Below are 288,358 nucleotides of genomic sequence, written 5' to 3' on the forward strand. Positions count from 1 at the left end.
TGCTGCTCAGGTCCCGCCCCCGAGTCCCACCTGTCTGCTTCGCTAATAGTATGCTACTCTCCCTGTAGTCCTGCCCCTTCCGTTCGGGCACGCCCCTTAGTCCCCGCCCCCACCGTCTTTCCCTTAGGCCCCTCCTGCCGAGCCACTGCCGCTCAGGCTCCGCCCTCCACCCAGGCCCCGCCCCCTGAGCCAATGGTCCTCAAGCGGTTGGGAACGCGGTCCCCGCCCCGCCCCTGTGTCCATTGGCCCACGCCGGCGTCGCGGCGGGAGGCGAGGCGGGGCGGCGCAGCGCGGCGCCGAACAGGACGGCCGCCATCTTGTGTGGAGCCGGAGCCGGAGTCGGAGCCAGAGGCTAAGAACTAGTGTGCCCGCGAGCTGGCGGCCTAGCGCAGCCGCAGCCCAGCGGAGCCCTCTCACGCTGCCTTTCCGCGTCCGTCCCTGGCGCCCAGCCCCTCAGCCCGGCCCAGTCCGGCCTCCCCGCGGGGTCACGCGGCCGCCCCGGGGACAATGAACGGAGGATAAATGGTGCCCAAGGCAGACAGCGGTGCCTTCCTCCTGCTTTTCCTGCTCGTGCTCACCGTCACCGAGCCGCTGCGGCCAGGTGCGCGGCGCGGTGGGGGCGGTGTGGGGGGTGCGGCGGCGCGGCCAGGGTCTTCCCGGGATCTCCTTCCAACGGGAAGGGGCCGGCCGAGGCCTGGGTCTCGGGCAGCCACGCGCCCCACTCCCGGTACCGAGCTGTGAGTTTTACCTGGGTCCAGACGCCTTATACATCGTGGAAATTTGTTCTCGGGGGATGTTCCCTTCGGATCCACGTTTATTGAGAGCTGCGTGCTTTGAGATTGATGAAAGCGGGAATGATTTGCATGACTCGACTTTACTTCTGGGGCCTGGGAGTCCTTTAGACGAGGAGCTGCAACTCTTAAGCATTCCCTCCTTGCGGGTCCAGCGTCTGGTGTCAGGCTTGGGGGTGGGGGCGAGAGCGCAGCTCGTGGAGGCACCTGGTTTCATATGCTTCCGCCCGGCAGTGGCTTCATGCCGGCGTCTCAGTCCTAGGAACTCCTCGGCTATAAAGCGGTAGCTGTGTCCTTATTGTCACTCAGGTGTTGCGCTTGAGAAGTACTCGGCTCAGAGACGGGCCCAGAGGAAGTACTAGGAGTCCTTGAAGCATCCTGTGCAGGAAGCAAGCTTCTGGAGACTGCATTGCTGCTGTGTCGCCAGAGCGCGAACAGTGCCAGGCATTTAGGTGTGCTCAGTTTATGCCACGAATGATTAAATGTTTCTGGAACTTCTCTGGAGCTTGTGTTTTTATGAGTCTGTGGTGGAGAATCAGAAGGCTCCTGATAAATTTTCTCTCCTGTTCCTGATGTACCCCTCCTTCTTGAACTGTTCTAAGACAATCACACAAATCCCGCACATGCAGGACTAAGTGATCTAGGAGACACAGTGCTAGCTTGGGAACCACAATGCTTTAGAGGCCCTCAAAAACGTTTTAAGTCAGAAGGAAAAAACTAATTTTTGGTCGAACAAAATTTTTTGAATATATGTACTAACACATTCATCTTTATACCAAAAAGTATAGTTCTTACTATTTCCATGGAGGAAGGGGCCCTTGAAGGCATAAGTGTCCACCATCTTCTAGTGTGTAGAGCCGTGGGAGGGGGGGGAGGGGGAAGGGTTTTTGCCACTCCTGCACCTCTGGGCTTTTTGTCTTTGCCATTTGCATGGAATGCTCTGCCTCCTCCCCAGTGTCTACATGGTAGCCAAGGCCATGGGCCCATGCTCAACCCAGAGTCTTCAGTGATCCTTTTCTTGTTCCACTAGTAGAGCTGGTTGCTCACTGCTTTCTGGGTGGCGAGATGACTGGTTGTGAGTGTGTCTTGGGGGGAACGGAAGCCAGGACAGAGGCACCTGTGGAGGGAGGTTACGATATGGGCTGTGTGGGTTCTTGTGATTAATTGCTCACTGCATGTATAAACCTGTGGAGAAGTGAAGGTCGTCATGTCTTGGGTCCCAGTAATCAGGCCCCAGGTTGGCAGATTGGGTCACTGGGCTTGAGAGGTAAAGGTACCTGTCTTTTTTGGGGTCCACTGATTCCAGGTCTAGCATCTCTTGCCTGACTGGTACTGGTGACCAATGTCCCAGGCTGCTTTTGCCTTACCATTCTGTCCACAGAATTGTCAGCCAGCCAGCAGCAATTTAGAAGGTATCTGTTAGTGCTCGCTGCATGCCCAGCGTTAGGAATACTCAAACGATGGAGAAGAGAAAACAACTGCTCCATATAGGAGTACCTGGTGTGGAAGCGGAAACCTGTGGCATAGTGGTTAAGAGCTATGGCTGCTAACCAAAAAGTCAGCAGTGTAAATCCACCAGGCGCTCCGTGGAAACCCTGTGGAGCGGTTCTACTCTGTTCTATGGGGTCGCTATGAGTCAGAATCAACTGGACTGCAACAGGTTTGGTTTCTGGTTGGGTGTGGAAGCAGAGACCAGGTGTAAATCAACATTTTCACTACTGTGTGGTAAGCCCCACTAGTATGGGAGCTCTGAGGCCGGTCAAGCAGGGACCAGCCATTTGTACTTGGGGAAGCAGACTTCCTGGGAGACCTCACACTTAGGTCTGAGTTGGGGGGAGTAGTTCTGGTGGGGGAGCGTAGTAACCCTTTAATTCCATGTCCCTCCAAATCAGAACTTTGCAGGAGCCCCTGGGGGTATCTTGAATGGCCCTGGAAAACCCTGGCTCCAGTTGGCAATGAGGGTGGGTCTCCCTCTGGTCAGATGTTTCTCTTGTGTGCTGTGTGTGTCCCTTCACATGCTTACCCTGTGTCCTTCCTCAGAGTGCCAGGCAGGGTCCGCCGTGCTGGTGCTAGGGGGTGGAAATGCTTTTCTGGTCATAGCCTGGATTCTTTTTATCAGGGGTCTTGGCTTACAACCATACTTGAGTGTGAGTTGTGTTGACATTTTCACTATGTTAAGTCTAAGTCTTCCAATCCATGAGCATGGAATGTTCTTCTGTCGCTTTTAGTTTCTTGCAGTGGTATTTTATAGTTTTCGTTGTGTAGATCCCTTACATTCCTGGTTATGTTTATTCCTAGGTATTTTATCATTTCAGGGTTATTGTAAATGGTATTTTTTTCTTGATTTTGGAGTTTCTTGCTAGCGTAAGAGAACTCGGCTTATTTTTGTGTTGATCTTGTACCCTGCTACTTTGCTGAATTCTATTACGTCCAGTTGCTTTCTTGTGGAATCTCTGGAATCATGTTGTCTGTAAATACAAATAAAATAAATTAATAAAAATGTATTTTAACCATTTGAATACTGCCTGTGCACTTGAGTGCACACAAAATGTGCACTCAGAAATCTGATTTTGCTATGGCTGTTGTTTCTCTTGAGGTCAGCTGGCCTTCTCGTCCAAATACCACATCATGCCTCTGATTAAAATGTGGTATGAGCGTTGGATGAAACTGCTGGTAGATATTACATCACATGCGGTATAGCTGTTACTCTACTTCTGCCCCACCCTCTTTTGCCCTGGTCTTATTCCCCTCACCATAAAATATAGACTGCTTGCAGGTTGCTGTGCTTTTCTTTTCTTTTCTATTGTGCTTTCATTGAAAGTTTACAAATGAAGTCAGTCTCTGATACAAAAATTTATATACACTTTGCTGTATACTCCTAATTGCTCTCCCCCTAATAAGACAGCATACTCCTTCCCATCACTGTCTCTTTTCATGTCCACTTGGCTAGCTTCTGATCCAGTCTGCCCTCTCATCTCCCCTCCAGATAGGAGATGCCAACATAGTCTCACGTGTCTACTTCATCCAAGAAGCTCATTCTTCACCAGTATCATTTTCTATCCCATTGTCCAGCCCAATCCCTGTCTGAAGAGTTGGCTTTGGAAATGAATGGTTCCTGTCTTGGGCTAACAGGAGGTCTCGGGACTATGACCACTGGGGTCCCTCTAGTCTCAGTCAGACCATTAAGTCTGGTCTTGCTGTGCTTTTCTTGAAGGTGTCAGTGACTTAATAGAAATGCTTGGTGAGTCTACCTCTCTTCTCTTCTGTCATCTTCTAGGGTCAGATCCATTTTTTGTTGTTGTTGAGAATACACACAGCAGAACGTACACCATTTCAACAATTTCTACATGTACAACTCAGTGACATTGATTACATTTTTTGAGCTGTGCAACCATTCTTAACCTCCTTTTCCGAGTTATTCCTCCCCCTATTAACGCTAACTCCCTGCTTCCTAAGGTTCCTATCTAATCTTTCGAGTTGCTCTTGTCAGTTCGATTCTGTACAGATAAATCTTAAAATGGCACAGTACTCAAGGCAGCAGATTTGTTTTCTTAGGGCCTCATTCTCTTCTAGGATAACTATAACTTAATTAAGCGGGGCCGTCTCCCCTAAACATCCTGCCTAAGAAGAAACTGTCCTGGTTGGACAGTTGAGGATAGAGGTAACAGGTGATGGGGATGTCATCGATTGGATTTAGAAAGTGCTTGTTACTTGTGAGCGAGAAATACAAAAGTGTGGATATTGTCTGTCATTTTGTCCTGGTGTGGCATTTTCCAGCATCAGCCGGATTGCCCCCTCACGGATCTGAGAATGACTGCCGTGCCACCCTGTGTTAGGAGCCTTCCCCAGTATCCACAGACACAAGCAGAGCTGGTCAGCCACTTTTCCCTGTTGGCTGTCGTCTGCAGGCTGTTGGCTGTCGTCTGCAGAGTGTGGGGCAGGTGGATCTCGCTCAGATCCAGCTCCCAGATTCTGCAGTCAGATGTCTCTTCCCCTCTGGTGTGGAGCAGTGACATAGGGGTGGGGTGTGACTCCAGCTCAGTGATTCCCCACCTGCCCTGGGGGCTATTTGGAAATGGGTTTGGTGGCTACAGTAAAGGGGGGAGGGGAGGAGCTATTGGTATTTAGGGAGGAACATCAAAGAATTTGAGGAGCGCTGGTGGCGCAGTGATTAAGTGCTCGGCTACTAACCAGAAGGTCAGCGGTTTGAACCCGCAAACCACTCTGGGAGAAAGATGTGGCAGTCTGCTTCCGTAAAGATTATAGCCTAGGAAACCCTATGGGGCAGTTCTACTGTGTCCTGTAGGGTTGCTCTGAGTCGGAATCTGGACGGCAACGGGTTTATCAAAGAATTTGTGGACATATTTTTAAACCACAGCGGGAGTGTCTTTGTGTTGAATATGTCTTAGCTCTGCAGGCCACATCTCCCAGTTAGGTGTGTTTGCCCCCTGGTGGTCCCCTTGGGACTTTGTCTGGCCAGCCACCAGGGAGATGTTACACTGTCTAAAAGCACCTCTGCCTTCTGGCTTGTCAAAGAGGAGATGGGTCAGAATTGGTAGGTTTGGATCCAGCCCTGGAGGGAGGTTGCGTGCCCTGTATCAGAAGGCAGAGCGTCCTTGTCGGGGCAACTCTTGTTTCTGACGTGATACCTACTCAGCCACAGTGCCTTTGGAGTCGGGGTTTTGATGACAGAGCCTAGCACCTGGTGCCCAGAGCCTGGGTTCCTGTTCCAGTTCTGCTGCTGCCAGCTTGAGGCAGGACCTAGAGTAAATGAGTGTCTCCAAATATTTGTTTCTCTGTGGTTTTAAACTCATGTCTTATTTTAATAAATATAATAGTTTTAAGCCTTCCTTTAACTTTTACTAATAAAACTTCCATTCCTTTCAATTTTCTGTGAACCCTGAGAGTCTCCCTGTTTGAACCCTGGGCCCTCATGTATGAGAATCACTGGCTAGACGGTCTCTGAGCTCTGGCAGCTGGAAGTTCAGATGCTGGTGTCCTGCCCACTCCAACCCTGACTGTTGCCCACCAGAGAATGCTGGTGAGGCTCTGCAGCATCGATTGGGAGTTGCTTCTGAGACATAGTGACAGGGCCAAGCTCTGCCCGTACTGGCCACGCCCCTCTTGCCCTGTCCAGTCAGAACCCAGTTGATGTCCCTTTTGGAGCACCTGCCTCTTCAAAGTGATGGGATTGGTGAAACTGTGATGGCCAGGCACACTTCCCCCACCCACCCCCCCACTGGATTTTTCAAAAAAAATTTTATTGTGCTTTAAGTGAAAGTTTATAAATCAAAGCAAGTCTCTCACACAAAAACTTACATACACCTTGCTAACGTACTTCCAATTGCTCTCCCCCGTACTCCCATTTACTCTCCCCCTAATGAGACAGTCTGCTCCCTCCCTCCACTCTCTCTTTTCATGTCCATTTCGCCAGCTTCTAACCCCCTCTACCCTCTCATCTCCCCTCCAGGGAGGAGATGCCAGCATAGTCTCACGAAGCTCACTCCTCCTCACCAGCATCCCACTCCAACCCATTGTCCAGTCCAATCCCTGTCTGAAGAGCTGGTTTTGGGAATGGCTCCTGTCCTGGAGCAACAGAAGGTCTGGGGGCCATGACCACCGGGGTCCATCGAGTCTCGGTCAGACCATTAAGTCTGGTCTTTTTATAAGAATTTGGGGTCTGGAAAAAAAATTTTTTTTTTTTTTTTTTTTAATCCCACTGCTCTCCTGCTCCCTCAGGGGTTCTCTGTTGTGTTCCCTGTCAGGGCAGTCATCGGTTGTAGCCAGGCACCATCTAGTTCTTCTGGTCTCAGGCTGATGTAGTCTCTGGTTTATGTGGCCCGTTCTGTCTCTTGGGCTGTTAATTACCTTGTGTCCTTGGTGTTCTTCATTCTCCTTTGATCCAGAAGGGTTGAGAGTAATTGATGCATCTCAGATGGCCGCTTACTAGCGTTTAAGACCCCAGACGCCTCTCTTCAAGGTGGGATGGAGAATGTTTTCTTAATAGACTTTATTATGCCAACTGACTTAGATATCTCCTGAAACCATGGTCCCCAGACCCCTGCCCCTGCTACGCTGGCCTTTGAAGCATTCAGTTTATTCAGGAAACTGCTTTGCTTTTGATTTAGTTCAGTTGTGCTGACCTCGCCTGTATTGTGTGTTATCTTTCCCATCACCTAAAGTAGTTCTTATCTACTATTTAATTAGTGAATACCCTTCTCCCACCCTCCCTCCCTCCCCCCTCTCGTAACCATCAAAGAATATTTTCTTCTCTGTTTAAACTGTTTCTTGAGTTCTTGTAGTAGTGGTCTCATACAGTATTTGTCCTTTTGCAACTGACTGATTTCACTCAGCATAATGTCCACACTTTTATTGGTTTTTCATTTGGGTTCTGTGACCACCCAGAAAGTTAGGAGGGCAGGGAAGGGCAAGAATTATCACCTCCACATTTTACAGATGAGGGAATGGAGCCTCAGAGAGGCTGAGCAGGTGTCACAGCTGAGTTGGGGCCTCACTGCAACCTGGAAGCTGAGATCTGTGGTTTGTCTTGTGACAGATCTGTGGGGCCTCTTTCAAAGCGGATCTCTCCATACATCCTTCCAGGAGGGCTTGGGAGCTTACAGGCAGCATATGGCTGATGGTGCTGCTGCAGGGGGTGCTGGGGAAGGCTGGGAGTGGCCCTTGGATCTTATGAAAATGGCAAACAACATTTAGAATAATCAGGGCAGGCAGGGGGGTTGGTAATCCATTCACAGTGGATTCCAGAATGATTTCATGTGGATTCTTACAAATGTTTGGTAGTGCTTTGTCCTTCCCTTCTGGTTCCATCCTTACCAGGTCCATTTTGTCTCCTGGTGCTGACTGATATACTGAGAAACTCTTCTCCATTGTTCACAGTATCCATTCCCAGGGCCATAGCTCATCTTGTGAAGCCCACTGTTACCGGTCCTTCTGTACCTTTTGGTCTCATCTCCTGCTGGGCCCTTCGTATTCCCTGGGCTCCAGCCAGAGTGGAGCAGTATTTCTCAGAGCATGCACGGCACCCTTCCTGCTTTGCTGCACTTGCTCAGGCTGGGCCCGTTGGCCTGTAGGCCTTCCCCATGGTCTCTGGTTGTTTAGGTGCTGTCCATCTCTGAGACTGATTCGAGCCCCTTCTTGACTGTCTAGGCCTCCAGTTAACAGCAGCATTAATTGGGCTTCATTGCTGAGACACAGTGTCAGGTCCAAGCTCTTCACCCTCTTACCTGAGAACAGAAGGTAACCATTTCCCCTCAGGGGCCCACTTAGCAGAGGTGCTGTCTGTTTTGTGTGTTAGTTATTTCTGTTATTGCCAGTGGTCTCTGTCCCCTATTGAAGGTGTGCAGAGAAAGGAGCACACTAGCCTGAGTAATGTGGTGCTAGGGCCGGATCCCAGTGTCCTACCAAAACCAAAACCGAACCCATTGCCGTCGAGTCATAGTGACCCTACAGGACAGAGTAGAACTGCTCCCACAGAGTTGCCAAGGAGTGCATGGCAGATTTGAATTTCCAACCCTTTTGTTAGCAGCTGCAGCGCTTAACCACCATGCCACCAGGGTTTCCCAGTGTCTGATTTCTTGAAGCTATTGGATTCACTTAGTACAGCAGGGCCCAGGTGGCCTTTACTTTCACATACTTTCCCTATTGCCAGTGGTTTAAGTGTGGTGCTTGATAAAATACCCCTTTCTCATTAATGCCTCCTATAGAGGGCATAATGAGAACCCTTTGGAAGGACTGGCTGGGAAGCTGCTAGTTACTCTTCATAAGGATGACTGATCTCTTGAAGCTGAGCTGCCCAGCTGGGGAATGGGCCTGCTGGGAAAGTTGTGATTTCCTGGTACCTGGGGACACTCCAGGGCATGGTGGCCACTTCTGCAGGTGTGAAGGGCTGGGTCTCAGGTAACTCAGAGAACTCTGGCAGAGACTCATTGGAGTTGGCTGTGGGCAGTGGGAAAAGATGGAATAGAATTTTCTCCTGTGTTTTTTTAGCTGGAAACCTTTTGATCTTGGACATGTATGCTTCCGCACATCCTGTCTTCCTCTCTTTCTTTGTAGGCAAATATTGAGAAATCAATTCCAAACAATTTAGGCAGCATGCTAAATTTCGTACAGTAATTTGAGACAGCTCAGTTTACGTAATTTAAAATGAGGCCAAGCCTTTCTGACAAAAAAGAGATTGAATCTGAGAAGGAATCACTTGCAGAGAATTTCTGCAGGACCATGAATCCTCCAATTCTCAGACACTGGGTGGTCTAAAGCAGTAGCTCTCCAACTGTGACCAGAGGTCTCTGGGAGGGTCCCTGAGACTCTTCCAGGGGTTTTTGAGGTCAGAACTACTTTCATAATAATACCAAGATGTTACTTGCCTTTTTTTTTTTTTCTCATTTTTCACAAGGATATAGTGGCCTTTTCTAGTGATTACTTGATGTGTGATGATGTCATTGCTCTGATGGCTAATGGAACAATGGAACATGTGCTTGGGATTTTCTCTCTTTATTGAGGTAAAATATAGCAAAATTTGCCATTTTAGCCATTTTTATGTGACATTAGTCACATTCACCATGTTGTGCTTCCATCACCACTATTTCTATAAGTTTTTCATCACCCGGAACAGAAACTCAGTGCCTCTTAAGCAATAACTCCTGTTTCCCCCTCCCCCCAGCCCCAGGTAGTGACTAATAAACTTTCGTCTCTATGCACTGGGCTATTTTAGATATTTCATATCAAAAAACAAACTCATTGCTCTCCAGTTGATTCTGACTCAAAGTGATCCTGGAGGACAGAGTAGAACTGCCTCATAGGGTTTCTAAGGAGCAGCTGGTAGATACGAACTGCTGACTTTTTGGTTAGCAGCTTGACTTCTTAACTGTTGAGCCACCAGGGCTCCAAGATATTTCATATAAGTGGGACCATACAATATTTATCCTTTTGTGTCTGACTTATTTGACTCAGCTAATGTTTTCCAGGTTCACGCACGTTGTAGCATGTATCAGAACTTTATTTCTTTTTATAGCTGAACAATATTTCATTGTATTTATATACCGCATTTTGTTTATCCATTCATGTATTGATGGACTCTTGGATTGTTTCAGCCTTTCGGCTATTGTGATAATGCTGCAATGAAAGTGCTGGATACGTGTCTGAATTCTTGCTTTCAGTTCTTTTGGGTATATACCTAGGAGAGGAATTGCTGAGTAATTCCGTGTTTAAATTTTTGAGGAACTGCCAGACTGTTTTCCACAGTGACTGGATCATTTTACATTCCCATCAGCTGTGAGTGAAGGTTCCACTTTCTCCATATCCTTGACAGCACTTGTTATTTATTTATTTAAAAAATTTTGATAACAGCCATTCTAGTGGGTGTGCGGAAACCCTGGTGGCGTAGTGGTTAAGTGCTACGGCTGGTAGCCAGAGGGCTGGCAGTTCGAATCTGCCAGGCGCTCCTTGGAAACTCTGTGGGGCAGTTCTACTCTGTCCTGTAGGGTCACTATGAGTCAGAATTGACTCGACAGCACTGGGTTTGGTTTTGGTTTAATGACATTGAGCATTTTTTCATTTGCTTACTGGCCATTTTTGTATCTTCTTTGCAGAAATCTCTATTCAAGTTCTTTGCCCATTTTTTAATTGTGTTTGTCTTTTTGTTGTTGAGTTGTAGGAGGTTTTTATATATTCTGGATATTAAACTCTTACCAGATACATGATTTCCGGATATTTTCTCTTGGTTTGTAAGTTGTCTTTTCACTTTCTTGATAAAGCCCTCGATGCACAAAAGGTTTTTATTTTGATGAAGTCCAATTTTTTTTCTTTTATTGTTTATGCTTTTGCTGTTGTATCTAAGAATCCATTGCCAAATATAAGGTCCTAAAGATTTACTCCTACATCTTCTAAGAGTTTTGTGGAGATTGATCCAGTTTGAGATTTTTGTATACGGTGTGAAGTAGGGGTCCAACTTAATTCTTTTGCATGTGAAATTGAAGTGTCTTTGGAGGAACAAAAGTTTTTAATTTTGATGAAGTGCAATTTCTCAACCTTTTCTTTGGTGGATAATGCTTTTGGTGTATGTATCTAAGGAACCTTTGTCTAACCTAAGGTCATGAAGATTTTCTTCTAGAAATTTTAGTTTTGGGCTTTACATTTAGGTCTGTGATCCATTTTGAGTTAATTTCTGTAAGTAGTAACAATAGATTGTTGTTGTTGTTATGTGCTTTCGAGTCAGCTCCAATTCATAACAACCCCGTGCACAAAAGAACGAAACACTGCCTGTTCCTGCACCATCCTCAAAGTTGTTATGCTTGAGCCCACTGTTGGAGCCACTGTGTCAGTCTATCTCATTGAGAGTCTTCCTCTTTTTTGTTGGCCCTCTACTCCACCAAGCATGATGTCCTTCTCCAGGGACTGATAATCCTGATAACATGTCCAAGGTATGTGAGATGTAGCCTCACCATCCTTGCTTCTAAGAAGCATTCTGGCTGTACTTCTTCCAAGACAGACTGGTTCATTCTTTTGCCAGCCTGAGGTATATTCCATATTCTTTGCCAACACCGCTATTCAGAGGTGTCAGTTCTTCATCTTCCTTATTTATTTTCCAGTTTTCACATGCATATGAGGCCATTGAAAACACCATGGCTTGGGTCAGGCACACCTTAGTCTTCAAGGTGACATCGTTGCTTTTCATCACTTTAGGGAGGTCCTTTGCAGCAGATTTGCTCAGTGAAATGCATCTTTTGATTTCTTGACTGCTGCTTCCTTGGGCGTTGATTGTGGATCCAAGAAAAATGAAATCCTTGACAACTTCAACCTTTTCTCCATTTATCATGATGTTCCTTATTGGTCCTATTGTGAGGATTTTTGTTTTCTTTATGTTGAGGTGTAATCCATACTGAAAGCTGTGGTCTTTGATCTTCATCAGTGAGTGCTTCAAGTCCTCTTCACTTCTGGCAACAAAGGTTGTGTCATCTGCATAATGCAGGTTGTTAATGAGTCTTCCTCTAATCCTGATGCCCGGTTCCTCTTCTTATAGTCCAGCTTCTAGGATTATTTGCACAGCATACAGATTGAATGTTGTTGTTGTTATTAGGTGCCATCAAGTTGATTCCGACTAATAGCGATCCTGTGTACCACAGAACGAAACACTGCCCAGTCCTGCACCATCCTTAAAATCATTGTTATGCTTGAGCCCATTGTTGCAGGCATTGTGTCAGTCCATCTCATTGAGGGTCTTCCTCTTTTCTGTTGACGCTGTTCTTTACCAAGCATGATGTCCTTCTCCAGGGACTAATCCATAATTAAGGTTGTGGTCATTGATCTTCATCAGTAAGGGCTTCAAGTCCTCTTCACTTTCAACAAGCAAGGTTGTGTCATCTGCATAATGCAGGTTGTTAATCAGTCTTCCTCCAATCCTGATGCCCCATTCTTCTTCATATAGTCTAGCTTCTCAGATTATTTGCTCAGCATACAGATTGAATAGGTATGGGGAAAGGATACAACCCTGATGCACACCTTTCTTGACTTTAAACCACTCAGTATCCCCTTTTTTTGTCCGAATGACTGTCTCTTGATCTATGTACAGATTCCTCATAAGCACAATTAAGTGTTCTGGAATCCTCATTCGTCACAATGTTATCCGTAATTCGTTATGTTCCACACAGTTGAATGCCTTTGCATAGTCAATAAAACATAAGTAAACATCTTTCTGGTATTCTCTGCTTTCAGCCAGGATCCATCTGACATCAGCAGTGATATCCATGGTTCCACATCCTCTTCTGAATCTGGCCTGAATTTCTGGCAGTTCCCTGTCAGTATACTGCTTAGGTGCTTTTGAATGATCTTCAGGAAAATTTTGCTTGCATGTGATATTAATGATACTGTTTGAGAATTTTCACGTTCGGTTGGATCACCTTTCTTGGGAATAGGCATAAATATGGATCTCTTCCAGTTGGTTGGCCAGGTAGCTGTCTTCCAAATTCTTGGCCAGCTCTTACGCTTTTGCTGTTGTATCTAAGAATCCATTGCCAAATATAAGGTCCTAAAGATTTACTCCTACATCTTCCAAGAGTTTTGTGGAGATTGATTCAGTTTGAGATTTTTGTATATGGTGTGAGGTAGGGGTCCAACTTAATTCTTTTGCATGTGAAATTGAAGTGTCTTTTGAGGAACAAAAGTTTTTAATTTTGATGAAGTGCAATTTCTCAACCTTTTTTTTTGGTGTATGTATCCAAGAAATCTTTGTCTAACCAAATTCTTGGCATAGACAAGTGAGCAGTTCCAGTGCTGCTTCCCTTTGTTGAAACATCTCAACTGGTGTTCTGTCAATTCCTGGAGCCTTGTTTTTCACCAGTGCCTTCAGTGCACTTTGACCTCTTTCTTCAGTACCATTGGTTCCTGCTCATATGCTACCTCTTGAAATGGTTAAACAGTGACCAAATCGTTTTGGTATAGTGACTCTGTATTCCTTCCATCTTCTTTTGATGCTTCCTCAGTTGTTTAACATTTTCCCCATAGAATCCTTCAGTATTACAACTCGAGGCTTGAATTTTTTGTTCAATTCTTTCAGCTTGAGAAATGACGAGTGTGTTCTTCCTTTTTGGTTTTCCATCTGCAGGGGTTTGCATGGGTCGTTATAATACTTAGTGTTCTCGAGGTGCCCTTTGAAATCTTCTGTTCAGTTCCTTTACTTCATCATTTCTTCCTTTTGCTTTAGCTGCTGGAAGTTCAAGAGCAAGTTTCAGAGTCTCCTCTGACGTCCATCTTGGTCTTTTCTTTCTTTCCTGTCTTTTCAATGACCTATTGCTTTCTTCATGTATGATGTCCTTGCACAGCTTATCTGGTCTTGGGTCATTAGTGTTCAACATGTCAAACCTATTCTTGAGATGATCTCTAAATTCAGGTGGGATATGCTCAAGGTTATGCTTTGACTCTTGTGGAGTTGTTCTAGTTTTCTTCAGTTTCAACTTGAATTTGCATAGGAGCAAATGATGGTCTGTTCCACAGTTGGCCCCGGCCTTGTTCTAACTGACATCGAGCTTTTCCATTGTCTCTTTCCACAGGTGCGGTCGATACCTGTGTATTCCATCTGGCGAGGTACACGCTTATAGCTGCCGTTTATGTTGGTGAAAAAAGGTGTTTGCAATGAAGAGGTTGTTGGTCTTGCAAAATTCTGTCATGGGATCTCGGGCATAATTTCTGTCACCAAGGCCACATTTCCCAACTACCAGTCCTTCTTCTTTGTCTCCAACTTTCGCATTCCAATCACCAGTAATTATCAGTGCATGCTGATTGCATGTTTGATCAGTTTCAGACTGCAGAAGTTGGTAAAAATCTTGAATTTCTTTATCTTTGGCCTTAGTGGTTGGTGTGTAAATTTGAACAGTAGTTTTATTAACTGGTCTTCCTTGTAGGCATATGGATATTATCCGATCACTGACAGTGTTGTATTTTCAGGATAGATCTTAAAATGTTCTTTTTGACCATGAATGCAACGCCATTCCTCTTCAATTTGTCATTCCTGGCATGGTATATCATATGATTGTCTGATTCAGTATGACCAATACCAGTCCATTTCAGCTTGGATATCAGTGTTTATGCATTCCATTTCATTTCTGATGATTTCCAATTTTCCTAGATTCATACTTCGTACATTCCATGTTCCAGTTTTTCATGGACGTTTCTAGCCATTTCTTCTCATTTTGAGTTGTGCCAGGTCAGCAAATGAAGGTCCTGAAAGCTTGACTCCATCCAAATCGTTAAGGTTGACTCTCCTTTGAGGAGGCAGCTCTTCTCCAGTCATATTTTGAGTGCCTTCCAACCTGAGGGGCTCATCTTCTCGCACTATATCAGATGATGTTCTGCTGCTATTCATAAGGTTTTTATTGGCTAATTCTTTTCGGCAGTAGACCGCCGGGTCCTTCTTTCTGGTCTTAGTCTGGAAGCTCAGTTGAAACCTGTCGGTCATGTACGGCCCTGCTGGTGTATGAATACCGGTGGCATAGCCTCCAGTATCACAGCAACATGAAAGCCACCACAGTATGACAGACTGACAGATGTGGGGGGGACAAATAGGTTAAAATTCTTTTTTTGTTTGTTTCATATATGGGTATCCAGTTTTCCATACCATTTATTGAAAGGAATGTCGTTTCTTCGGTGAATTACCTTTGCACCTTTGTCATAAGTCAGTTGCCCACACGTATGTAGGGGTCTGTTTACATCTTGGTCTTCTTGTCTGTCTTGATGCTTATACCACACTGTCTTGATCATTGTACCCTTATAGTAAATTTTGAAGTTAGGTAGTATAAGCTCTCCAACTTTGTTCTTCCTTTTCAAAGTTGTTTGGCTACTCTGAGTCTTTTGCATTCTTTATGAATTTTAGGATCAGTTTGTAGATTTCTACAAAAAGGCTTCCTGGGATTTTTTTTTTTTTTTTAATTTTTATTAAGCTTCAAGTGAACATTTACCATTCCAATCAGTCTGTCACATGTAGGTTTACATACATCTTACTCCCTTCTCCCACTTGCTCTCCCCCTATTGAGTCAGCCCTTACAGTCTCTCGTTTCGTGCCAATTTTGCCATCTTCCCTCTCTCTCTATCTTCCCATCCCCCCTCCAGTCAAGAGTTGCCTACACACTCTCCCGTGTCCACCTGATTTAATTAGCTCACTCTTCATCAGCATCTCTCTCCCCTCCACTGACCAGTCCTTTTGATGCCTGATGATTTGTCTTCGGGGATGGTTCCTGTCCTGTGCCATCAGAAGTTCTGGGGAGCATTGTCTCTGGGGTTCCTCTAGTCGCAATGATACCATTAGGTGTGGTCTTTTAATGAGAATTTGGGGTCTGTATCCCATTGGTCTCCTGCTCCCTCAGGAGTTGTCTGTTGTGCTCCCTGACAGGACAGACATCGTTTGTGGCCGGGCACCAACTAGTTCTTCTGGTCTCAGGATAATGTAGGTCTCTGGTTCATGTGGCCCTTTCTGTCTCTTGGGTTCTTCAGTTGTCGTGTGACCTTGGTGTTTCCTGGGATTTTGATTGGGGTTGCATTGAATCTATAGATCAATTTGGGGAGGGTCGATATCTTAACAATATTGAATCTGCCAATTCATGAACATGATAGATTTCTGTGTATGTCACATCTTTTAAAAATTTCAGCAGTGTTTTGTAATTTTCAGTGTACAGGTCTTGTACATCTTTTGTTAGATTTATTTATAGCTATTTCATATATTTTGAAGGTATTATGAATGGTAATTTTTTTACAGCTTCTGGAAGAGTTTGTATAGAATTGGTATTGTTTCTTCATTAAATTCTTGGTAGAATTCCCCAGTGAAGGCATCTGGGCATGAGACTTTATGCAAAAGTTTTATGCAGGATCATTTTATTACTTGTATTTTTTGTCTTTCCTATGGAATATACCACTGGCAGTACCAGTTTCCCTCCAGCCGATTCTGACTCTTGGTGACTCTACCGTATGTTGCAGAGTAGGACTGCACTTTGTTGGGTTTTTTAAGCTGTGACCCTTCAGAAGCAGATCACCAGGCCTTTCGTCCCAGGTGCCTCTGGGTGGGTTCGAACTTCTAATCTTTTGGTTAGTGGTCAAGTGCTTAAGTCTTCGCACCTAGGGGGTATGTGAAAGGTTTTTTTTTTTTTTTTTTTAATACTATTTTAATAGTGTTTTCGGTCAAAGTTTACACAGCAGATTAGATTCTCATTCAACAGTTTCTACATGGATTGTTCAGTGACATTGGTTACATTTTTCATAATGTATGAACATTCTCATTACTCCTTTTCTGGTTGTTCCATTTCCAATAATCTAGTTTCCCTGGCCCTAACCTTTTCATCTTTGTTTTAAAGTAATTGTTGACTGTTTCGTCTTGTATAGATTTTTTTTAAAGGAGCACAGTCCTCACAGGTGATATTCTTTGTTTGATAAGCCAATCTGTTATTTAGCTAACACGTGACGTCAGGGGCTAATTTCAGTTCAAGGATTCAAGAGTATCTCAGGGCAATCATCTCTGGGAGTCCTCTAGCCTCATCTGGTCCAGTAAGTCTAGACTTTTTTTTTTATTATTATTTTTCGTTGTCGAAAATATATACAGCAAAATATATACCAGTTCAACTGTTTCTACATGTACAGTTCAGTGACATTGATTATATTCTTCCAGTTGTGCAACCATTCTTACCCTCCCTCCTTTGCTGAGTTGTTACTCTCCATTAACATAAACTCACTGCCCACTAAGTTTCCTATCTAATCTTCCGAGTTGCTGTTGTCACTTTGATCCCAAATAGATGGTTCTTTAAAGAGCATAATGTTCAAGGTGGACATTTTTTGCTAGTTAAGCTGAACTATTGTTTGATTTTAAGTCTGGATTTTTATATGCAAACGTGTTAAAGTAGAAGTTAAATTTCTTTTATGACTGTAGGCTGTTCAGGTTATTGGTTCTTTTTTTTTTTTGGTTTTAACAAGGTGAAGTTTATTCTCTCACGGTCTAGGAGTCTAGAAGTACAAATTCAGGGAGTCAGCTCCAGGAGAAGGTTTCCTCTCTGTTGGCTCTGGAGGAAGATTCTTTGTCATCAGTCTTGCCCTGGTCGAGGAGCTTCTCAGGCACAGGGACCCCAGATCCAAAGGATGCACTCTGCTCCAGTCAGTGCTTTCTTGGCGGTATAAGGGCCCCATGTCTCTCTGCTCCCTTCTCTCTCCTGTATTTCAAAAGAGGTTGACTCAAGACACAACCTAATCTTCTAGACTGGGTCCTGCCTCATTAACATAACTACCTCTAATTCTTCCTCATTAACATCATAGAGGCAGGATTTACAACACATAGGAAAATCACATCAGGTGACAAGATGGTGAACAATCAAACAATGCTGGGAATCATGGCCTAGCCAAGTTGACAGACGTTTTGGGAGGGCACAATTCAATCCATGACAGATGGTCTTGAAAGGAGGGCTACACTTGAAACAGAGAAAGCAGGAATGAAGCAGGCCTCTGGACACTTCACACCTGCAGCCCATAGTACCTGAGGTTCTTACAGCAGGGATTTAAGTTTCTTCAACTCTACTACCTTGTGTGACCGCACCCACAGCCATGGCCTTCACCTAGCCTTCTGCCAGGTCAGATCACTGCAACTGCCTCATTGCTGGACTTTTTTTTTTTTTTTTTTAATTGTGCTTTAACTAAAAGTTGACAAATGAAGTCAGTCTCTCACACAAAAACTTAAATACATCGTGCTACGTAATTTCCAATTGCTTTCCTCCTAAAGAGACAGCTTGCTCCCTCCCTCCATTTTCTCTTTTCGTGTTCATTTTGCCAGCTTCTAACCCGCTCTACCCTCTCCTCTCCCCTCCAGGGAGGAGATGCCAACATAGTCTCAAGTGTCCACCTGATCCAAGAAGCTCACTCCTCACCAGCATCCCTCTCCAACCCATTGTCCAGTCCCATCCCTGTCTGAACAGTTGGCCTTGGAAATGGTTCCTGTCCTGGGTCAACAGAAGACCTGGGGGCCCTGACCGCCGGGGTCCTTCTAGTCTCAGTCAGACCATTATGTCTGGTCTTTTTATGAGAATTTGGGGTCTGCATCCCACTGCTCTCCTGCTCCCTCAGGGGTTTTCTGTTGCATTCCCTGTCAGGGCAGTCATCCGTTGTAGTCGGGCACCAACTAGCTCTTCTGGTCTCAGGCTGATGTAGTCTCTGGTTTATGTGGCCCTTTCTGTCTCTTGGGCTCGTAATTACCTTGTGACCTTGTGTCCTTGGTGTTCTTCATTCTCCTTTGATCCAGGAGGGTTGAGACCAATTGATGCATCTTAGATGGCCACTTGTTAGCCTTTAAGACCCCAGTTGCCACTCTGAAGTGGGATGCAGAATGTTTTCTTAACAGATTTTATTATGCCAATTGACTTAGATGTCCCCTGAAACCATGGTCCCCAAACCCCCGCCTCTGCTACACTGGCCTTTGAAGCATTCAGTTTATTAAGGAAACTTCTTTGCTTTTGGTTTAGTCTGGTTGTGCTGACCTCCCCTGTATTGTGTGTTGTCTTTTCCATCGCCTAAAGTAGTCCTTATCTACTGTCTAGTTAGTGAATACCACCTCCTACCCCCCTCCCTCCCCCTCTCATAACTATCAAAGAGTATTTTCTTCTCTATTTAAACTGTTTCTCCAGTTCTTAGAATAGTGGTTTCATACAGTATTTGTCCTTTTGCAGCTGACTAATTTCACTCAACATAATACCTTCCAGATTTCTCCATGTTATGAAATGATTCACAGATACATCACTGTTCTTTATCGATGCTTAGTATTCCATTGTGTGAATATACCATAATTTATTTTTCTCTTCATCCATTGGTGGGCACCTTGGTTGCTTCCATCTTTTTGCCATTGTAAAGAGTGCTGCAGTGAACATGGATGTGCATGTATCTGTTTGTGTAAAGGCTCTTATCGCTCTAGAATATATTCCAAAAAGTGGGATTGCTGGATCATATGGTAGTTCTATTTCTAGCTTTTTAAGGAAGCGCCAAATCGATTTCCAAAGTGGATATACCATTTTACATTCCCACCAGCAGTGTGTAAGTGTTGCAGTCTCTCCACAGCCTCTCCAACATTTATTGTTTTGTATTTTTTTTTGCTTAATGCCAGCCTTGTTGAAGTGAGGTGAAATCTCATAGTAGTTTTAATTTACATTTCTCTAATGGCTAATGATCGTGAGCATTTCGTCATGTACCTGTTAGCTACTTAATGTCTTCCTTAGTGAGGTATCTGTTCATATCTTTTGCCCATTTTTTAATTGGGTCATTTGTCTTTTTATAGTTGAGTTTTTGGAATATCATGTAGATTTTAGAGATCAGGCGCTGATCGGAAATGTCATAGCCAAAAACTTCTTCCCAGTCTGTAGGTAATCTTTTTATTCTTTTGGTGTTAAATCTTTGGATGAGCATAAGAAAATCGTTAGTAATGTTTTGAATATTGTTTATGCCATGTATTAGGGCTCCTAACATTGTCCCTATTTTTTCTTCCATGATCTTTATCATTTTAGATTTTATATTTAGGTCTTTGATCCATTTTGAGCTCATTTTTGTGCATGCATGGTGTGAGATATGGGTCTTTTTTCATTTTTTTGCAGATGGATATCCAGTTACGCCAGCATCGTTTGCAAAAAAAACTGTCTTTTTCCCTAATGGTTTTGGAGCCTTTGTCAAATATCAACTGCTCATATGTGGATGGATTTATGTCTGGATTCTCAGTTCTGTTCCATTGGTCAATGTATCTGTTGTACGAGTACCAGGCTGTTTTGACTACTGTGGCAGTACAACAGTTTCTAAAATCAGGTAGAGCAAGACCTCCGACATCGTTCTTCTTTTTCAGTAATGCTTTACTTATTTGGAGCCTGTGTCCCTTCCATATGAAGTTGGTGATTTGTTTTTCCATATCATTAAAGAATGTCGTCGGAATTTGGATCGGAATTGCATTAAATCTATAGATTGCTTTTGGTAGAATAGACATTTTTATAATGTTAAGTCTTCCTGTCCCTGAGCAAGATACGTTCTTCCACTTATGTATGTCTCTTTTGGTTTCTTGCAGAAGTTTGCTGTACTTTTCTTTGTATAAACCTTTTACATCTCTGGTAAGATTTATTCCTAAGTATTCTATCTTCTTGGGGGCTACTGTAAATGGCATTTATTTGGTGATTTCCTCTTGGATGTTCTTTTTGTTGGTGTAGAGGAATCCAACTGATTTTTGTATGTTTATCTGGTATCCCGATACTCTGCTGAACTCTCCTATTAGTTTCAATCATTTTCTTGAGGATTCCTTAGTGTTTCCTGTGTATAAGATCATGTCATCTGCAAATAGAGATACTTTTACTTCTTTCTTGCCAGTCTGGGTGCCCTTTATTTCTTTATATAGCCTGATTGCTCTGGCTAGGACTTCCAGCACAATGTTGAATAAGAGTGGTGATAAAGGGCATCCTTGTCTGGTTCCTCATCACAAGGGGAATGCTTTGAGGCTCTCTCCATTTAGAATCATGTTGGCTGTTGGCTTTGTATAAATGCCCTTTATTGTGTTGAGGAATTTTCCTTCTGTTCCTATTTTGCTGAGAGTTTTTATCATGAATGGGTGTTGGACTTTGTTGAATGCCTTTTCTGCATCAATTGATAAAATCATGTGACTCTTGTCATTTTTTTTATTTATATGTTAGATTACATGAATTATTTTTCTAATGTTGAACCATCTCTGCACACCTGGTATGAACCCCACTTGATCACGGTGAATTATTTTTTTGATATGTTGTTGAATTCTATTGGTAGAATTTTGTTGAGGATTTTTGCATCTAAGTTCATGAGGGATATGGGTCTGTAATTTTCTTTTTCTGTGTGGTGTCTTTACCTGGTTTTGGTATGAGGGATATGGTGGCTTCATAGAATGAGTTTGGTAGTATTATGTCCTTTTCTACGCTCTGAAATACCTTTAGTAGTGTGTTAACTCTTCTTGGGAAGTTTGGTTGAACTCTGCAGTGAATCTGTCTGGACCAGGGCTTTTTTTTGTTGGAGAGTTTTTTGATTACCTTTTCAATCTCTTCTTTTGTTATGGGTCTGTTTAGTTGTTCTACCTCTGTTTGTGTTAGTTGAGGTAGGCAGTGTGTTTCTAGGAATTCATCCGTTTCTTCTAGGTTTTCAATTGTTGTAGAGTACAATTTTTCATAGTAATCTGATATGATTCTTTTGATTTCACTTGGGTCTGTTGAAATATTGGCCATCTCATTTCTTATTTGGGTTTTTTGCATCCTCTCCTGTTTTTCTTTTGTGAGTTTGGCCAATGGTTATTAGTTCTGTTGATTTTTTTCAAAGAACTAGCTTTTGGTGTTGTTAATTCTTTCAGTTGTTTTTCTGTTTTCTATTTCAGTTCTGCTGTAATTTTTATTATTTGTTTTCTTCTGGTGCCTGAGGGTTTCTTTTGTTGCTCTCGTTCTGTTTGCTCAAGTTGTAGGGATAATTCTTTGATTTTGGCCCTTCTTTTTGTATGTGTGCGTTTATTGATATAAATTGACTTCTGAGCACTGCTTTTGCTGTGTCTCAAAGGTTCTGATAGGAAGTGTTTTCATTCTCATTGGTTTCTATGAATTTCTTTATTCCATCCATAATGTCTTCTATAATCCAGTCTTTTTTGAGCAGGATATTGTTCATTTTCCAAGTGTTTGATTTCTTTTCCCTGCTTTTTCTGTTATTCATTTCCAGTTTTATGGCCTTAAGGTCAGAGAAGATGCTTTGTAATATTCCAATGTTTTGGATTCTGCTAAGGCTTGCTTTGTGACCTAATATGTGGTCTATTTTAGAGAATGTTCCATGTGCACTAGAAAAGAAAGTATACTTGGTTGCTGTTGGGTGGAGTTTTCTGTATATGTCTACGAGGTCAAGTTGATTGATTGTGGCATGTAGATCTTCTGTGTCTTTATTGAGCTTCTTTCTGGATGTCCTGTCATTCATCGAAAGTGGTGTGTTGAAGTCTCCTACTGTAATTGTGGAGCTGTCTGTCTCACTTTTCAATGCCGATGGAGTTTCTTTTATGTATCTTGCAGCCCTGTCATTGGGTGCATAAACATTTAATATGGTTATTTCTTCTTGGCATATTGTCCCTTTAATCATTACATAGTGTCCTTCCTTATCCTTCATGATGGATTCAACTTTAAAGTCTATTTTGTCACAAATTTAATATTTCCACTCCTGCTGTTTTTTGATTGTTGTTTCCTTGATATATTTTTTCCATCATTTGAGTTTTAGTTTGTTTGTGTCTCTAAGTCTAAGGTGGGTCTCTTGTATACAGCAGATAGATGGATCTTGTTTTTTAATCCATTCTGCCACTCTCTGTCTCTCTATTGGTGCATTTAGTGCATTTACATTCATCGTAATTATGAATAGGTATGAATTTAGTGCTGTCGTTTTGATGTGTTTTTTTGTGTGGTGTTGACCGTTTCTCCTTCACACTTAATTTTATGTGGTGAGTAGATTATCTTTATATATTTTCCTTTCCTCATATTTGTTGTTGTTGATTTTGTTTCAGCTGAGTTTGTATTTTTTCTTGTATTTTATTTTGATGTGCGGGATAGTTTGTCTCCTTTGTGGTTACCTTATTATTTACCCCTTTTTTTCTAAATTTAAACCTAGCTTTTATTTCATTGTATGACCTTATCTTTTTCTCCATATGGAAGATCTCTGACTACATTTCTTAGTCCGTCTTTATTGTTTTAATGTTGTCTTCTTTTACGTAATAACATCACTGTTACCCTTTTGTGAGTTTTTTTTTTTTTTTTATCTTGCTTTTTTTTTTTTTTTATTTCCCTCTGTGGGTTGACTGCTCATAGCTCTGCCTAATGTTCTAGTCTTGGGTTGATACCTGATATTAATGATTTTCTAACCGAAGAACTCTCTTCAGTATTTTTTGTAGTTTTGGTTTGGTTTTTATGAATTCCCCAAGCTTCTGTTTATCTGGAAATGTCCTAATTTTCACCTTCATATTTGAGACAGTTTTGCTGGATATATGATTCTTGGTTGACAATTTTTTTCCTTCAAGTCTTTATATAAGTCCTCCCATTGCCTCCTTGCCTGCATGGTTTCTGCCGAGTAGTCCGATATTATTATTATTATTTTTAATAATTTTTATTGTGCTTTAAGTGCAAGTTTACAAATGAAGTCAGTCTCTCATACAAAAACCCATATACACCTTGCTACACACTCCCAATTACTCTCTCCCTAATGAGACAACCCCCTCTCTCCCTCCACTATCTCTTTTCGTGTCCATTTCGCCAGCTTCTAACCCCCTCCGCCCTCTCATCTCCCTTCCAGAGAGGAGATGCCAACATAGTCTCAAGTGTCCACCTGGTCCAAGCAGCTCACTCCTCACCAGCGTCCCTCTCCAAGTCACTGTCCAGTCCAATCTATGTCTGAAGAGTTGGCTTCGGGAATCATTCCTCTCTGGGGGCCGTGACCACCGGGGTCCTTCTAGTCTCAGTCAGACCATTAAGTCTGGTCTTATGAGAATTTGGAGTCTGCATCCCACTGCTCTCTTGCTCCCTCAGGGGTTCTCTGTTGTGTTCCCTGTAGGGTAGCCATCGGTTGTAGCCAGGCACCATCTAGTTCCTCTCCGATATTATTATTATTGGCTCTCCTTTGTAGGTGAGTTTTCTTTTATCCCTAGCTGCTCTTATAATTCTCTCTTTGTCTTTGATTTTGACCAAGTTTGATGGTAATATGTCTTGGTGACTTTCTTTTAACATCTACCTTATGTGCAGTTCAATGAGCATCTTGGATAGATATCTTCTCATCTTTTGCAGTATCAGGTGAGTTTTCTGCCAAGAAATCTTCTACAATTCTGTCCTTATTTTCTGTTATCCCTCCCTATTCTGGTACTCCAGTCACTTGTAGGTTTTTTCTTTTGATAGAGTCCCACATGATTCTTAAGGTTTCTTTGTTCTCTTAATTACTTTTAGCTAATTTTTCTTCAAATGTATTAGTGCCAAGTGATTTATCTTCAAGTTCAGAAATTCTGCCTTCCACTTGCTCAATTCTGCTCATCTGACTTTTAATCGAATTTCCTACTTCTGTGATTTTATTGTTAATCTTCTGGATTTCTGATTGGTGTCTATGGATTTTTCCAGCTTATTAAATTTTTAATTATGTTCCTGAATAATCTTTTTAATTTCTTCAGTTGCTTCATCTGTGTGTTCTTTGGTTTGTTCTGCGTATGACCTCATTTCCTTTCTGATGTCTTGAAGGGTTCTGTATATTAAACTTTTGTATTCTGCTTCTGGTAATTCCAGGAATGGTCTTTCATCTAGAAGATCCCTTGATTCTTTGTTTTGAGAGCTTGTTGAGGTGATCATTGTTTCTTTTTGTAACTTGATATTGACTGTTGTCTCTGATCCATCTATAGATGACTGAATTAGTTTATTATTATTATTATTTTGCTTACTTTGTCATAGCTTCTTGCTTTGTTTTGGTTTGATATGCCCAAATGGGTAGCTTGAGTGAGCTAGCTTGATTATATTTTCACCTTTGGAGCTCTGACGTCTTGTCCCTAGATGGCTAGAGCTCTTATCGGGTGTATCAGTCTAGGAGTCCATTCACTTTTCTTGTATGAATTCAGCTTAGGTGTCTGGTATCTGATCATCAAGTGTGTGGTACAGGTTCTGTCCTACCGTCTTAGAGGGGCAGGGGTGATTGGTGTAGGTACTGGCATCTGGTTGCAGCAGGGGGGTCACACTCTGAACAAGGCAGGGGGTTGAGAATTGTCCCCCATGTGTCTCTGAGGAAAGCGTGTCCCTGATCCCTAGAGGTACAGGTGGGTGGGTTCTGCAGACAGACCATGGGCACCCAGTGTTTTTGGTTGCAAGGAATGGGAGGTACCAGTTATCCTTGGACCCGTGTCACAGGTGGCTGGGTGACCTGAGTGGAGCTACCAGTCCTTAGGCCCCTGATGTGGGTAGGTGAGGACCCTGTTTAATAGGCAAAGCAGTGCCAAACTTCAAACACCTACTTCCCCGCCACATAGCTGAAATGGTCGGAGTCTGCCAACAAGGGCCTATTATCCTGAAGTAGGCCCACACAGGTCCATGCAGAGGGGAAATATACTCAAAATCTACGGACTGTTTATGCCTGGACAGGAGCCGCTTCTGTCCTGAGCTCCCCGGGTTAGTGGAGCTGGCAAATTGTCTTTTCCCCTAATTGCAATTTTTTTGCTTCTCCAAGGCCGGGAGGATGGCTCTAGGCGCTCAACAGTGCCTATCTCAGGCCCAGGGAATTCATCCGCTGAAGCCAGCTTGGGAGCGGGGGTGGGGGGATGCGGTAAAACACATGCAAGTACTTAGCTTTTGCCGAGAGCACTGTACTTCTCTGGTTCCAGGTGTGTGAGTAGGCTGTGCAGCTGGCTGCTTCTCCCTGAGGAAACTAGTACCAGCCCCCCACTGGCTGCTCTGGGAATGGTGCCCGAGGGCTCCCCACGATTCAGGTCCAGTAGCTCCTCTCCGCTTCTGAACTGTCTCTTCCTCCCCCTGCCCCTCAGTTCATTTTCTAAGCTTGCCTTTGATGCTCAGGGCTCCTAGCTTGTCATAAATATACTCATTTCACTTGTTTTTTCAGGTCTGTGTTGTAAAGAGGGCTCGCTGGAAGTGTCTGTCTATTCCGCCATCTTGGCTCCGTCTCCAGGTTATTGATTCTTTTTGAGTGAGCTTTGATACTTTGTGCCTTTCAAGGAATTTGTCCATTTTATCTCAGTTGTCAAATTTATTGACATAAAGTTGTTCGTACTATTCTTTTATTATTCTCCCCACTTACTTTAGAAATCCTTTTTTAATTTCTGTGGAACTGTAGTGATGACACCTCTCTTCTGATAGTGGTATTTTTGTTTTTTATTTATTTTTGACCAGTTTCCTTAGTTTATCAATGTTACCGATCTCTTCAAAGAACCAGCTTTTGTTTTCATTATTTTATCTATTATGCTGTTTCCTTAGTTTCTACTCCGATCTTTATTATTTCTGTTTTGCAGCTTACTTTGGGTTTCATTTGCTTTTCTTTTCTAATTTCTTAATGTAGAAGTTGGGGTCATTGATTTGAGACCTTTCTTTTCTGATACAGGAGTTTAATGATATAAATTTGCCTCTGAGAATACTTGTATCCCATATATATATATTTTCTTTTTTTATAATTTTGATTGTGCTTTAGGTGAAACATTTCAAGTCAAGTCAGTCTATCACACAAAAACCCATATACACCTTGCTACACACTCCCAATTACTCTCCCTCTAATGAGACAGCCCGCTCTCTCCCTCCACTCTTCTCTTTTCATGTCCATTTTGCCAGCTTCTAACCCCCTTCACCCTCTAATCTCCCCTCCAGGCAGGAGATGCCAACATCAAGTGTCCACCTGATCCAAGAAGCCCACTCCTCACCAGCATCCCTCTCCAACATATTGTCCAGTCCAATCCCTGTTTGAAGAGTTGGCTTTGGGAATGGTTCCTGTCCTGGGGCAGCAGAAGGTCTGGGGGCCATGAGCACTGGGGTCCTTCTAGTTTCAGTCAGACCATTAAGTCTGGTCTTATGAGAATTTGGGGTCTGCATCCCACTGCTGTCCTGCTCCCTCAGGGGTTCTCTGTTGTGTTCCCTGTCAGGGCAGCCACCGGTTGTAGCTGGGCACCGTCTAGTTCTTCCGGTCTCAGGATGATGTAGTCGCTGGTTCATGTGGCCCCTTCTGTCTCTTGGGCTCGTAATCGCCTTGTGTCCTTGGTGTTCCTCATTCTCCACTGATCCAGGTGGGTTGAGACCAACTGATAAATCCCATATATTTTTATTAATTTAAAATACTTTCTGACTTCCATTTTGATTTCTTCTTTGACCTATAGCTATTTAGAAGTGTCTCATTTAGTTTCCAAATAGTTGAGTTTTCCAGATACCTTTTTGGTATTGATTTTTAATTCAATCATGGTCAGACAACATAATTTGTATGATTTGAATCATTGTAAACTTATTGAGACTTGTTTTATGGCCTACAATAATACCTATTATGGTGGAGGAAACCCTGGTGGCGTAGCAGTAAAGTGCTATTGCTTTAACCAAAGGGTCGGAAGTTCAAAAGCACCAGGTGCTCCTTGGAAACTACTCAGTCCTATAGGGTCACTATGAGTTGGAATCGACTCAGTGGCACTGGGTTTTTGGTTTTATTATGGTGGAATGTCTGTAGGGTGGCTGTGAGTTGAAATTAACTCCTTTTTTTTTTTTTTAATGTATGCATTTTAAACATACGTGTATTCTGTTGTTGATGGGTAGCATGTTCCATAAGTGTCTCTTAGGTTAAGTTGTTGATAGTATCGTTCAGGTGGTTTATTTTATCTTTGCTGTTTTTCTGTCTGCTTGTTCTGTAAATTATTGAAAGGGGGATATTGAAATCTCCAACTATAAATGTGAATTTGTCTATTTGTGTTAGCAGTTATAGTAGTTCTTCCTTCCTTTGTTTATTTTTTTGATTTACAAAGCCAACTCCGTTTTCTCTCCCACTGCCACCTGCATCTGAATGAAAAGTCACAGACTTTTCTGGACACACTTAGTAAATACAGAGTTGAACAGTCATTTTAACTTGAAGATACCATCTTGGTTCAGAAATCAGAATGTCCACTTTCACATACTGGTCAACACTTCATTTTCCCTCTCTGTCCTGTAGGGCTCCTGTTGCCAAGAAATCTACATGGCTGAGCAGGTTGAAATAAGGTCAGCTTCCTCTTTCTTGCTGACTTCCTTCTACACTTAACAGGGATTGTTCTTGACCTCTCTCAGCAAATTTCCCTTTCCGTCCTCTCCACGGCCCATGATAAGCACTCATAAACTTATTATGCGTTTACGTATTCTAGATATTTCATGTAAGTGGGATAGTGCAGTATTTATCCTTTTGTGTCTGATTTACTTCACTCAGCAAAATCTTTTCTTTTAATTTTTATTGTGCTTTAAGTGAAAGCTTACAAATGATCAGTCTCATGCAAAAACTTATATACACTTTGCTATATACTTCCAGTTGCTCTCTCCTGAATGAGACAGCACACTCCTCTCCACCCTCTGTTTCTGTGTCCTTTCAGCCAGCTTCTGCCCCCCTCTGCCTTCTCATCTCCCCTCCAGACAGGCACCGCCCACATAGTTCCATGTGTCCCCTTGATCCAAGAAACTCACTGCTCACCAGTATCATTTTCTATCTTATAGTCCAGTCCAATCCCTCTCTGAAGAGGTGGCTTTGGGAATGGTTCCTGTCTTGGGCTAACAGAAGGTCTGGGGACCATGACTTCCAGGGTCCTTCTTAGTGTCAGCCAGACCATTAAGTCTGGTCTTTTTACGAGAGTTTGAGGTCTGCATCCCACTGCTCTCCTGCTCCTTCAGGGGTTCTCTGATTTATGTGGCCCTTTCTGTCTCTTGGGCTCATAATTGCCTTGTGTCTTTGGTGTTCTTCATTCTCCTTTGCTCCAGTAGGGTTGAGACCAGTTCATGCATCTTAGATGGCCTCTTGCTAGAGTTTAAGACCCCAGATGCTACTCTCCAAAATGGGATGCAGAATGTGTTATAAATGGATTTTATTATGCCATTTGAACTAGATGTCCCCTGAAACCATGGTCCCTGTACTCCCACCCCTGCTACGCTGGCCTTCAAAGTGTTCAGTTTGTTCAGGAAACTTATTGGTTTTGGTTTAGTCCAGTTGTGCTGACCTCTCCTGCATTGCGTGTTGTCTTTCCCTTCACCTAAAATAGTTCTTGTCTACTATCTAATTAATGGATACCTCCCTCCCTCCCTCCCTCCCCACTCTCGTAACCATCAAAAAATATTTTCTTCTCTGTTTAAACTATTTCTTGAGTTCTTATAATAGTGGTCTCATACAATATTTGTCCTTTTGCAGCTGACTAATTTCACTCAGCATAATGCCTTCCAGATTCCTCCATGTTATGAAATGTTTCACGGATTCGTCACTGTTCTTTATTGATGTGTAGTATTTCATTGTGTGAATATACCATAATTTATCCATTCATCCGTTGATGGGTGCCTTGGTAGCTTCCATCATTTTGTTATTGTAAACAGTGCTGCAGTGAACATGGGTATGCATGTATCTGTTTGTGTAAAGGCTCTTGTTTCTCTAGGATATATTCCAAGGGGTGGGATTGCTGGATCATATGGTAGTTCTATTTCTGGCTTCTTTTTTTTTTTTTTTTTTTAATTTTTATTGTGCCTTGGGTGAAAATTTACAAATCAGGTCAGTCTCATATACAAAAATTTACATACACCTTGCTATACACTCCTAATTGCTCTCCCTCTAATGAGATAGCACAGTTCTTCCGTCCACGCTCTCTCCTCGTGTCCATTCGGGTAGCTTCTGCTTCCCTCTGCCCTCTCATCTTCCCTCCAGACAGGAGATGCCAACATAGTCTTATGTGTCTACTTGATCCAAGAAGCTCATTCTTCACCAGTAGCATTTTCCACCCCATATTCCAGTCCAATCCCTAACTGAAGAGCTGACTTTGGGAATGGTTTCTGTCTTGGGCTAACAGAAGGTCTGGGGACCATGGCCTCCGGGATCCTTCCAGTCCCAGTCTGACCATTAAGCTTGGTGTTTTTACAAGAATTTGGGGTCTCCATCCCATTGCTCTGTAGCTCCTTCAGGGGTTCTCTGTTGTGTTCCCTGTCAGGGCAGTCATCGGTTGTGGCCAGGCACCATCTAGTTCTTCTGGTCTCAGGCTGATGTAGTATCTGGTTTATGTGGTCCTTTCTGTCTCTTAGGCTCATGTCTTTGGTGTTCTTCATTCTTCCTTGCTCCAGGTGGGTTGAGACCAATTGATGCATCTTAGACGGCCGCTAGCTAGCGTTTAAGACCCCAGATGTATTTCTGGCTTTTAGGAAGCACCAAATTGATTTCCAAAGTGGTTGTACCATTTTACATTTCCACCAGCAGTGTGTAAGTGTTCCAGTCTCTCCGCAGCCTCTCCAACATTTATTATTTTGTGTCTTTTGGATTAATGCCAGCCTTGCTGGAGTAAGATGGATTCTCATTGTAGTTTTGATTTGCATTTCTCTAATGGCTAATGATTGTGTTCTTCATGTATGTGTTAGCTGCCTGAATGTCTTAATCTTTAGTGAGTGTCTTTTCATATCCTTTGTCCATTTTTTAATTGGGTTGTCTTTTTTGTTGTTGGGTTTTTGCTGTATTATGTAGATTTTAGAGATCAGATGCTGATTGGAAATGTCATAGCTAAAAACTTTTTCCCACTCTGTAGGTAATCTTTTTACTCTTTTGGTGAAGTCTTTGGACGAGCATAGGTGTTTGATTTTTAGGAGCTCCCAGTTATCTAGTTTCTCTTCTGATGTTTGTGCATTGTTAGTAATGTTTCGTATACTGTTTATCAGCATAATGTTTTCAAGGTTCATTCATGTTGTGGCATGCATCAGAACTTCATTTCTCTTTACGGCTGAACAATATTCCATTGTATGGATATACCATATTTTGTTTATCCATTCATCTTTTGATGGACATTTAGGTTGTTTTTGCCTTTTGGGTGTAGTGAATAATGCTACCGTGAATATTTGTGTACAAAAATCTTTTTGAGTCCCTGCTTTTAATTCTTTTTGATATATTACTCTGAATGAAATTGCTGGATCATATTGTAAGTCCACATTTAATTTTTTGAGGAACCACCAAACTGTTTTTCATAGTGACTGCACAATTTCACATTTTCACCAACAGTGGACAAGGGTTCCATCTTCTTCATATCCTCACCAAAGCTTATTTTCATTTTTTTTTTTTTTTTTTTTAAATAATAGCTATCCTAGTGAGTGTAAGGAGGCACAGTGGTGGTTCAGTAGTAGAATTCTCACCTTCTGTGTAGGAGACCCAGGTTCAATTCCCGGCCAATGCACCTCATGTGCAGCCACCACCCTTCTGTCACTGGAGGCTTATGTGTTGCTATGATGCTGCACAGGTTTCAGTGGAGCTTCCAGTCTAGGAAGAAAGGCCTTGCAGTCTACCTGAAAATCAGCCAATGAAAACCGTGTGGATCACAATTCCCATTCCATTGTGCATAGTGTTGCCATGAGTTGGGGGGCCGACTCCAGCAACTAACAACAGCAGTGGGTGTGAAGTGGTACCTCATCTGTAATTATTCTTGGGTTTTGCCCTAGGGTGCAGCTTGGAAATATTTTGATTCTTTCAGTTCTTGCCTGTTTAGCAGTGTTTGGTGTGGAGTTACTTCCTCAACCCCACCCCCATTGAGGCAAGACTCTGCTGAGTACTTTACCTGATGCCCTATGAATTGTGAGTTTTTCCAGTCTGGCTGGTAAGAACAGGCACTGTTCCTGCCTCTGTTTACCTTTGGTTATTGTTCCCTCTTATTTTTTAGGATGACTCTTTCCCCAGCCTGGGCTGGTTTCCTCACACACATGTGCTGACCAGTACTCTGTCCTGTAAACTCTAGCTTCCTTGGACTTTCAACTCCTGTCTCCTCAACTCAGGGGAGTTGGCAGGGCTCTGCCTGGCTTCTCCCTCTCTGCCCTGCAGCCTAGAAGTGTTCTTCAGGCGATAAGGGACACCTGTGTGTTCCCTGACTCTGGCATTGCTGTTCTTCATTTTCTGATGTCCAGTGTCGGGAGGTTGCTGTTTCTTATATTTTGTCCGTTGTATTTTTTCTTTTTATTTAAGTTTCAGGTGGGCAGTTACCATCCATCTCCACCTTTTATAAAATACATAACATTGTGAATATTTCATCAGTGTTAACATGTTTCCTAGAGACTTTCCTTATGGTTGTATTTCATTGATGTACTGCAGTGTGTGGTGGCAAGTGGAGGGGACAGAACATAGAATTCACAGTTCCTTTCCCCCAGCCCTCTCTCTCTTTCCAGTCTAGGAAATCATTCAGTCTCGGGTGGAAGAACTTTCACGTGTATGCATTTCCCTGTGAGGAGATAGGGAATTGGGGTGTGCCCACTGTCCGGCCGTGCTTGTAGCTCTCTTTGAAAATACTGTGTTCTGAATGTACAGACACCGGCATATACTCTACACGTGGGCTCCCATTGCCCCCAAGGGCCTGCCGGGGCGGTGCAGCAGGGAAGGTGCTTAGGTATAGATTCCAGTTCACTAACTCACATGGTGTGTTATTCTTCCTAGATAAATTATTGGAGTGATGATTGCGTCTGATTACTTAGGGCAGTGATGGAACAGGACTTAGGTGCAAAAATAGTTCCTTTTTCTTCCTTGTATTTGAGTAGAAAGATTCCAGAAGACGGAGGACATTTGGTGCAAATATAGTCGTTTGTAAGTGAGCTGCTTTTTGTTACTTCTTCCTGTGTCATCAGGTTGTTGTGAAGGACTCCATCCCTCACATCTCTGTTTTTACATTGGTTCCAGGTTTGCCTAGTCATCAGCTGGCACCTCGATTTAGAAGCCTGCCTTTTTTATTTTTTTTTAAATAATATTTTACTGTGTTTTCGGTGAAAGTTTACACAGCAAATTAGGTTCCCATTTAACATTGCTATACAGCTTGTTCAGTGTCATTGGTTACATTTTTCAGGATGTGTCAACACTCTCATTGTTTCCATCCTGGTAGTTCCCTTCCCATTAATTCACTTTCCCTGCGGGCCCCTCCCCCCCCCCATCTTTGCTTTAGAGTAAATGTTGACCTTTTGGTCTCAAAAGGATTTTTTTTTGTTTTTTTTAAAAGGAGCACGGTACTCTTGGGTGATACTGTTTATTTTATGTACCAATTTGTTATTTAGCTAAAAGGTGACCTCCGGGAGTAGTTTTGGTTCAGAGTATAAAGGATATCTCAGGGTGATAGTCTTGGGGATTCCTCTAGTCTCAACTGGTCCAGTAAGTTTGGACTTTTTAAGAATTTAAGTATTGTTCTGCGTTTTCCTCCAGTTCCATCAGGGTCCATCTATTGTGTTCATTATCAGAATGGGTGATAGCGATAGCAGGGCACCGTCTAGTTCTTCTGGTCTCAGGTTTGCCCTTTTCCTTAAAGGGCCAAATAGTAAATATTTTTGGCTTTCTGGGCCATATAGACTCTGTTGCAGCTTAAAAGCAGCCATAGACACTACATATTTGTGACTGTGTTCCAATAAAATGTTAATAAACTTTCACCTAAAGCACTGTAAAAAACCACAAAAAAACTCAAAAATTCATACACAAATTGTTTCATGGCATTGGCTGCAGTCCCGCATGGTCTCAGCACTCTCTCCCTTTTCACTGTGTCCATTTGTCCAGTTTCCTGTCCCCTCACACCTTCTTGTCTTTGTTCTTGGGCAGGTGTTGCCCATTTGATCTCTTATACTTGATTGATCTAAGAAGCACATTTCTCACCTGTGTTATTGTTTGTTTTATATGCCTGTCTAATCTTTGGCTGAAAGGTGAACTTCAGGAGCGGCTTCAAGTCTGAGTTAGAAGGGTGTCTGGGGGTCATAGTCTCGGGGTTTCCTGCACTCTCTGTCAGACCAGTAAGTCTGGCCTTTTTTGTGAATTTCGTCATTTGTTCTACATTTTTCTCCTGTTCTGTCCAGGTCCCTCTTTTTGTGTGTGTGTGTGTGTGTGTGTGTGTGAATTTGATCATTTGTTCTACGTTTTTCTCCCACTCTGTCCAGGACCCTCTGTTGTAACCCCAGTCAGAGCAGCAGTTAGTGGTAGCCGGGTACCAACTAGTTCTTCTGGTCTCAGGTTGTGTAGGCTGCGGTTCATGTGGTCCCTTAGTCCTTTGGACAGATTACTCCCTTGGGTCTTTAGTTTTTTTAATCCCATCTTTTTTAAGAAGCATTCCAGAGTCCCTTAGCTGGTCATGCCTCCTTCCTTCATGTTGTTTTAGCATGCTGTTTGAAGCAGTCTCATGGTGGCTTCTGCCATTTGCTCTTTGTCGGAAATCTCTGTGTGTGTGTGTGTGTGTGTGTGGTGTGTGTGTGTCTGTGTGTGCCTGCCCTATTGAACCAGAAACCTGTGAGAGAGAAAAGTGTGCCCTCTTGTTTCTTCTCCTCTGCAGTCCAGTGCAGGGCTCAACTCAGAGTAGAAACTGAGCAAGCATTTGTTTGAAGTGATACGTGAGAATGATCATCTGGGGGTATCTTTGCTCCGTTGACTTGTAGTGTTGTCATATGGATCTTGGCACTTTCCTTGGGCTGAGGGCCCAGGCCCTCCCTGAGCCAGTGGACTGTGAGAATGCTGCCAGCGCCTTGGCGCCACATGCCCCAGGACTCTTGGTGGCAGAGCCTTGCCCTTGCCAGGTGGCTGCTCCCCCTGCCCATTCCTCAGTGGCCTCTTTTTTTTTTTTCCTTTCTGTATTTTACCATAGGAGTTTTTTTTTTTTTTTTTTTTAACATTAGGTAATAATTTTACTAAAAAGCTTTCTTTTTGACTAATCATTAGAGTGTCCAGCATTTCCCAGTTTTGGCCATTTCTATCAATCTCAAATTCTAGTAAACCTGCTCTAAATTCCTAGCATCAGAGCATTCGTGGATCTGGGCAAACATTCGTTATAACACAAACAATCTATCTGTTCTTAATTTCATCTAAAGAAATTTAAAATTTGCTCTAATCACGGAGCATCGTAAATAAATTTCTCTTCTTACGTAGGAACCTAACAATTCACACAATGGTCCTGTTGGTTTGGAACTCAGGATAGGTTTCTTCTAGTCTGTTCATGTGGTATAATTTTTAAGTGAAGGAAAAGATTCATATTTCTTGTTGAAATTCTCTTTCTTGAGGTTTTTTTTTCAGACCCTGAATTTTTCCTAAATCTACACTGATACAACCACAAATTTGGGAACATTACTTCGAGGCCCATTCTCTAAGGAGAAGCTTAAGTTCCAACTAGAGAGTTAACTGAGTCCTAGGCTTTTCAGCCTAACATTACAGCAATCACCTAGAAGAATAAACAGACACCCAAGGACTTATCTTGGATGGAAGAGACAAAGTTACTTATGGTTTTATAAAAAATGGAGCTAAAGAATATAAAACGCCGTAGTCAGATGGAGCTGTGTAAGGCATCTTTGCTTCTTTTCTTAGGAGAAAGGAATGTGAAAACTTTTCTCATTTCCCCCTACTCTTTATGTCTGCAGTTCAAGGCAGATCATACTACAGGGTCCATCAACATCTTCTGAACTGGAAAACCACTCATGCCAGTCTTCTTCCAGCTGTTACTTATGGTTTTATAAAAAATGGAGCTAAAGAAAGTAAAACACCGTACTCAGATGGAGCTGCATAAGGCATCTTTGCTTCTTTTTTTTAGGGGAAAGGAACTAATAAGAAAACTTTTCTCATTTCCCCTCATTCTTTATATCCACAGTTGAAGGCAGATCATACTATAAATTTAAATTTAAAAAAATTAAAAAAAAGATTTTATTGTGCTTTATATGAAAGTTTACAAATCAAGTCAGTTGCTCATACAAAAATTTATATACACCTTGCTATATACTCCTTTTTTTATATACCCCTAATTGCTCTCCCCCTAGTGAGACACTACACTCCTTCCTTCCACTCTCTTTTCGTGTCCATTCTGCCAGCTTCTGACCCATCTGCCCTCTCATCTCCCCTCCAGATAGGAGATGCCAACGTAGTCTCATGTGTCTACTTAATCCAGGAAGCTCATTTTTCACCAGTATCATTTTCTGTCCCATTGCCCAGTCCAATCCCTGTCTGAAGAGTTGGCTTTGGGAATGGTTCCTGTCTTGGGCTAACAGAAGGTCTGGGGACCGTGACCATCAGGGTCCTTCTAGTCTCAGTCAGACCATTAAATCTGGTTTTTTTATGAGAATTTGAGGTCTGCGTCCCACTGCTCCCCTGCTCCTTTAGGGGTTCTCTGTTGTGTTCCCTGTGGCTGGGTACCATCTAGTTCTTCTGGTCTCAGACAGATGTAGTCTCTGGTTTATGTGGCCCTTTGTGACTCTTGGACTCATAAATTACCTTGTGTCTTTGGTGTTCTTCATTCTCCTTTGCTCCAGGTGGGTTGAGACCAATTGATGCATCCTAGATGGTCTCTTGCTAGCATTTGAGACCCCAGACACCACTCTCCAAAGTGGGATGCAGAATGTTTTATAAATAGATTTTGTCATGCCAGTTGACCTAGATGTCCCCTGAAACCATGGTCCCCAAACCCCTGCCCCTGCTACATTCCCCTTTGAAGCATTCAGTTTATTCAGGAAACTTCTTTGCTTTTGGTTTAGCCCAGTTGTGCTGACCTCGCCTGTATTGTGTGTTGTCTTTCCCATCACCTAAAGTAGTTCTTATCTACTATCTAATTAGTGAACACCTCCTCCCACCCCCCTCCCTCCCCCATCTCGTAACTGTCAAAGAATATTCTCTAAACTATTTCCCGAGTTTTTATAATAGGGGTCTTATACAGTATTTGTCCTTTTGCAGCTGACTAATTTCATTCAGCATGATGCCTTCCAGATTCCTCCATGTTGTGAAATGATTCGCAGATTCATCACTGTTCTTTACTGATGCTTAATATTCCATTATGTGAATATACCATAATTTATTTTTCCATTCATCCGTTGATGGGCACCTTGGTTGCTTCCATCATTTCGCTATCGTAAACAGTGCTGCAGTGAACATGAGTCTGCGTATATCTGTAAAGGCTCTTATTTCTCTAGGGTATGTTCCAAGGAGTGGGATTGCTGGATCATATGGTAGTTCTACTTCTAGCTATCTAAGGAAGCACCAAATCAACTTCCAAAGTGGTTGTACTATTTTACATTCTCAACAGCAGTGTCGAAGTGTTCCAATCTCTCCACAGCCTCTCCAACATTTATTATTTCATGTTTTTTGGATTAATGCCAGCCTCATTGGAGTGAGATGGAATCTCATTGTAGTTTTGATTTGCATTTCTTTAATGACTAATGATTGTGAGCATTTCCTCATGTATCTGTTAGCTACCTGAATGTCTTCTTTAGTGAAGTGCATCTTCGTATCTTTTGCCCATTTTTTAATTGGGTTGTCTTTTTGTAGTTGAGTTTTTGCAGAATCATATAGATTTTAGAGATCAGGCTCTGATCGGAAATGTCATGGCTAAAAACTTTCCCAATCTGTAGGTAATCTTTTTACTCTTTTGGTGAAGTCTTTGGATGAGCATAGGTGTTTGATTTTTAGGAGCTCCCAGTTACCTAGTTTCTCTTCTGTATTGTTAGTAATGTTTTGTGTATTGTTTATGCCATGTATTAGGGCTCCTAACATTGTCCCTATTTTTTCTTCCATGATCTTTCATGTTTTAGATTTTATATTTAGATCTTTGATCCATTTTGAGTTCGTTTTTGTGCATGGTGTGAGGCGTGAGTCTTGTTTCATTTTTTTGCAGATGGATATCCAGTTATGCTGGCACCATTTGTTAAAAAGACTGTCTTTTCCTGATTTAACTGACTTTGGCCTTGGTCAAATATCAACTGTTCATACATGGATAGATTTATGTCTAGATTTTCAATTCTGTTTCATTGGTCTATGTATCTGTTGTACCAGCACCAGGCTGTTTTGACTACTCTGACGATATGATAGGTTCTAAAATCAGGTAGAGTGAGGCCTCCCACTTTGTTCTTCTTTTTCAGTAATGCTTTACATATCCGGGGCTTCTTTCCCTTCCATGTGAAGTTGGATATTTGTTTCCTCATTAAAAAATATTGTTGGAATTTGGATCAGAATTGAATTGTATCTATAGATCACTTTTGGTAGAATAGATGTTTTTACAATGTTAAGCCATCCTATCCATGAGCAAGGTATGTTTTTCCACTTATGTAGGTCTCTTTTGATTTCTTGCAGTAGTGTTTTGTAGTTTTTTTTTTTTTTTTTTTTTGGTATAACTCTTTTACATCTCTGGTAAGATTTATTCCTAAGTATTTTATCTTCTTGGGGGCTACTGTAGATGGCATTTATTTGGTGATTTCCTCTTGGATGTTCTTTTTGTTGATGTAAAGGAATCCAACTGATTTTTGTATGTTTATCTTGTATCATGATACTCTGCTGAACTCTTCTATTAGTTTCAGTAGTTTTTTGAGGATTCCTTAGGGTTTTCTGTGTATGAGATCATGTCATCTGCAGATAGAGATAGTTTTACTTCTTCCTTACCAGTCGGATGCCCTTTATTTCTTTGTCTAGCCTAATTGCTCTGGCTAGGACTTCCAGCACAATGTTGAATAAGAGTGGTGAAAAAAGGGCATCCTTGTCTGGTTCCCAATCTCAGGGGGAATGCTTTCAGACTGTTTCCATTTAGGATGATGTTGGCTGTTGGCTTTGTATAAATGTCTTTTATTATGTTGAGAAATCTTCCTTCTGTGTTCCTATTTTGCTGAGATTTTTTATCATGAATGGGTGTTGAACTTTGTCAAATGCTTTTTCTGCATCAATTGATAAAATCATGTGATTCTTATCTTTTTTTAAATATTTATTATGGATTATATTAATTGTTTTTCTAATGTTGAACCATCCCTGCATACCTGGTATGAATCCCACTTGGTCATGGTGAATTATTTTTTTGATATGTTGTTGAATTCTATTGGTAGAATTTTGTTGAGGATTTTCCCATCTAAGTTCATGAGGGATAAAAAAAAAAAAAAAAAAGTTCATGAGGGATAGAGGTCTGTAATTTTCTTTTTTTATTGTGGTGTCTTTACCTGGTTTTTGTATTAGGGATATGGTGGCTTCATAGAATAAGTTTGGGGGTATTCCGTCCTTTTCTATGCTCTGAAATACCTCTAGTAGTATGTTAACTTTTATTGGGAAGTTCGGTTGAACCCTGCAGTGAATCTGTCTGGACCAGGGCTTTTTTTTTGTTGGGAGTTTTTTGATTACCTTTTCAATCTCTTCTTTTGTTATGGGTCTGTTTAGTTGTTCTACCTCTGTTTATGTTAGTTTAGGTAGGCAGTGTGTTTCTAGGAATTCATCCGTTTCTTCTAGGTTTTCAATTGTTGTAGAGTACAGTTTTTCATAGTAATCTGATATGATTCTTTTGATTTCACTTGGGTCTGTTGAAATATTGGCCATCTCATTTCTTATTTGGGTTTTTTGCATCCTCTCCTGTTTTTCTTTTGTCAGTTTGGCCAATGGCTCATCAATTTTGTTAATTTTTTCAAAGAACCAGCTTTTGGTCTTGTTAATTCTTCCAATTGTTTTTCTGTTTTCTATTTCATTTAATTCTGCTCTAATTTTTATTATTTGCTTTCTTCTGGTACCGGAGGATTTCTTTTGTTGCTCTTTTTCTGTTTAAGTTGTAGGGATAATTCTTTGATTTTGGCCCTTTTTTCTTTTTGTATGTGTGTATATTGATATAAATTGACCTATGAGCCCTGCTTTCGCTGTGTCCCAAAGGTTCTGATAGGAAGTGTTTTCATTCTCATTGGATTCTATGAATTTCTTTATTCCATCCTTCATGTCTTCTCTAACCCAGTCTTTTTCGAGCAGGACATTGTTCAATTTCCAAGTGTTGGACTTCTTTTCCCTGCTTTTTTTGTTATTGATTTCTACTTTTATGGCCTTAAGGTCAGAGAAGATGCTTTGTAATATTTCAATGTTTTGGATTCTGCAAGGCTTGCTTTATGACCTAATATATGATCTATTCTAGAGAATGTTGCATGTGTGCTAGAAAAGAAAGTATACTTGGCTGCTGTTGGGTTGAGTGTTCTGTATTTGTCTATAAGGTTGAATTGGATGATTGTGACATTTAGAACTTGTGTGTCTTTATTGAGCATCTTTTTGCATATCCTGTGCTTCTCTGAAAGTGGTGTGTTGAAGCCTCCTACTATAATTGTGGAGCTGTCTATCTCACTTTTTAGTGCTGATGGAGTTTCTTTTATGTATCTTGCAGCCCTGTCACTGGGTACATAAATATTTAATATGGTTATATCCTCCTGGTATATTGTCCCTTTAATCATTATATAGTGTCCTTCCTTATCCTTTGTGGTGGAATTAACTTTAAAGTCTATTTTGTCAGAAATTAATATTGCCACTGCTGCTCTTTTTTGATTGTTGATTGCTTGATATATTTTTTTCCCTCTCTTGAGTTTTCGTTTTTTGTGTCTCTAAGTCTAAGGTGTGTCTCTTGTAGGCAGCATATAGACGGATCGTGTTTTTCTAATCCATTCTGCCACTCTTTGTGTCTTTATCACTGCATTTAGTCCATTTATATTCAGCATAATTAAGGGAAAGTTTTGAATTTAGTGCTGTCATTTTGATGTCTTTTTTTGTGTGTTGTTGACAGTTTCTTTTTCCCAGTTCATTTTTTGTGCTGAGTAGTTCATCTTTATATATTGTCTTTTCCTCTTATTCAACGTTGTTCATTTTGTTTCTGCTGAGTCTCTCTCTCTTTTTTTTTTTTTTGTATTTTATTTTGATGTGTAGGATAGTTTGTCTCCTTTGTGGTTACCTTAATATTTACCCCTATTTTTCCAAATTTAAATCTAACTTTTATTTCTTTGTATCGCCTTGCCTTCCTCTCCATATGAAAGATCCACAACTACATTTCTTAGCCCCTTTTTATTGTTTTAATATTGTCTTCTTTTACGTAATAATATCGCTGTTTCCCTGTTTTGAGTGTTTTTTGTATCTTGATTTATTTTTGTGATTTTCCTGTTTAGTTGACATCTGATTGCTCTGCCCAATGTTCTAGTCTTGGGTCGATACCTGATATTATTGATTTTCTATCCAAAGAACTCCCTTTTGGTATTTCTTGCAGTTTGGGTGTGGTTTTTACAAATTCCCTAACCTTATGTTTATCTGGAAATGTCCTAATTTCATCTTCATATTTGAGAGATAGGTTTACTGGATATATGATTCTTGGCTTGCAATTTTTTTCCTTCAAGTCTTTATATAAGTCGACCTGTTGCCTTCTTATCTGCATGGTTTCTGCTGAGTAGTCCAAGCTTATTCTTATCGACTCTCCTTTGTTAGGTGAATTTTCGTTCATCCCTGGCTGCTCTTAAAATTCTCTTTATCTTTGGTTTTGGCAAGTTTGATTATAATGTGTCTTGGTGACTTTCTTTTAACATCTACCTTACGTGGAGTTCGATGGGCATCTTAGATAGGTATATGCTCATCTTTCACTATATCAGGGAAGTTTTCTGCCAAGAAGTCTTCAACAGTTCTCTCAGTATTTTCTGTGATCCCTCCCTGTGCTGTTACTCCAATCACTCATAGGTTATTTCTCTTGATAGAATCCCACGTGATTCTTAAGGTTTCTTCATTTTTTTTTTAATTCTTTTATCTGATTTTTCTTCAAATAGGTTAGTGCCAAGTGCTTTATCTTGAAGCTCACCAATTCTGCGTTTCAATTGCTGAATTCTGCTCCTCTGACTTTCTATTGAGTTGTGTAATTCTGTAATTTTATTGTTAATTTTCTGAATTTCTGATTGCTGTCTCTCTGTAGTCTTGCAGCTTATTAAATTTTTCATTATGTTCTTGAATAACCCTTTTAATTTCTTCAACTGCTTTATCTGTGTGTTCCTTGGCTTTTTGTGTGTATTGCCTAATTTTCTTCCTGATGTCTTGAAGAGTTTTGTATGTTAATCTTTTGTGTTCTGCATGCGGTAATTCTAGAAGGCACCTTCATTCAGAAGTTTCGTTGATTCTTTCTTTTGAGAGCTTGTTGAGCTGACCATGGTCTGTTTCTTTATGTGACTTGATATTGACTGTTGTCTCCAAGCCATCTATAAGTTATTGAATTGGTTTATGTTTGCTTACTGTGTCGTAGCTTCTTGATTTGTTTTGGTTTGATATGCCCAAATGGGTTGCTTGAGTGAGCTAAAAAAAAAACTTGATTATTTTCACCTTTGGAGCTCTGACATCCTGTCCGTAGATGGCTAGAGCCGTTATCAGGTATATCAGTCTAAGAGTCCATTCACTTTTCTTGTCTGAATTCAGCTCAGGTGTCAAGGTAGCTGCTCATCAAGTGTGTGGTATAGGCTCTGTGCTATAGTCTTAGAAGGGCAGGGGTGATTGGTATAGGTACTGGCATCTGGTTGAAACATCAGGTCATTCTCTGAACAAGGCATGGGTCTGAGAATCTTCCCACAATTGTCTCTGAGGAAATTGCGTCCCTCTTCCCTAGAGCGTACAGGTGGGTGGGTTCTTCAGGCGGACTATGGGTACCTGGTGTTTCTGGTAGTAAGGACTGGGAGGTCCCATTTATCCTTGGACCCCTGTCATGGGTAGGTGGGTGACATGAGTGGAGCCAGTAGTTCTTAGGCCCCTGATGTAGGTAGATGAGGACCCTGTTTAACAGGCAAAGCATTGACAAACATCAAATACCCACCTCTCCACCGCACAGCTGAAACAATTGTAGTCTGCCAGCAAGGGCCTATTCTCCTGAAATAGGCCCACACAGGTCCATGCAGTGGGGAAAGGCATTCAGAGTCCATGGACCGCTTATGCCTGGACAAGAGCCGTTTTTGTCCCTAGCTCCCCTGGTTAGTGGAGCTGGGAAATTATCTTTTCCCCCAGTTGCAAATCTATTCCTTCTCCAAGGCCGGGAGGATGGGTCCATGAGCTCAACAGAGCCTATCTCAGGCCCAGGCAAATCAACAGCCTCTGAAGCCCGCTTGGGGGTGTAGGGGCACGGTAAAATATACACAAGTGCTTAGGTTTTGCCAAGAGCGCCGTTTTTCTCTGGTTCCAGAGGTGTGAGTAGGCTGTTCAGCTGGCTGCTTCTCCCCGAGGAAACTGCGGCCGAACAATACTACCAGCCTGCCGCAGCATCTCCCGGGAATGGTTCCTGAGGGATCCCAGCTGCTTCTGGGAATGGTGCCTTGGGGATCCCAGTGATTCAATTTGGTAACTTTTCTCAGCTTCTGAACCGTCTCTTCCTCCCCCTGCTGCTCAGTCTGTTTTCTAAGTTTACCTTTGATGTTCAGGGTTCCTAAAAAAAAAAAAACAGATCCAGTGCCTTCGAGTCGATTCCGACTTATAGCTACCCTATAGGACAGAGTAGAACTGCCCCATAGAGTTTCCAAGGAGCACCTGGCGGATTCGAACTGCCAGCTCTTTGGTTAGCAGCTGTAGCACTTAACCACTACGCCACCAGGGTTTCCTCAGGGTTCCTACGGTGTCATAAATATAATTGTTTTACTTGTTTTTTTGGGTCTTTGTTGTCAGAGGGAGTTGCAGGAAGCGTCTGGCTGTTCAGCCATCTTGGCCCCACCTCCCTCAATAGTCTCTTGCCCTTTGGTTCCACAGAGCTGCGGTGCAACCCTGGGCAGTTTGCCTGTCGCAGTGGCGCCATCCAGTGCATCCCCCTCCCCTGGCAGTGTGACGGCTGGGCAACTTGTGAGGATGAGAGCGATGAAGCTGACTGTCCAGGTGAGTCTGTGGAGCAGGCGCCACACACACGCCCTTCTCTTTGTCAGAGTGGGGTGTGCTTCCCTGAGGAGGGTGGTGGTGTGGACTGAGAATCTGGGCTACTTGCCAGCATTGGAAAGTTATTTTGCACGCTCCGTCTAACCCCTTTCTTTCTGTCTTTTTGTTTAAATGGGTCCCGGACATAGGCAGGTCCCAGAAGTTGCAAGATAGCAGGGCCAGGACAGTGGTGAGGCAAGAGGGGCTCCGAGGACACAGGAGGAGGCACAACCAACCCTGACTTACATGACTCTGAGAGCGAGCGCCTCCCTAGATGTTGGCCCCATGCGCCTCTCTTGCCTCATTCCAGGGCTGGTTGGTTGCTGGTACCTCTTGAGACTTCGCTGGCATCATGAAGAGTGTGTTATTTTAAACACAGGTACTACCAAACCCCTTGGTATTACCAAGCTCCTGCTCACTAGTAGTCTTCCACAAGTGAATTTTCTCCTAGTATATGGAGATGTATGGAGTTGTCACAGAAAGTCTAAGTTGTTGGTTCTCCATCTGTTTCTGCCCCAACACCCTTGAGAAATAAAACATACTCTGTGAGTGACAGTGTTCACTACATCTGTGGTTCTCAACTTGTGTTAGGGTGGAAGGCATAGCAGCTCGCAACACACACACACACACTCTCATACTAATTTGTTTGAGACCCTAGTGATTCTGACAAAGCCTCTAAGAGGAAAAAAAAAAAAAAAAAAAGAGGAAGGTGTGTTTAATTCCCAGCTTTAGAATCGTGGATGTGTACTCTTCAGCCCAGCATTCAGATTCCTTCAGAGCCTGGCATGCCTGATTTATTTTACTTGGCCAGTCTGATTTATCACTCCTTTCCATAGCAACTCAGGTGGGCAGTTTCCTATACCTACCCCATTAATTTACTAGCTGCATGGTTTGTTTATAGCTTTCTCTTTTCCTGGAATTCTTTGTTCTATTTTTGTATGTACAAGTCATGCCCATCCTTCAAGGCTTGGCTCAGATGACACCACAACAAGAAGGTGTCTCCAGCTCCTTTGATCATAGGTTAGCTTTCACCAGCACCTGATCTATCCCTCTCTTACAGCTGTAGCACTGTCTGTAGTGCTCACCATTACTTGTACCCATGCTTAATCTCCCCTTCTAGACTGTGAACTCCCTAGGGCAGGAAACTTATCCCTTTCCTCACTGGGATCTGGCCTGGGACAGGGCCCCCCCCCCTTTTTTTAATTTTTATTGTGTTTTAACTGAAAGTTTACAAATGAAGTTAGTCTTTCATACAAAAATTTGTATACACCTTCCTATATATTCCTAATTGCTCTCCCCCTAATAAGGCTGTTCCTTCCCTCCACTCTCTTTTTGTGTCCATTCTGCTACCTTCTAACCAACTGGGGTCCTTTTAAGCATTCAGTAAATGAAAGACATTGTGTAGTTCCTATAAGCCAAGTGCTGAAAAAAAAAATGATTAATTCCAACCAAAAGGATTAGGTAGGGTATCAAATAGAAGACGACATTTGAGCTTGGGATAGTTCTTTTTTGGGGGTGGGAGGATGTTCCAAAATAGTAAACAGAGGTGGTCTGATTGGACCCTCTTTGCCTGTGAAATGACAGTTTTATAGGGGACTCCTCCTAATCCTTTTTTTTTTTTTTTTCCTCCTAATCCTGCCCTGGGTGTCTTCCTCCTTCCTTGAATTGTGAATGTCTTCGTCAGGGTGTTTGCCTTTCCAAAGGAGATTTTGAATGGCAGTGGCCCAGTCAGGAGCTTCTGGGACATCCCTGGTCGTTCATTGAGTCATAGTGAGCATGGGATGCAGATGTTCTGAGGTTGTTAGCCCGATAAGGACCAAGGAATCATGACTGGAAGCCTCCCAGTTTGATTCATAGAGCGAGATCTCTTATCCAGCCTCTTGGAGAATTTTCTGAAGGAAGAACCAAATGGTTCTTGGCTTGCTTTAAAATGGAAGCACAGCTTACTTGCTGTTGTCAAAGTGCCTTTTGGCTTAGTTTTTAAGGTTGTATGTAATAACTGTCCTGTTACAGGTAGTGGGTTTGGAGGGGGGTGGGGCTGGAAGGAGGGATTACCTTTGGTCCCAACGTTGTGACCTGCCCATACGTGGGGGGGAAAAAAAAAAAACTCTTGCTGTCAAGTCAATTCTGACTCATAGTGACCCTATAGGACAGAGTAGAACTGCCCTATAGAGTTTCCAAGGAGCACCTGGTAGATTTGAACTGCCAACCTTTTGGTTAGCAGCTGTAGCTCTTAACTGCAATGCCACCGGGGTTTCCATAAGTGGAAGAGAGGTTCAATAAACCTGTGAGAAGCCCTAGCCATTTTAGGTCAGGTTGCCTTTGAGCATAGACTTCAAGACTTTTAGAGTGACCACATGAGGTTATTTTGTCATATTGCTAAAATCCTGTTAAAGTTGCAGTAAAAGAGTATAGAAGATATAAAACCACAGGAAGAAAGAAAATGGGCGATGTAACAGATCGTAATTTGGGCGTGTTTTTGGAAGTTGGGAAACGGGTGGTGTACTAGATGTAGTCTGGGCATTCAGACTACATTCCCATTCCTTTCCATGCCTTCCATTTCAGGGGCTGGAAGGCTGGAACCATAATGCTTAGACCCCCTCTGCCAGCAGGTTTCCGGCATTTAGCCCATGAGAAGTATTCTCATGACATTGGGAAGATGGGAGGTAGAACCCTTTCTTCCTTTGGCCATGGTGCAGGTACATGGGCTTAGACCAATGTGTGTGTATGTGTGTGCACTACATTCCCCTCTTGATCATCCAACTCAAGGCTGCAGAGCCGCTGGATTGGTGGCGGTTTTCTGCATCTTCCGAACCTCTGGATGGCTGTAGCAGCCCCAGACTCTTGACTATAACTGCAGAGATGAGATGGAATGTTAGAGGTGAGCCACTTTACTTTTGCTCAAATTCTAGCCTTTCCAAAATTTTTTTTATTGTGATAAATGTATATAATAGAATAATTGCCATTTTAACCGTTTTTAAGTGTACAATTCAGTGACATTACATTTGTCATGTTGTGCTACTATCAGCACTACATTTCCAAGTATTTTGCATCACCCTTTCAGCAATAAATTCCCTTTCCCCTCACCCCCAGCCCCGGGTAACCATGAATTAACTTTTGTCTCTATGCATGTGCCTGTTCTGGACATTTCATACAAGTGTGATCATAAAATATTTGTCCTTTGTGTCTGACTTATTTCACTCAGAATATTTTCAAGGTTGATCTACGTATCAGAATATTATTTCTCTTTATGGCTGAATAATATTCCATTGTATGTATGTACCACATTTTGTTTATCTGTCAGTGGACGCTTCGGTTGGTTCTACCTTTTCCAATAGTTTCGAAAGCACCTAATTGCCCATATTAAACCCCTTTTGTTTGAAATACCTGGTGCAGTTTCTGTTTTCCTGACTGAACCATCTTTGACACAGATAGAACTAGCAAAAGATGTGTAAGATTTTTTAATTTAATTTTTGCTGAAAATACACAGCGAAACCTACCCCAATTCCACATTTCTAGACATAACGATAGGTGACATTGGTCACATTTTTCACATGGTATCAACATTCTCATTATTTCTGTTCTAGTTGTTGCACTAACCTTCTCATCTATGCTTTAAAATAGCTGTTGACCCTTTGGTCTTACGTGGATAATTTTTTGTAGAAACGCAATACCTAAGGGTGACAGTCATTACTTTTTGGGCTAAACTGTTACCACCTTAAAGGTGACTTCAGGGGATAGTTCCAATTCAAAGTTTGAAGAGCAATTCAGGACCATAGTCTGAGGTACTCCTCCAGCCTCGGTAGGTCCACTGTCTAGTTCTGGTTTCAAGGTGGAAGAAGTGGTTCTGTAGTCTAGTTCCTTTTCTGATTCTTGGGTTTCTTTATTTTTCTTTTGTTTCAGACAAATAAAGACCAATAAGTGTATCTTACATGGCTGCTCATAAGCTCACCATACTGGGAGGTGGAACATAAACTTTAAGAACTATGTTATGGCAGGAATAAAGGACAACTGTGGTAACTACTATAGCATAGATGATCCTGCAAAAATGGTATTAACAAACAGTAATCTACAAATGGATGCATAGATATGCCAAGATGTGAGGGGGCGGTAAGGGAGCACACCCACTGGCAGATACAGGTTTGGTGGTGGAAATTCCTAAATACATGAGTGTAGGTTCTTCTCATGTATTGATATAGACAGTAAAGCACACAAATGGCACAGTCGGGGAAACCTCTTAGACATAACTAAACACCTCACAGGATGAAGTTCCAAGGCTCAGAGGCAAAGGACCGTAGACTTGGGGGACATCTACATCAGTTGGCACAGCATGGTTCTTAAGACAGTGTTCTACATCCTACTTTGGTGAGTAGTGTCTGGGGTCTTTAAAGCCTGAGAGTGGCCATCTAAGATACAAATACCGGTCTCTTCTAGTCCGGAGCAAAAGAGAGTGAAAAAAAACTAAGGACTCAAGGAAGCAATTAGCCCAAAGGACTAATGGACCACATGAAACCACAGCCTACACGACCCCAAGACCAGAAGAATTAGATGGTACCTGGCTACTACTGCCAACTGCTCTGACTGGGATTACAACAGAGGGTCCCAGACAGAGCAGGAGAAAAATGTAGAACAAAAGATCAAATTCACGAAAATGACTAGACTTACTGGTCTGACAGAGACTGGAGGAGCCCCTGGATACCCTTCAAATTCAGAGCTGATGCCATTCTCAAAGTTCACCTTTCAGCTGAAGATTAGGCAGGCCTATAAAACAGTAACACATGTGAGGAATGTGCTTTTTAGATCAATCAAGTATATGAGACCAACGGGACAACACCTGCCTGAAAACAAAGATGAGAAGGCGGAAGGGAAAGAAAAACTGTATGAATGAAACCAGGGAACCTGGAGCGGAAAGGGAAAGGCAAAGAATGCTGACACAGCGTGTGGATTGCAGCCAGGATCACAAAACAATGTGTGTATAAATTTTTGAATGAGAAACTAATTTGCTCTTTAAACTTTCACCTAAGCGCAATTTAAAAAAAAAAGCTGTGTTATGCCAGTTGACTGGATTGTACCATGGGACCATGGCCCTAAGCCCCCAAACCAAGAAAACTAATTCCATGAGGTGATTAAAACAAAACAACAAATCCACTGCTGTCAATTCAATTCTGACTCACAGGGACCCTGCAGGACAGTAGAACTGTTCTAGGCTGTTAGTCTTTACGGAAGCAGATGGCCACATCTTTCTCCTTCGGAGTGGCTGGTAGGTTCAAACTGCCTACCTTTTCGATTAACAGCTGAGCATGAGTGCTTTAACCACTGTGCCAACAGGGCTCCTTATGAAGTAATTGGTTATGTCTAATTATTATCAGCATCTGTAGCCCTCCCCCCCTTATTTTGGTTGTTGTTATATTTGCAAAACCATATATAACCTAGCATTTGCCCATTCATTCCTTTTTCCTATGCAGAGCATATCGATTCAGTTACATCAATCATCAGGACACTTTATGAGGTGATTGGTTATATCTAATTGGTATCAGCATCTGTAGCCCTTTCTCCTTTTTTGGTTGTTGTAAAACCATACACAACCTAGCATTTGCCCATTCGTTCCTTTTCCCTACCTATAGCTTGTTGACATCCGTTAGATCAATCCAGTACTCTTTATGAGGTGATTGGTTATGTCTAATTAGTATCAGCATCTGTAGCCCCCTCCTTTTTTTTTTTTTTTGTTGTAAAACCATACACAACTTAGCATTAGCCCATTCACCCCTTTTCCCTATGCATATATATAAAAAAAGTATAGCTTATTGAAATCAATTTTATCAGTCATGCTGTGCAAACTTTATCCACATTCAACACCATCTTTCCCATTTCAATAAACAAATAGTGACTACTACCTCAGGAGTACTTCTCCCCTTTCTCCTCCCTCACACCCCTGGTAACCACTAATGAACATTACTTTCTGTGTACGTTTACCTCTTTATGTAATTTCATAAAAGTGAAAACAAAGAATTATTTTGTGTGTGGGTGTGTGAGTGACATATTTCGCTCAACATAATGTCTTCCAGGCTCACATTGTAAGATGCTTGGGAACTCATTTTTCTTTATCACTGAATTAGTATTCCTTTGTATGTACCGTATTTTTTTTTTAACTCACTTTCTCCTGCCTCAAGGTATTAAGTGCGCTGTGCTAATTTTTTTATAGCAGCATGTAAAAAAAAAATTGACATAGCAGCGGCTCTTATGACAATACCTTGAGGAGGGAGGGTGTGGTTGACAAACAAACATAGAAGGCCTTCATTACTTGCATAAAAATAAGGTATGCACCACTTTTTACTTATTCATTCATCCGTCGATGGGCACGTAGGTTGCTTCCATCTTTTTTGCTATTGTGAATGGTGCTGTGATGAACATAGGTGAGCATGTGTCTGTCATTTCTATTAGATCCCTAGGGTATATATCTAGGAGTGGAAATGCTGGGTCATATGGCAGTTCAACCTTTAGTTTTTTTGCAGACTGTTGTACACATTGACTGTACCATTTTGTATTCCCACCAGCAGTGGATGAGGGTTCCAGTTTCTCCACATTCTCTCCAACACTTGTTATTATTTTAGCCATCCTAGTGGGAGTGAAATGATATCTCATTGTGGTTTTGAGTTGCATTTCTCTGATGCTTAATAACATTGAACATGTTTTCATGTGTCTGTTGGCCAATTTGAATATCCTCTTCGGTGAAGCATCTGTTTCTATCCTATATCCAGTTTTTGATTGGGTTATTTGTCTTTTTGTTGTTCAGTTATAGAAGTTTTCTATTTAGATACTAGACCCTTATCAGTTATGTCATTCCCAAAGGCTTTTCCCCAGTCTGTAGGTTGTCTCTTTACTCTTTTGTTAAAGCCTTTTGATGAACACAAGTATTTAACTTTCATGAGGTCCCAGTTATCTATTTTGTTTTCTGTTGCTCATGCATTTACTGTTGTGTTTAATAACCTATTATTGAAGAAAATTAGGTCCCATAGCTTTGCTCCTGTATTTTTTTCCAGAAACTTCTTGGTTTTAGATTTAACATTTAGGTCCTTGTTCAATTTTGAATTAGTTTTGTGTATGGTGTGAGGTGTGGATCTTATTTCATTTTTCTGCATGTGAAAATCTAGTTTTGCCAGAACCATTCGTTGAAGAGACTTTTTCTCCTTATTGTATGGATTTGGTTCCCTTGTCAAAAATCAATTGACCATAGATAGGTTTTCAATTTTATTTAATTGGTCTGTGTGTCTATCCCAGGTTGTTTTGATTACTATAGCTGTGTAATATATTTCGAGGTAAGGAAGTGTGAGACCTCCTACTTTGTTCTTCTTCAAAGATTGCTTTGGCTATTCAGGGTCTTTTGTCTTTCCATATAAAATTGAGGATTAGTTTTTTTCATTTCTGTAAAAAATGCTGTTGGAATGCTGTTTGGGATTGTCTTGTACCTGAAAATCACTTTGGGTAGTATTGACATCTTGACTATATTAAGTCTTCCAATCCATGAGTATGGAATGTCTTCTCATGTATTTAGGTCTTCTTTAGTCTCTTTCAGAAATGTCTTATGATTTTCATTGTATATGTCTTTAACATCCCTGGGCAAATTTATTCCTAGATCTTTTTTTTTTTTTTTTAGTCTCTTTCAGAAATGTCTTATGATTTTCATTGTATATGTCTTTAACATCCCTGGGCAAATTTATTCCTAGATCTTTTAGTCACTTAGGAGTGGTTTTCTTAATCTGCTTTTCAGATTCCTGATGTATAGAAACACAGATGATTTGTGTGTTGACCTTGTGTCGTGCAACTATGCTAAATGTCTCTATTCTAGAAGCTTTTTAGTAGATTTTTTGGGATTTTCTATATGTAGTATTATGTTCTCTGCAAATAGAGGTAGTTTTACCTCTTCCGTTCCAATTTGGATACCTTTTGTTTTCTTGCCTAATTTCTCTGGCTAGGATTTCCAGTACAGTATTGAATAGGAGAGGTGATTGTGGGCATCCTTGACCCTGTTTTCAAGGGGGAAGTTGTCAGTTAGTATGATGTTAACCGTTGGTTTTTCATAAATGCCCTTAATCATAATGAGGAACTTAACTTTTATTCCAATCTTGTTAAGAGTTTATATCAAGAAAGGGTGCTGGGTTTTATCAGATGCCTTTTCTGTGTCAATTGAAATGTTCATGTGGTTCTTTTCCTTTGTTCTATTAATGCGGTGTATGACATTGATTTTCTAATGTTGAACCAACCTTACATTCCTGGAATAAATCCCACTTAATCATGATGTAATATGCTGTTGGATTCTGTTTGTTAGTATTTTGTTGAGAATGTTTGCATCTCTCTTGATAAGGAATATTGGTCTGTAGTTTTCTTTTGGTGTTTTTGTCTGGTTTTGGTACCAGGGTAATGCTCACTTCACAGAGAGTATTCCTTCTTCCTCTATTTTTAGAAGAGTTTGAACAGGATTGGTGTCAGTTATCTAAATGTTTGGTAGAATTCCCCAATGAAGCCATCTGGTCCTGGACTTCTCTTTGTTGGGAGGCTTTTTATTACTGATTCTGTCTGGCTCTGTTAAGGTTTTCTACTTCCTTTTGAGTCTGTTTAGTTTGGTTATGTGTCTCTAGGAATTTGACCATTTCACCAAAGTATTGATTTTCATGGAGTATAATTGTTCATAGTATTTTGTTAGAATCCTTTTTTCTTCTTTTGGGTCGGTTGTAATGTCTCCGCTTTCACTTCTCATTTTGGTTATTTGTGTCTTTTCTCTTTGTCAGCCTAGCAAGTGATTTGTCAATTGATCTTTTCAAAGAACCGACTTCTGGATTTGTTGATTCTCTCTATGGTTTTCCTGTTTTCTATATCATTTATTACTCTTTTTTCTTTTGGTAGTTTTAGGCTTAGCTTGCTCTTGTATATCTTCTTTAGTGAAATGAATATTCAACCTCTTTGCCCATTTTTTGAATGGGTTGCATGTCTTTTTGTTAAGTTGTAGGAATTATTTATATATTCTGGATATTAAAACTGTTATCTGATATATGGTTTCTAAAAATATTCTCCCAGTCTTTAGGTTGGCTTTTCACTTTGTTGTTAAAATCTTTTGTGGAACAGAAGTTTTTAATCTTGATGAAGTTCAGTATATCTATTTTATCTTTTGTGGCTAGTGTTTCTAGTGTCAACTAAGAATCCATTGTTAAAAACTAGGTCCTGAAGCCATACCCCTATGTTTTCTTTGAGGTTTTTTTTTTTTGTTTTAGTTTTTACATTTAGGACCTTGATCCTGTTTTAGTTAATTTTCATGTATAGTGTGATGTATGAGTCCAGCTTCATTCTTTTGCATGTGAATATCCAGTTGTCCTAGCACAATTAGACGGTCAATTCATTTTTGACAAGAGTATATATATTTTTTGCCACTGCATGGACTTAACACTCTTGTCAAAAATGAATTGACTGTAGATGTATGCGTTTCTTTCTGGACTCTGAATTCTATGTCATTGGTCTATGTGTCTATTATTATATCAATAACAGACTGTTTATTACTGTAGCTGTATAGTATGATTTGAAATCAGGAAGTGTGAGTCCTCCTGCTTTGTTCTTCATTCAGGGCCACTTGCCATTCCATGTAGAATTGAGGACTTGCTTTTCTATTTCTACATAGAAGGCTATTAGAATTTCGATAGGGATTGCATTGGATCTGTGAATCGCATTGGGTAGTATTGACATCTTAGCAATGTTAAGTCTTCCAATCTATGAACACAGAGAACATCTTTCTATTTATTTAGGTCTTCTTTAATCTCTTTCAGCAATGTTTTGTAATTTTCTTTGTATAAGTCTTTGAAATCACTGGTTAAATTTATTCTTAATATTTTATCTGTTTAGATGCTATTGTAAAAGGAATTGTTTTCTTAATTTCCTTTTCATATTGCTCATTGCTGGTGTATAGAAACCCAACAGATTTTTGCGTGTTGACCTTGTACCCTGCAACTTTGCTGAATTCCTCTGTTAGCTCTAGAAGCTTTCTTGTGGATTCTTCCAGATTTTCTCCATGTAGGATCATGTCATCTGTGAACTGGGTTAATTTTACTTCTTCTATATTGATTTAGATAACTCTTATTTCTTTTCTTGTCTTATTGTTCTGGTAAGAATTTCTAGTGCAATATTGAATAATAGTGATTATTCAGGCATCTTTGTTTTGTGTGTAATCTAAAGGGAAAGCTCTCAGTCTTTCTTTTTTGAGTATAATGTTGGCTGTTGGTTTTTCATATGTGCCCTTAATTGTACTGAAGAATTTTCCTTCTATCCCTATCTTGTTGAGTGTTCTTTTTTTTTAATTAATTTTTATTGTGTTGTAAGTGAAAGTTTATAAATCATGTCAGTCTCTCATACAAAAATTTACATACACCTTGCAATACACTCCTAATTGCTCTCCCTCTAATGAGATAGCACAGTTCTTCCTTCCACTCTCTCTCCTCATGTCCATTCAGGTAGCTTCTGGCCCCCTCTGCGCTCTCATTCCACACCAGATAGGAGATGCCAACATAGTCTCATGTGTCTACTTGATACAAGAAGATCGTTCTTCACCAGTATCGTTTTCCATCCCTTATTCCAGTCCAATCCATGTCTGAAGAGTTGGCTTTGGGAATGGTTCCTGTCTTGGGCTAACAAAAGGTCTGGGGACCACGGCCTCCGGGGTCCTTCTAGTCCCAGTCTGACCATTAAGTCTGGTCTTTTTACAAGAATTTGGGGCCTGCATCCTGCTGCTCTCCTGCTCCATCAGGGGTTTGCTGTTGTGTTCCCTGTCAAGACGGTCATTGGTTGTGCCTGGGCACCATCTAGTTGTTCTGGTCTCAGGCTGATGTAGTCTCTGGCTTATGTGGTCGTTTCTGTCTCTTAGGCTCATAATTACCTGTGTCTTTGGTGTTCTTCATTCTTCCTTGCTCCAGTTGGGTCGAGACCAATTGATGTATCTTAGATGGCTGCTTGCTAGAGTTTATGACCCCAGACACCACTCTCCAAAGTGGGATGCAGAATGTTTTTTGAATAGATTTTATTATGCCAGTTGACTTAGATGTACCCTGAAACCATGGTCCTCAAACTGCGGCCCCTGCTACGCTGGCCTTGGAAGCGTTCAGTTTATTCAGGAAACTTCTTTGTTTTTGGTTTAGTCCAGTTGTGTTGACCTCTCCTGTATTGTGTATTGTCTTGCCCTTCACCTGAAATCAAACTTATCTAATTAATGAATACTCCTCTCCTTCCCTCCCTCCCCACTCTCATAACCATCAAAGAATATTTTCTTCTCCGTTTAAACTGTTGCTCCAGTTGTTGAGTGTTCTTATCAAGGAAGTATGTTGGATTTTATCAAATGCCTTTTCTGCATTGATTGAGATGTTCATGTGGTTCTTTTCCTTTGTTATATTAATGTAGTGTATTATTTTCATTGATTTTTTTAAATGTCATACTGTCCTTGTGTTTCCTAGAATTTATCCCACTTGATCTTGGTGTATAATTCTTTTAAGATGCTGTTGGATTCTGGTTGCTAGTATTTTGGTGAGAATTTTTGCATCTATATTCATAAGGGATATTGGTCTGTAGTTTTCTTGTCTTGTGGTATCTTTGGCTTTGGTATCAGGGTAATGTTGGTTTCCTAGAATGAATTAGTGAGTGTTTCTTCCTCCTCACTTTTTAAAACAGTTTGAGCAGGATTGGTGTCAATTCTTGTTGATTGTATTGTTTTTCTCTTTATTTCGTTTATTTCTGTTCTGATCTTTATTATTTCCTCCTCTGGCATTTTTAAGCTTAGTTTGCTCTCTTTCTGGTTCTTCATGTTGTAGAGTTAGGCTATCATTTTGAGATCTTTCTTCTTTTTTAATGTAGGTGGTTACTGCTGTAAACTTTGCTCTGAGCATTGCCTTCACTGCACCCTGTAGGTTTTGTTATGTTGTGTTTTCATTTTTGTCTGACTCTGTTTTTTTCCTCTTGACTTTTTACTTGACCCAATGTTAGTTTAATAGTATGTTGTTTAATTTCCACATATATGTGTGTTTTCCTTCTGTTACTAATTCCTAGTATCATTCCCTTGTGGTTGGAGAGGATACTTTGTTATAATCTCAGTCTTTGAAAATTTAGAGACTTTTATTGTGACCTAGCATACAGTCTGTTTTGGCAAATAACCCATGTGAACTGCATAAGAATGTGTATTCTTTTAAGTGGAGTGCTCTAAATATGTCTGCTGAGTCTAATTGGTTAATAGTATCGTTGAGGTTCTCTGTTTTATTACTAATCTTCCTTCTAGATGTTCTGTCCAATATCGAAAGTGGCGTGTTGAAGCCTTCAGCTATTATTGTAGAACTGTCTGTCTGTCACTCACTTTAGTTCTGTCATTGTTTGCTTGATATATTTTGTGGCATTGATGTTAGGTGCATATGTATTTGTAATTGTTATATCTTCTTGATGAATTGACCCTTTTATTATTGTATAATGTCCTTATTTGTCCCTATAACCGATTTTTACTTAAAATCTATTTTGTATTAATATGGCCACTTCTGATCTCTTTTGGGTACTATTTGCATGGAATATTCTTTCCCATCCTTTACCTTTCAATCTGTTTGTGTCCTTGGGCCTAAGATGTGTCTCTTGTAGGTAGCATATAGATGAATCATTCATACATACATATACATATATACATATACATACGTACATATATATATATATATCTATCCATTCTGCCACTCTCTGCCTTTTGCTCGGAGCATTTAATCTGTTTACATTTAAGGAAATACTGATAACTACTTCTGTCATCTTGCTAATTGTTTTTTTTTTTTTTTTTTAATTCTATTGGCTATAATTCTGTCGAGAATTTCTGTATCTATATTCATGAGAGATATTGGTCTGTAACTTTCTTTTTTTTTTTTTTTTTAATTAACTTTTCTTGAGCTTCAAGTGAACGTTTACAAATCAAGTCAGACTGTCGCATATAAGTTTGTATACACCTTACTCCATACTCCCACTTGCTCTCCCCGTAATGAGTCAGCCCTTCCAGTCTCTCCTTTCATGACAATTTTGCCAGCTTCCAACACTCTCTATCCTACCATCCCCCCTCCAGACAGGAGATGCCAACACAGTCTCAAGTGTCCACCTGATATAATTGTCTCACTCTTCATCAGCATCTCTCTCCTACCCACTGTCCAGTCCCTTTCAAGTCTGATAAGTTGTCTTCGGGAATGGTTCCTGTCCTGTGCCAACAGAAGGTTTGGGGACCATGACCGCAGGGATTCCTCTAGGCTCAGTCAGACCACTAAGTCTGGTCTTTTTATGAGAATTTGGGGTCTGCATCCCACTCATCTCCTGCTCCCTCAGGGGTTCTCTGTTGTGCTCCCTGTCAGGACAGTCATCGATTGTGGATGGGCGCCAACTGGTTCTTCTGGTCTCAGGATGATGTAGGTCTCTGGTTCATGAGGCCCTTTCTGTCTCTTGGGCTCTTAGTTGTCGTGTGACCTTGGTGTTCTTCATTTTCCTTTGCTCCAGGTGAGTTTAGACCAATTGATGCATCTTAGATGGCCGCTTGTTAGCATTTAAGACCCAGACGCCACATTTCAAAGTGGGATACAGAATGTTTTCATAATAGAATTATTTTGCCAATTGACTTAGAAGTCCCCTCAAACCATGGACCCCAAGCCCCCGCCCTTACTCCGCTGACCTTTGAAGCATTCATTTTATCCCGGAAACTTCTTTGCTTTTGGTCCAGTCCAGTTGAGCTGACCTTCCATGTATTGAGTATTGTCCTTCCCTTCACCTAAAGCAGTTCTTATCTACTAATTAATCAGTAAAAAACCCTCTCCCACCCTCCCTCCCTTCCCCCCTCGTAACCACAAAAGTATGTGTTCTTCTCAGTTTATACTATTTCTCAAGATCTTATAATAGCGGTCTTATACAATATTTGTCCTTTTGCCTCTTGACTAATTTCACTCAGCATAATGCCTTCCAGGTTCCTCTATGTTATGAAATGTTTCACAGATTCCTCACTGTTCTTTATCGATGCGTAGTATTCCATTGTGTGAATATACCACAATTTATTTACCCATTCATCCGTTGATGGACACCTTGGTTGCTACCAGCTTTTTGCTATTGTAAACAGAGCTGCAATAAACATGGGTGTGCATATATCTGTTTGTATGAAGGCTCTTATTTCTCTAGGGTATATTCCGAGGAGTGGGATTTCTGGGTTGTATGGTAGTTCTATTTCTAACTGTTTAAGATAACGCCAGATAGATTTCCAAAGTGGTTGTACCGTTTTACATTCCCACCAGCAGTGTATGAGAGTTCCAATCTCTCCGCATCCTCTCCAACATATATTATTTTGTGTTTTTTGGATTAATGCCAGCCTTGTTGGAGTGAGAGGGAATCTCATCATAGTTTTAATTTGCATTTCTCTAATGGCTAATGATCGAGAGCATTTTCTCATGTATCTGTTAGCTGCCTGAATATCTTCTTTAGTGAAGTCCGTGTTCATATCTTTTGCCCACTTCTTGTTTGGGTTGTTTGTCTTTTTGTGGTTGAGTTTTGACAGAAGCATATAGATTTTAGAGAGCTGGCACTGGTCAGAGATGTCATAGCTGAAAATTCTTTCCCACTCTGTAGGTCGTCTTTTTACTCTTTCGGTGAAGTCTTTAGATGAGCATAAGTGTTTGATTTTTAGGAGCTCCCAGTTATCGGGTTTCTCTTCATCATTTTTGGTAATGTTTTGTATTCTGTTTATGCCTTGTATCAGGGCTCCTAATGTTGTCCCTATTTTTTCTTCCATGATCTTTATCGTTTTAGTCTTTATGTTTAGGTCTTTGATCCACTTGGAGTTAGTTTTTGTGCATGGTGTGAGGTATGGGTCCTGTTTCATTTGTTTGCAAATGGATATCCAGTTATGCCAGCACCATTTGTTAAAAAGAGTATCTTTTCCCCAATTAACTGACACTGGGCCTTTGTCAAATATCAGCTGCTCATATGTGGATGGATTTATAACTGGGTTCTCAATTCTGTTCCACTGGTCTATGTGTCTGGTGTTGTACCAGTACGAGGCTGTTTTGACTACTGTGGCTGTATAATAGGTTCTGAAATCAGGTAGAGTGAGGCCTCTCACTTTCTTCTTCTTTTTCAGTAATGCTTTGCTTATCCGAGGCTTCTTTCCCTTCCATATGAAGTTGGTGATTTGTTTCTCTATCACCTTAAAAAATGACATTGGAATTTGGATCGGAAGTGCATTGTATGTATAGATGGCTTTTGGTAGAATAGACATTTTTACTATGTTAAGTCTTCCTATCCATGAGCAAGATATGTTTTTCCACTTAAGTATGTCCTTTTGAATTTCTTGTAGTAGAGCTTTGTAGTTTTCTTTGTATAGGTCTTTTACATCTTTGGTAAGATTTATTCCTAAGTATTTTATCTTCTTGGGGGCTACTGTGAATGGTATTGATTTGGTTATTTCCTCTTCGGTGTTCTTTTTGTTGATGTAGAGGAATCCAAGTGATTTCTGTATGTTTATCTTATAACCTGAGACTCTACCAAACTCTTCTATTAGTTTCAGTAGTTTTCTGGAGGATTCCTTAGGGTTTTCTGTGTATAAGATCATGTCATCTGCAAATAGGGATAATTTTACTTCCTCTTTGCTAATCGGATGCCCTTTATTTCTGTGTCTAGCCTAATTGCTCTGGCTAGGACCTCTAGCACAATGTTGAATAAGAGCGGTGATAAAGGGCATCCTTGTCTGCTTCCCGTTCTCAAGGGAAATGCTTTCAGGTTCTCTCCATTTAGAGTGATATTGGCTGTTGGCTTTGCATAGATGCCCTTTATTATGTTGAGGAATTTTCCTTCAATTCCTATTTTGGTGAGAGTTTTTATCATAAATGGGTGTTGGACTTTGTCAAATGCCTTTTCTGCATCAATTGATAAGATCATGTGGTTTTGTCTTTTGTTTTATTTATATGGTGGATTACATTAATGGTTTTTCTAATATTAAACCAGCCTTGCATACCTGGTATAAACCCCACTTGGTCATGGTGAATCATTTTTTTGATATGTTGTTGAATTCTATTGGCTAGAATTTTGTTGAGGATTTTTGCATCTGTGTTCATGAGGGACATAGGTCTGTAATTTTCTTTTTTTGTGGTGTCTTTACCTGGTTTTGGTATCAGGGAGATGGTGGCTTCATAGAATGAGTTGGGTAGTATTCCGTCATTTTCTATGCTTTGAAATACCTTTAGTAGTAGTGGTGTTAACTCTTCTCTGAAAGTTTGGTAGAACTCTGCAGTATAGCCATCCGGGCCAGGGCTTTTTTTTGCTGGGAGTTTTTTGATTACAGTTTCAATCTCTTTTTTTGTTATGGGTCTATTTAGTTGTTCTACTTCTGATTGTGTTAGTTTAGGTAGGTAGTGCTTTTCCAGGAATTCATCCATTTCTTCTAGGTTTTCAAATTTGTTAGAGTACAATTTTTCGTAATAATCTGATATGATTCTTTTAATTTCAGTTGGGTCTGTTGTGATGTGGCCCTTCTCGTTTCTTATTCGGGTTATTTGTTTCCTTTCCTGTATTTCTTTAGTCAGTGTAGCCAATGGTTTATCAATTTTGTTCATTTTTTCAAAGAACCAGCTTTTGGCTTGTTAATTCTTTCAATTGTTTTTCTGTTCTCTAATTCATTTAGTTCAGCTCTAATTTTTATTATTTGTTTTCTTCTGGTGCCTGATGGATTCTTTTGTTGCTCACTTTCTATTTGTTCAAGTTGTAGGGACAGTTCTCTGATTTTGGCTCTTTCTTCTTTTTGTATGTGTGCATTTATCGATACAAATTGGCCTCTGAGCACCGCTTTTGCTGTGTCCCAGAGGTTTTGATAGGAAGTCTTTTCATTCTCGTTGCATTCTATGAATTTCCTTATTCCCTCCTTCATGTCTTCTAGAACCCAGTCTTTTTTCAGGAGGGTATTGTTCAGTTTCCAAGTATTTGATTTCATTTCCCTAGTTTTTCTGTTATTGATTTCCACTTTTATGGCCTTGTGGTCTGAGAAGATGCTTTGTAATATTTCGATGTTTTGGATTCTGCAAAGGTTTGTTTTATGACCTAATATGTGGTCTATTCTAGAGAATGTTCCATGTGTGCTAGAAAAAAAAGTATACTTTGCAGCAGTTGGGTGGAGAGTTCTGTATAAGTGAATGAGGTCAAGTTGGTTGATTGTTGTAATTAGGTCTCCTGTGTCTCTATTGAGCTTCTTACTGGATGTCCTGTCCTTCTCCGAAATTGGTGTGTTGAAGTCTCCTACTATAATTGTCGAGGTGTCTATCTCACTTTTCAGTTCTGTTAAAATTTGATTTATGTATCTTGCAGCCCTGTCATTGGGTGCATAAATATTTAATATGGTTATGTCTTCCTGATCAATTGTCCCTTTTATCATTATGTAGTGTCCTTCTTTATCCTTTGTGGTGGATTTAACTTTAAAGTCTATTTTGTCAGAAATTAATATTGCTGCTCCTGCTCTTTTTTGATTATTGTTTGCTTGATATATTTTTTTCCATCCTTTGAGTTTTAGTTTGTTCATGTCTGTAAGTCTAAGGTGTGTCTCTTGTAGGCAGTATATAGACGGATCATGTTTCTTTATCCCGTTGAGACTCTCTGTCTCTTTATTGGTGCATTTAGTCCATTTACATTCAGTGTAATTATAGATAAGTATGTGTTTATTGTTGTCATTTTGATGCCTTTTTATGTGTGTTGTTGACAATTTCATTTTTCCCCTTACTTTTTTGTGCTGAGACTTTTTCTTTGTAAATTGTGTGTTCCTCATTTTCATAGTATTTGACTTTATGTTTGCTGAGTCGTTACATTTTTCTTGGTTTTTATTTTGAGTTATGGAGTTGTTATACCTCTTTGTGGTTACCTTAATATTTACCCCTATTTTTCTAAGTAAAAACCTAACTTGTATTGTCCTATATCGCCTTGTATCCCTCTCCATATGGCAGTTCCATGCCACCTGTATTTAGTCCCTCTTTTTGATTATTGTGATCTTTTACATATTGACTTCAATGATTCCCTGTTTTGAGCTTTTTTTTTTTTTTTAATTAATCTTAATTTGTTTTTGTGATTTCCCTATTTGAGTTGATATCAGGATGTTCTGTTCTGTGACCTTGTGTTGTGCTGGTATCTGATATTATTGGTTTTCTGACCAAACAATTTCCTTTAGTATTTCTTGTAGCTTTGGTTTGGTTTTTGCAAATTCTCTAAGCTTGTGTTTATCTGTAAATATCTTAATTTTGCCTTCATATTTCAGAGAGAGTTTTGCTGGATCTATGATCCTTGGCTGGCAGTTTTTCTCCTTCAGTGCTCTGTATATGTCATCCTATTGCTTTCTTGCCTGCATGGTTTCTGCTGAGTAGTCTGAACTTAGTGATTCTTCCTTGAAGGAGACCTTTCTTTTATCCCTGGCTGCTTTTAAAATTTTCTCTTTATCTTTGGTTTTGGCAAGTTTGATGATAATATGTCTTGGTGTTTTTCTTTTCGGATCAGTCTTAAATGGGGTTCGATGAGCATCTTGGATAGATATCCTTTCGTCTTTCATGATGTCAGGGAAGTTTTCTGTCAGCAGATCTTCAACTATTCTCTCTGTGTTTTCTGTCCTCCCTCCCTGTTCTGGGACTCCAGTCACACGCAAGTTATCCTTCTTGATAGAGTCCCACATGATTCTTAGGGTTTCTTCATTTTTTAAAATTCTTTTATCTGATTTTTTTTCAGCTATGTTGGTGTTAATTCCCTGGTTCTCCAGAGTTCCCACTCTGCATTCTAATTGCTCGAGTCTGCTCCTCTGACTTCCTATTGTGTTGTCTAATTCTGTAATTTTATTGTTAATCTTTTGGATTTCTGCATGCTGTTTCTCTATGGATTCTTGCAACTTATTAATTTTTCCACTATGTTCTTGAATAATCTTTTTGAGTTCTTCAACTGCTTTATCAGTGTGTTCCTTGGCTTTTTCTGCCATTTGCCTTATTTCATTTCTGAGGTCATCCATGATGTCTTGAAGCATTCTGTAAATTAGTTTTTTTTTTCTGTATCTGGTAGTTCCAGGATTGTATCTTCATTGGGAAAGATTTTGATTCTTTTTGTTTGGGGGGTTGTAGAAGCTGTCATGGTCTGCTTCTTTATGTGGTTTGATACTGACTGCTCTCTCCGAGCCATCACTAAGATACAGTAGTGATTTATTCTCTATTTGCTCACTGAGTCTCATCTTGTTTTGTTTTCTTTCGGTATACGTGGATGGGCTACTAGATTGTGCTGTCTTGATTGTTGTAGCCCTTGACTCACTTATGACCTATTACCAGCTGGTTTGGGCTGTTGCCAGATATATATGCCTGAGTCTATTTACTATTCTTGAGTAGAATCTGATTTTGGGTCATCAAGTGTGTACTGCACCCTAACACCTATTCACCTCGAGAAGTATTGGTGATAGTTGTGTGCACCAGATTCTAGTAGCAGCTGGGGTTCACACTCCAGGGGGGGCAGGATGCTGACAGGTTTCCCCAAAGTGTCAGTGAGGTAGGTGTGTCTCTATTCCTATAGCACCTTGGTGGGAAGGCTCTGCAGGTGTACCTTAGGCCCCCAATGCAAGTACCTCTACTGATTGGTAGGTGTTACCCTCCTTAGACCCCTAAGGCAAGAGGCTAGGTGGTCTGGGGGGAGCTTCAGCCCTCAGTTCCCTGTTTTGGGTCAGTTAGGGCTCTGTTGAATAAGCAGAGGTATCAGACCTGGGGAACTTGTTTTTCCAGTAAATTCGCTTAAAAAAAATGCAGTCAGATCCCTATCAGAAGTGCCTTTGCATTATAACAGCCACCTTGTTCCCTGTAAGGATGAAAGCCCGAGCTTTGGATCATATATCCTTGGCTGGAGCTGATTCTATGTTTTTAGTCCAATTAGGGAAGGATTTTTGGTCCCTGGGTTTTTTGTGGTTGCTTCTCTCAGGCCAGAAGAATGGGTTAGGAAAAAACCAAAAAAAAAAAAAGGGAAAGGCAAAGCCGCGGAGCCGGAGCCATTCTCCCTCTGGCTGAGGAAATTCCAATGTTAATGAAGCCGCCTGCGACGGGGAGGGGAGGGTTCAGAAAAACAGCAGGGAGTAGCACCCCGGAATATAGCCAGAGTTGCTTATCTTGCTTGGGATGAGTATTTTATCTGAGATTCCCGAGGGGCGTGTCGCCTCTGTGTGCCGGCTGTGTGGAGATTGTACCTGAGGGTCTGGCCCGCAGAAGCCGCGGTCAGTTCCTCTGCTGCCAGTCCAAAGCCCAGCGTCAAGGTTCCCCTGCTGGGACGCTGCACTCCTGGCTCCAAAATCAGTCGCTGCCTCCCGGGGACTTCTTGTCCCACCAGCCGCGTCGCCGCGCCGCTTCCGTGCACCGGCTGGGCCCCCTCCTGGGGTTTGTTCAGGGGAGTAGGGCAGCGCCGTGTGTTTGCTCCGTGACCAGATGCCACTCTCAGCTCCTCTGTGCCCAGACCAAAGCCCTGCGCCAAGGTTCCCCAGCTGGGACGCTGCACTCCCGGCTCCAAAACCTATCACTGCCTCCCGGGGACTTCTCCTCCCGCCAGCCGCGTGGCTGTGCCGCCTGTGCAGACCAGCTGGGCCCCCTCCCGGGGTCAGTTCAGGGGGTAGGGCTGCGCCCCTTGTTTGCGCCGTCACAGATGTCATGTTCAGCTCCCCTGCGCCCAGTCCTAAGTCCGGCGCCAAAGTTACCTGACTGGGATCCTGGCTCCAGGCTCCGAAAACAGTTGCTGCTTCCCCATAGTTGTTCGTTCTCCGTCTCTGTCACTCAGGTCAACTCTTTAAATCTGTGTTTGTTGTTCAGGGTTCGTAGATTGTCATGTATGTGATCGATTCACTTGTTTTTCCGAGTCTTTGTTGCAAGAGGGATCTGAGGTAGCATCTACCTAGTCAGCCACCTTGGCCTCGACCTCCGCTAATTTTTTTTTTTGTTTTATCCCCTTGCTGACCCTCATTTCTGCAGTTTTGTTGTCATTTGTGTGTAGTTGCTTTTTTATCCTGAGCTCTTCTGGCTTCCTTCTTCTGTGTATATTTCGTAGATATTTTCATAGTGGTTACCATAAAAATTATATTTAATACCTCATGTTTACAACAACCTAGTTTAACTTGATGCCAATAAGTAACATACAGGCAAGTAACACACATTAACATACTCTGTTCTTTTGCTCCCCCCCTTCTCTGTTGTTACCACTAATTACATCACTGTACCTCATATGTCCATTGAGATAAACTTACACTTATTTCCTATGCATTTGCTCTTATAAAACTTACAGAAGGTGACAACTAAATTTACCCACTGAAAATACCATAAATGTGTCCACCCCCGTCTTCACCTTTACTGGAGATATCTCTATGATTTTGGTGAAAGTATACACAGCAAATTAGGTGTCCATTTAACAGTTCCTACACAGTTTGTTCAGTGACATTTTACACAGTGTGTCAGTTTTATTATTATTTCTGTTGTGGTTGTTCTGATTCCAGTAATCTAGTTTCCCTGCTCCCTTGCCTTGTCATCTTTGCTTTAGGGTAAATGTTGACCGTTTGGTGTCATATAGATGATTTTTTTAAAGGAGCTCAGTACTCATGGGTGACACTGTTTATTTTATAAGTCAATCTGTTATTTAGCTAAAGGATGACCTCATGGAATAGTTATGGTTCAAGGTTTAAAGAATATCTCAGGGCAATAATCTTGAGTCCTCTAGTCTCAACTGGTCCAGTAAGTCTGGACTTTTTAAGAATTTGAATTCTGTTCCACATTTTGTTCCCATTCTGTCGGGATCCATCTATTGTATTCCTGTCAGAACAGTGATAGTCGGTCACCATCTAGCTCTTCTAGTAACAGGGTAGATGAGGTCGTGGTTTGCGTAGACTGTTAGTCCTGTACACTGCTTTCTTCTTTGAGTCTTTGGCTTCCTTCATGATCTTTTACTCCAGATGCACAGAGACCAATAGTTGTATCTTAGATGGCTGCTCAAAAGCTTTTGAGATCCTAGATGCTACTCATAAAAATTGAACGTAGAACATAAATCTACATACCATATTATGCCAATAGAATGAGTTGTACCACGAGACTATGGTCCTAAGACTTCAGACCCCATAAACCAATCCTCCGAAATATTTAATATTACTTAGTATCTGTGTTTGTGCCCCCCATGTACTTTATAGATGCATGTTACATTGTTGTTAGGTGCTGTCCAGTAGATCCTGACTTACAGTGACCTTACACACAGCAGAACAAAACACTGCCCCGCCCTGTGCCATCCTCACAGTCATTGTTATGTTTGAGCCCATTGTTGCAGCCCCTGTGTGAATCCATCTTATTGAGTCTTCCTCTTTTTTTCACTGACCATCATGATGTCCAGAGACCAGTCCCTCCTGATAACATGTCCAAAGTACATGAGATGAAGTCTCACCATCCTTGCTTCCAGAAAGCACTCTGGTTGTACTTCTTCTAAGACAGACTTCTTCATTCTTCTGACAGTCCATGGTATATTCTTTATTCTTCACCAACACCATAATTCAAAGACAGCAATTCTTCTTTATTCTTCCTTATTCATTGTCCAGCTTTGGCATGCACTTGAGGTGATTGAAAATATCATGGCTTGGGTCAGGTGCACCTCAGTCCTCAAAGTGGCACCTTTGCTTTTCAACACTTCAAAGAGGTATTTTGCAGCAGATTTTCCCAGTGCACTGTGTCATTTGATTTCATGACTGCTGCTTCCAGGAGCGTTGATTGTGGATCCAAGTAAAATGAAATCCTTGACAACTTCACTGTTTTCTTGTTTATTGTGATGTTGCTAATTGGTCTAGTTGTGAGGATTTTTGTTTTTTTAAGTTGAGCTGTAATCCATATACTGAAGACTGTAGTCTTTGATCTTCATCAGTAAGTGCTTTAAAGCCTCTTTATTTTCCGCAAGCAAAATTGTATCATCTGCATAACGCGGGTTGTTAATGAGTCTTCTACCAATCGTGATGCCGTGTTCTTCTTCATGTAGTCCAGCTCTTGGATTATTTGCTCAGCATACAGATTGAATAAATATGGTGAAAGGATACACACCCCTGATGCACACGTTTCCTGATTTTGAACCACGCAGAATCCCCTTGTTCTGTTCGAATGACTGCCTCTTAGTCTATGTACAGATTTCTGCGTGAGCGCTAATTAAATGTTCTGCAATTCCCGTTCTTCACAGTGTTATCCATAAATTGTTGTGATCCACACAGTTGAATGCCTTTGCGAAGTCCTTAAAACACAGGTTATACATCTTTTTGGTATTCTGTGCTTTCAGCCAAGATATGTCTGACATCAGCAGTGATATCCCTCGTTCCATGTCTGAATCAGGCCTGAATTTCTGCTTTTGAATTATCTTTGGCAAAATTTTACTTGCATGTGGTATTAATGATATCGTCCAATAATTTGTGCATTCTTTTGGATCGCCTTTCTTTGCAGTGGGCACAAATACGGATCTCTTCCAGTTGGTTGACCATGCAGCTGTCTTCCAAATTTCTTGGCACAGTCGAATAAGCACCTTCAGTGCTGCATCCGTTTGTTGAAGCATTTCAATTGGTATTTTGTCAATTCCTGGAGCCTTGTTTTTCACCAGTGCCTTTCGTGCAGCTTGGACTTCTTCCTTCAGAACCATTGGTTCTGGATCATATGCTGTCCCTGAAGTGTTTGAATGTTGACCAGTTCTTTTTGGTACAGTGACTTTATGTATTCTTTCCATCTTCTTTTGATACTTCTTGTGTCATTCAGTGGCTTGAATTTTTTCTGTAGTTCCTTCAGCTTGAGAAATGCCTAGTGTGTTCTTCCCTTTTGATTTTCTAACTCCAGGTCTTTGCACATTTCAACATCTTACTTTGTTTCTTGGGCTGCCTTTTAAAATCTTCTGTTCAGCTCTTTTACTTCTTCATTTCTTCCTTTCACTTTAGCTACTCTGTGTTCAAGAACAAATTTCAGAGTTTCTTCTAATGTCCATTTTGGTCTTTTCTTTCTTTCCTGTCTTTTTAATGACCTCTTGCTTTCTTCATGTATGATGCCCTTGATGTCATTCCACAACTTGCCTGGTTTTCGGTCATTAGTGTTCAACGCATCAAATCTGTTCTTGAGATGGTCTCTAAATTCAGGTGGGATATACTCAGGGTCATATTTTGGCTCTTGCGGACTTGCTGTAATTTTCTTCAGTTTACTTGAATTTACGTGTGAGTGATTTGATGGTCTGTTCCACAGTCAGCCTTTGGGTTTGATCAGATTGATGGTGTTTTTCGATCATCTCTTTCCACAGATGTAGTCTATTTGATTCTTGTGTTTTCCACCTGGTGAGGTCCACGTGTATGTTGTTGAAGAAAGGTATCTGCAACGAAGAAGTCTTTGGTCTTGCAAAATTCTATCACATGATCTGTGGCATTGTTTCTATCATCAAGGCTATATTTCCAACTACCGATCCTAATTCGTAGGTTCCAGTTTTCACATTTCAATTGCCAGTAATTATCAGTGCATCTTGATTACATGTTTGATCCATTTGGGACTGCAGAAATTGGTAAAAATCTTCAATTTCTTCACCTTTGTCCTTAGCAGTTGATCCATAAATTTGAATAATAGCTGTATTAACTGGTCTTCCTTGTAGGCATATGGATATTATCCTATCACTGACAGCATTGTACTTCAGGGTAGATCTTGAAATGTTCTTTTTGATGATAAATGCGATGCCATTCCTCTTCAATTTGACATTCCCAGCATAAAAAAAAACCAGTGACATGGAAAAAAAAAAAAAAAGTGCCATAGTAGACCATATATGATTGTCTGATTCAGAATGACCAATACCAGTCCATTTCAGATCGCTAATGCCTAAGATATCGATCTTTATGCATTCCATTTCATTTTTGACAACTTCCAATTTTCCTAGATTCATATTTTGTACATTCCACATTCAGATTATTAATGGATGTTTGCAGCTGTGCCTTGCCATGTTGAGTCATGCCACATTAGCAAATCCAGGTCCTGAAAGGTTGACTCCACCCAAGTCATTAAGGTCGACTCTCCTTTTAGGAGGCAGCTTTTCCCCAGTCATATTTTGAGTGCCTTCCAACCTGGGGGGCTCATCTTCCAGCACTACATCAGACGATGTTCTGCTGCTATTCTTGAAGTTTTTATTGGCCGGGTTTTTCCAGAAGTAGACTGTCAGGTCTTTCTTCCTAGTCTCTTAGTCTGGAGCTTTGCTGAAACCAGTTCACCAAGGGTGACCCTGCTGGTATTTGAAATACTGATAGCATAGCTTACAGCGTCACAGCAACACACAGGCCTCCACAGTACAACAAACTGACAGACGAGTGGGTTTTTAGCAGTGTGTTATTTAGTTTCCTTTTTTGTTATTCTTTCCGTTACTGATTTCTAGCTTCACATTCTTAGGGTCAGAGAAGATGCTTTATATGATACAGATTTTTAAAAATTTATTGAGGTTTCCTTTGTGGCCTAAGATATGATATATTCTAGAGAATATTCCACGTGCATTGGAGAGGAATGTTTATTGTGCTGCTGTTGGGTGATGTGCTCTATATATATCTGTTAGGTCCAGTTGGTTAATATTGTTATTCAGGTTTTCTATATCTTTATTGATTTTCTTCCTTCTCTTTCTGCCTATCGTGTACTGTGGTACATTAAAATCTCTGTTATTATTGTAGAGCTGTCTGTCTCTTTAGATCTGTTAGAGTGTGCTTTAAAAGTTTCAGGGCACTGGCATTGGATATGTAAATATTTATAGTTTTTATTTCTTCTTGATACATTGTCCCTTTTATCGTTATATACTGTCCTTTGTCTCTTATATTTTTACTTAATGTCTGTTTTGTCAGATATTAATATTGCCACTCCTGCTGTCGTTTGGTTGCTGTTTGCTTGGTATGTTTTTTTCCATCCTTTAATTTTTAACCTATTTATTTCTTTGTGCCTAAAGTATGTCTCTTTTAGGCAACATATTGATGAGTGGTGTTTTTTTTAATTCATTCTGCCACCCTCTGTCTTTTGACTGGTAAATTCAGTCCACTTATTTTCAGTGATTATCAATAGGGATGAATTTACTGTTGCTATTTTGTTATCCTTTTTTTTTTTTTAATCTTGATAAAGGTTTCTTGCTCTTCACTTTCTGTGGTGAGTTCTTTTTGCATACGAATTTTCTTTTTCTTTCATTGTTGATTTTTGTTTACTGAGACTTTGTTTTTCTTCTACAGCTTGGTGAGTAGATTTTTTAATTTTCTTCTTTGTTGGTCTGAGGTTTATATTTTAACATCTTACAATTAAAATGGTCTGTTATGTCTTCAAATCACCTTAATTTCTTCTTCATGGGGAAGTTCTATAACTGCATCATTCATTCCCCCTTTTGTTTTGATGTTTGACTTAATTACAAATATTGTTTCTTGACTTAGTTCCATGTAATCATTTTTTAACTTTACTATTGTGACGTGTTCACCTGCCTTAGTATTGAGGTCATGCTGTCATGTCCTTTTACCTCAGGTTGTTGCCTGTTGTTGGTTTTCTATCTGAAGGACTCCCTTTAATGGGATCTGGTGGTTACAAGTTCCCTTAATTTCTGTTTGTCTGAGACTGTCCTAATTTCTCCCTCATTTTTTGCATGATAATTTTGCTGGATATATAATTCTTGATTGACAGTTCTTTTATTTCAGTCTTTGTATATGTCAACCCATTTTCTTCTTGCCTGCATAGTTTCTGATAAGAAGTCAGTGCTTATTCTTATCGTGGCCTCTTTGTAGGTGATATTTCGCTTTTCACATGCTGGTTTCAGAATTCTTTCTTTGTCTTTGGATTTGGAAAGTTTGATTATGATATGTCTCGGTGACTTTTTCTTGTGGGTCTATCCTATATGGTGTTCATTGAGCTGCTTGGATAATAGCCTTCTCGTCTTTCATGATATTTGGGAAGTTTTTTGGCATTCGTTCATTTTTTTTTTTTTTATTGTGTTTTAGGTATAAATTTACACAGCAAATTAGATTCCTATTCAGCAGTTCATACACAAATTGTTCTGTAACATTGGTTACAATTCCAGTAATGTGTCAGCACTGTCACCATTTTAACCCCGCCTGCCCCGTTTCCACCCATCCAGTTTCCCTACCAATCCTTGCTCTCTCATCTTTGGTTTTATGTAAATATTGACCATGTGGTCTCGTATAGTTGATTGTTTAAAGGAACACATTCTTCCATGGGTGTTACCGTTTATTTTATAGCCCAATCTGTTACTTGGTTGCAAGGCGACCTCCAGGAGTGGCTTCAGTTAAAAGGGTATCTTAGGGCAATAGTCTTGGGGGTTCCTCTAGTCTCTATTATTCCAGTAATTCTGGTCTTTTTTTTTTTTTTTTTAATGAATTTGAGTTTTATTCTACATTTTCTCCCATTCTTACTGGAACTTTCTCTGGTGTTCCTAGTCAGAACAGTTGGTCATGGTAGCTGGGCACCATGTAGTTCTTCTGCCATTAATCCTTTAAACGTTCTTTCTGTACTTTTTTTCCTCTTCCTCTTCTGAGATTCCTATTATGTGTGTGTTATTTCTCGTCATGGTATCCCACATAACCCATAGGCTTTCATTGTTTCTCCTCTGTCGTTTTTCTGTTTGTTTCTCATTTTGGGTAATATCAAAGGTTTTGTCCTCTGTGCACTGATTCTTCCTTCAATTTGTCTCACTTCTGCTTGTGTCCTGCCATTGAGTTGTTTATTTCTGTTATTTTGATCTTAAGTTTTTGAATTTCTAGTTCTTGCTTTTGTAAGGATTCTGTGTTTATTTAGTTTGACATTTTCTTCATGTCTTGGTTTCCTGAATTCTTCCAGTCTTTTTTTCCATGCTTTCCTTGATCTCTTTGAGGAGGCTTGATGCTAGCTTTTTGAATTCTCTGGCCGGTAGCTCTAGTATCTGTTCTTCCACATTGACCATTCTTTCCCTCTATTTTGTTCATTTACTTGAGCCATCTTTTCTTGCCTTTTCAGGTGGTTGGTAATTGACTATTGTCTTTGAGGCATTAAGGATTTTATCTCTACATATATATATTTTTTTTTTTAATTATTTGTTTTGTTACCTCAGGAGCTTGGTCATTTTTTGGGGGGTTGCTTCCTTTTAGTTGTGATATTTTAATTGTTGTACTTTTGTGTTATTGGTCTTTGCATAACTTTGGCACTGTCAGTTGACTGGGTGTGCTTTCCTCTCTGATGAGTGTGGTGTGTCGCATACGCCTGGGTATCCTGTGTCGTGAGTTGTGTATGACTTCCCTTGGAGGATTGGGTGGAGCTGCGAGCGCAGGTTCCGTCTCTGACATGAAATGCCAGGTGTCAGGTGGTCAGGATCCCGCGTCACAGCTCTTGAGGGACAGTGTGGTCCCTTTGCTTTGGTGCAAATGTATAGTGTGGCCCTGGGGAATAGGACAGGTGCTGGGTACGGAGAGGGGCAGGGTGTCAGGGCCTGCAGCAGCAGTTTGGATGGCGGGGTGGGCTGCTGGGGTGTGCGGGTAGGGGTTGGACAGAGGTAGTACCTCAGCCCCTGAGTGGGCAGGTCGGGTGGGGAAGGGTGGCGGGGTGCCAGTGTGCTAGCAGGCCAGGCTGCAGTAGGTGGGGCTTGGTCAGGGGTAGAGCGCCAGTGTGTGTGCAGTCTGGCCAGGTAGGGGCAGGTAGGGGTTGGTCAGATGTGGAGTGCCAGTACATGTATGAACCACCTGGGCAGGGGTAGGTGGGGGTTGGGGTGCTGGTGTGTGTGCGTGTGTGTGCAGGCTGGCTGGGCAGAGTTGGGTGGATATCAGTTGGGGGTCTGGGCACTGGGATTCTGCAGCAGTGGCCTGGTGGAGGCATGGAGACCTGTACAGGGAAAGGGGCCTCTCGAAGGGAGTGGAATGGGGAAGGCCTGGGGTCGTTTGAGGTGGTAGCTTCTAGTTGTTACTCTGCGGGTTACTATTCAAAGAGCATCTCTAGTCCAGATGGATGGGCGCTGCTGCTGACTGCCAATCTCAGCCGTAGTTCCTTTTCCTCTCTGCACTCTTCAGGGATATTAGATCTCTCTCCTCTGCAGATCTGCACTCCCTGTCCTCTGTTCTCAGGCTCTAGTGGTACAGATTACCTTAGTTTGCTCCAGTAGCACTTCCCTGTGTTTTTCTGATTTCAAAGATGTGGCATGCCCATGTGTTATCCACTCGGGTTCCGTCAGACCTGGAACAGGTTCAGCCCATCTTGATTTCTTCCAGGTTCGTTTACCCAGTACCTCTACCTCTGGCTGTGTTTTCCGTGTCTTTGTCTTCCTGGGCACCTCACCTGGGGATGATGCTTGCTTCCATCCCAGAATGGCAATGCTGCACCGGGCCAGCAGGCAGGTCATAGATCCATGGTTCCTTTGTTCCCACTGGTTTCGTTCTGTCTCTCCTTCCGATCTGTGATCCATCTTATTCTTCAGCCCTCTGTTAGAATTCAGGGGTCCAAGGTTGTTATTTGTGTCTCTTTTACCTAGTTTTTTGAGTCTTTGTTGCAGGGGGATGTTCCATTGCGTGTAATAACTAAGTCACCATTTTAATCAGACCCTCTCTCTCTCTCTTTTTTTTTAACCTTCACATGTACAGCTTTGAATAACTGTCTAGTGTCCTTTTCTTTTCAATCTGAGGAACTCTCTTTAGCATTTCTTTCAAGGTAGGTCTTGTGGTAACCAATTTTCTCAGTTTTTGTTTATCTGAGAATGTCTTGATTTCATCCTTGTTTTTGAAGGACATTTTTGCCAGATAAAAAATTCTCTATTGACAGTTCTTTTTTTCAGCACTTTGTGTATATCATTCCATTGCACTGTAGCTCCCTTACATGTTCTACTGGGCTTCCCCCTGTTGGTGCTTTCAGTATTCTCTCCTTATCTTTGATTTTCAAGTTTGTTTACAATGTGTCTCAGAATAGGTCTTTTTGAAGTTATTTTATTTGGAGTTCATGGTCTTCCTGGATTTGTAGATTAAGCTCTTTAAACAAGTCTGTAGAGTTTTCTGCTATTATTTCTTCAAAGATAATCTTTCCGTTCCTTTCTCTCTGCTCCTTCCAGGATACCCATGATGTATACGTTGGTTCGCTCGACAGTGTCCACTCATTTTTCTTTGTTCTTTTCTCCTTTTATCTTGAGACTCAGTAATTTTGATTATCTTGTCCTCTAGCTCAATTATTCTTTCTTCTGCCAGCTTAAATCTGTTGTTGAATACCTCCAATGTATTTTCCATTTCAGTTATTCGTCAGCTCTAGTATTTTTTTTTCTTATATCTGTATCGAGATTCTCATTTTATTTACTGATTTCCTTTAGTTTGTTGTCCATGTGTTCTTTAAATTCTTTGAGCATATGTAGTGTTGTTTGAGAGTCCTCTATTTTGCCCATTATCCAGGTTTTCCTAAGTTTCTGTCTCTTTGTATTGTTCTTTCGATTAGGTCATCCTTTCCTATGTCTTTGTATCCGTTGTAAGTTTTTGTTGGATTTGGGACATTTGAATATTATACTGTGGTGACTCTAGATCTCAGAATTTCTTTCTTTCCCAGAGATGATAAATTTATGTATTTTTTTTCTTGCTGATAGAATACTATAGTAGTTTGTCTGCTCAGTAACCTCCTCTATTGTTGAAAGAACTTCCTTCCAGAATGTGTGTCATCAAGGGCTGTGATCCAAAGCCTTTGTCCTCACAGTGTCTTGAAGGAGATTTTTGGGTACTTCAGGGAGAAAAAAGAACAGCAGTATATTGAAAATATCTGATTCTCCCAGTCTTCAGGGATTGCTGTTATTACTTGATGTAGGCTGTATTCAACTGTTTGTTAAGTGTTTTTCTAAGCTACTTTTTATAAAGTGTGATTTCCAATTCTGTTATCTTTGCAGTCACTGTGTGGTATGAGTGATTTCACTAGAGAGTAGTCTGGCCCTTTGATTTTGCTGACAATGTCACACCTCTTGCGAAAGGCCAGAACTCCCGCTCTTGTTTGAATCTTTCAGAACATGCCTAGACCAAGCCTCTGCAAATTGTGCAACCCTCATCCCTGGAGGAGAAGGTCTCCACTGTTTGCTCTGTCACCAGGCAGCTGATCAAAAACACAAGCCACCACCCCCACCATTGTGGCAGGGCTGAGGAATGGGGAGTGTTAGCTGGTTGGTACACATGGCTTTCTAGGAAAGATCAGCAATTTATCCCTTCATTTAGCAGTTCCTTAGTTAATCTGCCTCCAGAGCCCCAAAATAGTTCTAAAAGCTCTTTTGTGGGCAATAGATGATTTGGTGGAGAGGCAGATCTTTACTGCTTCTTAAACAGCCTTTTTGGTTTTCAGATTTTAACTGTTAATTAAACTACCCGGCACAGGCCTTTCTCAGATTTCTGTCCTTGGAGGCCTATTGTTTGCAGCCATGATGGTGAATTACTTTCATTTGATTCATGGTGTCTGCAGGCATTCCAAAATTTTTTTTCTCTCCAACCCTGCCAGAAGTGCGGGTCTGGCCTTTCCGTAAAGAAAGATCCTGGGTCTCCTCAGTTTTTCTGGCTGCCCCAGACATCTGTGAAGATACAGAAGCCCACCAGCTAAAGCTAAGTCTGGTTTCCACACTCCTGGTCAAATGGAGAGCATAGGTCATGGGTTCCAGTTCATAGCTCACTGTGCCAGGAGCCTGCAGTACGGCGGAAGCTGATAGGTGAAGCTGTATACTATAGAGAGACAAACTTACCTGCTTTGTTCTTTGTCCAGCTTTCTATTAGGTGCTTTGGCTCTTTGACTGGTTTCCAGAGTTCTGAGTCCTTTAGTTCTACCACATTATATATTTTGTTATTTTTCTACAACTGTTGGGAGACCCTGGTGGCGTAGTGGTTAAGAGCTAGGTCTGCTAACCAAAAGTCCGGCAGTTCAAATCCACCAGGTGCTCCTTGGAAACTCTGTGGGACAGTTTTACTCTGTACTGTAGGGTTGCTATGAGTTGGAATCGACTCAACAGCAGTGGGTTTGGTGTTTTTTTTTTTTATTGTTGTGGGAAGGTAGGAATGTTCAACAGCTTATGCCGCCATCTTTTTTTTTTTTTTTCATTGTGCTTTAAATGACAGCTTTCATAGAAAATTAAATAGTTAATACACATATTGTTATGTGACATTGGTTGCCAATCCCACAATGTGTCAACACTCTCCCCTTCTCGACCTTGTGTCCGCCATTACCAGCTTTACTGTCGCCTCCTGCTTTCTTGTCCTTGCCCTTGGGCTGGTGTGCCCATTTAGTCTCGTTTTGCTTAATGGGCCTGTCTAATCGTTGGCTGAATGGTGAACCTCAGGAGTGACTTCAGTAATGAGTTAAAAGGGTATCTGGGAGCCATACTTGTCAGGGTTTCTCCAGTCTCGTGTAAGACCAGTAAGTCTGGTCTTTTTTTGTGAGTTAGAATTTTGTTCTACATTTTTCTCCAGCTCTGCCTGGGTCCCTCTATTATGATCCCTGTCAGAGCAGTCAGTGGTGGTAGCTGGGCACCATATAATTGTGCTGAATCAGTCTGCTGGAGGCTGTGGTAGTTGTGGTCCATTTGTCCTTTGAACTAATATTTCCCTTGTGTCTTTGGTTTTCTTCATTCTCCCTTGCTCCAGACACTTAAGCCTCCATCTTGCCAGCCTCTGCTACTGCTCTGTAATGTTTCCAACTAAAAAGCACTGGCTTTTTCATGCTAGGGAAACTCATTTTCTTCTTTTGACTCCCCTCCCATCTCATGCCCCAATCCTCTCTTTCAAGAACCAACTCAGAATCCATGTCTTTCATCAAACGTCCCCTAGTGCCCAGAGACAGAAGTAAACTGATTTCTACTGACAGTATTTTCCATCAACACCAATGGAAGCTACAGTCAAGAAATCAAAAGACGCATTGCGTTGGGCAAATCTGCTGCAAAATACCTCTTTAAAATGTTGAAAAGCAAAGATGTCACCTTGAAGACGAAGGTGCACCTGACCCAAGCCATGGTGTTTTCGGTCTCATGCATATGAAAGCTGGACAGTGAATAAGGAGGACTGAAAAAGAGTTGACTCCTCTGAGGTGCAGTGTTGGTGAAGAATATCGAATATACCATGGACAGCCAAAAGGATGAACAAATCTGTCTTGGAAGAAGTACAACCAGAATGCTCCTTAGAAGCAAGGATGGAGAGACTATGTCTTACATATTCTGGACATATTGTCAGGAAGGATCAGTCCCTAGAGAAAGATGTCATATTTGGTAAAGGAGAGAGGGTCAGTGAAAAAGAGACCCTCAACGAGATGGATTGACACAGTGGCTGCAACAGCGGGCTCAGGCATAACACTTGTGAGCATGGTGCAGGACTGACAGTGTTCTGTGGTACATACAGGGTCGCTGTGAATTGGAACTGACTCAGTGGCACCTAACAACAACAACATAGTCTCCCCCTACCTTCCTTGTCATGTTCTACCTTATATTTTTACTTCTTTTTTTTAATAATTTATTTTTTGATGTCATTGTTGAGAATATACACAGCAGAACATACACCAGTTCAGCAGTTTTCTGCATTTACATTTTAGTGACACTGATTACATTCTTCAAGTTGTGCAGCCATTCTCACCTTCATTTTCTAAATTGTTCCTCCCCAAGATAAACTCATTTACTTCTAAGTTTCCTGTCTGATTTTTCAAATTGCTGTTGTCAGCTTGATCCCATATAGACAGATCTTAAAAGAACACAGTACTCAAGGCAGACATTCTTTACTAGTTAAGCTTAACTATTGTTCAGTGTTAAGAAGACTTCAGGAGATATTTTTGGTTTAAGGTTTAAAGATTATCTCAGGGCAATAGTTTTGGAAGTTCATCTAGCCTCCACGGTACCAGAAAATCTGGATTGCCTGAGAATTTGAAGTTCTGTTTATTTTCTCCCTTTTGATCAGGATTCTTTTATAGGATCTTCGATCAAAATATCAGTAATGGTAGCTGGCATCATGCGGTTCTTCTGTTCTCATGGCAAAAAAGGGCAGTTTTTCATGGAGACAAGCCACACATTCTGTTTTCTCCTCCTATTCCAGGCTCCTCCTTCCTCTGTTGCTCCAGGTGAACAGAGACCAAGTGTTGTACCTTGGATGGCTGCTTGCAAGCTTTTAAGATCCCAGGTGCTATGCAACAAACTAGGAGATAGAACAAAAGCCATAGGAACTGTATTAGGCCAGTTAACTGGGATGTCCCATGAAACCATGACTCTGATTGGTAATGTTTTTAAGGTTTATCTGTGAACCTTTTTTAATTTTTTTAAAAGCTATATCTCCCATGATAGTCATTTAATTTTTTGTTTGTTTTTTTGAGTCATTTCATTTTTTAACAGCTTTATTGAGATATGTAGCCCTGGTGGTAAAATAGTTAAGAATTCAGTTGCTAAAGAAAAGGGTAGTGGTTCAAATCTACCAGCTGCTTCTTGGAAACCCTGTGAGGCAGTTCTACTCTGTCCAGTAGGGTCGCTATGAATGAGAATTGACTCAGCGGCAACAGGTTTGGTCTGGTTATTGAGATATATTTTTATACCGAAAATTTACTGGCTTTAAGTGTGTGATTCAGTGATTTTTAGTATATTTACGGAGCTCTGCAGTCATAACTACAGTTCAATTTAGAACATTTCTGCCACCCCAAAGAGTCCTCATGCCCATTTGCAGCTACTCCCTGTTCCCTTCCTTAGTTTTGGCAACCACTAATGTATTTTCTGTCTCTTATAGATTTGCCTTTTCTGGACATTTCATATAAGTGGAATCAGAATATGTGGTCTTTTCCATCTGCCTTCTTTCACCTAGGATAATGTTTTCTTTCACTTAGCATAATGTATCAGATTACTCTCTTTACCACCAAGTAGTATTTCATTGTATGGCTGTAAAAAAAAACCAAAAACCAAACCCATTGTGGCTGAGTTGATGCTGACTCATACCGACCCTATAAGACAGAGTAGAACTGCCCCGTAGGGTTTCCCAGGAGAGGCTGGAGGATTTGAATTGCCATCCTTTTGGTTAGCAGCCAATGTCTTAACCACTGGGACACCAGGGCTCCTGTATGGATATACCACATTTTATTTATCTATTCATCAATTGATGGCCGTGTCAGTTTTTTTGTTTTCCTTCCACTTTTGGCTATTATGAATAATGCTGCTATGAACATCTGTGTGCAAGTTTTCATGTAGACATACGTTTATTTATTTAGGATAAATATGTGGGAGTGGGATTGCTGAGTCATATGATAAATTCATACTTAACTTTTTAAGAAATTGCCAAACTGGTTTTCAGAGTGGCTAGATTTACTTTTTTTCTTTTCTTTATGTACTTAGTGGTACATCTTTCTTGAACCCCCAGGCCCCCCACCCCCAACCCCCAGTTGTGTGAGTCTCAGTACATTCAGCTCTATCAAATATTTTACCAGATTTGTGTTGGCATCTTCTCTCTCAGAGCCCCTTGGGTGCCCCAGTCTGGCCTAGTGATTGCTGGTCACATGATATCTAGTTTTTCCCACTATTGGTGATGTTAAATATGATCACTTGATTAAGATAATATCTGCCGGATTCTAGATGTTTTTCAACAACCTTACACCCAGTTGTTTTAATTTATATTGATCGCTTTTTTCTGAATCAGCTATAACAACGGTGGTTTTTAAAAACGGTAATTTTTATAATTCTGTCATACCCATCACATTTAATAGATATTATTTTATAAAGCCACCACCTGTCTGTCAGTTTGTCATACTGTGGTAGCTTGCATGTTGCTATGATGCTGGAAGCTATGCCAACCATATTTCAATTACCAGCAGGGTCACCCATGGTGGACAGGTTTCAGTAGAGCTTCCAGGCTAAGACAGACAAGGAATAAAGGCCTAATGATCAACTTCTGAAAATTAACCAGTGGAAACCCTATGAATCCCAGCAGAATTGTAGTGTTAGACAGGGAGCCCCCTATTGGCTGCAACAGTGGACTTGAGCGTACCAATGATCATGGACTCGGTGCAGGACCAGACAGTGTAATGTTCTTTTGTACATGGGGTTGCTACTATGAGTTGGCGCCTAATGGACAGCAACTAACAACAACAGAATTTTAATAAAAGCTTTTATATTTCTTCTTCCTTGCTTTCTGGCACTATAAGATATTCCAGACTCATCTTGTACGTTCGCTGCCCCAACATGCGATCAGCCATTTCTTGAAGGAGCCCTGCTCCTTTTAGTGGGAAATGGTATTAAGAAAGCAAGATCTGGATGTTAGCTATGCTCATTGTTACTGGGGTGGCATCATTTCTAGGCACTTTCAGTGGATAAAGCTAGAAAACTTTTTGTTTAAAGCATGAGTTTGTATTTATTGATACCTCTAATTCCAATCCATACTAGATTTCTTCTCCCATTACATATTTGTATCTTTCTTTTTCCATTGTACGAACCATAGTTGCCAACATCTATGTATATATTTACTCATTTGGTGTATACATAAAATAGTTTTGGAATTATTAATCCTGTACTGCTACCAATAACAAACTTACTAAGTAAGTTTCAGGATTTTTGTTGTTGTTGTTGCAGTTCTTTATGTTTTTAGGTTGTCTCCCACTGAGGGAATATAGTCACTAGAGTTCTCTAGTCATGATTTACTCGGATTCATCCTTTTTTTTTTTTTTTTTTCTGTGTGGTTAACATTTGATTCTCTTTGTATTCAATTTTAAGACTTTGCCCTCTTGTTGATTTTACTTATTTTTAATTTTTAAAAATTGAGATATAATTCATCGATCATAAAATTTATCCTTTTAAAGTATATAATTTAGTGGTTTTTAGTATATTCACAAGGTTGTGCAACTGATTTAATTTTATTTATAGAATATGTAAAACATAAGATTCAGAAGTTAGAACTATATAAAAAAGTATACTGTTTCGTTTTCTATCCTTCACCCTTTTCCCACCCACATCCTTTAGGTAACCAGCTTCGTTAATTTCTGGCTTATTTTCCCCAAGTTTCTTTTTAGGAAAATAACCAAATACATGTATATATTATTTCCTCTTCTCTCTTTTTCTTTACCCCTTCTTTCTTGCACAGAAAAATATCTTACTATGTATACTCTTTGCATGGTGCTTTTTCTTTTTTAATTTAACAAAATATCCTTGCAGTCGCTTTATATTAATTCATAGATGACTCTCAATCTTTTTTACAGCTAAATTGTTCTTCCTTTTAGGGACCAAACCGGAACCAAACCAGTTGCCATCACGTTGATTCTGACTCATGGCAATGCCATGCATTTCGGAGTGGAGCTGCTCCCTAGTTTTCAGTGGCTGTGATCTTTTGGAAGTATAATTACCAGGACTTTCTTCCCAGGCATCTCTGGGTGGGCTCAAACCGCCAACTTTTTGGTTTGTAACTGAGCACTTAACCATCCGCGCCACCAAAGGACTCCATGTTTTGGGAACATACCATACTTTGTTTAACCAGTCTCATATGTATGGGCCTTTAGATTATCCTCATTCTTTTGCCACTATACATAGCACAATTAATAACCTTGTGTGTATGTTTTTCCTCCCTCAAACTGTTAGAGATTTATCTTCAGTGTAAATTCCTAAAAATGAGATTGCTGGGCAACGGGTAAATACATACTTAGTTTTGTTAGATATCGCCAAGTTCCTTGCTTTTCTACTTTCTTAGGTGTTGGCCCAGGATTTGGCTTTCTGGGCTCTAATGATTTGGAATTATTTACTTCTAAAACAAGACAATTTTGAGAGTGACAAATGCTAACCTGGGCAGGATACTGGGACAGCAGGCATAAACCAGGATTGTCTCCAGGCATACTACATTGCATGGTCACCTTCTCTAAGTTAATTGTCACTTATCGTTCTGTTTCTCAGTTTTTAAATCTTTGTCATTCTTTTTCTAGTATTATTTATCCTTATGAGTATATGCCCTTGTAAAAGTCCCATTGCTGTTGTTTTAGTGGGTTTCAGGAGACACTAGGGGTGAAAGCATTTGTTCATTCTGATATCTTTAGCTGGAAGCTTCAAAGAGTTATTAAGAAACTTATCAGTTAAGCATGAAGTTAGAATTAAGAAATCTTCAGATATAGATAGACTTGAAAGAGGGCAAAAAAGTTTCATACTCTTTTTTTAGATACATAATGGAGTATGTGATCTTGTAAAACCAAACCAAACCCACTGCTGTAAAGTCAATTCCGACTCATAACAACCTTACGGGACAGAGTAGAAGAACTGCCCCGTAGGGTTTCCAAGGCTGTAAATCTTTATGGAAGCAGACTGCCACACCTTTCTCTTAAGGACCTTTCAGTTAGCAGCCGAGAGCTTTAACCACTGTACCACCAATGCCACTTGATCTTATAAAAGGAGAGGGTAAAGCAAGAAAGAAGATGACCTGGGCTCTAGGAAATGGGTTCCCAGTTCAGGAGAAGAGCAAATGGATTTCAGGATCATGGCTATGCCCTATCCAGAGAGCAGCTCATTGAGACTGGAACAAGAAGATAGAGGCCTTTAGGAGGGAGGTTTCTAGGAAACAAGCAGAGCTCCAAGACTCTCAGATGATATTTGAAAGTATTTAAAAAATGTATTGCTAGCCATTGTTACCATTGTTACCTGTTGTAGCATCTGGAAAAACCGGCAGTAGATATAAAGAAAACTAAGTAAAAAACTAAGTAAATTTAAAAATTGATGTAAATATTAACTCAAGGGGAAAAGAAAGTTTTTAGAGAAATGAAACAATCTTATAGTATTTAGCTCACAAGTGAAGAATAATTACATTGTTACAGTATTTCTCTGACCTGATTTAATTAAGAAAGTGATTATACTCTATTGGGAAGACAAAGTAAGAGAGTATGTGAACTAAATCTTAATCTACTGTAGCATTAAGACAGTGGATAACATTTAAAATATATCAAACTAGAAGTGGCTATGTAAACCTATTGGAAATATGGAGGTAAATACCAGAAAAAATAAGTATCCCTGGGAAATAGGATTAGGAACACGGGGTGGGGAGGGTGAGGCAGGAGCTTTCTATTTCATCTTTGATGAACATACATAAAAATTGAAAAAACCTCAGGCGAGGATTCCTACTCAAGTCAGTCTGCTCTTGCAATGTCAATACTGGCAGTTGAGACCAAGCCAGAGCTTGAATGTATTATAGGACAATCTGGTGGCTTCAAGTTCTTTCACCGACTGGTAGTGAAAGGTTAGACATTCTCTCTGTGCATTTGTGCCTGAGACATTCATGGACCCAGGAAACCAGGAGGGAAACAAATTTTGAATGTAGAATTTGAAAAGCTGTATTTTTGCAGTTCCTTTCTGTGTTGGATCATATGTTGTCCACATGGGTATAAAATGGAAAAACAAAAGTGCTGTATTGGTGGTAAAAAAGTATAAATGAAACAAAACCTACTGCCATCAAATCAATTCTAACTTATAGCGACCCTGTAGGAGAGAGTAAAACTGCCCCCATAGGGTTTCCAGGGCTGTAAATCCTTATGGAAGCAGATTGCCACATCTTTCTCTCTCAGAGTGGTTGGTGGGTTTGAACCACTGACCTTTTGGTTAGCAGCTGAGTGCTTAACTACTGTGCCACCAAGGCATAGGCCTCAAGAACTTGATAGAATAGGGACAGAGATGGCAGTCACTGGGGCATGCTCAAACTGGCAGGTATCAGCCTCTATTAGGTTCTCGTTAAGCAAGGCGTCCTGGCCTTAGCTGAGCGGGAAAAGAATATAAAGAACATGTATGACACAATGGAAATAACATCAGGAATCTTGTATTTTCTGACTCTCTGGTTTTAGAAATTCTGTTTTGGCAAGCAACTCCATGAGACTGAAAATATGACCTTGAGTATATCCCACCTGAACTTAGAGACCATCTCAAGAAAAGATTTGATGCATTAAACACTGATGACCAAAGGCTAGGTGTGTTGTAGAATGAAACCAAGAATACCATATGTGAAGAAAGCAAGAGGTCATTTAAAAGACAGAAAAGATCAAACTGGTTATCAGAATAGACTATGAAACTTGCTCTTTAAAAAAAAAAATTTTGTTTTTTTTATTAAGTGAAAGTTTACAAATCAAGTCAGTTTCTCATAGAAAAATTTATATACACCTTGCTATATACTCCTAGTTGCTCTCCCTGTAATGAGACAGGACACTCCTTCCCTCCACTCTCTATTTTCGTGTCCATTCGGTCAGCTTCTGACCCCCTCTGTCCTCTCATTTCCTCTCCAGAAAGGAGCTTCCCACATAGCCTTATGAGTCTACTTGATCCAAGAAGCTGACTCTTCACCAGTATCATTTTCTATCCCATGGTCCAGTCAAATCCCTGTCTGAAGAGTTGGCTTTTGATACGGTTCTATCTTGGGCTAACAGAAGGTCTGGGGACCATGACCTCTGGGGTCCTTCTTGTCTCAGTCAGACCATTAAGTCTGGTCTTTTTATGAGAATCTGGGGTCTGCATCCCACTGCTCTCCTGCTCCCTCAGGGGTTCTCTGTTGTGTTCCCTGTCAGGGCAGTCAGCGGTTGTGGCCGGGCACCGTCTAGTTCTTCTGGTCTCAGGCTGATGCAGTCTCTGGTTTATGTGGCCCTTTTTGCCTCTTAGGCTCATAATTACCTTGTGTCTTTGGTATTCTTCATTCTCCTTTGCTCCAGGTGGGTTGAGTACAGTTGATCCATCTTAGATGGCCGCTTGCTAGCGTTTAAGACCCCAGATGCCATTCTCCAAAGTGGGATGCAGAATGTTTTCTTAATAGATTTTATTATGCCAGTTGACTTCGATATCCCCTGAAACCATGGTCTCCAAACCCCGACCCCTGCCAAGCTGGCCTTTGAAATGTTCAGTTTATTTAGAAACTTCTTTGCTTTTGATTTAGTCCAGTTGTGTTGACCTCTCCTGTATTGTGTTGTCTTTCCCTTCACCTAAAATAGTTCTTATCTACTATCTAATTAGTGAAAAACCCTCTCCCTCCCTCCCTTCCCATTCTCGTAACCATCAAAGAATATTTTCTTCTCTGTTTAAACTATTGTTCGAGTTCTTCTAATAGAGGTCTCATGCAGTATGTGTCCTCGTGCAACTAATTTCACTCAGCATAATGCCTTCCAGATTCCTCCATGTTACGAAATGTTTCACAGCTTCATCATTGTTCTTTATCGATGTGTAGTATTCCATTGTGTGAATATACCATAATTTATCCATTCATCCATTGATGGGCACCTTGGTTGCTTCCATCTTTTTGCTCTTGTAAACAGTGCTGCAGTGAACATGGATGTGTATCTGTCTGTGTAAAGGCTCTTATTTCTCTAGGATATATTCCAAGGGGTGGGATTGCTGAATCTTATGGTAGTTCTATTTCTAGCTTTTGAAGGAAGTGCCAAATCGATTTCCAAAGCGGTTATACCATTTTACATCCCCACCAGCAGTGTGTAAGTGTTCCACTCTCTCTACAACCTCTCCAACATTTATAATTTTGTGTTTTTTGGATTAATGCCAGCCTTGCTGGCGTGAGATAGAATCTCATTGTAGTTTTGACTTGCACTTCTCTAGTGCCTAATGATTGTGAGCATTTCCTCATGTATCTGTTAGCCAACTGAATGTCTTCTTTAGGGAAGTGCCTGTTCATATCCTTGGCCCATTTTTCAGTTGGGTTATTTGTTTTTTTGTAGTTGAGTTTTTACATTATCATGTAGATTTTAGAGATGCGCTGATCGGAAATGTTGTAGCTAAAAAACTTTTTCCCAGTCTGTAGGTAATCTTTTTACTCTTTTGGTGAAGTCTTTGGAAGAGTATAGGTGTTTGATTTTTAGGAGCTCCCAGTTATCTAGTTTCTCTTCCTGTGTTGTTAGTAATGTTTTATATATTGTTTATGCCATGTATTAGGGCTCCTAGCATTGTCCATATTTTTTCTTCCATGATCTTTATTGTTTTAGATTTTATATTTAGGTCTTTGATCCATTTTGAGTTCATTTTTGTGCATGGTGTGAGGTATGGGTCTTGTTTCACTTTTTTGCAGATGCATATCCAGTTATGCCAGCACCATTTGTTAAAGAGATCCTCTTTTCCCCCATTTAACTGACTTTGGGCCTTTGTCAAATATCAGCTGCCCATATGTGGATAGATTTATGTCTGGATTCTCAATTCTGTTTCATTGGTCTATGTATCTGCTTTTGTACTAGTACCAGGCAGTTTTGACTACTGTGGTGGTATAATAGGTTCTAAAATTAGGTATAGTGAGGCCTCCCACTTTGTTGTTCCTTTTCAATAATGCTTTACTTATTCGGGCCTCCTTCCTTTCCATATGAAGTTGGCGATTTGTTTCTCCATTTCTTTAAAAAACGTTGTTGGAATTTGAATCCAAATTGCATTGTTATCTATAGATCGCTTTTGGTAGAATAGACATTTTTACAACGTTAAAGTCTTCCTCTCCTTGAGCAAGGTTATGTTTTTCTACTTATGTAGGTCTCTTTTGGTTTCTTGCAGTAGTGTTCTGTAGTTTTCTTTGTAAAGGTTATTTATTCCTAAGTATTTTATCTTCTTGGGGGCTACTGTAGATGGTATTGATTTGGTGATTTCCTCTTGGATGTTCTTTTTGTTGGTGTAGAGGAATACAACTGATTTTTGTATGTTTACCTTGTATCCTGATACTCTGCTGAACTCTTGTATTAGTTTCAGTAGTTTCTTTGAGGATTCCTTAGGGTTTTTTTGCATATATGTCATCTGCAAATAGAGATACTTTTACTTCTTCCTAACCAATCTGAATGCCTTTTATTTCTTTATCTAGCCTAATTACTCTGGGTAGGACCTCCAAAAGCACAGTGTTAAATAAGAGTGGTGATAAAAGACATCCTTGTCTTGTTCCTGATCTCAAGGGGAATGCTTTCAGACTGTCTCCATTTAGGATGATGTTGGCTATTGGCTTTGTTTAATGCCCTTAATTATGTTGAGGAATTTTCTTTCTGTTCCTATTTTGCTGAGAGTTTTTATCACGAATGGGTGTTGAACTTTGCCAAATGCCTTTTCTGCATTGATTGATAAAATCATGTGATTCTTCTCTTTTGTTTTATTTATATTATGCACTACATGAATTGTTTTTCTAATGTTGGACCATCCCTGTATACCTGGTCTGAATCCCACTTGGTCATGGTGAATTGTTTTTTTGATATGGTGTTGAATTCTATTGGCCAGAATTTTGTTTAAGATTTTTGCATCTAAGTTCATGAGGGATATAGGTCTATAATTTTCTTTTATTGTGGTGTCTTTACCTGGTTTTGGTATTAGGAATATGCTGCCTTCATAGAATGAGTTTGGGAGTATTCCATCCTTTTCTATGTTCTGAAATACCTTTAGTAGTGGTGGTGTTAATTCTTCTCTGAAAGTTTGGTGCAACTCTGCAGTGAAGCCATCCGGTCCAGAGCTTCTTTTTGTTGGGGGTTTTTTGATTACCTTTTCAATCTCTTCTTTTGTAATGGGTCTATTTAGTAGTTCTACCTCTGTTTGTTTTAGTTTAGATAGGTAATGTGTTTGTAGGAATACATCTATTTCTTCCAGGTTTTCAAATTTGTTAACAGTACAATTTTTGATAGTAATCTGATATGATTGTTTTAATTTCAGTTGGGTCCGTTATACTATCGCCCATCTCATTTCTTATTTGGGTTATTTGCTTCCTCTCTTGTTTTTCTTTTGTCAGCTTGGCCAGTGGTTTATCAATTTTGTTAATTTTTTCAAAGAACTAGCTTTTGGTCTTAACTCTGTCAGTTGTTTTTCTGTTTCTATTTCATTTAATCCTGCTCTAATTTTTTTTTTTCTTTTCTTGTAGTGTCTGCACATTTCTTTTGTTGCATTCTTTCTATTTGTTCAAATTGTAGGGATAATTCATTTTGGCCCTTTGTTCTTTTTGTATGTGTGCATTTATTGATATAAATTGTCCTCTGAGCACTGCTTTTGCTGTGTCCCAAAGGTTCTGATAGGAAATGTTGTTATTCTTACTGGAATATATGAATTTCTTTATTTCATCCTTGATGTCTTCCATAACCGTTTTTTTGAGCAGGGTATTGTTCAGTTTTCAAGTGTTTGATTTATTTTTCCTGTTACTGATTTCTATTTTTATGGCCTTATGGTCAGAGAAGATTCTTTGTAATATTTCGATGTTTTGGATTCTACTAAGGCTTGCTTTATGACTTAATATCTGGTCTATTCTAGAGAATGTTCTGTGCGCACTAGAAAAGAAAGTATACTTGGTTGCTGTTGGGTAGAGTGTTCTGTATATGTCTGTCAGGTCGAGTTGGTTGATTGTGGCATTTAGATCTTCTGTGTCTTTATTGAACTTCTTTCTGGATGTCCTGTACTTCACCGAAAGTGGTGTGTTGAAGTCTCCTACTATAATTGTAGAGCTGTCCCTCTCACTTTTCAGTGCTTTTAGAGTTTGTTTTATATATCTTGTAGCCCTGACATTGAGTACATATATATTTAATTTGGTTATATCCTCCTGGTGTATTGTCCCTTAAACATTGTAAGGTGTATCCTTTGTGGTGGATTTACTTTAGTCTATTTTGTCAGAAATTAATATTGCCACTCCTGCTCTTTTTTGATTGTTGTTTGCTTGATATATTTTTTCCATCCTTTGTGTTTTAGTTTGTGTCTCTAAGTCTAAGGTGTGTCTCATGTATGCAGCATGTAAATGGATCATGTTCTTTTTTTTTAAATCTGTTCTGCCACTCTGTGTCTCTTTATCAGTGCATTTAGTCCATTAACATTCAGCATATTTATGGATAGGTATGAGTTTAGTGCCGTCATTTCGATGCCCTTTTTTTGTGTGTTGTTGACACTTTCCTTTTCCCACTTAATTTTTTGTGCTGAGCAGTTTATCTTTATATATTGTCTTCTTCTCATATTCATTGTTGTTGATTTTGTTCCTGCTGAGTCTCTATTTTTTTCTTGTATTTTATTTTGATGAGTAGGATTCTTAGTCTCCTTTGTGGTTACCTTTATATTTACCCCTATTTTTGTAGGTTTAAACCTAACTTTTATGTTTTTGTATCCCCTTGTCTTCCTCTCCATATGAAAGACCTGTGACTACATTTCTTAGGCTCTCTTTATTATTTTAATTTTGTCTTCTTTTACAAAATGACGTTGTTTCCCTGTTTTGAGCGTTTTCTTATCTTGATTTTTTTTGTGTGTGATTTCCCTCTCTGGGCTAACATCTGAGTGCTCTGTCCAGTGTTCTAGCCTTGGGTTGATATCTGATATTATTGATTTTCTAACCAAAGAACTCCCCCTTTAGTATTTCTTGTGGTTTTTGTTTGAGTTTTACAAATTCCGTAAACTTCTGTTTATTCGGAAATGCCCTAGTTTCCCCTTCATATTTGAGAGACGGTTTTGCTGGATACTTGATTCTCGGGTGGTGGTTTTTTCCTTCATTGCTTTTATATGTCATCCCATTGCCTTCTTGCCTTCACGGTTTCTGCCAAGTAGTCCGAGCTTATTCTTATTGAATGTCTTCTGTAGGTGATTTTTCGTTTATCCGTAGCTACTCTTAAAATTCTCTCTTTATCTTTGGTTTTGGCAAGTTTGATTATGCCTTGGTGATTTTCTTTTAAAATCTACCTTCTGTGGATTTCGATGAGCATCTTGAATTGATATCTTCTTTGTCGATATCACGGAAGTTTTCTGGCAACAAATCTTCAACAGTTCTCTTTGTATTTTCTTTTATCCGTCCCTGTTCTGGTACTTCAGTCACTCGTAGATTATTTCTTTTGATAGAGTCCCACATCGTTCTTAACGTTTCTTCATTTTTTTTTAATTCTTTTATCTGGTTTTTCTTTAAATATATTGGTGCCAAGTGCTTTATTTTCAAGCTCACTAATTCTTTGTTCCACTTGCTCGGTTCTGGTCCTTTGACTTTCTGTTGTTTTCTAATTCTGTAATTTTATTGTTAATCTTATGAATTTCTGATTGCTGTCTCCGTATAGATTCTTGCCAGCTAATTAAGTTTTTCATTATGTTCTTGGATAAGCTTTTTAATTTCTTCAGGTGTTTTATCTGTGTGTTCCTTGGCTTGTTCTGCATATTGCCTGATCTCCTTCTGGATCTTGTTCCTGATGTCTTGAACAGTTCTGTATGTTAATCTTTTGTATTCTGCATCTGATAATCCCAGGAAGGCATCTTCATCCAGAAGACCCGTTGATTATTTGTTTTGAGAGCTTGTTGAAGTGATCATGGGCAGCTTCTTTATGTGATTGGATATTGACTGTTTTCTGTCAGCCATGTATAATTTATTGTATTAATTTATTTTATGTTTTCTTACTGTATCCTAGCTTTTTACTTTTTTTGTTTTGTTATGCCCAAAGAAGTTTCTTGAGTGAGCTAGCTTGATGATTCCTACCTTTGAAGGTCTAGCATGCTGACACCAGGTGGCTAGAGCTGTTATCAGGTATATCAGCCTATGAGTCCATTCATTTTTCTTATATGGATTCAGCTCAGTTGTCTAGGTAGTTGGTCATCAAGTGTGTGGTACAGCCTCTGTCCTACAGCCTTAGAGGGGCAGGGGTGATTGGTATAGGTACTGGTATCTGGTTGCAGTGGCGGGGGAGGGGGTCACGCTCTGAACAAGGCAGGGGGTTGAGAACCGTCCCCAGGTGCCTCTGAGGAAAGCGTGTCCCTTTTCCTTAGAGTGTACAGGTGGGTGGGGTCTGCAGACCTACCATGGGCACCCAACGCTTTTGGTTGTAAGGACTGGGAGGTAACAGTTTTCCTTGGACCCCTGTTGTGGGTGGCTGGGTAACGTGAGTGGAACCACCAGTCCTTAGGTCCCTGATGTGGGTAGGTGAGGACCCTGTTCAGTAGGCAAAGCGGTGTGAAACATCAAACACCCACCTCTCCACCGCACAGCTGAAACAGTTGGAGTCTGCCAGCAAGGGCCTGTTCTCCTGACATAGGCTTGCACAGGTCCATTCAGGGAGGAATGGTATTCAAAGTCCACAGGCCTGACTATGCCTGTACAGGAGCCGCTTCTGTCCTGATCTCCCCAGGTTAGTGGAGCTGGCAGAGTATCTTATCCCCCAGTTGTGAATTTATTCCTTTTCCAGGGCTGGGAGAATGTCCTAGGGTACTCAGCAGGACCTGTCTTAGTCCCAGGGAAATCAACAGCTGCTGAAGTCCCCTTAGGGGCTGGGGACACAGTAAAATATACACAAGTACTTAGCTTTTGCCGAGAGCGCCATCCTTCTCTGGTTCTGGAGGTGAGTAGGCTGTGCAGCTGGCTGTTTTCTTCCTCAGGAAATTGGGACCGAACACTACCACCAGCCTGCCTCCGTTGCTCCAGGAATGGTGCCTGAATGATCCCTGTGTTTCAGGTCCAGCAACTCCATTCTGCTTCTGAACCATCTCTTCCTCCCCCTGCCGCTCAGCCCGTTTTCCAGCTTTGCCTTTGATGTTCAGGGCTCCTAGCTTGTAATAAATATAATCATTTCACTTGTTTTTTGGGGTCTTTGGCGTAAGAGGGCTCACCGGAAGTGTCTGAGTATTCCGCCATCTTGGCCCTGCCCCCAAAACTTGCTTTTGAATGTAGAGTAGCTTAAGTGAAAGAAAGAAATGATGAGGTAAAAGAGATGAATGGAATATTTCAGACTTGAGAAGATAAAGTATTATAATGAGATGTATAAAGACTTGAAGTTAGAAAACCAAAAGGGAAGAGCATGCTCGACATTTCTCAAGCTGAAAGAACTGAAGAAAAAATTCAACCTTCGAGTTGCAGTATTGAAGGAATCTATGGATAAAATATTGAATGACACTGGAAACATTTAAAGAAGAGGGAAGGAATATGCAGTCAGTGTACTAAAAAGAATTGGTTGATTTTCAGCCTTCAGGAGGTAGGTAGCATATGATCAAGAACCAGTGGTACTGAAGGAAGAGATCCAAGCAACACTGAATGCATTGGCGAAAAACAAGCTCCAGGGATTGATGGTTTCAGCAAATGGATGCTGTGTTCTTTTGCATGTTGTTATAGATTGAATCGTGTTCCCCAAAAATGTGAGTTAGCTTGGGTAGATCGTGATTCCCAGTATTGTGTGATTGTCCACCATTTTGTGATCTGATGTGATTTTCATTTATGTTGTAAACCGTACCTCTATGATGTTAATAAGGTGGGATTAGCAGCAGCTACGTTAGTGAGGCAGGACTCAATATGCAAGATTGGATTGTGTTTTAAGCCAATCACTTTTGAGATATTAAAGAGAGAAGCAAGCAGAGAGACATGGGGACCTCATACTACCAAGAAAGCAGTGCCAGGAGCAGGGCATGCCCTTTGGACCTGAGGTTCCTATGCAGAGAAGCTCCTTGTCCAGGGGAAGATTGATGACAAGGACCTTCTTCCAGAGCCAACAGAGAGAGAGCCTTCCCCTGGAGCTGATGCCCTGAATTCAGACTTCTAGCCTACTAGGCTGTGAGAGAATACATTTCTCTTTGTTGAAGCCATCTACTTGTGATGTTTCTATGATAGCAGCCCTAGATAACTAAGACACATATAGTCCAGTTTCTTGGATTGTTTGCTCAGCACACAGATTGAATAAGTATGATGTAAAGATACAACCCTGACGCACACCAATCCTGATTTTAAACCATACAGTATCCCTTGTTCTGTTCAAACAGCTGCTTGTCTTGATCTATGTAATGGTTCCTCATGAGCACTAATTAAGTGTTCTGGAATTCCCATTCTTCCCAATGTTATGCATAATTTCTTATGATCCACATAGTAAAATGCCTTTGTATAGTCGATAAAAGACAGGTAGACATCTTTCTGGTATTCTCTGCTTTCAGTCAAGATCCAACTGGCATCACCAATGATATCCCTTGTTCTACACCTGAATCTGGCCTGAATTTCTGGCAGATCCATATCAATGTACTGCTGCAACCGCTTTTGAATTATCTTCAGCAAAATTTTATTTGCGTTCGATATTAGTGATATTGTTCAATACTTTCTCCATTCTGTTGGATTACCTTTCTTTGGAATGGGCACAAATTGGGATCCCTTCCAGTTGATTGGCCCAGTAGCTGTCTTCCAGATTTCTTGGCATAGATGAGTGAGCACTTCCAGTGCTATGTCCTTTTTTTGAAACATCCCCCCCCTCGCCGCCCCCACTACTGGAAGCCTCTGTCTATGCAGGCAGAGAAGGCCCTAGCTCACTTCACGTCCCACTCCTGCTCTGAGGCCAGTCTCTTCCCACTGCTGAGCCTGTTTTATCAACTTTAAAACATTTTCCCTCTTCCTCAGCTTTTTCAAAAGCGGGAAGTCAGCCATTTTGTCCCCTCCTTGCTTCATGTCTCCTGTGTGTGTGCTCCCATTTCATCTTTGGCAGCTGGAGCTGCTCTGAAGTCTTTTGAGGACATCTGTGGAGAAATGAGCTGTTTTTGCAAAAGCACAAAGAATAACCCATGTCCTGGTGCAGAGGGTACTCCTGGTACTGCCTTTCAGGACTTTGGAGGGTGAGCTTGGACTGGGGCTCATTTTCGTCTCAAGTAACAGGGTGAATGCTCCCCTCGCCAATTGCTGGGTGGATGAGAAGGAGGGCATGATTTTTCTCTAAGGGAGAAAATGTTCCCTGTGCACATTGTAGGTCCTCAGTAAACATTTGCAGGTGACAGTCAGGGAGAGAGCAAGAAAGGAGGGAGGGACGAAGAAATAGAAAAGAGAGGAAGAGAGAAAGTTGCTGGGGTATCTGCATCCTGAAAGTAGTGCCTGGGGCTGGGAGCTCAGCCTGCTGTCCAACTGCACATTTACAGGAGCTGGCCCCCTAAGGGGAGAAATGTACACTGGGTCTCAGAAGGACTCTCAGTTTTCAGAGGGTCCTAAGAGATCTGTAAGGGTGCCCAAGCCTGGGCTCTACCTATTCTCCAGCCTGACCTCCTCCTCCTGCCTCTCCCCAGGCTTTCCCCCAGGACACTTGTGAATCACTTGTTTGTCATCAGCAGCATCCTCTGTCAGCCAGGTCCTTCACCTTCTTGCTGGCAAAGATCTGCATCTGAGCTGGCCGGTGTCTTAGACAGTGATGGGTACTCAGTGGACATGTGCTGAATGAATGAATGAGTGAAGAAATGATGTGAGCATTTGGATACAGAAAGAAATGATGGAAAAAATTAAAAATTTTTTTAATGGAAAAAAGGTAACTGTCACCTCCACCACAGAGAAGTCTGCTCAGCTCAAGACAACATCCTTTATCACAGTTATGGATCTAATTGTGTCTCCCCAAAATATGTGTTGTAAATTCTGGCCTCTGCCCGAGGTTATGATCCCATTTGTGAATGGGTTGTGTTTGTTATGTTAATAAGGCAGGGTTAGGGTGTGTCTTGTATCAGTCTCTCTTGAGATATGAAAGAGATCGAACAAGCAAGCGAGCAGAGTTAGGGGAAGTGAGGTGCCAAACTACATGAAGATTGCCTAGGAGCAGAAACTCAGAAGAGACAAGGACCTTTCTCCAGAGCCAACAGAGAGAGAAAACCTTCTCTTAGAGCCAGTGCCCTCAATTCGGACTTCTAGCTTCCTAAAGGAGGAGCCCTGGTGGTGCAGTGGTTTGTAGCCATAGGCTGCTAACTGAAAGGTCAGCGGTTTGAACCTACTAGCTGCTCAGCAGGAAAAAAACTTGGCAGTCTGCTTCCATAAAGATTTTAGCCTTCTAAACTCTGTGGGGCAGTTCTCCTCTGCCCTGTGGGGTTGCTACGAGTTGGGATTGACTCAACGGCAACAAGTTAAGCATCCTAAAGTGTGAGAAAATTAATTTGTTAAAGGCATCCATTTATGGTATTTCTGTTATAGCAGCTCTAGATAACTGAGACGGTCACCTTAGGCTTTCTAATGACTTCTTTAAATATTTCATGTGTAGTCTTAACACCTCCTTCCCTCCACTTAAGCTGCAGATGGCTTTGTTTGCAAACAGCACCCTCACAACCTGGTATTCAGTGCCCCTGTGCCCAAGCAACAGCCCCTCTCTGTCACCCTTTTTTTCCTCCCCCTCCCTCTGCTCACTCTCAATTTGTTTTGTCTTTCTGTGAGCAGTTTGGCTTGTTATATACCAGGCACTGCTTGGTTTGGGCAAGAGGCCACGAAAGGAAGAGGAAGCACAGGTCTTGCTCATCTTGAGCAGACAGAAGTGAGCTGTGAAATTTAGGTCTAGTGAAATGTTCCATATGTGGTTGCTTTTGGCCTTTGCCCGAGCTGTTCCTCTGTGCCAGAAATACCTCTTTTAGCTTCTGTGGGAACCAGTCCAGGGAGGGAGACTAAGATCACCCACTTCTGATGCCAGATTGTGTGGTAGGTAACAAATCCTACTCTACATGCCGACTGTGTCCTGTGGAAGTCTCAGCTTCCCTTCTGTGTTCTGTTCAGACCCAGCTGCCCATGCAGCCCTTCTCTCTCTCATCCTTAGCCACGTGAGGCTGGGTCAGTGGGTACTGGCTGCAAGCTTTGGAGTCTACATGACTCTGCACTTCAGACCAGCCAGCCTCAAATTGGGGGTTTTTCTCTACCACCTCAGGGTACCAGTTGCAAACGCAAGAGTCCAGATGTTCTTCTCCACTTTAGACCAGCCAGTGTCTACTGCTCCTTTAGGTTCTTTAATTTGCTGGAATGACTCAGAGAGCTTATAGGAAACACTGTACCTGCGATAACAACTTTAATATGACAAGAAAGGGTACAAATGAAGAGACACATATGGAAAGGTCTGGGAGGGGTCACAGCATGGAGCCTCCGTGTCCCAAAGAAGGACACACTACCCTCTCCCATAGCCACCAACCAGGAAGTTCCATCTGAGCCTCTGCATTCAGGGCTTCTATTGGCCTCTCCAGGTGGCCATGATAGATTTTGTCAGGCCTTAGCTTTGGGCCCCTAGGCAAGCAGCATCTCAGGAACCCAGAACAAGAAGCCAGATTGCTTTCTGCACCTCATACCCTCTTCTCCTTATTTTTCGATCTCCAGTCCAGCCATCCCTCAGAAGCCCAGCAGGATCATCCCTTCTCCAGGAAGCACTCCCAGATATGGGTGGTACTGGTGCTGAGGTAGCACTGTCCCCCTGGGTCAGAGCCACCAGGCACATCGCGTCCTTCTACTCCAGGCCAGCCTGATGGAGTTAAGAACCCCTCATCTCGTCATCTGCAGCCAGAGAGCCCACCTGCTGGCGACTGTCTGTCTTTGTGTATAACCATGCAGACCAAGTCACCGTTTGCCCTTGCCCCAGGTGTCCTCTACCCTTGTACCGAGGTGAACCTCATGCAGGCAGTGGAGGGGAGGGCAAGACACAGGAAGGTGTTGCTGTTCCCTTGCTCTGTGGCCTGGGGTAAATCACTTTCTTCCTCTGAGTCCTATGAGGTTGGAAGGAGAGTGTGTCTACTCTCTTACAAGGGAGCTTGGGGACTCCAAGGAGAGAATGTTTGTGGAAGCACCACTCTGTAAATTATTATTGGGTAATGATATATAAAACTAAAATTCTTCCTCCACCTTCAGATCAAAAGTGTTCCCACTTACTGTTCACACCATTCAGCCTTGTGTTGACGCTGCTGCTCACCAGGACCTGGCCAGTCTGAGAGCCCTGGGCCTGAGGCCCCCACAGGGTGGCAAGACAAGTTGTCAGGTGGCTTCTGGCCTCAGGGATGAGGGATGCAGAGGAGGGTCACACACAACAGGTCCCTCTTGTGCTAATGGGAGGCTCCCAGGCAGGAATGAGGAGGGTGATGAGGAGGGCAGCTGGGCCCTGGAAAGAACTCTCTTGTCCAGGGTCCAGTGACATTGAGAGCCACCTTCTGTACCTGAGGATTGTTGCTAAGGCTGACTCTGCTTAGTTAGCAGTAACCTTTTAGAGAATGTAAAGAAGACCAACCCAAACCCGTTGCTGTCGAGTTGATTCTGACTCATAGCGACTCTATAGGACAGAGTAGAACTGCCGCATATGGTTTCCAAGGAGCGCCTGATGGATTTGAACCGCTGACCTTTTGATCAGCAGCTGTAGCTCTTAACCATTATGCTACCAGGGTTTCCATAAAGAAGACGAGATCTCATTTCACAGTCCTAATTTTAAAAAGGCACAATTTTAATAAGTACCTGTGACCCATTTGAAGTGAGTGGCAATATTTAATAGCATTCTAAAGAGAACGTGAATAAAGGGAATATGTGTTACCATACTCCAGCCTGGTCCTTCCAGCCCTGGGCCTTGCTGCTGGGTGATGATGCTTACAGTGGACTTCTTTTACTTTCAGAAGTGACCGGGGAGGCACGTCCTTACCATGGGAAGGAGGCTGTGGATCCGCGGCCGGGGCGGGCCCGAGGAAGCGACCCCACACACTTCCATGCGGTGAATGTGGCACAGCCCGTTCGCTTCAGCAGTAAGTTGCAGACCTGCCTGCCCATCCTGCCCTCTTCAGGCAGGTGACCGTGTACATGTGGCCTCAGGCTTATTTCTTCCGTTCGACCCCTGGCTCTACCGAGGCCGCTGGGCTGTGTGAACAGCTCTGAAAATGCTAGTTCTCTTCCCTAAAACAGCCGTTTACATTGTTGGCACTGTCCTTCTTTTATGAATGAGGAGGTAAGCCCTGAGTGGGGCTGACTTGGCTCTGGAATCTGGCTGCTTGGTGTTCACAAAACTACTGCCTTTCAGAACTCGAGTGCACCAGCCTTTGCAAATCCCCGCATTGAGTTGTTGTTCCCTTTTATAGATGGAAAAACAGGCTCCAAAGACATAAGGTGATGTGTCCAGTGTTGCCTTAAGCAAACGGACCCAGATTTGAGTCCCCGGACCTCTGTTTGGCCATTGGGTGGTTTCAGATGCTCAGTGCAAGTGTCCCCCAAGCCCTCCTGTACAGAGGGGCTGTTCAGGTCAGCAGTGGGGGCCCTGTCACAGGCTTCTGAGGTCCCTGCTTGCTCATCGTGGCTGGGGACTTAGCAGCAGGGATGGGGCAAGGAGTGAAGGCAACTCTGCCCACCATTCTCCTCAGCAGTCCACTGTGTGGGTGGCCTGGACCCCACACAATAGCCCACCCCTGCCCTGGTGTCTGGGCACTGACAGTTCTGCCTGCCACAGATGTTGGGTAATGTGGAGTACGGTTACAGCGCCTCCCCCAGGACATTTTTTTGACTCCTCTTTCATATGATTTAATGAAGTTAGGGGGTAGGGATAGGTTCTTTCCTTCCTAATGCCACACCCCGAACCCCTGCCCCAGTTGGAGTTAGTGAGCCTTAAAGAGCTTGGCACCTACAGGCCCTGAGTATGTATGTACACGCCTGCCGGGGTATGTGAGTGTGTGTGTGTGCACCTGCTGGGGCATGTGAGTGTGTGTGCACGCCTGCCAGGTACATGAGCATGTGTCTTTCTGTTTTCTTTTGCACAGGTAATACTTCTGCCTAGATAATAGTTCCACAGAATTCAAAAGATGAAACATATGAGCCAGTAAGGTGTCATTTTCCCTTCCTCCATTGCCCCCAGCCACCCAGATTTCGTCCCCAGAGGGTTTCTTCTGGCCCTGTCCCGAGATGTCCACGAAGAGCCTGGGATGGAAGCCTAGTGCTACCCGCTCACTAGCTGAGTTTTCAGCCTCCCCACACCTCTGTGTCCTCACCTAGAACGTGCAGATGGAACGGAGCCCCCTGTGTAGAGAGCTTGGGAGATATGTGATAAATGCCTCTCGTTTTTTGGCCGTCCTTCCCTTGCTTTATTTCTCTAAACACACTTTACTGCACCTTCTCTTCTTCCCTGATACCCTCTTTGAGACTCCCTCCTTGTCTACAAGGACCATACCTGCCAATAGGTGGTGCTCTCCTCCTTTCTACTGTTGCAGACAGGGCTGCCATTGTTTTGTCTTACAGTCTCTGTACTTCTGTTAATAAGTTTTACACACATACGCACACATGCTCAAAGGAATAAAAACATAATATCTATAAGAAGGTTCACTAGTCCCACAGGGTGTAAATGCATTAAAAATTCCTTTTTTTTTTTTTAAACAACTGATGGCTAAAATTGTGGCTCTTCATCATACCATTAGGAAGTACTCCAACATTTGGAGGTTGTAGATTCTATAAAATAGGTCACCTCACTTCAGGTAAGCCTTAAAGTACAAGGAACCTGTCATGCCAGAGGGTAGGTCGATGTAGTGAAAAGACTCCTGGTCACTCAAGTTGTTGCCAGCAACAGAGCCACCTGGGCCTCAGTTTCTCATCTGTGGGAGGCAGGGATTGGTCACACAGTCTCAATGGCCCTTCCAGCTCCGATTCATTGAGCTTCTGTCTTAGGGGAGCTCCACCAGCACCCTACTGAAAATGCCTGTGTGCACGGAAAAGGAGGGCCAGGTAACAGGTTCAGAGCACTGTGGGTCTCTGGGCGAAGGTTAGCCTGGGGCCTCAGCACCGGGAGAGCTGGGTGTTAGAGGATGTGGCCAAGCGGGGAGTGAAAGCCATGCAGGTGGAAGAAACCCTGCTATCTTGCTAACCAGGCTTACTCAGAAAACAAATTCACTTCACAGAAGTTAGTTCAGCAGCTGTTCTTTACTACCATGTAAACTAGAAGTCCTTATAAAAATGGAGGAGCCCTGGTGGCATGGTGTGTAAGCGCTCAGCTGCTAACTAAAAGGTCAGTGGTTCAAACTCACCAGCCGCTCTTTGAGAGAAATACATGGTAATCTGCTCTCATAAAGGTTTCACCCTCTGGAGTGGTTCTACTCTGTCCTGTAGGGTTGCTTTGAGTCGGAATCAACTCGACTGCAGTGGGGTTATGGGTATAGAAATGGGAATAATCACTGAATGCACTTGTACTTTAGGTTAATCTGTGTTTTACGGCAACTTTTACAGTTCTAGAAAGTATATTGTCTTAGAGGCAGGAGCTTTTCCTCTTGAGCCTCAGTTTTCTCATTTCTCTAGTGTGATTTCTCAGGTATGCTGGTTCCTAATGCAGCATATATAAATACTATTTTTGTAGTGAGGATCCTAATTTGGGGGACACCTTCCCTTTGTCCTTCATGTTTCCTAGGGAAGTGCCCGACTGGGTGGCACCATTACGAAGGCACAGCCAGCTGCTACAGGGTCTACCTGAGTGGGGAGAACTACTGGGATGCCGCGCAGACCTGCCAGCGGGTGAATGGCTCCCTCGCCACCTTCTCCACTGACCAAGAGCTACGCTTTGTCCTGGCCCAGGAATGGGACCAGCCAGAGCGGAGCTTCGGGTGGAAGGACCAGCACAAGTGAGTCCTGGGCTGGAGACTTGAGGGACCTGGTGACCCACTGAGTATATGGCACAGGTGGCAGCCACCATTTGAGGGAAGGCCAGCCACATACACAAACACACCCCCCCACCCCCCGTTGGAGGCACATGGTGGAAGGCCTCTTCAGTGCCTGTGGCAGTGGGGATCAGGCTGTGTTGTCAACCAGCACAGCAAGGTGTGCTTCACAGGGGCTGTGTTTTTATTGATTCAGGTCAAGTACCATAAAACCCACCCTCTTAAAATGTATAATTTGGTGGCTTACTATATTTACAGAGTTGTATTCACAGGGCTTGATGTCCACCAAAAGTAAGGTTGGTCTTGCTTTAAGCGCTCAAGCTTTTATTGGAACAGCAAAATTTTTCTGAGTTGTAAATCTAATGTTTAGAATTTCAGTGCATTTTCTAAGTTTTAAAACTTGTCAAAGCATTAGTGCTTTAGAAGTTGAGTTTTTTTAAAAGTCAGTTTAACCATCTTATACACACACACGCACACACACAGTTGTACACACACACAGAGTTGTCAAGGTCTGCTTCCTGCTCCTGTGCTGAGGTCTCCTGTTTCTGCCTTCTGGTACAGGTTGTGGGTTGGCTATCAATACGTCATCACTGGCCGGAACCGCTCCTTAGAGGGTCACTGGGAAGTAGCGTTTAAAGGTAAGCCTTTCTGGTCTGCAGCAGTGTTGAATTTGAAAATGGGGGAATTTTGTTGACGAGGGGTGTCCTGCTGGCTGGGGTCTTCCCTCCTTCCTCCTACCTTACTGATAATGCCTGGCCCTGTAGTAGGTGCAGGGACCATGGAGAAGAGTGTGCTGAAAGTCCTTGGAGGCCTGTGTTACCAAAGGCTCGGGGAGGGCTGTGGCAACGGGAGTGGTACCCTAGGGACACACTGTAGCCGGCCAGGCCCTTGCCTACGTGGGGTCTTCTCTAGGTCTGTTGCTGCTTCTCACTTTGGCCAGATTTCTAGACTGTTCCTTCTCCTTTAGTTAAAAGACTTTGATTGGGGCATAAATATGAGCATACAAAATGCAGCTGACATGGGCCAGAGAGGGAAGGACAAGTTTTCTAGGACCAAAGTTGAGATTTAGAATCCAAAATTTCAAGGAAAACTATGAGGTGGGTACAGGAGTATGTAAGGATTTTATGCTGAGTTGTTTGGGAATACAGAGGTAATGTAAAGGAAAAATAGCAGAAGTGCGCTGCTGAGCTCTTGTTCCCTGGCTGGCACACTCCTCTCCTGCCCATTGCCCTGGCTCTGCAAGAGCTCCCTGGGCACACTCTAGTTTTGGCCTCTCCGTTGGCCAGCTAGTCCCCACAGGCCCTGCCTGTTGAACTCCTTTCTGGGTATCTGGCTTGGGATTTCTTTCCCCAAGCACATACCAGCGCTGCTGGTAATGTCTTAAGCATCTCTGAGAGGGGACATGTGAGGAGTGGTGAGCTGGGGCACCAGGCACCTCCGTCTGTCTCCTCACTGCTAGAGTGAAGGATCATTGAGCTTGGGCAGAGCTCAGCAGTGCCTCTCTCTGGGTAACCTTTTGGCAGGTTGCTGGGCTGTGTCTCCGGAAGACACTGTTGAGAAGGGTCAGGGCCCTGGGCAGCTGGCTTCCTGGAGAGAGTGGGAGCTCCACCAGGGCAGAGAGGGTACTGTGCCCAGCAACTGAGAAAGAGCATGGGGCAGAGTTGGGGGCTGTAGAAGGCTGCACAAGGGGCTGTCTGGCATCCCACTTCCACTTAGGAGCATCTTCTATTCTGTGTCTCCTGAGTGCTTTACAGAAGCAGCCACCAAATACCTGGTTTCCAAAAGTTTGTGAGTTTACTATTTAGATTTCCCGCAGGAACAGTCAACAAACATCTTTTGGATTGCAGTCACTATGGGCCTCTTAGAGAATAATTCACTTGGTAGTTTGTCATCTGTCTAACTCATAGTGGTTGGAGGTGAATCTTTGAAATGTTGTAGTCCAGGGCACATTCCCACTGACCCCAGCAAAAGGTGCTGGCCTTCAGGACAGCGTAGACACTCCTAGACATGACTGTCTTCCTGACACTGTCTGCATGGCATGACAGCCTATTCTGAGTTGGGGCACATGGGACCCTCTCTCCTGGCTTGAGAGTGGCTAGGGCCCTGATGGGAATCAGGAGCTCTGACGGCCATATTTATCCCAGTGGCTCCATTGGGGCATTACCAGGAGAGTAAACCTAAACTTTAGAGAGATTACCCCTGTGTCTGCTCGTGGTCGTGACTGGTGTGTAGTAGCCCATATGTGTGGCTCATTGTGGTCCCAAGGCTGGGGTAGGGGCATCCCACATGGAGGGAACCAAGGTGGCACCTGAGTGCTTCGCAGCTCGGCAGGGGTTGCAGCATGGTATTGTGGGCTTGGGCCTAGTTAAATGGATTTGGGCATTATGTTGTCTGAATTAATTCATGGTCATAACATGAGTAAGTGGCTTAAAAAGATTTCTTTACAGAAGATAATTGGCCCGCACTCTAGACATAACTCAACACATTGAGTTATTCTGGATTCAAGACAAATAAACAGGAAATTAAGTGTAATAGCATGAATCTTGTTGGCAACCTGGATTGGGAGGGAGGGTTATAAAGAGCATTTTTGGGGACAATTAGGGGAATTTAAATATGAATTTTAGTTGGTATTGTACTATTGTTAATTTTCTTAGGTGTCATAATAGTATCATGGTTGTGTCAAAGAATGTCCTGAATTTTCAGAGATGCATGCCTGTGTTTGGGAGTGCTCTGTCCCTGTAGAGGAAAGGTGGGTGCACAGTGCACTGAGTTCCTTTATGTGGCCTTTTGCCTTGTTTGTTTGTTTTTAAAACAGCTTGGGAGATTTTTTCCCCTAAGCCTTGAGGAGTTATTACCTTTACCCTAGTTCTTTGGAGAAACAACTTGGGGGACTTCCCAGGTTGCTTTCTACCCCAGAGGGTGGTTACTTTTGCCCAGGGAAGAAGCTGGTTTCTGTCAGCAGGAAGTGTTACTTTTGTGTAAGACCTCAGTTGACACCTTATAGGTGGTAGAGAATTGGTTGAACCCTGGTCTGGTGAGGGGGGCTCTGCTTTGTAACTGATGAGGATTGTGATATATAAATAGCTGAAACACAGAGGTTTTCTAGGCTTTCTACTTGAGAGAAAAATGTTAAGAGCTAGGCTGGCAGAGAAGCAGAGCCACATGGGAGTCAAGTGGTCCTGAAGCTGCTACACTGGCTATGAGCTGGACCAGTTATTGGCAGAGAGGCCAGTGATGGAGAGGCCTGATGGAAGAGAGCCTGGCAGCAGAGAGCAGCTAAGAGAGCTGAGAGAGCTGCTACACTGGCTGTGAGCTGGATCAGTTAGCGGCAGAGAGGCTGACTGTGGAGAGCTGGTGGCAGAGAGACCTGATGGCAGAGAGCAGCTGAGAGAGCTGAGCAAGCTGCTACACTAGGTGTCTTAGGCTGGGTTCTCTAGAGGAGCAAAACCAGTGAAAAGTATATAGATAAAGAGAGAGGGAGGGAGAGAGAGAAAGATTTATCTCAAGGAAATGGCTCACACATTTGTGGAGGCTGGCAAGCCCCAAATTCGTGGGTCAGGTCTCAGCAGGGATGGATTATCCAATAAGCAAGGTGCGCATGGCATCAGTTGTACTTACTTTAGTGTACAATTTCATCTCTTCTTCACCCATGTAAAATTGTTCACTACAGATTAGTAAATAAACACAATTAAGCTGGTGCTTATTATGCTTACTGGTTAATCCTCCCCTGGCTATCAGGCTGGAGGCTTCTCCTGACTCATGTGGCTGCAGGGACTGACAAACCCAAAATTTTGGTGAGCTGGTAGGCTGCTGGCTAATGTCCCAAGAACCGGAGGTCAGAGAATGACGAGTTGGATGTGGGATCCAGAGAGAGCTTTGTCAGAACATCTGTATATATTGGTTGCAGGCCACACTCCCAAGGAAACTGATTGACTTTCAGTTGATTGGCTTTTCTGATTGGTTGCAATTGGCTGCTCACATCAGATGACAATATGGAGGATGATTACACCGTATCCCCCAAACCACTGAGAATCATGGCCTAGCCAAGTTGACAAATAATCTTAACCATCACAACTGGCTATGAGCTGAGCCAGTTAACAGCAGAGAGTCCTGATGGTGGAGAGCTGCTGCTAGAGAGCAACAGTTGAGAGAACTGAGTGGGCTGCTACCCTGGCTATGAGCTGGACCATTTAGCAGCACAGAGACCTGACAGCAGAGAGCAGCTGAGAGAGCTGTCCCGGTTGGAAAATTTTCTACGCTGAAGAAGGGTGGGATGAGCTATCCACTTCAGGGACCCTTAAGACTTTGCATTGCACTTCCCGACCAAATCCTGAGTTGTTCCTGTTAACTTCCAAGTTGATCCTCATCCCAAGTTGTAGTTTGTGGCTTCCCTAATAAACCACATAACTGTGAGTATGGTCTGTGAGTTGTGTGGGTATTGCAACAAATTAGCAACCTCTGCGGAGAAGTAGAGAGTGTCATTGGGGGAGCAGCTGGTGTCAGAAATAAGGGAGGAGTAGGAATGTGGAGATAAACCTAACTTTTGCCTAATAGGAACCAGCTTTGTGCTGATCCTGGTTCTTGTCCCTCATGAATTTAGACAACTCATTATGCTATGTTATAAGAGGCATGAAGAGATGACACCAGGCTGCAAAATGCAAACCATTGTCAGAGCCGTAGAAAGATTTGTTTCTTCTCTATTTTTGTGTCTATTTGAAAATTTACATAGAAAAAGCATTAAACATTTCTGTTAAGAAACTGCAGTTTAAAGAGAATATTGAAACACAGGCAACCAGGAGAATGGTAGAGCTGACTCACCTGCTCTTTGTCCATTTGAATATGGGGCACCTCACAGGGCATCCAGTTGGGTCTGAGAGAAGTTGACCAAAGGAAAAATTACCACAAAGACAATGTGAAATAGATTTAAATTTTCCATCTTTAATGATGAAACCTTTCCTAAGAAAATAATTACACCTAAAATCAACTAGATGGCAATGGGTTTGGTTTTTTTTTTTTTTTTTTTGGTTAGCGTAAAGGAATCATAGTAAGATGGTTAAAATGTTTATTTCATCTACACCTTGTCCAGTTTTTTTCTATTTTTTGGTGTGTTTTATATGTGTTATGCATTGGAACATTAGTATATGCACGTACACACAACACTTACATCTAGGCTCCACTCAGCAAAGAGCTCGACTCCTGCAGGGTTCCTGATGATGCACCCTGCCTGACTTCTGCCCCAGGAGGGTGATTCTGCCTCTGTTAGCTCACATCTGCACACGCCCTTGAGTCCAGCCCCAGGGTGATGTACGTTGAGGGTTTGACCTCACGGGTCCTGGTGTGCTCTGGAGGCCAAGAGCTGCCGCCCTGGAACAACTTCACCATTGTTTCTCTAATATTTGTAATTGATGGCAGAAAGTTTGACGTAACAAATCCTAGTGTCTAGAGAGAATCATCCATGTTTTCCCATGCGCTGCCCACACTCAAGATGATTACCGTTAATGGTGTGACTTCAAGTTTCTGGTTTTTCATACTTGATATTTGTTTTAAAATATAAAAGGGCAAATATATTTTGTGGTTATGTGCACATGGTGTTCTGTAACTTGCTAATTTAAGATGCATTTGGTACCTTGTCCCTGTGTGTCTGCCTCGTGTCTCAGCATGTACACCTCAGGGCTTACTCTTGTCAAAATTGGCTGGAAATCAGGAATTGTGTTACTGAAGAAGAGGAGCCTTGCCCTGACAGATGAGGTCAGCAGATGGGGCTGGGGTCCAGTACCTGTAATTGTGTGCCTTGGCTCTAGGAGTCCCTAGCCAGCAGTGTGTGGGGGGGGAGGGGTGGTACTGGGCTGGTCTAGCACTGCTAGAAGACATAGACCCCGCCCTCTGGAGAAGGAGCGGTCAGATGGGCATGAATCCTCAGAGAGAAGACACTCCTCATAGCTGGGGAGCTGTCTTCAGTAGTGGAACATTTGGAGGACTTAGATGGCCCCTTGGCGGCCCCTAAAGAGGCGGTTCAGAAACGTTGTGGGTGAAGTGCCCACTGAGTGGTGCTTGCTGTCAAGAGCCTAAGATGAGATCCTGCTCTTGTGTTGCTCCAGCTTTAAACGCCACCAGCTGATCACACTATAGCACCTTATTTGGTTCTTTGCATAGTACTTACTGCCCAGTGTTTTTGCTTGTTGTTGGATCCATGGAGGCTCTTGCATGCATGCCCTAGGCTCTGGGTGGTGTATTCCCAGCCCAAGGCTGTGCTCCAGGGATGCTTGGTAAAATAGTGAGTCGATGCCAGAATAGCAATACCAACTCGTACTTGGGACAATGTCTTTGCTTGATGGTTCTATTTAATACTTTGGTGCCCTAGGACTATGGCGTGATTTGTGTGTTGACATTGTGTTGTAATGTGTGGCCTCTACCTTTTTTCTCCTTCCATAGGTTCTTCAGAGGTGTTCCTGCCTCCAGACCCCATCTTTGCCTCTGCCATGTCTGAAAATGAAAATGTGCTCTGTGCCCAGCTCCAGTGTTTCCACTTCCCCACTCTTCGACACCACGATTTACACAGCTGGCATGCTGAGAACTGCTATGAGAAATCTTCGTTTCTCTGTAAAAGAAGTAAGCCACCTTTACCTTGACTTCTCTAGTCAGCTATGAGGAAGGACACTGCCATGAAAGTGTGGCATTTGAATTTCTGGGCCTTGATGTCAGCCTTGAGTGAACTTTGATTTTATGGTGTTCTCGGCAGAGTAGTAGTTGCAGCCTTACCTGGCTCACACATTACTCTTATGGTTGCACAAAGTTCCTTGGGGATGAGTGGGAAGAGCCTGAGGTGGGATGCCAAGGAATGGGGCGAGCCCTCACTGGGCCATGGTTTAGGTCTGTGACCTGGGCAGGGGATTGAGATCTCTGAACCCACGTTACTCTTTCCTGGGATGGAGAAGGTAGTCTCTGTCCTACTTGCCCCACAGTGGTATTAGAAAATTAAGTGAGATGGTAACTAAAGGACTTGCCAAGTCTTGTGGTATCCCTGGATCTGACTTCATTGGTAGCTTCCCCTCCACTCCTGCAGTCCTTCTCTCTACTCTGTTTGCAGCGTGGGATTGCTTTCTCTTCCTCAGTCAGTTGTGTCACAGCTCTTTCCCTGCCCCTATGCCCACTCACTCTCCATCTGTTTCATTGATTTCCCTTGACTTCCACTAACACTTCTATGTCAGTGAGTCCCAAACCTCTGTGTCCTGTGAGGCCACTATCATAAGTGGTTGATCAAGATCTCTGGCAGCGTTGGGGGCTGACAGCATGATTGTGCTGCCAGAGTGCAGGACTCTTTCCCCTGGCCAGTCCTCTGCATTGGGGGGTGCAGGGGAATGGTGTTAGCACTGACTGTTCACTGACATGTTCAGATATGGGGTGTAAGGTAGGGGTCTGATTTCAGCCAATGATCTCAGTACCATTTATTTAGATAAATACCCCTTTCCCTGCTGACTTGCTATATATCAAGTGTAGACATGTGTTTGTGTCTGTTTCTGGATTCTGATTCTGTCCCTTGGCTATTTGTGTATCCTATGTCAGTTAACATTATGAAGTAATGTTACGATGTAACATTACGAAGAATGGAAATCCCAGAACACTTAATTGTGCTCATGCAGAACCTGTACATAGACCAAGAGGCAGTTCAAGGGAATATTTTCTGGTTTAAGGTCAGGAAAGGTGTGTGTCAGCGTTGTATCCTTTCACCATATTTATTCAGTCTGTATGCTGAGGAAGCAGTCTGAGAAGCTGGACTATATGAAGAAGAATGCAGCATCAGGATTGGAGGAAGACTCATTAACAACCTAAGATATGCAGATGACACAGCCTTGCTTGCTGAAAGTGAAGAGGACTTGAAGCACTTACTGATGAAGATCAGAAACTACAGCCTTCAGTATGGATTACACCTTAACATAAAGAAAACAAAAATTCTCACAAGTGGTCTGGTAAGCAATATCATGATAAACAAAAGATTGACGTTTTCAAGGATTTCATTTTACTTGGATCCACAATCAATGCCCATAGAAGCAGCAGTCAAATCAGATCACACATCACATTGGGCAAATCTGCTGCAAAAGACCTCTTTAAAGCATTAAAAAGCAAAGATGTCACTTTAAGGACTAAGGTGCATCTGACCGAAGCCATAGTGTTTGCAGTCACCTCATATGCATGTGAAAGCTGGACAGTGAGTAAAGAATGCTGAACAAAAATTAATGCCTTTGAATTATGTTGTTGACAAAGAATAGTGAATATACCATGGATTCCCAGAAGAATGAACAAGTCAGCCTTGGAAGAAATACAGTGAAAGTGCCCCTTGGAAGCAAAAATGTTGAGACTTCATCTCAGGTGCTTTGACATGTTATCAGGAGGGACCAGTTCCTGGGAAGGACATCATACTTGGTAAAATAGAGGGTCAGCAATAAAAAGAGGAAGACTCTTGATGAGATGGATTGACACAGCAGCTACAACAATGAGCTTAATTGTGAGGATGGCGCAGGACTGGGCAGTGTTTCCTTCTGTTATACGTAGTCACTATGAGTTGTAACCGACTCCACGACACCTAACAACAGCACATCAATTCCACACTTGTTTACAGCAGCTTTGTGATAAATTCTGACAGCTGGTATTGTCACTTCGCCTACCTTATTCTTGACTATTACTATGGCTGTTCTTGGTCCATGTCTGTATGGATTTTAGAATCGGTTTTCTGAATTCGCTTATTAGTTCGTGGATTCTCCTAGATCTTCTATTCAGACAGTTCTCTTGTTCTTTGAAATCTCATTAGCTTTTTTTTCTTTACCTTTTTATTTTCAGGTGTTACTTTTCTTGCTAAGGTTTCCAGTGTTGATTAAAAATGGTGATAGTGAGCATTCTTTCTTACATAAAAGGGAATGCTTTTAGCATTTCTGCATTGGTATAATACTTTCTGTAGGCTTCTATATGGCGCCCTGGTAGAGCAGTGGTTAAACATTCCGCTGCTAACCAAAAGGTTGGCAGTTTGTATTTACCAGCCACTCCTTGGAAACCCTATGAAGCACTTCTACTGTGTCCTGTAGGGTCACTATGAGTTGGAATCAACTTGATGGCAATAGGTTTGGGGTTTGTTTGGTTATAGGGTTTTAGAAGATACCCTTTATGAGGCTAAGGAAGTAACTATACCTAGTTTGCTAGGAATTTTTGCATTACAAAAATGTATTGATATTTTTTAAAAATAATTTTTTTGTTGCTGTTAAGAATATGGAAACCCTGGTGACGTAGTGGTTAAGTGCTACAGCTGTTGTTAACCAAAAGGTTGGCAGTTTGAATCCACCAGGCACTCCTTGGAAACTCTATGGGGGCAGTTCTACTCTGTCCAATAGGGTCGCTATGAGTCGGAATTGACTCAATGGCAATGGGTTTGGTTTTTCGGGCTTTTTAAGAATATATACAGCAGAACATACACACCAATTTACCAGTTTCTACATGTACAATTCAGTTACAGTGATTACATTCTTAAGTTTTGCAGCCATTCTCACCCTCCTTTTCCAAATCGCTCTTCTGCCACTAACAAACTTGCTGCCCCCTAAGTTTCCTTTGTATTCTTTCAAGTTGCTCTTGTCAGTTTGATCCCATAAAGATAGTTCTTTAAAAGAGCACAATGCCCAAGGCAAGTATTCTTTACTAATTAAACTACTATTTGGTTTAAAGAAGACTTCAAGGGATATTTTTGGTTTAAGGTTTAAAGATTACCTCAAGGCAGTAGTTTTGGGGGTTCATCCAACCTGAATGGCTTCAGAAAGTCTGGATTCCAGATTCTTTTCCACCTTTTATTCATTTATTGGACTATATGGTTTTTCTTCTTTACATTATTTACTGTTTTTCATTAGTAAATGACTTTCTCATGTTCAGCCGTCCTTGTGGCTTTTATATATTTAATGTTGGATTCAGTTTGCTGATGTTTTATTTAGTATTATTAACACTTTTAAACAGTTATATTGCTTTTCTGTATTCTTCTTGACTAGTTTTTGTATCACATTTATGTTAGTTGGGAAACATTCTCTTTTCCAGTCTGCAGATGAGTTTGTATAACTTGCACATAATCTTGTCTTTAAGTATTTGGTGGACCACACCTTATAGGACCATTTGGGTGGAAGTGGGGAGGTTAGAGGTCTAGTTTTTTATTTTTTGTAACTTGTTATTTAGATATCATTTCAAACTTACAGGAAAGTTTCAAGACCAGTACATGGAACTCCCCCTCTTATACCTTTTATAATGACTTGCCAATTGTTTATATTCTGCCACATTTGCTTTATCATTCTATCTTTCTGCATATTCTTTTCCAAACCTTAAGTGCCCCTTAAGCCCTAAATACTTCAGTATGTGTTTTCTAAGAACAAGGAAATATATACCTAACCACAATACCGTGATCAAAGTCAGGACATTTAACATTGATACAATGCTATCGTCTAATTCACAGTCCATTATTCTGATTTTACCAGTTGTTCCAATAATATTACTTATTGGATCCTGTCCAGGATCCAGCCCAGGTTCATGCATTGCACTTCGTTGTCCTCTTTCGTCTCTTTTTTGTCTTTCAGTTTAAGTCATTTTCTATTGGCTGACCTTCAGGTTTACTGACACTTTCATGGCAGGCTCAAGTCTGCTCATGAGCCTGTTGAAGGCAGATCAAGAGCTCTAACAGCTTACTTCATCTGCGTTTTCCATTTCTAGCATTTTTATTTGATTCTTTCTTATAGTTCCCATCTCTCTGCTGAATAACCTATCTGATTTTGCATGTTGTCCACCTTTTTTTTAGGGCTTTTAACGTAGTTTTTTGTTTGTTTTTTTTTAATTGTGCTTTAAGTGAAAGTTTACAAATCAAGTCGGACTCATAAAAGATTTATAAGCACCTTGGTATATACTCCTAATTGCTCTCCCCCTAATAAGACAGCACACTCCTTCCCTGCACTCTCTCTTTTCGTGTCCATTCGGCCAGCTTCTGACCCCTTCTACTCTCTCATCTCCCCTTCAGACAGGAGATGCCAGCATAGTCTCATGTGTCTACTTGATCCAAGAAGCTCATTCTTCCCCAGTATCCTTTTCTATTCCATAGTCCAGTCCAATCCCTGTCTGAAGAGTTGGCTTTGGGAATGATTCTTGTCTTGGACTAACAGAAGGTCTAGGGACTTTGACCTTCGGGGTCCTTCTGGTCTCAGTCAGACCATTAAGTCTGGTCTTTTTATGAGAATTTGGGGTCAGCATCCCAGTCTTTGACATAGTTTTTAAAAATTTCCTCTATCTGTGTGCAACGTGTGGAAACACATTGCAGAAAGCAATTTGACCCTTTGTTCTTGGGTATCTTGAGCTGTACTAACAACAGAGGCTAATTAGTGGAGGCTGACCAGACCAACAGGGGCCCCACCCAATGCAGACTAAGCCTCAAGAGACATGATGTAATCTATCATGGCCACATGGTGAGTCTTGAGCCATGAGGCTCAAAAAAAAAAAAAAAAAAAATTACAGTAAAATGTATATAACATAAAATTTGCCATTTTAACTCTTTTTAAGTGTACAATTTAGTGATATTAATTACATTAAAAAATTGTAACCATCACCACAATTTCCACTATCTCTTCCTAGTAACAGACTCCCTTAACTTTTGTTTATCTGGAAATGTCTTAATTTCTGCTTCATTTTTGAAGGATAGTTTTGCCAGATACAGAATTCTTAGTTGATAGTTCTTTCCTTTCAGGATATTAAATATGTCATAGTACTGCCTTCTGGCCTTCATGGTTTTTGCCGAGAAATAGGCTGTTAATCTGATTGAGGATCCCTTTATGTGATGAGTCACTTATCTCCTGCTGCTTTAGAGATTTTCTCTTTGTCTTTTGCCTTCAACACTTTGTTATAATGTGTCTTGGTGTTGCTCTCCTTGAGTTTATCCTGTGGGAGCTGATGTGTAGAATCCTGTCTGTCATCAAATTTGGAAAGTTTTTGGCCGTTATATTTTCTGCCCATTTCTCTTCTGCAACTCCCATCATGTGTATGTTGGTATGCTTGATGGTGTCCCGTAGATCCCTTAGGCTCTGTTCATTTTTCTTTCTTCTTTGTTCTTTCTGCTCCTCAGACAGGTAATGTCAGTGGTTTTATCTTCAAGTTCACTGATTTTTTTTTTCTTCTGCCAGCTCAAATCTGCTGTTGAAACACTCTAGTGAAGTTTTCATTCCAGATATTATACTTTTCAGCTTCAGAATTTCTACTTGGTTCCTTTTTATAATTTCTCTTCATTGATATTCTTAAGTCCATTTTCAGTTTCATCAACTGTAATTATTATTTCTAGATGGTTTTTGTGTTTTTTTTTTTTTTAAGAAATCTTTGTCATTTTTTTCATAAATTCTAGCTTTTGTAATTTGGACCCCAATCTCAAGGGAGGCATAGCCCCATTATTGTGAAATTTCTGAAGTTTTTCTAGCTACCCTACTCCCATTTAGAGGCTGGAACAAACTTCCTTCTCCTGTCCTTTTAGTTTTCACTGAGCAAGCATCCCTTTGAGGATCTGTCCTCACTTCATCCCTTTCTCTCCCACCCCGGCCTCTGTTGTGTCTGCCTACTAGCTTAAGGCTCTGAGTTTTCAGTTTACTCCTTGTCTGTGGCCACAGCCATTCCTGTTGACTAGTCCTAGGTAAGATTTGCATAGTTTCATGTGTGCCTCAGGTTTGGTGGGTGTGTCAGGTCCAGTGAACCTTCTTACCCAAGCAGAGTTAACAGTTTCTTTTGAGATGTGTTTAAGACATAGTCTGATTTTAATGCGGATAAAATGCACAACAGCTGCATCTTAGAATTGAGGAAATCTTGTGGGTAAAAACTACTTAGACAACTTAAAAACAGACACTTTTCCATGCACTTGCCCCTGGAATCTGATGTTCTTCTCTGTCCTGGCTCCCCAGGCTCCGTGGGCAAGGCTTGCCCTGGCCAGGGGTGCTTTGTACCTTTGACCTATCAGCTGTTCCCTGAGGAAGTGCAGCAGTACATAGAAATCCAGCACTGGGAGGTCCCTCAGACACAGTCTTGCCAACTCTTCAGTTGTCATGTTCACCCCACAGGCCCAGGTGGGGAGAATAAAGATAGTCCCCAGCTCTGTAGCTGCTGTGTCTGTTCTGCTGTTAACGCATACGTATGTGTATGTGTTTTCCTTCTGTAGGTCAGACATGTGTTGACATCAAGGACAACGTGGTAGATGAAGGCTTTTCCTTCACCCCTAAAGGTGATGACCTGTGCCTAAGCTGTACCTGCCATGGTGGAGAGCCAGAGATGTGCGTGGCTGCCCTCTGCGAGCGGCCGCAGGGCTGCCAGCAGTACCTCAAGGACCCCAAGGAGTGCTGCAAGTTCATGTGTCTGGATCCAGGTAAGACTGATGGTGGGTTGTAAGTCAGCTGACTCGTTCAGGGACAGAGTCTAAACATCGCTTTGCTTCCTTAGTGGTGAGGATACCCAAGTGCTCATAGCACATGGTATAGCAGCCACTGGTGGTGTTTGCAGCATAGAGCTGACTCGGAGGCTTTGGTACAAGCTACTCTAGTAGCCATGTGTCTCACATGGCCTGGCCTCCTTTAACTACTGCTTCTCAAATTGGCTCGGTTCAACTCTCAGGTCAAAGATTTCATTCACGAATTCTGAGAATTTGAGTGTGGCTGTATGTTCACAGATTGGCTGTAACTGATGGCTTCAAACCTGTCTTTCTTCTTTCCTTTTAAGATTCAGAACCACACTTCCAGCTTATGTCCACATTTGAGCTCTTCCTATTTTCTTACTATGTTGTTTGTGGAGAGTGATGACAATTTTTATTGCTTGCATTTGTCAACTTTTACTGTTAGAAATCTTGAAGAAAAAGATAGCATATTCCCCCCAGTTTCAAAATAAAACTCCTCCCTACTGGATGGCGCTGTGAAAGTGGGCCCTACATAGGAATGTGGCCTCTATCTGGATGACCCTCTCCTTCAGCTTCAACAACAACAAAAGAGCAGTCCACGGCACCCTGCTCTTAGGGGTCATTGGCAAGCTTTGGGCTCTGTGAAACGTACTGATTGTTCTCCACACCAGTGCAGTCAGTGGCTCTGTGTGAATTCAGCAGCTCAAGAGAAAAGTAAATCAGAAGCAGATGATACAAATTTGCCACCCTATGAAAATGGCATGGGTGGGGATCTGTGGAGGTGCCTGGGCTCATGGACCCTATGGGAGAGTAGCTAGAGAGAGCCCTGTTTGCCTGGGAGAGGTTGGTTTGCCTGGGGCTTGTGGAAGGAGAACCTGGGGCCTGGGTGTGAGGACCAGCACAATGCGCTGTCCCACACTGAGCCCCTCCACGCTGTTAGAGAAGAGGGTCAAGGAGCCCTTCAGAGGCTGCATGTGAAGCATAGTGGCACAGGTATCCTAAAAAGTGTGCAGTTGCCTATAGTGAACACAAAGGACATACTTGAAGCAGAGTCCCCAAGACGACGTAGAGCTGCAGACTGGTGCAAGGGGGTTCTCGGCCTCTTCTGTCTCACAGGGATGATAGCACTCTGCTTCTTTGTGCAGGGTGCATTCCTGCAAGGTTGTGAGAAATCCTCTACCCCCAGCCACATCACTCTGAAACTCTAGCTGACTTACCTTGTGTAGGCGTCAGGATCTGTCTCCCACAAGCCATGTCACCTGGATTCCTGGTTCCATTTTTCAGGAATCCCCGAGCACTGCCTTGCACCCTGTCCTAGCTTTATAATCAAGACCAGATGAATGGAATGATGACCCATCTGAGCATGTGTAGCCCTGGGGCCTGCCCAGCCCTGAGGACCTCTCTGCAGAGCAGAGCCCTCAAGGGGACCAAGGCCTGTCCTGTGCTGCTGCAGGCCCACTCTCCTGTGTAGCTCAGAGGGCTTTCTCTCTCAGGGGCCTGCTCTACCACCCAGACAAAGTGCTCATAGCATACGCAGGATGGAGACACTGCCACTGGAACTAGGGGCACTGGAAATAGTATCTCGGATGTTAACCTTAAAGTGTCTCCTTCAACTTTCACCACGGTACTCAACATTGTACAGAAGGTCAAGGCCAGTGTAGAAGGCAAGAAAAAAAAAAGGCATGCAGACTGGAAGGGAAGAAATGAAACCATCTGTTTTTGCTGGTGACATGATTGTCTACATAGGAAATCCAAGAGAGTTTACAGAAAAGCCACTAGAACTAATAATTGTGTTTAGCAAGGTCTTTGGATACAAGATCAGAATACAAAAATAGGCTGTCTTCAAAATAATAAATGTTGGAGAGGTTGTGGAGAGACTGGAACACTTATACACAGCTGGTGGGAATGTAAAATGGTACAACCACTTTGGAAATTGATTTGGTGCTTCCTTCAAAAGCTAGAAATAGAACTACCATATGATCTAGCAATCCCACTCCTTGGACTGTATCCTAAAGAAATAAGAGCCTTTACACAAATGGATGTATGCACACCCATGTTCTTTGCAGCACTATTTACCATAGCAAAAAGATGGAAGCAACCAAGGTGCCCATCAGTGGATGAATGGATAAATAAATTATGGTATATTCACACAATGGAATACTATGCATCGATAAAGAAAAATGAATCCGTGAGACATTTCATAACATGGAGGAATCTGGCAGGCATTATGCCGAGTGAGATTAGTCAATGGCAAAAGGACAAATATTGTATGAGACCGCTATTATAAGAACTCAAGAAATAAACAGAAGAAAATATTCTTTGAAGGTTACAAGAGTGGGGGGGGGGTATTCGGTAGCTAGTAGGTAGTAGACAAGAACTAATATAGGTGAAGGGAAAGACAACACACAATACAGGAGAGGTCAGTACAACTGGACTAAACCAAAAGCAAAGAAGTTTCCTGAATAAACTGAATGCATTGAAGGCCAGCGTAGCAGGGGTGGGGGTTTGGGGACATCTAGGTCAATTGGCATGACAATCTATTAAGAAAACATTCTGCATCCCGTTTTGGAGAATGGCACCTGGGGTCTTAAAGACTAGCAAGTGGCCATCTAAGATGCATCAATTGGTCTCAGCCTACCTGGAGCAAAAGAGACAGAAAGGGCCACATAAACCAGATACTACATCAGCCTGAATCCAGAAGAACTAGATGGTGCCTGGCTACAACCGATGACTGCCCTGACAGGGAACACAACAGAGAACCCCTGAGGGAGCAGGAGAGCAGTGGGATATAGACCTCAAGTTCTCGTAAAAAGACCAGACTTAATGGTCTGACTGAGACTGGAAGGACCCTGGAGGTCATGGTCCCCAGACTTCTGTTAGCCCAAGGCCAACTTTTCAGACAGGGATTGGACTGGACTATAAGATAGAAAATGGTAATGGTCAGGAGTGAGCTTCTTGGATCAAGTAGACAGGTGAGACTATGTGGGCATCTCCTGTCTAGAGGGGAGAGGAGAGAGCAGAGGGGGTCAGAAGCTGGCTGAATGGACACAAAAATAGAGGGTAGAGAGAAGGAGTGTGCTGTCTCATTAATGGGGGGGAGCAATTAGGAGTATATAGCAAGGTGTATATAAATTTTCGCATGAGAGACTGACTTGATTTGTACACTTTCACTTAAAGCACAATAAAAATGAAAAAAAAAAAAAGGTCTTCATGCCATACACAAAAACTAATTCAAAATTGAATCAAGGATCTGAATGTTAAATCTAAAACCATCATGTTCCTGAAAGAAAATAGAGGAGCAAAGCTTTGGGACCTAATTTTTTTCAATGATACATTATCAAACACAACAATGCATGAGCAACAGAAAACAAAATAGATAACTGGGACCTCATAAAAGTTAAATACAGGTAGTCCCTGACTTACAGTGGGGATCCATTTGACATAAGTTGAATACCTCTTTTTTTTTTTTTTAGTTTTCATTATTATTGCCTTTTATTATCAATAGCTTTATAAATCTGATGTTTGTCTTTCGGATGTGGAAACATGTAGAAACAACAGGAAATTACGAGCAGCAAGATTGTAGGTAGTACATATCACTAACGATAAGATGTACCAAAAAAAACATGGTCATGAGTGCGGTTCGTTGTAACTCAAATATGTTGTACTTAATGGTCATCAAAAGACTTTATCAAAAGAGTAAAGAGACCACATCAAACCCACTACCCACTGCCATTGAAGAGACCACATACAGACTGGAAAAAAATCTCCAGGAATGATAACGAAAATATATAGAAGGCTTTTATAGCTTAGCAACAAAAAGGCAAATAGCCCTGTCAAAAATCAGGCAAAGGACATTAACAGACATTTTACCAAAGAGGAAATTCAGGTGACCAACAAACACATGAAAAGATGCTCAGTGTCATTAACCATCAGAGAAATGCAAATCAAAAGCACAATGAGATACCATTTCATTCCCACTAGGATGGCTAAGATTTAAAAAAAAGAGGGTAACAAATATTGGCCAGGATGTGGGGAAATTAGAACCCTTGTCCATTGCTGGTAGGAATACTGAATGGTATAGCCATCGGGAGAACAGTCTGGAAGTTCCTCAAAAATCTATAGGTAGAACTGCTGTGTCACCTAGCAGTTCTACTCCTGGGTTTATATCCTAGGAACCTAATAGAAGTGACACATACAGACATATCCACAGCTGTGTTCATTGCAGCAGCATTCAGAATAGTAAAAAGATGGAAACAATGTAAGTGCCTTTCAGCAGATGAATGGATAAGTAAAATGAGGTACATACATAAAATGAACTACTACCCAGTGATAAAGAAAATGAGTTCCTAAAACATCTTAACAGCGTGGCTGAACCTGGGGGACATTATTTTGAGTGAAATAAGTTAAGCCCAAAAAAACAAACGTTGTATGTCCTCACTTTTATGAAATGACATGAACAGGTAAATGTACAGAAACTAATGTTCATTAGTGGTTACCAAGGGTGTGGGGGAGGAGAAAAGGGAGAAATACTCCTTAGGCAGTAGTTACTTTTTGTGTATTGAAATGGGAAAGACGGCGCTGAATGTGGGTGAAGTTTGTACAGCATGACTGATATAACTAAGGTCAGTAAGCTGTACATAGGGAAAAGGAGTGAATGGGCAAATGGTAGGTTGTGTATGGTTTTGCAACAATAACAACTCGATGAAGGAGGGGTTTATAGATGCTGATGCTAATTAGACATAACCAGCCACCTCATGGTATTAGTTCTGTTGGTTTTGGGGGCTTAGGGTCGTGGTCTCATGAGACAGTCCAGTGAATTGGCATAATATGGTCCTTAAAGTTTATGTTCTGTTTCCCAGTATGACAAGTAGTATCTGGGATGTTAAAAGCATATGAGTGGCTATCTTAGTTATCTGGTGCTGCTATAACAGAAATACCGCAAGTGGATGGCTTTAACAAAGAGAAACTCGCTTTCTCACAGTCTAGGAGGCTAGAAGTCTGAATTCAGGGTGCCAGCTCTAGGGGAAGACTTTCTGTCTGTTGGCCCTGGGGAAAGGTCATTGTCATCAATTTTCCCTGGTCTAGGAGCTTCTGAGCACAGGGACCCTGGATCCAAATGGCACACAATTCTCCTGGCTTCTGTTTCTCTGCTTGCTTCTCTCTTTTATATCTTAAAAGAGATTGACTGAAGATACAATCTAATCTTGTAGATTGAGTCATGCCTCATTAACATAACTGCCTCTAATCGTGCCTCATTAAACATCAGAGAGGTAGGATTTACAACACGTATGAAAATCACTTCAGATAACAAAATGGTAGACAGTCACACAGTACTGGGTCTAGCTCATTTGACACACATTTTGGGGGGACATAATTCAGCCCATAACACCGAGCATATAAAATACTACTGGATTTTATTCATCTGGAACAAAAGAGAATAAAGGAAACCGAAGAATCACAGAAGGAAATGGATTACAGGACTAATTGTCTAAATGAACCACTGCCTCCTTCACCTTGAGACCAGAAGAACTAGATGGTGCCCAGCTACCACAACTGAATGTTCTGATCAGGAACACAGTAGTATTCTGATCAAGAACACAAAAGCATTTGCCCCAGCAGGATGTGTCCTCTGTTTGGGGGGCCAGGGATAGCTGAGAGCCAACAGGCCTGGAAGACAGAAGACAGCCCTGTCTGGCACTTTCCAGAACACTATAAAGGTACCAGCCCTGTTGGGGGTCCCCTGGGGTCTCTGGCTCCTGGGACAAAGCTCTTTGTATCTGAATACAGATGGCTTGGTTCTAGGAAGTGCATCTTTCTGGTACCCAGTGTGGAGGGGTGGTCAGGGACCTTGACTTGAGTTCTTGAGTTTATTTTAGAATAGGAGTCAGTCATTGCAAAGGGGTTGCTTCTCTGGGATCTCTGAGCTGACAGCCAATTAAGAGAAGCTGAGTACTTAATCACTGCACCACAGGGCTCCTCAGAACTACCACATGACCCAGCAATTCCACTTCTAGGTATATACCCAAAACACCTGACAACAGACTCAAACAGAAACTTAAACACCAGTGTTCACCACAGCACTATTCACAATAGCCAAAGGTGGAAGCAACCTAAACGCCCATTATCAGATGAAAAGATAAGCAAAATGTGGTACATACATACAATCAGCCGGTAAGAGAAACAAAGTCTTAAATACATGCTGCAATATAAATGGAGCATGAAGAAATAATGCCGAGTGGATTAAGTCAAGCACAAAAGGACAAATATTGTATCGATTCACTTATATAAAAAGACAGTGTTCTACTGCTATTCATAAGGTTTTCACTGGCTAATTTTTTTTTAAGAAGTAGATCACCGGGTCTTTCTTCCTAGTCTGTATTAGTCTGGAAGCTCCACTGAAACCTGTCCTCCATGGGTTATCCTGCTGGTTGGAATTGACTTGATGACAATGGGCTTTGTTTTAATTTTGAGGAACTATCACAGTTTTCCATAATGGCTGAACCATTTTGCATCCTCACCAGCAATGAATAAGGGTTCCTGTTTCCCCACTTCCTTCCCAACGTTTGTTATTTTTATCTTAAAAAAAGAAAACCAAACCCGCTGCCAGCGAGTTGATTCCGACTCATAACGACCTTATAGGACAGAGTAGAACTGCCCCATAGAGTTTCCAAGGAGCGCCTGGCGGATCCGAACTGCCGACCTTTTGGTTAGCAGCCATGGTACTTAACCACTAAGCCACCAGGGTTTCTGTTTCTTAGCCATCCTAAACCAAACCAAAAACCCATTGCCCCTGAGTCTATTCCAACTCATAGCAACCCTACAGGACAGAGTAGAACTGTCCCATAGAGTTTCCAAGGAGTGCCTGATGGATTCGAACTGCTGACCTGGTTAGCAGCCATAGCTCTTAACCACTATACTACCAGGGTTTCTAAGCCATTCTAGTGGGAGTGTAATGGTATCTCACTGTGGTCTTGATTTGCATCTCTGTGATCATTAATGACATTGAGCATCTTTTCATGCTTTTGGTGGCCACTTAAATATCCTCTTTGTGGAAATGTCTGTTCACATTCTTTGCCCGTTATATGATGGGGTTATTTGTCTTTTTATTGTTGTGTTCTCAAAGTTTTTATATATTTTGGTTATTAGATTCTTATCAGATGTGTTGTTTCTGAAGATATAATCCTAGCCAGAAGGTTGTCTTTTTATTTTTTATTTTTGGTAAAGTCTTTTGATGAGCAAAAGTTCTAAATTTTTATGAGGTCCCATTTATTTATTTATTTTGTCTTTTGCTGTTTGTGCTTTTATTATTATATTAATTTATTATTAACCCTTTCAAGACCTAGTTATTTTCTGCTTTGAATTTTTTGTTGATACTATGTGTTTTTGGAAGTGGAATGCATGCTGAGTCGTTGAGTGTGTTTAAATTTTTCGTTGGTAAGACAGATTTTGAGAAACATTACATGAAAATATATGATTTGGGGGACCCTGTCTGGGCCACTGGACTTGGGTAGCAGGCTTTATTGCAGGGCGCCTTCCATTTGGGTACATGGTGCACTTCTGGTTTTGCCTAATACCCCAGCTATTTCGCTTCAGTGAATGTTTCTTTCACCTTTCACAGTTACACAAGTCCCCACTGGAGGGAAGCAAATACTTTCAGTGGGAAAAATACACTCCCAAAGAATTCCAGAGGTATAAAAAGTGGGTTGGGTACCTGTGTTCCATGAGTTATGAAAGGGTTAAAAACTTGGCCCATCGGCATTGTCCCCTACATTTTCTTCTAAGAATTTTATGGTTTTAGCTTTCACATGTAGGTCTTTAATCTTTTTTTTTTTTTTTTTTGAAAATATACAGCAAAACACACACTAATTCAGCAGTTTCTGCATGTACCATTCCGTGACAGTGATTATACTCTTCAAGTTGTGCAAACATTCTCACCCTCTTTTTCTAAGTTGTTTTTCCCCTGTTAACATAAATTTACTGCCCCCTAAGGTTCCTATCTAATCTTTTGAGTTGCTGTTGGCATCTTGATTCCATCTAGATAGTCCTTAAAAGAGCATAATGCTCAAGGCAGGCATTTTTTACTAGGTGAGTTAAAATTGTGGTTTGCTTTTAAGAAGACTTTGGGGAATATTTCTGGTTTAAGATTTAACGATTATCTCGGGGCAATAGTTTCAGGGATGAACCCCTGTTCATCTACCTTCCATGGCTCTAGGAAGTCCGGAGTCCTTAAGAACTTGAAATTCTGCTCTGCATTTCCCTCCTTTTCATTAGGATTTTTCTGCGGAATCTTGGATCAAAATGTTCAGTGATGTTGCGAATGGCCACCTAAGATGCATCTATTGGTTCCATCCTGTCTGGAGCAAAGGAGAACTGAAAAAAACCAAAGACACAAGGAAAATGTTAGTTCAGAGGACTAATGGACCATGTGAACCACAGCCTCCACCAGCCTGAGCGCAGAAGCGCTACCTGGTGCCAGGCTATCACTACCAATCGTTCTGACAGGGATTACAATAGTGGGCTCTGGACAGCAAGAGAAAAATGTAGAACAAAATTGAGAGTCAGAAAAAAAAAAGACCAGATTACTGGTCTGACAGAGACTGGACAAATTCTCGAGACTGTGACCCCGGATACCCTGCTCACTCAGAACTGAACCCACTCCTAAAGTCCACCTTTCAGCCAAAGATTAGACAGACCTATAAAACAAGTTAATAGCACGTGAGGAACGTGCTGCTTAGTTCAGTCAAGTGTAAGAGACCAAATGGGCAACGCCTGGCCAAAAGCAAAGACGAGAAGGTAGAAAGGGACAGGAAACCTGGATGAATGGAGATGAGGAACCTGACTGTAGAAGGAAAGGGGAGAGTGCTGGCACATAGAGGGAATTGCAACCAATGTCACAAAACAATTTGTGTGTAAATTTTTTTTTCCCCAGAAAGAGTGAGAATGTTTATTGAGGAGATGCATGTATCACTGGGGACCGGGCAGCAACACAGGCTGTGCCTGTGGAGTCCCAAAGAGCAGTTTTACATTAGAGCTTATACAGAATCTTGCAGGGGTTACAAGTGTCTTTGTAGTCCCCTGCCAGACATTTCTTTATTAGGCTAAAGACGTATCTGATACCTGGGCTCCAACTTTCCTGTGGGGGTTGTATGCCACAGGTGGTCCCGCCAGAACAAAAGATTATTTGCATCAGTTTAAAACAAAGAACAAAGTCATTAACATTTGGTCAAAGCAAAGTCATTAACAGGTATGTGAGGAGGCAGGCAGAGGAAGAGCAACTTATAGGTTTATCATGGCCTTAGTTATGTTAAGCTCTCAGTTGCACATTTTGAAAAAGGAGAAAACATGCTGGGTGGTATTGGGGTCACACACTCCCCCCTTTGAAACTTGGCTGACCATATTCACCTATCCCAAGTTTCAGCCTATTGCTTATAGATCACAGTGTTACAGGTGAAGATGCCTCCTGCCTGTGACAGATTTGAGACATCTATTGGGCAGAGAATGTAATCTCACATATAAGCTTAAATTGGAGATGGCAACAGATAAACAGGCCTATAACAACCAATCTAATTTCACTAATAAATAAGGTTTTTAGCCATGTAAAATCTGCCAGTAAAGAAAAATAATATCTTTCATGAATCTTGTAACAGGCGTCAGCTGTAAGTATTGGAACATTAACTCTGTGTACAAGAGTACAAACTTTGATGAGACAGGACTTGAGGCCTGAGTTAGGCATGTAACCCTCTGTCCAGACAGGGCAGACAGAAATCCGTAATATTTAACACTTCTCTAGCAATATAGGTCTAAAAGTTTTTATCTCTTAACAAGGGGTTGGGGTATGTTTATCTCAGGGACAAAGATTCCCTGGGTAAAAGTCTCTCAGGCCCCTAATAGTAGTCTCATCTAAGTTAGCATTAAAAACATTTTTACCTTTTTAACCCTAGAAAGCCTTAACTTCAGGCCGTTGAACTGTTGGGCTTTCTACTCCTTGTCACTGTAGACCAGGCAGGGCTTGACTTGGGGAGTGATGGATCCATGGCGTGACTCCTGCAAGCTTCACAACTGTGTCAGTGCTGAGTGGTGAGGTGAAGGGTCCAGTCCACTTAGGTTGTAACGGGGAGGTCCTTCTACTTCCGAAGGAGCACCTGGTCACAGCTATTTGAAGAGGGAACTTTTATCAGATATAACTGGGAAAGAATTTTGGTTAGAGAAAGCAAATATTTTAGATACTACGTTAGGGGCTGGGTGGAGGATCGTGTGGAGAGTTGGTGGAGACAACATGGTCTCTCATAAAGTATCTCAAAAGCACTGATTTTAAGTTTTCCCCAGGGTGCAATACAGACTCAGAGGAGGGCCAGTGGCAGAACATCTGTCTGTCTAGGGCACAGTTTACTAAGATGATGTTTTATGGTCTGATTCACCCTTTTCCGATAGATTGAGGTCTCCATTTTGTGTGGAGTTTCCACTTAATTCTTAAGGCAGTTAAAACCTGTTGTACCTCTCTCTAGCCGCCGTGGTCTGGCAGGGAAAATCTCTGCCCATCCTGAAAAAGAAGCTACACACATCATTAAATATTTCACCCTATGTTTAGTTTTGAACACTTTACAAAAGTTAAATTTGATTTCTCTCAAAAGCTGTGTTTGATGTACTGTTAGCCGACTGGAGGTGAACCACAAATGTCCTTTTTGTTCCAATAATACAGTCACTGCATGAGGGACAAACAGGATAGTATCATGTCCCAAAGAAATTAACAAATTAACTTTGATAATGTTAGTGGTGGCAACTGCTTGGAGGCAGGCCCGCCAGCCTTTTGAGACAGTGTCCAGATTTTTAGAGAAATGGGTGGGCGACAGGGTGTCTCTACGGTCCCAAGAACTGGGTTAATATACCAACAGTTACTCCTCTTCTTTTATTTATATAATTCAAAGGAATTTTGATAACCTGGCAGCCCCAGGGCTGGGGCTTTCATTAAACGGGACCTTAAATCACAAAAGGCTCATTGACACTCGGGAATCCATTTGAACGGACCTCTCTCTGCGCCAGAGCAGCCTGATAGAGGTTAGCTTGTAACACTGGGTCCACAAAGTTTAAGACACTCACAGTATTTGTAAGAGTCTTTCTCAGATTTATTCTCTATCAGGAGGTCCACATATTGCGGGAATATTCTTCAGCTGAAGGGAGGTAATCGCTCTAGACCTTGGGCCAGCATTGTTCCAGACATAGGGAGCTCTTAAACCCTCGTAGCACAGTCTTAACAGAGTTGTTTCTTCCGTTTTGTCCCCTTCCCATTCGAAAGCAAAGATTAGCTGACTCTCTGCAGTCAGCGGGATACAAAAGAGTCTTTTTAAATCCAAAACAGTAAACAGTACTGGAAGGGCCGGAGCCCATAGGGCATATAGATTCAGGACTATCAGGTATAAGATCTTCACAACTTTGTTAACAGCCCGCAAATCTTGAACAAAACGGTACTCACCAGTCGATGTCTTCTTCACTGGTTGAACGTGAGTGTTGAATTGGGATCAGCATTCCCACAACAGTCTTCACTCTAGGTATCCACTGGTCAGTCCCTGCAGCCCCAGGTGAGCAGAGCCTCTCTTTGTTTAATCTGAGGAGGCAGGACGTTGAGTAACAGTTCCATAGTCACAGGGAGCTCATCCTGGCCGGCCACTGGCCCAAACCCATGGGGTCACAGAATCAACCACTCTTTCAACTTGGTCTCATTGTCTTCCTCCAGATGATCCTAGAACAGCGGCCAGTAGATCGGCCTGTTTCTTCATGTCCTGGTCTTTTCCTTTCTTTTTCTCGAACTCTTTTACCTGATCTCTGTTGGTAAAGACCTTAAATGCATTCAGATGCCAGGGACAGATTATGGACTCACATTATCTGAGGTGGCCCTTCTGCAGCAGGGACTAGCACCTCCTGGAGTGGGTAAAGCCTTCCTGGGGGAACTAGGCCAAAAAAAAAAAAATTTTTTTTTTTTTTTCCTTTTGCTAGTATGGGGTGGGGAGACCGTATCTGTCCCACCTCCTCTGCTCCCTCTTTCAGCACCTTCACATTCTCATCTTTTGATACCACCTGGGAGGTGTCACAAACGGGGTTTTTCCACGTGGGTGAATAAGAACATCCTCAGGTTCTTCATCTTGTATCTCATCATCATCATTCACCTGCACAAGAGGGGCTAAAACAGAGGCTTTATCCTTTTTCCATGCCATAAAGTCATAAAACATTATGCATACAGTTTTTCCTCTCACTCGTTAGTTCAAGTACAGAACAGATCAAGCTTTACAACAGTAACAAAATCTCCAAAACGATTTATAGACTACACTTGATTACGCAAAATATCAAGATGTCTCTTAGGGATTCCCATCCTACATAAGTCCAACTCTTACTGGACTCTCGGCCGGAACCTTACCTCCTGGGTACCCGGTTGCAGCGGGGAACCTCACCGGTCTCGTTCAACCTCACAGGACCTAGTCACCCGTTCTTGGAGGGAGTCTATGAGAACCGACGCCCCTGTGGCTTTTACAGAGGATTTACCATGGCCAACAGAAACTTTCTCCGTCAGGAGCTCGCTGCCGTGGCGTCCTCCCATCACCAGACCACTGGGCCACCACAGGTTGAGAGACCGCCACAATTTGAGGAGGGGTGTACCTTCCCTCTTCCAGGGTCCACCCCAGGGGCTTGGTCCTTAGGGAGATGGAACCAGGGCCTGAATAATTTGAGCCCCACGTTGGCGCCAAAAATTTGTTACTGGATTAGGGTCCGTGCCCTGGAGCAGTCGAGCCAACGAAACATACTCCAAGTCAGAAAGAGTAAGAAAGTTTATTAAAGAGATGCATGCATCACCGGGGACCCGGTAGCAATACAGGCTGTCCCTGTATGTAAATTTTTGAATGAGAAACTAATTTGTGCTGTAAAGTTTCACCTAAAGCACAATAAAATTAAAAGAAAAAAAAAGTTCAGTGATGGTAGCTGGGCACTATCCAGTTCTGGTCTCATGGCAAAGGAGGCAGTTTGTAGAGGCAGTTAGCCACACATTCCGTTCCTCCTCCTATTCCTGACTCTTATTCTTTCTTTGTAGCTCCAGACAATTATAGGCCAATTATTATACATCGAATGACAGCTTGCAAGCTTTTAAGATCCCTGCCACTACACAGTGAAGTAGGAGAAAGAACATGTTATTAGGCTAATTAACTGTGATGTTACATGAAACCATGACCCTAAACCTCCAAACCAAGAAACCAGATCCCAGGATGTTGGGATGCTTTTGGTTACACATAAGCAGCCTTAGTAGCTACTCTTTTTTTTGTATATATGTCTATCAGACAACTTTTGCCAATTCAACTTTTTACAAGTGTACAACTTATAGACGGTAATTACAGTTATCAGCTGTGCAACCCTACCCTTTAATCAATGCACTGTTTTCTTCACTGCTAACCCGCTTTCCCCGCTCTCTCTCATACCTGGAAACCACTAATAAACTTTGTTCTGTATATATTAACCTTTTCTTATCTTTTTATATAAGTGAGGTCATACAATATTTGTCCTTTTTTTACTGACCTATTTCACTCAGCATAACGTCTTTGAGCTCTAACCATATTGTCATATGTATCAAGACTTCATTTTTCCTACTGGCTGAGTAGTATTCCATTGTATGTATGTACCACTATTTATCCATTCATCCGTTGATGGGCATTTAGGTTGTTTCCACCTTTTGGCTATTGTGAATAGTACTGCAATGAACATTAGTGTACAAGCCTCTTTTTGAGTCCACTTTCAGGTCTTTTGGGTATATACCTAGCAGTGCTCAGGACTGGGCAGTGTTTTGTTCTGTTGTGCATAGGGTCGCTGTGAGTCGGAACCGACTCAACTGTACCTAACAACAACAACAACCTAGCAGTGGAATTACTGGGTCATACTGTAATTCTACTTTATAGTTTTCTGAGGAACCGCTACACTGTTTTCCACAATGTTGTTATGTTGTTGTTGTTAGGCGCCATTGAGTTGATTCTGACTCACAGCAACCCTGTGTACCACAGAACGAAACACTGCCTGGTCCTCCACCACGCTTACAATTGTTATGCTTGAGCCCATTGTTGCAGCCACTGTGTCAGTCCATCTTGTCGAAGGTCTTCCTCTTTTCCGCTGACCCTGTACTTTACCAAGCATGATGTCCTTCTCCAGGGACTGACCCCTCCTGACAACATGTCAGAGTATGTAAGACATAGTCTCGCCATAATTGCTTCTTAGGAGCATTCTGGTTGTACTTCTTCCAAGAGAGATTTGATCGTTCTTTTGGCAGTCCATCGTTTATTCAGTATTCTTCTCCAGCACCACAATTCAAAGGCATCAGTTCTTCTTCAGTCTTCCTTATTCATTGTCCAGCTTTTGCGTGCGATTTGACTGACAATACGGTGACTTGGTTCAGGCACGCCTTAGTCTTCAAAATGACATCGTTGCTTTTCAACACTTCAAAGAGGTCTTTTGCAGCAGATTTGCCCAATGCAGTGCGTCTTTTGATTTCTTGACTACTGCTTCCGTGGGTGTTGATTGTGGATTCAAGTGAAATGAAATCCTAAACAACTTCATTCTTTTCTCCATTTATCATGATGTTGCTTATTGGTCCCATTGTAAGGAGTTTTCTTTTATGTTGAGGTGTAGTCCATACTTGAAAGCTGTGGTCTTTGATCTTCACCAGTAAGTGCTTCAAGTCCTCTTCACTTTCAGCAAACAAGGTTGTGTCATCTGCATAACGCAGGTTGTTAATGAGTCTTCCTCCAATCCTGGTGCCCTGTTCTTCTTAGTATAGTCCAGCTTCTCAAATTATTTGCTCAGCATACAGATTGAATAGGTATTGTGAAAGGATACAGCCATGATGCACACCTTTCCTGACTTTAAACCACGCAGTATCCCCTTGTTCTGAATGTACAGCTGCCACTTGGTTTAAGTGCAGGTTCCTCATGAATACAATTAAGTGTTGTGGAATTCCCATTCTTCACAATGTTATGCATAATTTGTTATATTCAGAGTTGAATTCCTTTGCATAGTCAGTAAAACATAGGCAAACATCTTTCTGGTATTCTCTGCTTTCAGCCAGGATCCATCTTAACATCAGTAGTGATATCCTTCATTCCACATACTCCTTTGAACCTGGCCTGAATTTCTGGCAGTTCCTGCGGATGTACTGCTGCAACCTCTTTTTTTTTTTTTTTAATATTGTAATTTAGATGAAGGTTTACAGAACAAATTAGTTTCTCATTAAACAATTAATACACATATTGTTTTGCAGCATTTGTTGTCAACTCCATGACTTGTCAACACTCTCCTCTTTTCGACCTTGGATTCCCCACTATCACCTTTACTGTCCCCTCCTGCCTTCTTGTCCTTGCCCTTGGGCTGGTGTGCCCCTTTAGTCTCATTTCTTTTTACGGGCTTGTCTAATCTTTGACTGAAGGGTGAACCTCAGGAGCGACTTCAGCACTGAGTTAAAAGGATGTCCGGAGCCATACTTTTGGGATTTCTCCAGTCTCCGTCAGACCAGTAAGTCTGGTTTCTTTTTGTGAGTTAGAATTTTGTTCTACATTTTTTCTTCAGCTCTGCCCAGGACTCTCTATTGCGATCTGTGATAGAGCAGTCAGTGGTAGCCGGGCACCATCTTAGTTGTGCTGGACTCAGTCTGGTGGGGACTGTGGTAGTTGTGGTCTATTAGTCCTTTGGACTGATCTTTCCCTCGTGTCTGGTTTTTCTGCTGCAACCGTTTTTTCAATTATCTTCAGCAAAATTTTACTTGCATGTGATATTAACAATATTGTTTGATAATTTACATGTCCTGTTTGATCACCTTCCTTTGGAATGGGTACAAATATTAATCTCTTCAAATCGGTTAGCAAGGTAGCTGTCTTCCAGAATTCTTGGCATAGACGAGTGAGCACTTCCAGCATTGCATCCGTTTGTTGAAATATCTCTATTGGTATTCTGTTAATTCCTGGAGCTTTGTTTTTCACTGGTGTCTTCAGTGCAGGTTGGACTTCTTCCTTCATTGCCACTCGTTCTTGATCATACGCTACCTCCTGAAATGTTTGAACATCGATCAGTTCTTTTTGGTACAGTGACTCTGTCTATTCCTTCCATCTTTTTTTTGATGCTTCCTGCATTGTTTAATATTTTCCTTGTAGAAACCTTCAGTATCACAGCTCAAGACTTGAAGTTTTTCTTCAGTATCTTCAGCCTGAGAAATGCTGAGCATATTCTTCCCTTTTGGTTTTCTAACTCCAAGTCTCTTTGCACATGTTATTATAATACTTTGTCTTCTCGAGCCATCCTTTGAAATCTTCTGTTTGTCTCTTTTACTTCATCATTTCTTGATTTCGCTTTAGCTACTCTATGTTCAAGAGCAAGTTCAGAGTCACTTTTGACATCCATTTTGGTTTTTTTTTTTTTTTTCTTTCATTACATTTTGCTTTCTTCGCGTATGGTGTGCTTGATGTCATTTCACAACTCGTTTGATCTTCAGTCGTTAGTGTTCAGTGCATCAAATCTGTTCTTGAGATGGTCTCTACATTGGGGGGGGTATATTCAAAGTCATATCTTGGCTCTTGTGGACCTGTTTTAATTTTCTGCACCTTTAACTTAAACGTGCATGTGAGCAATTGATTGTTCTGTGGTTGGCCTCTGGTCTTGTACTGACTGATGATACTGAGCTTCTCCATCGTATCTTTCCATAGACATAGTGGATTTGACTCCTGTGTATTCTGTCTGGCAAGGTCTGTTATGTTGTAGAGAAAAAGAATTTGCAATGAATAAGTCATTGGTCCTGCAAAACTCTGTCACACAATCTCCATGTTGTTTCTGTTACCAAGGCCATATTTTTTCAACTGTTGATCCATCTTTGTTTCCAACTTTCACGTTCCAATCACCAGTAATTGTCAATGTTTCTTGACTGCATGTTTGATCACTTCCAGACTGTAGAAGTTGGTAAAGCCTTCAGTTTCTTCATCTTTGGCATTAGCGGTGGATGCGTAAATTTGAATAATAATTACATTAACTGGTCTTTTTTGTAGGCGTATGAATGTTATCCTGTCACTGACAAGATTGTATTTCAGGACAGATCTTGAAATGTTCTTTTTGATGATGAATGCTGTGCCATTATCTTCTTCAATTTGTCATTCCTGGCATAGTAGACCATATTGGCGTTTGATTCAGAATGACCAATGTTTTAGCTCACTAGGCATTTTTTTTTAATGCCTGGGATATCGTCGTTAGCGTCGACTCTACTTCGAGGAGTCTTTTCCAGTGATATTTTGACTGCCTTCCAGTCTGAGGGGCTCATCTTCCAAAACTATATCAGTGTTCCACTGCTATTCATAAATTTTTCACTGGTCAGTCATTTTAGAAGTAGATTGCCAGTTCCTTCTTCCTCATTTGTCTAGAAGCTCCATTGAAACCTGTCCACCATGGGTGACCTTGATGGTATTTGAAATACTATTGGCATAGTTTCGAGCATCACAGCAACATGCAGACCACCACAACAAACTGACAAACAAACGGGCTTTACCATCCTAGTAGAAGTGAAATGGCATCTTATTGTGGCTTTGTTTTGCATCTCTGTGATGGCTAATAATGCTGAGCATCTTTTCATGTGTTTGGTGGCCACTTTGCTGAAATGTCCATTCAAGTCCTTTGCCCATTATATGATTGGGCTATTTGTCTTTTTGTTGTTGTCGAGGTTTGCTTTTTTTGGTTATTAGATTCTTATTGGATACATGGTTTCTGAAGATATTCTCCCAGTCGGTAACTTGTCTTTTCACATATTTGGTAAAGTCTTTTGATGAACAAAAGTTTGTAATTTTTTTTTTAACTGATAAGCATTTTCTGAATCCTGAATGAGGAATGTTTTTATTTCTTTTTTTTAACAGATAATTTTTATTATTTATTTATTTTATTGTACTTTAGATGAAGATTTACAGAACAAGCTAATGTTCTTATTAAACAGTACACATATTGTTTTATGACACTGGTTAACAGCCCCACGACATGTCAGCACTCTCCCTTCGGTTCGCTATTACCAGCTTTCCTGTTCCCTCCTATCTTCTAGTGCTTGCCCCTGGGCTTGTGTGCCCCTTTAGTCTCTTTTTGTTTTATGGGCCTGTCTAATCTTTGGCTAAAGGGTGAACTTCTGGAGTGACTTCATTACTGAGCTAAAAGGGTGTCCGGGGGCCATACTCTTGGGGTTTCTTAAGTCTCTGTCAGACCAGTAAGTCTGGTCTTTTTTTGTGTGTGGGTTAGAATTTTGTTCTACATTTTTCTCCAGCTCTTTTCGGGACCTGCTATTGTGATCCCTGTCAGAGCAGTCCATGGTGGTAGCCAGGCACCATCTAGTTGCACTGGACTCAGTCTGGTGGAGGCTGTGGTAATTGTGGTCCATGAGTCCTTTGGTGTTGGGTACATGTATATTTATGATTGCTGAATCATCTTGGTAAATTGACCTTTTAATCACTATGTAATGTCCACCTTTATCTAGTCTAACAGATTTTCTCTCGAAGTCTACTTTGTCTCATGCTAAGATTGCTGCCCCAGCTCTTTTTTGGTTATTGTTTGCATGGAATATTTTTTTCTATCCTTTCACTTTCAACCTGTTTGTGTCCTTGAATCTAAATGTGTCTGTTGTAAAGAGCACATGGTTAGATAATGTTTTTTTTAATCCATTCTGCCACTGTTTGCCTTTCGATTGAAGCATTTAGTCCATTTACATTCACTGTAATTACCGATAAGAAGTGACTTCTGTCATTTTGTTACTTGATTTTTGTGTTTCTTAAGCTTGGTAGAGGGTCAGCGAAAAAGAGACCCTCAACGAAATGGATTGACACAGTGACTGCAACAACAGGCTCAAGCATAACAGCGATTGTGAGGATGGCGCAGGATTGGGCAGTGTTTCATTCTGTTGTACATAGGGTCGCTATGAGTTGGAACTGACTTAATGGCACCTGACAACAAGCTTTCTTTGTTTTTGTCCTTTACTACTGTATGCTTTTGTGTTTTGTTGGTTTATTGTAGTCAGCCATTTGGTTTTCTTCTTGTGTATGTTCTTTAGATATTTTCTTAGTAGTTACCATGAATATTACGTTTAACAGCTTGTATTTTTTTTTTTAACATCCCAGTGTAAGTTAATACCAACTTAAGTTAAAACCTTAAGTTACGTACAAGAAATTCTATACCTATGCAGTCCTCCTTCCTCCATTTTGTTGCTGTTATCACTAATTACATCTTTGTATTTTATGTGGTTTGTAACATAATGTTATCCTTAACTTTTTATACATTTGTCATTAAAAAGCATAATGGACAGAACAATTAGAATTATCAAGCCTGAATACCTTATTACTAGCCCTTATGCTTGTCTACACATTTCCCTTTATTGGGCATCTTTCTTTTTCTGTATGGCTTTGAATCACTTTCTAGCATCTTCTCCCTTCCATTTGAAGAACTCCCCTTTTGTATTTTTTGTAGGGCTGATCTGGGGGACATGAACTCTCAGCATCTGTTGTCTGAGAATGTTTTAATTTCACCCTCATTTTTGAAGGACAGCTTTGCTGGGTATATTATTCTTGGTTGACAGTTTTTTTCCTTGAGTACTTTAAATATATCATTCATTTGCCTTCTGGCCTCCAGGGTTTCTTAGCAGAATTCAGCACTTTTATTGGGGATTCTTTGTATGTGACTGTTTGCTTCTCTCTGACTGCCTTCAGGATTCTGTCTTTATCCTTACTTTTTGAAAGCGCAACTGTGATGTGTCTCAGTGTAAATCTCTTTGGGTTTATCCTATTTGGAATTCTTTGAGCTTCTTGGATTTGTAGATCCATGTGCTTCATCAGATTGGGGAAATTTTCTGTCATTTTTTTCTTCAAGTATTCTTTCTGTCCCATTTTCTCTCTCATCTCCTTCTTGGATTCCCATGATTAGGTCTCTTGATGTCCCGTAATTCCAGTAAACTGTGCTCAACCTTCTTGAGCCTCTGTTCTTGTTGCTCTTCAGACTCTGTAATTTAGACTGTCTTACCCTCTAATTCACTGATTCTTTCTTCTGGCTGGTTAAATCTGTTGTTAAATCTTTTCATTGTGTTTCTCATTTCAGTTATTGTTCCTTTTTTTAAATTGCAAAACTTGTTTGGTTTCTTTTTCTCTTCTTGTAGATCCTCATTTTGTTCTTGCATTGTTTTTCTTCTTTTAGATCTTTATGCTTCTCTTTACTTATTAAATATACTTATTGTTGTGTTCTTCCTTTTCATTATTTGGTCTTCCCTAGATGTGCTTTCACTCCCTTTGTCATGTTCATTTGGATGAGCCGTTGTTTTCCTTTTCTTTGTGTGTCTTATGATTTGTTGTTGTTATTGAGGCATTGGAATTTTTGAAGGTGTTAACTTTCTCCATTCTCCCCAGTATTTGGTGTTTTTGCCCACACTACTTTGTTCAAAAAACTCTTAGGCGGGCAGAGCCTTCAGCCTTCGCTTCCCATTTATTCTTCCTCTCTGTGATAGCTTCTTCTTCCTTCCTGTTTGATGAGGATTCAGAACTTACAGATCTCAGTTTTCATCTTTCAGGGTCTTTGGGACACACCAGAGAACATGCTGTGGTCAGTTTGTCCACCAACGGACACCACCACTCAGGAGAGATACTCACAAGGTGGTGCAGTCCTTTCTGTGGTTATCTTTCACTGCCTTCCCTTCTCTGATTCTGCAACCACATTTTCAGTTGGAATATCCACACCCAGCAAGCCCCATTCCAGGCTGGGTATTGCCCTCCAGGTTTGCCCAAGGCTTCCTTCCCTGCTCTGTGGAGGCTGCTTATATCTGAGCTGCTATTCAGGAAAAGCACATACAGACTTTATGCCAGGGAGAGGAGGTGCTGGCATTCCCCAGAAGGATCTCCAAAAGATCTCCCTTGTTGGTTTCAGAGCCCCAGTGGCCCTGTGATGTTTGGGCAAGCAGTCTCCACTTAGGTGACTTGTCTCCTGGCTCCACTGTAGGCAACCTTTGGTGAAATTCTTATCAGTCCAGCAGCTGACAGTTACTGGGTGGTGGAGAGGCTATCATGTTCCAAATGAACCCCGAGGGAGGTCTGTCCTGTTCTCAGAGCCCCCTCCATATTATGTTGGCTGTGGGTATAGTCTTCACTCTCAAGACATCTCTTTCTGGCACACAGCAGCTTCAGTCAGCAGCACTTAGCGCTGACAGAAAAGAACAGACAGACCTTAAGTGACCCCCAGTGAGGTCTGTCTTGTTCATTTCTGAGTCTTGAGCTATGGGGTGCATAGGGAGGCAAGTGCTGACCATGGGAACAGCTTCAGTTGTAGGGCTCCTTCTGTAGCACTTTGCAGCAGACTGGCAGCCGCCCATGGTCAAATGAGGGAGGAACTGTCATGCTCTGATTGGACCCCCAGGGAAGTCTGCCTTGTTATTATCAGAGTTCCTCTGGTAGATTGTTGGTTATAAGTGCAGCCTCCACTCAAGATCACTGTTTCCTAGCATACACCAGCTTCATTAGTCCTCAGCACCAATCAAAATGGGGGACAGACAGATCTGAACTGACCACCAGGGAGGTTTGTCTTATTGATTTTGGGGGCCTGAGCTGTGGGGTGTGCAGGGAAGCAGGTAGAGTGCTACCTATCGGAGCAGACTTCACTGCAGTCACCTTCTGTAGCAATTTGCAGCAGCCTGGCAACCGACAGCTACTGGTGGGGGAGGGGTGTCATACTCCAAATGGACCACCTTGTTGACTTTAGAGCAGAAGTTTGGGGTCCTGTCTGTACAGGCAGGGGGTGTGCTGGTTAGGGAAGCAGGCTGTTTTGCTGGGGCCGCTTTCTCAGTTCACAGCAGCGTCAGCGCATGTTGCTGGGGCAAGGGGTAGGGACAGTAGACAAGTGATTTTCCTACCATATGCAACTCATTGGTTCATTGGTTCTCACCTATCTGCAATTCCCCACTGCTGTCTTCTGCTCCCTAATTCAGAGTCCTCAAACCCCAGCACCGTTTCCTTGTATTTCTTAATGTATTTGTTGGGCGGTGGTGAGGGGTCGGAATGATGGTTTGTTTATGCCACCATCTTCCCAGAATCCTCTGTGGCTCTATTGCATTCCCACCATCAAATAATGAAAGTTCTGTTGCTCCACATCCTCACCAGCATTTTGTGTTACCAGTTTTCTGGATTTTAGTCATTCTCATAGGTATGTAACAGTATCTAATTTTAATTTGCAGTTCCCAATGACATTGTCTTAGGCTGGGCCCTCCAGAGAAAACCAGTGCAGCATATACACACGCACACATGCACAGAGAGAGAGATCAGGGAAATAGGTCATGCAGTTGTAGAAGCTGGAAAGTCCCAAATCTGTGGATCAGGCTGGAGGCTTCTCCTGACTCATGTAAGTGCAGGGGCTGGTGAACCCAAGATCCAGACAGCAGAGGCTGATGAATCCCAAGATCGGCAGATAAGCTGCTAGCTCAGGTCCCAAGAACCACAGTTCAGATAAACAGGAGCCAGCTGCAGAATCCAGAGTGAGCAAAAGCCAGTGAGCCTTGCCATAAAAATAAAGCCTATTTTTTATATTGGATGCAGGCCACACCCCCCAAAGAAACTCCCTTTCAACTGATTGGCTGTTCACAGCAGGTCCCATCGTGGAGCTGATCACATTATATCAGATCTCAAGGACAGGGAATAATGGCTGCAGTATTAGCTCCTAAATCATTCTTCTCTTTTGATTGAAGATTGGAGATAACATTGATGATTAATACCTGGACTTAGTAGAGCCCTTAAACGGCAGCTATGGCATGCTCTTTAAACTTATGGTGCTGCTTTACACCAGATACCATCTGGTTCTTCACCAGGATCTTAAGTAAGAGCAACATTCCCATCAGTTGCATTGCCAAAGTAAGCAGGCACAGTGTACATCAACATTTTAGCCTGAGGCTTTTTAAGCGTAAGACGAGAACATAAGTTTTATTATGCCCAATACTGTCAGGATGCAGACTAAGAAAATTATTTCTTGCAGTAGTGATTTATTTATGTATTATTTATGTATTTATTCTTGAGGGTAACTAACCAAATAAATCTGGTGTTTGTAAGGGTGTTATAGTGTGTAGCCAAGTATCTTGTTGTCTAATTCTGTGTATATCCTCTTGTACTTCTCCTGTGTTATTTATCCAAATGCATCAAGAGGTATTTGCTACAGCACAGACTACACTGTCATGGGCTAATAAAAAAAAATCTAAGGCTGTTTTGTTATGTCACCTTGGCTAATGAGGTCAGAGATACTGTTGTGTTTTTATCTCATTAGCAACTTCATCTGTTATTTTCCCATAATGATTGATAAATTTCTTAAAGTTTTTTTTTTTCCCAATTTCACTATACCGTAATAGGAATTAAAGCCACCAACCCTACCCTGAGTATTGAACCAATGGGTTTCTTTTTTTACCCTTGATTTATAATGTATAACAATTTAACATTACTTTTTCAGTGTTTACTAGCATCATTACTGTGAATATCTAAAGGTAACCTTAAAGTTCTCAAAGTGCATCGCCCATGCATTCGCCAGGAATCTAAATAAGAGTTTGCCCATATAGGTTCACCGTCAGTTGGAAAGGGATCATTTAAACTCGTGTAGAGAAACATATATCCGCACAGAAACATTTTTATCCATAAGGAGCACATAAAGTTTGTCTAGAGGAAACAGAAGGTATAGAAAAATTCACATGTGACAATCAGGTTTTCATGAGAGAATACATGATTAACGAGATAATATAGGATGGACCTCTCTTGTCGGAAGTCTTCAGTTAATCTGTTTAAAACATACTAAGTGTTCTTCTAAAGGGCAAGCTGCCCCCCTCCTTGGTTTGTCTGTTAACAGTCATGGGTCAATTTCTCAGAAGCAGAAGTGTCACAAAACTTTTTTTTATGAGAGAAGAACTTCTAATTCAAGAGTTAAAATAAACCCATTAGTTAAATAATTTAGGAGAAAGGAAAATGGTTTCTTATACCCAGAAAGTAAGCATCAGCAGTATTCCTACATAAAACCCATAGTATTCCTTTGCTCAGTCTTATGTAGTTAATTTCTGTTCCATATGATTCCAAATCAGCTGCAGTCTGTGAACTCGTCAGCTTCTACATAAGAGTTTTGGAAAATCTTGGTTTAGTCAAGTTACCGTTCTTTTCATAAGTCTGATGTAGTCCATCTTTTTGTTGAGATATTTTGGTCAAGCGTTTTCAGCAAATCAGCAAAGTAAAAACTTATCTGCAGATAATAAATCTTAATATGGCCATGAAAAATTTATAAACATAATACTCTCAATTATAAAAAATTCAGAACCAAATAAAGTCAGTTTAATAAGTTTTAGACAAAAGTATTTTTTTTAATATAATGATTACCTTATTTTCAAAGAGCTTCAGATATAATACACTGTATAATAATTTTGAGACATAATAACCATATAGTCAGGATATGCCAAGATTATCAAGTCTCTAAATACCTGAATAGTAATAAAAAAGACTTCATAGATAAACGATGTGAGTGTCCCAGTCAAACCATTGGCTTTGATGCTAGATTTTAAAAAAACAAAGTTTTGGCTAAGTTAGCAATAAATAATATTAAAATTATGACATAATATTATGCATTTGCTGTCTAATATTAGGCAAAAACATAAGAGGAAATACATACAAATTTTGATCCCAAGAGAATCAGGTGTTTCCCTTGATTTTGACTACACACATTCCATGTAATTTGTAACATAGTAAATAAACCTTTCCTTTGTATAAATCGCCCCCCTGCCCCAAGCCGTGTGGCTTGGTTTTTGACTCAGTAATTTTATTTTAATGAGAGGCTGAACCTTGTCTTCGAGGCAGATTATACAAAGAATAAAAACCCTCTAACTCTGAAATCAAAGAAAATTTTTGTTATTTTAACAGTGAGAAACCCAATTCTTTGTTTTACATATTATTTAACATTAAAGCCCTGAAAAATCTCATAAATTAAACCATTAAACTTTAGTCAGACAGATAAAACTTTTGACCATATTAAAGTTCTTTTTAAATAAACCTCTTAAACGTTGTCTTTGTTCTATATTTCTTATAGTACATGTTTTTAAAAAGGCAAAAATGAACACACTCATTAGCAGACCAAAATAAATATATATATATATATCTTTTTGTGTGTGTGTGCTATAAAAAGCAGAAGTGTATAAACTTAAATTATGACGCATATCTATTTACTCAATTTAATATCTGAAAATTACCTAAAAGGTCTTGGAAATGATTTTAAGCTTTGTATACCATAAAAAATAATTGTTGAAATGATGTGTGTTCAAACATTCCAATACTATTTTCCCAATTTAATTTTAGCCCTTAAAGATTTTATCAACCAGCTTTGGAAATCACGAAGTTTCTGTTCAACTCACCAGTTCATTGGGATGGATATAACCTTATCTCTGGCTAGGGGTGGAAACATTTTTTTTTAGTTCATTTTAGGTGATTTTTTTATTTCTTGCTTTTTGGAGTTCTCTTACGATAGAACTTGTTTACAGTTCTTTTATGATTGAGATTTTTCTAATTTTTGGTTTTTATAGTACAGCAACAGTTTTTTTCTTATTTTCTTTTGTCATAAAAAAGTCTTCACTCAGTTGGAAGGCCTCTTTAAAAAGCATCCCTGGAACTATATAACTTCAGAGACTGGACACTAGGGAGGCTTGATCTTGTCCCACCCTTTACTCTCTTGACTCATGGAAGACAAGATTGGGTCATCCCAATTCATTTACATATGTTTAAGTTGGTCTAGGTGGAAAGTATCGAACAATATTGTTAATATCACATGCAAGCAAAATTTTGCTGAAGATCATTCAAAAGTGGCTGCAACAGTATATTCACAGGGAACTGCCAGAAATTCAGGCCAGATTCAGAAGAGGTCGTGGAACAGGGGATATCATTGCTGGTGTCAGATGGATACTGGCTGAAAGCAGAGAATAACAGAAGGATGTTTACCTGTGTTTTTTTTTTTTTGACTATGCAAAGGCATTCGACTGTGTGGATCATAACAAATTATGGAAAACATTGTGAAGAATGAGAATTCCAGAACACTTAATTGTGCTCATGAGGAACCTGTACATAGATCAAGAGGCAATCATTAAGACAGAACAAGGGGATACTGCGTGGTTTAAGGTCAGGAAAGGTGTGTGTCAGGGTTATATCCTTTCACCATACCTATTCAGTCTGTATGCTGAGCAAATAATCTGAGAAGCTGGACTAATGAAGAAAAACGGGGCATCAGGATTGGAGGATAATTCATTAACAGCCTACGTTGTGCAGATGACATAACCTTGCTTGCTGAAAGTGAAGAGGGCTTGAAGCACTTACTGATGAAGATCAAAGACCACACCCTTAGAGTATGGATTACACCTCAACATAAAACAAAAATCCTCATAGCTGGACCAATAAGCAACATCAAAATAAATAGAGAAAAGATTGAAGTTGTCAAGGACTTCATTTTACATGGATCCATAATCAACACCCATGGAAGCATCAGTCAAGAAATCAAAAAGATGCATTGCACTGGGTAAATCTGGGGCAAAGGACCTCAAAAAAGTGTTGAAAAGCAAAGATGTCATCTTGGAGACTAAGTTGCGCCTGACCCAAGCCATGGTAATTTCAGTTGCATCATATGCATGTGAAAGCTGGACAGTGAATAAGGAAGACTGAAAAAGAATTGACGCCTTTGAATTGTGGTGTTAGCAAAGAATATTGAATATACCATGGACTGCCAAAAGAAACAAATCTGTCTTGGAAGAAGTACAACCAGAATGCTCCTTAGAAGCAAAGATGGCGAGACATGTTGTCAGGAGGGATTAGTCCCCGGAGAAGGACATGTGCTTGGTAAAGTACATGGTCAGTGGAAAAGAGGAAGACCCTCAGTGAGGTCGATTGACACACTGGCTGCAACCACGGACTCATGTAATAACAGTGATTGTGAGGATGGCTCAGGATTGGGCAGTGTTTTGTTCTGTGGTACATATGGTTGCTATGATTCAGAACGGACTTGAGGGCACCTAACAACCACACAGGCATTTTGAAAGGCTGTTTACCCAGTAAATAGCAAAGCCATTTAGCAGTTTTGTAAATGAATCCATCCATTCTTGGCTACCAAGACTGGTGGCTGGGGAGGTCTGATCTTGCCACACCCCCACTCTCTTGACTCAGTTTGCAAGAAAAAAAAAAAAAACAGGTTTTAGATAAAACCTACCAAGTTGCCAGAGCCTCAGGTGGAGGAATATTAGACCCTTTGACAAAAACTGAGCATCAAGCAAAAGTTCTCCCAAAAGGAAAAGACAGCACAAGTAAAAGCTCATTTTCCCAAAGTAGTCACTGAAATACCACATTACTTCTAGTATATTCAGTTTATAGCATTTTTAAATGTGGACCCTAAACCAGTGTCTCCGTAGCGTAGGGAAGAATCCAGGAGCATTTATCAAAGATGCTAAGCTCTAAGGTTCAAGCTTTTGGTTTCCTTCTTTTTGAACTTAATTCATTCTGCTGGCTAGGGACCTAGTCTCTTATTTTAGACCTTAAATATACCTGCTCCTCCTGTTTGGAAAGTACTTTAAAGTAGCTATTGATGATTTTAATTTTAACATTGTGATTTTTATTGAAAAACTGTACCATAAAAAAAAAGGTACCGGAGCTACCACTTCTCCCTTCAAATTTCATAACACAGGTCAGGAGCTACCACTTCTCCCAGTAAATTTGGCAAAACACTTCAGGAGCTGCCACCTTCCCCCTGCAAATTTGGCAAAACAGGGCACTGTTTTCCAGACATTCTGAGTCACAGAAAGAATTCTAACAAGGAACGCCACGTGACCACTTTATCCTATCCTCATGGTGAGCGTTGGCGACCACCCTGATAGCTTTTACTAGTTGACACATGCCCGAATTTTTGCAGCTTATAGTGGCTTAGAGCTGTTTGAAAATAGAATTACCTCTTTAAAGTTTCAAACGCCTGTATCTCAACAGTAAACTCAGTTCATCAAGAGTTACTAGATATTACTCTTAACCACATGATCAAGCAAAAATCTAAGAGTCTCCTTAATCAAACAACTGGTTTTCAAAACAAATATGCCAAACAAAGCTTAAGAAAACATGGGAAAGGGAACAAAAAGAATAAGTGAAGGCTTGTTTTCCGAGGGCACTCACCCCATCCGTGTTGAAGGGACAGGGAGTGCAAACGTGTGGGCCCAGGAAATCGGACTTTTTATTTTATTTTTTTGCCAGCTTCTGCTCCACAGTCCAGGTCTCCTTGAGGTCAACTGGATTCGTGGTTTTAGAATCCCAGCAACAACTACACCATTAACTCTTGTCGGGTGAAAACACTGCAGAGTTTAGTAAAGCAAAAAGAAAGGTTTTATTTGGCATATATTTAAAGAGGCAAAAGTAGGAAAAGGACAAACGTGTTGCCAGAGCCATGTCTGTCCAAGTCTCTGTTCCCAGCTCTTAAGGATGTATCTTAGTGGGCCTCATTTTGGGATCCCTCAAATATTCCCCATTCTCTGGATACACATACTTTACACTCACACAGCCTAATCCAGTGCACCAATTTAACATGTACCTGAGCCTTCTATGCCCTCAGCGGTCAATTCCTCCTGCTTCTTGGAACTCTTCTAAGGCCTTACCTAGGAAATACCCTGTTATTTACCAAATAACCTCAGATTCTTAATGCCCTCAATGGTCAAGTTTTCCCGCTTCTTGGGACTCTTCTAAGGCTTTACCAAAAAAAAAAAACCAAACCCAATGCCATCGAGTCAATTTTGACTCATAGCGACCCTATAGGACAGGATAGAACTGCCCCACAGGGTTTCCAGGGAACTCCTGGTGCACTTGAACTGCTGACCTCTTGGTTAGCAGCTGTAGCTCTTAACCACTATGCCACCAGGGTTTCCACTAAGGCCTTACCTAGGTACTTACCAAACAACCCAAGCAAGTTTTGTGTCTCCACAGAGCCATTGTTTGGGTCCCAGGGGGATTGGCTTTCAGAGTTGATCCAAGGTCTCCACGGGAAATCTGGTGGCACCAGATACCAGTTCCGGTCTGTTTTCGCATCTACCTCAGGAACTGAGCAGGTGGCTCCTTGCTGGCTTGACAGGGTAGAAACCCCAGGTTTTTGCTTGGCATGAGTTGTAATAAAAATAAATAAATGAGAGACCGAGGTGGGAGAACAGGAAAGGTACCTGTATTTCATTGTACAAGGAAAAGGAATCAGTTAGAGCTGCTGCCACCCAGACTGCTCCCCAAGGGTGGGCAGGAAAGTTACTTTTAAGAGGTTTACGAGTAGAGAGTTCAAACAAGTTACATCAGCAACATTCTTTTTTTTTTTTTTTTTTTTTTGTGCTTTAAGTGAAAGTTTACAAATCAAGTCAGTCTCTCACATATAAACTTATATACACCTTACTATACTTCCATTTACTCTCCCCCTAATGAGTCAGCCTGCTCCCTCCTTCTAGTCTATCCTTTTGTGACCCTTTTGCCAGTTACTAACCCTCTATACCCTTCCATCTCCCTTCCAGATAGGAGATGCCAACAGAGTCTCAAGTGTCCACCTGATACAGGTAGCTCACTGCTCATCAGCATCTCTCTCTAACCCATTGTCCATTCCATGTCTGATGAGTTGTCTTCGGGAATCATTCCTATCCTGGGCCAACAGAAGGTTTGGGGACCATAACCACCGGGATTCTTTTAGTCTCGGTCAGACCCTTAAGTCTGGTCTGTTTATGAGAATTTGGGGTCTGCATCCCACTGATCTCCTGCTCCCTCAGGGGTTCTCTATTGTGCTCCCTGTCAGGGCAGTCATTGGTTGTGGCCAGGCACCATCTAGTTCTTCTGGTCTCAGGATGATGTAAGTCTCTAGTTCATGTGGTCCCTTCTATCTCTTGGGCTCATAGTTATCGTGTGACCTTGGTGTTCTTCATTCTCCTTTGATCCAGATGGGTTGAGACCAACTGATGCATCTTAGATGGCCTCTTGTTAACATTTAAGACCCCAGACGCCACACTGCAAAGTGGGATGCAGAATGTTTTCTTAATAGAATTTATTCTGCTAATTTACTTAGATGTTCCCTGAAGCCATAGTCGCTAAACCCCCACCCTTGCTCTGCTGACCCTCGAAGCCTTCGGTTTATCCAGAAAACTTCCCTGCTTTTGGTCCAGTCGAGCTGACCTTCCCTGTATTGAGTATTGTCCTTCCCTTCACCTAAAGTAGTTCTTCTCTACTATCTAATCAGTAAATAACCCTCTCCCATCCTCCCTCCCTCCCCCCTCTTTTAACCACAAAAGAATGTGCTCTTCTCAGTTTATACTATTTCTCAAGATCTTATAATAGTGGTCTTATACAGTATTTGTCCTTTTGCCTCTGACTAATTTCACTCAGCATGCTGCCTTCCAGGTTCCTCCATGTTATGAAATGTTTCACAGATTCCTCACTGTTCTTTATCGATGTGTAGTATTCCATTGTGTGAATATACCATAATTTATTTAACCATTCATCCATCCTTGGACACTTTGGTTGCTTCCAGCTTTTTGCTATTGTAAACAGTGCTGCAGTAAACCTGGGTGTGGATATATCTGTTCGTGTAAAGGCTCTCATTTCTCTAGGATATATTCCAAGAAGTGGGATTGCTGGATCCTATGGTAGTTCTATTTCTAGCTTTTTAAGGAAGCGCCAAATCGATTTCCAAAGTGGTTGTGCCATTTTCCATTCCCACCAGCAGTGCATAAGAGTTCCAGTCTCTCCGCAGCCTCTCCAACATTTATTATTTTGTGTTTTTTTGGATTAATGCCAGCCCTGTTGGAGATGGAATCTCATCGTAGTTTTAATTTGCATTTCTCTAATGGCTAATGATCGAGAGCATTTTCTCACGTATCTGTTAGCTGCCTGAATATCTTCTTTAGTGAAGTGTGTGTTCGTATCCATTGCCCAATTTTTAATTGGGTGGTTTGTCTTTTTGTGGTTGAGTTTTAACAGACTCATAGATTTTAGAGATCAGGCGCTGTTCGGAGATGTCATAGCTGAAAATTTTTTCCCAGTCTGTAGGTGGTCTTTTTACTCTTTTGGTGATGTCTTTAGATGAGCATAGGTGTTTGATTTTTAAGAGCTCCCAGTTATCTGGTTTCTCTTTGTCATTTTTAGTAATGTTTTGTATTCTGCTTATGCCTTGTATTAGGGCTCCTAACGTCCCTATTTTTTCTTCCATGATCTTTATCATTTTAGTCTTTATGTTCAGGTCTTTCATCCACTTGGAGTTAGTTTTTGTGCATGGTGTGAGGTATAGGTCCTGTTTCATTTTTTTGCAAATGGATATATCCAGTTATGTCAGCACCATTTGTTAAAAAGAGTATCTTTTCCCCAGTTAACTGACACTGGGCCTTTGTCAAATATCAGCTGCTCATATGTGAATGGATTTATGTCTGGGTTCTCAGTTCTGTTCCATTGGTCTATGTGCCTGTTGTTGTACCAGTACCAGGCTGTTTTGACTACTGTGGCTGTATAATATGTTCTGAAATCAGGTAGAGTGAGGCCTCCCACTTTCTTCTTCTTTTTCAGTAATGCTTTACTTATCCGGGGCTTCTTTCCCTTCCATATGAAGTTGATGATTTGTTTCTCCATCACTTTAAAAAATGTCATTGAAATTTGGATCGGAAGTGCATTGTATATATAGATGACTTTTGGTAGAATAGACATTTTTACTATGCTAAGTCTTCCTATCCATGAGCAAGGTATGTTTTTCCACTTATGTAGGTCCCTTTTAGTTTCTTGCACTAGTACTTTGTAGTTTTCTTTGTATAGGTCTTTTACGTCTTTGGTAGGATTTATTCCTAAGTATTTTATCTTCTTGGGGGCTACTGTGAATGGTATTGATTTGGTTATTTCCTCTTCGATGTTCTTTTTTGTTGATGTAGAGGAATCCAAGTGATTTTTGTACGTTTATCTTGTAACCTGAGACTCTGCTGAACTCTTCTATTAGTTTCAGTAGTTTTCTGGAGGATTCCTTAGGGTTTTCTGTGTATAAGATCATGTCATCTGCAAATAGAGATAATTTTACTTCCTCCTTGCCAATCCGGATGCCCTTTATTTCTTTGTCTAGCCTAATTGCTCTGGCTAGGACCTCTAGCACAATGTTGAATAAGAGAAGAGATAAAGGGCATCCTTGTCTGGTTCCTGTTCTCAAGGGAAATGCTTTCAGGCTCTCTGCATTTGGAATGATGTTGGCTGTTGGCTTTGTATTATGTTGAGGAATTTTCCTTTATTTCCTATTTTGCTGAGAGTTTTTATCATGAATGGGTGTTGGACTTGGTCAAATGCCTTTTCTGCATCAATTGATAAGATCATGTGGTTTTTGTCTTTTTTATTTATATGGTAGATTGCATTAATGGTTTTTCTAATATTGAGCCAACCTTGCATACCTGGTATAAATCCCACTTGGTCATGGTGGATTATTTTTTTGATATGTTGTTGAATTCTATTGGCTAGATTTTTGTTGAGGATTTTTGCATCTGTGTTCATGAGGGATATAGGTAGTATTCCATCATTTTCTATGCTTTGAAATAGCTTTAGTAGTAGTGGTGTTAACTCTTCTCTGAAAGTTTGGTAGAACTCTGCAGTGAAGCTATCCAGGCCAGGGCACTCCCTGGCCCAGGAAATTCCAATGTTAATGAAGCTGCCTGGGGCAGGGAGGGGAGGGATCAGATAGATAGGAGAGAGTAGCACCCAGGAATATAGACAGTTACTTATCTTGCTTGGAGATGACTATTTTATCTGAGATTCCCGAGGGGTATGTAGCCTGTGTGCGTTGGCTGGGTCGAGATTGCCCCCGAGGGTCAGGTCCGTGTCCCGTGCTTGTTCTCTCTCAGAAGCCGTGGTCAGCTCCTCCACTCCCAGTCCAAAGCCCAGCGCCAAGGTTCCCTTGCTGGGACACCGTACTCCAGGCTCCAAAACCAGTCGCTGCCTCCCGGTGACTTCTCCTCCTGTCAGCCGGTGACTTCTCCTCCTGTCAGCCGCGTTGCAGGCAGCGCTGGCTGGGCTTCCCCCAAGGTCACTTCAGGGGGCTAGGGCTGCGTCCCGTGTTTGGGCCGTCTCAGGAAGCCGTGTTCAGCTGCCCTGTGCCCAGTCCAAAGTCTGGCGCCAAGGTTTTCTGGCCGGGATGCTGGCTCCAGGCTCCGAAAACAGTCGCTGCTTCCCCGTGGTTGCTCGTTCTCTCGTTAGGCGCGTCAGTGTGCAGCCTTCTTACGCTAGCTGAGTTTCTACCGAGGTTACCCCCGGGGGCTAGGGGTTAGGGTGCCTGCCCCAACTCAGCAAGCTGCAATCAGCCCCGCCACTCTGCACCAGGGAACCACAAGGGCTCAAGACTGGAGCGGGATGCCAGTTCCAGAGGCGGTCGCTGCTTCAGGGCAGAGCTTTTCTCTCCCCTGTCACTCAGGTGAACATTTTAGATCTGTGTTTGATGGTCACGGTTCGTAGATTGTCATGTATGTGATCGACTCACTTGTTTTTCTGAGTCTTTGTTGCAAGAGGGATCCGAGGTAGCTTCTACCTAGTCAGCCATCTTGGCCCCGCCTCCTCCCTGTGAGCAGCAACATTCTTAATCATACAATGCGGGTGCAATGGGGTTTACATAAAAACAGAATTCAAGTGCAAAGCTGGGGGATAGGAAGCCAAGCAAAGGAAATACGATTTTTAATGTAGCACTGTGGGGGCTCTCTTAATTTCGCTCTAATTTTTTTTTTTTCCTTGTTTTCTGCTTACTTTGGATGTAATTTGCTCTTTTTTTCTAATTTCCTAAGGTTTCGGAAGCTTAGGTTGTTGATATTAGATCCTTTTTCTTATCTAATGCTATAAATCAATGCTGTAAATTTTCCATTGAGCACTGTTATAGCTTCAGTGCACAAATTCAGATAAGTTGCGTTTTCATTTTCATTTAATTCAAGATATTTTTCATTTCTCTTGAAAATTCTTTGACCCATGTGTTATTTAGAAGTGTGTGTTGTTTAGTTTCCAAATATTATGTGATTTTCTAGCTTATCTTTATGTTTCTGATTTCTAGTTTAATTCTATTGTGGTCTGAGAGCATACTTTGTATGATTTCTATACTTTTAAATTTGTTAAGATGTGTTTTATGGCCCAGAATATGGTCTGTCTTGGTGAATGTTCCATTTGAGGTTGAGAGGAATGTGTAGTCTGGCTGTTGTTGGATGAGGCATTCTGTAAATGTCAGTTAGCTCCAGTTGATTGATGATGCTTAATATTAAGTTCACCTATGTCCTAACTGAATTTCTGAGGAGTGTTGAAGTCTCCAACTATAATAGTGGATTTATCTGTCTTTACTTGAAGTTCTATCAGTTTTTACCTCACATATTTTGACGCTCTTGTTTGGGACATACACATTAAGGATTGTTAGGTCTTCTTGGAGTGTTGACCCTTTTATGTAATGCTCCTCTTTATCCCTGATAATTTTCTTTGCTCTTAAATCTGCTTTGTGTGAAATTAATATAGCTACTACACTTTTCTTTTGATTAATATTAGCATGGTATATCTTTGTCCATCCCTTTTATTTTAATCTGTCTGTGTCTTTGTATTTAAAGTGGATTTCTTGTAGACAACATGTAGTTGGGTTTGGTTTTTTATCTACTCTGATAATTTCTGTCTTTTATTGGTATATTTAGACCATTCACATTTAAAGTGATTATTAATATTATCGAATTAATGTCTACCATTATTTGTAACTGCTTTCTATTTGTTGCCCTTGTTTGTTTTTTTTTTTTTTTTTGGTATGTGTGTGTGACTTCCGTTTTCATTTCTCTCTATGGCTGGGTAATATTCCATTGTATGTATGTACCACATTTTGTTTATCCATTCATCTGTTGTTGGACACTTAGGTTTTTTCCACCATTTGTCTATTGTGAATAATGCTGCAGTGAACACTGGTGTGCATGTATGTTAGAGTCCCTGCCTTCAGTTCTTCTGAGCATATGTATTAAGGAGTGGACTTGCTGGGTCATATAGTAATTCTGTGTTTAACTTTTTGAAGAGCTGCTAAACTTTTCCACAGCAGCTGTACCATTTTACAGACTCACGAACAATGGATGAGAGCCCCAATTTCTCCACATCCTCATCAGCACTTGTTATTTTCTGTTTTGTTGATAATACCCATTCTGGTGGGTGTGAATTAGTACCTCATTGTGGTTTTGATTTGCATTTCCCTGATGGCTAATGATGTTGAACATCTTTTTATTTGTTATTGGCCATTTGTATATCTTCTTTGGAGAAAACTTCATTAAAGTCTTTTGCCCATTTTTTGTTGTTGAGTTGTAGGAGTTCTTCATATATTCTGGATATTAAACCCTTATCCAGAGACATGATTTCCAAATATTTTCTCCCATTCTTTAGATTGTGTTTTCATTTTCTTAATGTTGTTTAATGCACAGAAGTTTTTAATTTTCAAGTCCAATTGTTTTCCTTTTGTTGCTCATGCTTTTGGTGTCCTGTCTAAGAGTTTATTGTCAAAACTAGATCCTGAACATTTATTCCTATGTTCTAAGAATTTTGTTGTTGTTGTTTTAGTTCTTATATTTAGGTTGTTGATATATTCTGGGTTAATTTTCATATATGATGTGAAGTAGGGGGGTCCAGCTTCATCTTTTGCAGGTAGAGATCTAGTTGTCCCAGTACCATTTGTTGGACAGACTATTGTTTCCTCATTGAATGGACCTGATACCTTTATTGAAAATGAGTAGGCCATAGATAAATGGGTTTATTTCTAAACTCTCAGTTCTATTCCCTTGGTCTGTATGCCTGTCTTTAGGCCAGTACCTACCACACTATTTTGATTACTGTAACTTTTTGTTATAAATTTTGAAATTGAGAAGTGTGAGTCCTCCTACTTTGTTTTTCTTTTTTCAAGATTGTTTTATCCATCAGGGGTTCCTTACAATTCCATTGTAATTTGAGGATTGGCTTTTCCATATCTGCAAAAAAGTCTTTTGGAATTTGGGTAGGGTTTGCGTTTAATTTATAGATCATTTTGGGTAGAATTAACATCTCAACAATGTTAATTCTTCCAATCAATGAACATGGATTATCTTTCCATTTGTTTAGGTCTCTTGTAAAATTTTTTCAGCAAAGTTTTATAATTTTCAGTGTACGAGTCTTTCACCACCTCCCTGGTTAAGTTTATTCCTTAGTATGTTATTCTTTTAGATACTACTGTAAACGGAATTGTTTTCTTAATTTCCTTTTCAGATTGTTCGTTGGCTGGTGTATAGAAACAACTGATTTTTGCGTATTGATCTTGTAACCTGAAGCATTGCTCTAGTAGCTTTCCTGTGATTGTTTGGAATTTTCCCGATACAGGATCATGTAAGTGCTCCCCAAGAGGTCAGCAGTACAGATCCGCCAGGCGCTCCTTGGAAACTCTATGGGGCAGTTCTACTCTGTCCTGTAGGGTCGCTACAAGTCCGAATCGACTCAACGGCAGTGGGTTTGGTTTTGGTTTTTTGGTTAGGATCATGTCATCTGTGGGCAGAGATAGTTTTACTTCCTTTAAGATTTGGATGTTCTTCTTCATTTGTGAAGGATAATTTCAGTGGATACAGAATTTTAGGTTGTTTTTTTTTTTTCTTTTTTTTAATATTTTACTCCATTCTCGCTTGCATGGTTTCTAAGTAGAAGTCTGATGTAATTGTTATCTTTGTAAGATGTTTCTTTCCTCTGTCTTGTTTCAAGATTTTTTTCTTTGTCTTTTGATTATCTTCAGTTTGAATATGATATATACATCAGTGTAGTTTTTTTGGTATTCTGCTTGGCATTCTCTGAGCTTCCTGGATCTTTGGTTTTTTTGTCTGTTAACAACTTTAGGAAACTTTCAGCCAATATTACTTCAAATATTTCCTCTGTTTCTTTCTCTTTATTCCTTCTCGTAGTCCCATTAAGCATGTTACACCTTTTGTAATTAATTGTCCCACGGTTCTTTAATGTTCTGTTCTTTTCTTTCCCCCTAGTCTTTTTTCTCTTTGCTTTTAGTTCGAGGAGTTTCTACTGACAGATCTTCAAAGATCAGTGATGATTTCTGTGGCTATGTCTGGTCTACTGAGGAGCCTATCAAATGGCAGTTTTCATATCTTTTACAAAAGTGCTTTTGATTTCTAACATTTCTTTGTGATTCTTTCTTAGAATCTCCATCTCTCTGCTTACATTACCCACCAGTTCTTGCATGTTGTCCATTCTTTTTCATTAGAACCATTAATATGTCATAATTATCATAAATTCCTGGACTGATAAATACAAAATCTCTGACATATCTGAGTTTGTTTCTGATGCTTGCCCTATCTCCTTAAACTGTGATTTTTGTCTTTTAGCATGCCTTGTAATATTTGTTGAAAGTCAGACATGATATAACAGGTAAAAGAAAATAAACTTTCAGTTGGAATCTCCTGTAAAGCCTTATTGATGTTGATGTGGTGGTAAGGTGTGGGGGAGGGGAAGAGTTTATAATCCTATGATTAGGTCTCTTAGTGAGCCTGTTTCCCTGGATTGTATCTTAGTGCTTCTCACAGTTTTTTTTTCCCCCCTACCCCTTAGGTGAGACAGGAACAGGAAGGCTAGAAGGGAGCTGGAGTTGGGTAATTCTCTTTCCTCACATGTAAGGCACTAGGTTTTTTTAGGTAAGGTGCAGGGGCTGGAGTTGGATATTTCCCTTTTTCAATGTTGGTTTAAAAAAAAAAAAAACTTTTTTTTTTTGTTAGGCTCTGATAAAACCCATGTTAGTTAGGCTCTTTATTTTCCAGTGAGAGCAGGCTGTTGAGAATAGAGCACTGCTTCAAAGTGGTTACTTTCCCCTTCATCTGCCAGAACCATGAGTACTTTTCTCTGAGCTTCACAGTGGGAACCTGGTGGGTCTTCTGGAAGTGAAACTCTTGAAAGTATGCCTCCCCCCCCCAACCCCCCCCCCCCCCCCCCCCGCCAAGACTGGGCCTCCAGAAGTTTTTATTTCTCGAGCTAGTCTCTCAGTCCCCAGCAATCAGTCAGTTACCCTTTAAGTGTTCCTACGTGATGCTGGGTCCAGCAGCAGCAGTTTCTGCTTTGGTCAGTGGCAATTCTCTGTATCAGTGTATCTTTTTCTCCAGCTTATCCTGTGACCACAGTTCTCTGCAGCATCAAAGAAGAGCTGTTATTTTTCAGTTTTTCAGCTTCTTCTTGCTGTGAGGACTGGATAAAGACTTCCAACTCCTTATGTGCCGGACTGGAAAACCAGAAGTCTCCGTCCCCTTTGTTTTTTGTTCCTTTATCCTGTTTCATTGTTTTGAGAGCACTTCCCTTAGTTTAAAACTATATACTTCATTATTGCACTCTCACATGACTATAAGCTCAGTGAGGACAGAATGCTGACACTTTGCCCTCAGCTTGTCTCCCCAGCACTTAGAGTTGCCCTGAAGAGTGAGGGAGGAGTGTGTAGTGGCCTTGCCAGCCGGTATGTAGGCCCTGCCCCAGGAGGGTGTATGCGTGTGTGTGTTTGTGGTCCCCTGCAGATGTGTCCCTGTGCCCTCCCCAGCTGCACGATGTAAACACACAGAACACTGCTCTCATCCGATTTCTTAGAAATATCTGTCCTGGGACGGAAGACTCAGCTTTCTTGCTCATGTGACAGTCCAGGACCTTTGCATGCTTTCAAGGCCTGGAGCTCTCCAAACGAAGGTGCTCAGTTTCCCAACAGATACAGGCCAGGGGTGTGGCAGGGTGGCCTCTGCAGGGAAGCCAGGGTTCCCAGCCACCCCTGTGATGCCTGAAGCCAGAAAAGGGGGCCTCACGTGGAGCTGTTTGGTAACGTCCTTCCTAAATGATGAGCCCCCTTTTCTGCTTTTGATGTTATTATAGTATTCTTGATTTTGAACTGTTTTATTGCTAATATTTATCCTGAGAGATTGTCAAATTCAAGGTATCTGGGAATCAACGTGCCTTTTCCACGTAATTCTCTTGGCCTTCTTGCCAGTGCTGAGCACGTGGGGGTTGGGCTCATGGTGTCACACCTGCTGAGACTTTTCTAAGAGCTGGCGGTTTCCCTCTGTCCCCGTGACAGACGGCAGCAGCTTGTTCGACTCCATGGCCAGCGGAATGCGCCTGATCGTCAGCTGCATCTCCTCCTTCCTCATCCTGTCACTGCTGCTCTTCATGGTCCATCGGCTGCGCCAGAGGCGCCGCGAGCGCATCGAGTCCTTGATTGGGGCAAACTGTGAGTGCCCCCTGGTCTCCTGTTCATGACGGCCATGAGGCAGCCTGGGGTCTCCCCATACCTCAGGTTTGGCTCCCTCTAAAACTGAGTCTGAGATCAGGCGTGGTACAGGTGGCTCCTTTAGGAGGGGATCAGAAGGAGTGGGCGCAGGGAGGGTCAGGGAGAAGGAGCTGTCTGTAGGGGCGTGGCCATGGTGTAGGTGTTATAGTGTGACCCTAGGAGCGTGTGGGGCCCACCTCAACACAGCCTTCAAAGGTGGGACTCTGTTCCCGTGGTTACAGGCACTCCAGGGCATTGCACCATCCTTTACCCTGCCCTGTTCCTAGACTGGGTGTACTTCTGGAGAAGCAGACACATGGCATTCAAGGAACAGCCCAGGGGGGCTGAAATTAGAGACAGGCCAAGGCCATGTGGGGATCATAGGAGTGGTGCCAGCTGCACCCTGGGCATCTGCCTTCCCCTTTGTCCCCAAGGCCTCACAGGCAGGAGGGCAGCAGCCATATTCCAGTTGGTGATTTTATCTCTCGTGACGGTCAGAGCAGTGAGTGTGGGCTCCTTGCCAGGAGGCAGAGCCTGCCCAAGAGGAGCAGCAGAAACTGGTTGCTACTAAATAGTGGAGAGAGTATGGTTTGCTCTCCTCAGGATGAGCTCTTTAGCAGAGTCCCACGCCCTGGAGGTGCCTCCGCAGAGAGTATGGTTTGCTCTCCTCAGGATGAGCTCTTTAGCAGAGTCCCACGCCCTGGAGGTGCCTCCGCAGAGAGTATGGTTTGCTCTCCTCAGGATGAGCTCTTTAGCAGAGTCCCACGCCCTGGAGGTGCCTCCGCAGAGAGTATGGTTTGCTCTCCTCAGGATGAGCTCTTTAGCAGAGTCCCACGCCCTGGAGGTGCCTCCGCAGAGAGTATGGTTTGCTCTCCTCAGGATGAGCTCTTTAGCAGAGTCCCAAGCCCTAGAGGTGCCTCCGCAGAGGCCAGGTCCCCAGTCCCTGCACACACCCTCAGGGGAAGAAGTGCATGGTACAGACAGGCAGATGGGTGTGGAGCTCAGGACCAAAGTGACCAGGGTGCTGATGGGGGACCCATGAGGGGACACCATGCCTATGGCTTTTAGGGGAGCCTCCGAATGTCTCTCAGGTACCCGAGTCGGGTTTGAAGACCCCTTATCACTGTGGTCCTGCTCCCTCACCCCATGGGCCAGGAAGGCAATCTCAGGGAGGCTTTCCAGTTCCCCCTGAGGCTTCCTTAGTGCTCATACGGCTGCAGGTGGGCAGACCCCAGAGGTCATCAGGGTTAGACACCCAGGGGTTCCTTAGTGCTCATAGGGCTGCAGGTGGGCAGACCCCCAGAGGTCATCAGGGTTAGACACCCAGGGGCACATTAGCAAGGGAACGGTATGGTGAGGGCACTTGGGGGCAGTGGACAGCCCTGAGTGGGGCCTGGCTGTAGAACTGACCAACTTTGGTGCTGGATTGGATGGATGCAGAGTCGGGACTGCAAGGAAGCCCAGCACCCTCACTGAAGGGGCAGGCCTGAGGCAGGGACACCTGGCGCACCAGACGCTCATGTGGTATGCCGACTGCTGCCACCATCCAGGGATGCCAGCCCCGGGCCTGCATGAGACGTGGTTGTGTCTTGTCTCCCACTTTTGATTGACAGTACACCACTTCAACCTCGGCCGGAGGATCCCTGGCTTCGACTATGGCCCGGATGGGTTTGGCACAGGGCTCACACCACTACATCTTTCAGACGATGGGGAAGGTGGGACTTTCCACTTCCACGATCCTCCACCGCCCTACACAGCTTATAAGTACCCAGATATTGACCAGCCTGATGACCCACCGCCGCCCTATGAAGCCTCCATAAACCCGGACAGCGTATTCTTTGACCCTGCAGGTACCTGCCCATACCCCAGGGAGAGGGCACTGAATCATCTGACCCTTCTGCGTGCATGCCAAAGGCTCGGGGATCCCTGCAGCTCCAGAGAACTGTAATCTCCTCCCCTGCACTTTTTTCTGCCCTATGTCTTCTCTTTGGTTTTCCCTTTAAGGCGGCACTATGACTAGTGCAGTGAGCAGACCCTTCCCAGGGCCGCCGGCAGCATTACCTGTGCACTAAGTAAAGGGCAAGTCCCACCTTCATTGCTAACTGTGTGGTCAGGATCAGCATGAATGAGATTCCCAAAGTGTGGAAATGGATCCAGTCCTCACCTTCCCACTTCTCCATCCTCATCACCAGCTACTCACCTGACTCTCTCACAGGCCCAGAGCTGGGTGAGAGCTCACACTTTAGAAGGACACTTGCTTTCAGATGTCAGACAGGCAGACACCAGCCCCTCTGGGTTCGTTAATTTGCTGGAATGACTCACAGAACTCACAGAGAGCATATTATACTTACAATAGATTTTTTACAACCAAAAAGGATACAAAGAGACTCATACAGTGAGGTCTGGGAGGGGTCACAGCGCGAATCTTCCATGTCCCAAAAGGATACACTACCCTCCCAAAAGCAGATTTTCACTCTTACCAACCAGGAAGCTCCATCTGGGGCTCAGGACCTCATGTGGCTTAGTGGGCATTGGCCCCCAGGTGGTCCCTCTTGGTCTGGTCAGCCCTCACTCACTAGCCTCAGATGTTGGTACCAGCTTTAAAGAACCGAGAAGAAGGACCAAATGGCTTTCTGTAAGGTGATTCTATACTTCACAGCCTGTCTGTGAGCAAGCTCTTCCCAGGGCAGGTGCATCACCTGTCAGCTGGCTCCTCCAAGGGTTGCACATGCAGGTGAACTGCTGGAAGTCGTGCAGAAGGGGCCTGGCGATGCTCACTGCCAAGCCCTGTTCTCCCTGCCCCTCACCTGCCCTGGCATATTGGTGCAGAGGGCTCCAGTGGGACCAGGGACCACTTCTTCCTCTCCATCTTGAGCAACTGTTGGCTGTACAGCCTTTGTGGACACCCCCTTCAGCCAGGCTCTGTGGAGAGCGGGGAGCAGGGCAATGGTGGTTGAGGGGGAGGCTGCTCAGAGCCTCCTAGCCAGGGCTGCAGGGCCAGGCCCACCCAGAGCCAGGTGCCAGGAGCTGGCCACTGGGCTGTAAAGAAGCATGCCCTCTGATGAGTGAAGAGACACCACCACGCCGGGCCCCGGGTCAGGAGGCAGCTCCGTGAAGTGGAAGGAGGAGCTAGTGCTACCATGTTGGGCTGATTACTTGAGTCCATTTACTCATCTGAATACTGGGGAAGGTTCCTTTCAGGACTGGTCTGCAAAGAAATGTCAAGCGTCTTACTCATTGGCCTGTCTCTGGTGTACAGTGTGGGGCATCACGGCCTGTGTTCCCTTTGCTTCATGCCCTGTGTGCACATGCAGACTCATACATGTGAGCTCCCACGAGAGTTCCCACGCTGCAGTGTGACTCCCGGCACTGCCCCGGCTTGGTGGCCACTCTCTGTATCCCACAGACCTCATCCATGATGGCAGGTGCTGCCAGGGGAATGGTCTCAGTCACTTATGTCCGTTTAATCGGCCAGTACAGCTCACCTGTGGTCTGGGGAGGCAGGAAAGACTTGGATTTGACCCCTGCCCTTGGGACATAGAAAAAGACATTATCAAAGACAGCCTAGCAACAGGAACTGTCATGAATGAAGCGAGGGACCTGCCACAGGACCCGTGTTAGACCAGAACTTTCTACAGATGCCCGCATGGCTTGCAGGGCCCTGCCTGCTCTGGCCCGACTCCCACACTGACGCACACATTCCAGACACAGTTCTTGGCCAGGGTGTGTGCAGTCTGTCCCACCCGCCCTGCATATTTTCCCTCCAGCCCCAGCCTAGGAGCTTCAGAGCCTACATGGATTGTCATGTCTTAGATTCCGTCAGTCTGAGTTAGTTTGCCCTCTTGTCCTACTTGGTGACTCCATCAGTGCGTCTCCCTGCACATGTACACTGTGACAGCAGGAGCCATGTCTGCCCTACTCATGCTGTCCCCTGCACCTCGCACATGCTGGGTGCCCAGCCGTGGGGAGGGGTGTGTCCTGCAGGAGCCATCGTGGAGCAGGCCCTCCCGGAGTCCCAACAGTTCAGGTGGGCTTCCACGCCACCCAGCAGCAGAGGGAGCATTCAGGCAGGAAGCATGTCCCCAGGCTCCCCCATTCCAGGCCCCCAGCCCTACCTCTGATGCCCTCTGTCTCCCCCTGCAGACGACGATGCCTTTGAGCCAGCAGAAGCCAGCCCGCCAGTCCTGGGGGACAGCAGCAGTGATGGAGCTTCACCCCGGCACCTGGAGCAGTCTCTGCCCTCTGTGGGGGCCCCTCTGGCAGACCTGGAAGACTCAGCCGACAGCAGCAGCGCTCTGCTGGTGCCCCCCAACCCCACCCAGAATGAGTGCACTCCGATGGCAGAGGCACTGCTGGGGGGCGGCCTGCACAGCCACAATTCCCTCAACACCGTGGTGTAGAGGGCAGCCTAGCCGCCCCCGACGGCTGTGAGCATCGTTTGCTGTCAAGAAAACACGAACCCCTGTGGGAGACTTGCAGGGCCCTTGGGCTTAGCCTGGACCCAGCTCCACTGCTGCCATACCACCCAAATGTGTACGTGCACCTGTATGTACATAGAGACTGGCCTTTCAGGGAGCAAGGACGTGCCACCAAGAGTCCTTGAGGGCTTCACAAACATGCATAGCTCTGGGTCACTGTCTTTTTCTTTTTAAATGGCAGAAGAAAGACAAAGTTTGCTCAAACCACATGTTCCAGAGGTAGGGACAAAAGGCTGTTGGGGGTCGTCGCTCCGGGGCCAAATCAAACTCGTCTTTGGTGAGCTTGCTTCTCCAGCGTGCTATCAAGAGGAGCAGGTTACCAGCTGGGGGGGCCTCACAAGACACTGCTGGGCCCAGGGCAGCTCCAGGTGCTAGGGGTGGCTGCCAGCATTGCTTGGGCAGTGGGTCTGCATCAGGGCAGGCAGTCTTGGAGGGTGCTAACGATGGCTGCTTGGGGGATGGTCCGGTGACCCTGCCCTGGGCTAGAGGCTGGCCTGGGGATCCAGTACCCAAGGCCCTGAGAATGGAGCATGGAAAGAGGGTGAATTCTCTGCCTGCTCTCCTGGCATTGCTGTGTCTCTCCCCTCCTCCTTCCCAGGCTCTGCAGTTTGGCTGAAGCCCTGGGCAGTGCTTGGGAGGTTCTGGTCCTAGACTCTCTGCTGGGGATCAGGCCTGAGCCACTCCTATCTGCTGCACCCTGGAGCCCTGCCTCCTGTTGGCTTGGTCCTGGGCCCAACTTCCCCCTACTCACCTTGTTTGTGCCATAAAGGGTTGTGTCTTGGGAGGGTGGCTTAAACAGACATCCTAGACTGTTCCCAACTCCTGAAAGTCCCCTTGCACACCCCCACAACAGCTGGAGCCAAGTGCCTGGCGGTCACTTGTACAGACACCCCCAGCCTTCCTTGGCAGTACCAGGCGGTGGCCTGGGGGTCGGCTCTAGCATTTCTGAGATAGGAGATGAAGTGTGTTCTGTGCGATTTTTAGCACATCCATACCTTTTCTACGTTGAATGTCTGGACCTTTTCTTTGTGTGTGCGCCTGTCTTGTGTGTATGCGTGTTCATACAGGTGGTGGTGGTAAACGGGAGCTTGGGTAGGGCCGCTCACAGTGGGTGTCACACCTACATGGGCACTGGAACGGGGAGTCCACAGGACCCTTGTTCCTTATTTCACTCACCATCTTCCCAGACTGGTATGAGCAGTGACAGGGGCCTTCCCTGATGTGTGTAGTCTGGGGATCTGTGGTGACAGGCCTCCGTGGCACAGTCCAGTTCTAGGCACATTCTCTCAATCTGGAATTAGCCACCAGTTTTCCTTCCTGTATGGAATGAGAGAATGATTCCAGAGAGCTGGCCTGTCCTTGTGCAGCCTACCATCCTTGACACAAGCAGGCCCTGCCGAGCAGGCTTGTCCTTCACCCACGGGCTGATCTGCGTTTGTGAATTGTGCCTCGTACCCATGCTGGCGCCAAAGACAGCAAGAACCCTGTGTGCTCTGTCAGGAAGCCGAGTTCCAGAGCAGTTGTCACAGTCTTGATGTTGCCAAGCAAGGGTTCTGAGCATGCCTGCCTTGGAGGGACCACCCAACAGCCCCACAGGGGCCTGGCCTGAACAGCACAGGGGGTCCCTGACCCAGACCTGACAGCCTTGTGCACAGGCACGGTGGCTTACCAGAGCTGTCAGACTGGAAAGCTTCCTTCTGAGACGGAAAGATGTTGGCCACCTGGCTGTGTGGGAGTCAGTGAGGAAGGGGTGGCCTGTAGCATGCCCTGGGGGTTTGGAGGTGGGCTTGCCTCTGCTGGGCTCCCTCCCAGAGTTACCAGTGTCTCCTTCCCCCTCGCCAGACCTCCCCTAGGTACTCAAACAACTATTGGGTACCCGGTCATCAGCACCTGGGGCTGTCCCAGAGCCGTGCCCTCTGCTGGAAGGCAGCTGTGAGGGGAGCAAGGAGAGCATGGGGGTGTACCGTCTGCCCTTGCTTCTTCCCACTGGCCACCTCTTGCAAGATAAGACTTTACTTCAGGGTCTGATGAATCCCCAAGGCCAGCCCTTGCTGAAACTTGTGTTCCTGTGAGTTGGAGGCCCCAGAGCCACTGCATCTGAGACCAGGTGCTCTCTGACCTGCCTGTGGATCTGGAATTTGATACTGTACATTGTCTCTGCCTGTTCTGTATGTTTTCCTTTCACTAAGGGTTTTTAGTTTGGGTTTATTTTTGGTTGGGTTGGCACTAATCCTTTTCTTAAGATGATACGAGAACCATTTCATCCAAATGCCAAATAAATTTGTGTTCTGAAAGAGGTTTGGTCAGTACTTGGGTGTGACCCAACCCCCATAACTCCCACAGGCTGGGGTGGGGGTTGGCTGGGGCACCCACTTTCCTGCATGACTCTCATAGGGTTTGCAGCTGTTTTGGGCATCAGGGAGACCCCCTGAGGCCATTGGCTTAAGGACTAAGCAGTGAGGGTGGCAGGTTCTGTCCCCCTACCCTAGCTCCAAACCCTGCTCAGGTGCTGGCTTCTTGACCAAGGGGCTTGAGTGTCGCTGACTTGCATGGGGTCCACTAAATGGCAGGCGGGAGAGCACTGGCCAGCCTGGCCATCTGTCCGTGTGTCACATAGGCCCCCACGGGGGAGGCACTTGGGGGGCCTATGTGACACACGGACAGCCCCATTTCCCGTATGCTGCCCCTTAGCATCCAGGGCACGAAGCCCTTCCGGGGGCCACCTGCAAACCTGTCCTGTGGCCCCAGCGGGGGCATCTTTAGGTCTCAGAGGGTCGGGGGCTGCCTGCCCCGCCCCTCCGGCTTGAATAAATATTCTCACTTTCGGGCGCATAGTGAAGGTCCTTGTTCCAGGAGACAACCACCTCAAGGGGCGGGCCTGCAGGGCCGGCCTCTGCGACCGGAAGGTGTCGGACTCAGGCTCAGCCCCCCTCCCCCGGCCGCCCGCCCGCCGGGTCTCTGTTGCTGTGAATTTCTCAGCTGGTGAGCTTGGCATGTCATTCCTGGGCCCCATTCTCTGTCTCCTCATTTGTAAGTGCGATGATAATAGGACCCTTCGGAAGATTCACTGACAGGATCATGTGGCCCATCTTCGCTCCAAGAAACGCCTGCACTCGCCGCCCACGCGCAGCGTAGCCCCGGACCCAGCCTCCGCCTTCCCCGCGGGGATCCTGCCGGCACCGCCCCTCCGACCCTCTGGGGGCCGGGCCAGCGCCACGAGGCTCAACCCGCCCCTAGCCCACCCCACCCCGGCCACAGGGCTCACGACTGCGGCCGCGTCGTCCCGGCCGCTGTGCTCCACTGGCCCTGGGCCACTGCCGGGTCCTGCCGAGACGCTGCCTCCGCCTCCACCATGTGGGCCGCGGGCTTCGTCCTCGCCGTCCTCGCCGTCCTCGCCTTCCTCGCGGTGCGGCTAGTCGCGCCGGAGGGTGAGCTCCGGGACTCTGCCCAGCCAGCCTGGAGTGTGCTCGCCTTTCTGCCTTAGGACCTGCTGCTGGGGGGTTTTCTCTGGGAAGTTGATGCTGGAATTGGCGCTACAGCTCCGCAGGCTGGGCGCTAGCCTCTCCTGCCCGCCCCGCGCCCCCATCCTTGGACCGGCAGGCTGGGATGGGGCTGAGAGAGCCCAGGGGGCTCAGTCTTAGCTTGGTCCCCTGCACTGCCCGCAGGCGCCTGGTGCTACGACTCCCAGGACCCAAAGCGTGGTGAGAACAGCTTCCTGAGAAGGTGTATGGTAGCCATGTATATTGAGGGCACCTGTGGTCTCTGCAGGTTTCTGTTTTCCTGGGTTTGCTGGCTGGCTGACACTGTCCCTTTTCGTGTGTATCTGTTACGTTCTTCAGTCCTGGGTGTGTGTCAGTCGATGTGGGCATCCAGAATGCCTGCAATGTGGTCATCCCGTGTGTGCATGTGGTGGGGGTTCTGTCGTGTGGGCATGTGATTCTGTGCCAGGAGACCCTCCCACCCCCATCTTCCTTGAGTGTATATGTGGCCGTGTGGCCGTCTACCCTGTGATGGTGTTGCATATCCTGGTAGGTTGAGGCCTGAGGTGGTGGTGGAGGTAGTTACCCATCCAGGTGTGTGGAGGAAGTAAGGGGTGTCCTGAGGTTGCGCAATTCTCTGGATGTGTGTAGGAGAGAGGGAGGGGCTACCCTCAGGCTGCCTCCCTGACACCCTCTACAGGTTCCAGACCTTGTCCTCTCAGGCCCCAGCCACTGGAAGGAGATGGCCCCTGCCTGTGGAGGCCCAGCCCAGTCCCCCATCAACATTGACCTTCACTAGGTCTAGCGGGACCCCACCCTTGGACCTTTAATCTTCCAAGGCTACAACTCTGTACGCCCAGGCCTGTGGACCCTGGAGAGTGATGGCCATACAGGTCAGCACCCTGAGGCCAGAACACCCTACAGGCAGGGGCAGGAACCCCACACAGAAGTTGGGAACCCTCACGCACACACACAGGGGTAAGGCCCCCACACAGAGGGGTTTGGATATCACACAAGGCTCAGAAACCCCTACAAATGTTAAGTCAGGGACCCCCACAAACAGGTTCAGAACCTTCACACAAGGGTGAGAACTCTCCGCAGGAATCAGAATCTTCACCAACAGGGCACAAGAACCTGCACATACAACAGCATCCACTGCTGCCCGGGAGGAGCAGAAATCGGGATATACCCAGAGGCCAGAATCCACCCCAGGACTAGGACATCCCGGATAATTACAATCCCCTATGGTTCCACATACCTGGGGGTCAGGGCCTCAACCACAGGAGGGCAGACCTCTCTGGTCCTGCAGAGTGGGGTTCCCGTTGCAGTCTGTGGAGCTGGTGGGCTGACCAGCAGAGAGGCCTGGGCCCATGGAGAAGCAGACGGGCCTAACTCACCCCACTCAGCCTCCTGGGCTCTAATGGCACACTGGCAGGTCAGTGGTGGGGAGAGCTGGAGTGTCACGTGCTCCCTTACCCTCAGTGCTCCTGCACGTGAACACTGGACTCCAGAGCCGCCTGGAGATGCGCGGAGCTGGGGTGCCGCCGCCGGCCTATTGCGCGGTGCAGTTGCACTTCCACTGGGGAGCGCCGGCGCGCGCAGGCTCGCAGCACAGCCTGGACGGGCAGCGCCGCTCCGTGGATGTGGGATCCGAAGTACTCCACGGAAGTGTTGGGGAGCTGATGGGGCAGCGGGGATACTTTTGACAATTGTGCCTCCTCAGATGCACGTGGTCCACATAAGCACGTGTTACCGGAGCCTGCAGGAGGCGCTGGGTCACCCAGCTCGCGGTGTTGGCCGTGCTGTTGGCAGTGAGGGATAGGCCGTGTACGCCGAGCGCTCCCAGACACAGCCCGTGGAGGAGGGGCCGTGGGGGTGTTCAAGAGTTACGTAGAGCACAGGGCCAGTATGCGGCCGTGGCTCTGCAGGGTCAGCGCGGATGACCCCGCACATCTTCCAGACCCTCCTTGGCGCCTATTCTCCCCCTACTTAGAGTTTCTCCCAGACTCCCTCAGGGCTCCCCCTTTGGAGACGCCCCACTCAGAGCCCCCTCACTTGGAACCCCTCCTTCCCCCAGGAGCAGGACGCTGACAACGCCAACTTCTTGGTCCTTGTGTCGGGCCTAAAGAACGTGTCTGGGTGCAGTGAGATACCGTGGTTACCTCTGGGATGGCGGGCGTCGAGCTCGGGGAGGCGGGTTTCAATTTCCCCGCCCCCACGCCCAGGGCTCTCGGCAGAGCTGGCGTCCACCTTCCCTCTGGCCTCTGTGCTGCCGGACGCCGCCGGCCTTGCGCGCTACTACCGCTACCCCGGGTCGCTGACCATTCACGGCTGCCAGCCCGCCGCGCTCTGGACCGTCTTCTAGGAGCCGGTGCCCACGGGGGCGAGTAGGTGGGCCCTTCCCCCCCGATCGCCGTCCCGCCCGGCCGCCTGAGCCCATCATGACCGGTCTTTGCCCCGCCCCACAGGTGGCCCAGTTCCAGACAGTGCTCCAGACCTGGGCCCCCGGATTGCGCCCCGCGCCGCTCACCGAAAACTTCCGCCTGCAGCAGCTCCTCGGGGACCGCTCGGTCACGGCCTCCCCCAGCGCCTCGGCCCGCTTAGCGGCCCGACGCCCGGCCGGGGTCCGCGTGCTCTCAGCTGGGCTAGGCCCTGGGGCTCAGCCAGCGGCTCCTGCAGGGCCTCACCCCTCCTGTCGTCAACCGTACACACACTCGGGGGCCAGCGGCTGGGGGGTGTGTACTGGGCGCGCTGCCTCTTCCCACCCCAACCGTGTGCTGGTACACACAACAGGGGGATAGCCGAGTGATCCTCCCCTGCCCCATCACAGCCAGCCTCAGACGTCCCTCTAGAACCGCCCACCTCCCCAGAGCCCTCCCAGGGAGAAGGCGCTCCACCCCCAACAGACTCGTTATGTTTGGATCCCTTGGTCAGTTGGAAGGAGAAGAGCTAACAGGTCTTATATAAACGCTACCATTAGCCAAAAGTTACACTTTTTTATATTTTTAATTTTAGTAATATTTTATTGTGTTTTCAGTGAAGGTTTACACATACAGATTTTATTTTAAAAAAGGTCTGGTTGACGGCGGGGCGCGGGGGTGGGGGTGGGGGTGGGGAATGATGGTCATAGCTGGCCGTCCCCATACAGTAGGTGTGGAGCTGCTGGTTCTACGCGCTCAGTCGTGCTGGGTCTGTAGGCCCAGGAGACAGCGGAATTAGGTGTGTCCATGGTGGAGCCATGTCCAGGTGACACGCTCACAAGCCGGGCGGTGGAGTCTGAGTGTAGGACGACACTTTCTGGAGAGAGACTGGGTCAAGCCTGTGGTGAGGCTAAGTGAAGGGGTAAGTATCCTTGGTGTCACTGACCAAAGTGAAGCAAGAGTCCAAGGGCCGCTGACCAGCTCTGTGTCCGGGTGACGCTGTCCACTGAGCACATGGGAACGCCTGGCAGTAGATGGGACTGTCCAGAATCAGCTTGTGTGTCCGGTTGACGCTATGTGGAACGTGGCAGTGTATCAGGGTGACGCTGTTCCGAGTGAGGCTGCGTTCAGGTAGCAATGTCCCTGGTGTCTGCTCTTGGGGTATGAGTGAAACTCTATTCCTGTCCATGAAGGACCTCCCCCCTTCCCAAAACCCTTCAAGAAAAGAAAAGGAGCTTGCAAGCCCCTGACCCGAGGCACAGGAGTCCCCCACAGACCCTTGGGCTCTCCTCGCGCCCTCCCGAGGCAGGCCCACCCCCTCCCCCAGCCTGGACTCAGGCTCCAGCGGTGATCCCTGGCTGCGCAGAGCCACCTGCGCTCCCCAGAGGCCATCCCGGGCTGGCCCCAGGCTCTGCCGGTCCCCATTGCCCACACCCTCCTATACCCGAGCCATGGCTGGCGGCGTCGGGCGACCCTACTCACTCCCAGGCACACTCTAAGAGAGAGATGTCCAACGCTCCCTCCCCAGGGCACTCGAGCCCCTTTCCGCCAGTGCCGAGGCCTCCCGCACCTCACCCCGGGCTGCCCTCAGTCCTCGCCGCCTTGCGGACCCCCGGGCGGCACCGGAGTCTTTTTGAAGGGTTTCCGAGCCCGCCCCCCGGGCGCGCCGCCGTCAGTGGGACCGTCTGGGGCGTCGTCTGCGGGCCGCGGGACTGCCGGCGCTGCCAGGGCGTTCACAGTGCCAAGCGCCCGCAGCAGGGCCTGGCCGCGGGACAGCGCGCGGGGGGCGGCCCGGCATTCGCGGCGGGCGGGCGGCGGCGCGGGCGGCAGCAGCGCGCGAAGGGCGTCCAGCTCTGCCCGCAGCTCCGAGCGCAGCGCCTCGAGCCCGGCACCCAGCTCGGCGCGCACGGCCGCCAGGCCCTCCTGCAGCCGCCGCTCACTCACCTCCAGGACTCCGGCGGGATAGGTGGCCCCGCCGCGCGGCTCCCCGCACACCGAGCACACCGAGCCTTGGCTGCGCGCGTCCGCCCGCTCCTCGTGCCCCTGCCCTGCCCCGTCCCCTGGCGCTGCTGCGGCGCGCTCCACCAGCCGCAGCAGCCGCGGCGCCTCGGCTCGTGCTGCTGCCTCCGCCCGGAGCTGGCCCCGCAGGCGAGCCAGCCGGCCCGTGCTGCGGACAACTTCCGGACCCGGCCCGTTAGGCTGCGGCGCAGGGTCTCGCCGGCGGCCGGCGCCGCGCCGCAGTGCTTCACTCGAGCTATACGCAATCCCCGCCTGGGCCCACTGGCGCCCCGGCTCCGCCGCCATCCTTACCGTTGCCGCAGCCGCCACCGCCACCGCCACCGGCCTGGCCGGGAGCCCCAGCTCGCAGCCTAGCGACCGCTGGGGCCTGGGCGACGCACCGTGGAAAGGGCCCCTGGGACAGCTGTGGGAACGGCCGAGGCCTCAGAGGTACCCCGCCTGGGGCCTGGGAAACCCCGGGCAGGGCCAGGTCCCGGGCGGCGGGGCCTCAGGGAGTCGGGGGAGGGCAACGCCCGCAAGCCCAAGCGTGCCACTTTCCCGCAGCAGCGGGTGCTGGGAGGGGCTTGACCGGCTTCTGGGCAGAGGCGGCAGGACATGGAGCAGCAGCTGCAGAAGCCCAGGCAGCCAGATCTACCAAGGTCAAGATCTCAGCTTCCATCCTGTACTCCAAGCTACTGTCCCCATTGCAGGCACGGGAAGGAGAGGACTTACTTGGTCATGGATCCCTTGACCCCTTGCTTGCCCCTTGTCACTGGATCACGCGCCGCCTCCTTCCATGCCACAGTCCAGGTCACTGTTGTGTCCCCACTCCACTCCCTCCAGTCCACACACAGCTGCAGAAATCTGCCCTTGCCAAGGGCATCTCCAGCCCTGTCCTGCCCCTCCATTAAAGCTCTTCAGGGTTTCAGTTTCCCTCCAGTGTCCCCCTGCCCTCGGTGAGGTCCCATCTCAGACTGTGTCCCTGCCTGGGTCCCCTTGAACCTTCTGTAATCCCATCTCTGGGGGCTTTTGCATGGACTGTTTCTTCTGCCTGGAATGCCCCCCCCCCATTTGCCTGACTGCTCCGCCCATCCTTCAGCTGAAAGTCACTGGAACATTCTGCCTCCCACCGGGTAACTCAAGCCCCTCCCCAACAGCAGTTACTCTCTGTCCGCTTCCATCCACAGCTGGGTCCCATGGGTGTGGCAGAGCTGGGCCTTCTTGTTCTGGACCAAGTCCTTCCCAGGGCCTGGGCCTTAGCTGGTGCCCAACATGCTGAACGTTGGATGAAGCAGTAAGTGGGAGATGAGTCTGGGGCCAAGGGTCCTGGATGGGGTGGGCTTGGGAGCCTGTCTCCATTTGGCATTGATTGAGGTGCTGAGGAGAGGATCCAGCCCGCCTCCCTCCCTGGCCTGCCAGCCCCCACCCTCTCAGCCTGGCATTGGAGGCTCCTCCCTGCTGCTCTTGGCCCTGAAGCCTTTTACTTGTGCTGAAGTCCTGCCCATGCGCCCCACTCTTCCTCACTACCACAGCTGTGCCCACCACAGGGCCACTGGCAGGGGGTCCTCTGGTGGGCAGTCCCCCCCTCCCCCCACGTCTTCACTGCACCCCAGGGGCTAGTTCGGACTCTGGGTGCCCTGGGCAGGTGGACCGTGGATCTAGGCTGGGCTGGGAAGGAGAAGACAAGAGTGCCACTGGGACCTGTGTACCCAGATCCAGCTCTGTGCTGTGTGTGTGTGTGTGTGTGTGTGTGGGCAGCCCTGGCTCGGCTCTCTCCATTCCTTTGTTCATTCATTCATTGCTGCCTGTCTCTGGGAGGTTTAATGTGTGTGTGTGTGGGGTGTGTGTGTGTGGGTGTGTATGTGTGTCTGTATGCATGGGGGTGTGTATATGTGGGTATATGTGTGTGTATGAGTGTGTGTGTGCCAATGTATGTGTGGGGGAGTATGTGGGTATATATGTGTGTCTGTGTGTGTTTGTGTGGGGTGTATTAGCATTTGGCATTCGGCGTGTCAGCTCCTCAGCCTCCCCCCATTCTTGCTGAGTCACCTGCGCCCCCTGAGACTTCTGGCAAAGCTCTGCTGATCCCTAGGGCCTCGTTAGCCACAACCCTTCCCCCCTTCCGCACCCCCCCAGTAATTAAAATACTGCTGACAAGAGAGCCTTCTGTTCTGTCCCCAGGCCACAGGACCAGCTGTGTGACCCAGGGGCCTCTGCCCTCTCTGAGCCTGAGTCTTCACCTGTGAAATGAGGGAGGCGAAAGCAGGGAGGCCAGAGGGGGTGGGAAGACTCCAGTTTTGTAGCCAGAGCCAGAGAGGTGAGGGGACATCGGCCTGAACAGACAGCAGCTGCTGTCTTCTGGTCTGACTGTTGAGGTTGAAGGACCAGGCTTTGCAATGAGGGGCTCAGGCTAGGGCACTTTCTGTTGGAAGTCAGGTCTCCTGGAAGGGCTGCAGACCAGGGCTTGCAGGGGAGGGTCCCAACGCCATGGCATGGAGAAGAGGGGTTGGCTAGGAGCCATGCAGGGAAGGGAGAAGGGGAGGTTCTGGGGACCCCGGAGTGTCCCGGTGAGGGCTGCAGAGGTGCCGGTGAGCAGACAACAGGCACGTGTGGTCACCACGACCCTGAGCCTGGGAGGTCAAGGGCAGTAGGAAGTGGCTGTGGTGACCCTGGCCAAGCTTCCTCAGTGGAGTGGCTGTGCAGAAGCCAGGTTTCGAGGTGAGGAGGTGCTGTGGGGAGCAGGGAGCCCTGCCTGGGGCCAGGGTTGCAGGGCAGAAAGCACTCTGTCAGAGTCGGGGGCGGGGGGCCAGCAGCAAGCAGGGGCAGGGGCAGAGGATGTGAGGAGGGGGAGGTGCAGACAGGCCTGCCTTCCAGTTCCTCCTGGGACCTCTTAGCCCCGAAGCTCCCACCCAGGCTCCCAGTCTGTGCTCCCGCTTTGGCTCTAGCAGCTGGTACAGAGGAGCTGATGCCGGCTCCCCGCTCCACCCTGCCTCCGTGTGCCTGGGCAGGCAGGCAGAGCCAGGCATGATGGGGTGGGGAAAAAGGCTGGCCGAGTGTGGAGAAGCCACTCTCTCCCGCGGCTGCCCCCACCCTCCTTGGGCACCAGCCGTTCCCAGTAGGGGCATGGGCCATGAGCCTCCACCTTTGTGCCAAACACTCAGGAACTCTCCAAGGGGTGCCCCAACCCCTGGGCTCTGTCTCAGCAGTCAGGATGGAGTGGCACTTGTGTGACTAACTGACATCACTCCAGCACCCTGTTGTCATTAAACCGTGGCAGCCACCCACCTGAGGAGTGATTTATTTCCTAGAACTTGAGGGAGGGGGCAGTCAGGAGTCAGGGGAGCGTCCATTGGGCAGGGCCAGACTGGCTTTACATGTTGGGGGAGAGGGCTCTGGAGGCCTTGGGGGGGACGAGGGGTTGCAGGGACCTAGGTCAGGAGGGGATAGGGAAGCACCATTGTCAGGGCCCACTGAGGCAGAGTGCTGTGGGAGGGCTTGGAGACCAGGCCCCACTCTGTCTTGTTCTTCATGTGTCTGCACTCCAAGTTCCCACCTAGTCAGGTGCTCAGTGAAGCGCAGAGGTGGAAATGCCTACAAAATGCTGCAAAGGCTGGAGGGTCCCTGGGGGAGAGAGTCCCTGAAGCTGGCAGGGCATTAGGGTCTATTTGTGAGGGGGTGGCACATCAGGTGAAGGCCTGGGCGGGGCTGAGGAAGGCTTGAGAGGTGAAGTGAAGGTCTCCAGGAGACAGCAGGAGAGCTAAGACCAGACAACAGGTATGTCCAATTTGCCCCTAGGGTCCCCTGGCTCCCTGGGTGGTGGTGAGGGAACAGAACTCTTGGAGCTGGTCCTGGAGAGGGCAGGCTGCAGAGTGAGCCATGGCCCAGGGTCAGACTCCACCTCTCCACCCTCGCTCTGACTGTACTGCCTGCTCTGGAGGCCAGACTGGATGGGCCTTTGGAGGGCTGCCACTAGGATGCCAGCAGGGAGCACTGGCCCCTGAGGAAAAGAAGGCCCTGGTGCCTGGGGGCCTCACACTGCAGGCCACACAGTGGAGCAGGCCTGGCTGGGACCATTGCTCAGGACTCTGGGTTCTGGGCTAGTTCATCATGCCTCACGGATCCTGGTAGCCCGTCACCTAGCCTCAGATGACAAAGGCAGCAGAGGTAACACGGGCTGCTGGGGAAACCATGGCTGGCTGTGGAGGATATGAAGGGTTTTGTGGCCACGCAGTAGCTAAGGGAGGCCAGGGGCCCAAAGGGCAGGCCTTTACTCTAGGAGACCCTGGCTCCTTGACCCCTGAACTACAGGTAGCCCTCATTTACAAAGGCTCAGAGAGGGCAAGTGGCTTACTCCAGGTCTTATTGCGAGTCTTGGGCGTTCTGTGGGGCTGGACTTGGGGCATACCTTGCACCTGAACACCCCCTGCCACCAGGCCCAGGAACTGTGACACCAGCTACCCAGGTGTTCTTAGGAACTGTCCTGGGGCAGGTGGCTCTGTGGCAGGCAGCTCATTACCCAGTAATGACGTTGCCTGACCTAAGTAATGGGGTCATTACCTGATGATGACCTTGTTTGCCTGGTCCTGGTGTCATTGGCCTGGAATGTCTGGACTAAAGTGGCTCTGACCAGTCTAGGCTATGGGCCAAGTCCCCCCCTGCCCTGTGGGACAGCAGAGCCTACCAGGTTCTGTGTGCTCTGTGTGCTCTGAAGGCCCTGCCTGGCTTGGAGTGGGACAGTTCTGGGTTCCTGACTGTCTGCTGCCTCCTCGCTGCCTGACTTTGAGCAAGAAAACCCTTAGTCACCCTTTGACTCACTGGCTCACCTGCAAATGGGGACAAGGAGGGTCCATGTACAGGGCTATTGTTGGGCAGGGCATGGGGGCCAGCTCAGAGAAACATGCTCTGTCCAGGGAGTGCCCAGTGAGGGTTCTCTTTCCGCAGCCAGGTGGGCTGGGGCCTCCTCCAGATGGCTGGCTCTTGGGGGACCAGGGAGGGGAGTCCATGAGCTGGGGCAGCCTGCCCCCTCAAGATCCCAGCAGCCTCCCTGTGGCCCAAGACCATGTCACTGCCTGCATCTTCCTTGACCTCATAGCAACGCTGACACAATGACCTGGATCTCAGCATATCTCACCCCCACAGTCATCACCGGGACCTAGTACCAGGCCTCTTACCTGCCTCACTTCCAGGCTGCTGGCCTGCCCTTGACCTCTGCAGTGAATATGGCCCCAGGAGAGCCTGTGGGGACCCTCCTCTGCTCAGCATCCTCCAAAGGCTTCCACCTCATTCCCAGAAGAATTTGAGGCCCTTGCTGTGGCTGCAGAGGCTTTGGGGACCTGGCCTCTGTCCCCTCAGTGACACTTGCCCTCTCTCCTACCATGCAGCAATCTGGCCTCTGGGCCTTTGCATGTGCTATTCCCTGAGGCCAGCCCCCACCCCCACCCCATTCTTGGCCTCAGGACACAGTTCAGAAGCTGCCTCCTACGAAGGCTTTCCTTGAAGCCCTGTGTATATCTCCATGGCTGTCCCGGTGAGCTCTACAGGGACACATAGCATTGAAGTGACTCCTAGTGTGTGGGGCCTGCCCTTTCCCCCTCTGGATTTGACTCCTTCCAGGGCAAGGATCCCCTGTGTCCCCAGGTCCCAGAAAAATGCTGGCACACAGCAGGTACAAGACAAATACTTGTCCGTTACCAGTGAGTGAAGGTGCCTGCACAGGCATGGATGGCAGGATGGCAAAGCTGACCAATCCCATAGGTAGGTCACCTAGTTTGCATAGTAATCAACCAATACCCACAAGAGTTTTATGCATCTTATTTGCAAAGTAAACTCTTCAAGCCCCTTGTAAGACTGTGGCCTAGCAAATCATTTTGACAGAACTAAAAACCCAGGGCCAGAAAGGACATATACATAAAGAGAAACCCATTGCCCTGCAGGTCCATATGCAAGAGTTTCTAAAAGGAATATATTGAGGAGTGAAGATTTGTGGGTTGTTTGGCATTTAAGTATTTTGAGAAAATGCCAAATTGTTCATGAATTAACACCCTCACAAGCAGGATTAGAGGATCTCTCTCAATCCATGTCTTCTCCAATGCTTGACACTGACACAATTAGTTTTTGCTGATCAAGTAGGTATAAAATGAGATTTCATAGTGTTCTTTGTGTTTCCTTCATTACTGGTGAAGTCAGGCATGTTCTGGTATGGTTGTTGTTGTTAGTTGCTGTCAAGTGAATTCTGACTTGTGGCGACCCCATGTGCGCACAGTAGAACTGCTCCATAGGATTTTCAAGGCTGTGATCTTTCAGAAGCAGATCACCAGGCAGGTCTTCTGAGGCACCTCTGGGTGGGTTCAAACTGCCAACTTCTTGGCTAGTAGTCAAGTGCTTAGCCATTTGTAGACCCTGGGACTCCTTTGGTATGCTTATTCAACATTTATGTTTCCATCTTTATGAAATTCTTGTTCACATCTTTTGCCTATTTCCTGTTGAATTGTTTATTTTTTCATACTGAATTATAGGAATCTTATTTAATGAATTTATTTCTATTAAGGCATGACTTGCATATAGTATAGTGCATACATCTTAGGTGTATAGATGTACCTTACATTTGTGTATACCCACGTAACAAATGCCCAGATCAAGATTTAGAATATTAATAGCATCCAGAAGGCTCTCTCCCAGTCACAGTCCTCCAAATGGCAACCCCCATTGAAGTAAACTTTAACTGAGTATATATTAAAAGCTATAACTTAGCCTGGATTTGGTCAAACCCAGCTCACTGTCACGAATCTGCTCTTGGAAAAATAGTCATTAAAAGCCTCTTTAATTTTCTGTCCCCTACTCCAAAGCTTTGAGGCCTTGGACTAAATTCTGTCAGCATTTACTGGGGGAATTGTAAGACATTTCAATTTGTAGATTCAGAAATCCCTCTATGACTCTAGTCATGGGACGTCATCAAGCAAAATTAGGATGGAAGCTGCCAGAATTTCTTTTTGTGTCCTTTCCTTCCAGGCACAGGGTGTTAACTACAGGTATGAATTATTAATGGTGGAGTTTCAGGCATGAGTAGGAAAGAATTTTTGGACATACTGACTTTGTTTGCACTCCCCAAATTATTTAATAGAGACATACCACATACTCAACTTGGCTAAAAATGTCAGTCCAGACTGGAGAAATGTTTGTTTGTTGCACTGATATTTGTAAATGAGATTGGTTAACATTTTTACTTTTTATGCTCTTTTAGATTTTAATGTGGCATTATGGTACTTTCATTAAAATAATTTGGAAGCACTCTATCTTAGATACCTGTCATAACATCAGAATGATCTGTTCCTTAAAATTTAAAGAATTCACCTATCAAACTGTCTAGGCCTGGAATTTTAAAAAAGAGGTGGGAGGCCATCTTAGTTATCTAGTGCTTTTATAACAAAAATACCACAAGTAGATGGCTTTAACAAACAGAAATTTATTCTTTCACAGTCTAGGAGGCTAGAAGACCAAATTCAGAGTGCTGGCTCCAGGGGAGTGCTTTCTCTCTCTGTTGGTTCCAGGGGAAAGTCCTTGTCATCAATCCTGCCCAAGTCTAGGAGCTTCTCAGTGCAGGGACTCTGGCTCCAAAGGACATGCTCTGCTCTCAGTGCTTCTTTCTTGGTGGTATGAGGTCCCTCTCCTCTCTGGTCAATTCTGTCTTTTATATCTCAAAAGAGATTGACTCAAGGTAGAACCTAATCCTGTAGATTGAGTCCTGCCTCCTTAACATAACTGCGTCTAATCTCACCTCATTAACATCACAGAGGTAGGATTTACAACACATAGGAAAATCACATCAGATGACAAAATGGTGGATAATCACACAATACTGGGAATCATGGCCTAGCCAAGTTGACACACATTTTTGGGGGAAAAATTCAATCCATTACAGCCACTAAGCTCTTTGAACATGGTCTCAATTTCTTTCATTGTTAGTGGTTCTACTGGGTAGAATAGTGTCTATCTAAAAATTCATGCCCACTCGGAATCTGTGAATGTGTCCTTATTTGGAATTAGGGTCTTTGCAGATATAATCAAGTTAAGATGAGGTCATACTGGATTAAGATGGGTCCTAAATCCAATATGACTGGCATCCTTATAAGAAGAGAGATATTTGGACACTGAGATATAGACACAAGGAGTGAATGCCATGTGAAGATGAAGACAGAGATTGAAGTGATACAATTACAAGCCAAGGAATGCCAAGGATTGCCCAAACCACCAGAAGCTAGGAGAGGGGCATGGAATAGATTGTTCCTCAGAGCCTTCAGAGGGAATCAACCCTATTGACACCTTTATTTCTGACTTCTAGTCACCAGAAGTATGAGAGAATAAATTTCTGTTTTAAGTCACCCCATTTATGGTAATTTGTTATGGCAGCCTTAGGAAATTAATACAGCGGTCAAATTAGGCTTTCTAACTGTGACCGAATTAGTTTTGATAATTTGTTTCTAGGAATTTATCCATCTCATCTAGATTATCTAATTTGTTGACATATAATTTTTCATAGTATTCCTTATAATCTTTTGTATTTCTGTAAGGTCTGTAGTAATATACCTTCTTTCATTTTTGATTTTAGTAATTTGAGTCTTTCTTTTTTCTTTAGCCAGTCTAGTTAAAGGTTTATCAGTATTTTTGGTTTTTTCAAAGAACCAACTTTTGGTTTCATTGATTTTTTCTATTGTTTTTCAAGTCCCCTGTTTTGTTTGCTGCACTCTGATCTTTATTACTTTCTTGATTCTGCTTGCTTTGGGTTTAGTTTGCTTTTCTTTTTTAGTTTCTTAAGGTGAAAAGTTATTGATTTCAGATCTTATTTTTTTAGTGTAGGCATTTACAGTTCTAAATTTTCCTTTGAGTGCTCCTTTTGCTGCATTCCATACATTTTAGTATGTTGTTTTTTAAATTTAGTACATCTCAAAGTATTTTTCTATTTGCCTCTTGAATTCTTCTTTGACCCACTGGTTATTTAGGAGTGTACTGCTTAATTCCCACATATTTGTGAATATTCCAAATTTTCCTCTGTTATGATTTTTAATTTCATTCTATTATGGCCAGGGAACATAATCTATATGATTTAAATCATTTTTTTTAATTTATTGTTTTGTGGCCTAAATATATGGTCTATCCTGGAGAGTCTTCCATATGTACTGAGATGAATATCTATTCTGCTGTTTTGGGGTGGAGTGTTCTGTACATTTCTGCTAGGTCTAGTTGGTTTATAGTGTTTTTCAAGTCCTCGATTTCCTTGCTGATATTCTGTCTAATTGTTCTATTCATTACTGAAAGTGAAGTATTGAAGTCTTCAACTATTATTGTTGAATTGTCTACTTCTCTCTTCAATGCTAGCAGTTTTTGCTTCATGCATTTTGGAGTTCTCTTGTTAGACACAAAAGTGTTTATAATTGATACATATATTCTTGATGAATTGATCCTTTTATCATTACATAGTGTCCTTTTTTGCTTCTAGTAACAATTTTTGTTACTTAAAGTCTATTTTGTTGTATATTAGTATAGCCATTCCATCTCCCTGTTGGTTACTGTGTACATGGAATATCTTTTCCCATCCTTGTACTTTCATTCTATTTGTGTCTTTGAATCTAAGGTGAGTATCTTGTAGATACCATACAGTTGGGTCACTTTTTTTTTTTAATCCATTCTGCCAAACTCTGCCTTCTATTTTATTTTATTGTGCTTTAAGTGAAAGTTTACAATTCAAGTCAGTTTCTCATACAAAAACTTATACACGCATTGTTACATGACCCTAGTTGCTCTCCCTACAATGTGACAGCACACTCCTTCTCTCCACCCTGTATTTCCCGTGTCCATTCAACCAGCTCCTGTCCCCCTCTGCCTTCTCATCTCACCTCCAGACAGGAGCTGCGCACATAGTCTCATGTGTCTACTTGAGCTAAGAAGCACACTCCTCACCAGTATCGTTTTATATCTTATACTCCAGTCTAATATTTGTCTGAAGAGCAATCTCTGCCTTTTAAATGTAGAGTTTAATCCATTTACATTTAATGTAATTACTTACGAGGCAGGACTTACACCTGCCGTTATGCTATTTGTGTTTTTGGAGTCCCTGGGCATTGAAAATGGTTAAATCATTCAGCTGCTCACACAAAGGTTGGAGGATGAGTCCACCCAGAGAAGCCTCAGAATAAAGGCTTGGAGATCCACTTCTGAAAAATCAGCCACTGAAAACCCTATGGAGCACAGTTCTACTCTGATACACATGCGGTTGCCACAAGTCAGAATCAACTCAATGGCAACTGGTTTGTGTCTTCTTTGCTCCTCAGTTCCTTCGTTATTGCCTTCTTTTGTGTTAAATAGATATTCCAGTTAACCATTTTCTCCCCTTGTCATTTCTTTTACTATATATTTTTGAATTATCTTCTTAGTGGTTTTCCTGGGGATTACAATCAACATCTGTATTTATAGCAATCTAAACAAAAAATTAATTTGCACTTAATTTCAATAGCATACAAAAACTTTGTTCTTGTATAGTTCCTTACCTCCTTTATGCTGTTTCATCACAGATTACGTCTTTATACATTGTGTGCCCATCATAGATGTATAATTGTTGATTTAAGCAGTTGCCTTTAATTCAGATAGTAAAAACAAAAAGTTGCAAACAAAAACTACATTTATATTATCTTTTTACATATGTAATTACTTTTGCTGCTGTTCTGTATTTCTTTTTTTTTTATTATTATTAACTTTTATTGAGCTTCAAGTGAAAGTTTACAAATCAAGTCAAACTGTAACATATAAGTTTATATACACCTTACTCTGTACTCCCACTTGCTCTCCCCCTAATGAGTCAGCCCTTCCAGTCTCTCCTTTCGTGACAATTTTGCCAGCTTCCAACTCTCTCTATCCTCCCATCCCCCCTCCAGACAGGAGATGCCAACACAGTCCCAAGTGTCCACCTGATACAAATAGCTCACTCTTCATCAGCATCTCTCTCCTACCCACTGTCCAGTCCCTTTCATGTCTGATGAGTTGTCTTTGGGAATGGTTTCTGTCCTGTGCCAACAGAAGGTTTGGGGACCACGACTCCCAGGATTCCTCTAGTCTCAGTCAGACCATTAAGTCTGGTCTTTTTGTGAGAATTTGGAGTCTGCATCCCACTGATCTCCTGCTCCCTCAGGGGTTCTCTGTTGTGCTCCCTGTCAGGGCAGTCATTGGTTGTGGCCGGGCACCAACTAGTTCTTCTGGTCTCAGGATGATGTAGGTCTCTGGTTCATGTGGCCCTTTCTGTCTCTTGGGCTCTTAGTTATCGTGTAACCTTGGTGTTCTTCATTCTCCTTTGCTCCAGGTGGGTTGAGACCAATTGATGCATCTTAGATGGCCGCTTGTTAGCATTTAAGACCCCAGATGCCACATTTCAAAGTGGGATGCAGAATGTTTTCATAATAGAATTTATTTTGCCAATTGACTTAGACGTCCCCTTAAGCCATGGTCCCCAACCCCCACCCTTGCTCCGCTGACCTTTGAAGCATTCATTTTATCCCGGAAACTTCCCTGCTTTTGGTCCAGTCCAGTTGAGCTGACCTACCATGTATTGAGTATTGTCCTTCCCTTCACCTAAAGCAGTTCTTAACTGCTAACTAATCAGTAAAAAACCCTCTCCCACCCTCCCTCCCTCCCCCCCTTGTAACCACAAAAGTATGTGTTCTTCTCAGTTTATACTATTTCTCAAGGTCTTATAATACTGGTCGTATACAATATTTGTCCTTTTGCCACTGACTAATTTCACTCAGCGTAATGCCTTCCAGGTTCCTCCATGTTATGAAATGTTTCCCAGATTCGTCACTGTTCTTTACCAATGCGTAGTATTCCATTGTGTGAATATACCACAATTTATTTATCCATTCATCTGTTGATGGACACCTTGGTTGCTTCCAGCTTTTTGCTATTGTAAACAGAGCTGCAATAAACATGGGTGTGCATATATCTGTTTGTATGAAGGCCCTTATTTCCCTAGGGTATATTCCAAGGAGTGGGATTTCTGGGTTGTATGGTAGTTCTATTTCTAACTTTTTAAGAAAATGCCAGATAGATTTCCAAAGTGGTTGTACCATTTTACATTCCCACCAGCAGTGTATGAGAGTTCCAATCTCTCCGCATCCTCTCCAACATTTATTATTTTGTGTTTTTTGGATTAATGCCAGCCTTGTTGGAGTGAGATGGAATCTCATCGTAGTTTTAATTTGCATTTCTCTAATGGCTAATGATCGAGAGCATTTTCTCACGTATCTGTTAGCTGCCTGAATATCTTCTTTAGTGAAGTGTGTGTTCATATCCTTTGCCCACTTCTTGATTGGGTTGTTTGTCTTTTTGTGGTTGAGTTTTGACAGAATCATATAGATTTTAGAGATCAGGCGCTGGTCGGAGATGTCATAGCTGAAAATTCTTTCCCACTCTGTAGGTGGTCTTTTTACTCTTTTGGTGAAGTCTTTAGTTGAGCATTGGTGTTTGATTTTTAAGAGCTCCCAGTTATCGGGTTTCTCTTCATCATTTTTGGTAATGTTTTGTATTCTGTTTATGCCTTGTATCAGGGCTCCTAAGGTTGTCCCTATTTTTTCTTCCATGATCTTTATCGTTTGTCTTTATGTTTAGGTCTTTGATCCACTTGGAGTTAGTTTTTGTGCATGGTGTGAGGTATGGGTCCTGTTTCATTTTTTTGCAAATGGATATCCAGTTATGCCAGCACCATTTGTTAAAAAGACTATCTTTTCCCCAATTAACTGACACTGGGCGTTTGTCAAATATCAGCTGCTCATATGTGGATGGATTTATAACTGGGTTCTCAATTCTGCTCCACTGGTCTATGTGTCTGTTGTTGTACCAGTACCAGGCTGTTTTGACTACTGTGGCTGTATAATAGGTTCTGAAATCAGGTGGAGCGAGGCCTCGCACTTTCTTCTTCTTTTTCAGTAATGCTTTGCTTATCCAGGGCTTCTTTCCCTTCCATATGAAGTTGGTGATTTGTTTCTCCATCACATTAAAACACGTCATTGGAATTTGGATCTGAAGTGCATTGTATGTATAGATGGCTTCTGGTAGAATAGACATTTTTACTATGTTAAGTCTTCCTATCCATGAGCAAGATATGTTTTTCCACTTATGTAGGTCCCTTTTAGTTTCTTGCACTAGTACTTTGTAGTTTTCTTTGCATAGGTTTTTACATCTTTGGTAAGATTTATTCCTAAGTATTTTATCTTCTTAGGGGCTACTGTGAATGGTATTGATTTGGTTATTTCCTCTTCGATGTTCTTTTTGTTGATGTAGAGGAATCCAAGTGATTTTTGTATGCTTATCTTGTAACCTGAGACTCTGCCAAACTCTTCTATTAGTTTCAGTAGTTTTCTGGAGGATTCCTTAGGGTTTTCTGTGTATAAGATCATGTCATCTGCAAATAGAGATAATTTTACTTCCTCCTTGCCAATCCGGATGCCCTTTATTTCTTTGTCTAGCCTAATTGCTCTGGCTAGGACCTCTAGCACAATGTTGAATAAGAGCAGTGATAAAGGGCATCCCTGTCTGGTTCCCGTTCTCAAGGGAAATGCTTTCAGGCTGTCTCCATTTAGGATGATGTTGGCTGTTGGCTTTGTATAGATGCCCTTTATTATGTTGAGGAATTTTTCTTCAATTCCTATTTTGGTGAGAGTTTTTATCATAAATGGGTATTGGACTTTGTCAAATGCCTTTTCTGCATCAATTGATAAGATCATGTGGTTTTTGTCTTTTGTTTTATTTATATGGTGGATTACATTAATGGTTTTTCTACCATTAAACCAGCCTTGCACATACCTGGTATAAATCCCACTTGGTCGTGGTGGATTAATTTTTTGATATGTTGTTGAATTCTATTGGCTTGACTTTTGTTGAGGATTTTTACATCTATGTTCATGAGGGATATAGGTCTGTAATTTTCTTTTTTTGTGATGTCTTTACCTGGTTTTGGTATCAGGGAAATGGTGGCTTCATAGAATGAGTTAGATGGTATTCTGTCATTTTCTATGCTTTGAAATACCTTTAGTATTAGTGGTGTTAACTCTTCTCTGAAAGTTTGGTAGAACTCTGCAGTAAAGCCATCCGGGCCAGGGCTTTTTCTCTTTGGGAGTTTTTTTTTTTTTTTTTAATTAACTTTTATTGAGCTTCAAGTGAACGTTTACAAATCTGGTCAGTCTGTCACATATAAGTTTATATACATCTTCCTCCGTACTCCCACTTGCTCTCCCCCTAATGAGTCAGCCCTTCCAGTCTCTCCTTTCGTGACAATTTTGCCAGCTTCCAACTCTCTCTATCCTCCCATCCCCCCTCCAGACAGGAGATGCCAACACAGTCTCAAGTGTCCACCTGATATAATTAGCTCACTCTTCATCAGCATCTCTCTCCTACCCACTGTCCAGTCCCTTTCATGTCTGATGAGTTGTCTTTGGGGATGGTTCCTGTCCGGTGCCAACAGAAGGTTTGGGGACCATGACCGCCGGGATTCCTCTAGTCTCAGTCAGACCATTAAGTCTGGTCTTTTTATGAGAATTTGGGGTCTGCATCCCACTGATCTCCTGCTCCCTCAGGGGTTCTCTGTTGTGCTCCCTGTCAGGGCAGTCATCGATTGTGGCTGGGCACCAACTAGTTCTTCTGGTCTCAGGATGATGTACGTCTCTGGTTCATGTGGCTCTTTCTGTCTCTTGGGCTCTTAGTTGTCGTGTGACCTTGGTGTTCTTCTTTCTCCTTTGCTCCAGGTGGGTTGAGACCAATTGATGCATCTTAGATGGCCGCTTGTTAGCATTTAAGACCCCATACACCACATTTCAAAGTGGGATGCAGAATGTTTTCATAATAGAATTATTTTGCCAACTGACTTAGAAGTCCCCTTAAGCCATGGTTCCCAAACCCCCGCCCTTGCTCCGCTGACCTTTGAAGCATTCATTTTATCCCAGAAACTTCTTTGCTTTTGGTCCAGTCCAATTGAGCTGACCTTCCATGTATTGAGTGTTGTCCTTCCCTTCACGTAAAGCAGTTCTTATCTACTAATTAATCAGTAAAATCCCTCTCCCTCCCTCCCTCCCTCCCTCCCTCCCTCCCTCCCTCCCCCTCTTGTAACCACAAAAGTATGTGTTCTTCTCAGTTTATACTATTTGTCAAGGTCTTATAATACTGGTCGTATACAATATTTGTCCTTTTGCCTCTGACTTCGCTCAGCATAATGTCTTCCAGGTTCCTCCATGTTATGAAATGTTTCGCAGATTCGTCACTGTTCCTTATCGATGCGTAGTATTCCATTGTGTGAATATACCACAATTTATTTATCCATTCATCCGTTCATGGACACCTTGGTTGCTTCCAGCTTTTTGCTATCGTAAACAGAGCTGCAGTAAACATGGGTGTGCATATATCTGTTTGTGGGAAGGCTCTTATTTCTCTAGGGTATATTCCGAGGAGTGGGATTTCTGGGTTGTATGGTAGTTCTATTTCTAACTTTTTAAGAAAATGCCAGATAGATTTCCAAAGTGGTTGTACCATTTTACATTCCCACCAGCAGTGTATGAGAGTTCCAATCTCTCTGCAGCCTCTCCAACATTCATTATTTTGTGTTTTTTGGATTAATGCCAGCCTTGTTGGAGTGAGATGGAATCTCATCGTAGTTTTAATTTGCATTTCTCTAATGGCTAATGATCGAGAGCATTTTCTCATGTATCTATTAGCTGCCTGAATATCTTCTTTAGTGAAGTGTGTGTTCATATCCTTTGCCCACTTCTTGATTGGGTTGTTTGTCTTTTTGTGGTTGAGTTTTGACAGAATCATATAGATTTTAGAGATCAGGCGCTGGTCGGAGATGTCATAGCTGAAAATTCTTTCCCACTCTATAGGTGGTCTTTTTACTCTTTTGGTGAAGTCTTTAGATGAGCATTGGTGTTTGATTTTTAAGAGCTCCCAGTTATCGGGTTTCTCTTCATCATTTTTGGTAATGTTTTGTATTCTGTTTATGCCTTGTATTAGGGCTCCTAAGGTTGTCCCTATTTTTTCTTCCATGACCTTTATCGTTTTAGTCTTTATGTTTAGGTCTTTGATCCACTTGGATTAGTTTTTGTGCATGGTGTGAGGTATGGGTCCTGTTTCATTTTTTTTGCAAATGGATATGCAGTTATGCCACCATCATTTGTTAAAAAGACTATCTTTTCCCCAATTAACTGACACTGGGCCTTTGTCAAATATCAGCTGCTTATATGTGGATGGATTTATATCTGGGTTCTCAATTCTGTTCCAGTGGTCTATGTGCCTGTTGTTGTGCCAATACCAGGCTGTTTTGACTACTGTGGCTGTATAATAGGTTCTGAAATCAGGTAGAGCAGGGCCTCGCACTTTCTTCTTCTTTTTCAGTAATGCTTTGCTTATCCGAGGCTTCTTTCCCTTCCATATGAAGTTGGTGATTTGTTTCTCTATCACCTTAAAAAATGACATTGGAATTTAGATCGGAAGTGCATTGTATGTATAGATGGCTTTTGGTAGAATAGACATTTTTACTATGTTAAGTCTTCCTATCCATGAGCAAGGTATGTTTTTCCACTTAAGTATGTCCTTTTTTAATTTCTTGTAGTAGAGCTTTGTAGTTTTCTTTATATAGGTCTTTTACATCCTTGGTAAGATTTATTCCTAAGTATTTTATCTTCTTGGGGGCTACTGTGAATGGTATTGATTTGGTTATTTCCTCTTCGATGTTCTTTTTAATGATGTAGAGGAATCCAAGTGATTTTTGTATGTTTATCTTGTAACCTGAGACTCTGCTGAACTCTTCTATTAGTTTCAGTAGTTTTCTGGAGGATTCCTTAGGGTTTTCTGTGTATAAGATCATGTCATCTGCAAATAGAGATAATTTTACTTCCTCCTTGCCAATCCGGATGCCCTTTATTTCTTTGTCTAGCCTAATTGCCCTGGCTAGGACTTCTAGCACAATGTTGAATGAGAGCGGTGATAAAGGGCATCCTTGTCTGGTTCCCGTTCTCAAGGGAAATGCTTTCAGGCTGTCTCCATTTAGAGTGATGTTGGCTGTTGGCTTTGCATCCAACCAGGGGCTTTGCATAGATGCCCTTTATTATGTTGAGGAATTTTCCTTCAATTCCTTTTTTGGTGAGAGTTTTTATCATAAATGGGTGTTGGACTTTGTCAAATGCCTTTTCTGCATCAATTGATAAGATCATGTGGTTTTTGTCTTTTGTTTTATTTATGTGGTGGATTACATTAATGGTTTTTCTGATATTAAACCAGCCTTGCATACCTGGTATAAATCCCACTTGATCGTGGTGAATTATTTTTTTGATATGTTGTTGAATTCTATTGGCTAGAATTTTGTTGAGGATTTTTGCATCTATGTTCATGAGGGATATAGGTCTGTAATTTTCTTTTTTTGTAATGTCTTTACCTGGTTTTGGTGTCAGGGAGATGGTGGCTTCATAGAATGAGTTGGGTAGTATTCCGTCATTTTCTATGCTTTGAAATACCTTTAATAGTAGTGGTGTTAACTCTTCTCTGAAAGTTTGGTAGAACTCTGCAGTGAAGCCGTCCGGGCCAGGGCTTTTTTTTGTTGGGAGTTTTTTGATTACAGTTTCAATCTCTTTTTTATTATGGGCCTATTTAGTTGTTCTACTTCTGAATGTGTTAGTTTAGGTAGGTAGTGTTTTTCCAGGAATTCATGCATTTCTTCTAGGTTTGCAAATTTGTTAGAGTACAATTTTTCATAATAATCTGATATGATTCTTTTAATTTCAGTTGGGTCTGTTGTGATGTGGCCCTTCTCGTTTCTTATTTGGGTTATTTGTTTCCTTTCCTGTATTTCTTGAGTCAGTCTAGCCAATGGTTTATCAATTTTGTTAATTTTTTCAAAGAACCAGCTTTTGGCTTTGTTAATTCTTTCAATTGTTTTTCTGTTCTCTAATTCATTTAGTTCAGCTCTAATTTTTATTATTTGTTTTCTTCTGGTGCGTGATGGATTCTTTTGTTACTCACTGTCTATTTCTTCAAGTTGTAGGGACTGTTCTCTGATTTTGGCTCTTTCTTCTTTTTGTATGTGTGCATTTATCGATATAAATTGGCCTCTGAGCACTGCTTTTGCTGTGTCCCAGAGGTTTTGATAGGAAGTCTTTTCATTCTCGTTGCATTCTATGAATTTCCTTATTCCCTCCTTGATGTCTTCTATAACCCAGTCTTTTTTCAGGAGGGTATTGTTCAGTTTCCAAGTATTCGAATTCTTTTCCCTAATTTTTCTGTTATTGATTTCCGCTTTTATGGCCTTGTGGTCCGAGAAGATGCTTTGTAATATTTCGATGTTTTGGATTCTGCAAAGGTTTGTTTTATGACCTAATATGTGGTCTATTCTAGAGAATGTTCCATGTGCGCTAGAAAAAAAAGTATATTTTGCAGCAGTTGGGTGGAGAGTTCTGTATAAGTGAATGAGGTCAAGTTGGTTGATTGTTGTAATTAGGTCTTCCGTGTCTCTATTGAGCTTCTTACTGGATGTCCTGTCCTTCTCCGAAAGTGGTGTGTTGAAGTCTCCTACTATAATTGTCGAGGTGTCTATCTCACTTTTCAGTTCTGTTAAAATTTGATTTATGTATCTTGCAGCCCTGTCATTGGGTGCATAAATATTTAATATGGTTATGTCTTCCTGATCAATTGTCCCTTTTATCATTATGTAGTGTCCTTCTTTATCCTTTGTGGTGGATTTAACTTTAAAGTCTATTTTGTCAGAAATTAATATTGCTGCTCCTGCTCTTTTTTGATTATTGTTTGCTTGATATACTTTTTTCCATCCTTTGAGTTTTAGTTTGTTCATGTCTGTAAGTCTAAGGTGTGTCTCTTGTAGGCAGTATATAGACGGATCGTGTTTCTTTATCCCGTTGAGACTCTCTGTCTCTTTATTGGTGCATTTAGTCCATTTACATTCAGTGTAATTACAGATAAGTATGTGTTTATTGTTGTCATTTTGATGCCTTTTTATGTGTGTTGTTGACAATTTCATTTTTCCCCTTACTTTTTTGTGCTGAGACTTTTTCTTTGTAAATTGTGTGTTCCTCATTTTCATAGTATTTGACTTTATGTTTGCTGAGTCGTTACATTTTTCTTGGTTTTTATTTTGAGTTATGGAGTTGTTATACCTCTTTGTGGTTACCTTAATATTTACCCCTATTTTTCTAAGTAAAAACCTAACTTGTATTGTCCTATATCGCCTTGTATCCCTCTCCATATGGCAGTTCCATGCCACCTGTATTTAGTCCCTCTTTTTGATTATTGTGATCTTTTACATATTGACTTCAATGATTCCCTGTTTTGAGCTTTTTTTTTTTTAATTAATCTTAATTTGTTTTTGTGATTTCCCTATTTGAGTTGATATCAGGATGTTCTGTTCTGTGACCTTGTGTTGTGCTGGTATCTGATATTATTGGTTTTCTGACCAAACAATTTCCTTTAGTATTTCTTGTAGCTTTGGTTTGGTTTTTGCAAATTCTCTAAGCTTGTGTTTATCTGTAAATATCTTAATTTTGCCTTCATATTTCAGAGAGAGTTTTGCTGGATCTATGATCCTTGGCTGGCAGTTTTTCTCCTTCAGTGCTCTGTATATGTCATCCCATTGCCTTCTTGCCTGCATGGTTTCTGCTGAGTAGTCTGAACTTATTCTTATTGATTCTTCCTTGAAGGAGACCTTTCTTTTATCCCTGGCTGCTTTTAAAATTTTCTCTTTATCTTTGGTTTTGGCAAGTTTGATGATAATATGTCTTGGTGTTTTTCTTTTTGGATCAGTCTTAAATGGGGTTCGATGAGCATCTTGGATAGATATCCTTTCGTCTTTCACGATGTCAGGGATGTTTTCTGTCAGCAGATCTTCAGCTATTCTCTCTGTGTTTTCTGTCCTCCCTCCCTGTTCTGGGACTCCAATCACACGCAAGTTATCCTTCTTGATAGAGTCCCACATGATTCTTAGAGTTTCTTCATTGTTTTAAATTCTTTTATCTGATTTTTTTTCAGCTATGTTGGTGTTAATTCCCTGGTTCTCCAGAGTTCCCACTCTGCATTCTAATTGCTCGAGTCTGCTCTTCTGACTTCCTATTGTGTTGTCTAATTCTGTAATTTTATTGTTAATCTTTTGGATTTCTGCATGCTGTCTCTCTATGGATTCTTGCAACTTATTAATTTTTCCACTATGTTCTTGAATAATCTTTTTGAGTTTTTCAACTGTTTTATCAGTGTGTTCCTTGGCTTTTTCTGCAGATTGCCTTATTTTATTTCTGAGGTCATCCCTGATGTCTTGAAGCATTCTGTAAATTAGTTTTTTATATTCTGTATCTGATAATTCCAGGATTGTATCTTCATTTGGGAAAGATTTTGATGCTTTTGTTTGGGGGGTTGTAGAAGCAGTCATGGTCTGCTTCTTTATGTGGTTTGATATCGACTGCTGTCTCCAAGCCATCACTAAGATATTGTAGTGATTTATTCTCTATTTGCTCACTGAGTCTCATCTTGTTTTGTTTTCTTTCAATATACGTGGATGGGCTACTAGATTGTGCTGTCTTGATTGTTGTAGCCCTTGACTTACTTATGCCCTATTACCAGCTGGTTTGGGCTGTTACCAGATATATATGCCTGAGTCCATTCACTATTCTTGAGTAGAATCTGATTTTGGGTCATCACGTGTGTGATGCACCCTATCACTTATCCACCTTGAGAAGTAGTGGTGATAGTTGTGTGCACCAGATTCTAGTAGCAGCTGGGGTTCACACTCCAGGGGGGACAGGATGCTGACAGGCTTCCCCTAAGTGTCAGTGAGGTAGGTGTGTCTCTACTCCTAAAGCACCTTGGTGGGTGGGCTCTGCAGCTGTACCTTAGGCCCCCAATGCAAGTACCTCTACAGATTGGTAGGTGTCACCCTCCTTAGACCCCTAAGGCAGGAGGCTAGGTGGTCTGGGGGGAGCTTCAGCCCTCAGTTCCCTGTTGTGGGTCAGTTAGGGCTCTGTTTAATAGGTAGAGATATCAGACCTGGGAAACTTGTCTTTCCAGTAAATCTGGTAAAAAACAATGCAGTCAGATGCCTGTCAGAAATGCCTTTGCATTATAATAGCCACCTTGTTCCCTGTAGGGATGAAAGCCCAAGACTGTGGATCACATATGCTTGGCTGGAGCTGGTTCTGTGTTTTTAGTCCAATTAGGGAAGGATTTTTGGTCCCTGGGTTTTTTGTGGTTGCTTCTCTCAGGCCAGAAGAATGGGTTAGGAAAAGACCAAAAAAAAAAAAAAGGAAAAGAAAACCGTGGAGGAGTTCTCCCTCTGGCTCAGGAAATTCCAATGTTAATGAAGCCGCGTGGGAAGGGGAGGGGAGGGTTCAGAAAAACAGCAGAGAGTAGCACCCCGGAATATAGCCAGAGTTGCTTATCTTGCTTGGGATGACTATTTTATCTGAGATTCCCGAGGGGCATGTGACCTATGTGTGCTGGCTGCGTAGAGATTACCCCTGAGGGTCAGGCCCGCAGAAGCCGTGGTCAGTTTCTCCACTGCCAGTCCCCTGCTGGGACGCTGCACTCCCGGCTCCAAAACCAGTCGCTGCCTCCCGGGGACTACTGCTCCCGCCAGCCGCGTTACCGCGCCACCCGTGCAGACCGGCTGGGCCCCCTCCTGGGGTCAGTTCAGGGGGGTAGGGCTGCACCCCGTGTTTGCACCGTCACAGGATGTGGTGCTCAGCTCCCCTGCACCCAGTCCAAAGCCCCGCGCCAAGGTTCCCTGGCTGGGATGCTGTACTCCCGGCTCCAAAACCAGTTGCTGCCTCCCGGCAACTTCTCCTTCCGCCAGCTGCGTTGTCGTGCCGCCAGCGCTGACTGGCTGGGCCCCCTCCTGAGGTCAGTTCAGGGGGGTAGGGCTGCGCCCCGTGTTTGTGCCATCACAGGATGTTGTGTTCAGCTCCCCTGCGCCCAATCCTAAGCCCGGCGCCAAGGTTACCTGACTGGGACACTGGCTCCAGGCTCCGAAAACAGTCTCTGCTTCCCCGTAGTTGTTCGTTCTCTGTCTCTGTCACTCAGGTCAACTCTTTAAATCTGTGTTTGTTGGTCAGGTTTCATAGATTGTCATGTATGTGATCGATTCACTTGTTTTTCTGAGTCTTTGTTGCAAGAGGGATCCGAGGTAGTGTCTTCCTAGTCAGCCATCTTGGCCCCCCTCCTTGAGTTAGTTTTTGTCTATGGTGTGAGGTATGGGTCCTGTTTCATTTTTTTGCAGATGTCATCCACTTTTGCCAGCACCCTTTGTTAAAAAGACTGTCTTTTCCCCATCTGATGGACTATGGGCCCTTGTCAAAGATCAGGTGACCATAGGTGGGTGGATTTCCATCTGGGTTCTCAATTCTGTCCCATTGGTCAATGTATCTGTTATTGTACCAGTACTAGGCTGTTTGACTACCGTGGCTGTTCTGAGGTCAGGTGGTGCGAGTCCTCCTACTTTATTCTTCTCCTTCAATAGTGCTTTACTTATCTGGGGCCTCTTTCCTTTCCATGTAAAGTTAATGATAAGTTTATCCGTCTCTTTAAAGAATGTTGTTGGTATTTGGATTGGTATTGCATTGTATTTGTAAATCACTTTGGGTAGAAGTGTCATTTTCACAATGTTGAGTCTACCTATTCAAGAGCATGGTATGTTTTTCCATTTATGTAGATCTCTTTTTGTTTCTTGCAGTAGCGTTTTGTAGTTTTCTTTGTATAGGTCTTTCACATCTCTGGTTAGATTTATTCCCAAGCATTTTATTTTTTTAGGGGCTTTTATAAATGGTATTGTTTTTCCGATTTCCTTTTCATCATTCTCTTCATTGGTGTATAGGTATTGAACTGATTTTTGTATGTTTATCTTGTATCCTGCCACTGTGCTAAAACTTTCTATTAGTTCCAGGAGTTTTCTCTTGGAGTCTTTTGGATTTTCTAAGTACAGTATCATATCAACTGCAAATAGGGGCAATTTAACTTCTTCATTACCAATTTGGATGCCCTTTATTTCTTGCCTTATTGCTCTAGCTAAGACTTCCAACACAATGTTAAATAGGAGTGGTGATAAAGGGCATCCTTGTCTTGTTCCTGTTCTCAAGGAGAATGTTTTCAGCCTCTCTCTGTTGAGAACGAAGTTGGCCATTGGTTTTGCATCCAAAACCAAAACCAAACCCACTGCCGTGGAGTCGATTCTGACTCATAGCGACCCTATATAGATGCCCTTTATTACGTTGAAAAATTTCCCTTCTATATTTTATTGAGATTTTTTTTTATCAGGAATGGGTGTCAGAGTTTGTCATTTGCCTTTTCTGTGTCAACTGAGATGATCACGTGATTCTTTTCTTTCCTTTTATTCATGTGGTGGATTACATTGATTGATTTCCTAGTGTTGTACCATCCTTGCATACCTGGTATGAATCCTACTTGGTCATGGTGTATTATTTTTTTGATATGATGCTGTATTCTATTGGCTAGAATTTTGTTGTGAATTTTTGCATCTGTATTCATGAGAGATATTGGTCTCTAATTTTCTTTTTCTGTGGTGTCTTTGCCTGGTTCTGGTATCAGGGTTATTCTGGCTTCATAGAATGACTTCGGAAGTATCGCTTCCTCTTCTATGTTCTGAAATAGTTCAGGTAGTACTGGTGTAAGCTCTTCTCTGAGTGTTTGGTAGAATTCTCCAGTGAAGCCATCTGGGCCAGGGTTTTTTTGGTTGGGAGTTTTTGTTTATAACCCTTTTAATCTCTTCTCTTGTTATGGGTCTGTTCAGATTTTCAATTTATTTTGTGTTATTTTGGGTAGGAAGTGTGTCTCCAGAAATTTGTCCATTTCCTCTAGGTTTTCAAATTTGTTGGAGGATAGATTTTCATAATACTCTGTTATGATCCTTTTTATTTCAGTTGGGTCTGTTATAATGTCCCCTATTTCATTTCTTACTTGGGTTATTTGCATCCTGTCCTGTTTTTCTTTTGTCAGTTTGGCCAGTGGTTTGTCAATTTTGTTGATCCTTTCAAAGAACCAACTTTTGGTTTTGTTGATTCTTTCTATTGTTTTTCTATTCTATTTTCTAATTCATTTATTTCTGCTCTGATCTTTATTATTTCCTTTCTTCTGGTCACTGTGGGCTTCTTTTGCTGTTCTGTATTTGTTCAAGTTGTGTAACTAATGTTTTGATTTTGTCCCTTTCTTCTTTTTTCATGTGTTCATCTAGTGGTATAAATTGATCTCTGAGGACTGCCTTTGCTGTGTCTCAAAGGTTTTAATATGATGCATTTTCATTCTCATTTGATTCTAGGAACTTTTTGATTCCATCTTTGATTTCTTCTATTATCCAGTGGTTTTGAAGCAGGATGTTATTCAGTTTCCATGTAATTGATTTTATTTCCTTACTCTTCCTGTTGTTAATTTCTACTTTGATGGCATTGTGGTTAGAGAATATACTTTGTATTATCTCAGCATTTTGGATTTTGTTGAGGGTTGCTCTGTGGCCTAAGATGTAGTTTATTCTGGAGAACATTCCATGTGCATTGGAAAAGAATGTGGATTTTGCAGCTGTTGGATGGAGTGTTCTATATATGTCTATAAGATCAAGTTGACTGATTGTGCTCTTTAGTTCTTCTGTATCTTTGTTGAGTTTCTTTCTAGATGTTCTGTCCTTTACTGAGAATGGTGTGTTGCAGTCTCCTACTATTATTGTGGAACTGTCAATTTCTGTTTTCAGTGCTGTTAGTTTTATGTATTTTGGAGCCCTGTCATTAGGTGTGTAGATGTTTATTATGGTTAAGTCTTTGTTACGGGTCATCTCTTTAATCATTATATAGTGCCTTTCTTTGTCTTTTATGGTGGATTTTGTTTTAAAGCATGCCATGTCTGAGATTAGTGTTTGCCACTTCTGCTCTTTTTTGGTAGTTATTTGCTTGACACATTTTTTTCCATTCTTTGATTTTTAATTAGTTTATGTCTTTGTTTCTAAGGCATATCTCCTATAGACAGCATATTGATGGATCCTGCTTTTTGTTTTTTTTTTTAAATCCATTCTGTCACTCTGTGTCTCTTAATGGGTGCATTTAGGCCATTTACATTCACTGTAATTATTGATAGATGTGAGTTTATTGCTGTAATTTTGTAGTGCTTTTTTTTTTGTGGTCCTAACATTTTCTTTGTTCCTCTTATTCTCCTGTGCTGAGTTCCTTTTGTTTGTGTATTTCTTTTGTTTTTGTAGATTTTGTTTTTGTAGATTTTGTTTTTATTGAGACATTATGTGTTTCTTCTTTATTTTGATGAGTAGGTTTGTTAACTTTCTTTGGGGTTACCTTGAAATTTACCCTTATCTTCATAGGTTTGAACCAGTCTATTATTACTTGGTATTGTCTTGCCTTCCTTTCCATTAGAAAGATCTATACCTATACCATTTATTTCCTCTTTTATTGTTCTTACGTTGTTGTCATTTACAGATTAATCTCTCTTGTTTCCTGTTGCAATTGTTTTGGTTCTGGATAGTTCTTGAGAGTTCCTTTCCTAGCCTGGTATCTGGCTGGTACAATCTTGCTTTCTAGATTCAGGCTGTGGTCTGATGTTTGTTCTCAGACTGAAGGACTCCATTTAATAGTTTTTGGAAGCTTGGATTTTATGTATTCTCTTAATTTCTGTTTATCTGGAAATGTCCTAATTTCACCATCATATTTGAACGAAAGTTTTGCAGGATATATTATTCTTGGTTGGCAATTTTTTTCTTTCAAGGTTTTATATATGGCATACCATTGCCTTCTTGCCTGCATGGTTTCTGCAGTATAATCAGTGGTGAGGATAATCAGAGCTTAGTCTTATTGGTTTTTCTCTGTATGTGACTTTCTGTTTTTCTCAAGCTGCTCACAGGATTTTTTCTTTGTCTTTGGTTTTAGTCAGTGTGATTATTATACGCCTTGCTGTTTTTCTTTTGGGGTCTATCCTATATGGAGTTTGTTGAGCTTCTTGGATGGTCAGCTTTTCTTCACTCATGATGTTAAGGGAGTTTTCTGTCAGCAATTCTTCAGTGACCCTCTCTGTGTTTTCCGTTTTCTCTCCCTGCTCTGGAACTGCCATCACTCGCAAATTTTTGCTTTTGATTGTATCCCACATAATTCTCAGGGTTTCTTCATTTTTCTTTTTTCTATTTTTTCCTCAAACAGAGTAGTATCCAAGTGTTTGCCTTCAATTTTTCTTTGATTTTGTCTTCCATCATTTCAAGCTTGCTCCTCAGCCCTTCTGTGACACTGCCCATTTCTGAGATCTTGGTGTTTATCTTTTGGATTTCTAATTGTTGTTTCTGTATGACTTGCAGTTGTGAATTTATTTTAGCACTTTGTTCTTGTATTACTTCCCTGGATTGTTCCATTTTTTTGTCTGTATTTTCCATGAAATTTGTCTGCCTTTTCCATAAATTTGTCTATTTTTTCCTCATTTTTGTCTGCTTTTGAGTCAACTCTTGGGTTACTCTAAATATTCGAGATTTGAATTCCCTGTCAGGTAGTTCTAGTGCCTTTTCTTCTACTGGAAAGTCATCCACTGTTTTATTTTGGATGCCTACTGTAACCATCCTGTCCTGTTTTTTAATATGTTTTGATATTGTCTGCTGTCTTTTGGGACATTCTGTAGTTACTTTCTTTGTTTCCTGATTGTAGATTTGTTTGTTTTGTCCTGTTTTTTCTTTTATTTGGTTATGTCTGAGCAGGCGGGCTGTGTGTTCTTTGTTGTTTGTTCGTCTGTAGTCACGATACTTTTCACCTCCTTGTCCAATGGGCAGGGCCAGTTAATCAGCTGTGGTGCAGCAGGGCAGGTCCGGCTGAAGGGGAGGGGCTGGGATGGGTTGTTGTAGCATGTATTGGGGCCAACAGGGAGGGCCAAGAATCGGTGCTGGACAAGTTCCAGTAGGCTATGCCTGTGCTGCTCGGGGGTGCGATGTTCAGTGCACGGTGCAGGTAGGCAGGAAAGGTGGGGTTGTGATGTGTGGAGCTAACAGGGGTATGGGAAAGAGGAGAGAGAGGAGAAACAGGAGCCAAAAAAAAAAAAAAAAGCAAAGAAGGAAAGAGTGCTAAGGGAGCTTGCCATTGGAGTAGAGAGATGAGAAACTGAGAAATGGAGAAAGAAAAAAGGAAAATAAAAAGGGAAAAAGAAAGAAAAAATAACTAGATAAATATTTGGAAAAGAAAATCTCCCAGGAGTCCTGGAGTCCCACTGGTGGGGCTGGCAATACGAAGGAATTGGCCCCCAGGATGCACAGTATAGCCTGGTTAGAGAGGGTATAGATGTTACACAGCACCAGGTATTCGGGAGATAGGAAAAGAAGATAACTGTAGAGAGACAAGTACTGAGAAATGAAGAAAACAGAAAGGGAAAAAGAGAGAGAAAATAAAGAAAAAAGAAACAAAAAAGAAAGAAAGAAATGCCCCTAGGGATCCCACCTACACAGCTGCGCCGATTGGGGGAGTGGCTCCTAAGCTGTGCAGTGCAGCCCAGCTAGAAGGGGCTCCGAAGTTGCGAAAAGAGAAAGAAAACAAAACAGAACAAAGCAAAAAAAAAAAAAAAAAAAACCCAGGGATCCCACCAGCATGGTGTTGCAGGCCAGGGGAGTGGTTCCCCAGTCAAGTGTGGCTTCACAGCCTTTCAAGAAGAAGCAAAGATGGCACACAGAGCCAGGTGTTCTAGAGAAAGGAGGGGGAGGTAGTAGGAGGCACATAAGAGACCAAAAGAGACAGAAAGAACCAGCACCAGCTCAGGGTCTCGGCCAGTACGGGCAGGGCGAATCCACACAGCCTGAGGCCAAAGCATTTGCCTCCCAGCCAAGAGAGAGTGGCTGGCGGGAAGCAGAGAAGGCTGAAGTGGGCAGGAAGAAGGGGTGAAGGTTAGGAAAGTGTACATTGCTCGTTACTGGGTGTTTTGTCTCCTGCTGGGACCTTCCTGAAGCTGCTTTCCTACACTCCCTATCCCCTGATCTCTGAGGTGGGTGGTGCAAATCCAAGCAGCATTGACACTGCACTTCCCGGCCAGCCAAGACACCACAGCCAGCCAGGAGGCTTGAAGGTAAAGCAGTGGGAGAGAACGGGGGGTGCGAAAGCATTTATCCCTGGTTACTGGGTGCTCTGTTTCCTGCTGGGAGTTTCACAAAGCTGCTTTCCCATGCTACTGTCTGCCGATCCCTGACAGAAGTCCAAGATGACGGATCTGTGCTCTGTTAGCTGATGGGGCCTTCAGCACGTATCTCTCCTCGCTCTCTGACCTCTGTCAGTTTCGTATCCCATTTGGTGCTTGGATGAGTTCTTTATTTCTTCTTTTGACACTTTAGGTTCCAGGAATGACGTTTGTCTCTGTTTTAATTTTTCAGGCCTTTGTTGTAGAAGTATGGTGTGGTGCTTCTGTCTATGGCACCATACTGGCTGGAAGTCTCCTCAAATGCCTTTTCTGCATCATTTGATAAGATCATGTGGTTCTTGTCTTTTGTTTTATTTATATGATGGATTACACTGATTGTTTTTCTGATGTTGAACCATCCCCTGTTATGAATCCCACTTGGTCACGGTGAATTATTTTTTTGATATGTTGTTGAATTTATTGGGTAGAATTTTGTTGAGGGCTTTTGCATCTAAGTTCATGAGGGATATAGGTCTGTAATTCTCTTTTTTTGTGCTGTCCCTCTTCTGTTCTTATCAGGTCACCTTTCCAGGATCCCCAGGGGAAAGGACGAGGGGATGCACAGGGGCTGATCCCCAAGCTGCTGCCCTGTGCGGAAGCTGCAAAGCCTAGAGCCCAGCTACCAGCGGTTTCTCCTCTGCCTGGTCAGAGACCCATCCTATCCAGTCCCTGACAGCTCTGGGCGGGTCAGGGTGAGAGGAGGCCACCAAACTGCCAATAAACTCACCTTGCTCAGGTCACACACCTTCAACCTCAGGGAAGATGCAGAAGTGCCAAAGGGTCCAGGGGATGAGCCAGCCACAGCCTTTGCTGCTGAGCCTGTTCTCACCCACGCCTGTTAGTGGTGAGGTCTTTGTGCATGCGCCTGCCCCTGTTCCTCAAGTCATTTGCACTCACAACTGTTCCTGGAGAGTCCAGGTTGTTAGGTGCCTTCCAGTCAGTCCCAACTCATAGCGACCCTATGTACAACAGAATGAAACACTGCCCAGTCCTGCGCCATCTTCACAGTCACTGTTACGTTTGAGCCTACTGTTACAGCCACTGTGTCAATGCATCTCATTGAGGGTTTTCCTCTTTTTTGATGACCCTCTACTTTTCCAAGCATGACATCCTTCTCTAGGGACTGACCCCTCCTGATAACATGTGCGCAGTATGTGAGACGAAGTCTTGCCATCTTTGCTTCTAAGGAGCATTCTGGCTGTATTTCTTCCAAGACAGATTTGTTTATTCTTTTGGCGGTCCATGATATATTTGATATTCTTCACCAACACCATAATTCAAATGCATCAATTCTTCAGTGCTCTTCCATGCACCCTCTCAGCTCTCCCCCATCTTCTGCGCCCCCCCCTTCCTCCAAGGTCCTTTGCTTCTGCCCTTGTTCCTGTGAGTCATTTGGGCACGTGCTTTTTCCTCAAGTGTTCTTTCTGCCTGCACCGTTCCTTCCCTGCACCTGTACTTGGAGCATTCTTTGCGCATGTGCCTGTTCTTCGAGGTTCCTTTGTACTCCAACCTGTTCCTCCAGAGTGCTTGGTGTATGCGCACACACCTCTGGCAATCTGTGTGTGCCCTTCCCTCGCATGCTTTCTGTGTGCATGCCCTCGTTGAGGACAATTTCAAAAGATGCTTTCCAGCAACAGGCAAATGTCTGGGTTGGCAGCTAGAGAACACTCAGCACTTGGCTCTAATCCAAAACTAAAACAAACCGCTGTCAAGTCTGTTCCCACACAAAGACCAAACTTCCACAACTATACCAATGGGCAGTTCCCTGGGCAAGCTTGGCCCCTCTCTTTGGTCACCTGGACTGAGGGCTGAGGTCCCACCAGGGGAGCCCAGTTGCCTGAAGCCCACACCCTGCTCCCACTGTGTTTCCTGGGCTGTCTGCGGTCCCCCAGGTGCCCCTGCCTCTGCCCATGGAGGGACTCATAGGCCAGTCTATAAGTCTCCAGGGACTTTACAAGGGCGCTTTGTCAGATCCTCCTGGAGGTGAAACCCTGGGATCCTGCAGACCCTGTGGTCTTTCCTGGGGGCCCTCACCTCCATGCACTGCCATCACTCTCAGAGGAGATGAGGGCTATCTGCACACCACTCCATGGTGTGCTGTAGCTTGGTGAGCTTAGCCAGCAGATGGATCCTCTCTGTGGCACAAGATGAGGCAGTCACCACTATGCCACCCATAATACTCTGGTGTGCCCAAGACTCTGGTGCAGAGAAGGCTGTGTAGAGGGCCATTGGGATGGTGAAGCAGGAGCAAGACCCTTGGTCCTAGGGAGGCAGGACCATGAGAGAAAACGCCCTGATGGCACAGGGAGAGCAACACCCACATTTAGGCTCCTGACAGGCAATGGAGGCCTCTCTTCCTTTGTGCTTAGAAGAGGTTCCTGAAGAGAAGCCTCCATTCCAAGAGCTCAGAAGATAATTCTGTCAATACATCCCAGGCCCTCTTTCTGAGCTCATGCATCAAATGAGATGCCATCACGAGCTCATACCGTTCCACCCAAGGATTCCCACCACTGAAGAGGAGGAGGGGTCCTGCCACATCCCAGTCCCAGCTGCCCCACAGGTCCACAGAGAGAGTGAGCCAGGAGGCCCAGGGACCTCAAACTTCAGTTTCAGCAATGTCCCAGAGGAAGATCTATTGTGAAAAGTTTCAGATGTGACCTTAGGGCAGAAACACAACTTGAGGGACTGTTCACCCATATCTAACAGCTCTAGGCCCTGGAAATGCAGGGTTCCTCTGCTGCTACCAAGGCAGGGGGACTCTCTGGTGCTGCCACCATCCCTTCAGCCAGGTTATCTAGTCACCGCTGAAGACCTAGAGAGGGAGAAGAGAGCAGCACTCTAGCGCATCAACATCGATTTGAGGCTTGAGATGGAGGCCAGTTCTGGCTGCAGCGCCCCTCAGCATTCAGGTGCTTCTCCCTTTCCTGCTACAGAGGCTGCTTCTCCAGCAGCTGCCCTACCAGCTCTCAGTGGCTGTCCTGGAGCCTGCTGGAGTGGCCACCCCTAGCCATCCCATGTGTGGGAATAAACCCAGCTCACCAGGCCCCCTCTTCTCATTGCCACTGCCCCTCCCAGCTACCATGTCACACTCGCTGCCCTCAAATGCTTTCACCTTGCTGACCCCTGCTCCCCCCCCACCATCAGACACACACACACTGGGCCCCCAATCCCTTTCGTGCCTGCTCCCTCCCACAGGTCTGGACTCTAAAATGGGAAGCCCACCTCCTCACCTGTCTGCTCCTGTGGCTGCCATCCCCACTGCTCCCAGCAGCTGCAAGATGGAGTCATCTACATCCATGAGCGCAGATTCTCCTATCTCCTTCTTGGAGACTCCCTCTTCAACCAGGGATCCTCGTGCCCCTCTCTCCTGCGGCCTGACAGTTGCTGCTTTTCCACTCAGTGCCAGCTCCTCAACCAGCACATCTGCAGGTTTGGCTCCCCTTCCTGCTCCTTACATTGGGGTCACCCCCATGGACATCTCTCTGCCCCTTCAGCTTCTTCTCCTGGAGCCTTCCTTGGACACCAGCAGGCCCTTCCCATCTGCCCAGGCCCTTCAGACACCCACCAGTGGGAGCACTGCCTCAGCCACAGATGCTACAAGCCCACCTGCACTGAGATTCTGCAGCCCCAAAACAACATTGAGCCTTCCCTTTTACCCTGGAGCCACCCCCAAGCCAATATTTGGGACCCCTGATGGGCGGCAGCACGGAGCTACCACCTCAAACAACTCCTTCCAACTCCTCAGCCCCAGGTTCAAGCTGTACTCCAGGTCAGCGAGCCTTGGGCACCACCACAGGGTCAGCTTTTGGGAGTTCATTTCCCACTACTTCCACCTTGGACACTCATGTCACAACACAGCCAGCCTCAGGTGTGTTGTTTTCATCTTTGGTGCCACTACTACCTCTGGCTTTACCACCTACATACCTGGCACTATTACCAATGGTAGGCCCAAAGGGAGGCAGCACTGCTCACCTGGTGCCAGCACAACCCCAGGATACTCTAGGTTGCAGGTTTCAGCTGCACCCGTGGGCTTTGGGAGCAGAGGGGCTGTCTCAGATCTCAGCTGCAAATTTAGAGCATTTGGCATTGGAACAGAAATGAGTGGGGCCCCTGGCACCCCAAACCACAATAGGAAAGGCTTAGTCCTGAACACCAGGGGCTTCACTAGCCAGAGCACCCCTGCAATGAAGACAGAACCCAGCAAGACTAAGAAAAATCCTGTGATTGCAGGCGCTACTACCCCTACCTTAAATCAGGCCCCTAGAGGCTGGCTCAAGCAGAGACTCTTTTTTGCAGGTGAAGTTTCCAGCAACCCTGAAAGCAAGGTTTCTTCTAGGCCCATGAACGTCCCCGCCATTCCTCAAAGCAACCTGGCTTCTGGCAAGAGCAAAGCAAAGCAGAGCCTTGCCTGTATGGCTCCCTCATCACCTGCCCAAAGCTTTGTAGGAGACAGAAATTTCAGGCTGTTCATCAGTTCATTTTCCTCTGGGTCCTGATCCATGAAGTCGGGTTCTAAGAGGAAGTAGCCAGTGTCTACCTCTTCCAGGTAAGACTGTGTGTGCCCTGTGTCAGTAGGTGCATTACACAAATCTAGTGCTAGAGTCTGCAATCCTGGAGTGAGCTGAGGGCCAGAGATCCATAATCTAAAGATGTGGACTATGGCCAGTCAGGGCAATGCAGTAGGGAGGAAGCAGGGAGACCATGAAAAGTAACTAAATATATTACACATCACATTTCCCAGAGGGTACACAACACAGCACACCACACAGGGCCACACAGGAGTATGACCGGACATTGGGCAACCACAAAGGGACTAGCAAGACACAGGCAGCTGCTTTATTGGGGTTTCAGGGTGGGGTTAAGCAGTTAGCTTGTCTCTGTGTGGTTGGGTAGGAATAATTTTAGTTTTTGTCTAGGGGGGAAGTAGTACCATTTACCAACGGAGAATATCAAATGGGACCAAAGGGTGTTTCCTTTAGTTCTCCAAAGGAGGCCTAAGTCTAGGGCAAAGGGCAAGAGCCTGAAGCTCAGAAAAAGCAGCAAAAATGATGTAAATTGTTAGTGCAATGGGCCCTGCAATGCTTCCACATTCTTGAGTGGTGTGGACTTACTGCTTTTGTTTTCCTAGGTCTGGATGGAGGAGGAGCATGAATAATGCTTGCCACCTGGGTAGTGGGGACATGAAAGATGTGCGGTAATACCTGTGAGAAGCAGTGAAAATGACCTTAATTAAAGTTACTACTAAAAAAAAAAGTTACTAGTAGGGGCAGATATATATTGTTTGAAAACCATTCTGAAACCGTGATGCCCACCTACTACTGACAAGCCAGGAGAACAGTTCAGAAACCGGTGGATTGAGTGGTATTAATTCAAACACTTTTAGTAGCACTAAAAAAAAAAAACTTTATTCTGCTTGTTGGAGTAGTTTTTCATAGTAGTCTGTTAGGATCCTTTTCAATTCAGTTGGATCTGTTGTGATGTCCCCATTTCATTTCTTCTTTAGGTTATTTCCTTCCTCTGCTGTTTTTCTTTTGTCAATTTGGCCAATGATTTGTCCATTTTTGGTTTTCTTGATTCTCTGTATTGTTTTTCTGTTCTTTATTTCATTTATGTCTGCTCTGATCTTTATTATTCCCTTTCTTTTGGTGGCTATGGGCTTCTTTTGTTCTCTATTTGTTGGAGTTGTAGGGCTAACATTTTGATTTTGTCCCTTTCTTCTTTTTTGATGTATGCATCTATTTCTATAAATTGGCCTCTGAGCCCTCCTTTTTCTGTGTCCCAAAGGTTTTGATATGAAGGGTTTTCATTCTCATTTGATTCTAGAAATTCTTTTATTCCATCTTTGATTTCTTCTATTACCCACTGTTTTTTAAGCAAGATGGTGTTCAGTTTCCTTATACTTGATTTTTTTTTTTTTCCTTGTTCTTCCTGTTACTAATTTCTACTTTTGTGGCATTGTGATAAAAGAAGATGCCTTGTATTATCTCAATGTTTTGGATTTTGTTGAGGGTTGCTTTGTAGCCTAAGATTTGGTCTATTCTGGAGAATGTTCCATGTGTGTTGGAAGAGAATGTATGCTTTAGTTGTGTTGGGTCGGGTGTTCTATATATGTCTATGAGGTCAAGACAGTTGATTGTGGCCTACAGATCTTCTGTATCCTTGCTGAGTTTCTTTCTAGATGTTCTGTCCTTTACCAAGAGTGATGTGTTGAAGTCTCCTACTATTATTGTGGAACTGTCAATTTGTCTTTTCAGTGCTGTTAGAATTTGTTTTATAAATTTTGGAGGGCTGTCACTGGCTGCATAGATATTTATTATGGCTATGTGATCATGATGCATTGTCCCTTTAATCATTCTGTAGTGTCCTTCCTCTTCTTAGATTGTGGATTTTGCTTTAGCGTCTATTTTATCTGAGATTAGTATTGCCACTCCTGCTCTTTTTTGGTTGCTGTTTGATGTATATATTTTTCCATCCTTTGACTTTTAATATATTTATGTCTTTTTGTCTAAGGTGTGTCCCTTGTAGACATAATATTGATGGGTCATTTTTTTTAATCCATTCTGTTACTCTGTCTCTTTACGTGTGCATGTAAGCCATTTACATTCAATGTGATTATTGATAGGTGTGAGTTCATTGCTGCCATTTTGTAGTACTTTTTGGTGGTGCTGATGTTTTCTTTGTTCCTCTTATTCTCCTCAGCTGACTTCCTTTTGTTTCTGAAATTTTTTTGTTTCTTTTGTTATTGTAGATTTTGTGTTTACTAAGATTTTATGTTTTTCTTCTTTATTTTGATGAGTAGATTTGTTACCTTTTTTTGTGGTTACCTTGAAATTTACCCTTATCTTCCTAAGTTTGAAATTTACCCTTATCTTCCTAAGTTTGAAACTAGTCTTTTATTACTTGATATTTCCTTGAATTCCTCTCCATATACCTACACTGTGTATTCCCCCTTTTATTGTTCTGATATTGTCATCACTTACAATTTGATGTCGCTAGTTCCCTGTTTTGAATCTTTTAGCTTTGCATTATTCTTTAGAGCTCATTACCTAGGTTGGTATTTGGCTGATACTGACCTGTGTCCTAGATTCAGATTGTTTTCTGATGGTGTTGGTTCTCTAACCAAAGAACTGCCTTTAATATTCTTCTAAGTTTGGTTTGGTTTTTACAAATTTTCTTAATTTCTGTTTATCTGTAAATATGCTAGTTTCACCATCATATTTGAGAGTTTTGCAAGATATGTTATTTTTGGTTGGCAATTTTTTCCTTTCAGGATTTTATATGTGTCCTCCAATTGCCTTCTCACCTACATGGTTTCTGTCAAGTAATCAGAGCTTAGCCTTATTGTTTCCCCTTTGTATGTGATGTTGTTTTTCTCGAGCTGCTCTCAGGAGTCTGTCTTTGTTTTTGGTTTGGTTTTGGTGAGTGTGATTATATGTCTTGGTGACTTTCTTTTGCAGTCTATCATATATGGAGTTCATTGAACTTGGGTGGTCAACTTTGCATCTTTCTTTTTTTTTTTTTTTTTTTTTGTTTTTGTTTTTCAGTTTATTAGATGAATTTTTTTTTTTTTTATAATAACTTTTATTAAGCTTCAAGTGAACGTTTACAAATCCAATCAGTCTGTCACATATAAGTTTACATACATCTCACTCCCTACTCCCACTTACTCTCCCCGTCTTGAGTCAGCCCTTTCAGTCTCTCCTTTCTTGACAATTTTGCCGGCTTCCCTCTCTCTCTATCCTCCCATCCCCCCTCCAGACAAGAGTTGCCAACACAATCTCAAGTGTACACCTGATATAATTAGCTCACTCTTCATCAGCGTCTCTCTCCCACCCGCTGACCAGTCCCTTTCATGTCTGATGAGTTGTCTTCAGGGATGGTTCCTGTCCTGTGTCAACAGAAGGTCTGGAGAGCATGACCGCCGGGATTCCTCTAGTCTCAGTCAGACCATTAAGTTTGGTCTTCTTATGAGAATTTGGGGTCTGCATCCCACTGCTCTCCTGCTCCCTCAGGGGTCCTCTGCTGAGCTCCCTGTCAGGGCAGTCATCGATTGTGGCCGGGCACCAACTAGTTCTTCTGGTCTCAGGATGATGTAGGTCTCTGGTTCATGTGGCCCTTTCTGTCTCTTGGGCTCTTAGTTGTCATGTGGGCTTGGTGTTCTTCATTTTCCTTTGCTCCAGGTGGGTTGAGACCAATTGCTGCATCTTAGATGGCTGCTTGTTAGCATTTAAGACCCCAGACGCCACATTTCAAAGTGGGATGCAGAATGATTTCATAATAGAATTATTTTGCCAATTGACTTAGAAGTCCCCGCAAACCATGTTCCCCAGACCCCCGCGCTTGCTCCGCTGAGCTTTGAAGCATTCATTTTATCCCGGAAACTTCTTTGCTTTTGGTCCAGTCCAATTGAGCTGACCTTCCATGTATTGAGTGTTGTCTTTCCCTTCACCTAAAGCAGTTCTTATCTACTGATTAATCAATAAAAAAAACCTCTCCCACCCTCCCTCCCTCCCCCCCTCGTAACCACAAAAGTATGTGTTCTTCTCAGGTTTACTATTTCTCAAGATCTTATAATAGTGGTCTTATACAATATTTGTCCTTTTGCCTCTGACTCATTTCGCTCAGCATAATGCTTTCCAGGTTCCTCCATGTTATGAAATGTTTCAGAGATTCGTCACTGTTCTTTATCGATGCGTAGTATTCCATTGTGTGAATATACCACAATTTATTTACCCATTCATCCGTTGATGGACACCTTGGTTGCTTCCAACTTTTTGCTATTGTAAACAGAGCTGCAATAAACATGGGTGTGCATATATCTGTTTGTATGAAGGCTCTTGTATCTCTAGGGTATATTCCGAGGAGTGGGATTTCTGGGTTGTATGGTAGTTCTATTTCTAACTGTTTAAGATAACGCCAGATAGATTTCCAAAGTGGTTGTACCATTTTACATTCCCACCAGCAGTGTATGAGAGTTCCAATCTCTCCGCAGCCTCTCCAACATTTATTATTTTGTGTTTTTTGGATTAATGCCAGCCTTGCTGGTGTGAGATGGAATCTCATCGTAGTTTTAATTTGCATTTCTCTAATGGCTAATGATCGAGAGCATTTTCTCATGTATCTGTTGGCTGCCTGAATATCTTCTTTAGAGAAATGTGTGTTCATATCCTTTGCCCACTTCTTGATTGGGTTGTTTGTCTTTTTGTGGTTGAGTTTTGACAGAATCATGTAGATTTTAGAGATCAGGCGCTGGTCGGAGATGTCATAGCTGAAAATTCTTTCCCAATCTGTAGGTGGTCTTTTTACTCTTTTGGTGAAGTCTTTAGATGAGCATAGGTGTTTGATTTTTAGGAGCTCCCAGTTATCGGGTTTCTCTTCATCATTTTTGGTAATGTTTTGTATTCTGTTTATACCTTGTATTAGGGCTCCTAGGGTTGTCCCAATTTTTTCTTCCATGATCTTTATCGTTTTAGTCTTTATGTTTAGGTCTTTGATCCACTTGGAGTTAGTTTTTGTGCATGGTGTGAGGTATGGGTCCTGTTTCATTTTTTTGCAAATGGATATCCAGTTATGCCAGCACCATTTGTTAAAAAGGCTGTCTTTTCCCCAGTTAATTGACACTGGTCCTTTGTCAAATATCAGCTGCTCATACGTGGATGGATCTATGTCTGGGTTCTCAATTCTGTTCCATTGGTCTATGTGTCTGTTGTTGTACCAATACCAGGCTGTTTTGACTACTGTGGCTGTATAATAGGTTCTGAAGTCAGGTAAGGTGAGGCCTCCCACTTTCTTCTTCTTTTTCAGTAGTGCTTTGCTTATCCGGGGCTTCTTTCCCTTCCATATGAAATTGGTGATTTGTTTCTCTATCCCCTTAAAATATGACATTGGAATTTGGATCGGAAGTGCGTTAAATGTATAGATGGCTTTTGGTAGAATAGACATTTTTACTATGTTAAGTCTTCCTATCCATGAGCAAGGTATGTTTTTCCACTTAAGTATGTCCTTTTGAATTTCTTGTAGTAGAGCTTTGTAGTTTTCTTTGTATAGGTCTTTTACATCCTTGGTAAGATTTATTCCTAAGTATCTTATCTTCTTGGGGGCTACCGTGAATGGTATTGATTTGGTTATTTCCTCTTCGGTGTTCTTTTTGTTGATGTAGAGGAATCCAAGTGATTTTTGTATGTTTATTTTATAACCTGAGACTCTGCCAAACTCTTCTATTAGTTTCAGTAGTTTTCTGGAGGATTCCTTAGGGTTTTCTGTGTATATAATCATGTCATCTGCAAATAGTGATAACTTTACTTCTTCCTTGCCAATCCGGATACCTTTTATTTCTTTGTCTAGCCTGATTGCCCTGGCTAAGACTTCCAACACGATGTTGAATAAGAGCGGTGATAAAGGGCATCCTTGTCTGGTTCCCGTTCTCAAGGGAAATGCTTTCAGGTTCTCTCCATTTAGAGTGATATTGGCTGTTGGCTTTGCATAGATGCCCTTTATTATGTTGAGGAATTTTCCTTCAATTCCTATTTTGGTAAGAGTTTTTATCATAAATGGGTGTTGGACTTTGTCAAATGCCTTTTCTGCATCAATTGATAAGATCATGTGGTTTTTGTCTTTTGTTTTATTTATGTGATGGATTACATTAATGGTTTTTCTGATATTAAACCAGCCTTGCATACCTGGTATAAATCCCACTTGATCAGGGTGAATTATTTTTTTGATGTGTTGTTGGATTCTATTGGCTAGAATTTTGTTGAGGATTTTTGCATCAATGTTCATGAGGGATATAGGTCTATAATTTTCTTTTTTTGTAATGTCTTTACCTGGTTTTGGTATCAGGGAGATGGTGGCTTCATAGAATGAGTTGGGTAGTATTCCGTCATTTTCTATGCTTTGGAATACCTTTAGTAGTAGTGGTGTTAACTCTTCTCTGAAAATTTGGTAGAACTCTGCAGTGAAGCCGTCCGGGCCAGGACTTTTTTTTGTTGGGAGTTTTTTGATTACCGTTTCAATCTCTTTTTTTGTTATGGGTCTATTTAGTTGTTCTGCTTCTGAATGTGTTAGTTTAGGTAGGTAGTGTTTTTCAAGGAATTCATCCATTTCTTCTAGGTTTTCAAATTTGTTAGAGTACAATTTTTCATAATAATCTGAAATGATTCTTTTAATTTCATTTGGTTCTGTTGTGATGTGGTCCTTCTCATTTCTTATTCGGGTTATTTGTTTCCTTTCCTGTATTTCTTTAGTCAGTCTAGCCAATGGTTTATCAATTTTGTTAATTTTTTCAAAGAACCAGCTTTTGGCTTTGTTAATTCTTTCAATTGTTTTTCTGTTCTCTAATTCATTTTGTTCAGCTCTAATTTTTATTATTTGTTTTCTTCTGGTGCCTGATGGATTCTTTTGTTGCTCACTTTCTATTTGTTCAAGTTGTAGGGACAGTTCTCTGATTTTGGCTCTTTCTTCTTTTTGTATGTGTGCATTTATTGATATAAATTGACCTCTGAGCACTGCTTTTGCTGTGTCCCAGAGGTTTTGATAGGAAGTATTTTCATTCTCGTTGCTTTCTATGAATTTCCTTATTCCCTCCTTGATGTCTTCTATAACCCAGTCTTTTTTCAGGAGGGTATTGTTCATTTTCCAAGTATTTGATTTCTTTTCCCTCGTTCTTCTGTTATTGATCTCTAGTTTTATTGCCTTGTGGTCTGAGAAGATGCTTTGTAATATTTCGATGTTTTGGACTCTGCAAAGGTTTGTTTTATGACCTAATATGTGGTCTATTCTAGAGAATGTTCCATGTGCGCTAGAAAAAAAAGTATATTTTGCAGCAGTTGGGTGGAGAGTTCTGTATAAGTCAATGAGGTCAAGTTGGTTGATTGTTGTAATTAGATCTTCCGTGTCTCTGTTGAGCTTCTTACTGGATGTCCTGTCCTTCTCCGAAAGGGGTGTGTTGAAGTCTCCTACTATAATTGTGGAGGTATCTATCTCGCTTTTCAGTTCTGTTAAAATTTGATTTATATATCTTGCAGCCCTGTCATTGGGTGCGTAAATATTTAATATGGTTATGTCTTCCTGATCAATTGTCCCTTTTATCATTATATAGTGTCCTTCTTTATCCTTTGTGGTGGATTTAAGTCTAAAGTCTATTTTGTCAGAAATTAATATTGCTACTCCTCTTCTTTTTTGCTTATTGTTTGCTTGATATACTTTTTTCCATCCTTTGAGTTTTAGTTTGTTTGTGTCTCTAAGTCTAAGGTGTGTCTCTTGTAGGCAGCATATAGATGGATCGTGTTTCTTTATCCAGTCTGTGACTCTCTGTCTCTTTATTGGTGCATTTAGTCCATTTACATTCAGGGTAATTATAGATAAATAAGTTTTTAGTGCTGTCATTTTGATGCCTTTTTATGTGTGTTGTTGACAATTTCATTTTTCCACATACTTTTTTGTGCTGAGGCGTTTTTCTTAGTAAATTGTGAGATCCTCACTTTCATAGTGTTTGACTTTATGTTAGTTGAGTCGTTACGTTTTTCTTGGTTTTTGTCTTGAGTTATAGAGTTGTTATACCTTTTTGTGGTTACCTCATTATATACCCCTATTTTTCTAAGTAAAAACCTAACTTGTATTGTTCTATATCGCCTTGTATCACTCTCCATATGGCAGTTCAATGCCTCCTGTATTTAGTCCCTCTTTTTGATTATTGTGATCTTTTACCTATTGACTTCCATGATTCCCTGTTATGTGTATTTTTTTTTAATTAATCTTAATTTGTTTGTTTTTGTGATTTCCCTATTTGAGTTGATATCAGGACGTTCTGTTTTGTGACCTTGTGTTGTGCTGATATCTGATATTATTGGTTCTCTGACCAAACAATATCCTTTAGTATTTCTTGTAGCTTTGGTTTGGTTTTTGCAAATTCTCTAAACTTGTGTTTGTCTGTAAATATCTTAATTTCGCCTTCATATTTGAGAGAGAGTTTTGCTGGATATATGATCCTTGGTTGGCAGTTTTTCTCCTTCAGTGCTCTGTATATGTCGTCCCATTCCCTTCTTGCCTGCATGGTTTCTGCTGAGTAGTCAGAACATATTCTTATTGATTCTCCCTTGAAGGAAACCTTTCTTTTCTCCCTGGCTGCTTTTAAAATTTTCTGTTTATCTTTGGTTTTGGTGAGTTTGATGATAATATGTCTTGGTGTTTTTCTTTTTGGATCAATCTTAAATGGGGTTCGATGAGCATCTTGGATAGATATCCTTTCGTCTTTCATGATGTCAGGGAAGTTTTCTGTCAGAAGTTCTTCAACTATTTTCTCTGTGTTTTCTGTCCCCCCTCCCTGTTCTGGGACTCCAATCACCCGCAGGTTATCCTTCTTGATAGAGTCCCACATAATTCTTAGGGTTTCTTCATTTTTTTTAATTCTTTTATCTGATTTTTTTTCAGCTATGTTGGTGTTGATTCCCTGGTCCTCCAGATGTCCCAGTCTGCATTCTAATTGCTCGAGTCTGCTCCTCTGACTTCCTAGTGTGTTGTCTAATTCTGTTATTTTATTGTTAATCTTTTGGATTTCTACATGTTGTCTCTCTATGGATTCTTGCAACTTATTAATTTTTCCAGTATGTTCTTGAATAATCTTTTTGAGTTCTTCAACAGTTTTATCAGTGTGTTCCTTGGCTTTTTCTGCAGATATCCTAATTTCATTTGTGATATCATTAAGCATTCTGTAAATTAGTTTTTTATATTCTGTATCTGATAATTCCAAAATTGTATCTTCATTTGGGAAAGATTTTGATTCTTTTGTTTGGGGAGTTGGAGAAGCTGTCACAGTCTGCTTCTTTAAGTGGTTTGATATGGATTGTTGTCTCCGAGCCATCACTGGGAAACTAGTTTTTCCAGAAAATCCGCTAAAAAAAAACTGCAGTCAGATCCCTATCAGAGTTCTCCCTCTGGCTCAGGCTATTCAGATGTTAATGAAGCCGCCTGGGGAGGGTGGGGGAGGGAACAGAGAGATAGGAGAGTAGCACCTCAGAATATAGCCAGAGTTGCTTGTCTTGCTTGGAATGACTATTATATCTGAGATTCCCGCGGGCGCGTCGCCTATGTGTGCTGTCTGTGTGGAGATTGCCCCCGGGGGGTCTGGCCCGCTGGAGTCACGGTCAGATCCTCCGCTTCCAGCCCCACGCCCAGCGTCAAGGCTCCCCTACTGGGACGGTGCACTCTCGACTCCAAAATCAGTCGCTGCCTCCCGGGGACTTCTCGTCCCTCCAGCCGCGTGGCCGTGCCGCCCCCGTGAACCAGGTGGGCCCCCTCCCGGGGTTAGTTCAGATGGGTGGAGTAGCTCCCCGTGCTTGTGCCGCGACCGAGTGACCCGGCTGGAACGCTGTTCTCCCCGCTCCAATACCAGTCGCCGCCTCCCAGGGACCTCTCCTACCGGCTGCGTCCCACGCCGCCCGCGCGACCCGGCTGGTCCCCTTCCCGGGGTTAGTTCAGGGGGTGGAGCAACTCTCCGTGTTTATGGCGTGCCTGCGTGCAGTCCAAATCCCTGTGGGACGGTTCCCCGGCTCGGATGCTGCTCTTTCTGCTCCAAGATCAGTCACTGCCTCCCGGGGACTTCTCCTAACGGCTGCGTCCCACGCCGCCCGTGGAACCGGCTAGTCCCCCTCCCGGGGTTAGTTCAGGGGGGTGGAGCAGGTCTCTGTGCTTGTGCCGTACCTGACTGGTATGCTGGCTCCAGGCTCTGGAAACAATCGCTGCTTCCCCGTATTAGTTCGCTCTCCGTCTCTAAATCTGTGTTTGTTGTTCAGGGTTCGTAGATTGTTATGTATGTGATCGATTCACTTGTTTTTCCGTGTCTTTGTTGTAAGAGGGATCCGAGGTAGCGTCTGCCTAGTCCGCCATCTTGGCTCCGCCCTCTGCATCTTTCTTGATATTAGGAAAGTTTCCTATCAGCGAATCTTCAATGATCTTCTCTGTGTTTTTCATTTTCTTCCCCTATCGTTGAACTCCAATTTTGCTCTTGATTGTATTCCACATAGTTCTTAGGCTTTCTTCATTTTTCTTCATTCTTATCTCTGATTTCTCCTCAAACAAATTGTCATCCATGAATTAGCTTCAATTTCACTGATTCTGTCTTCCATTATTTCAAATTTGCTCCTGAAACCTTCTATCGCATTGCACACCTGTCTCCTATTGGAAATCCATAGAAGTGACTTTCTGCATGTGGGGTTATTGGTATTATTTCATGACGGCCACACTGAGTCATGCCGTTTGGCTGGGAATCTCCACTCTATATCTCTATTCCTTCCCTATTTTCTACTAGTTTCTTCTTCTCTTTAGTGATTTCTGATCCAATACTTTATCCCTTCATTTAAGGTTCAGAGTTCCAGGATTGGCATCTGCATCTGTTTTACTTGCTTTTTCAGGTTTTTGTTGCAGCAGGATATCTTAGTGTGTCTGACTAGTCTACTGTCATGGCTCAGATTCTGCCTCAAGCCTGTCAAACCCAGTTTACTAGCCTCAGAAGTGTCCTAAAGTAACTTCTCATTAAGACCTATTTGAATACTAAAATCTCTGCCCAGGGCAGGACTTATCCACCATTTTCTGTACATGCTAAAGAAAAAAATGCAATTTGTCTTACTGTGCCTGCACTCCATAACAATCTATATAGTCCATGATGTTTGTATGTGCTTCCTTTTGAGGAACAGTATGAAAGGTTCTGACTTCCTTTGTTCAGGGAGCTTGATTTGATGTATACACCTCCTAGTTCCTTGCCTGCACGCTTACAATAATTGCCCTTCCTCCATTCTCACCTTGGTGTGTCTTTACTGACGAGAAGCTGCACCGAGCATGACCTGCTTTGGGTAGCACATTCTGGAGAGCCTAGGTGGCACCAGCACTGCCTGGCTCCTGAGACTGCCTCCAGATGATTGACAAGAACTTCTTCTCCCAAGTGCACACCGGTAATAACCTATCTCCAGAGGACATTCACCTTTGGTCTTTGATGTCAGAGGTGACCTTGGACCACTAGGTGGCTGACTACATGAGAAGAAGATTGAATGGTATAAGGTGCCCCAGAAAGAGAGAAGAGGCACCCTTGGTGAGTACAGAAATAAGTCCTATGGTTCAGAGAGTGGACAGACCATACATATGGTAGAGCTTACCCAGTGAAGTTTGGGTCAAATACTTTCATTTCAAATAGGCATTCTGTAGTTTCAAGTTTTGGTACCATGGGAAATAATGTGAGCATTCTAGAATGTAGTCCATTAGTGTGTATTTTAAAGAATTGATCTTATTTTGGTTATGACTGAATGAAAAAGTCTAAAATGAATTTGTTTTTTGTAACGCTGCCTGGCCCCAATACATGCTTTGGTCTGGCAAAGACTGGCCTGAGAAAGGATCGTTAAATTACAACACCCTACTGCAGTGAGATTTGTTCTGTACTAGAGAAGGAAGGAAAGCAATATGAGAATATGTATGTTGAAGCTTTTTATGTCATTGTGGCAAAATAAGAGCTTGCAGAAACAATGTAAAATCATGGTTCAAACTGAGGTTAAAGCCCTTGTTTTATCTAGTCCTTTGGAAGAGAACCCAGTTTTAACTGGTGGTCACAGACCTGCTCCTTGTCCTGTAAACCCTCCGTCAGACCCTGAGGCCTCTGGTGCTGAGATACTTTCCCTGGCGCATACTTGCATTGGTGCCTGACTTGGTCAGGGGACCACAGAACCCTTAACAGGGCTATATCCATTAAGGCAACTCCCTGAGCCAGGTGGAGGCAAGGATGAGCTGCAGGACCTCCAGCCATGGTCTGGGTACACAGCCCATTCACAACCTATGACTTATTCAGTTGAAAAAACAATCTACCACCATATTGAGAGGACCCTAAGTGAATGCATGCTCTCTTTGCCTCTATTTTTAAAATCCACCACTCAAATTGGGCAGACTATTAAGCCTTATGTGACATTTTACCCACTCCAGAGGAGAGGAGAATGGTTTTTGATAAGGCCAGGGAAGAAGCAGACAGGCTTCAACAGCAAAATGCTGACGACCACCTCCCCTCTAAATTTGGCCATACTGACCACTGAACTGGGTTGGGACCCAAACACCCAGGCTGGCCAAGCCGGATTAAGTCAGTACCATGCCTGCTTGCTCACTGGGCTAAAAAATGGAGCACACAGGGAGGTGGGGCCAAGACGGTGGAGCAGTCAGATGCTTCCGATGAACCCTCTTACAACAAAGACCCCAAAAGACAAGTGAAACAATTACATTTATGACAAGCCAGAAGCCCTTAACATCAAAGGCGAAGTTAGAAAACAGACTGAGCATCAGGAAGAGGAAGAGATGGTTCAGAAGCAGAGAGGAGTTGCCTGAATCGCCGGGATCCCTCAGGCACCATTCCCCAGAGTGCCTGCAGCAGGGTGGTGGTAGTGTTTGGCCACAGTTTCTTCAGGGAGAAACAGCCAGCCACACAGCCTACTCACACCTCCAGAACCAGAGAAGAATGGCAATCTCGACAAAAGCTAAGTACTTGCATATATTTTACTGTGCTCCCAGCCCCAAAGCCAGCTTCAGTGGCTGTTGATTTCCCTGTGACTGAGACAGGTCCTGCTGCACATGCTGAGCCATTCTCCCAGCCTTGGCGAAGGAATAAATTCACAATCAGGGAAAAGATAGTCTGCCAGCTCCACTAACCTGGGGAGCTCAAGACAGAAGCGGCGCCTGTCCAGGCATAAACAGTCTGTGGACTTTGAATAACTTTCCCCGCTGCATGGACCTGTGTGGGCCTATTTTAGGAGAATAGGCTCTTGTTGGCAGACTGCAACTGTTTCAGCTGTGCGGTGCATAGGTGGGTGTTTGATGTTTGACACCACTTTGCCTATTAAACAGGGTCCTCACCTACCCACATCAGGGGCCTAAGGACTGGTGGCTCAACTCAGGTCACCCAGCCACCAGTGACAGGGGACCAAAGATAACTGTTACCTTCCAGTCCTTACAACTAAAAGCACCCAAGGTCCACCTGCAGAACCCACCGACCTGTGTGCTCTAGGGAACAGGGACATGCTTTCCTCACAGACACTCGGGGGATTGTTGTCAGCCCCCTGCCTTGTTCAGAGTGTGACCCCCTGCTGCAACCAGATACCAGTACCTACACCAATCACCCCTGCCCCTCTAAGACTGTAGGACAGAGCCTGTACCACACACTTGATGACCAACTACCTGGACGCCTGAGCTGAATCCATACAAGAAAAGTGAATGGACTCCTAGGCTCGTATACCTGGTAACAGCTCTAGCCTTCTGGTGACAGAACGTTAGAGCTTCAAAGGTGACATAATCAAGCTAGCTCACTCAAGCAACCTATTTAGACCTATCAAAACAAAACAAAGCAAGAAGCTAGGATATAGTAAGCAAACATAAAATAAACCAATACAATAACTAATAGATGGCATGGAGACAACAGTCAATAACAAATCACATAAAGAAGCAGACCATAATCATTTCAATGAGCTATCAAAACAAAGAATCAAAGGATCTTCTGGATGAAGGTGCCTTCCTGGAATTACCAGATGCAGAGTTCAAAAGATTAATACACAGAACTCTTCAAGACATCAGGGAGGCAATCAGGCAAGCCAAGGAACACACAGATAAAGCAGTTGAGAAATTAAAAAGGTTATTCAAGAATAATGAAAAATTTAATAAGCTGCAAGAATCCATAGAGAGACAGCAATCAGAAATTCAGAAGATTAACAATAAAATTACAGAATTAGACAGAATCCAGCAAGTGGAAGGCAGAATTGGTGAGATAGAAGATAAAGCACTTGGCACCAATATATTTGAAGAAAAATCAGATAAAAGAATTAAAAAAAATGAAGAAACCTTGAGAATCATGTGGGACTCTATCAAGAGAAATAACCTACGAGTAATTGGAGTACCAGAACAGGGAGGGGTAACAGAAAATACAGAGAGAATTGTTGGAGATTTGTTTGCAGAAAACTTCCCTGATATTGTGAAAGGTGAGAAGATATTTATCCTAGATGCTTATCAAACTCCACATAGGGTAGATGTTAAAATAAAGTCACCAAGACATATTACAATCAAACTTGCCAAAACCAAAGATAAAGAGAGAATTTTTAAGAGTAGCTAGGGATAAACAAAAAGTCACCTACAAAGGAGAGTCAGTAAGGATAAGCTCGGGCTATTTGGCAGAAACCATGCAGGCAAGAAGGCAGTGGGATGACCTATATAAAGCATTGAAGGAAAAAAATTTCCAGCCAAGAATCATATATCCAGCAAAACTGTCTCTCAGATAAACCAAACCCAGTGCCGTCGAGTCGATTCTGACTCATAGCGACCCTATAAGACAGAGTAGAACTGCCCCGTAGAGTTTCCAAGGAGCACCTGGTGGATTCGAGCTGCCGACCCTTTGGTTAGCAGCCGTAGCACTTAACTACTACCCCACCAGGGTTTCCACAATATGAAGGTGAAATTAGGACATTTCCAGATAAACAGAAGTTCGGGGAATTCGTAAAAACCAAACCAAAACTACAGGAAATGCTAAAGGGAGTTCTCTGGTTAGAAAATCAATAATGTCAGGTATCAACTCAAGACTAGAACACTGGACAGAGCAATCAGATGTCGACCCAGACAGGGAAATCACAAAAATAAATCAAGTAAAAAAACGCTCAAAACAGGGAAACAGCGATATCATTACGTTAAAGAAGACAACATTAAAACAATAAAAAGGGACTAAGAAATGTAGTCATACATGGATTGGACTGGACGATGGGTTGGAGAGGGATGCTGGTGAGGAGTGAGCTTCTTGGATCAGGTGGACACTTGAGACTATGTTGGCATCTCCAAATAATCTCGTAACGGGCATCAATAAATGTGGAACTGGTAATCTAGTTAACCATGCAACAAAATGAGATAAAGTTGGCTCCATTAACCTTATTTTAAAAGCACTTTTGGATAATTCATGTTTATTGCACGGTTAACATTTAAAAATGGGCACCCATCACCGTTTCTGCTTTGGAATCTGGCACAGAAGAAAATACACACCTGTAGGAAAGAAGTCCCTGGGTAGCGCAAATGGTTAACATGCTCTGCTGCTAACCGAAAGGTTCGAGGTTCCAGTCCACCCATGAAGGCCACAAAATAAAGACCTGGTAATCTCCTTCTGAAACATCAGCCATTGAAAACCCTGTGGAGCACAATATGGGGTTGCCATGAGTCAAAGTTGACTTGACGGCAATTGGTTAGATTGCCAATGGGAAGAATGTCACGTCTTTAGGAGGATGTTGGTGGCTCGGTGGTAGGATTCTCACCTTCCATGCGGGAGACCTGGGTTTAATTCTGGCCAACACACCTCTCTGTCAGTGGAGACTTGCATGTTACTATGACATTGAAGAGGTTTCAGCTGAGCTTTCAGACTAACATGGACTAGGAAGAAAGGCCTGTTGATCTACTCCTGAAAATCAGTCAGTGGAAACCCTAAGGATCACAATTGTCCAATCCACAACTGATCATGGGATGGCAAGGACTGGGCAGCGTTTCATTCCATTGTACATGGGGTCACCATGAGTTGGGGGCTAACTCAACAGAGCTAACATGGAAAGGGGATTCAGAAAGACTTATTTCTCTTTTGCCAGCCTCTGCCCAAGGAAACCTCACTCATCCATTCATTCCTTCAGTTTGCAAATATTTACCAAGCACCTTGTATGTTTCAGACATTTCTTTAAGTGCTGGGAACACAGCAGCCAACAAAACAGCTCCCACCTCATGGAGCTGGTGTTCTCAGTTGGGGACACAGACGTAAGCAAATAACATCTACTGCGGTCCGGATCCCTGAACAAAATCTGGATATAGATACGGATATGTAGACAGAGAGACACAGATACAGATATAAATATATAGATACATAGATATAGCTCTGAATCCCCATTTTGATCAAGGATTCTTCTATTGAATCCTTGATCAAAATGTTCAGTAATGATAGCCGGGCAACATCCAGTTCTTCTGATTCATGGCAAAGGGGGCAGTTGTTCAAGGAGACAACCACACAAGCATTAGACTTCCTCCTTGTTATTTTTTACTCTATAAATATATGTTATATTTTAACATCTATCAACAATACTTTCCTGAATCTACCGAAGCCATGACAGTTGCAAAACATTGGTTTCTAAACTCCATTATGCCTTCTACATTTATTAGTTGGCTTCTCTGTTCACGCTAGAGAAGAGGTGCCTCGTTGTCAATACATTTGTTTATTTATGATCAGAAAAGATTTTTATTTTATGCAATGGCCTGTAGTCCATTCTACTAAGGTCATAAAAAAAAAAATACTGAGGGACTGCTCTAGGTGAAAACAAGCTAAAGAACCGTGACACCTAATGCAATGTGTGGTCCTGGACTTGGTTTTCTAGGCCTGGAGCTTGGAATGGAGGAATCCTTATAATGGACATGCTATGGCTGCTAACCAAGAGGTCAGCAGTTTGAATCTGCCAGGTGCTCCTTGGAAACTCTATGGGGCAGTTCTACTCTGTTCTATAGGGTCGCTATGAGTCGGAATCGACTCTACGGCAGTGGGTTTGGTGGTTATCACTATAAAGGGTAATGGGTGGAATTTTGGGTAGGGACTGTGGTCCAGGAGAAAGCTTTTTTTTTTAAAGGATAAATGTCCTGATTTTGGTGATCGTACTGTGGTTATGTAGGAGACTGCTCTTGAACTTAGGACCCCCAAAAACCCATTGCTGTCAAGTCGATTCCAACTCACAGTGACCCTATAGGACAGAGTAGAGCTGCCACATATGGTTTCCAAGGAGCAGCTGGTGGGTTCTAACCTGTAGCTTTTAACTACTGTGCCACCAGGGCCCCTGAACTTAGGAAAGGCTCACTGAAATATTTAGCAGCAGGTGACCAGCTCCATGGGCTTGCCCAGGCTGTGGGATCTCCCAGGACGTGGGAATTTCAGTGCTAAAACCAGGAAATTCCCAGGCAAACCAGGACAATTGGTCACCCCAAGAGAGGGCATCTGTAAGGAAACATTCTCCAGTGATAGAGAAAAATTCTAATATATCCAATATATTATAGATTATAACTTTGCCTTTCATCCAAATCCATAGATTGTAAATCGTTACCACATTTCGAGTTCATTTTTGCTAAATTTATAAATATATATATGTAATAGGTATTATAAGTATATATATATGTTTATTTATATATTATATATGTAACTTTTTGCCATATGTGTGTGTGTGTGTATATGTATATATTTGTTGTTGTGTGCCATTGAGTTGATCTTTGACTCATAGTGACCCTATATAATGGAGTAGAACTGCCCCATAGGGTTTCCTAAGCTGGCCATTGTCCTAGGCACAGAGCATGGTGGAGCAGAGTGGAGAGTAGTCAACAGGGGTCATGGAAGATGCCAGCCTAGGATCCATGCCTGGTCCTTGGTGCCATCTCTTCCCACTCCTCCTGCTTTCAGCTCACCAGCTTCATTTTCCTTCTCTCCCTCCTCTAGGCATAGAAGTCTGCCGTTCCTCTGCCCAGCAGGCTCTCCCACATGGCCCCCATCTCCCTCCTTGGCTCCAGCTTACAAAAACCTATTCCACTCCTGGCCTTTGCCAAAAATTGAGCTTCATCATCAGTATGATACACTGTTCAAAGCTGGGTCCCCTCGTAGAGCGCGAGTTACACAAGGGCAGGGGCCATCCCTGTCTGCTTTGTTCTCTGCTATAACCCTAACCCCTGCTGCAACAGGGCATGGCACATAGTAGGTGTGCAATGAAGAGCTGTTCAATGAATAAAGGAATGATGGGCTCTGGTGGAAAGAGAAGACTGTAAAGATTACCCAATGAACATGGCAAAACAGAAGCCACACCGAGGTTTCCAGATCAACCCAATGCCTGGAGCACCACTGCCTTAATCTTCTTTAAGATTACTTTAGGATCTCTTTCAATAGTAGCCACAGTGAAAGTGATTTTACAAAGCGATTCCAACAGCATTGCTCAGAAGAGATAGACTGAGTCTTCTTGTTACCTTCTTTTACAACGTGAAGTGCTTATGGATGTAAACTTGCACTCAGTTTGAGCATCTCCAGAATTTTCTTTGGAAGAGAAGTGGAAAGTGAAGGCTGCTGTGTGGGTGAGTCAGGAAAAGACACGTATAGAATTTATAAATACATGGATGCTTAAATTCTCACTTCCATTTGTCTATAGAATTGCATATGTATGATTGAGCAAAAAACAGTCAATTCATTTAATATGTATGGTGTAGCATTGGTTCTCAGTCTTTAACATATAATTTAAAATGCTGATTTCGTGGTTGGAAGGGTGGATTGGATCAGACAAAGTAGGGTTGTAAAGGCTGTGTTCAGGAATCCTCCAAGCAGCCGTTGGAAGAAGGTTTGGTTGGCGTGTTCTAGAGCTGTGCTACTCAAAGTGTGGTGTGTGGATCAGCACCCTAGGCACCCAGGAGAGCTGTCAGAAATGCAGATGCTAGAACCCTCAGGTCTACAACACCGGCACCACTGCTCTGTGAGACCTCAGTGATTCACATGCACATTGTGAGAAGTGCTAGCCTATAGGATGTTTTCACCTCAGCCAGAAGGAGGGGCTTTTAAAGACCTTTAATTCTTTTGGGTGTATGCCTAGAGGTGGAATTGCTGGACGTATGGTAATTGTAGGAAATCCTGATTGCATAGTGGTTAAGATCTATGGCTGCTAACCAAAAGGTCGGCAGTTCGAATCCACCAGGCACTCCTTGGAAACTCTATGGGACAGCTCTACTCTGTCCTGTAGGGTCACTATGAGTTGGAATTGACTAGATAGCAATGGGGTTTTTTTTGTTTGTTTGTTTTGTTTTTATTGTGCTTTAAGTGAAAGTTTACAAATCAAGTCATTCTCTCATACAAAAATTTATATATACCTTGCAATATACTCCTAGTTGCTCTCCCCCTAATGAGATAGCACACTTCTCTCCATTCTCTATTTTTGTGTCCATTCAACCAGCTTCTGACCCCCTCTGCCCTCTCATCTCTCCTCCAGACAGCAGCTGCTAACATAGTCTCATGTGTCTACTTGATCCAAGAAGCACACTCCTCACTGGTATCATTTTCTATCCCTTAGTCCAGTCCAATTCCCATCTGAAGGGTTGGCTTTGGGAATGGTTCCTGTCTTGGGCTAACAGAAGGTCTGGGGACCATGACCTCTGGGGTCCTTCTAGTCTCAGTCAGACGGTTTTGGGTTTTTTTAAATGGTAATTATAAGGAGCCCTTGTTGCACAATGGTTAAGCACTCAACTGTTAACCAAAAGGTTGGCAGTTCAAACCCACCCGGTGGTTCCAACCCACCCAGTTGATCTGCAGGAGAAAAGACCTGGCGATCTGCTCCCATAAAGATTACAACCTAGAAAATCCTAATGAGGGTCACTATGAGTCGAAATAGACTCAACGACATCTAACAACAATGACAACAGCAACATGGTAATTATACATGCACACAGATGTTCATTGCAGCACTATTCACGATAGCTAAAATGTGGAAACAACCTAAGTGTCCATCAACAGATGAATGGACAAACAAAACATGGTATAGACAGAAATGGACTATTACTCAGTCATAAAGAGAAATGAAGTCCTGATACATGCTATGACATGGATAAACCTTGAAAACATTATGCTGGGTGAAATAAGTCAGTCATAAAAGGACAAATATTGTATGATCACACTTATATGATATATCTAGAGTAGGTGAATGCCTAGACACAGAAGTAGATTACAGGTTATCACAGGCAAGCTGGAGGGAGGGAGAGGGGGACTCATGGTTTAGGGGAAAATGAGCTTCTTATAAGGGTGATGGAACAACTTGCAAACAGATAATGGTGATGGTTGAACAACATGATGAACATAATTCCACTGAATTGTACATGTGAAGACTGTTGAAATGGTAAATATTTTGTTATCTATTTACTATAATAAAAGAAAAGTAACAAGATGATAACAGAAGACACAAAGATAAAAATAAATGAAAAGATCTCTGTATGTCCTGAGATCTCAGATTCTATGATTTTCTAAGAACAGCTTCTACTTCTTTTTGCTTAACACCTCCCCAGAGCAACTGCTGTAAACATCACCATGAAAACAGCACCAGGAAGCCCCCCTGCCAGGTGTTCAAACCCTTTGGATTAAATCGGCACCGGGGCTCAAACAAGATCACTTTATAGTCCCTGCCCTGGAAAAGCAGATAAACAATTTGGCAATGATCATGGATGATGGTTGCACAGCGTGACTAATGTAATTGATATCACTAAATTGTATACCCAAAAAAAGTTTAATTGGCAAATGTGTTATAAATACTTTCAGAACAATTAAAAAAAAATTCAGACTGTATCTTATAATAACCAATAGCCCAGTTGACAAGGGGAAGCTTCACTTCACTGGAGAAGGCCAGCTAATGGTGGGGAAGGAATAATGTAGATTTAGGAAATTAGGAGTCAGCCAGCTCCCAATTACGTAACTGGTTCAGGCAAGGATGATTATTTGGTGTGAAAATTATTAAGTGTCTGGTGAGGGGTCTGGACCTCTGTACAAAAAAAAAAAAATTTTTTTATAGTCTTGAGGAGAAAAACATAAGCATATGATAGAGATATATCATCACCTTAAGCCAGTGAACCTTCTCATGGAACATCACAAAAGGTCAGTCATGCAGACATGAAGGCTCTCCTGATGATATTTAACAAGAAGAAGATAACATTCCCTGTGATGCCCTGTAGCCACAAGAGGTTACATTGAATCCATCCAGCCTTTAGAACCAACGTCTCGTTTTTAGGAAATACGGGGACAGAGGAACAAGCTAATGATACCACAAGGAAGCAACCAGAGTAACCCAGAAGGTGGGATATTCTGCAGAACCAACTGAAAGGGATGTTCTGGGGGAAAAGGGGGACTTGAATGTAGATGAGTTATTAAATAAGAGGATACTGGTGTGTACGAAATACCTTCCTACCAAAATACTTTTGCACATGCTGTTCTCTCTGCCTGGAAGCTCAGACTTATTGCCTAACACACTCACACACACCTACACACACACACACACACACACACACGCATACGCACCCTTACCTTCCCCCTGCCAGTTTTACAACTACTCATCTCCTAAAAAAAAAAAAAATTTTTTTTTTTTTTTTCATCTCCTAGGACTCAAATATTGCTCCCTGGGGTATTCACTCCTGGATGCCCCAGACCAAATACTGGCCCTTCAACCTCCTAGCAGTTTATATGACAATTTACTTATTTTGCAACTCACTGCTCAAAGTCATGAAGACCATTTCATATCTTGTTTATTTTTGCAACCATAATCCTTAGGACAGAGCCTAGCCCATAGCCGTTGCTCAATAAATATATGCTACTTTATTTTTTAAGAAGCCAGCACAACCTGTACAAGGCAAGGTCGTGGTAGCTCCATAGACTCATCCAAACTCCCTGGGGGACCAAATTACTGGGCTGAGGGCTGTGGGGACCATGATCTCAGGGAATATCTAGCTCAGTTGGCATAACATAGTTTATAAAGAATATGTTCTACATTCTACTTTGGTGAGTAGCGTCTGGGGTCTTAAAAGCCTATGAGCAGCCATCTAGGATACTCCACTTGTCTCACCCCTTTGGGAGCAAGGGAGAATGAAGAAAACTGAAGACACAAGGGAAAGATTAGTCCAAAGGACTAATGGACCACAACTACCACAGCCTCCACCAGACTGAGTCCAGTACAGCTAGATGGTGCCTGGCTACCACCATGGGCTGCTCCGACAGGGATCACAATAGAGGGTCCTGGACAGAGCTGGAGAAAAATGTAGAACAAAATTCTAACTCAAAAAGAAAGATCAGACTTGCTGGCCTGATAGAGACTGGAGAAACCCTGAGAGTATGGCCCCGACACCCTTTCAGCTCAGTAATGAGGTCACTCCTGAGGTTCACCCTTCAGCGAAAGAGTGAACAGGCCCATGGAACAAAACGCAGCTAAAGGGGTGCACCAGCCCTGGGGCAGGGTCTGGAAGGCAGGAGAGAACAGGAAAGCTGGTATCAGGGAACCCAGGGTTGAGAAGGGAGAGTGTTGACATGTCGTGGGGTTGTTAACCAATGTCATAGAACAATGTGTGTACTAACTGTTTGATAAGAAACTAGTTTGTTCTGTAAACCTTCGTCTAGAGTACAATAAAAAAAAAAAAAGAAAACAATAAATATATGCTACCTAAATGAATGCACAAATTGTTTTAACAATTTGATTCTGGGAAAGCCCTTATTCTTGTTTTTGGCTAGTTTATTCTGATCAAAACAGAGTTCATAGCAATTGCTGGCATTTCTTGAGTACTTTCTGTGTGCCTAGACTTGTGTTAAGAATCTACATGCAGTATTGTGATGAATACTATCAGCAACCCATAGGTATTAGTAATATACCCATCTTGTGGATGAGAAAATGGAGAAGTTTAGGAAAGTCTCAATTTCTTATTAATTGGCTGACCCTGTGCAAATGAGTTAACCCCTTCGGATCTCAGTTGTTGGAAGATTTAGTAGTTCAGGGAGTCCCTGGGTGGTACAAAAGGTTGGCAGTTTGATTCCACCCAGAGGCACCTCAGAAGAAAGGCCTGATGATTTACTTCTCAAAAATCAGTCTTTGAAAACCCTACAGAGCACAGTTCTACACTGATACACATGAGATCCCCATGAGTTGACTGACTCAATGGTGACTGAGTCAGTGTGTGCAAAGTTAAACCCAGCCTGTCTCTGAGACTCTATTCCTTGTCTGTACATGGAGACAATGCCTTGACACCTGGGCTGAGTCCAGAGCCAGGCCAGCTTCCTAGTGATCACTTAGTAACAGTTGATGGGGCTCCCTGGAAGACGACCATGCTTTGAAGTTATAATCACCATGCACAAAAATTCCAGGATACAAGCAAAGTCTCCTTCCCCTGGCCAGCGCTCTTGTACAGGGAGACCACGGACCCTTCCACCAACCCTGCCATCTCCAGCTGCTGACAGAGTTGGCCACAGAAGGGCCTCCTGCCAACCTCGCTAAAAAGACCAGCAAAATTTGCAACCAGTGTGTCTGGATTTCCCACCGACACCCCCTAAGTCTCTCTCTAAGTGGCAAGATTCTGGCCTGGCTGCCCTGTCTGGGGTGTTTGCTCCAGCTCAGAGGACAGAGGTGCCAGGGTCTCCAAAGGGCTGGCAGGGACTTGGTTTTCCCACTCAGCGCCTGTCTCCATAGGGGCTACTTCTGCTGCATGACTCAGCTACCAACACCAAGGGCCTGAAGGGAACCCTGAAGTTTTCTACTCACTGCATCACCTTGGGTAGGTTAACTCAGAGTTCCAGTGCAGGCCATGGGGAGAATGTCTCCAGGTGCCCCAACTTTCTTGGAACCTCAAGACCAGTTTCCAAAGAGTGACCTGGGGAGTCAGGTGGACCTGGGTCATATCTAGGACCAGGACACCTTGGACAGCCTTTACCTCCAGCCTCAGTTTTCTTGTCTTTAAATTGGGATAATGGCCTACTTTGCAGGGGGTGTTGTCAGAATCAAATGATTCATGAGTTCTTGCCATAATAAGTAGTGAGGGCCTGATGTATGGAGTCCCTGGGTGGTGTTAATGCATTCAGCTGCTAACTGAAAGGTTGGAAGTTCGAGTCCACCCAGAGTGCCTCAGAAGAAAGGTCTGGGGATCTACTTTGGAAAAATCTGCTATCGAAAACCCTGTGGAGCACAGTTCCATTCTAACACACATGGGGTCATGAGTGAGAATTGACTGGACAGCAACTTTTTTTTTTTTTTGCCTTTTGTATACCATACACTGTGATTACATGCATGACACGTATCATTTCATTTTGTTCTCACAACCAATGTGAAAAGTCAGTTTTTTAAAGTTCTGTTATAGAAAAGTCATAGCTAAAGCTCAGAGAGGTGCAGTGACCTTCCCAAGAGCACACAGCAGGGCTGTGATTCAAACCCAGGCCTCACTGACCCTGAGGCTGGGAATTTTATACTCTGTGCAGCCACTGAGCCATGCTCCCAGCCACTGTCCACTGGCCTGTTGTCCCTGAGAGTGCTGACGGCTGTGCACTGTTATATTCATAATAAGAACCATGGTGGCAAGAGCTTATGCCTATTGAGGCCCAGCCATGTATCACATGTCATTACACACTCTGGTGACAGTCATTATTTTGATTATTTTAAGTTGCCTGGGACCAAAATCTGAAGCATCTTCAATGCAGGCAAAGGCCCTGTCCTTCATAGGCTCCATGGCAGGTTTGCATGGGAGGCCCTGACATGATCCAATTGGCCTGTGCTGGGGTGGCTCTGGCTGCTGAGAGGAAGGGAGGGAGAGAGGCTAAAGGCAGGGAGGTCAGTGCAGAGGCCCGTGCAATAGGCAAGGATCAAGGCCAAATGGGACCCTGTGTACGTTCTCTCTTCCCAGGATATGGTGAGGTGCCAAGAGACCCAGCCTTCCCTGTAGCAGCAGCTCAGCCCCAGGCCTCCTCTCTCCCACCAGCCAGCATATTCTAGCTCAGCCCACTGGTCCCCAGGCTTGGAGCATTCTGACCAAGGTGGATGTGGAGAAACCTTATTTCTCCATTCACTCATGCATTTATTTAAAAATTAGTTATTGAGAACCTACTTTATATAAGACACTGAATACAGCATAGAACAAGACACTCTAAGGGCCAAGGCAGGAATCAGAGTAATGGCATTCAAATCCTCCTGCCACCTTGAATCTGGCAAATTTCACCTTCTTCAGCTTCAATTTAAGGAGCTCTGGCAGCAAAACGGTTAAGCACTTGGCTGTTAACTGAAAGGTTGACAGTTCGAACTCACCCAGTGGACCCGCAGGAGAAAGACCTGGTGATCTGCTCCCATAAAGATTACAACCTAGAAAACCCTGTGGGGCAGCTCTACTCTGTCATTTAACGTTGCAATGAGTAGAAGTCGGCTGGACGGCACCTGACAACAAGCCTCAATTTCTTCTTCAGTAAAATGGGGATCACATTCGTACCCATCTCATAGTGTTGTTGTGAGGATACAGTGAAGCATGGAGATAACTAGCTGGTGTCTAGTCAGCGCTTGGTGACTTGTTGGATGTTTCATCCTGAAGATCCAAAGAATATGGAAATTGGGGAGGGAGGGGGCACAAAGAGAGAAAGCTATGAATATAAGTCAGTAGCTTTCAGCCAGGGGATATTTGGAGATGGTTTTGGTAAACATCCCACAATGCACAGGACAGACCTCCTCCTCACAAAGAATTATCCAATCCCAAAAGTCAATTGTGCTGACAATTGGCTAAGTGGATGCCCCCTTCCCCAGGGTTGCAGCCTAGGTCAGGGAGCGCGCCCACCCCCTTCCTCCCAAAAGCCTGAGATATTGAAGTCAAACCCATATGGCTTCTATGTCCGGAAAAGAGGTGAGACACAACCTTATATCTGAGCAGAGCCCCCGCCCAACCGTGCTGTCCCTGGGTATTTACTTCCCCAGCCCACACCCACCCTGTAGGAGCAGTCAGCTTCCAGCACCGATGGCTGTGCCCTAGCTTGGTTCCTGGGTGCAGCATGCTTAGCCCATCACTGCGTGGTGACTGTGCCTACCCCTCCCATGTCCCTCTGGGCTCAATGGTGGCAGCTGAGCCAGCAGAAATTTTTCACCCAACTGGTAAGAAACCTGCCAGCAGCAGTAGCAGCAGCAGCAAAAACATGATTGCCATCCCTGTCCTCCCAGTTAAGGCTGTTGGGGGCCAGGCTGTGGCTCTCCAGGGCTGGGGATCTAGCGAAGGTCATCTGAGTGAGGACAGGGGGCCTGGCTCTCCCAGGCCAGGAAGTTCCCAGAGTGAGGCTTAGTTCACTCTGAGGTGGCACTTCCTGCCTCTGCCAGCACTGGGGGCTCTCAGAGAAACTGGGGGTCTGGCGAGCTCTCTCCCCCTGTAAGGTGGTGGCCTTCAGCATCTCCCTCAAAGTAGGGGAAGGAGCTTTGGTGGCACAATGATTAAGCATTCGGTTGCTAACCGGAAGATTGGTGGTTCAAACTCCCGCAGTGGCTCTGCAGGAGAAAGATGCGGAGATCTGCTTCTGTAAAGATTACAGCCCAGGTGACCCTAGGGGCAGATCTGCTCTGTCCTACAGGGCTGCTGTGAGTCAGAAGCAACTTGCTGGCACCCAACAGCTACAACCAATCAGAGTTTCCTTTATCTCCCTTCACTTGGACACAGCTCGGGACACACATCTGGTCCTGGAGCTGGTGCATAACATCCTCTCCCGTGAGTTCCTGGAAGTAGGGCTTGCCTGAGGCCTCCTCCCTGAGTGAGGCAGGACAGTGCGGGGAGCACCTAGTGCAGAGCTCAGGACATAGTAGGCCCTCAACGAACACCTACTCGGAGAGTGAAAAAGTGCATGGATGGTGTGTTGGAGACCTGATTTTTTTACTCAGCTTTGCATGTGACCTGCCATGTGACTTTGAGCAAGCCACTTCCCATCTCCTGGCCTCCGTGTACTGTTCTATAAAATGGAGCTCATCATTTACTGTTGAGCAAATGCTCAAAACAAGAAAATAGCCTTTGGAGTTGGGTGGGGAGGTGGCTGTAGCTGAGATTATTCTTGTGAAATAAACCAGGAAACCAACTTTGCATTGTGTGGGTCCATCTAGAGCACAACAGTCTGTTGTTAACACAGACTCCAGAAAGGCTGACCTTTAGCTAGCGAAATTGCCTGTATTGGTTATCTATTGCTGAGAAACTAGTTATGCTAAAACTTAGCAGCTTCAAACAAGAAACAGTTATTATCTCACAGTTTCTGAAGGTCAGAATTCTGAGAGTGGCTTAGCTGGGTGGTGCTGGCTCAGGGTGTCTCATGAAGTTGTAGTCTAGCTATCAGCCAAAGCTGCTGTCTCTGAAGACTTGATTGAGGCTGAAGGATCCACTTCCAACCTCACTTGTGTGGCTGTTGGCTGGAGGCTTCAGCTCCTCACCATGTGGGCCGATCACCACATGGCTCTCCCGAGAGTGAGCGATCCATGGCAGAGATAGACCAAGATGGAAGTTATGGTCTTTGTGTGTGTGTGTGTGAAAATATGCATAATAAAACATATACCTTTTCAACACGTACAGTTCAATGACATCAGTTTTATTCTTTGCATTATGTCTCCATTCTCTCTATCTCTGTCCATGTCATTTCACCACCATTAACTTAGACTCTCTGTTCCCTAAACTTCTTCTGTATGTTTTAGAGTTACTGTTGTCAATTTGATCTCATATTGACAATTCTTTAAAAGAGCATACTGCTCAAGAAGAACGTTCTTTATTTACTAGTTGAGCTAAACTGTAGTTTAAAGTTGGCTCCATGGGATAGTTACAGTTTAATGCTTAAAGATTATCTCAGGGCAAGTTCCCCCAATTACAGTGGGTCCAGAAAGTCTGGTTTCTATAAGAATTTGAAATTCTGTTCCATACTTTTCCTCCACTTGATCAGGATCAATCTATTGGATCCTTGATCGAAGCAATCAGAAATGGTAGCTGGGCACCATTTCGTTCTTATGAGGATGGACTTAGATCTATGTAATTAGGCCTGCAGTCCAGCTCCTTCTTGGTGTCTTGAGTCTCCTTCTTCCTCAGCTGAGGAAGTTACAGTCTTTTCATAACCTAACCTCAGAAGTGACAGACCATCACATCCACTATATGCAGTTGGTCACACAGAGGATATGAATACCAGGAGGTGGGGACCATTGGGTGCCATCTTGGAGGCTGGCTCACACATTGTCAGAAGACAAAGGTGAGAAGGCAAAGGTCTTTAAACAATATCAGGGTGGGGTTGACTAATGGGGAGGAAGTTTGGCAATTTTTGAGTATGTGTCATCTGCCAGGAGTCCCTGGGTTGTGCAAAACTTCTGAAGGGGGTGGGGGGAGGGGTGCCTGAAGCAAGAGTTCTCAATACCTTTATTTCATTTATTGGGAAACTCGTGGCAGGGTGGCTGGAATGGGAGTCAGGCATCCTAAGGAAGCCAGTGGCATGTTGGGGGTAGGGGCTGTACTTAGGAACTGGAAGACCCCAGTGATGCCAATCCTGCTGGCTGGGCCTCAGCGTCCTCACCTATAAAATGAGGGTAAGGATACCCACCACTGTCAGCGTTGAAATACACAACATGTAGGAAAGCACTCTACAAAGGACCTACTGGGATTCCTCTGCAAAGGGCTGTCCAGTGCCCTCATTGGAAGACTCTAAGCTTCTCTATTGTTCTGGGGATAACAAACAGGAACTTGGATCAATGGTGCCCATCCATCAGCAATTTTCTCTGAGAGAGGCTTTATGGTCAGTTCAAGAGCTTTGGAGCCAGTCAGTCCTAGGCTCAAAACCAGACTCCAACTTTTCCCAGCTGTGTGATCTTGGGGACATACTTAACCTCTCTGAGCCTCCATTTCATCATCTGGAAAACAGTGACGATCTCACTGTCTCATGGGTGAGATGTGAGGGTGAAATAAAATAATACATGAAAATAGCCTGGTGTGGTGCTTGGCATATGGCAAAAAAAAAAAAAAAAAAAACCAGAACAGCCTCACTCATTAATCCCCACTCAAACCTCTGGCCCTAAAGGTATTTCTTAAACTCCCCTAGCTCTTCCCAGAAATAAACCCACAGTTACATATGTATATATACATACATACACATTTGTTTTGGAAACCCTGGTGGCGTAGTGGTTAAGTGCTACGGCTGCTAACCAAAGGGTCAGCAGTTCTAATCTGCCAGGCGCTCCTTGGAAGCTCTGTGGGGTTATTCTACTCTGTCCTATAGGGCTGCTATGAGTCGGAATCGACTCGACGGCACTGGGTTTTTTTGAGTACATTTGTTTTTGTTGTTAGGTGCCGTTTAGTTAGTTCCTACTCATGGTGACCCTATGTACAACAGAATAAAACACTGCCCAGTCCTATGCCATCCTCACAATCTTGAGGATGCTTGAGCATCACTATGCTTGAGCCCATGTTGTAGTCACTGCCATTATTGTAGTAGTTATTGTTAGGTGTCATCGAGTTAATTCCGACTCATAGCAACCCCACTTGACAGAGTAGAACTGCCTCACAGAGTTTCCTAGGCTGTACACGTATATCTATTAAAACGTATGTGTATATGTATAATATATAGGTGTATTTTTTTTATATGTATATGCATATGAATAGCAGTGGAGCACACACATATGTGTTTGTGTGTGTGTGTGTGTATGAGTTCTGGTGATACAATGGTTAAGTGCTCAGCTGCTAAACAAAAAATTGGGGGTTTGAATCCACCTAGCAGTTCTGCAGAAGAAAAGACCTAGAAATCTCCTATCGTAAAAATTACAGCCTAGGAAGCCCTACGGGCAGTTTTACTCTGTCATGTGGGGTTGCTATAAGTTGGAATCAACTCGATGACACCTAACAACAACTACAGCAACAGCATATATATATACACACATATATACATGTATATATATACATGTATATTTATATATATATATATATATAAACCGTTGTCATTGAGTCGATTCTGACTCGGTGACCCTATAGGATAGAGTAGAACTGCCCCATAGAGTTTCCAAGGAGCAGCTGGTGGATTCGAACTGCCAACATTTTGGTTAGCAGCCGAGCTCTTAACCACTGTGTCACATATATATATATGTGTGTGTGTGTCTGTGTGTGTACACGTGTGCGTATGTGTGTGTATGTGTGTATCGCTCCTCCCTGGGTGAAGCAAATGGTTAAGCACTCAGCTACTAACCAAAAGGCTGGGAGTTTGAGTCCACTCAGAGGCACCTTGGAAGAAAGCCTTGGAGATCTACTTTAGAAAAGTCAGCTGTTGAAATCACTATGGAGCGGAGTTCTATTCTGACACACATGGGGTCACCCTGAGTCAGAATTGATTCAACAGCAGCTGGCTTTATGCATACGTGGCACACAGGACCTTTCCCAGTGTCTGCGATGGGCTTAAGCCAGGATTCTATTTGAGCATCTGCTGAGCCCATTTTGTTAGATGTCTTCATGACTGAGGACTTGAAAATCCAGAAGAGCTGCAGAGTACACAGGGTGAGGAAGGATTTTCCCGTTGGTGGGCCTTTCACTATCTCTGTTGAGAAGTTTTAACCCCTTAATCACTTTTATTAATCTCATAATAATCTTTCCAACATCGGTTACATCCTTCTTATCTTGGTTAAGCATTTTAGTGAACTCAGGGCTCCTCATTACTTAGGGAATTTTCCTTCTGCTTAAGGCATCTGCTCCTGTGTTCCTCTCTCTCCACCTCCCTCCCTCCATTCATCTATCAATCCATGCCTCTTTTCCTCCTGCTCTCCCTTTCTCTCTCTCCCTCCCTCTTTTCCTCCGTCTTCCCCTCCTTCCCTCTTCCTGTCTCTCCTTCGCCCTCCCTACTTCCTCCTTCCAGCTATGCTGTTAGAATCCAAAAACCCTTGAATTTCAGAGCTAGGAGAAACCTTCAAGACCACCAAGCATACTTTTCTAATTTTACAGCTGGGAAAACCAGGGCTCCGAGACAATGAACTCACTCAAGGTGGCCCCACAGGTACATGCCAGTGAATACATGTGCATTGAAGACAACAGCACCTCATAGGTGTGAGCACTTAATCCACAACCATCTTCTGGGAAACTCACAAACCCCTCTGCCATGCGTCTGTCACTGGCCTCATTTTAGAAGTCAGGAAACTGAGGCAGAGCAGAGGGAAGTCACTTGGCCCCAGACACACAGCTAGTAGGAAGCACAGCTGGATTTAAACCCAGACTGTCTGACTCCAGTGCCCGCGCTCCTAGTCACCGTCTAGGCATCTCTCTCCCCTGTCTGATCCCCCCCAGGGGCAGGAGACAGCGTGTGCGAATGGAGGGGAAGCAGGCCCCTTATCAGATGAATAAAGGTGTTGAGGGCTCATGCTACAGGCACTGCTCCCTCTCAGGTTGGAAGCTGTGAGCCCCTATGTGGGCTTCCCAAAGCCCAGCTCAGAATCTCCCTGCTCATGACAGTGGCCTCTGCTAATGACCCAAAGCTTGGCTCTTCAGCAGGGTGCAGGGGACAGTGGGGCAAGTTACGAATCTGACGAGCTGGGTTCTAGTTCTGGCCATCCATAGCCCTCACTGATGCAGTTTGTTGCTGTTAGCTGCCATTAAGTCAGCTCCCAACTCATGGCAACCCCACACACAGTGGAACAAAACGTTGCCCAGTCCTGTGTCACTCCCCATGATCAGTTGCAGGTGAGACCACTGTGTTCCATAGGGTTTTCGTTGCCTGATTGTTGAATGCAGATCACCAGGCCCTTCTTCCTAGTCAAATCCATTCCTTTTTGGGTGTCACTTTCCTCATCTGTAGCCTGGAAAGGGGTGTCTGCAAATATCCACTAGTGACAGATGCTTTTCTGGAAATGAAATACAATGTGGGAAGCCATTATGGAAGTCTCATAAAAGTAAGCCACTGGTGGATGTGGGGGCTTTGAATGGAGGGGCATCCAGAACGTCATCTCTCCAGCCCCCACAGTGGCCCAGGGAGCAACTCTGAGACATACAGTTAGGAAGCAGCTGACAGGACACCTCTATGTGGTCCTCATGCCGGACATTCTGTGAACTTATAAACATCCTCTGGGTAGCCCCACAGTTAAGAGCTCAACTACTAACCGATAGGTAGAAGGTTCAAGTCTACCCAGAGGCACTTTGGAAGAAAGGCCTGGCAATCTACTTCTGAAAAATCAGCCAATGAAAACCCTGTGGAGCACAGTTCTATTCTGACACACAGGGGCTCACCATGAGCTGGAACTGACTCAAAGGCAACTGGTTTGGTCTGGTCCTCCCTCAAGCCTGGTTTGAGAAGAAAAGGTTCCTAGGACAGCAGTTCTCCAAGCTACTCTCAAGTCAACAGAGACGCAAGTCTAGGATCTGCAGCACCATCTCTCACGTCCCTCCTGCCAGCTCTGGGTGACTCTGGTGCACAGCTTTTCCCATCCCCCATCACCCCTGTTTTCTCCTGCTTCCCCGCTTCCCTCTTTGTCTGCCTGACAAGTAGCTGCTGAGGGTGAGGATGGAAAACCAACTACCGAACTTAGAAAATAAAAACAGCCTGCTCGGCTTTATTAATTTCCTGAAACAGGCTAGCCAATTGCTGCCAAGCCGAAAGGGCTTGTGTTTTCCCCTAGAACGTCGTTAAAAAAAAGTAGAAGTGTTTACAAGGATGACTGGGAAACAGTGAAGTAGATCTTTCTGGCAATGTACAACGTCATGCAGCAATTGCTACAGAAACTAGTCTTGATAATTCAATAAAAAGGAAGAAAAGAGCTAAGTTCATTGTGTTACCTATACTCTGTCCTCACATTCTTTACGTATATTAGCATAAAATCAACTCCCACTTTTATTCTCAGGGTTTTCACTAGCTCTGTCTTCAGAAAAGGGTTGGTAGGGTTCAGCACAGATGAAGCCCTAAGGAGGAGGAGACAATTCACTTCGCAAGAAATCTTCTCTAACATTTTTTCCTGGGCAAAATATTTAACGTTTCTGCATCCTTGTGCATGCAGGTTCCGGAAGAGTACATAGCTTCTGCAAGGAGAGTGGTGCCCGGTGCGTTAGAGGCATAATCTTATTTACATTTGGGTCCTGAAATGTGACAAAGTAACAGGAAGGGAAACCTTCTTCTTTCAGGAGAGATGTAACTTTCTAGATAAAAAGAAGGATGCAGTTAGAAAGTCAATAATATCAGGTATCAATCCAAGACTAGAACACTGGACAGAACAAATCAGATGTCAACCCAGATAGGGAAATCACAAAAATAAATCAAGATTAAAAAAACGCTCAAAACTGGGAAACAGTGCCGTTATTATGTAAAAGAAGACAACATTAAAGCAATAAAGAGGGACTTTTAAGAAGTGTAGTCATAGATCTTTCATATGGAGAGGAAGACAAGGTGATATAAAGAAATAAAAGTTAGGTTTAAACTTAGAAAAATAGAGGTAAATATTAAGGTAACCACAAAGGAGACTAACAATCCTACTCATCAAAATAAAATACAAGAAAAAATAGAGACTCAGCAGAAACAAAATCGACAAAAACGAACAAGAGGAAAAGACAATATATAAACTACTCAGCACAAAAAACTAAGTGGGAAAAAGAAACTGTCAACAACACACAAAAAAAGACATCAAAATGACAGCACTAAACTCATACCTATCCATAATTACGCTGAGTGTCAATGGACTAAATGCACCAATAAAGAGACAGAGAGTAGCAGAATGGATTAAAAAAAAACACAATCGGTCTTATATGCTGCCTACAAGAGACACATCTTAGACTTAGAGGCACAAACAAACTAAGACTCAAAGGATGGAAAAAAATATATCAAGCAAACAGCAGTCAAAAAGGGCAGGAGTAACAATATTAATTTCTGATAAAAAGACTTTAAAGCTAAATCCACAACAAAGGTTAAGGAAGGACGATATATAATGATTAAATCAGGAGGATATAACCATATAAAATATTTATGCACCCAGTGACAGGATTGCAAGATACATAAAACAAACTCTAACAGCATTGAAAAGTGAGATAGACAGCTCCACAATGATAGTAGGAGACTTCAACACACCACTTTCAGTGAAGGACAGGACATCCAGAAAGAAGCTCAGTAAAGACACGGAATATCTAAATGCCCCAATCAACCAACTTGACCTCATAGATACATACAGAACACTTCACCCAACAGTAGCCAAGTATACTTTTTTTTCTAGTGCACATGGAACATTTTCTAGAATAGGCCACATATTAAGTCATAAAGCAAGCCTTAGCAGAATCCCAAACCATCAAAATATTACAAAGCATCTTCTCTGACCATAAGGCGATAAAATTAGAAATCAGTAACAGCAAAAGCAGGGAAAAGAAAGCAAACACTTGGAAACTGAACAATACCCTGCTCAAAAACGACTGGGTTGTAGAAGACATGAAGGATGGAATAAAGAATTTCATAGAGTCCAGTGAGAATGAAAACACTTCCTATCAGAACCTCTGGGACACAGCGAAAGCAGTGCTCAGGAGGTCAATTTATATCATTAAATGCACACATCCAAAAAGAAGAAATGGCCAAAATCAAAGAATTATCCCTACAACTTGAACAAATAGAAAGAGAGCAATGAAAGAAACCCTCGGGCACCAGAAGAAAGCAAGTAATAAAAATTACAGCAGAATTAAATAGAAAACAGAAAAATAATTGAAAGAGTTAACAAGACCAAAATCTGGTTCTTTGAAAAAATTAACAAAATTGATAAACCATTGGCCAAACTGACAAAAGAAAAATAGGAAAGGATGCAAAAAACCCAAATACGAAATGAGATGGGAGATATTACAACAGACCTAATTGAAATTAAAAGAATCGTATGAGATTACTACGAAAAACTGTACTCATAAAAGAATTATCCAGCCCCAAATGTCATTAGTGCCAAGGCTGAGAAACCTTGGTTTTGACTCACTTTTTCTGTGCTGGCTGTGGCATCTTGGTGTCAGGATCTCCTGTTTTTATTTGCAGAGCGTTTCCCAGTTTATAGGTGCAATTGCTGAAATTTAGCACCAAGTATTGAGATATTTGCAATGACATACCTAATGAGATCTGTTTCCTACAATGCGTTGTGCAAAATGCCCTCAGCACCCTGGTATGGCCCCTTTTATTCTTTCCGTGGCCCCGCCGCTTTCTCTCTCTCCAACTTAGCACTCTGTCCCTAGCCAGCTGCTTCTGTGGTCCCTCCAGGCCAGGTCTATGGGCTTCGGGAAGAATCACGCCCAAGTTAAGGCTGATCTGAAAACATATCTCCCATTGGTCAGACTCACGGATAACATGACATTTCCAGTGTGGTGCTAACAAGCCTCCTCCTTCCATCTGGAGCCCTGGTGGTGTGCTGGTTAAGAGCTGGACTGATAACCAAAATATCAGCAGTTCTAATCCACCAGTGCTTCTTGGAAACCCTATGGGGCAGTTCTACTCTGTCTCAAAAGCAATGGGTTCGGCTTGGTTCCAGCTGAAGAACTTCAAGTTTGTTCCATTGTGCTCAGCTACTAATCAAAAGGTTGGAAGTTCAAGTCCACCCAGCGGCTGCTTGGAAGAAAGTCCTGGTTACCTACTTACAAAAAACCAGCAATTGAAAACTCTTTAGAGCACGGCTCTACTCTGACACACATGGAGTCACCATGAGTCGGAGTCCGCTCAGCAGCAACTGGTTAATCCGCTCACGCCCAGCATGGCCCAGCCGACGTTCCTTGTTCTTCAGTCAAACTGCCTTCTATGGAGTCAGCCTCCACAGTCATCACAGTTCTCACTCTTTAAATACAACCTGATGAAGGGATCTGGGTGGGGCTTTGAGGCATCTGCTATACATGCATAACAAATATAGTTTCCCTAAAGCTTGTTTCTTAGCTCTGGATGTTTACATCTTAGCTTTGTTCAAAGTGAGACACAGACTTGCACATGTCCCTTTTCGTGGCATTGATTTCATTAGGAAAATGAATGGACAGTCACATCAGATTAAATGGCCTGGGGAAAATCCCAGGCTCCCCTCGTAACAGGGTTGCACTCAGGCTGCATCGTTTGTCTCTATTGTTTAATTAACCATTTATTAGCTTCTCTCTGAGTTTCCAGAGCTGATCATTACAGAATCACAGAATCGTGAGACCTCGGCACCAGGGAGCCACAGCATTCTGGCACTCTGTTGGGGTAACAGTCTGCCTCTATGCCGGCCATCTGGGCCGCCTAAGGGGAGGCGTAGAGCCTCCTTCTCTGATAAGGAGGCTGGCAATTAGGTCACCTTCTCTCTCCCAGCTCCTTCTCCCTACCAGAGAAGCCTTCCCCCTGTTCTGGGCACACAGTAACCTTCTCTGCCTCTTACACATGTGCGGGCACCCTATGGCACCTGGCCAGTCCTCTTCTATATCTGTCCGATGGGAATAGAATGAGGTCCCTCCAGTCTACTACACGAGAGGGGTGTGTGTAAGACATCTGCCTGCATCAGCCGCATGTGTGGAGATCCTGCTGGCCGTGAGAGGCTGGTGCCCACTAGTAAAGCGAATCTCACTGTCTGTTCTCTATGTGAGTAAAATGTTAGTCCATGCACAAATAGAGTGTGAGTGTCTTTTGTTGGTGACCTCGAACCCTGGTCCAACACTCTTCATTCAGAGCATCACATTATCTCAGAAGGGAGGGAACCTAGAGTCACAAGGTTTTAAGATCAGAAAATCTGAACAATGAAGAGGCTGAATTTTGGAGGGATGGGACACTATGATTTGGGGGTCTTAGAATTATAAATTCTTTGGATTGTAGAATCTTAGCACTTCCTGATTATAGATCTCTTTTTCAAACTTTGTATCCTGCAATTATAGATAGACAGCTGCCATCAAGTTGACTCTGAATCATGGCAATCCCACGTGCAACAGAAAGAAACACTGCCTGGTCCTGGATCTTCCTCACGATCACTGGCATGTTCGAGTCCATTGTTGTGGCCATTGTGTCAATCCATCTCACCAAGGGTCTCCCTCGCCCTCCCTAGTCCTCTGCTTCACCAAACATAATGTGCTCCTCTAGTGACTGATCCCTCCTGACGACATGAACAAAGGAAGTGAGTCTGACAATATTCTCTTGTGAGCCATAAGGTTTTCATGGGCTAATTTTCAGATGTAGATCACCAGGCCTTTCTTCCTAGTCTTAGTATAGAAGCTCTGCTGAAACCTGTGTACTATGAGTGACCCTGTTGGTGTTTGGAATGCTGGTGGCATAGCTTCCAGCATCACAGCAACACATGAGCCACCACAGAACGACAAACTGACAGATAGGTGTGGTCCTGCAATTGTAGCTTTTTGGAATTACTAAAATTGAGACCATTGAAACTCAAGCTTAGAAGAAGCCTCAGGGCTCCAAGCTCATTTTGGTGGCTTGACCCTCCTCTGGGTTCCCTTACCCCACCCCCTCCACCAATAAAGTTAATTTTTCCCCCCAGAGCCCTGGTGGTGCAGTGGTTAAGAGCTATGGCTACTAACCAAGAGGTCGGCAGCTTAAATCCACCAGGCTCTCCTTGGAAACTCTACGGGGCAGTTCTACTCTGTCCTATAGGGTTGCTATGAGTTGGAATTGACTCAACGGCAATGGGTTTACAGAGGGGACACCACCTGTAAAGCCACAAGGAGGGAGTTTTTTCTCTTTACAAGTAGATCCTTCCACCTCAAGGAAACAGCCACTAACTTAGTTTTCCTGGTGGCTAGGTAGCCAGTGCATATGAGGACAATGGGAAAGTGCAATGAAATAATTGAAAATAGATCCAGGTCCTTAGTGTCAGGGCGACAATAGGGAAGGGTGGGGACTGTGACAGATGGAGAACCACATAACCAGAGCTGATCTTTGCCGTGTAGGCATGGGAGATCATAATTACCAAGGCATCTAAGAGATGCTGGAAATCTGTGTTCTAATGTAGAAATCTTAAGGGTTTTTTTATTTTTAATAATGATAACTAATTCAAATTTCCAAGGCTTTGCAGGCCTACGCGGTGTATATTAAAAAAAAAACAAACCAAACCCATTGCTGTCGAGTCAATTCCGACTCATAGCTACCCTATAGAACGGAGTAGAACTGCCCCATAGTGTTTCCAAGGAGCACCTGATGGATTCGAACTGCTGACCTTTTGATTAGCAGCCGTAGCTCTTAACCACTACGCCACCAGAGTGTAGACAGACCAATCAAAAATGCTCTGTGAGCCACCGTGGCCTGCAAGCCCCCAGTTGGCACCTTCTGCAGAACATGGAAACAAAAGAACCAGGGACAATCCTACCGAGCAAGGACTGTGCAGCCAGAGTGCATGGTTTAAACTCCCACTCTGCTGTTTACTGGCTGGCAACCTTGGCTAAGTTGCTTAACCTCTCTGTGTCTTGGTTTCCCCATTTGTAGAATGGAATGTTGGTAACAGCATCTACTTCATGAAGCTGCTGTGAGGCTTAAGTGAGTTAGCTTATGCTAAGCCTTTAGTAAGAATACATTAATTAAAAAAAAATTAATTAGCATCTATAAATAGCTTATGTGAAGTGTGTAAGCAATAACCCAGTGAATAAAAAACCCAGTGCCGTCGAGTCAATTCCAACTCATAGTTTATTAGTAAGTAATAGGTCAGGAAAAAAAAAAAAAAAAACAAGTTGCTGTGGAGTTGATTCTGACTCATGGTGAGCCCTTGTGTGTCAGAGTAGAACTGTGCTTCATAGGGTTTTCAACGACTGATTTTTCAAAAGTAGATTGCCAGGCCTTTCTTCCAAGGTGCCCTTGGGTAGACTGGAGCCTCTAACCTTTTGGTTAACAGCTGAGTACCTTAACCATTTGCATCACCCAGGAACAACAACCAATAGGTAAGTGTTAGCTATTATTCTTAATGCTTTGCACATCCTCATTTCTTTTCTAACTTACACTGCCCACCACAGTCCTGCTGGAGAAGGGGGAAGGCTGTTGTTGTTGTTGTTAGGTCCTGTCGAGTTGGTTCCGACTCATAGCGACCCTATGCACAACAGAATGAAACACTGCCCAGTCCTGAGCCATCCTTACAATCGTTGTTATGCTTGAGCTCATTGTTGCAGCCACTGTGTCAATCCACCTCATTGAGGGTCTTCCTCTTTTCTGCTGACCCTGTACTCTGCCAAGCATGATGTCTTTTCCAGGGACTGATCTCTCCTGACAACATGTCCAAAGTATGTAAGATGCAGTCTCGCCATCCTTGCTTCTAAGGAGCATTCTGGTTGTACTTCTTCCAAGACAGATCTGTTCATTCTTTTGGCAGTCCATGGTATATTTAATATTCTTCGCCAACACCACAACTCAAAGGCGTCAATTCTTATTCGGTCCCTTTTTTTTTTCTCTTCCTTATTCATTGTCCAGCTTTCATACACATGATGTGATTGAAAATACCATGGCTTGGGATTTTTTTGGGGGGGGTTCAGGCCCACCTTAGTTTTCAAGGTGATGTCTTTGCTCTTCAACACTTTAAAGATGTCCTTTGCAGCAGATTTACCCAATGCAATGCATCTTTTGATTTCTTGACTGCTGCTTCCATGGCTGTTGATTGTGGATCCAGGTAAAATGAAATCCTTGACAACTTCAATCTTTTCTCCGTTTATCATGATGTTGCTCATTGGTCCAGTTGTGAGGATTTTTATTTGCTTTATGTTGAGGTGCAATCCATACTGAAGGCTGTGGTCTTTGATCTTCATTAGTAAGAGCTTCAAGTCCTCTTCGCTTTCAGCAAGCAAGGTTGTGTCATCTGCATAATGCAGGTGGTTAATGAGTTTTCCTCCAATCCTGATGCCCCATTCTTCTTCATATAGTCCAGCTTCTCATATTATTTGCTCAGCATACAGATTGAATAAGTATGGTGAAAGAATACAACCCTGACGCACACCTTTCCTGACTTTAAACCAATCAGTATGCCCTTGTTCTGTCCAAACAACTGCCTCTTGATCTATGTAAAAGCTCCTCATGAGCACAATTAAGTGCTCTGAAGCTTTCAGGGGGCAGGCAGTGCAGTGGGATCAAAATTAATGTCTCCATTTTACAGATGAGAGGCAAAGAAGGGTTTTCGCTTGCCCAAGGCCCCAAAGCAAATGGATAGTAGGAACTGGCTCCAGACCTGCTCTCCACTTCTGGCCCTGTGACCCCTCTGCACACTGCTTGCATGTTGGCTGGAGCCCAGGGCCTGGTGGTGGATGCCACTTCCTTGCAGGAGTCAGCTGGAAACTCCACCACACTGCCAGATGTCCTGCACCACACTCCAGAAACAAAATAACAATGAGGTGCTTTTTTTTTTTTTTTTTTTTTTAGAGAAAGAGAGAGAGAAGGGAGCAGAGGGTGGGAGAAGAACTGTTCTCATCACAAATTTCTTCCTGGCCCTCTCCCCAGACTTGAAGTTCCTGACTTGGCTGGTGAAATTCGGGAGAGGAGAGAGAGAGTGCTGGTCAGCAGGGAGGAGAACTGAGGGTCCAGAACTGCGTGTTGTCATGATTGCTAAGGCTAACCAGGCCCCTGGACCAGCCACATAATTTAGAGGGTCTGGTGCAAAGTGAAAATGTAGGACCCCCTGTTCAAAAATTATTAAGAATTTCAAGACGGTGCCAGCTGAGCATTAAACCAAGGGCTGGGGGCTTGTCTCTGCAGGTCCCTCGTGCCTGCACAGCTCACAGGCCCATGGAGCCATGCCTGCCACTCCCCCTGTCCCAAAGGACACCCCAACGTGATTCAACAGGAGAGCAAAGAGGGTTAAAATACACCCTTCCCTCTCCCCATGTCCTGGTGAGATAAAACCACCATCAGGAGACCCAGGACAATTTTTATATAGGATTAGAAAACAAAAATCAAAATTTAATTATCTGTAAGCTTTTTGCACACAGATAATTAAATTTTGATTTTTGTTTTGTAAGCTTTTTTTGGGGGGGGGGAACACTGGTGGCGTAGTGGTTAAGTGCTACAGCTGCGAACCAAAGGGTTGGCAGTTCGAATCTGCCAGGCGCTCCTTGGAAACTCTATGGGGCAGTTCTACTCTGTCCTATAGGGTCGCTATGAGTCGGAATTGACTCGACGGCACTGGCTTTGGTTTTTTTGGTAAGCTTTTTGTGTCACTGAATCTTTAGTACCCTAATGGGGAGCCCAGACTGCCAAGTCAAAATTAAGTCATTAAAGACATCGCCTCATCGGCCATTCCTTTTCAGAGTTGGGCAATAAATAGAGTACATTACCACTCCTCACATGCTCGTATTGTTATTTATCTTTACAATCTCTGTTTACCTCTATTTATAGCAGATTTCCCCCGTATAAGGCCAGGTTAACTTTAATGGAGTTCATGAAAGAGGTACTTAAAACTTTGGAACATGCTCATGTGGACAGGTGGCAAGGTTTTCAGAAGCTTTGGGGCCCAGAAGGCCGATTTGAAGGATGTTGCTTTTTTTTTTTCCCCTCCTGCTCATGTTGCCTACACGCTCTCCCAGGAAGGCTCTCCAGAGTCCTTCAACCCTGGCATGGAGGCTGCAACCTCGTGCAAAAGGATGGGCCATGGGGCCAGAAAATTCTGGCTTTGGATCTTCAAGTCTCACCTTTAAATGGGCTTTTTAATTTGCCGAGCAGACAGCAAAGCCATTATTCCTGAAGCTGAAAGCTTTTGCTTAGCTGGGGAAGCCCTCACTGCATTTCTGCTCCGCTCTCTTATATTAGCCCTAACCACACTGGATTGTACTGGTCTGCTCAAGGAAAGACCTGCCTCAACCATCAGGCTGCCATCTCCTCCAGGACCAGGACAGAGTCTGGCCACCTGGGGATTAAGCACTCCACTACGAGGTTGGCAGTTCAAACCCACCCAGAGGCACCTCAGAAGACGGGTCTGGAAATCTGCTTCTGAAAGGTCACAGCTTTGAAAATCCTATAGAGCACAGTTCTACTCTGCACACATGGGGTCACCATGAGTCCAAATGGACTGGATGGCAACTAATAACAACTGCACAATTTCCAGCATATAGTAGATGCACAATAAAAAAGCATTTCCATCAAGTTGATTCCAACTCATAGCAACCCGAGAGGACAGAGTAGAACAACCCCATAGGGTTTCCAAGGCTGTTAATCTTCACAGAAGCACACTGCCACACCTTTCTCCTGCAAAGCAGCTGGTGGGTTCGAACCACCGACCTTTAGGTTACCAACCAAGTTCGTAACCACTTAGCCACCAGGGATCCTCAGGTGCCCAATGTACCGTAGCAATTACTGTACAAGGGAAGCAGCAGAGTGTGCTACTTAATGTGCCAGCATTAGACTGAAGTGGGTTTGAATCTCTCTTCAGAGCTTACTTCCTAGGGGGCATTGGGTAAGTCCTCTCTGAGCCTCTGTCTCCACATCTCTAAAAGGGGCTAAAAATAGTGCCTACTGCAAGAGTTGTCTGGAGGAGTCAATAAGATGGAGTAAGTGACCTATGTAGCTCATGGTCCCATGCAGAAAGCACAACCACCTTGAGCTCATTTTGTATCATTAATCCTAGAGGTCACATAACTTCAGGACTAATATGAATGAATGAATGAAAACATGGGAAAGGTCTTCCTCAGGAGCAGAGCTGGAGAGTAGGAAAGATAATCTAAGAAAGGATTAGAGAAGTGTTTGCTCATTTATTTAAAAAAATAAGAGGGCCTAGAAACAGATTACAATTCCTGTTCTGTCTTCCTTGTTCATTGTACAGCTTTCATATGCATATGAGGTGATTGAAATGACCATAGGTTGGGTCAGGCACACCTTAGTCATCAAAGAATGAACAAAGCCATCTTGTAGGAAGTACAGCCAGAAAGCTCCTTAGAAACAAGGATTGAGAGACTTTGTCTTGTTTACTTTGGATGCATCATCAAGAAAGACCAAAAAAAAAAAAAAAAAGAACCAAACAAACCCTTTGCCATCGAGTCAACTCTGACTAGACCAAGCACTAGGAAAGGACACCATGGTTGGTAAAGTAGAGGGTCAGTGAAAACAAGGAAGACCCTCCATGTAATGGATTGACACGGTGGTTGCAACAATGGGCTCAAACATACCAAAGATGGTGAGGATGGCACAGGTCTGGCAGTGTTTCGTTCTGTTATACATAAGGTTGCTGTGACTTGGAGTCTACTTGAGGGCAACAACAACAGAAATAGACATGAGGATTTGTAAGAGACTGCATGGGACAATGGTAGCACTGCAACTCAGCATTTGGACAATTGTTTAACTCTCGTTGTTGCTGGGTGTCCTCCAGTTGATTTAGACCCATAGAGACCCCAGGTGACAGAGTAGAACTGCCCCATAGAGTTTTCTAGGCTTTAATCTTTACGGGATCAGATCACCAGGTCTTTCTCCTGTGGAGCCATTGGGTGGGTTCGAACCACCAATCTTTCAGTTAGCAACCAAGTGCTTAACCTTTGCGCCACCATGGGTCCTTTTAGAGAACAAAAATAGAGTTACGCTGTTACTTCACAGACATTCAGCAAAATCAGTTCCCAATGGATTGGAGTTATCTGTAAAGCATAAAACTCTATAGCCCTTAGACAAAATGTAGGTTAGCGTTTTATGACCTCAGATAGTAAGGATGTTTCTAGTATAAAAACAAAACAATAAACGGTAAAGGAAAACACTGATTGATTAAACTACATAAAAATGAAAACAGGTTAAAAAAAAAAAAAGACATACCATAAACTGTGGAAAATGATTTGTTTCATATACACCAGGCAAAGGGTTAATATACATGATATATGTAAAGACCTCTTGGATATTATTAAGAAACCAAAGAACAAAAGTAAATAGAAAAAAAAAAACTGGAAGAAGTCTATGAATGTAAGTTAATCAAAGAAGGCAAAGGAATGGCCAAAAAACGCACATAACACAAACTAAACTTCACTTGAAAGAAATGCAATTTACAAAACCAGATACAGTTTTAAATGGTCAAATCAGCATATTTTTCTTTACTGGTAACACACAGTGTTCATGAGGATCCTGTAAAATAGACACTTGCCAACGCTGTGTATACTGTCTTTATGGAGCACAAGAGTAAATACTTTTTGTTATACGCCTTAAGATGTGGTCATTTATTATGTAGCCTCTAAGGAACCCTGGTGGCACACTGGTTAAGCACTCGGCTGCTAACCAAAATGTCAGTGGTTTAAATCAGTGGCATCACTAGGGTGGTGCAGGGGAGGCATAGACTGCACCAGGTGACACTATCAGAAGGGGTGACACCAAAATGACTGTCTATAAAATTTTTGTGCAGTGTTTCAGCAGAAATACATATATATATATTTTAAAATATCCTTGTAGTTAGTTATAACAACAAAACAAATTTTGAAAGCCCAGCTCGTATGTATCAATATACCTACAAGGCTAAAACTCTATGCTAATTTACTTTTTGGACTTTCTAATGCACTCCAGTCAGAGCTGTCATCATTATGCAATTACAGTGATGCTTCAAATTATGAGGTTTCATCTGCACGTGCTACAAGCACGCACTGTTGTTTTCGTTGCTGCCAATGTTATATCAGCACTGATTTTGTCAAATATTCCCGTATTTTAGCTACAGTATTGTGGTAATTAGTATTTGTGAGCCTATATCAATAACTTTTTTGAGAATGAAGGAGTAATTATAGGAAAAGAAGGAATGATGGACGGGGATTACAATTCACAAGTAACATTAGTACAGAAAACATTACTAAAGATTCTGTATGGTCTGGTACAGGAGGAGCTCCATGGTAGGAGGAGGGTGACACCATGAGTTACCACACTGGGTGACACCAACCCTAGTGATGCCACTGGTTTGAACCCACCAGCCACTCTGCAGAAGAAAGATGTAGCAATCTACTTCCATAAAGATTAAACCCATTGCTGTCGAGTGGATTCTCACTCATAGCGATCCTATAGGATAGAGTAGAACTGCCCCATAGGGTTTCCAAGGCTGTAAGTCTTTATGAAAGCAGACTGCCACATCTTCTCCACATGGAGTGGTTGGTGGGTTCAAACCACCAACCTGTAGGTTGGCAGCTGAGCGCTTAACCACTGTGCCACCAGGGCTCTTCCATAAAGATTATGGCCTTGGAAACCCTATAGGGCAGTTTTACTCTGTCCTATAGGGTTGCTATGAGCCAGAATCAACTCAAAGGTGCCCAACAAAAACAACATCTTTGGAGCAAGAATCAAAAGATACTGTTTCAATACAATTTCCCTATATCGGTTTCCACTCAGGAAGGGTACAAGTGGGTGACATTTTTTCTTAGAGAACACGTAAGCAGTACCCATCAAATTTTTAAATATGTCTGCCCTTTGACCCAGCAATTCCATTTTCAGAAATCTGTATTAGAGCAATACTTGCACATGAGCTTAGAGACATATTTTCAACAAGGACCATTGCAATATTGTTAACCCTAGCATGCAGAAAATTGGAAACAACTTAATTACCCATCAAGAAGGGAATGGCTAAATAAATCAAAATGACCCTTTTGGTAAGTCTATTTTAACCTAATATGTCCATAAAATGGAATACTATGCAGCCATTAAAAAGAACAAGACCATTCTACACATGCAGTATTATGGGCACATGCCCATGTTAAAAGAGAAAAGTAATTTCTAGAAAACATAAATATCATGGTCTAACGTTTGTACACAAAAAGGCCTCAAAAGGAGGGTGGCTTAGGGAAGCATTCTCTTTTTATTCCGTGGACTTCTGCATTGTTGAACTTGGAGATTTTTGTTGCACTGGAATTAGCTTCTATGCCTATGTCTCCGTACACAAGCTGGTCCCCATCATTGGTCAGCCATGGTTGTTTCTAAGCACAGCCTCATCTAACACACTTCATGGACTCGCAGGTCACTGGAGGTGATACTCAACCCCACAGCCTTGCCCCTACAACTCTCCCCTGTCACGTCTCATGGCTTTCTGTTGTTGTTAGCTGCTGTCGAGTCAGTCCCCAGCTCATGGTGACTCCGTGCACAATGGAAAGAAATGCTGCCCAGCCCTGCATCTTCCTCACGATCGCCAGCATGTTCAGCACTATCGTTTCGGCTACTGGGCCAATCCATCTTGCCGAGGATCTCCCTCGCCCTCATTGGCCCTCCACTTCATCAAACATGATATTCTCTTTTAGGGATTGATCCCTCCCTTCTGATGACATGTTCAACCAAAGCAAGCAAGTCAAACAATGTTCTGTTATATTCCATAAGGCTTTCACTGGCTAATTTTCAGAAGTAGATCACCAGGCCTTTCTTTCTAGTCTGTCTTAGTCTGAAAGCTCCTCTGAAACCTGCCCACCATGGGTGACCCTGCTGGTATTTGAAATGCCACTGGTACAGCTTCCAGTATCACAGCAACATCCAAGTCACCACAGTACAAGAAACTGACAGATGGGTAATGGAGATAGATAGACATGAAGTAGAGAAAATGCATTTTCTCTAGTGTTTTAGTATTAGAGAGAATATATTTTCTTATATGTTTTTATATAGCTGTATAAGCTGTGGTTAATCTCTAAAAAAAAAAAAAGAAAAATCTCTAGTCCTTGGAAAATGGTGCAGGCTCTGTTCAAAATATAGCTGAGAGGCGGGGCCAAGATGGCTGACTAGGTAGAAGCTACCTCGGATCCCTCTTGCAACAAAGACTCGGAAAAACAAGTAAATCAATCACATACATGACAATCTATGAACCCTGACCATCAAACACAGATCTAAAGAGTTGACTTGAGTGACAGAGGAGCAAAAAGCTGCACCCTGAAGCAGCGACCACTTCTGCAACTGGCGACCCACACCACAGCCTTGAGCCCTCGCGATTCCCAGGTGCCGAGTGGTGGGGCTGATTGCAGCTTGCTGAGGTGGGGCAGGCATGGGACACAGCCCTAACCCCTAGCTCCCTGGGGGTAACCTCCGTAGAGACTCAGCCAGTGCAAACAGGCTGCACACTGACGGGGCTAGCGAGAGAACGAGCAACCACGGAGAAGCAACGACTGTTTTCGGAACCTGGAGCCAGCATCCCAGTCAGAAAACCTTGATGCCAGGCTTTGGACTGGGCGCAGGGGAGCTGAGCATGGCATCCTGAGATGGCACAAACACAGGACACAGCCCTAGCCCCCTGAGGTGACCTTGGGGGAAGCCCAGCCAGCACATGCAGGCAGCGCGGCGATGCGGCTGACAGGAGGAGAAGTCACTGGGAGGCAGCGACTGGTTTTGGAGCCTGGAGTGCGGGTCCCAGCCAGGGAACCTTGGTGCTGGGCTTTGGATTGGGAGCGGAGGAACTGACCACGGCTTCTGAGACAGCACAAGCACGGAACATGGGCCTGACCCTCAGGGGCAATCTTGACCCAGCCAACACACACAGGCTACATGCCCCTTGGGAATCTCAGATAAAAGAGTAATCACCAAGCAAGATAAGTAACTTTGTCTATATTCCTTGGTGCTACTCTATCCTATCTATCTGATCCCTCCCCTCCCCTTCCCAGGCAGCTTTATTAACATTGGAATTTCCTGGGCCAGGGAGCGAAGTGCTCCGCGGGGTTTTTTGTTTTGTTTTGTTTTGTTTTTTGTCTTTTCCTAACCCATTCTTCTGCCCTGAGAGAAGCAACTACAAAAAGCCCAGGGACCAAAAATCCTTCCCTGACTTCCCAAAATTGGACTAAAGATACAGAACCACCTCCAGCCAAGCATATGAGATCCACAGTCTTGGGCTTTCATCCCTACAGGCAACCAGGTGGCTATTATAATGCAAAGGCCATTCTGATACTGATCTGACTGTAACTGTTTTAGCGGATTACTGGAAAGACAAGTTTCCCGGGTCTGATATCTCTACCTATTAAACAGAGCCCTCACTGACCCACAATGGGGAACTGGGGGCAGAAGCTCCACCCAAACCACCTAGCCTCCTGCCATAGGGGTCTGAGGATGGTGACACCTACAAATCTGTAGAGGTACATGCATTGGGTGCCTAAGCTACAGCTGCAGAGCCCACCCACCAAAGTGCTTTAGGAATAGAGACACATCTACCTCACTGGCACTTGGGGGAAGCCTGTCAGCATCCTGTCCCCCCTGGAGTGTGAAACCCTGCTGCTACTAGAATCTGGTGCACACAACTATCACCACTACTTCTCTAGGTGGATAGGTGACGGTCTATACCACACACTTGATGACGCAAAATCAGATTCTACTCAAGAATAGTGAATGGACTCTTAGGCGTATATATCTGGTAACAGCCCAAACCAGCTGGTAATAGGACATAAGTGATTCAAAGCCTACAACAATCAAGACAGCGCAATCTAGTAGCCCATCTACATCTATTGACAGAAAACAAAATAAGATAAGACTCAGTGAGCAAATATAAAATAAGTCATTACAATATCTTATAGATGGCTCGGAGACAGCAGGCGATATCAAACCACATAAAGAAGCAGACCATGATTGCTTCTAAACCAAATTAAAGAATCAAAATCTTTCCCAAATGAAGATACAATCCTGGAATTGCCAGATGCAGAATATAAAAAACTAATTTACAGAATGCTTCAAGACATCAGGGATGACCTCATAAATGAAAGAAGGCAATCTACAGAAAAAGCCAAGGAACACACTGATAAAGCAGTTGAAGAAATCAAAAAGATTATTCAAGAACATAGTGGAAAAATTAATAAGCTGCAAGACTCCATAGAGAGACAACATTCAGAAATCCAAAAGATTAACAGTAAAATTGCAGAATGAAACAACTCAATAGGAAGTCAGAGGAGCAGAATCGAGCAATTGGAATGCAGAGTGGGGGAGTTGGAGAATAAAGCAATTGACACCAATATAGTTGAAAAATCAGGTAAAAGAATTTAAAAAAATGAAGAAACCCTAAGAATCATGTGGGACTCTATCAAGAAGAATAACTTGTGTGCGATTGGAGTCCCAGAACAGGGAGGGATAACAGAAAATACAGAGAAAATAGTTGAAGAACTGTTGGCAGAAAACTTCCCTGACATAATGAAAGACGAAAGGATATCTATCCAAGATGCTCATCAAACCCCATTTAAGATTGATCCAAAAAGAAAATCACCAAGACATATTATCATCAAACTTGCCAAAACCAAAGATAAAGAGAAAATTTTTTAAAGCAGCCAGGGATAAAAGATAAAAGAAAGGTCTCCTACAAAGGAGAATCAATAAGAATAAGTTCAGACTACTCAGCAGAAACCACGCAGGCAAGAAGGCAATGGGATGACATATATAGAGCACTGAAGGAGAAAAACTGCCAGCCAAGGATCATATATCCAGTAAAACTCTCTCTCAAATATGAAGGTGAAATTAAAATATTTACAGATAAACACAAGCTTAGAGAATTTGCAAAAACCAAACCAAAGCCACAAGAAATACTAAAGGAAATTGTTTGGTCAGAAAATCAATAACATCAGATACCAACACAACACAAGGTCACAGAACAGAGCATCCTCATATCAACTCAAATAGGGAAATCACACACAAAAAAATTAAGACTAATTTTAAAAAGAAAAAAAATGCTCAAAACAGGGAATCATTGAAGTCATTATGTAAAAGATCACAATAATCAAAAAGAGGGACTAAATACAGCAGGCATAGAACTGCCATATGGAGAGGAAAACAAGCTGATACAGGATGATACAAGTTAGGTTTTCACTTAGAAAAATAGGGGTAAATATTAAGGTAACCACAAAGAGGTCTAACAATTCCATAACTCAAAATAAAAACAAAGAAAAACATAACCACTCAGCAAACATAAATTCAACTACTACGAAAATGAGGAACACAAAATTTACAAAGAAAAACATCTCAGCACAAAAAAGTGGAAAAATGAAGTTGTCAACAACACACACAAAAAGGCAACAAAATGACAGCACTAATCACATATCTGTAATTATGCTGAATGTAAATGGACTAAATGCACCAATAAAGAGACAGAGAGTCTCAGATGGGATAAAGAAACAGGATCCGTCTATATGCTGCCTACAAGAGACACACCTTAGACTTAGAGACACAAACAAACTAAAATTCAAAGGATGGAAAAAAATATATCAAGCAAACAATAAGCAAAAAAGAAGAGGAGTAGCAATATTAATTTCTGACAAAATAGACTTTAAAATTAAATCCACCACAAAGGATAAAGAAGGACACTACCTAATGATAAAAGGGACAATTGACCAGGAAGATATAACCATATTAAATATTTATGCACCCAATGACAGGGCTGCAAGATACATAAAACAAGCTTTAACAGAACTGAAAAGTAAGATAGACACCTCCACAATTATAGTAGGAGACTTCAACACACCCCTTTCGGAGAAGGATAGGGCTTCCAGTAAGAAGCTCAATAGAGACATGGAAGACCTAATTGCTGCAATCAACCAACCTGACCTCATTCACTTATACAGAACACTCCACCCAACAGCTTCAAAGTATACTTTTTTTCTAGTGCACATGGAACATTCTCTAGAATAGATCACATATTAGGTCATAAAACAAACCTTTGCAGAATCCAAAACATCGAAATATTACAAAGCATCTTCTCAGACCACAAGGCCATAAAAGTGGAAATCAATAACAGAAAAATCAGGGAAAAGAAATCAAATACTTGGAAACTGAACAATACCCTCCTGAAAAAAGACTGGGTTATAGAAGACATTAAGGAGGGAATAAAGAAATTCATAGAATGCAACGAGAATGAAAATACTTCCTATCAAAACCTCTGGGACACAGCAAAAGCAGTGCTCAGAGGTCAATTTAGATCGATAAATGCACACATACATAAAGAAGAAAGAGCCAAAATCAGAGAACTGTCCCTACAACTTGAACAAATAGAAAGTGAGCAACAAAAGAATCCATCAGGCACCAGAAGAAGACAAATAATAAAAATTAGAGTTGATCTAAATGAATTAGAGAACAGAAAAACAATTGAAAGAATTAACAAAGCCAAAAGCTGGTTCTTTGAAAAAATTGATAAACCATTGGCCAGACTGACTAAAGAAATACAGGAAAGGAAACAAATAACCCAAATGAGAAACGAGATGGGCCATATCACAACAGACCCAACTGAAATTAAAAGAATCATATTAGATTATTATGAAAAATTGTACTCTAACAAATTTGCAAACCTACAAGAAATGGATGAATTCCTAGAAAAACACTGCCTACCTAAACTAACACAATCAGAAGTAGAACAACTAAATAGACCCATAACAAAAAAAGAGATTGAAAAGGTAATCAAAGAACTCCCAACAAAAAAAAGCCCTGGCCCAGATGGCTTCACTGCAGAGTTCTACCAAACTTTCAGAGAAGAGTTAACACCACTACTACTAAAGCTATTTCAAAGCATAGAAAATGACGGAATACTACCTAACTCATTCTATGAAGCCACCATATCCCTGATACCAAAACCAGGTAAAGACACCACAAAAAAAGAAAATTACATACCTACATCCCTCACGAACATAGATGAAAAAATCCTCAACAAAATTCTAGCCAATAGAATTCAACAACATATCAAAAAAATAATCCACCACGATCAAGTGGGATTTATACCAGGTATGCAAGGTTGGTTTAATATTAGAAAAAACATTAATGTAATCCACCACATAAATAAAACAAAAGACAAAAACCACATGATCTTATCAATTGATGCAGAAAAGGCATTTGACAAAGTCCAACACCCATTCATGATAAAAACTCTCAGCAAAATAGGAATTGAAGGAAAATTCCTCAACATATTAGAAGGCATCTATACAAAGCCAACAGCCAACATCATTCGAAATGCAGAGGGCCTGAAAGCGTTTCCCTTGAAAACGGGAACCAGACAAGACTGCCCTTTATCACCGCTCTTATTCAACATTGTGCTAGAGGTCCTAGCCAGAGCAATTAGGCTAGACAAAGAAATAAAGGGCATCTGGATTGGCAAGGAAGAAGTAAAATGATCTCTATTTGCAGATGACATGATCTTATACACAGAAAACCCTAAGGAATCCTCCAGAAAACTACTGAAACTAATAGAAGAGTTTGGCAGAGTCTCAGGTTACAAGATAAGCATACAAAAATCACTTGGATTCCTCTACATCAACAAAAAGAACATCGAAGAGGAAATAACCAAATCAATACCATTCACAGTAGCCCCTAAGAAGATAAAATACTTAGGAATAAATCTTACCAAAGATGTAAAAACCTATGCAAAGAAAACTACAAAGTACTAGTGCAAGAAACTAAAAGGGACCTACATAAGTGGAAAAACATATCTTGCTCATGGATAGGAAGACTTAACATAGTAAAAATGTCTATTCTACCAGAAGCCATCTATACATACAATGCACTTCCGATCCAAATTCCAATGACATTTTTTAAAGTGATGGAGAAACAAATCACCAGCTTCATATGGAAGGGAAAGAAGCCCCGGATAAGTAAAGCATTACTGAAAAAGAAGAAGAAAGTGGGAGGCCTCACTCTACCTGATTTCAGAACATATTATACAGCCACAGTAGTCAAAACAGCCTGGTACTGGTACAACAACAGGCACATAGACCAATGGAACAGAATTGAGAACTCAGACATAAATCCATCCACATATGAGCAGCTGATATTTGACAAAGGCCCAGTGTCAGTTAATTGGGGAAAAGATAGTCTTTTTAACAAATGGTGCTGGCATAACTGGATATCTATTTGCGAAAAAATGAAACAGGACCCATACCTCACACCATGCACATAAACTAACTCCAAGTGGATCAAAGACCTAAACATAAAGACGATAGGAGCCCCAGTGCAAGGCATAAACAGAATACAAAACATTACTAAAAATGACGAAGAGAAACCAGATAACTGGGAGCTCCTAAAAATCAAACACCTATGCTCATCTAAAGACTTCACCAAAAGAGTAAAAAGACCACCTACAGATTGGGAAAAAATTTTCAGCTATGACATCTCCGACCAGCGCCTGATCTCTAAAATCTATATGATTCTGTCAAAACTCAACCACAAAAAGACAAACAACCCAATCGAGAAGTGGGCAAAGGATATGAACACACACTTCACTAAAGAAGATATTCAGGCAGCTAACAGATACATGAGAAAATGCTCTCGATCATTAGCCATTAAAAAAAAATGCAAATTAAAACTACGATGAGATTCCATCTCACTCCAACAAGGCTGGCATTAATCCAAAAAACACAAAATAATAAATGTTCGAGAGGCTGCAGAGAGATTATACACTGCTGGTGGGAATGTAAAATGGTACAACCACTTTGGAAATCTATCTGGCGTTTTCTTAAAAAGTTAGAAATAGAACTGCCATACAACCCAGAAATCCCACTCCTCGGAATATACCCTAGAGAAATAAGAGCCTTTACACGAACAGATATATGCACACCCATGTTTATTGCAGCACTGTTTACAATAGCAAAAAGGTGGAAGCAACCAAGGTGTCCATCAACGGATGAATGGTTAAATAAATTATGGTATATTCACACAATGGAGTACTATGCACCGATAAAGAACAGTGACAAATCCATGAAGCATTTCATAACATGGACAAACCTGGAAGGCATTATGCTGACTGAAATTAGTCAGATGCAAAAGGACAAATATCGTATAAGGCCACTATTATAAGATCTTGAGAAATAGTATAAACCGAGAAGAACACATTCTTTTGTGGTTATGAGAGGGGGGAGGGAGGGAGGGTGAGAGAGGGTTATTTACTGATTAGTTAGTAGATAAGAACTACTTTAGGTGAAGGGAAGGACAATACTCAATACAGGGAAGGTCAGCTGAACTGGACTGGACCAAAAGCAAAGAAGTTTCCGGGATAAACTGAATGCTTCGAAGGTCAGCGGAGCAAGGGCGGTGGTTTGGGGACTATGGCTTAAGGGGACTTCTAAGCCAATTGGCAAAATAAATTCTATTATGAAAACATTCTGCATCCCACTTTGAAGGTGTGGCGTCTGGGGTCTTAAATGCTAAGAAGTGGCCATCTAAGATGCATCAATTGGTCTCAACCCACCTGGATCAAAGGTGAATGAAGAACACCTTGGTCACAGTATAACTATGAGCCCAAGAGATAGAAAGGGCCACATGAACTAGACACTTACATCTTCCTGAGACCAGAAGAACTAGATGGTGCCTGGCCACAACCGATGACTGCCCAGACAGGGCGCACAACAGAGAACCCCTGAGGGAGCAGGAGAACAGTGGGATGCAGACCCCAAGTTCTCATTAAAAGACCAGACTTAATGGTCTGACTGAGACTAGAAGAATCCCGGCGGTCATGGTCCCCAAACCTTCTGCTGGCCCAGGACAGGAACTATTACCGAAGACTACTCATCAGACATGGAAGGGACTGGACAATGGGTTGGAGAGAGATGCTGATGAAGAGTGAGCTACTTGTATCAGGTGGACACTTGAGACTGTGTTGGCATCTCCTGTCTGGAGGGGAGATAGGAGGGTAGAGAGGGTTAGAAACTGGCAAAATGGTCAGTAAAGGAGAGACTGGAGGGAGGGAGCTGGCTGACTCATTAGGGGGAGAGTAAGTGGGAGTATGTAGTAAGGTGTATATAGGCTTATGTGTGACAGACTGACTTGATTTGTAAACTTTCACTTAAAGTACAATAAAAATCATTAAAAATATATATATATATATAGCTGAGCAGCCTGTTCCACTCTTAAAACATAACAAACACCCTAATACCTTACAGCATGTTTCCCCCTATTCCAAACAGATGATTGAGAGCCATAAGGATGCTCTAAGTAATCTCTAAACATTTTTTTTATTGCACCAGCTGCACTGGTCTCTTCCAAAGGGGTGCGGAGCTATCTCAGCTCCTGTAGCCTTGGCCTTTCTTCTTTTTTCGTTCTCTTGAGAAACGGCCTTCAGCCTGCAAAGCGACAGGAAGGCTCTCTGGCATTTTTAATCTGCAAATTTCTCTCTTGCTCCCTATCTCAGCCACAGTGGACTTGGCAAAACAGTTCCACTAGCCAAGAGATTCTTATGTGAGCTTTTCAGCCTGTAACAAATATACTGATTAGAGTCCGGATGCCTGATATACATATCTTTAGTTTAATAGGCTTTTTTTGTAGTTGTTTTGTGACCTATAAGACCATCTGTGGACTACATGCTCAAAACATTAGGTAACCCTGATCTTCCCCATATAAAACACTCCCATCAACCCTTTAGGGTAGACAGAATTTGGGAGAAATTTAACCCCCTCTGTCTCTTGAATACAGGTATTCAATAAAGCCCTCTTACTGCTTACCTCCTCCTGTCTCAGTATTGGCTTTGCGGCAGGCGGCTCGAACCCACAATTTGCGGTAACAGATATACACATAAAGAATTATTATGACCATGCTGAGTAAATTATATTGCATCCCAATAAGAAATTTTGCTAAGTACTGTCCAGAAAGAAGAGGTAAAAATGTCCTTCCCACTACCCATCATCAAGATGAACCAGTAGCCAACTCCCAGGGCCTCAGCCCTTGCTGGAACCTGAGCAAGGCTCTCAGTGGGGGATTTACTCATCCCCCTTACTGGCACCGGCTGGTGTTGACTGTTGCCAGAAAGAAACAGTCTCAGGCAACCCTGCTGCCTTTGTCACAGGTTCAGGGATGTCTGTTTCCAGTGCTTTCCAAAACCCCACACAGGTATGTGGCTGTGCAGAGCCCGAAGGCTGGAATGTTGGCAGTCCCAGCGTGGCCCCCGACATGCTCTGTGTTCAGGGCTCTCTCTGATGTTGAGCTTCGCTTTCTGTCTCAGGAGCCCTATCCACCTGACTGTTCTCATCTTCAGCCAAGGACAGCTACCTCCTGGGAACCTGTGGGGATGGGAATGAGGTGGGGGGTGACAGCTGGGGCTGAGGGAGAATGATAAGGGCCCCCTCCAAAAGCCATTGATTGATCTTGAAATCGGGATGCTGTTTCTTTGCAAAATGGAATAGCATGTGGAGAAAACGGCAGAGAACACGCCACGGACAGGAGAGGACATTGGGTAATAGCACTGAACCAGGTTCGAACCCTGACAATACTACTTCCTGGCTGTGTTGCCTGGGGCAAGTTACCTGCCCTTTCTGAGCCCCTTCCGAGCACTTTCCTTGTCCATAAAATACAGTACACCTCACAGAGTTTCTTTGTACGATTTAAATTGTATAATATCTGTGAAAGCTTGTATGCTGTGCTTGGGAAAATAGAAAACATCTAATCAATACATGCTAATTATCTCCAGAATCATGTTTCTCATTGAAAGGAGGGACTTTTTTTAAAAAAATATTTTTAACATCACTGTAAAGTACATCAGCAAGACAAAGTGGAAGCAGCTCTGAAACCCGAATTAGAGACCTAGGTCCCATCCCTGTAACTAGGTGATCCGGGACAAGTTCCTTCCATTCCGTCTGCAAATGCTAGGGGTGAGGGGGCCACAGGCCAGGGATTTTCAAGTGTTAGGCCTGCTTGATCTTAAGACCTTTCCTAGTATTATTAGTCCCATTTCTCAGATGAGTAAACTGAGGCTCAGAGAGGTAAAGTTAGTTGCCTAAGGCAATGAAATGCCAGGAAGAGCCACAATTGCAACCTAGTGTGTCTCACTCCAATATTTATGCTCTCTCTACCTCCCTTCCTCCCTTTGTTGTTGTTGTTGTTAGGTGCCATCAAGTCGATTATGACTCATAGCAACCCCATGTGACAGAGTAGAACCGCCCCATAGGATTTTCTAGGCTGTATTCTTTAGAGAAGCAGATCACCAGTCTTTCCCCCACAGAGCCACTGGGTGGATTCGAACCCCCAGCCTTTCGGTTAACAGCTGAGTGCTTAACTGAATAATGATAACAATAATCACTGCCATTTATTCAGCTCTTCCACGTGCTGGGCGCTGCTTTAAAGGACTTAACATAGTTCATCTCATTTCATCTTCACACCAGCACAAATGGTTAAGCACTCAGCTGCTAACTGAAAGTTTGACGGTTTGAACCCACCCAGCGGCTCCGTGGGAGAACGACCTGGTGATCTGCTTCTGTAAAGATTACAGCCAAGAAAACCCTATGGGGCAGTTCTACTCTCACATGGGGTCACTATGAATTGACATCTACTTAACAGTACTCAACAACAACTGAGTGGTAGAGTCGGGATTCGAACCCAGGACTGGAGGAGTCTGTATCCCAAGTTACTAACCCCACTCACTTCTCTCTTCCCTTAATGACTCTCATAGGTGCTAAAACAGCCCCAAACATCTCAAGTGAATAAATCAAGGCAAGAAATAGCTGCACCTACTGCCCCTTCTCCACACAGAAAGCCAGGGAGAGAAAAATGACCATGGAGTGAAACATCCAGCATTTTACATTTTTGCTGCAGATCTAGTTTTGTTTGTTTGCCTGACTCCACCAGCCACCTGTCTTGCTTCCCCAGTCACCCCAGTTAGTAATGAGGACCAGAAGCTTACACCATAAATAAGTTGCACAAATCTCACAGATGCCTCAGGAAACTCAAGGCTGGAAATGGTTCAGCATATGTCTAAATGGTTAATTGACTTAATTGCTGCGAGTTGGGCGATTAGCTCACTTGATCCACCCCAGTGGCCACAAAACATCCTTAATGGTGTTCAGTTTATTTGTATGTTAAGCTCCAGTTACTATTACAGGGAACTTTTCCACTGCTGATTACTTCATAAATATATAATTGTAGTTGCAGGAGAAAAGAAGCCTGGGAGCCTCTCAAGAAAGCTTTCCAAGGAATGTTGAAAGAGGTTATTTATACACTCAAGAATTGTTTATTGAGCACCTACTATGTGCCACGTCCTATGTGAGGTCCTGGGGGTGGGGTAGTAAAAACCAGAAAAAAATCCCTGCCCTTGCGGAGCTTACATTCCAGTGAGAGGAGATGGGTAGGAAGTAAATTCATAAGTAAATATGGTACATTTAGAGAGAGAGAGGGAAAGAAAGAAAGGAAGGGAAAGAGGGAGGGAGGGAGGAAGGAAGGAAGGGAGAAAGATCCATACATGGCTGCTGTGGAATCAACTCAGACTTATGGTGACCTTACACACAATGAAACGAAATGTTGCCTGGTCCTGTGTTAGCCTCACATTCCAGGCCATCATTGTGGCTATTGTGCAATCTGTTTCACTGAGGTTCTCCCTCACCTTTGTAGGCCCTCTACTTCACCAAGAATGATGCCCTCCTCCAGCAATTGATCTCTCCTAATGATGTGTCCAAAGCAAGCTAGTTGGACAATGTTCTGTTGTGTTCCACAGGGTTTTGGGTTAATTTTCAGAAGTAGATTGCCAGGCCTTTCTTCCTAGTCTGGAAGCTCCAGTGAAACCTGTCCATCTTGGGTGAGCCTGCTAGTATCTGAAATACAAGTGGCATAGCTTCAAGAATCATAGCGACACCTAAGCCATCACCATACAACAAACTGACAGACAGGAGAAAGACCTGTAGATCAGCTCCCGTAAAGATTATAGCCAAGAAAACCCTATAGGGAAGTTTTACTGTGTTACATGGGGTCGCTATGAGTCAAAAATGACTCCATGACATCAAACAGCAACAACCTTTTGGATATTTAACCTAACGTAGGTTGGAGTATCAGCAGCAAATCAACTTTAGCTGAGTCTGTGTATTACAAGACCTGAAAATAGAGGCCTGGGTTCTGTCATATCCCAAATTATTACCCGTAGCCTCATCTTAAACTAATCCTTCCAAAATTGAGGGGGGGAGAGGGGAGGATGGGTCAAAATTAGAGTTTTATCAAACAGAAAATAATCTTCTGTCTGAGTTGCACTGATAAAAAAATATACGCAGAATTCATAATTACCGTATCAAGCTGTTTATGTTTGTGATTATATGTTACTGTGGTCCTGCTGGTAAATGACTTAATTGCTCAAGCCTGGAGCTGGGGCATGGGGAGCAGGAGGGTTTTGATGGGTAGTGGGACAGGAGAAAGCCTCCCATCTCTACTCCCTCCAGTTGGATTCTGGGTGTGGCCTGGTTTCTGCATCAGCTCCTGTCACACATGCGACCATAGCCCTGTCCTGGTCCAGTTGACGAAGCCAGAGATGGGGCTGCCACGAGGAATCTTGTTGCTCAGTGTGATTAGTCAGGTTAAGGCCACTGTGCTTGGAGAAGGGAAGAGAGGACGATACTGGTTCCAAGGCATGTCTACACACCATATTGTTGTTGCTAGCTGTCATTGAGTTGACCCCATGCACGATGGAACAAAACACTTCCCGATCCTGCACCATCCCCATGATCAACTGCTCCTCTTCCAGCACTATATTGGACAACATTCTGTTGTGATCCATAGGGCTTTCATTGACTGATTTTCGCAAGTAGATCGCCAGCCTTTCTTCCTAGTCTGTCTTAGTCTGGAGGCTCCACTGAAAGCTGTTCAGCATCACAGCAACACTCAAATCTCCACTGACAGACAGCTGGTGACTGTGCAGGAGGTACGTTGGCCAGGAATTGAACCTGGGTCTCCTGCATGAAAGGCAAGAATTCTACCACTGAACCACAATGCCTCATACATACCATATTAAAAAAAAAAAAAAATACCAAACCCATTGCCGTTGAGTCAATTCTGACTCGTAGCGACCCTATAGGACAGAGTAGAACTGCCCCATAGAGTTTCCAAGGAGCACCTGGCAGATTTGAACTGCTGACCCTTTGGTTAGCAGCCGTAGCACTTAGCCACTATGCCACCATGGTTTCGACATACCATATAAAGAGTACTATAATTGTCTGTCAGCCCCATGGACCTCAGAGTTCACCATTCTGTTCACCAACACATCCTCAGTGCCTGTCATGGAGGAGGTACCTGTCCGGGTGTGGGCCCCCCCAAAAGCAGAGTGTGAGACAAGGACTGCAGTGCATGGGGCGATCCCAGGAAGCACATCTCTGGAAGTAGGCAAGTGGAACAGGGATAGGAAGGATGCTAACAGGGGGTACGTTATCAGGCAAGTTAGCATGGCACACCACTGGTACTTAATCCTGCTGGGGACCTGTGGGAACATGCACTGAAGTTAACCTGCCTGATGAGTGAAGAATTTTTATATACCAGCTCCCGTGGTATTAGTTGAAGGGTGTTCCTGGGATGGTGGCCTCAGTTCCCAAGCAGCTCCATTCCGCCATGTACACGGGCAGGGAAAAATCCACTACCCAGAGAAACATTCAGGCAACTCTTGGCAGTTGGAAGTTGGACTGGGATGCTCTAAAAAGGTAAAGTCAAGTATCTAGGGCCAGGGCACCAAAAGCATCTTCTACAGAGCCCAATAAATAGTATCAAATTAAATGAATGAATGAATGAATGGATGAGGTCTATGAGCTTGGGACCCGCCGAGAACCTAGTGCCTAGCAAACATACCTTATAAATCCTGCCTCCTAGTAGCTGCCACCTTTGGGCCCTTGCGGAATTAAATCGGCTTCTTTGTGTCTCAGTTCCTTCATTAGCAAAATGGTGGTAATAGTATTAACTTTATGTTGTTGTTAAGAGCATTCAACATGAGATGCTGTTTGACTCATTCGTTATGTAACCGATACTTACTAAGCACCTAATGCATGCCTGATCCAGGGGCTAGGTGCAATGGGAAAGAAGGTTCGATAGCTCTCCAATCAGAGTGTACCACCCAGAGTCGGCCTCAGTAAATGTTAGTTTCCTTATTCTTTCTCCAGAAGAAGCAGGCGTGGAGGGCAAGGTTGGGGAAAGTTGGTGGAATCTGGTCCCTAAACTCACCATTTTAGGAAGGTTTCAGGGGCTGAATCTGGGAACAAGAGTGAGATCTACAAGCACCTGCATTCATCCGTTTACTTTTTCTGCATGTATTTACTGCAGAGCATCGAAACAGTTTGTTCTGGTCCAAACTCCTGCTGAGAATTTGCATTTCCACCCCAGATATACTGAATCAGAATCTATGTTTTAACAAGTTCCCCATGCAATTCTTCAGTATAATAAATTTTGAAAACTGCTATTAGTGGTTCTCAGAATTGGTCCCTAGCCAGCAGCATTAGCATCACCTGGGAACTTGTTAGAAATGCATATTCTCAGGAAAGGTTCAAAACTGAAGGAACTGATTTGAAGCCCTGATTTACTGAGGAGCTACTATGTGCTAGTCCCTTTTCTCCAATTCACCTCCACTCAATCCATTAGCAAGTCCTCTCAGTTATACCTGCTAAATCTGTCACCTGCTCCCTATGCCCCTCTCTGATCTACATCCTCCAACACTACCCTAAATCGGGTCTGATCACCTGCCCCAAGTGTCTGCAGGAGCCAGCTCACTGGTCTCTGGCCTTCTGATTTTGTTGCTGCAAAGCTTGCAGAGCTCTCCATTACCCTCAGAAAGCTTCAGGCTCCTTTCTGACCCTGTGTCCTCCACAGCTTTATGTCTAGTTGTTTCAACACATACTTTTTATGTTTCAGTAACTTTATTGAGATATAATTAGCATAGCATCTAATTAACCTGCTTAAAGTGTACAATTCAATGGTTTTGGTATATTCAGAGTTGTGTGACCATCACCAAAATCTAATTGTAGAACATTTTACCACGGCAAAAAGAAACCCCGTACTCATTAACAATCACTTCCCATTTGTCCCAGCCCCTGGCAACTGTCTATCCTTAGATTTGCCTATTCCAGACATTTTACATAAATGGAATCACACAACATGTGATCTTTTGTGACTGGCTTCTTTAACTTAGCATATTTTCAAAGTACATCCACCATGTTGTAGCATGTATCAGTACTTTGTTACGTTTTATTGCTGAATAATATTCCACTGTATGGATATACCACATTTTATTCATCCATTTATCAGTTGAGGGACATTTGGGTTGTTTCTACTTTTTGGCTGTTATAAATAATGCCATGATGATATACTCCTATGTTTTATTCTAATAGTTTCATAGCTTTTATATTTAGATTTTTGGTACATTTTATATGGTGTGAGGTAGGGGTCCAAACTCAATCTTTTGCATGTGGAAATCTTGTTGTCCCAGCACCAGCTTATTGAAGAAACTACTCTTTCCCCATTGAATGATTGTGGCACTCTTGTCAAAAATCAATTTTCCATGAGCGTACAGGTTCATTTCTGTTAAAGTTTTTTTTGTGGACATATGTTTTCATTTCTCTTGGGTATACACCTAGGAGTGGAATTGCTTGGTCATATAGTAACTCTGGAAACCCTGGTGGCGTAGTGGTTAAGTGATACGGCTACTAAGCAAAAGGTCAGTAGTTCGAACCCCCCAGGCGCTCCTTGAAAACTCTACAGGGCAATTCTACTCTGTCCTATAGGGTTGTTATGAGTTGGAATCGACTCGACGGCAGTGGGTTTTTTTTTTTTTTTTTTGGTGTAGTAACTCTATGTTTAACATTTTGAGAAACTGCCAAACTATTTTCCAAAATGTTTTACAATTTTATATTCCCTCCAGCAACAATAAGTGTTCCAATTTTTTCACATTCTCCTCAATACTTGTTATCATCTGTTTTTTTGGACTATAGTCATCTTAGTGGCTGTGAGTGATACCTTATTGTGAATTTGACTTGGGTCTCCCTTATGACTTACTGGCCATTTAGATACCTTTTTTTTTGTTTGTTTTGAGAAATGCCTATTCAAATTCTTTCTCATTTTTTAACTGAGGTATTTTTTATTATTGAGTCATAAGAGTTCTTTACATATCCTAGATATGAATCCTTTATCAGATACATGATTTTCAAATATTTTCTCCCATTTTCACTTTCTTGATGGGATTGTTTGCAGCACACTTGTTGAAGTCCAGTTTATCTATCTCCTCCCCACTTTGATCTCTTGAGCTTTGGGTATCATCTTTAACCTAAGGTCATTGTCTAACCTAAGGTCATGAAGATTTACTCCTATGTTTGATCCTGATAGTTTCCTAATTTCAGATTTTACATTTAGGTCTATGGCACATTTTGAGTTAATTTTTGTATATGGTGTGAGGTATGAGTCCAACTTCATTCTTTTGCATGTGGAAATCCAGTTGTCCCAGCACCACTTATTGAAGAAACTATTCTTTCACCATTGGATGGTTGTGGCACCCTTGCCAAAGATCAATTGTCCATTGGTATACAGGTTTATGTCTAGACTTCCAATTCTATTCCATTGATCCATATGATCTATATCCATACCTTTTATAAGTGGTGTAAAATTCTACCTCCAAGTGTTTGAGCTCTCAGATTAGACCACATATGCCCCAGCAGGGTGGTGCAGGACATTGTCTTGAGGATGAATCATGATCTAACTTCTTTCATGCTGTGTGATTCTGGGTAATTTACTTAACCTCTCTGAGCCTGTATTTCTTAGAGCCTTATTAGAAGAACAGGGACATCTTCTTTCCTCCCATCCTTCTTCCTCTGTCCTCACTTAACTTTGACGGCAGAAATGGTGCCTTATTTGTCACTGTTCCAACATAGTGTCTGACACAGAGCAAACACTGAGCAAGTGTTAGCCAAATGAATGAATGGCCTCTCTTGCTGGGGAACTGGGAGGACATAGTTTCCAGCGTAGCCACACAGCTGGCTCTAAATAAACAATGTCTTGGTGGCTTCTGAGAGATCGAGGTCCCTGTACTTGCTTTGTCTTATTTGCAAGGCCTTAACCTCTCTCTCTCAAGCCTCAGCCTCAGTCCTGGCTTGAGACTCAGAGCTGCCTTCTCCTTCCCTGCAGCAGGGAAGCTCACAGTATGGAGCAGGGGTTCTCAAACTGTCTTAGTTTGTGGTACCCTTAGTGTCTCAGAAATTGTTCCACCAATTTCTAATGGTCTTGTTTTAGACGTTCAGGTGCAAACAGCTCAATATGTATTTACTCCCAACAACCTAGTAGCCATTTGAAAAAATAATATGCATAGTGTGATGCAAAAATAATGTTCTTTTTCATTCTTCAATAACCACAATTACTTCCTATTGAAACGTGGGTGCCTGTTGGGCTCCACACAGCTTCTCAGACCTCGAGTCAGATTAGACTCCACAATGCTCTACAGTTCCATGTTGATTTTGGCAGAGTCCTTGCTTTTTATCAGAGCAACCACTGAAAACTCACCTTCACAAAGATATGACATCATCAAAAGGAATGTAGTATGATTTAACGTTGTAACTGGTGGCTCATATGGTGTCCGATGGATGCCAAGTATCACTGCATTTACCCTGACAATTTAAAATATCTTGCAGTGTTTCTGTGAGCCTGCCACGGCACCCCAGGGTACCACGGAACAGTTTGGGAACTATAGTCCAGAAGAAAAGAGCTCTAGAATTGACCCTGGAGACCCTCCCTGGGATTTCATTTCTGCTAGTGATGCCCTGAATGACCTCAGGATAGTCACCTCAAATTCTGGGCTCCTCTCCTTCAAAACTGGGCATCTGCTAACTCCAATATCTTATCATCATCATCATCAACATCATCATGGGTTGCTGTTAGCTGCCATCGAGTCAGCCTCTGACTCATGGCAACCCCATGCACAACAGGATCAGGTCATTTTGATCCGTAAGGCTTTTAAAGGCTGATTTTTGGAAGTAGTTTGCCAGGTCTTTCTTCCAAGTCTGTCTTACTGTGGAAGCTCTGCTGAAAACTGTTCAGCATCATGACAACACAAAAGTCCCCACTGACATTTGGGTGGTGGCTGAGGTGCCTTGGCCAAGAACTGAACCCAGGACTCCTACACGGAAGGCTAGGATTCTACCGCTGAACCACCGCTGCTGTCATCGTCAGTGCAACTGTTGATAATGAGTGTTTAGTATGTGTTAGGTGCCCTGCTCTTCACAACTACTCTGGTGGTGGGGGGGAGTCATCATTATTATCCCCACTTTAGAGAGATAGAAACTGAGGTTCCAAGGGGGTCAGCCACACATGCATCACTGGCAGAGAAAGTGACATCTTTTGCTTTGGCTCTCTGCTGACTGCTTTGGAAACTCTGGGGGTCTAAAAACCTCAGAGTATAAAAAAAAAAAAAATTTCCCCTCAACTAAAAGACGAGAAATGAACGGAACCCTACAGTTGAAGAACAAATTGTATGCTATGTATTGACACTCCAGGGATGCAAACTCAATAGTCAAGTCCAAAGTACCAATACTGAACATTTTGATTGAAGATTTCATGGCAGAATCCTGACCAAAAGGGGGAAAGTGTACAACGGAATTTCAAATTCTTATGCATTCCAGACTTTCTGGAGCCATGGGGCCTGGATGAACCCCTGAAACTACTGCCGTGGGATAATTTTTAAAACTCAAACCAAAAATATCCCCTGAAGTCTTCTTAAAGCCAAACAATTGGTTAGCTTAACTAGTAAAAAAGGTGAGCCTTGAGCATTATGCTCTTTTAAGAACTATCTCTATGGGATCAAAGCGACAATAGCAGCTCAAAAGATTAGCTAGGAACCTTAGGAGGCAGTGAGTTTATGTTAATGGAGGAGGAAAAAACTCAGAAAAAGAGGGTGAAAATGGTTGTACAACTCAAAGAATGTAATCTATGTCACAGAATTGTACATGTAGAAATGGCTGAATTGGTGTATGTTTTGCTGTGTATATTCTCAATAACAATAACAAAATAAACTTTTAAAAAAAGAGAGAAAAAAACATTAAGTCCATGTTGTTGGCTCCTGTCCTTTCAACTCAAGGTCTCAGAGACCCCAGCCTATATATGAACTGAAAATAAAACTCTGCTTAGAACAGAGTTACAGATAATTGGACACTAGCCTATAGGGTCGCTATGAGTCAGAATTGACTCGATGGCAATGGGAATGGGAGCCCAGTGGTACACTGGTTAAAGAGTTTGGCTGCTAACCAAAATGTCAGTGGTTTGAACCCACTAGCTGCACCAAGGAAGAAAGATGTGGCAGCCTGTTTCCATAAAGATTATAGCCTTTGAACCCCTATGGGGCAGTTCTATTTTGTCCAATAGGGTTACTATGAATTGGAATCGCCTTTTGTGTTTATCTGCTGTTGTTATTTGCCATCAAGTCAGCTCTGCCTCACGGCAACCTGGCTTATGAGAGAACAAAATGTTGCCTGGTCTTGTGCCATCTTTATTATAGTTGGTATTTTTGAGTCCATTGTTGTAGCTATTTTGTCAATCCACCTCACTGAGTTTCCCTCATTTTTGCTGACCCTTGACTTCACCAACATGATGTCTTTGTCTAATGATTGGTCTTTCCTGATGACATGTCCAAAGTAAGCAAGATGAAGTCTCATCATCTTGGCCTCTAAGGAACATTACGGTTGTATTTCTTCTAAGACTGACTTGTTCATTCTTCTGGCAGCCCATGGTGGATATATTAAGTATTCTTCACCAACAGTACAGTTTGAACACATGTTACTCTGTCTTCCTTTTAATTTTATCTACAAAGGATAAAATATCTAACACTTTCTATTACATTAATGAGTATTCAATAGTTTCATTACTATCGACAAAGTCCAAACTCTTGTGGCTTACAAAATGCCCCTCCCTCTTCATCTCTTACACAGTCTACACCCCAGGTCCCCCTCCAACCTTCATTATGAAATAGTGATTGAGTATCCACGCTGTACCAGGCACTGATCTAGACACTGGGGATAAGACAGGAAACAAAAAAAGACGTAGTAATTGCCCTCACGGAATTTATAGTCTAAGTGGGTGAGGAGAAAAGGTCGAGACAGAGACTTAGCATGCAATCTCACAAATACCCGCAGTATTCTAATTGCAGGGCATTGGTGGTTCTGAAGTAGCAAAAATGCATTTTTTTAGTGTTTTAATATTAGAGAGAATATATTTTCTCGTTTGTTTTAGTATAGCTGTATAAGCTGTGATTAATCTCTAGTCCTTGGAAAATGGTGCAGGCTCCATTCAAAATATAGCTGAATAGCCTGTTCCACTCTTAAACATAACAAACACCCTAATACCTTACAACCTGTTTTCCCCTATTCAAAATAGGTGATTGAGAGCTGGACATGACTAAAGCCATAATGATGCTCTAAGTAATCTCTAAACAGTTTTTTTCACCACCTGCACCAGTCTCTTCCAAAGGGGTGCGGAGCTATCTCTGCTCCTGTGGCCTTGGTCTCTTTTCTTCTTTCTTTGTTCTCTTGAGAAATGGCCTTCAGCCTGCAAGCGGACAGGAAGGCTTTCTTGCTTGGTCCCTATCTCAGCCACAGGGGACTTGACAAAACAGCTCCACTAGCCAAGAGATTCTTATGTGAGTTTTTCAGCCTGTTACAAATACACTGATTAGAGCCCGGATGCCTGATATACATATCTTTAGTTTAATAAAGAATTTTTTTTGTAGTTGTTTTGTGACCTATAAGACCGTCTGTGGGCTATGTGCTCAAAACATTAGGTAACCCCAATCTTCCCCATATAAAACCTTCCCATCAACCCTTTAGGGTAGACAGAATTTGGGAGGAATTTAACCCCCTCTGTCTCTTGAATACCGATGTTCAATAAAACCTTCTTACAGCTTACCTCCTCCTGTCTCAGTACTGGCTTTGTGGCAGGCGGCTGGAACACCCAATTTGCGGCAACAAATTCTGGCGCCCAAAAAGGTGGGGCCTTTTTGCTGCTTGAGATGTCGAGGGCCCCGGGCGAGGCTCTGATCGGCCAATTAACCCTTAAGCGGCTGCTGGAGGTTTTTTTTTCCTCAAAAGGGAAACATTGCCCGGTCCCTATTCTCGCCAAGGCACCGCCAGTCCCTAACCGCGCAGAAACCAGGTAAGCAGGGAACAAGACAGGCTAAGGGAAAAACCCCGGGGCATGTCTGCGATTCCTCTCCCTGTTGTGCTCAGGGCCAAGGCAGATAAAGCAAGCCCAGCGGGGACTTAGACTCTTGGTTTCTGAAGCAAGTGTTGCTTTGGATGACTGACCCTGTGAGAAGGCTCGCATAAGGGACTCCTGGTGGCTCTAGAGTCTTGGTTTTGTTTTTTTGGGTGTGTAAATGAGGCAGTCAAGATCACCTCTGTCATCCTAGGGCTTGTCTGAGAGGTTGAGGCTGCTGAGGTTGTCAAGATCACCTCTGTCATCCTAGGGATTGTCTGAGAGGTTGAGGCTGCCAAGGGCGAGTGTGAGGCTGGCCAAGTAGCTGTATGTACGTGTGTGTGTATGCAGGTGTATGTGTGAACGTGAGACACTTGCTTAAACTTGATCGACAGAGAGTGCCGGACTGAAACACATGAGGTGTTCGCCGTCTCTGATGCTGTATCAGCCCTTATTTGTAGAAAATCTGTTCCCGAATCCGTGAATATTTTTAGTACCGGCTTTCAGAGTTGGTGGTTGGTTTCATAAATTTTCAGTAGTGTATCAAGCTCAGGTGTTGTAGGAAAAAAAAAAAAAAAGGTCTCAGTGAGAATTGGAGACCTAAAATTGGTATCAGGGACATTTTAACTGAAATTGAGTTGGTAGCAGCAGAGACTGAATTTTAAGTAGATCAGGCCACAAAGTTATTTGGGCAGAAAGGAGAAAAGGTCTGGCCCTTCATCTTAGTTGAAAAAGTTACACCAGAGACCAGGGATGGGAGGGAGATCCTCCATACTGGTAGAGTCCTTCTTGGGATGCATCCTGACCAGTTGGGGGCAATATCGTCATGCCCCAATGACTAAAAGGAAGATAAATTCTCCTGTGCAGTAGTGTTTGGCCACAATATAAATTAACAGGTCAGGAAGCTTGGCCCAGGTTTGGGTCTTTGGATTTCATTACTATTTTTCAATTGGATCTGTTTTGTAGAAAAAAGAACAAATGGGACGAAGTCCCCTATGTTCAAGCCTTTATGTCACTATATCAGAATATGCACCCCTCTAACCAAGTTCTTTTTCAAGGCAAAAAGAAGCCAAAAGTCCTTCCAGATTTCTTCCAGCGAGGACCCCTTGCTGGAGGGATGGGCTCCAGTTTCAGCTACAGCTCCTCCTCCTCCTGATGGAGGTGGTGATGCCGCTGCTGGGAGAGGACAGGGCTGGGGGAAGACAATACATACTTCTCTGCCGGACCGGAACCGGACTCTAGTGCTAGCCCATGAGGGGAGCAGAAGGGGGAGACACAGAGGAGAGGGACGGTGGAGGCGTGGCTTCAGGTATGGTTTCCCTTCTCGTACCCGGCAGGGTACAGTTTTTGGTGAGGGAGCCCTGGAACGCCAGGCAGGGCAATATCCCCTTCGAGAGGTACCAGCAGGGGTGGATGAAGAAGGCCGTCCCCGAGGGTATATACCCCATTTTCCACCTCTGACTTATATAATTGGAAAAATCACACCCCTTCGTATCGGAGCAATCCTAATCGCATGACTAAACTTTTCCTTTCTGTGATTTCAACTCACTGCCCTACTTGGGCAGATATACAGACTTTACTAACTACACTGCTCCCTGCAGAAGAGCGTCGGATGGTGTTAGAACAGGCATGAAAAGAGGCCAACAGGCTGCATGATTTAGACCCCATTAATGAGTCAGGGCTCCCAGATGTGAAAGCTGTCCCTACCCGAGATCCAAAATGGGATTATAATAGTGTTGAGGGGCAGAGTCGACTTCAGCTATATCAAGATTGTCTCATAGTGGGTTTAAAGAATGGGGCCCCTAAACCTAAGAGTTTGCAAAAATTAAGAGAAATAATACAAGGAGAAAAAGAAGACCCCTCCACCTTTTTGGAGAGGGTGACAAATGCTTTCTGGCAATATACGGATATAGACCCTAAGACACCAGATAATTCCTGACTTCTGAATATGACTTTCATTTCCCAAAGTGCCCCAGACATATGCAAGAAGCTATAAAGAGGTTTGGACATGCCCATAAGACAGCTCCTTGAAATTGCTTTTAAAGTATACAATAACAGAGATCTGACAGCCGGACAAAAAGAGAAAAAATGAAACAGAAAGCTGCTTTGCTGGCTGCTGCACTGTCACCTCCAAATTCTGGAAAAGAGAAGAGGCTTAGAAAGGGGCTGAGGCCAGACCAAAGACCAGGACCCCATTTGGGGTCAGACCAGTGTGCTTATTGCAAAAAGCATGGACATTGGAAGCGTGAGTGTCCCGATGCCCCACAGAAACCGGTGCTGCCAGCCACCTTGCAGGCTTACCAAGAAACTCCATCCCCTGGAGAGGAGTCAGAGTGACAGGGCCCGGGCAGATATCGCCAATAGCAATCTCCCACCGTGAGCCCTGGGTGACCCGTAAGGTGGGAGAACGCCCCATAGACTTTATCTTGGACAGTGGAGCAACCTTCTCGGTATTAAACACGGCTGAATCCTCCCTTAGCCCTCGGACTGCACCAGTGGTCAGCATTACTGGAAAACTGAGTACTTGCCCCTTCGTACAACCTGTTAGCTGTGAAGTTGGAAATGAACTCTTGTGCCATGAATTCTTATACATGCCCGAATGTCCGGTCTCCCTCTTAGGGAGAGATGTTTTCTTAAAGCTTGGGGCTCAGATATCTTTTAGGCCCTCCCAACTCTTAATTTAGATCCCTCCTGAGGCTGCATGTGCCTTCCAAGCGGCCCTCCTTAATGAAGAAACAATACCTCCCAGAGAAATCCCTCTTTACATAAGAGTCAGAGTGAACCTGGAAGTCTGGGCTTCAGAGCGGCGGCCCTGGGAGAACAAAGTCAGCCGAACCAGTAAAGATTACTTTAAAGCCTGGAGCCCCAACTGTCAATCAGAAACAGTTTTACCCGCTTCACAAAGAAGCTTTAGAAGGCATAACACCCTTGGTGCATCGGTACATAACAATGGGACTTTTAAGATACTGTAGGTCTCCTTACAATACCCCCATCCTGCCAGTAGTAAAACCAGGAACAAAAAAATACCAATTTGTACAAGATCTGGAAAAAATTAACCAAATAGTACTCGACAGCACTGGGTGTTTTTTTTTTATACATCCAGTAGGCCCAAATCACTATACCCTCCTTATCACCATACCCAGCCAGTATAAATGGTTTTCAGTGCTAGATATGAAAGATGCATTCTTTTGCATCCCCTTGCATCCTGACTCTCAACAATTATTTGCTTTTGAATAGACTGATGTAGCTACTGGAGTGAAATAACATCTTACATGGCAAGTTCTCGTCCCGGGATTTAAAAATTTTCCCACTATTTTTAGAGAAATTTTGGCAAGGGATTTAAGGTTATTAAAGCTGAATCGACATCTTATTTTACAATATATTGACGATATTTTAGTGGCTAGTGAAACTAAAGAAGACTCTGATCAAAATACTGTCTTAGTTTTAAATCACTTGGCAGAGTGTGAATACCGAGTATCTGAGAAAAAAGCCCAAATTTCTCTCCTACAAGTTAAATATTTGGGATTTCAGATTTCTCAAGGACAGCAAGACCTCTTCCCAGATCGAAGGGAAGCAATCATGCGAGTAGCAGCCCCCACATCAAAACAATAGCTAAGAGGATTCCTGGGGATGGCTGGGTTTTGTCAAATTTGGATCCCCGAGTTTGGAGTTTTGGCAAAACTCCTTTATAAAGCCTTGAAAGGGCAAGAAAGGGAACCTTAAGTATGGACTAAAGAATGTCAACAAGACTTTGAAAAAATTAAATATAAGTTGATGATGCCCCAGCTTTGGGATTGCCTGATTTACAAAAGCCTTTTGAACTGTTCGTGCATGAGAGGCAAGGGATTGCTGTGGGAGTTCTGACTCAGACTTTGGGCCCGCCCCGGCTCCCCATGGCATACTTCTCAAAGCAATTGGACACTGTGGCTAGGGGGTGGCCACCGTGTTTGCGGCGATGGCCGCAACCTGCGACTTGCTCCACGGAGCTGAAAAGTTCACGCTTGCCCAAAAGGTGACTGTAAATACTCCACATACAGTTCTTCCTCTCTTAGAACAAAAAGGGAGGTTCTGGCTTATGGCAGGTCACATGGAACGGTATCAGGCCATCCTATTAAAAAAAAAAAAAAGAACCCTAATGTTGTTTTAAAAGCTGTCTCTTCCCTGAGCCCTGCTACCTTGCTGCCAATATCTGAGGACCCGCCAATGCATAACTGTGTAGAGGTTATTCAAGAAGTCTATTCCAGTAGGCCTGACTTGTCTGATGTCTCACTATAGGATTCTGATATTAAAATATTCACAGATGGAAGTAGCTTCATCCATGAAGGATGTCAAGCAGCAGAATATGCGGTGGTAACCCTGACAAATATCTTGGAGGCTGCCCCCTTGCCTAAGAGAACTTCAGCCCAGAAAGCTGAGCTCATAACTCTCAGTCAGGCTCTCTGTCTAGGAAAAGGAAAGCGAGTGACCATTTACACAGACAGCAGGTACACTCATTTAGTTTTACATTCCCACTGGGCCTTATGGAAAGAAAGAGGGCTACTGACTGCCACTCATAAAGGAATAAAAAATGTGCCTGAGATCTTTGAGTTGTCAGAAGCTGTTCACGATCCTCTTCAAGTGGCAGTAGTATATTGTCCAGGACATCAAAAGAGGCAGTCCTTTGAGGCCGTTAGGAATCGGAAAGCTGATATACAAGCAAAAAAGGCTGCCTTACAAGAATGCGGGACAAGAGTTAGCCCTGATTCCCCATTTAAACCTCAATGAATTCCCCCAGCTGACATATACCCTCGAAGATTTAGACAGAGCAAAGGAGTGGGGGTTTCAGTCTTCACTGGGCTCTGGTGAGTTGACAAATTCTGAGGGGAAAATATTGTTACCAGAAGACCAAGTGTATAACATAACATCAGCCCTGCATGAAAGCACGCATTATGGGAGGGACGTGAGTCTCGAAAAGATTCAACAAATTGTTGCAGGACCAAAAACCCTTAAGACAGTATGTGAAGTCACTAAAAGGTGCCTGTTGTGTGTTAAAAACAACCCAAAAACAGTGCCACATCCAGCAGAGCCAGGGATCCAACACCAAGGAACAAACATGGGAGAAGATTGGCAAGTAGATTTTACGGCGATGCCTCAAGCACCTGGAAACTTCAAGTATTTACTAGATTTTGTAGACGCATACTCTGGCTGGGTAGAGGCTTTTCCTTGCTGGACCGAACAAGCTCAAGAAGTGACTAAGGCATTACTTAAAGAGATTATGCCCTGATTTGGCTTGCCATTCTCAATTCTGTGGCCCAGATAAATCAAAAACTTAACAAGGGTTTAGACATCAACTGGAAGCTACACTTGGCATAGAGGCCACAATCTACTGGAAAGTCTGAAAAGATGAACTGTACTTTAAAAAGGACTCTTGCTAAACTTTGCCAAGAAACCCACTTCACTTGGTTACTGGTATTACCAATTGCCCTGCTTAGGATTCCGGTGGCCCCTTGAAGCGGACTTAAGTCCTTATGAACTCATATATGGGAGACCATTCCTGAAACGGTCAACTTTCCCCACCTCTGTCATGACGGAGGTCGAAAAGAGAGATTGGGTCTGGTCCTTAGGAGCAGTTATAAGTACTATTAACAAATATGCTTCTTCTCGTTTGTCCTTCCCGTCCAATGTGTGTCTTCATAGGTTCAAGCCAGGAGATCAGGTCTTGTTAAAGGTTTGGAAGAATCAACATCCAGAAGATCAACTAGGCCCCATCTGGCTGAGACCATATGAAGTCCGTCTAACTACTCATTCCTCTCTGAAGCTGGCCAGAGCAACTGCATGGGTGCATCACACTAGAATAAAAGAGGCCTCGTCTCCTCAGGGAGAACCTAGCAAAAAGACTGAAGAGTCTTCATAAACCTGTGCTCCAGTTCAAGGCCTAAAGTATAGATTCTCAAAGATTCAAACATGACTCTAATCCTTATTTTTCTATTCCAGGTTGGGCCTGCCTCGGCCAAGAAAGAGTCAAGCGAGGCTCCTACTGTTCTCCAGTCGAGAGGCACCTTGACTTTACAAGTGGGAGACACCCTGACTCTCCCTTGTATTATCTCTTCTTTGACTCCTGTAGGTCCTATTAAGTGGATTTGGGAATCTCCAGGGGAAGAGCAGTCTAGTTTGGAGAGTGACTAGAGATTTTCCTCAAGTTTCCCTTATGGCTCACACTACTCAGTTTAAAAATTGTGATATTTCTATTATTATTCAGAATGTTACTCTGTCTAATGCAGGGACATATTTCTGTGTAAAATATAAGAAAAGATCCCCCACGGATGTTGAAATCAGCTAGGGACAGGGGACTCATGTGATTATTATTGGGAAAAAGGAACCATCTCACCTCCCAGATGGCTGGGACTGGTCATCTAATGGCCTAGTTACCATGTCCTAAGCTTGTGGCTAAGGGAGGGAATCTCAGCAATTGCTGGGTGTGCCACCATTTGCCACTATCTAGTGCCCCCCTAAGTCCTATGGCTACCCCAGTTTTCAACTACGATAAAATTATGTCTGAGGGTGTGTTAACGCACCATGCTCCCCAAGCACCTATAAGGGCAAGATTAGTGCAGTATCCTTTTTCCATCCCTTGCTTCTTCCTCTCTAAACTGTATAACCATAGCGAAAAAGGAAATTGGGAATTAAAGTCCCAAGTACCCCGAGTATAAATAGATCAACAAATTTTCAGAGATTTTCAACTTCTCTTTTCATGCAATGGCTCTCTTGTCAACCCCTATTTGTTACATTTTAATTCAAGCATTCCAGATGTCCCGAATGAAAGTTTGTCTTTTTGTGCCCCACCAGGTTATACTTTCTACGTGGGGTCAAGCCATACCCCAATAGCGAGTCACCCAATTCATCCGACTCGCCCTGGGCTTGGGCCATCCAATGCTTAAATGGGATCCACTTCGTGGGCCAATGCGCCTTAGGGTTCCTAGTCTTTCCCACCCAAGTCCATTCCACCACCAGCATTCCACATCCATCAAGGAAAAAAGCGAGATGTTTTCTCTGTAAATCCTGTTACATTAGAAACCCAGGATGATGGATATGACCCGGTGTTAGAAGAAACCGGACTTGGGATGTATCATATCTATCATATGGAAATGGCTATTAAAAACCTTTCGGATACAATCCATTTATTAGCCCTGGGTACTGAAAGAGCCCTGAAGGCTCAACAAGCCTCCTTAAATTCCCTGGAGGGAGTGGTCTTAGACAACAGAATTGCATTGGACTTCTTATTGGCAAAATCAGTGGGTGTTTGCGCCATAATTATTAAGACTTGTTGTACTTGGATTAACACTTCAGGGGAAGTGGACGTTAGATTAAAAGCGATCCATAAAATTACTGAGTGGACAGATCCCCTAGCACGGCCCAGTGGACCATGGGATTGGATCTTGAATCTGTTCCCATCCGTAAGATCTTGTTTGGTCCCTTGTCACCTTGGGAATTATAATTTTAATAGTGTGTATTTGTGTTCCATGTTTTCTAAAAATCTTTGACAAAGGAACTGGGACCACCTTAAAGGCAGGGAATATATTTACCCTAGTTGGCCAAGAGAATTCTCCAGTCAACCAAGGAAATGCTCACCATATGATTCACTTAGACACTATTGCCTTTCATGCTAACTCTATTTCTAACCCCTACCGTAAATAAATATTCCCTGACTTCATGCCCCTTTGCAGCAGGAAGTAGCCAGATTGAGCGACGCCCCATTTCCCAAGATTGTAAAACTTTCAAGGGATTGAAGTAGTGAAAATGCATTTTCTTTAGTGTTTTAATATTAGAGAGAATATATTTTCTTATTTGTTTTACTATAGCTGTATAAACTGTGATTAATCTCTAGTCCTTGGAAAATGGTGCAGGCTCTGTTCAAAATGCAGCTGAGCAGCGTGTTCCACTCTTAAACATAACAAACACCCTAATACCTTACAACCTGTTTTCCCCTATTCAAAATAGGTGATTGAGAGCTTGACACGACTAACGCCATAATGATGCTCTAAGTAATCTCTAAACAGTTTTTTTCACCACCTGCACCAGTCTCTTCCAAAGGGGTGCGGAGCTATCTCTGCTCCTGTGGCCTTGGTCTCTTTTCTTCTTTCTTTGTTCTCTTGAGAAATGGCCTTCAGCCTGCAAGCGGACAGGAAGGCTTTCTTGCTTGGTCCCTATCTCAGCCACAGTGGACTTGACAAAACAGTTCCACTAGCCAAGAGATTCTTATGTGAGTTTTTCAGCCTGTTACAAATATACTGATTAGAGTCCGGATGCCTGACATGTTTATCTTCAGTTTAATAAAGAGTTTTTGTAGTTGTTTTGTGATGTATAAGACCATCTGTGGACTACGTGCTCAAAACATTAGGTAACCCCAATCTTCCCCATATAAAACCCTCCCATCAACCCTTTAGGGTAGACAGAACTTGGGAGGAAATTAAGCCCCTCTGTCTCTTGAATACGTGTATTCAATAAAGCCTTCTTACTGCTTACCTCCTCCTATCTCAATATTGGCTTTGCGGCAGGCAGCTCAAACCCGCAATTTGTATAACAGTTCAGTAGTAGAATTCTCGCCTTGCATGTGGGAGACTCAGGTTTAATTCCTGGTCAGTGCACCTCATGCACAGCCACCACCTGTCTGTTGGTGGAGGCTTGTGTGTTGCTTTGATGTTGAAGATGTTTCAGCAGAGCTTCCAGACTAAGACAGATTGAAAATCAGCCAATGAAAACTCTATGGATTACAATGATTCAATCCAAACCAATCATGATGATGGTATATGACCAGGCAATGTTTCCTTCTTTTGTGCTTGGTGTTGCCAAGAGTCAGGGGCTGACAACAACAACAAATTCTAATTGTGACAATTATCCTGAAGGAGAAGCCAGGAGCTCTGAGATCTAAGTTCCCAGTGTTCCCTCAGGTCCTATCCTTATCTTAGCCATAGTTTGTTGACTCCTAACCTAAGGCTGGGAGGTTGTTTTTCTTTACAACATGGGTGCTAGCTCCAAGCAAGTGGCCGTAACTGCTAGGAGCATGGAGTCTTTCTAGAATCTGACTTCTCTGGGTTCAATGGAAAAGAGAGGAAGAGAGCAGTGATCGATTAGTGATGTCTGCCTTGGTTCAGGATGGGAGGCGTGGTGGTTGTTGTGTGCTCTCAAGTTGATTCTGACCCATAGCGACTCTGTAGGACAAAGTACAACTGCCCCATAGGGTTGCCAAGGCTGTAAATCTTTATGGAAGCAGACTGCCACATCTTTCTTCTGCAGAGCCACTGCTGGGTTTGAATTGCAGAGCTTTCGGTTAACCACTGCGCCACCAGGGCTCCTGAATGGGAGACAACAGAACACATATCGCTCATTCCACATCCCTGACCCCGGATAACCTTCTCAGCAGTCAGAAAGAGCTCAAGCAATATGGTACAAAGAGCCTCCATCACTATGAGGAGGGCTCATCTGGAAAACCTGGCCTCTTCCCAACAGACTGTAAACTTGGGAGGACTTCAGGCCTCTGGGCCTTTGCAGGACTGCTACATTTGCCCCTTAGACTGTAAGTGGAGGTAGTAAGGTAGGAAGTGGGGCATTGTACCATGAATTTTGCTTACATTTAACTCTTTTAATTCTCATATGAAATCTAGGAGGGAGAGAGTACCTTTAACTCCCATTTTACAGATGAGAAAACTGAGGCTCAGCAAGCACATCTGAGCTAAAATGTGGCAGCAGATCTGTCTGTCAGCTTTTGGGGCCCATGGTCATGACCCTGAATCACAGTGCTGCCTGCGTGCAGGGGCTCACACAAGATGGAGAGTTAGATGAAGCGGACCCTGAAGGAGAGCCGCTGGCCCTTTCAGCTGGGGCAGGTCACAGGTGGAGCAGACAGGGCATCAGGGGCAGGCAAGTGTGGCCAGGGACAGGCTGGATTCTCATCCGCCCACGTCCCACCCCAGGTCCTTTGCAGCAGCAAGTGGGGAGCACTGGTGTGCTGGGCGCCCCCATGATTGGCAGCCTGCAGATGGTGGGGGTACCTTGGAATTTATTATCCAAGCATGTCTTTCTGAGGGGCACTTGCTGCCTGACCCTGCTTTATGGGAAAGCTGGGATTGGTTAGCCAAGCCCATTCGTTACCCAAAGAGGGGGACTCTGTGGGTGGGGAAGTCTCCAGAGTCATTTAAAAGGAATTTCTCTGATGCCAAGGCCAGGGCAGAAGGTTATCTGTGGAGAGACAGCGACTTGCCTGCTTGGTGGGTTTGGGGGTTGTGAGTGTGTTTGGGAGGACGGCTGTCCTTTTTGGTTCTCAACCCAAAATTGCTGGGGTCCTTTCCCCCCTCCAAGCAGCAACTTTAACTCTGCAAGGACTCTTCCAAGCTAAAACCCAGCACATTAGCTTCACCAGCATCTTGATGATGAATCCAGGACGGATGGGGATAAATGCAGAGATCTGAATTAATACCGGGGTCACTAGTGAAGCCAGGGATCCGGGAAATAATTAGGAGAAGTTACTGCTCCCCACATGGTGAGGCTGCGTGTTGGATGTTCACTCCTCTCTCGCCTCCCACTAACCAGGGTGCCCAGGAAGAGGGCTGTGCAGCCACTGGGTCCCTGGGTCTCGGTTCTTGATTTTGACTATGGTTTCTGCGGTGTTTGTGGCAGAGACCGATGAGGTGGAGACAGAAGAAGGAAGGCTCAAAAGTTCCATCTGTGCTTGGAAAAAGCACTGGACTAGAAGTCCCAAAAGGAACCTGGGGGGTCAGTGGTTAAGTGCTGGGCTGCTAAGGTGATGATCTGCTTCCGTAAAGATTGCAGCCTAGAAAACCCTATGGGGCAGTTCTGTTCTGCCACATGGGGTCACTATGAGTTGGAATCAACTCAATGGCTCACAACAGCAACAACAATAGGAGTTCTGAATCTGCTCTTGGAGCTTGTTGTTTTGTGTCAGCTTGCATGTTGCTGTGATGCTGGAAGCTATGCCACCAGTATTTTAAATACCAGCAGAGACACCCATAGTGGACAGGTTTCAGTGGAGCTTCCAGACTAAGACAGACTAGGAAGAAAGGCCTGGAAATCTACTTCTGAAAATTAGTCAATGAAAACCCTATGGATCACAACAGTATGTTGTCTGATATAGTTCTAGAAGATGAGCCTCCTAGGTTGGAAGTCACTCAAAATACACAGTGGCTGCAACAATGGACTGGAGCATACCAACAATCATGAAGATAGTGTAGAACTAGGCAACATTTCATTCTATTGACACAGTGTTGCCCTAAGTCAGGGTTGAATTGAGGGCAACTAACAACAACTCTACTATACGGTTTCTATAATTTGGAATCGACTTCAGGGCAACGGGTTTGGTTTTTTTTTTTAACAACAACAGGAGTCCCAAGACCTGGGTTCAAGTACAGGCTCTTGCTGCTTGGCCCTGGGGCATGTGGTTCCCGTATGGTGCTCATAGGAGGTGACACGAATTGTTTGTCACTCTGGGCCACTCACATGCTCAGTGCTTTGCATGCAACACCTCATTTAATCTACCCCATTGCCCTGGTACTTTGTTTATCCTCATTCTACCAATGGAAAGTCTTCAGTAACTTGTGTGAGGACCCATAGTCAGCAGCAGAGCTGGCTTCAAAAATGGAAATCCAGCCGTGTGTGTGGTCTGAGCCCTCGACCACGCCATTCCATGGGCATCGGGATAAGCTTTTGTTCTGTCTTCCAAAGCGCAGCCAGTTCCAGGCCTGCAGGACTCTTAAGTGCTTGCAAATGTCTGCTCTGCAACATGGAGAGAGAGCACCTCACTTTTGTAACTAAGAGTCTGACAAGGTTTGGCCCCTATTATAGGTGATCATATGCTTCCGTCCTCCCTTTTGAAACTTAACCTGGCTGCAATTGCCTAACTGAGTATTTAATTGTTCAGTGGCTCTCCACCTGCTAGACTACAGGCTCCAAGAGAAGACATGGTCTATTTTGTACATTGCTATCTCCCTGATTCAAGAAGAGTGCCAGGCACATTGTAAGAACTCAATGAGTATTGAATGAACGAATGAGTGAGTGAATGAATGAATGAAGCGAGTCAGTGAGTAGGGCTAGGAGGCCAGGCTCAGTTCCACTGAACAGAAGCCCCACAGCTAGGCCACCCCCTGGCGGCCCCTTCATGTGGCCTGCAGGGCCGCTTGGTGTGCAGGGGCACGTTCAGGAGCAGACTCAGCATCCAGCATTCTAGAAAAGGCAGTGGGCGCTGACAGGGGCTTCTCTGGCCCAGGGCCTTGGGGCCATGTCCAAGGTTGACCCCAACCTTCCCAACTCCCACCCCCCACCCCCCACCCCCCCACCCCTCCCCCGCTTCATGGGCACGACACTCAAAGGAGACTCTTCTCAGGGACACCTTGAATAGCAACCCAGGCTGTCTGTGCATCATGCGACTCACCTGCTGCCAGGGGGGCAGGAGGCAGCCGGGGGGGCAGAGTCACCACTGCAATTAAGTCATGTACCTGGCAGAGAGCATGTTTATGGAGAACGGTTCAAAGAACAAAGCGTTCTGCATTTTCTTTCCTTCCCTTTTTCTTTTCTCTTGGCTTTCTGGATTCAGAATGTTTCCATGCTGGGTAGCCAAGGTGAGGACCTTTTCAGGCCTGCAAAGGGTGGCTTTTCTTGCTGACCTCCAGGGCGGGCTGCGTCACAGAGAGAACAGGGAGACTGGAATCACAGTGTCTGCCTTCAAATTGTGGCCTCTTCTTCTCTTGGCCCTGAGAATGGCCTTGATCAACTCCTCCGAACCTCAGTTTCCTCATCTGTTGAAGGAAGGGAGTCCTAGTATCTACCCTGTAAGGTTATTTTGAGGAATCAGTGTGCATGTAAAATACTTAGTCCGCATCTCTCATTGAGTCCAGTTAATATTAACAACAAAATAATAATATTAATTGTGGAAACAGAACACTGGCCCTAGGACTTCCTTGTGCTATGGATGGATACAAATTAGGCATGATAGAGGACATTTTTGCCACTAACTGTTCCAGACAGGGGAGCAAAGAGGGATAGGCTGAAGGAGACCCTCAAAGATGTTTGCAATTTTCCATCAGTTGCTTGAGTCTCGAAGTTCTCTAGAGGTCATGATGTTAAGCGCTAGAGATGCTGAGACCCAGAGAAAGGATGACACTTGCTCCAGGGCAAAGCTCGGACATTTTTATTTTTCTTGAATTAGTAACCGGTCTAGATGGCGTGAATAGTTAAGCGCTTGGTTACTAGCCAAGAGGTTAGTAGTTCGAACCCACCCAGAGGCACCTCAGCAGATAGGCCTGGTGATCTGCTTCCAAAAGGTCATGCCTTGGAAACCCTATGGGGCATAGTTCTACTCTGCACATATGGGGTCGTCATGAGTCAGAATCAACAAGATAGCAGCTAAAAACAGCTCTTCTGATGGAGTCCCTGGGTGATGAAGTTAACTCGCTGACTGGGCTGTTAACTGAAAAGTTGGAGGTTCAAATCCACCCAGAGACACCTTGGGAGAAAGGCCTGAAATATACTTAAAAAAAAATCAGCCAGTGAAAGCCCTATGGAGCAGTTCCATTCTGATACACATAGGGTCACCATACATTGATGTCAACTCGACAGCAACCGGTAATAGTGGTAGCTCTCCAGGCATAGCATCAGCCTATGCTCCCAGCAAGGATGAGTCTCCAGGTAGCAGGCCATGCTCAAGGCTGATACAAGGTCAGAGCTGGGTCTGTTGGAGACCAGGGACAGTGGTATCAATGCCGCCTTCTTCTTACCTAGCTCGCCACTTCCCCAAAGCAGGTTTGCACATGTCCAGGTGTTCTGTTCCTTGTTCTGGCCAGAGGTGAGTGCGGGCATGTTAGTCGGCCATTTACAAGTGGGTCTCAGAGAGGTGAATTGATCGGCCCAGGGTCATGCAGCTCATAAGTAGATGTCCAGGTGAGTGAATGGAGCTGGTGTTACTTGAGTGTCACTATGACCCAAGCATTAGATCATGTAAGGTGTTACCAGGCAGAAGACTACTTTCTGCCACAGCAGCTGAGTCTTAGATGTTGATGTCCAATTGTGCTTAACAATGACTTGTGGTATAACCTGGAGCAAGTTACTGCTGCTCTTTGGGTCTCAGTGTCCTCATCTGTAAAATGGGAGCGCCACAATATCTACATCACCAGAGCGGTCATATGGATTAAATGAGCCCATGCACGGAACAGTCTTAGAACAATGCCAGGCACATAGTAAGTGCTCAATAAATGTTAGCCACTGGCACGCACAAATGTCACAGCTCTTAACAAGGCAGAAATGTAGCACCCTGCAGGGGGCTGGTGCACCGGAGCGTAAGGTATGTGACTCAGGGCCATGGGCTCCATGGCCACGTGGCCATTCCCAGTGATTGATGTATAAATGCAGGCACTCAGCAGTGGCGTGCTCTGCCCAGTCCAAAGGAGGAAAACAAGTTAGAGACTTGTGTAAATGTTTGCCCCATGCCCAGTCATGAGGATCCTGTGGTGTCCAGAGCCCAGGACAATGCTTGGGTTCATGAACCCCTGCCAGAACACTCTTCTCAGGTCCACTTGCAAATAATCAGAGCCATCTCAAGGACTCTCCCAGGATGTGGAAGCCAACTCCTTGCTTATCAAGAGACATCCTGGGGAAAAAAGGGGGCACTCCCTACCCATAACCCCATGAGAAATAATGCCTTTGGAGAGAAAGGCAGGCATACCTGATTGGAATACTATCTCAGTCACTGACCAGCTATGTGACTTCAGGCAAGTCATTTCCCCTCTCTGAGCCTCAGTTTCCTCATCTATAAAATGGGACTTCCTTGAGAATATAACGGGACAGTTTTCTCAGGGATAGGTCCTACTTTGCCGAAACCCCAGTGCCAAGCACAAAGCTTAACACCAAATGGTTATTTAACTAGGATGTAGCAAATAGGTGAATATGAATGGCTATATGTATCAAGGCCTTAACAAGGAGCCAGCATTGCTCTAAACACTTCCAATACATCAGTTCATTTCATCCTCACAGTGAGAAAAGGAGTATAAACCAAAACCAGATGCCAGTATTCCAACTCATGGTGAGCGTCAGAGTAGAACTGTGCTCCACAGGGTTTTCAATGGGTGATTTTTGGGAGTAGATTGCAAGGCCTTTCTTCCAAAGCACCTCTGGGTGGAGTCAAACCTCCAATCTTTCAGTTAGTAGCCGAGCTTGTAAACAGCTTGCACCACCCAGGAACTCCAGAAGGACCATAATCAAAAAGATCCAAACCCACTGCCACTGAGTGGATTCCAACTCATAGCGACCCCATAGGGCAAAGCAGAACTGCCCCATAGGGTTTCCAAGACTTTAAATCTTTACAGAAGCAGACTGCCACAACCTCCTCCCATTGCTGTTGAGTGGATTCTGACTCATAGAGACCCTACGGATGGCGAGTCAATTCCAGCTCATAGCAACCATGGAGTGGCTGCCGGGTTCAAACCCCTGGCCTTTTGGTTAGCAGCTGAGTGCTTAACCACTGCACTACCATGGACTCCAGAAGGTTGAGAATTATCCCTATTTTGCAAGTGAGAAAACTGAGGCTTGGGAAAAAAGCGAAATCATTTGTCCAAGGTCATGCAGCTAGTAAGTGGCTGACCCAGGCAGTTTGAAACTGGAGTCTGAGATTATAGCCACCAGGATCCAAGTGAAGGGAAGGAAGGAAGAAGATGCAAAGGCAAGTGCCTGTCTTATAGGGTGGCATGCGTGGAGGGATCGATCCATATCTGTATAATCAACATGCTAATTAAATGCAGAGAAGGCACTCGGCAATTTCGATGTTCTTTTTCCTACTCTGTAGGGTCTCTGGAAGACTGTTGGACAGAGAGGATCCCCATCCACTGAGAAAGTGGAGCCCCAGATGGTACTGCCCTGTGGCTAATTTGTCCAGAAGGATGTCCAACAGAGGCTCCTACTGGGGCCCTCTGGCCAAAGCCAGCCTCTGTTGGTTACTGTGGTCCATGCAGCGTTTTTAAATGCCAGAATAGGTTTCTAGAATTTAAAAATTGGGAATGTTCACATGAAAATCCAGATTCCTGGTGTGTCCTTCTAACAACTTATAAGATGGGACACCTCCATGTCTTAATTTCCATAGGCAGCAACTGGTCAGGTTGGCAGCAGCTGTCTCCTTTAGAAGAAAAAGTATTTCCCATTTTACCATGTGCTGGCTCCGGGGGGCACTTGAGTTTGCGACCCCATGTACACAAGGGCTATGGGAGCCTGAAAGTAGGATGGAGTTTGCTGGCCGATGGCTCAGCAAGAGGCCCAGTCCTGGAAGGTTTTCTCATCTTGCCTGGGTAAAGATGACTCACAGGCCACCATGTGTCTCTGGCAGAGCCAGCTTTCCTTTCCTATTTTGTTTTTATAAAGCAGAAATAGAAGTTTCCATAATGTGGTGCAGCTCCACCCGGCACTGACAGCCTTGGGAAGCTGCTGCTGTCTGTGAATGTCCAGGGGTGCACTTTGGTTGGAGCCAGCTATTGCTCATGATCTCCCAGAGCTGCAGGACAGCACGTGCCTGAAGACAGGGACTCCTTGCTGTGTCCGCTGCTGATGAGATTGCCAAGGGGTTGGGAGCCTCGGGCCACAAGTGAGAGATTGGTGAACCAGGGTCCTAGTCCAGGTTCTGTAACTAGTTCATCCATCCACCTAACCACCCATCTACCTGTCCATCCACCCACCCACTCATCCACCCATCTACCCATTCATTCATCCACCCACCCACTCACCCACCCATCCACCCACCCACTCAGACAGTCCTTCACCCACTCACCCATCCATCCATTTATTCAACCACCCACTTACCCATCCACCAACCCACCCACTCATTCATCCATCCATCTACCCACTCACCCATCCATCCATCCATCCATCCATCCATCCACCCACCCACCCACCCAAGGACTATTTATTGTGCACCCACTATGTGTCATCACCACCCAACTGTCAGTTTGTCATACTGTGGTGGCTAGAATGTTACTATTATGCTGGAAGCTACGCCACTGGTATTTCAAATACCAGCAGGGTCGCCCATGGAAGACAGGTTTCAGTGGAGCTTCCAGACTAAGGCAGACTAGGAAGAAAGACCTGGCAATCTACTTCTGAAAATTAGCCAATAAAAACCCTATGAGTCACAACAGAATATTGTCTGATATAGTGCTGGATGATGAGCCTTCTAGGTTGGAAGGCACTCAAAATACACAGTGGCTGCAGTGATGGACTTGGGCACAACAACAATTGTGGGGATGGTGCAGGACAGGGCAACATTTCTTTCTGTTGCACATGGGGTCACCATCAGTCAGAGCCAACTTGAAGGCAACTAACAACAACTATGTGTCAGGTTCCTGACACTACACTGGGAAGATACAGCAATAAACAAGCAGGCTCAGATCTTGTCCTCACAAAGTCTGCCGTCATATCAAAAAGGTACTAATAAAAGAAGATGAGGGAACAGCGAAGTGTCCCTTGCTAGGAGACTGATTAGATACAGTTGGGTTCCTCCTTAGAGTGGGATACCATGGGGTCTGGTATAGAACCTCTAAGGGAAAAAATCCAGAGGACATATAGTGAAGTGACTATAGTACAGGGGCCCTAACTCCCTGTGGGTAAAGACCAGGGAAGGCTGCTGGGAAGAGGTGCCTTTTAGGGGTACCTGGAGGACCAGAGGACTTGAAATTCCCTAAGAGAATCAACCATCTTCCACAAGGAGATTCTCTCAGGAATAAAGGGCCCTGGAGGCATTAAAAGGAAACTCATAAAAAATTCATCTTTGAGTAGTAATTGCATCATAAAAAGTATTGAGTTGGAGTGCAAATGCAAATTGGGCTGTATGAATTAATGACGTAAATGGTTGGAATAAGGGCACACGTTCAGAGAAAGTCCTGCACCCACCCTCTTCTGTATGCTGAGCAAAGGTGAGCAGGTAGGAGGGTGCCCTAGTGGGCATTTTCATTTACTGTCTCCCAAAACTGTGATTCTTCGTTATGCAAGAGGTGGGACCTGCAGTATGCTGGTCTCATCAAAGTTCAGAGGACGGTCACCATGAGGTCACAGCACCCCTGCCTCATATCTTCTGTGGTTTTTGAACTGTGTCCTGTGGACCTTGAGGTTCCGTGCTAATGTTTTCAGAAGCCCCATGTTGGGGAGTTGGGTGTGAGAGGATTTAAGTACAGAATGTTCTAGAACCTGCCCCTAGTTTAACCAGATCAGCTCCTTTCATTTATTTATTTTTTTGCATGTGGATTCTTTTTTTTTTTTTTTTTAATCCTATGTAAGGTTTCATGTAGAAAGAGGTTAAATAAGAACAACCCCACTTAATACAATGTAAAGTTCCAATTTTTTAACCTGGTACCCAAGTCTTCTAAAATGGAACCAACCATTTCCCCACGCTCAGCTAAACCATTTCCCAGCCTCTGCCTCTCACTGCCCTGTACTCCAGCCTCCAGCCACACAAATACCAAGCCACAGATGCTCTATGCTCCTCCATGCTTCCCTTATCCTCATACTGTTCGCTTTTTAAAGCTGACTTCAAATGCCTCCTCCTCCAGGAAGATCTCTCTGACTCCCCCAGGTGTTCTCAATATTGCCAAAATGTCTTGGGTGTTCCCCAAGAAGAGCTCTGACCCACCAAGAGTGAGGCTCTCTTTCTACTGACTCATCCGCTCCACCAGCAGACTGTGAAAGCCATGGGGGCAGGGCCTGTTACCTGGTCCTTTCTGGTGCCCAATGCTATGACCAGCATAATGCAGGTCCCCAAGAAATGGGTGCTGAGCAAAGGCGGTGTCAGGAAAGAACAGAGAAAGGGTAGGTTTGGAAGATCAATGGATGGATGGATGGATGGATACACGGAAGGGAGAGAGGGAGGAAGAGAGGTAGGAAAGGAAAGGAGGGAGCGAGAGGGAGAAGTAAGGAGGAGGGAAGAAGGAACAGAGGAGGGAGGGAGGAAAGGCAGATGGGTGAGTAGATGAACAGAAAGACAAAAAGTGGGAAAGGTGGATGGATGGAAGGACGAAGGAAAGGGAGGAGAGATGGAAGGATGGATGGGTGGGCACACGTAGGTACAAATGGGCAAGCCCCTGGCTCTGGCTTCCCCATGAGTCACAGGCCTCCACCTTCCCAGCCTCCTCTTCCTGCCTCCCCCTTCCCTCCTTCAGGGAGCCAGCACCTGACATGCCCTCACCCACTCAGTTGTTACTCCTTGAGCAGCTTCCCTTATCCTGTTCCTGCTCTTCCTACAAGCAGAGAAGCAGAAAAATCCATCCTGATGAGGCCGCAGCTGCCTGCCCTGGCCCCCTCCTACCCCTGCAACCTGTAACTCTTGGGCAGTCAGGCAGAAACAGGCAGTCAATTTCTTCCAGGATAGAGCTTGGAGGTAAGCACAGTCCTGCAGGGTGACAGGCGGCCCTTTCTCCTTCACCGGAGGCGGCACCTCCCTGCCTCCCTTGCCCAGATGCTACCAGCTGTGTAATTCCAGGGAGGTACCCCACCCCATGCACCACACTCAGCTAAGACCCAGCCCTATCAAACACCAGCAGGGCAGGATTCTCCAGAATTCTCAGTTGCCATCCATCACCCCTTCTCCCTGCCCTGGCTTCCTCCTTGCGATGAGCAAGCCCCCTTCACTCCTGCTTGCCCTCTGTGGCTAATGGGCAGGCTCCCTGGCAGAGGAGGGCAGCTGATAGGCTCGTAGTTAACCAAGTATCAAGTTGTGCCCTGGTGCTTTGGTGGGTGCTGTGATGCTCCCCAGATTTCCCCTCAGCTGCCAAAGGAGCTGATGCTGACAGCTCACAGCTGAGCCCTTCTCCTCTAGCTGCAAGAGCTGCCTTGTCCGTGGTCAAACCTCCTTCCAATGACTGGCCCACGACGAGGATATATAGCTCTGGCCTCCTCGGCTCAAGCCAGGACTGCTTCGAAAAGACATTCCAGCCCTGGAGCTCCCCAGGGCATCAGCTGGGGCCTTTGCTGAGCCTGAATCACATCCCAACTGCTCTCTGCCCCAACCTGCTCCTTTCTCTTCTTCTACAAGGTTGAGGAGTCCCTGGATGGTGCAAATGGAAAATGAGCTTGACTGCTAATCAGAAGGTTGGAGTTTGGAGTCCACCCAGAGGTACCTCAGGAGAAAGGCCTGGCAATCCACTTCTGAAAAATTAGCATTGAAAGCCCTATGGAGCACAAATCTACTCTGACACATATGGGTTGCCCTGAGTCAGAGTTGACTGAATGGCAAATGGTAACAAGGGTTGATTCTGAAGGTCCCACCCTGCACCTGAATAAACCCCTGCACACAAATCTCAGAGTCTCAGGGTCTGCTTCCAGGGGAGCCAACCTGCAGTGGTGTTAGTTTGCATCTGCTTATTTAATTGCCACGGCAACACGGCAGAGCATGAGCACTGTTAGGTGGATCAGAACCTGAGCTCAAAGAGGTGACGCGTCTTGTCCAGGCCACACCAAGGGTGAACATCAAGGCTGGGATTCCACCCTAGTCCAGCTGACTTCTATTTAGTCGAGACTCCGGGAGCCCTCAACGTCTGCCCCAATGCCCCTCAGGACATGACCCCCCGGTAGAACTTTCTGAGGTTCTGACTGTGGTGAGTCCCAGAGACTGGGGCTCCCTGCCTCAGCTGTCAGGGCAGCCGAGAGGAGACACACATAGTCAGCCTTAGGATAAGGCTCCCCATCTAGCTCTCCAGAGTACCAGGGCTACTCCTGCTGCCTCTCTGCCTTTGGCTCTGGATCCTGTGCCTTTACCTTTCATGCTCACCAATGTCCCAGGGGCCACATGCTACAACTGGAAGAACCAGACACATTTGGCTTCTATCCTGGGCTTTTGATGGAATGGGCCACTTCACCCTTCACTGAGCCTTGATCTCCTCTTCTTTCAAGTGGGTGGTTGTGGCAGTGACAAGATGCTAGGTAGATGGATGGATGGATGGATGCGTGCATGCATGGATGCATGGGTGGATGGATGGATAGATGGATGGACATAGATAGATAGATACACGGATGTATCAATGGCTGGATGCATGGCTGGCTGGCTGGCTGTAGATAGATACAGGATAGATGGATGGACGGACGGACGGATGGATGGACGGATAGATGGATGGACGGATAGATGGATGGACGGATGGATGGACGGATAGATGGATGGACAGATGGATGGATGGACGGATGGATGGATAGATGGACGGATGGACAGATGGACGGACAGATGGATGGATATAGATAGATGGATGCACGGATGGACATAGCTAGATAGATACATGGATGTATGGATGGCTCGATGGATAGAGATACACAGATGATAAACAGAAGGGTTGGTAAAGTGCCTGGCGCACAACAGCTGCCGAGTAAATCTCATTTCCTTTCTTTATTACTAATGACAATATCCAAAGCTGATGAGGACAATTCTGTGCTAGAGAGTATGTGAAGCAGTGAGGTCGCATCATCTCATTTAATCCTTGTGACAATTCTATGAAGTGACGTAAATAGTTTGCAGTCGACTGCAAACCTAAAGGTTGGTGGTTTGAACCCACTCAGCAGTCAGTACTGCTGAAGAAAAACCTGGTGATCTGCTTCTGTAAAGATTAAGCCAAGAAAACCCTATGGAGCACAGGTCTATTCTGTCACACATAGAGTCATCATGAGTTGGAATCGATTTGATGGCAACAAACAACAACAGCAGGTACTATTATCATCCCCATTTCACAGATGAGAAAACAAAGCTGAGAGAGATGAAGGGACTTATCCACACTTCTCAGGTGGAGGAAGTGGAGCCATTTGGACTGGAAGCCCTCTGTCCAGCTATAAGGCCCACATTCTTAATCACTTGGCCTCCTCTTCTCCTTCCCCTTCATTTGTCCTGTTTCACCTCCAGGTCAAATGTCCCAATCCCAGGCAGACCATGACCCCCAGGGTGCTTGGGTATCCCCCAGATCTGACTGGTGGGGTCACTACATTTGAGACCCTTGTCTTCAGGTCCCCAGCTGAGAAAACCAATGGAAGTCATGTGTTCTGGGTCTCAGGTTGCTCACACCTTAGTAACCTAGTGAGGCCAGCCCACGAGTAACAAGAAAACCCTGTGCCTGGGCTGGGAGCTGCCTTATAAACCCATGTTCTCATAGAGCCTCTGCCTCTGGGAAACCATTTCTACCCTCTAGGCAGCTCTAATGCCTTCCAGCCACAGAGAAGAGGGGTCCACTGGCCCCTGTGGGTGGCCATAAATCCATAATTGGACAACGTCTGGGACTACCCATCTCCATAAAGAGAAACCAGAAGAATGTGGTAAAATTGTTTACAAGGCCACTGAGACTTCCTTCATGGCTGGGCCAGGGGTCCAGGCTGCTTCACACAAGCCCTTTTCTGTGGCTGCCCCTGATCTGGCCTCTGTGTGGGAAGAGCATTGGACTAGGAGTCAGCCAAGCCTGGGTTCCAATCCCAGCTGCTGCTGGGACCTTGGCGATGTCACTTAAACTCTTCTTGCCTCAGTTTTCTTTCCTGTGAACTGGGGCTACTACTCCCCTCACAGAGTTATTGTCAAAATTAGTAGGACGAGGCCTTACTTGGGGGCAGTAGTGGTTCAGTGATTGAATTCTTGCCTTCCATGCAGGAGACCCAGGTTCGATTCCTGGCCAAAGCACCATGCACAGCCACCACCCAACAGTGGAGGCTTGCAGGTTCCTATGATGCGGAGCAGGTTTCAGCAGAGCTTCCAGACTAAGATAAACTAGGAAGAAAGGTCTGGCAATCTACTTCTGAAAATCATTCAGTGAAAACCCTATGGATCACAACAGTCTGATCTGCAACTGATCATGGGGATGGTTTGGGACCTGAAGCATT

At 43.5% G+C, this 288,358-nt stretch overlaps 2 protein-coding genes and 1 non-coding gene across 5 annotated transcripts; 1 reads left to right on the plus strand and 2 right to left on the minus strand.

The window, feature by feature from the left end:
- The first annotated feature begins 244 nt into the window (after positions 1-244).
- On the plus strand, positions 245-160,447 carry DGCR2 (DiGeorge syndrome critical region gene 2). Of its 3 annotated transcripts, none has more exons than XM_049866962.1 (10): positions 246-601; positions 43,488-43,610; positions 96,918-97,043; positions 99,668-99,887; positions 100,485-100,561; positions 106,356-106,532; positions 113,125-113,328; positions 152,491-152,643; positions 154,296-154,532; positions 156,826-160,447. In XM_049866962.1, the coding sequence occupies exons 1-10, from the start codon at positions 523-525 to the stop codon at positions 157,080-157,082; spliced, it is 1,653 nt and encodes a 550-aa protein (XP_049722919.1). In that variant the 5' UTR covers positions 246-522; the 3' UTR covers positions 157,083-160,447. The 3 variants fall into 3 exon arrangements, with proteins under 3 accessions (XP_049722921.1, XP_049722919.1, XP_049722920.1); XM_049866963.1 differs by having other exon boundaries at positions 247-601; positions 99,677-99,887; XM_049866964.1 differs by lacking the exon at positions 96,918-97,043 and having other exon boundaries at positions 245-601; positions 99,677-99,887.
- Positions 160,448-164,386: 3,939 nt separating this feature from the next.
- Positions 164,387-166,048, minus strand: FAM246C (family with sequence similarity 246 member C). The gene has a single exon (XM_049866970.1). The coding sequence runs from the start codon at positions 165,361-165,363 to the stop codon at positions 164,647-164,649; it is 717 nt and encodes a 238-aa protein (XP_049722927.1). The 5' UTR covers positions 165,364-166,048; the 3' UTR covers positions 164,387-164,646.
- A 91,172-nt stretch (positions 166,049-257,220) lies between these two features.
- TRNAE-UUC (transfer RNA glutamic acid (anticodon UUC)) lies at positions 257,221-257,294 on the minus strand. Its single transcript has one exon. It is a non-coding gene; the product is annotated as a tRNA-Glu (tRNA).
- Between the last annotated feature and the right edge of the window lie 31,064 nt (positions 257,295-288,358).

This window comes from Elephas maximus, chromosome 22 (genome assembly GCF_024166365.1).
Source record: "Elephas maximus indicus isolate mEleMax1 chromosome 22, mEleMax1 primary haplotype, whole genome shotgun sequence".
Taxonomy (NCBI): domain Eukaryota; kingdom Metazoa; phylum Chordata; class Mammalia; order Proboscidea; family Elephantidae; genus Elephas; species Elephas maximus.

Coding starts and splice junctions, on each gene's coding strand:
- DGCR2 (XM_049866962.1), top strand. CDS start 523: ATGGTGCCCAAGGCAGACAGCGGTGCCTTCCTCCTGCTTTTCCTGCTC. Junction 602..43,487: donor CACCGAGCCGCTGCGGCCAG/GTGCGCGGCGCG, acceptor TTGGTTCCACAG/AGCTGCGGTGCAACCCTGGG. Junction 99,888..100,484: donor GGGTGGAAGGACCAGCACAA/GTGAGTCCTGGG, acceptor CTTCTGGTACAG/GTTGTGGGTTGGCTATCAAT.
- FAM246C (XM_049866970.1), bottom strand. CDS start 165,363: ATGGCGGCGGAGCCGGGGCGCCAGTGGGCCCAGGCGGGGATTGCGTAT.